This window comes from Theropithecus gelada, chromosome 19, assembly GCF_003255815.1.
Source record: "Theropithecus gelada isolate Dixy chromosome 19, Tgel_1.0, whole genome shotgun sequence".
In the NCBI taxonomy this organism is placed as follows: Eukaryota; Metazoa; Chordata; class Mammalia; order Primates; family Cercopithecidae; genus Theropithecus; species Theropithecus gelada.
The window spans coordinates 6,596,785-6,881,125 of NC_037687.1; the positions used below are offsets into that span (position 1 = coordinate 6,596,785).

The 284,341-nt window shown below is 48.8% G+C and overlaps 7 protein-coding genes across 14 annotated transcripts in view; 3 read left to right on the forward strand and 4 right to left on the reverse strand.

The window, feature by feature from the left end:
* Positions 1-32,926: 32,926 nt before the first annotated feature.
* Positions 32,927-40,357, reverse strand: TNFSF14 (TNF superfamily member 14). 2 transcript variants are annotated; one of them, XM_025368328.1, is made up of 5 exons: positions 40,068-40,357; positions 39,623-39,930; positions 37,204-37,240; positions 36,906-36,947; positions 32,927-35,141 (listed from the first exon to the last, which is right to left on the reverse strand). In XM_025368328.1, the coding sequence occupies exons 2-5, from the start codon at positions 39,839-39,841 to the stop codon at positions 34,717-34,719; spliced, it is 723 nt and encodes a 240-aa protein (XP_025224113.1). In that variant the 5' UTR covers positions 39,842-39,930; positions 40,068-40,357; the 3' UTR covers positions 32,927-34,716. The 2 variants fall into 2 exon arrangements, with proteins under 2 accessions (XP_025224113.1, XP_025224114.1); XM_025368329.1 differs by lacking the exon at positions 40,068-40,357 and having other exon boundaries at positions 39,731-39,883.
* An 8,390-nt stretch (positions 40,358-48,747) lies between these two features.
* Positions 48,748-93,031, reverse strand: C3 (complement C3). The gene is made up of 41 exons (XM_025366876.1): positions 92,864-93,031; positions 91,711-91,903; positions 90,320-90,485; positions 90,167-90,237; positions 86,480-86,574; positions 86,294-86,376; positions 86,121-86,211; positions 85,507-85,609; positions 85,288-85,414; positions 84,612-84,727; positions 84,361-84,510; positions 82,857-83,066; positions 82,498-82,704; positions 81,541-81,699; positions 78,245-78,374; positions 77,912-77,983; positions 77,527-77,724; positions 74,271-74,379; positions 73,926-74,011; positions 68,454-68,596; positions 68,146-68,358; positions 66,882-66,948; positions 66,668-66,754; positions 64,723-64,926; positions 64,027-64,102; positions 63,537-63,696; positions 60,924-61,022; positions 57,559-57,715; positions 56,937-57,100; positions 55,743-55,901; positions 55,531-55,590; positions 55,316-55,406; positions 55,144-55,195; positions 52,927-53,014; positions 52,726-52,815; positions 50,940-51,045; positions 50,312-50,401; positions 50,029-50,112; positions 49,289-49,372; positions 49,068-49,203; positions 48,748-48,936 (listed from the first exon to the last, which is right to left on the reverse strand). The coding sequence occupies exons 1-41, from the start codon at positions 92,935-92,937 to the stop codon at positions 48,795-48,797; spliced, it is 4,992 nt and encodes a 1,663-aa protein (XP_025222661.1). The 5' UTR covers positions 92,938-93,031; the 3' UTR covers positions 48,748-48,794.
* A 10,081-nt stretch (positions 93,032-103,112) lies between these two features.
* Positions 103,113-110,740, reverse strand: GPR108 (G protein-coupled receptor 108). 2 transcript variants are annotated; one of them, XM_025369124.1, is made up of 18 exons: positions 110,583-110,740; positions 109,728-109,847; positions 109,042-109,092; positions 108,760-108,842; positions 107,327-107,451; positions 107,153-107,202; positions 106,992-107,060; positions 106,571-106,675; positions 106,176-106,309; positions 105,996-106,071; positions 105,474-105,547; positions 105,262-105,379; positions 105,024-105,154; positions 104,891-104,934; positions 104,466-104,515; positions 104,162-104,245; positions 103,951-104,075; positions 103,113-103,441 (listed from the first exon to the last, which is right to left on the reverse strand). In XM_025369124.1, exons 1-18 carry the CDS (start codon positions 110,691-110,693, stop codon positions 103,369-103,371), a joined length of 1,623 nt encoding a protein of 540 aa, XP_025224909.1. In that variant the 5' UTR covers positions 110,694-110,740; the 3' UTR covers positions 103,113-103,368. The 2 variants fall into 2 exon arrangements, with proteins under 2 accessions (XP_025224909.1, XP_025224910.1); XM_025369125.1 differs by lacking the exon at positions 110,583-110,740 and adding an exon at positions 110,116-110,430.
* Positions 110,741-112,849: 2,109 nt separating this feature from the next.
* On the forward strand, positions 112,850-125,206 carry TRIP10 (thyroid hormone receptor interactor 10). 2 transcript variants are annotated; one of them, XM_025367530.1, is made up of 15 exons: positions 112,850-112,937; positions 114,148-114,263; positions 114,363-114,419; positions 116,382-116,529; positions 116,612-116,674; positions 116,914-117,018; positions 117,112-117,240; positions 117,960-118,106; positions 118,206-118,400; positions 119,427-119,594; positions 119,850-119,959; positions 123,605-123,737; positions 123,976-124,115; positions 124,196-124,317; positions 124,747-125,206. In XM_025367530.1, the coding sequence occupies exons 1-15, from the start codon at positions 112,914-112,916 to the stop codon at positions 124,893-124,895; spliced, it is 1,806 nt and encodes a 601-aa protein (XP_025223315.1). In that variant the 5' UTR covers positions 112,850-112,913; the 3' UTR covers positions 124,896-125,206. The 2 variants fall into 2 exon arrangements, with proteins under 2 accessions (XP_025223315.1, XP_025223316.1); XM_025367531.1 differs by lacking the exon at positions 119,427-119,594.
* Positions 125,207-125,861: 655 nt separating this feature from the next.
* SH2D3A (SH2 domain containing 3A) lies at positions 125,862-142,729 on the reverse strand. Its single transcript, XM_025367532.1, has 10 exons — positions 142,528-142,729; positions 138,455-138,591; positions 135,121-135,470; positions 133,543-133,619; positions 128,466-128,950; positions 128,251-128,366; positions 127,885-128,059; positions 127,686-127,797; positions 127,148-127,333; positions 125,862-126,452 (listed from the first exon to the last, which is right to left on the reverse strand). The coding sequence occupies exons 2-10, from the start codon at positions 138,521-138,523 to the stop codon at positions 126,292-126,294; spliced, it is 1,731 nt and encodes a 576-aa protein (XP_025223317.1). The 5' UTR covers positions 138,524-138,591; positions 142,528-142,729; the 3' UTR covers positions 125,862-126,291.
* A 4,471-nt stretch (positions 142,730-147,200) lies between these two features.
* On the forward strand, positions 147,201-232,214 carry VAV1 (vav guanine nucleotide exchange factor 1). Of its 5 annotated transcripts, none has more exons than XM_025367150.1 (27): positions 147,201-147,538; positions 195,630-195,746; positions 196,537-196,595; positions 196,706-196,774; positions 197,079-197,187; positions 197,279-197,374; positions 200,331-200,399; positions 200,571-200,674; positions 201,884-201,983; positions 203,633-203,728; positions 203,975-204,043; positions 204,178-204,264; positions 204,368-204,453; positions 205,590-205,722; positions 207,956-208,065; positions 208,967-209,068; positions 209,311-209,408; positions 209,494-209,516; positions 209,692-209,737; positions 212,497-212,633; positions 213,038-213,103; positions 217,467-217,498; positions 222,747-222,863; positions 225,204-225,291; positions 227,218-227,332; positions 228,202-228,353; positions 231,908-232,214. In XM_025367150.1, exons 1-27 carry the CDS (start codon positions 147,335-147,337, stop codon positions 231,959-231,961), a joined length of 2,538 nt encoding a protein of 845 aa, XP_025222935.1. In that variant the 5' UTR covers positions 147,201-147,334; the 3' UTR covers positions 231,962-232,214. The 5 variants fall into 5 exon arrangements, with proteins under 5 accessions (XP_025222935.1, XP_025222936.1, XP_025222937.1 ...); XM_025367154.1 differs by lacking the exon at positions 147,201-147,538 and adding an exon at positions 162,430-162,544; XM_025367153.1 differs by lacking the exon at positions 147,201-147,538 and adding an exon at positions 190,554-190,589.
* A 31,149-nt stretch (positions 232,215-263,363) lies between these two features.
* The window catches only part of ADGRE1 (adhesion G protein-coupled receptor E1), a 43,548-nt gene continuing 22,570 nt past the window's right edge, over positions 263,364-284,341 (forward strand). The window contains exons 1-10 of the mRNA XM_025367809.1: positions 263,364-263,423; positions 266,310-266,372; positions 273,077-273,220; positions 274,082-274,234; positions 274,346-274,461; positions 275,831-275,981; positions 278,070-278,210; positions 278,296-278,442; positions 280,393-280,481; positions 282,420-282,503. Coding sequence (XP_025223594.1) covers positions 263,393-263,423; positions 266,310-266,372; positions 273,077-273,220; positions 274,082-274,234; positions 274,346-274,461; positions 275,831-275,981; positions 278,070-278,210; positions 278,296-278,442; positions 280,393-280,481; positions 282,420-282,503 — 1,119 coding nt within the window. The 5' untranslated portion in view covers positions 263,364-263,392. The remainder of the gene's footprint in view (positions 263,424-266,309; positions 266,373-273,076; positions 273,221-274,081; positions 274,235-274,345; positions 274,462-275,830; positions 275,982-278,069; positions 278,211-278,295; positions 278,443-280,392; positions 280,482-282,419; positions 282,504-284,341) is intronic.

Below are 284,341 nucleotides of genomic sequence, written 5' to 3' on the forward strand. Positions count from 1 at the left end.
GCAATAAACATATGGTGCATGTGTCTTTATAGTAGAATAATTTATGTTTTTTTTTTTTTTTTTTTTGAGATGGAGTCTCAGTCTGTCACCCAGGCTGGAGTGTAATGGCATTATCTCGGCCCACTGCAACCTCCAACTCCCGGGTTCAAGCAATTCTCCTGCCTCAGCCTCCCGAGTAGCTGGCATTACAGGCGCCCACCACCACTCCTGGCTAATTTTTGTATTTTTAGTAGAGACGAGGTTTCACCATGCTGGACTGGGCTGGTCTTAAACTCCTGGCCTCAGGTGATCTGCTTGCCTTGGCCTCTCAAAATGTTGGGATTACAGGTGTGAGCCACCACGCCTGGCCAGGATTGTTATTACTACTTTTAACCCATTTCCCATTTGCCCCGAGAATACTCTTGTCTCTTATCCTAATGTAACATCATATACATTTCTGTTACATTAGGATTAGAGACAAATTATGTTTACAAATGACTCCGAGAACAGTTTTTATATTTTATTTGCACATTGAAACTCAGCCAGATTTGATTCAGCCTCGAAGAGTGTGTTTATGTAAAATTAAATGAACTCTGGCAGTGAGCAGCACGTTTTTTTAAATTAGGAAATGAGTTAACTAACATTGATCTTGAGGTTTTAGTCATTGTAATGAAATGAAAAGATTGAATAGGAAGAAATGAGTCATTATTTAGAGATTAGTTTACTATGTACGCAGAAAATTCTAGGCCAGGCGCAATGGCTCACGCCTGTAATCCTAGCACTCTGGGAGGCCGAGGTGGGCGAATCACGAGGTCAGGAGATCGAGACCATCCTGGCTAACACAGTGAAACCCTGTCTCTACTAAAAATACAAAAAATTAGTCCGGTGTGGTGGCGGACGCCTGTTGTCCCAGCCACTCGGGAGGCTGAGGCAGGAGAATGGCGTGAACCCAGGAGGTGGAGCTTACAGTGAGCCAAGATTATGCCACTGCACTCCAGCCTGGGTGACAGAGCAAGACTCCATCTCAAAAAAAAAAAAAAAAAAAAAAAAATTCTAAATAATTTATACATTGTTTTATTTTTATTTTTGAGATGGAGTCACTGTGTCTCCCAGGCTGGGGTTCAGTGGCTTGATCTTGGCTCACTGCAACCTCTGCCTCCCAGGTTCAAGCAGTTCTCTTCCCTCAACCTCCCAAGTAGCTGGGACAACAGGCGTGTGCCACTACGCCCAGCTAATTTTTTTGTATTTTTAGTAGAGATGGGGTTTCATCGTGTAGGCCAGAGTGGTCTCAAACTTCTGGTCTCAGGTGATCCACCCATCTCAGCCTCCCAAAGTGCTTAGATTACAGGCGTGGGCCACCGTGCCCAGTCTACACATAGTTTTTTTGTTTTTATTTTTATTTTTTTTGAGACAGAGTTTTGCTCTGTTGCTCAGGCTGGAGTACAGTGGTGTGATACTCCTCTTCCCAGGTTCAAGTGATTCTGTGGCCTCAGCCTCCTGAGTAGCTGGGATTACAGTCATGCACCAGCACACCCGGCTGATTTTTGTATTCTTAGTAGAGATGAATCTACCATGTTCACCAGGCTAGTCTCAAACTCCTGACCTCAGGTAATCTGCCCACCTCAGCTTCCTAAAGTGCTGAGATTACAGGCATGAGCCACTGCGCCCAGCCTACACATAGTTTTAATATATTGGTTTAGCGACATCACTGGATGCAAAGCCTAAGTACAAAAATAAATCATATTTTTACATACCACTAACAACTAGAAAAGACATGTAAAACTATGTCATTTACAAAAGCAACAAAAATATATCAAATACCTGGGATTACATCTAATGGAAGCAACAAATTCTACACCAAAAACTATAAAATGTTACTGAGAAAATTAAAGAAACCTTAAATAAATAGAAGGATATACCATGGCCAAGAGGTTGGAAGATTTAATACCATGAAGACACCAATTCCACACCAGCATCTATTGATCTATAGATTCAACGCAATCCCAGTCAGTCCCTCAGCAGGAAGTATACGCGCGCGTGTGTGTGTGTGTGTGTGTGTGTGCGCGCACATGAGAGAGAGAGAGAGAGAGAGAGACTGATTCTAATAAAAACACAGGGAACTGCAAACAACTAAGAAAGACAAGATGATCCATAAAAAGAACCAAATGGAGAAACTCCACTATATATTGAGTCTTATTAAAAGGCTACAGCAAGTTAAACAGTGTGGTATTAGTGCCACGAAGGACTACAATCCAGTGGGATTGTAAAAAGAATTGCTCCACTGCACTCCAGTCTGGGCGACAGAGCAAGACTCCACCTTAAAAAAAGAAAAAGAAATTTAAAAAAAATGGCACACAAAATATACTAGCTGTAAAAGAAAAGATGATCCGATTAGACCACATTAAAATTAAAATCTGTGTTTCAAAACATACTGATTCAGAGCACAACCTACAAAGGCAATCCACAGGGTGGGGGAAGATATTTGAAAAAATATTATTCAGAAATGGCTCATTTTCAGATTATATAAAGAATTTCTGGGCTGGGCGTGGTGGCTCATGCCTGTAATCCCAGCACTTTGGGAGGCCACAGCCGGTGGATCACCTGAGGCCAGGAGTTCAACACCAGCCTGGCCAACATGATGAAGCCTCATCTTTACTAAAAATACAAAAAATTAGCCAGGCGTCGTGGCGTGCACCTGTAATCCCAGCTACTTGGGAGGCTGAGGCAGGAGAATAGCTTGAACCCAGGAGGCAGAGGTTGCAGAGAGCTGAGATCGTACCACTGTACTCCAGCCTGGCTGCCAAAGTAAAACTCTGTCTCAAAATAAAAAAGGCCAGGGAAGGTGGCTCAAGCCTGTAATCCCAGCACTTTGGGAGGCCGAGACGGGCGGATCACGAGGTCAGGAGATCGAGACCATCCTGGCTAACACGGTGAAACCCCGTCTCTACTAAAAAATACAAAAAACTAGCTGGGCGCAGTGGCGGGCGCCTGTAGTCCCAGCTACTCGGGAGGCTGAGGCAGGAGAATGGCGCGAACCCGGGAGGCGGAGCTTGCAGTGAGCTGAGATCCGGCCACTGCACTCCAGCCTGGGCGGCAGAGCGAGACTCCGTCTCAAAAAAAAAAAAAAAAAAAAAATACAAAAAAATTAGCTGGGCGAGGTGGCGGGCACCTGTAGTCCCAGCTACTGGGGAGACTGAGGCAGGAGAATGGCGTGAGCCTGGGAGGCGGAGCTTGCAGTGAGCAGAGATCGCGCCACTGCACTCCAGCCTGGGCCATGGAGCAAGACTCTGTCTCAAAAAAAAAAAAAAAAAAAAATTAGCCAGATGTGGTGGTGCGCACCTGTAATCCCAGCTACTCAGGAGGCTGAGGCAGGAGAATCACTTGAACCCGGGAAGCAGAGGTTACAATGAGCTGAGATCATGCCACTGTACTCCAACCTGGGTGACAGAGTGAGACTCTGTCTCAAAAAAAAAAAAAAAAAATTCTGTAAGGCAAAAAGAAAAAGACAACCTACTTTTAAAAGATGTAAAAGATGTGAAGCAGCACTTCACATAAAATAATATCCAAGTGGACAATACATACATGAGAGGATGTTTAGCTATATTACTCGTAGAAAAAATAAAACCATGTGGAATCCCTCTTACGCAACAGTGAATTGGCGAGACCGATCATGACTCTGAGAGTGAGTCAACAATGTGGCAGGATATGTTTTGAACCTTTATGCTTTCACAGAAACATTCATTTCAATAATCTTCTGTGCAGAAAAATACCTTCACAAGAGCCAAAGAATTCAACTGAGAGACCACAGCACTCGAAACGGAGCATAAAAATAAGAAAAGAGAGGCCGAGTGTGGTGGCTCACGCCTATAATTCCAGCACTTTCAGAGGCCGAGGTGGGTGGATCACCTGAGGTCAGGAGTTCCAACCAGCCTGATCAACATGGAGAAACCCCGCCTCTACTAAAAATACAAAAAAATTAGCCAGACGTGGTGGATGCGCCTGTAATCCCAGTTATTCAGGAGGCTGAGGCAGGAGAATCTCTTGAACTGGGAGGCAGAGGTTGCGGTGAGCCAAGATCACGCCATCGTACTCCAACCTGGGCGACAGAGCAAGACTCCATCTAAAAAAAAAAAAAAAAAAAGAAAAGAAAAAAAAGAAAAAGAAAAGATGTACTGAATTGGGTAGGAAGGACAGTTTCACTTGATTTGCATCATCCCCTCCCTGAACCCAAGGCCGCACAGAGAGAGATACCCACTGCATCGGAGAAGAGTAAAGTGAGTTCCAGGCTGCACTGCAGACCTGAGCCCGAGTTCCACTCTAGTGAACACTGTTATCAGGCTGTCCTCAACAGACTCAGGCTCCAGGCCCATCTCATTGCCAGTCTGGCTCCCACAGTCTCAGGCTCCAGCACTGCTCTAGCCTCAGCCTGTGGTTCCAGGCTCCAGGTGGCTCCTTTGAGCCCAGGCTCCAGGCTGGCACGCACAGACTCAAGCTCTGGAACTGCCTTCATGCTAGATTGGCCCCCATGAACCCAAGAACCACGCCCATCCTCACCGACTTTGTTTCGTTTTGCGACAGTCTCGCTCAGTTGCCCAGCCTGGAGTGTAGTGGCGTGATCTTGGCTCGCTGCAACCTCCGCCTCCTGGGTTCAAGCGATCCTCTAGCCTAAGTTTCCCAAGTAGCTGGGATTACAGGTGCCCACCACCGTGCCCGGTTAATTTTTGTATTTTTAGTAGAGACAGGTTTCATCATCTTGTGTAAGAATCTTCAGTGGTAGGACCAGCGCTGTGGCTCCCGCTGGGTACCGCCCAAGGCGTGCGGAGAAGCGAGGTGAAGGCACGGGCCAGGGGCTGCAGCGGCCAGTGGGGGACGCTCCTCTACGCGTCTCCGCAGCACCTGCCGAACGCAGCCTCCAGCGCCGCCACAAACTCCACATGGCTGATTTTGGCACCAAAGTCTGTGAGGGGGTCAGTCACCCTGACACTTTGGGAGGCCGAGGCGGGTGGATCACCTGAGGTCAGGAGTTCGAGACCAACCTGGCCAACATGGTGAAACCCTGTCTCTACTAAAAACACAAAAATTAGCTGGGCATGGTGTCAGGGGCCTATAATCCCAGCTACTTGGGAGGCTGAGGCAGGAGAATCGCTTGAACCCAGGAGGCAGAGGTTGCAGTGAGCCGAGATCATGCCACTGCATTCTGGCTTGAGTGACAAGAGTGAAACCCTGTCTCAAAAAAAAAAAAAAAAAAAAAAAAAAGGAAGAAACAAAAAAGACAAGAAAGGATGCCATTGTGTCATTTTCTAGAATCTTTTCAGTTTTAGCTACCAACTGCCAGGAAAAGCCCTCATCTTCTCCTCCTCTCCTCGGTTTCCATCTTGTTGGTACTTTTCTAGCCTTATACAAACGATCACCATGTTAGCCTTAGGCTGAGAAGCTGGCTAGTCCTTTCTATGAAGCTAATACAATGGTCATTCCCAGACAAATGTAAAGGAAACATGAAGGCTGCTTCGAAGATTACCTGATTCCTTTAAAATATATACCTATATACACAGACATGCTCTTTTTTTAAGTGCTTATGCTTTAATAGAGATGAATCAGTTTTGGGATCTAAGCTGTTTGCGAAGCTGAAGCCACAGGTTGTGAAATACTTTTTAACTTTTGGAATCATACTGCCTACTGTCACTCTAAATATCAATATAGGGGTTATTATTATTATTTTGAGATGGAGTCTCACTCTCTCGCCCAGGTTGGAGTGCATTGGCGTGATCTCAGCTCACTGCAAGCTCCGCCACCCGGGTTCACGCCATTCTCCTGCCTCAGCCTCCCGAGTAACTGGGACCACAGGTGCCCGCCACCACGCCCAGCTAATTTTTTGTATTTTTAGTAGAGACAGGGTTTCACCATGTTAGCCAGGATGGTCTCGATCTCCTGACCTTGTAATCCTTCTGCTTCGGTCTCCCAAAGTGCTGGGATTACAGGCATGAGCCACCACGCCCAGCCAAATATAGGGATTTTTAAAATGTGAATTTTTGCCTGTCTTTAAAAATTTCAACATCAGCCTTTGTTAAGCTTAAATACACTGAATTGAATCTACAAAAGTGACTCATCTCCAGACTTTTATTGATACTACAGCTTTTGCTTTCTGGTGGCCAAAATACTAAAATGCCTATTGTATTTATGGATTAAAGACTGCTCATAAAAGCCTGTTATTACTCCTACTCTTTTTTTTTTTTTTTGAGATGGAGTCTCGCTCTGTCGCCCAGGCTGGAGTGCAGTGGCACGATCTTGGCTCACTGCAATCTTCGCCTCCCAGGTTCACGCCATTCTCCTGCCTCAGCCTCCCGTGTAGCTGGGACTACAGGTGCCCGCCACCACACCTGGCAAATTTTTGGTATTTTTAGTAGAGACGGGGTTTCATTGTGTTAGCCAGGATGGATGGTCTCGATCTCCTGACCTCGTGATCCGCCCGTCTCGGCCTCCCAAAGTGCTGGGATTACAGGCGTGAGCCACTGCACCTGGCCCCTATTACTCCTACTCTTGAAGATGATAATATTCTATGTGGTCAAATGTTTGGATTCATTCAGGTCTTAGATATTTCACTGTACTTGATTTTTAATTTAACTCTTTTTCACAGCCACGCTAAGGGTAAAAATGAATAATTTCTGTCTGTCTTCCTTTTCAAGTATTTCTGGATAAGGGATTTGAAAAGCTAAAACTGTTTCTGTTTGACATAATATAAAATATGGAACTGATCTTTCTGGGGTGAGAGATTAATGTTTTTGCTATATACTTTTATAGATTATTTTCTCATCAAACTAGTTAACAATTATTTTTATATGTTTGTAAGCAGATATGCTTTCACAGCATACCTTGTGTATATGTAAAGATAAGTATTTAATTCTCACTGTTCACTTATTTTATTTCATTTTTTTTTAAAGATGGAATCTCACTCTGTTGCTAGGCTGGAGTGCAGTGGCACGATCTCAACTCACTGCAACCTCCGACTCCCTGGTTCAAGCTATTCTCCTGCCTCAGGCTCTGAGTAGCTGGGATTACAGGCACATGCCACCATGCCCAGCTACAGCTAATTTCTGTAGTTTTAGTAGAGACGGGGTTTCACCATGTTGGCCAGGATGGTCTTGATCTCCTGACCTCGTGATCTGCCCTCCTTGGCCTCCCAAAGTGCTGGGATTATAGGCATGAACCACCACGCCCGGCCCCATTGTTCACTTTTAACTGACAAAGAAAAACAAGTGGAAACTACAGAAACTGTGGTAGAACTTTTACTTGCTGGTCTGGTCTAGGTTGTATCCAACTTTGGCCAGTCACATATGTACTCAAGAAACCTTCCCAACAGAGTAGAACAGGATGAGACTCTGAAATCACTTTCAATATTCCCTGCTAGATATTGATTGTTATATCAAGTATTAAGTGTAAGCTTTTAATGAACAATTTATTGATTGTTATATCAAGTATTAAGTGTAAGCTTTTAATGAACAATTAGTATAACTGTGGATGGCATCTGCTTTTGTTTTTAATTCTGTGGATTGTGTTTAAGCAATTCCATAGGATGTTCCTGATTTTGAGATGCTAAGTGGTATTGCACAGTTGTCACTTTATCAAGTGTGTACCACAGTCCCATGAAGTTTATAGAGCATACCCTTGTGTAGCTTCAGGTGCTAGAATTAAAATTGATCTGTTATCTCACACACACACACACACACACACACACAATCAGCCATGTGGACTCAAACTCCAGGTCCATCCCAGTGGATCCAGGCACCAGGTCAGCCCCTGTGGAACCAGGTGCCAAGCCTCCCCTCTTGCTGAAATACGCACCAGGCAATCCCTCTCAAGGACTCCAGCAAGAAGTCCACCAACAACTCCCCACCAAACAGCCTATATAGAATCTCTAGATAGGTTGACTGGCAAAGGGCTTTTCCTGCTAAAGCCAGTATGTAAAGACTGGAAGAGGTGACTACTTCAAATGCAGAGACACTAATGCAAGGCCATAAGGATCATGAATAATCAGAGAAACACGACACCACCAAAAGAACAAAATAAAGTATGAGAAACTGACACAAAAGAAGTGGAGATCTATGAACTCCTGATGAAGAATTCAAAATAATCATCTTAAAGAAGCTCAGTGAATTAGAAGAGAACACAAATGGACAACCGAATGGAAAACAAAACGTGAACAAAATGACAAATTCAACGAAGAGATAGAACCTATTTTTTAAAAAGGACTAAAAAGAAATTCTGGAGCTGGAGAAAACAAGGACTGAACTGAAAGGCTCCATGGAGAGCTTCAACAGCAGATGTGATCAAGAAGAAGAAAGAATCAGTGAGCTCAAAGGCAGGACATTTGAAATTATCCTTTCAAAGGAGGAAAAATAAAAAAGAATAAATAATACTGAAAAAACTCAATAGGCTTATGAGATACCATTAAGTGAACCAATATATACATTATGGAAGTGCTCCAAAAGGAGCAGGAAATGTGAAAAGAAGAGAAAATGTGTTTACAAAAATAATGATAGAAAAATTCTGAGGTCAGGCATGATGGCTCATGCCTGTAATTCCAGCACTTTGCGGGGCCGAGGTGGGTGGGTCACTTGCGGTCAGGAATTTGAGACCAACATGGTGAAATCCCATCTCTACCAAAAATACAGAAATGAGCTGGGAGTAGTGGTGCACACCAATGGTCCCAGGTACTTGGGAGACTGAGGCATAAGAATCACTTGAACCTGGGAGGTGGAGGTTGCAGTGAGCCAAGATTGTTCCACTGCACTCCAGCCTGAGCAACAGAATGAAACTCTATCTCAAACAAAGACAAAAACAACCCCCCCAAAATTTCCAAATCTGGAAAGGAAAAAATGAATATGAAGATCCATGGAGCCCAAAAAACCCCAAATAGGGTTAAGGTAAAGAGAACTTCATTGAGACATATTATAATAAAATTCTCAAAAATCAGAGATAAAAAGGATTTGAAAGCAGCAAGAGAAAAGCAACTCATCATATACAAGAGAACCTCCATTAGAGTATCAGAGATTTCTCAGCAGAAACATTCCAGGCCAGGAGAAAGTGGGATGATGTATTCGAAGTGCCAAAAGAAAACAACAACAACAACAACAACAACAACAACAATGACAACTGTCAATCAAGAATACTATAACAGCAAAGCTATCCTTTAGAAATAAAAATAAATAAATAAAAACTTTCCCTGATAAGCAAAAACTGAGGTAGTTCATCACCACTTAACCTGCATGACAAGAAATGCTAAAGGGGCTGGGTGCAGTGGCTCATGCTTGTAATCCCAGCACTTTGGGAGGCTGAGGTGGACATATCACCTGAGGTCGGGAGTTCAGGACCAGCCTGACCAACAAGGAGAAACTCCGTCTCTCTCTACTAAAAATACAAAATTAGCCGGAAGTGGTGGTGCATGCCTGTAATCCCAGCTACTCAGGAGGCTGAGGCAGGAGAATTGCTCGAACCTGGGAGGCAGAGGTTGTGGTGAGCCGAGATCCCGCCATTGTACTCCAGCCTGGGTAACAAGAGCGAAACTCTGTGGGGAAAAAAAAAAAAAAAAAAAAAGAAAACATGTAAAAGTATAAAACTCACTGTAAAGGTAAGTATAGAATCAAATTCAGAATGCTTTAATATTGTAATGGTGTGTATAGATCATTTTAAACTGTAGAATAAAAAACAAAAATATTTAAAAACTATACAGTAATTTGTTAATGGATACAAAATATTAAAAGATATAAAATGTGACACTAATAAGATAACATATAAGAGGGAAGTAAAAGTGTAGAGTTTTTTATGTGATCAAAATTAAGTTGCTAGCAGCTTAAGATGAATGTTAGAAGATGCTTATGTAAACCTCATGGTAACCACAGAGAAAAAACCTGCAGTAGATACACAAAAGACAGGGAGAAAGGAATCAAAGCTAATCACTACCCCAAATCATAAAATCACAAAAGATAGTAGGAGAGGAAGAAATGAAGGAACTACAAAAACAGAAAATGATAAGGAAAACAGAAATAGTAAGTTCTTACCTATCAATAATTATTTTAAATGTATGTGGATTAAATGCTCCAACCAAAATATGTAAAGTGGCTGAATGGATTAAAAAACAAGAACCATCTATATGCTGCCCACAAGAGACTAATTTTACTTTTAAGGACATATATGGGCTGAAAGTAAAAGAATGGAAAAAAGATATACCATGCAAATGGTAACCAAAAGAGAGGTAGCAATAGCAGTTTTGAGTGAAGTTTATAGCAATAAATGCTGACGTTAAGAAAAAAGAGGCTAGGCACAGTGGCTCATGCTTGTAATCCCAGCACTTTGGGAGGCCTAGGTGGGTGGATCATGAGGTCAGGAGTTCGAGACCAGCCTGGCCAATATGGTGAAACCCTGTCTCTAATAAAATACAAAAATTAGCTGGGGGCAATGATGTGCACCTGTAGTCCCAGCTGCTCAGGAGGCTGAGGCAGAAGAATTGCTTGAACCCAGGAGGTGGAGGTTACAGTGAGCCGAAATCATGCCACTGCACTCCAGCCTGGGTGACAGAGTGAGACTCCATCTCACAAAAAGAGAGAGAGAGAAAGAGAGAAAAGAAAGATCTCAAATAAACAACCTAAGTTTACACTTCAAGGAAATAGACAATTTAAGCAAAAGTTAGAAGAGGAAGAAGATAATGGAGCAAAAAATAAAATCGAGACTACAAACACAATAGAAAAGATCAATGAAACTAAGAGTTGGTTTTATAAAAAGATAAACAAAATTGACAAAACTTTAGCTAGACTAAGAAAAAAGGAGACTCAAATCAAATCAGAAATGAGAGGAAACGTTACAACTGATACTACTGAAATACAAAGGATTAAGAGAATATTATGCACAGTTATACACCAACAGATTGGGTAGCCTAGAAGAAATAGATAAATTCCTACAGACCTACTAAGTCTGAATCATGAAGAAATAAAAATAAATCTGAACAGACCAATAATAAATAGGGAGATTGAATCAGTAATCAAAAGCGCTCCAACAAAGGCAAGTCTGCGACTAAGTGGCTTCACTGGTGAATTTCACTAACTTAAAAAAAAAATTAACACTAATCTTCTCAAACTATTAAAAAAATTGAGGTGGGAATAGTATCAAACTAATTTTACAAGGATAGTATTACTCTGATACCAAAACCAGACAAAGGCACTAGAAGAAAAGAAAATAATTACAGGCTAATATCCCTTAGAAACACAAATGCAAAATTCTCAACAAAGTACTAGCAAACCTAATTTAACAGCACATTAAGAGGCTCATTCACCATGATCAAATGGGATTTATCCCTAGGATGCAGGGATGGTTCCAAATACAGAGATTAATAAATATAACATACCATATTAACAGAATGAAGGATAAAGATTATATAATCATCTCACTAGATGCAGAAAATCACTTGACACAATTCAACATCCTTTCATGATAAAAACCAGCAACAAAGTAGGTATAGAAGGAAGGTATCTTAACATAATAAAGGCTATATATGATAAACCCATAGCTAACATCATACTCAGTGGCGGACAACTGAGTGCACTCTCACCACTTCTATTCAACATAGTACTGAAAGTTTTATGCAGAGCATTTGGGTAAGAGAAAGAAAGAAAAGAAATTTAGATTGAAAAAGAAGAAGTAAAATTATCTCTGTTTCTAGATGTCATAATCTTATGTATAGAATTTTTTTTTTTTTGAGATGGACTTTTGCTCTTGTTGCCCAGGCTGGAGTGCAATGGGCGTGATCTCGGCTCACCGCAACCTCTGCCTCCTGGGTTCAAGCGATTCTCCTGCCTCAGCCTCCTGAGTAGCTGGGATTACAGGCATGCACCACTGACTAATTTTGTATTTTTAGTAGAGATGGGGTTTTTCCATGTTGGTCAGGGTGGTCTCGAACTCCTGACCTCAATGATCCACCCATTTGGGTCTCCCAAAGTGCTGGGATTATAGGTGTGAGCCACTGTGCCCAGCCTAGAAAATCTTACGGACACCACAAACAAACCTCTTAGAATTAATAAATTCAGTCGCAAGATACAACATCAATGTAGACAATTCAGTGTATTTCTACACACTGACAACAAACTATCTGTAAAACTAATCAATAAAGCAATCCCTTTAAAATTGAATAAAAAATGCTCAGGAATTAATTTAACCAAGGAAGTAAAAGATCTGTATACAAAAAAAAAAATAAAAAAATTGATTGAAGAAATTGTAGAAGACACAAATGAATGAAAAGATATCCCATGTTCATGGATTGAAGGAATTAATATTGTTAAAATGTCCATGCTACACAAAATGATCTACAGATTCTATGCAATCCCTATCAAAATTTTGGGGGCATTTTTCATAGAAATAGGAAAAAAATTCTAAAATTTCACCACAAAATACTTTGAATAATAAACGCAATTGAGCAAGAAAAGCAAAGCGGAAGGCATCAGTTCTGGATTTCAAACTGTATTACAAATCTATAGTAATCAAGACAGTATGTTACTGGAATAAAAGCAGACGCACAGACCAATGGAACAGAATAAAGAGTCCAGAAGTAAACTCATGCATCATGCATGTACGGTCAATGAATTTCAGACAAAAGTGCTGAGAACACACAACGGGGAAAGGAGAACACTTTAATAAATGGTGCTGGGAGAAATAGATATCCACATGCAAAAGAATGAAATTAGACCGTCATCTTGTTACTGAAACACCAGGGATATGGTCTGGGTCTGCTGCTTGCCACACAGAAAGCCAATGACTGAGGTGATGAGTATTGCCGAGGAAGAAGGCTTTAATTGGGTGCTGCAGCTGAGGAGATGGGAGGTAAGTCTTGAATCCCTCCCCTTGACTGACTAAAATTAGGGCTTTATACAGCTGGGAAGAAATGTAACTATGTGTGGGAAAACGGGAACTTGGGAGGCATAAGGAAGCAATCATGATGAATGAGGGGTCTGGATGTGATGATCTGGTGAGTTTCAGTTCTTTGATATTTTTTGAGATGCCTGGGTGGGGGTGGGGGGATTCTTTCTTGAGGAAGAAGAAATTCAGATAAAACAAACCTAAGTTTCAAGGTTTAAGACCACAAGTGTCAATTTCTATTTATCAAAAACAAACACACACAAAAGCCAAAATAGTCTATGGGACTATTGGGTCAGTTTTGGTCCCCTCTTTTGAATTTTTTTAAATCATGGGAAATCAGGCCATCGATCTTTCTGGCTGCTCCATGCTGGGGAGGGGCGTCACGGGCAGTTCCATACCATGGGTGACCATATGGCCACCTTCTGAAACACAATCATTCTCTCTCCAGCCACTGCTGCCCCCACCAAAGACAAGTCACAGCAGGGTGAACCTACCTGCAAAATAAGCTTCAGTCCATGGCTGGGCATGGTGACTCTTGCCTGTAATCTCAGCACTTTGGGAGGCCAAGGCAGGTGGATCACTTGAGGCTGGGAGTTTGAGACCCAGGAGATGGAGGTTGCAGTGAGCCAAGATCATACATTGCACTGCACTTCAGCCTGGGTGACAGAGTGAGACTCTGTCTAAAAAAAAAAAAAAAAGGAAAAAGGCCAGGCACAGTGGCTCACGCCTGTAATCCCAGCACTTTGGGAGACCGAGGCGGGCGGATCATGAGGTCAGGAGATCGAGGCCAGCCTGGTTAACACGGTGAAACCCCGTCTCTACTAAAAAATACAAAAAAAGTAGCCAGGTGTGGTGGCAGGCACCTGTAGTCCCAGCTACTCGGGAGGCTGAGGCAGGAGAATGGCGTGAACCCGGGAGGTGGAGCTTGCAGTGAGCCGAGATCGCACCACTGCACTCCAGCCTGGGCGACAGAGCGAGACTCCGTCTCAAAAAAAAAAAAAAAAAAAAAAATTCAGTCCCATATACTTGGCCTGCTTAACCACACAAAATGCAGCAAAGATCGTTGTCCACATAAATTCTTCTAAATTGGCCTTGCTGGAACCTCTCACTGTGTTCCATCATAAAAGAAAATATTTTCTTATTGAAACTGTGCCAACATGCCGGGTGCGGTGGCTCACGCCTGTAATCCCAGCACTTTGGGAGGCCGAGGCGGGCGGATCACAAGGTCAGGAGATCGAGACCACGGTGAAACCCCGTCTCTACTAAAAATACAAAAAATTAGCCGGGCGCGGTTGTGGGCGCCTGTAGTCCCAGCTACTCGGGAGGCTGAGGCAGGAGAATGGCGTGAACCCGGGAGGCGGAGCTTGCAGTGAGCCGAGATCGCGCCACTGCACTCCAGCCTGGGCGACAGAGCGAGACTCCGTCTCAAAGAAAAAAAAAAAGAAACTGTGCCAACAAACACATTGACATATCAGAATTTTAGGAATCTCATACAATCCTAGAACATATATTAACAACTCATCTATATAAATTTAACCCTAAGGGCTGGGTGTGGTGGTTCATACCTATAATCCCAGCACTTTGGGAGGCTGAGGCGGGCAGACCACGAGGTCAGGAGTTCGAGACCAGCCTGCCCAATATGGTGAAACCCCATCTCTACTAAAAATACAAAAATTAGTCAGGCGTGGTGGCGTGCACCTGTAATCTTAGCTACTCGGGAGGCTGAGGCAGAAGAATCACTTGAACCTGGGAGGCAGAGGTTGCAGTGAGCCAAGATTGAGCCACTGCACTCCAGCCTGGGTGACAGAGCAAGACTCCGTCTCAAAAATAAAATATAACCCGAAGGAAGCTAAATACCACCGTGGATCTGACAATGTTTCCTGCCTAATTCCAACATAACAAGCCTAATATGTCTCTCTTGGATTTCAGGGAACCTAATATCCAAAAAAAGTTAGTTTGAGGTCAAAAAGACTGAATTTAGACCTTTAAACTGTGCTCCTGGAAATTTTGCCAATTATAAAAATTTTAAAACACTTGGAATCACAAAACATGATCACAGATCACAATAAAATAGTCATTTACGGCCGGGTGCAGTGGCTCATGCCTGTAATCCCAGCACTTTGGGAGGCCGAGGCAGACAGATCACCTGAGGTCAGGTGTTCAAGACCAGCCTGGGCAACACTGTAAAACCTCGTCTCTACTAAAAATACAGAAATTAGCTGGGTGTGGAGGCACGTGCCTATTAATCCCAGCTACTTGAGAGGCTGAGGCAGGAGAATCACTTGAACCTGGGAGGCAGAGGTTGCAGTGAACCGAGATTGGGCCACCGTACTCCAACCTGAGTGACAAGAATGATATTCTGTCTCAAAAAAAAAAAAGTCATTTATTTAGCCAAAATGATAAAACAAAAATGCTTACGTTTTAATAGGAGATGTAGTTTCTCAAACAATAAGACAGCATGAGACCAAACAAATCTGTCTCTCTCCACTCCATTTTTTCCCTCCAGTTTACTTAAAAGGTAAACAAAACTACTTTATCTCTTATTAATATTACACAAATTTTGTTCAAAAGAGAAAACCCAAATTTTACCTTTATATGGTGTATTTATTTATTTATTTATTTATTTATTTATTTATTTATTTTTTGAGACGGAGTCTCGCTGTGCTCCCAGGCTGGAGTGCAGTGGCGTGATCTCGGCTCACTGCAAACTCCGCCTCCCGGGTTCACGCCATTCTCCCGCCTCAGCCTCCCAAGTAGCTGAGACTACAGGCGCCCGCCACCAGGCCCGGCTAGTTTTTTTTTGTATTTTTAGTAGAGACGGGGTTTCACCATGTTAGCCAGGATAGTCTTGATCTCCTGACCTCGTGATCCACCCGCCTCGGCCTCCCAAAGTGCTGGGATTACAGGCTTGAGCCACCGCGCCCGGCCTATATGGTGTATTTATTAATGTTAAAGCCAATTTTGATAACACCTTATGAATAAATCTATCTAATTTTCATTGGCTTGACCACATGCCTTGGCTTCCCAAAGTTCTGGGATTACAGGCGTGAGCCCCCACGCCCAGCCTTAGTGATGATTTTTTGGATTTGACAACAAAAGCACAGATAACAAAAGCAAAAATAAGTGGAACTGCAACAGAGTAAAGAAGTTCTGCCAAGCAAAGGAAGCAATCAAGGAAATTAAAAGGCAACTTATGGATGGGAAGAAAATATTTGTAAGCCATATATCTGGTAAGGGGTTGATATCCAAAATATATAAAGAACTCATATAACTCAACAGGAACATAACAAATAACTCAATTTAAAAATGGGCAAATGGTCTGAATAGACATTCCTCAAAAGAAGACATACGAATGGCTAACAGGTGTATGAAAATATGCTCAACGTTATTAATCATCAGGGAAATGCAAATTAAAACCACAGTGAGATATGATTGTGCTGATCATTTCAGTGTATAGGTGTATCAAAGCATCACTTTTTGTTGTTGTTGTTTTGAGACGCAGCCTCGCTCTGTTGCCCAGGCTGGAGTGCAGTGGCGCGATCTCGGCTCACTGCAACCTCCGCCTCCCGGGTTCACGCCATTCTCCTGCCTCAGCCTCCCGAGTAGCTGGGACTGCAGGCTTCTGCCACCACACCCGGCTAGTTTTTTGTATTTTTAGTAAAGATGGGGTTTCACCATGTTAGCCAGGATGGTCTTGATCTCCTGACCTCATGATCTACCCGCGTCAGCCTCCCAAAGTGCTGGGATTACAGGCATGAGCCACCGCACCCAGCAAAGCATCACATTTTCACCTTAAATATGCACAATTTTTATTTGCCAGTGATGCCTAAATAAAACCGGGGAAAATATGGGAAATAATAAGAGTTGGCAGAATGAGAAACAACAGAAATTCTCACATATGGCTGGTGGAGATATTTTTTTTTCTTTTTCTTTCTTTTCTTTTCTTATTCCTTATTTTATTTTATTTTATTTTTGTGGAGACAGGGTCTTGCTGTGTTGCCCCGGCTGGAGTGGAGTGGCACCATCATAGCTCACTGCAGCCTCAAACTCCCAGGCTCAAGCTATCCTCCCTCCTCAGCCTCCTGAGCAGCTAGGACTACAAGCCCATGCCACCATGCCAGGCTATTTTTTTGTAATTTTTCGTAGAGATGAGGTTTTGCCATGTTGCCCAGGCTGGTCTTGAACTCCTGGCCTCAAGTGATCCTCCTGCCTCGGCCTCCCAAAGTATTGGAATTACAGGCATGAGCCATCGCATCCAGTCATGATTTCTTAATAAGAGTTTCTTTCCTCTAGCTTACTTTATTGTAAGAATACAGTATATAATATATGTAACATACAACATATGTAATAATCAACAGCTTATGTTATCAGCAAGACTTCTGGTTAACAGTCCCTGAGTTAGGTCTTTGGGGGGTCAAAAGTTGCATGTGGCCGTTCGACTGCTCAGGGATTGGTGCGCCTAAGACCCCACGTTGTTCAAATTTCAACTGTCTATGGAATAAAAACGTTTACGAAACATCTCACTTTGGCTGTTGTATGAAGAATGGCCTGTAGGGGGAGCCAGTGGCTACAGGGAGACAGGGTAGGAGGCTTTCTGCAGATAAGAGACTTAGACTCTGATAGATTAAATATGTAAATTAAAATCTTTAAAAGTATAGGAATAAAAGGTATAATTTCTGAACTCAAAAGAAAAAACTGGAATGAGAAAAAAAATCTGAAACAAAGCAAAGAAGGAGAGAACAGAAATACAGAAGAGGCAAATAATTCCTCCAAAAAATTCAAAATGTATGAAGAATTGCAGTTAATGCAGATAGTCCAAATCTGTGCTAGTCAATACCATGATATTCCATGTCAATAGCCATATTTTACTATACGGCGCTTGGAATGTGGATCTGAACTGAAATGTGCTGTTGTGGCCGGGCATGGTGGCTTATGCCTGTAATCCCAGCATTTTGAGAGGCCAAGGCGGGTGGACCACTTGAGGTCAGGAGTTTGAGACCAGCTTGGCCAACATGGTGAAATGCGGTCTCTACTAAAACTACAAAAATTAGCCAGGATATGGTGGCGGGCACCTGTAATCCCAGCTACTTGGGAGGCTGAGGCAGAAGAATCTCTTGAACCTGGGAGGTGGAGGTTGCAGTGAGCCGAGATGGAGCCACTGCACTCCAGCCTGGGTGACAGAGTGAGACTCCATCTCAAACAAACAAACAACAACAATAACAACAAACAAACAAAAAAACACATTAAGAAATGCTTATGGGCCAGGAGTGGTGGCTCATGCCTGTAATCCCAGCTCTTTGGGAGGCTGGGACAGGTGGATCACTTGAGGTCAGGAGTTTGAGACAAGTCTGACCAACATGGTGAAACCCCATCTCTACTAAAAATACAAAATTAGCCTGGTGTGGTGGCAGATGCCTGTAATCCCAGCTACTCGGGAGGCTGAGGCAGGGGAATCGCTTGAACCCAGGAGGTGTAGGTTGCAGTGAGCCGAGATGGCAGCATTGTACTCCATCCAGGGCAACAGAGCAAGACTCCACCTCAAAAAAAAAAAAACAAAAAAAAGAAAGAAAGAAAAAGAAAAAAGAAACACTTAGGGATCTGGTAGGAATGTAAATGGGACAGCTGCTATGGAAAACAGTATGGCACTTCCTCCCAACATAAGAACATAATTACTATGATCCAGCAATTCTACTTCTATGTATATACCCAACAGAATTGAGAGCAGGGATGAGAACACATATTGTTACATCTGTGGCCATAGGAGCAGTATTCACAGTAACCAAGATATAGAAACAACCCAAGTGTCTACTGATGGATGAATGGATAAACAAAATGTGGTATATCCATACAATGGAATATTATTCAGCCCTGAAGAGGAATGAAGTTTTAATATATCCTACAACATGGATGAAACTTGAAGACATTTTTCTAAGTGAAATGAGCCAGCCACAAAAGGGCAAATACTGTTATGATTCTACTTATATAAATAAATCATGGAGCAAATTTATAGAGACAGAAAGGAGAAAGGTGGGTGTCAGGGGCTGGGGAGGACAGAATGGGGAGTGAGTGTGAGTGTTTAATGAGTACAGAGTTTCAGTTTTATAAGAGAAAAAACGTTCTGGAAATGGACGGTGGTAATGGTTGCATAACAATGTGAATATACTTCATATCAGCGAAGTGTACACTTAAAATTGTTAAAATAGTACATTTTTGTATTTTTAGTAGAGACAGGGTTTCGCCATGTTGGCCAGGCTGGTCTCGAACTCCTGACCTCAGGCGATCCACCCACCTCGGCCTCCCAAAGTGCTGGGATTACAGGTAAATTTTATCTTATATATGTTACCGTAATTAAAAATAGATGCATTTTAAAATGCTTAGGGAATATTTAGAAAAATTGGCCTTATACTGGGTGATAAATCACATCTCTACCAAAGGAATTGATATCATATAGGCTCTCTAAGTTACTCATGGAGGATCAGAGGAAGAATAAAAATGTAATTACGACAATATCTAGGATCTTAATTTATTTTTATTTTTTGTTTTTTTGAGACAGAGTCTTGCTATGTGGCCCAGGCTGGAGTGCAATGGTGCAATCTCAGCTCACTGCAACCTCACCTCCTGGGTTTAAGTGATTCTCCTGCTTCAGCCTCCTGAGTAGCTGGGATACAGGCACCCACCACCACGCCTGAATAATTTTTGTATTTTTAGTAGAGACAGGGATTCTCCATGTTGGCCAGGCTGGTCTTGAACTCCTGACCTCAGGTGATCTGCCTGCCTTGGCCTCCCAAAGTGCTGGGATTACAGGCGTGAGCAACCTCTGCCTCCTGGATTCAAGCGATTTCCTGCCTCAGCCTATGGAGTACTGGGATTACAGGAGTCCACCACTATGCCCGACTAATTTTTGTATTTTTAGTAGAGATGGGGTTTCACTATGTTGGCCAGGTTGGTCTCGAACTCCTAACTGCAAGTGATCTGCCTCCCTCGGCCTTCCAAATTGCTGGGATTACAGGTGAGCCACTGCACCCGGCCTTAAAAATAATTTTAAATTAAATTTTATTTATTTTTTGAGACAAGGTCTTTCTTTGTTGCCCAGGCTGGAGTGCAGTGGTGTGATCATAGCTCACTTCAGTCTCAACTTCCCTAGGCTCAGGTGATCCTCCACTCTAGCCTCTTGAGTAGCTGGGACCACAGGTGGGTGCCACCATGTCAGGCTAAGTTTTTAGTTTTAGTTTTTGTAGAGACAAGGTCTCGTTATGTTGCCCAGGCTGCTCTTGAACTCCTGGGCTCAAGCAGTTCACCCGCCTCTGCCTCCCAAAGTGCTGGGATTACAGGCGGGTGCCACCATGCCTAGCTAGTGGCTGTTATTTATTGAGCACCTAGTTTGTGCCAAGAACTGCTAAACTAAGCACTTGTGGGCCAGGTGCGGTCGCTCATGCCTGTAATCCCAGCACTTTGAGAGGCCAAGGCGGACTGATATCTGAGGTTGGGAGTTCGAGACCAACCTGACCAACATGGAGAAACCCCGTTTGTACTAAAAATACAAAAAATTAGCCTGGCGTGGTGGCACATGCCTGTAATCCCAGCTACTCAGGAGGCGGAGGCAGGAGAATCACTTGAACCCGGGAGGTGGAGGTTGCGGTGAGCCGAGATCCCATCACTGCACTCCAGCCTGGGCAACAAGAGCGAAACTCAGTCTTGAAAAACAACAACAACAACAACAACAAAACTAAACACTTGTGCTGTCTTAACCATACCCGAGTAGTAGGGGGAAATATTATGAGGTATGACATAATGGGGATGCTTTTATTCCTTTTTACAGGTAAGGAAACTGAGGCACAGCAAGGTTAAGTCAGCCGCTTAAGGTCACCCAACCAGTAATTGAGAGAGTGGAGATTTGGATCAGAAGGAAGAATGGAAAAAAAAAAAAAATCTTAAATTATTTCAAAATCATTATCCTTCCATGCAGGATCTCTTTGAATCTTCCCAGTAACTTAGTGAGGAATGAGCTATTTTCTTTTTCTGTATTGTACAGCTGGGGAAACTGAGGCTCAGTGAGGTGAAGAGACTTGACCAGAGTGATATAGGAGCCCCCAAACTGTGGCAATTCAGTTTTCAGGGCCAAGTTTTAGTGAGAGTATCCTGAAGTGGGGCGAGGGCGGGGTAAAGAGGAACATGGAGAAGAAAGCATGGAAGGGCCGGGCACAGTGGCTCATGCCTGTAATCCCAGAACTTTGGGAGGCCAAGGCAGGTGGATCACTTGAGGTCAGGAGTTCAAGACCAGCCTGGCCAATATGACAAAAACCCATCTCTACCAGAAATACAAAAATTAGCCAGACGTGGTGCTGAGCACCTGTAATCCCAGCTACTCGGGAGACTGAGGCAGGAGAATCACTTGAACCTGGGAGGCAGGGATTGCAATGAGCCAAGATTGCACCACTCACTCCCGCCTGGGCGACAGAAACTCTATCTAAAAATAAATAAATAAATAAAGCAAACAGCTGGGCACAGCGGCTCACTCCTGTAATCCCAGTACTTTGGGAGGCCGAGGCGGGCGGCTCACCTGAGGTTGGGAGCTGGAGACCAGCCTGACCAACATGGAGAAACCTCATCTCTACTAAAAATACAAAACGAGCCGGGTGTGGTGGCGAGTGCCTGTAATCCCAGCTACTCGGGAGGCTGAGGCAGGAGAATCACTTGAATCTGGGAGACAAAGGTTGCAGTGAGCCAAGATTGCATCACTGCACTCCAGCCTGGGTGACAGAGAGAAACTATCTAAAAAAAAAAAAAAAAATTAAAACAAACAAACAAAAACAACAACAACAACAAAGAAATGGTGGGAAATGAAGGGAAGCAGGTGCAAAGGGCTGGATTTGAAGTCCTGGGATGATACGCCCAAAGGCTCAAAACCCTTCTGCAAACCCTCATCTGAGGTCACCCAGGACCTATGGCGAGGGGCCCACCTGCACAGAAAGACACTCATTTGGATGTCATGAACATCATGAACATAACACTGTGAAGCAGGCTATGTGCCCATCAGTAGGAGAGCAGATAATAAAATGGGGTCTATGCATAGGCTGGTACCAGCCCATATATCTAGCCAGAAGATATAGGTGAGTGGTTTAGGGCACGGGCTCTGAAGCCAGAAAGATCTGCCACTTCCTAGATGAAGAACCTTGCACTAGTTACCTCACCCCCTCGTGTCCCCGTTTCCTCATCTGTAGTTAGGGGACAATCAGAGTATCAGCATCGTGGGGTGATGGTGAGATGATCTGGGTTAAGCACTGAGCATACGGAAGTGACTCAGTAGATAAGGTGTCAGCAAACTTTTCCTGTGGATAAGACCAATGGAAACCCCTAAAATCGCTTTCCTTGTCACCTCTCACTGACCAAGACAGTAAATCAAATGCAAGGTTGGGCTGGGCACGGTGGCTCACACCTATAATCCCAGCACTTTGGGAGGCCGAGGCGGGTGGATCACATTGAGGCCAGGAATTCAAGACCATCCTGGCCAACATGGTGAAACCCCATCTCTACTAAAAATACAAAAATTAGCGGGGCGTGGCGGCACGTGCCTGTGGTCCCAGTCACTAGGGAGGCTGAGGCAGGAGGGTCACTTGAACCCGGAAGCCGGAGGCTGCAGTGAGCTAAGACTGTGCCACTGCACTCCAGCCTGTGCTACAGAGACTCTGTCTCAAAAAAAGCAAAAGCAAAAACACCAACACAAGCAAAAACAAAAACAAAAACATGAACAAATGCAAGGTTGCATCACAGTGGAATAGCAGAGATTAATGTCGCCCTTAAACGCCTAAAGACATGGTGAGCAAGTTCTCAGATCCCTCAGGATGAGGATCTAGGTGACCCCACCAGGTGAGCCACCTACACTAACAGAAGGGCCCCTGAAGATGAAGGGACTTTAGAAGGGACAGTGGGAGAGGGGGAGGGTGAACACTCACAGGGGCTCCTAGATTCCACTCCCGCAGTGTAGACTGTGGCTTCATTTTCTGACTGGCATAGAGACCAAGAATGCTAAGTAGCTGTTCTCAAATGCAGTCAGTCTCTTTTTTTTTTTTTTAAGACGGAGTCTCGCTCTGTCGCCCAGGCTGGAGTGCAGTGGCGCAATCTTGGCTGCAGTGAGTCTCTATAAAACAAATGAATCCGGGCCGGGCACGGTGGATCATACCTGTAATCTCAGCACTTTGGGAGGCCTGGTTGGGCGAATCACCTGAGGCCGGGAGTTGGAGACCAGCCTGGCCGACATGGTGAAACCCCATCTCTACTAAAAATACACAAAATTAGCTGGATGTGATGATGGGCGCCTATAATTCCAGCTACTCAGGAGGCTGAGACAGGAGAGTCGTCTGAACCCGGGAGGAGGAGGTTGCAGCGAGCTGAGATTGTGACACTGCACTCCAGCGAAAAAACAAACGAACAAGCACACACACACACGAATCTGCGTGGCATAAAGGGTGGGCTATGGTGGATGCTGTGGTGTGCTACCCAATCCCCACTATTTTCCTATTGCTATCATAACAAATTACCACACACTTAATGGCTTAAAACAACACAAATTGGTTGGGTACAATGGCTCACGTTTGCAGTTCCAGCACTTTGGGAGGCCAAGGTGGGAGTGTAGTGAGAAGCCAGGAGTTTGAGACCATCCTGGGCAACATAGTAATACCCCATCTCTACAAAAAATAAAAAATAAAAAAAATAGCCAGGCATGGTGGTGCATGCCTGTAGCCCCAGCGCTTTGAGAAGCCAAGGTGGGAGGATCACTTGAGCCAGGAGTTCAAGACCAGCCAGGGCAACATAGCGTGACTCTGACTCTACAAAAAATTAAAAAAATTAGTCAGGTGCAGTGGCATGGACCTGTAGTCCCAGCAACTTGGGAGGCTGAGGCAGGAGGATCATTTGAGTCCAAGAGTTTGAGGCTGCAGTGAGCTATGGTCACACCACTGTACTCCAGCCTGGCTGACAGCCTGTCTCTTAATAAAAACAACACTGCAAGTCTATTGTCCTACAGTTCTGGAGCCCAGAGTCCAAAATCAGTTTCACCCGGCTTCTCCCTGTGATTTTTAAAAATTTTATTTGTCACCCAGGCTGCTGGAGTGCAGTGGTCTGATCATAGCTCACTACAGGCTCCAACCCCTGGGCTCAAGCAGTCCTCCTGCCTCGGACTCCCAAAGTGCTGGGATTACAGACATGAGCCACCACGCCCTGCCCTCCCTGTGTCTTTATAGGATGGTCCCTTTGTCTGTGTCCCTGTTCTAATCTCCTCCTCTTATAGAGACCCTAGTCTTATTGAATTGGAGCTCACCTTAAGGGCCTCGTTTTAAGTTAATTACCTTTTCAAAGATAGAATCTTCAAATACAGTCAAATTCTGAGGTGCTGGGGGTGAGGACTTCAGTGTGTAAATTTCGGGGGAACACAGTGCAGCCCATAACATGGAGGAAAGTTCCTATACCCTGCTTTTTAGGTAGAGATCTAGAAACATGGAAAGTTCCCCGGGGGAGTTTTAGAGGAACCCAAAGATAGAATGGGCTTGGACTCTGCTCCCCACAACAGAGACCAGAGAAGCGACTGGTCTGCAAAAAAAGGAAGTGACTTAATAGTGGCTTTGGGCATTTGAAGCCACAGAAAGCCTCAAAGAGTTTCCTGTGCCTCAACTCAGCTGAAAATCGGCCTCACGAGAAAGGTATAGGAGAAGAGAAAGTGCTGCCTGTCTTTCTTTCTTTCTTTCTTTCTTTCTTTCTTTCTTTCTTTCTTTCTTTCTTTCTTTCTTTCTTTCTTTCTTTCTTTCTTTCTTTCTTTCTTTCTCTTTCTTTCTTCCTTCCTTCCTTCCTTCCTTCCTTCCTTCCTTTCCTTTCCTTCTTTCTTTCCTTCTTCCTTCCTTCCCTCCTTCCTTCCCCCTCCCTCCCTCCCTCCCTTCCTTCCTTCCTTCCTTCCCCCTCTCTCTCTCTCTTTCTTTCTTCTTTTTTTCTTTTTTTTTTGAGACAGAGTCCCACTCTGTCACCCAGGCTGGAGTGCAGTGGCATGATCTCGGCTCACTGCCACCTCTGCCTCTTGGGTTCAAGCGATTCTCCTGCCTTAGCCTCCTGAGTAGCTGGGACTACAGGCATGCACAACCACGCCCAGCTAATTTTTGTATTTGTAATAGAGGCGGGGTTTCACCGTGTTAGCCAGGATGGTCTCGATCTCTTGACCTCGTGATCCGCCCGCCTCAGCCTCTCAAAGTGCTGGGATTACAGGCGTGAGGCACCATGCCCAGCCAAGGCGCTGCCTTTCTAAGCAACAAGGACAAGAAAGAAGGTCTGATAGGCCAGGAGCAGACGGATGGTGGACGCTTTATGGACATGCATTTTGAGAATGAGTCTCTTCCTCACTCTTAATGCCTCCGCACTTCCAAAGCCTCCTGGAACTTTGAAAGTCTTGGGAAAACAGGATGTAGGAAGAGATGGTTTCTGAGGGACTGATGGCAGGTTCTCGGCATTCTGGTACAAAGGGGTCTTGAAATATAAATAACGTTACATTAATGAAAAAAGAAAGTTAACTTTGCACTCCTTGTGGATTGAGATTTAATTTTTTTTTTTTTTTTTTTTTGAGACAGGGTCTCGCTTTGTCACCCAGGCTGGAGTGCAGTGGCACGATCTCAGCTCACTGCAACCTCCGTGTCCCAGGCTCAATGGATCCTCCCGCCTCAGCTCCCCAAGTAGCTGGGACCACAGGCGTGTGCCACCATGCCCAACTAATTTTTGTAGAGATGGAGGTTTCGCCATGTTGGCCAGGCTGGTCTCGAACTCCTAATCTCAGGTGATCCACCCGCCTCAACCTCCCAAAGGCTGGGATTACAGGCGTGAGCCACCATGCCCAGACCAGATTGAGATTTATATAAACTGCTTTTGTGCCTTAGTATGAGTTCCCATAAAGGTAGACCCTGGGAAAAAAACGTAGGGGCAAAAGGTTTATTAGCTAGCTATTGCTGTGTAAGAAATTAAATTATCACGAACCTGGCAGCTTAAAGCGACACACCTTTATCATTACCTCAGTGTCCTCAGTCAGAAGTCCAGGTACAGGCTCACGTCTGCAATCCCAGCACTTTGGGAGGCCAAGGTGGGCGGATCACCTGAGGTCAGGAGTTCGAGACCAGACTGACCGACATGATGAAATTCATTCTGTACTAAAAATACAAAAATTAGCTGGGCGTGGTGGCAGGCGCCTTTAGTCCCAGCTACTTGGGAGGCTGAGGCAGGAGAATCACTTGAACCCAGGAGGTGGAGGTTGCAGTGAGCCAAGACCATGCCATAGCACTCCAGCCTGGGTGACAGAGTGAAACTCTGTCTCAAAAAAAAAAAAAAAAAAAAGAAAAGAAAAGGCAGAAAAATGAATTATTCCCTAGAACTCCCAGAAAACAATACAACTCTACTGATACTTTAATTTTAGCCTCATAAGACTCATTTTGGACTTCTGGCCTCCAGACCTGTAAGAAAATAAAACAGTGTTGTTTTAAGCCACTAAGTTTGTGATAATGTGTTTCAGCAGCAACAGGGAACTAATATAACGATGAACTCTCATTTTTCTTAAAACTTTTGGTCGTGTCAGGCTGTTATATATTTTCTCACCTTTGATGGAGAAGTGACTTAACCTCTCTGTACCTGGATGTCCCCATCTGTGAAACAGGAGTCAAAATAGTCCCTCCCTGCAACGTTATTGTGATAATTAAATAAGTTAAAGTGAATGAATAGCACTCCTCATGGTGCACAGTGAGTACTCCAGAAATGTGAAGTATAATTAACATTACTATTACTTAAAAACAACAGCATGAGTATGATGATGAAAGACCACTGGCCTTCAGCCTCTGTGAGAGGCAACTGGGAGTGGTGGGGACTGTGGTAAGCTGATGAGGCCTTGCCATATTCAAAGGAGACAGCCACTATCCAACCTGGGCTGTTGTCACAGCTTCCACCTCCCCAAGAAAACCCAGAAATCTGGATTTGTCCATCTCCATGTACAAAATTTTCTTTCTTTAATTAATTAATTTATTTATTTGAGATGGAGTCTTGCTCTGTCTCCCTGTCTGGAGTGCAGTGGTGCGATCTTGGCTTATGGCAACCTCCACCTCCTGGTTCAAGCAATCCTCTTGTCTCAGCCTCCTGAGTAGCTGGGACTACAGTCACATACCAACAGGCCTGGCTTGTGGGTGAAACACCAATAGGGTTTCACCATATTGATTAGGCTGATCTTGAACTCCTGACCTCAGGGGATCCACCTGCTTCAGCCTCCCAAAGTGCTGGGATTACAGGCGTGAGCCACCCATGTGCAAAATGTTCAAATGTTTACATACTGGCTCCCAATTCCCGTTTGAAAAATACACTAGATGTGGCCTGTGAGTGTGAGGCCACTTTTGATGTAATAACTGAAAAGAATCAGAAATTTAAATGTGCACATGATTATAACATGCTTACCAAAAGAATAGCTACTAAGGATTCAAGAGCTCACTGTGGGCCAAGCTCTGTAAAAGTACCTAAGGGTTCAAGCCATGTAATCTCACAATAACCAGGGTAAGGTAGAGGCCACTTTTCATCCTCTTTTACAGATGAGGAAACTGAGGCCTATAGCTGCCAAGGATGAATACTAAGGTCACCCATCTGGGAAGTGACAGAGTGGGGATTTGACCTCAGGGGATCTGGCTTGTAAAGGAAAATAAAAAATATCAGAACCCTCAATCTCTTTGTGCAAAAGGGAAGGCTGAGCTTGGAGGCTGAGTTATTGTCACACCCTTATCCAATGAATAGCGCTGTCACTGGTTTCATGTATCAACTATATCCCCCCAGCCCCAAAAGTAAAAGGCCGCAGGTATCTATGAAGGGCTAATCCCCACAGATCTTTCCTCAGGAAATTCTTTGCTGGCTTCCTGTAAACAACAATGTCAAAATGTTAACCATAGGTCTGTAATCTAAAGCTAAAGTCTGTTCCATTTCACAGTGACAATGTCGATTACAAGCTTATCTTCCCAGGTGAAGAGCACAGACAAGGCAAGATTAGTCATTCCTCCCTTCCTCTTCAAACATTCACCTTATCTTATGTAAAATGTAGATTTACTGGGTACTAACTAAAGTCTCACAAGAATGTAAGGGTTTGCCTTACTGTCTTTTTAAGGAAATGTGTAGGCCGGGCGCGGTGGCTGATGCCTGTGTTCCCAGCACTTTGGGAGGCCGAGGTGGGTGGATCATCTGAGGTCAGGAGTTTGAGACCAGCCTGGCCCCCATGGCAAAACCTCGTCTCTACTAAAAATACAAAAATTAACCGGGCATGGTGGCGGGCGCCTGTCATCCCAGCTACTCGGGAGGCTGAGGCAGGAGAATCACTTGAACCCAGGGGGTGGAGTTTGCAGTGAGCTGAGATCATACCACTTCACTCCAGCCTGGGCAAAAAAGCAAAACTCCGCCTCAAAAAAAAAAAAAAAAAAAGAAAAAATGTGTAAATACGAAACCTCCTGAAACTTCTCTGGAAAACAGTCACAGAGGCATCTGTGGCTGGTGATTTTCTCAGATGGGTGCTCAAGCTGGCTAAGAAAACCTTGGTGAATTGACTCTTGCCTCTGCCTCACATTCTGGTCATCGGACCAGTATGAGAACGAGCCTGATTCTCTACAACGATGCATCTCAAGTGTTCAAATGCCGTGCCATTCAGCAGGAGGAACATAGCATCCTACTATGAGACTAATAATATGTTTTCTCGGCCGGGCATGGTGGCTCACTCCTGTAATCCCAGCACTTTGGGAGACCGAGGCAGGTGGATCACCTGAGGTCAGGAGTTCAAGACCAGCCTGGTGAACATGTTGAAACCCCATCTCTAACAAAACTACCAAAAAAAAAAAAAAAAAAGAAAAATAGCTGGACATGGTGGTGTGCACCTGTAATCCCAGCTACTCAGGAGGCTGAGGCAGGGGTATTGCTTGAATCTGGGAGGCCTAGGTTGCAGTGAGCCGAGATCTCGCCACTGCACTCCAGCCTGGGTGACAGAGCCAGACTGAGTCTCAAAATAATAATAATAATTTGTTTTCTCATCATGGCTTTTTCACTTCTACCACCTCTTGGTCTTGGCAAGAGATGAAGAGCGGGGAGGATTTCCTGCCCAGGGGGTGGGGGTAGGGTGAGGACGGTGGACTTCAGGTCCTGAGGAAGAGCTGATGGTGGTGGCGGGTTGGAGGGTGCAGTGAGGATGCAATCTGAAAAGATGCTGGAGCCCAGGAGGCGAGAAGCGGAAATGAGGTAGATAAACTTCTCAGAAGTCAAAAGTGGGTTAGCAGCCTGGTATAGGAGGTCTCTGTTCCTATACTTTACTGAAGGTCAAGTATGGGTGTAAGGTCTCTTGTCGCACCAGTCTTTGTGGGGTTTTTCCTTGGTCGCCTCTCATCTTTTCCTCCCCTCCCTGACTTTCCTTCCCCTCCTCTCTTTCCCCTCCATCGCCTTCCACCCCCACTCTTCCTCTGACTCTCCCCCTTCTTTCCCTCTCCATCCTCCTCCTCCCTCCTTCCACCTCCTCTTTCTTCATCTGCCCTTCCCCATCTCTCTCCATCCTCTTCCTCACCCATGTCTCCTTCTTCCTCTTTCTCCTGCTCCTTCAGGTTGAGAGACCCCTCCCAGAATGATTTTTTGGAGGCTAAACTTAGCAAGAGGTTCCATCCCCAGGCGGAAGCTGGTAGCTGCTGGTGACTTTTATCAATACATGCTCTCCACACCTTGGTTTCCTCCTCAAAGCCACAGAAACAGAAAGACCATGATGAGAGTGAAGGAAACTCCAGCAGGGGCTGGGGCCAGGTACTGGGGGCTCTCCTACCTCCCACCAGCCCAGCAAGGGCAGGGAGGCAGGAAACTGCCCTGAATCCACTGCTCACCCTTGGCAGAGGTAAAGAGCATCCCTGCCTCTCTCGGACCACAGTTCTGCATCTAAAATGTGCAGACAGTAACAGCTCCTGCCTGAAGCCAAAGGATGTATATAAATGTATAACTCACACAAGATGCCTAGGCCTTGAATATGCCGGGCGCAGTGGCTCAAGCCTGTAATCCCAGCACTTTGGGAAGCTGAGGGGGTGGATCACCTGAGGTTGAGAGTTCGAGACCAGCCTGGCCAACATGATGAAACCCTGTCTCTACTAAAAATACAAAAAAAAAAAAAAAAATTAGCCGGTTGTGGTGGGCGCCTGTAATCCCAGCTACTCGGGAGGCTGAGGCAGGAAAATCATTTGAACCCAGGAGGCAGAGGTTGCAGTGACCCGAGATCACACCATTGCACTCCAGCCTGGGAGACAGAGGGAGACTCAGCCTCAAAAAAAAAAAAAAAAAGAAATTCGTTTATGTTTCATACATACCTTATACACATAGACTGAAGATAATTTCATACAATAGTTTTAATAATTTTGTGCATGACACAAAGTTGGTGTACACTGAACCGTTTGAAAGCAAAGGTCACTGTCTCAGCCACCCATGTGGACAATCTGTGGTTGCTTGGCATCGTCATCATTCCTTTTATTTATTTATTATTTGTATTTTTTTTTTTTTTGAGACAGAGTCATGCTCTGTTGCCCAGGCTAGAGTGCAATGGCGCGATCTCAGCTCACTGCAACCTCCACCTCCTGGATTCAAGCGATTCTCCTGCCTTAGCCTCCCAAGTAGCTGGGATTACAGGCGCACGCCACCATGCCCAGCTGATTTTGTATTTTAGTAGGAAAGGGGTTTCACCATGTTGGCCCGGCTGGTCTCAAACTCCTGACCTCAGGTGATCCACACCCGCCCCTCGGCTGGAATCCCAAAGTGCTGGTGTTGTAACCGAACGAGTTATAGAGAAACGCCACACTCTTAGACTAATTCAGGAGTCCTTTATTAGCTGGCGGCGACCAAGAGACGGCTAGCACTCAAAATTCTCTCAGCCCTGAAGAAGGGGCTAGGTTTCTTTTTATACCTTGGTTTAGAAGGGGAGGAGGGAGCCTAGCTGAAGCAATTTTACAGAAGCAAAACAGGCAAGAAAGTGAAAAAGATAAATGGTAACAGGACAACAAACAGTTCCAGGTGCAGGGGCTTTAAATCTATCACAAGGTGATAGACACGGGGGCTTTGGGTGCTATCAACAGGAGGAATTCCTGGCAACTGCGGATATAGCTTGCCACAGTATCTTATCAGTAATTGCATTCTTGGATGTGCTGGGAGTCAGCTTAAGTCCTTAAGGAAGGGGGGTGAGTAAGGGGCTGTCAGTGAAGGAGTCAAAATGGAATCTGTCTGGCTCTGTCTGCTAGGAGAGAGTCAATCAGGTTAAAAACAAGGTAGGGTATCACATCGAGATTACAGGCGTGAGGCCGGGCGCAGTGGCTCAAGCCTGTAATCCCAGCACTTTGGGAGGCCGAGACGGGCGGATCACGAGGTCAGGAGATCGAGACCATCCTGGCTAACAAGGTGAAACCCCATCTCTACTAAAAAATACAAAAAATAACTAGCCAGGCGAGGTGGCGGGCGCCTGTAGTCCCAGCTACTCGGGAGGCTGAGGCAGGAGAAAGGCGTAAACCCAGGAGGCGGAGCTTGCAGTGAGCTGAGATCTGGCCACTGCATCCCAGCCTGGGCGACAGAGCGAGACTCCCTCTCAAAAAAAAAAAAAAAAAAGAGATTACAGGCGTGAGCCACCGCACCCGGCCAATATCACCATCATTCCTGACTCTGAAATTATATACTACTAACCAGCAATCGCTTTCCTCCACTTATTCACCCATAAGTACTTAACAGTAAAAGATGTGAGATACCTATCTGGCATGTGAGAAAATGATATATAGCTACTGACGGGGATTTCCCTTGAGGATGCTGAGTAAACTTTGTGGTGCGTGCCTGCATTTCCACTGCAACCTGTTCATGTGGTGAGTTGTGGAATTTCCCACTTGTGGCATCACATTGGGGCTCAAAAAGTTTCAGATTTTGGAGTATGGTTTTTTTTTTTGAGATGGGAGTCTTGCTGTGTCACCCAGGCTGGAATGTGGTGGTGTGATCTCGGCTCACTGCAACCTCAACCTCCCGGGTTCCTGCCTCAGCCTCCCGAGTAGCTGGGATTACAGGTGCCCCCCCACCACACCCAGCTAATTGTTTGTATTTTTAGGAGATGGGGTTTCATCATGTTGGCCACGTCTGGAACTCCTGACTTCAGGTTATCCATCCACTTTGACCTCCCAAAGTGCTAGGATTACAGGCATGAGCCACCACGCCCAGCCTAGATTTTGGAGCATTTTGAATTTGCGATGGTGAATCTGTACTGTTGTTCCTCTCCCCCCACAACCATTTTGCCGATGGGGAAACTGAAGCACTGAGAGGTGATGGAACTTGCTCGAGGTCGTATAGCTAGTGAGTGGCAGAGTGGACTCAGAACCCAGGATCATCTGATTGCAGACTCTGTTTCCTTCATCCCTGTACTGTGCAACAATGGCAAGAATACTATTGGCAATAACAACAGCAGCCCACAAATTTTGACTTGTCATTCATGACAACAACAAAATGATAATTACAATACATTCGCCTCTGGGGTCGAAACCCATATCCTAGAGTCCTAGGAGCTAAGGAGTCCCTCCGTGGCAATACTCATTTGCATAGGCCCTCTAATTTGCATGCATATCATTATCTGCCCCCACCCAACCCACCAGCTCCCTGTGTTTTATGCTTCTAACTGGCTTGGCGGATTGTCACTCTGTCCTGGATGTGTCTAATAAGGGCGTCTTGCGGGATGTAGCCTCTACTTCCTCAGGAATTGTGGATTGGAGAGGAAGCCAGATCCAGACGTGAGGTCTCTGGTTTCCCCCACATTTCCTGCATGGACTTGAGCCAACTGGGTTCAGGTTCCTTGTCTGTAAAATGACCTCCACGGGTCATTACCTCCATCCCTCTGCCTCTAGGAGCCACCACCTGTTGCTAATGATTGCCCCCCCTCCGACTCCTCCCTTTCCCTGTGGGGCTCTTTGGGCCTGACAATTCCTCTCTCCCCTTCTTCAGTTTCTTCCCCCAAGAACTAGACAGATCCAGGTACAACTCTTTGCCATTTATTTCAAAGATCAGTGGTTAAGAGGCCCAGGGTGATGAACAAGGGCTGGTCCTCACCCCAAGATGTGTTAGTCTGGGCTGAGGAAGGCCCTCAGGCTGTGTGCATATGTGTATAATGTTGTGTGTTTGTCATTGTGATGTTGTGTGTGTGTGTGTAATGTGTGTTTGTCACTGTGATGTGTGTGTAATGTGTGTTTGTCATTGTGATGTGTGTGTGTCATGTGTTTGTCACTGTGATGTGTGTATAATGTGTGTTTGTCATTGTGATGTGTGTCATGTGTGTTTGCCATTGTGGTGGTGTGCGTGTGTATGTGTGTGTAACCAGGTCTGACTATAACTTGGTCTCTCTGTGTCTGATCTAATGAGTATTAATTACCAAGTGTGACGGTGACACCTCTGGGGGTGGCTGTGTGGCTGGGATGCTGTCTGAGTTTTGTGTGGTTGTGTTTTAACATACACACAGTGCTGCGACTGTCTGTGATGCCGTCTATGCCTTCCATGTGATTCTGTGGTTGCGCATGAGTCTGGCACTTCGTGTGTATGAGTCTATAGTTGTGAAAGAATGGCTGAGATTACGCAGCCATGTGACAGATTTCGTGGGATGCCATAGGTGTGACTGTATAGTCATTCTTTCTTCCTTCCTTTCAATCAGCAAGCATTTCCCTAGGGCCTGCTTTGTGCCAGGTCCTGGGCTGGATGCCAGGGACAGATCTGTGGTGCCCTCTTGGGGATGTCTATGCTTGGCAGTGATGAAATCAGCCATGGTGGCAGCATTTGCACCTTGGAAATTGGCAAACATTACAAAGCTATCCCCCTCCGAGGACAGCTGGTTTTTAAACATTTATGAGCACACTGCTGTGCCCATGTATCCGAGTGTAACTCTTTGTGACCAGGCTGAGGTGTGGCCACCAGTCTGTGGGTGGGATCTGAGTATGTGACTCTGACTGTAGGAGGGGTGGGCTGGGCTCTACATGATGAGTCCTGATGATCAGTCTCCCGCCCACCCTGTCTGTACTCATGATGAGAGGAGGGAAGTGGAGGAAGTTTCCCACCCCCAGCCAAGTTCCTGGAGTCCCAAGTCCCACTTTCTTCTGAATGAAAAGCATAAATACCCACCCCTCACCCCTTCTTCCTGAATATCAGGCAAATCAACTTTACCCAATGTTTGGGAGCCCACAGACCCCAAGTCTCTGGGTCTTTGTCCTTAGTATTGTCCATGGCAGGGTTTGCAGTCTACGTGGGTCTTCTGAAGGTGCCTGCTGGGTCTTCAACCCCTCAAGATGGCTGAGTTCTTGGTCCCTGGTGGTGCCCACTGAACTCTCCACCTTCGAGTTTTGGGTTCCCTCGCATGTGATCCAAGATCTATTTCCTGAGTTTTCTTTCTTCTTTGTTTTTTTGAGGCAAAGTCTCGCTCTGTTGCCCAGGTTGGACTGCAGTGGTGCGATCTCGGCTCACTGCAACCTCCGCCTCCCGGGTTCAAGCAAAATTCCCCTGCCTCAGCCTCCCGCATAGCTGGGATTACAGGCAGGCACCACCACGTCCGGCTAATTTTTGTATTTTTAGTAGAGATGGGGTTTTGCCATGTTGGCCAGGCTGGTCTCGAACTCCTGACCTCAGGTGATCCACCTGCCTAGGCCTCTCAAAGTGCTGGGATTACAGGCGTGAGCCACTGTGCCCTGCCTCTGCTTCGTGAGTTTTCTTTCCCCTGAGGCACCCTCTGAGTTCTCCATGTGTCAGACCCAGGTCCAATGCACCACGCTCCTTCCTTCACACCATGAAAGCCCCGAAGTAAGACCGGGTGCCATCACGCAGTCGGACCAGGCGCTCATCCAACACACGGACGACCACCTCCTCCCCAACCTCCAGGTGCACCACACCACCCAGGAAGCTACTGTCCCACCAGACGCGGGAGTTGCTGGTGGCCCGTCCGCAGGGTGACTGCTGGCTGACCAACAGCTCCAGCTCCTCGGGGTAGCGGGGCGTGCGCTTGTAGAGGCCGTGGGTGATGGTGCTGGCCAGGCCCAGCGGGCAGCCCACACCGCCCAGCTGCACCTTGGAGTAGATGTAGTAGTAGCCAGCCTTGTTGGCCACAAGGGCCCCATCGTGGTAGTCGAGGCCCCTCAGGAAGGCCAGGCCCAGCTGGGTCTCCCATAGCAGCGGTCCCCCGCTGCCCGTCAAGCTGGAGTTGGCGCCTGTTTGGGAGAGAGAGACAAAAGGGGGCTGCCGGTCAGCACATGTGTTACTCTGTTTTTGTTTTGTTTTGTTTTGGTTTGGTTTGGTTTTTGACACAGAGTCTCACTCTGTCACCCAGGCTGGAGTGCAGTGGCGTGATCTCGGCTCACTGCAACCTCTGCCTCCCAGGTTCAAGCGACTCTCCTGCTTTAGTCTCTCGAGTAGCTGGGACTACAGGTGCCCACCACCACACCCAGTTACTTTTTGTAGTTTTAGTAGAGACGGGGTTTTGCCATGTTGCCCAGGCTGGTCTTGAACTCCTGACCTCAGGTGATCCACCCACCTCGGCCTCCCAGAGTGCTGGGATTACAGGTGTGAGCCACCACGTCTGTCCTCACATGTCTTACTTTTGCTGTGTGACTCCAGGCCAGTCACCACTAGGCAGTGTGTGTGTGTGTGTGCGCGTGTGTGCACGCATGTGTGTGTATTTGTAGAGACGGGGTCTCACAATGTTGCCCTGGCTGGTCTCAAATTCCTGGGCTCAACCGATCCTTCAGGCTCCCAAGTGCTGGGATTACAGGCATAAACCACCCTGCCTAGCCTGTTTGTATGTATTAATTCTCTTTAATCCTGCTTTGCAGATGAGGGAAACTGAGGCACAGAGAAGCAAATTAATTTGTTTAGTCTACATCTCAACTCTTTGCATCCCTCTTTTGCAGGTGGGGAAACTGAGGCATGGAAACGTTAAGTGACTTGCCAAAAGTGTCAAAACTTGGCTGGGTGTGGCGTCTCACCCCTATAATCCCAGCACTTCGGGAGGCTGAGGCAGGAAGGTCCCTTAAACTCAGGAGTTTGAGGCCAGGAGTTCCAGATGAAGTAACATAGGGAGACGCCATCTCTACAAAGAACAAAAAAATTAGCTGGGCATGGTGGCAGGTACCTGTAGTCCTAGCTGCTGGGGAAGCTGAGGTGGGAGGATCGCTCGCACCTGGCAAGTTGAGGATGCAGTGAGCCATGATAGTGCCACTCCAGCCTGGGTGACAGAGTGAGACCCTGTCTCAAAAAAAAAAAAAAAAAAAGTGTCCAAACATGCAAATTTGCAAAACCGAGAAACCAAGGCGGCATTTCGCACCTGCTGTGTGCTTCAGTTTCCCTCTCTGTTAAATGGACACATTAATAGCACCTGCTTAGAATGTAATGAATTAATATGTAGAAAGCGTGTCATAGCACATAACACAGCATAAGTACTATATGAGAGTTCATTAAATGAATACAACTAGGCCGGGCGCGGTGGCTCATGCCTGTATTCCCAGCACTTTGGGAGGCCGAGGTGGGAGGATCACCTGAGATCAAGAGTTTGAGACCAGCCTGGCCAACATGACAAAACTCCGTCTCTACTAAAAATACAAAAAAAAGTAACCAGGTGTGGTGGTGGGTGCCTGTAATCCCAGCTACTTGGGAGGCTGAGGCAGAAGAATTGCTTGAACCCTGGAGGTGGAGATTGCAGTGAGCCGAGATCATGCCACTGCACTCCAGCCTGGGTGACACAGCGAGACACTCTCAAAAGTAAATAAATAAATAAATAAATAAATAAATAAATAAATAAATGAAAATAATAAAATAAATAAAACTGGAAACACGTAGCACTTGTGGCCTATGTTCTGAGCAACTCTGTGAGTAAATAAGGAATGAATGAATGAATACACTGGTATGTATAGTGTTTATCTGGTCTTCCGGAGACGCCCTGACCCCTGCCCCTTGCCAGGATCCAGGGTCCCCCTCACCTGTGAGATGCGCTGCTGGGTTATTCTGGTGAGACCTTCGCTCTGGGGAGAGAGGTCAGAGGTTAGAAACGAAGACAGTGGAGGTAAAAGCCAGCCTTCTACAGGGTCATCCTGTACACCTCCTGGATTCAACCCCACCCCTTCCGGAGTGACCCAAACTTCTGCTTCTCAGGCCTGGGGGAGGGGCACCTGTGAGGATTTGGCCAGTTGTGCAAATCATATTGGGCAATTGACCAAGGGGTGGGGGCAGCGTGGGAATCATCTCGCCTCCTTCCCTGGGACCAGGACCCTGACTCACCTTGTATCAGCTGCTCCCAGGAGCCTCCGTGTCCGTCCTGAAAATGCAGAAGGGGCCTACGGTAAGAACCTGCAGTGGGGCCACGCCCTTGCATTGCTCACACACGGCTGTGAGACACGAGGACCGTGGCCACCGACACCACCCTCAGATGCGTACACAGGGCCACATGCACTCACTTGCACACACACACCCCCTGCCTAGCAGCCTCACAACCACCTGGTGCCTCAGTTTCCCTCTATGTAAATAGAGTTATGAATAGTGTCTGCTTGGCATTGAATGAATTAATATATGTAAGGCATTATTACAGTGCTTGGCACATAGTATGCACTAGAGAAGGGTTTAATAGGCTGGCTGCATTGGCTCACGCCTCTAATCCCAGCACTTCGGGAGGCTGAGGCAGGCAGATTACCTGAGGCCAGGAGTTCGAGACCAGCCTGGCCAACACAGTAAAACCCTGTATCTACTAAAACTACAAAAATTAGCTGGGCGTGGCAATGGTGCACGCCTGTAATCCCAGCTGCTCCGGAGGCTGAGGCAGGAGAATCGCTTGAACCTGGGAGGTTGCCGTGGGCCCAGATTGTACCACTGCACTCTAGCCTGGGTGACAGAGTGAGATTCTATCTCAAAAATAAAATAAAATAAAATAAAAGGGTTTAATAAATAAGTAACATTGCCCAGTGCGGTGGCTTACACCTGTAATCCCAGCACTTTGGGAGGCCAAAGTGGGAGGATGGCTTGAGGCTAGGAGTTTAAGACCAGTCTGGGCAACATAGCAAGACCTCATCTCTACAAAAAATTTTAAAGATTAGCTGGGCATGGTGGTGGGTGCCTGTAGTCCCAGCTACTTATGAAGCTGGGGTAGGAGCCTTGCTTGAGCCCAGGAGTTTGAGGCTGCAGTGAGCTCTGATCATGCCACTCCACTGTAGCCTGGGCAGCCGAGTAAGACCCAGTCTCTAAGATAAATAAATATGTAATTAAATAAATAAGTAATATTTAAAAATACATGGACAAGGTCAGGTGTGGTGGCTCACACCTGTAATCTCAGCAATTTGGGAGGCTGAGGCAGGCAGATCACCTGAGGTCAGGAGTTCGAGACCAGCCTGGCCAACATGGTGAAACCCCATCTCTACTAAAAATACAAAAATTAGCCGGGCATGGTGGCAGATGCCTGTAATCGCAGCTACTACTCAGGAGGCTGAGACAGGAGAATGGCTTGAACCCGGGAGGTGGGGTTGTAGTGAGCCAAGACTGCACCACTGCACTACAGCTTGGGCAATGGGAGAGAAACCTTGTCTCAAAAACAAGAAAATGCGGTCAGCGAGATGGCTGGACACATGGACGCCACCCTTGGGATATAGCAGCTGCCACAGGGCACAGACCTCAACATCGTCACAATGCTTAGAAGACACATGTGGCCTCAGATGTGTGGACATGTGGTTTGTGGTTTATGGATTCATGTGTGTCTATAGACACGGAGACCCAGAGACAAAGACACACAACACAAATACACCGGCTGCAGATAGGCGGGTGTGTGGACATGTGGGTACACACACATACGTCCACATGGGTACGTGGACAAGAATGTGTGGCCACCGGATCTAGACCCAGGACACAAAAGGGGCCAAGCCCACATGGGCATGGTGTTGGGCACACACAGACCCCCAGGTGAGGCACACAGACAGACGGACACGTCCACGGCCAGCTGGAAGCAGCCCGAGAGATTTCCACAGATGGAAATGGTCAGAGAATTAATGACAATCTCAGTAGCAGTGATAAGAGTACAGAGAAGGCCGGACACAGTGGCTCGTGCCTGTAATCCCAGCCCTTTGGGAGGCTGAGGCGGGTGGATCTCCTGAGGTCGGGAGTTCGAGACCAGCCTGACCAACATGGAGAAACCCCATCTCTACTAAAATTACAAAATTAGCTGGGCATGGTGGTGCATGCCTATAATCCCAGCTACTGGGGAGGCTGAGGCAGGAGAATCGCTTGAACCTGGGAGGCGGAGGTCGTGGTGAGCAGAGATCGCGCCATTGCACTCCAGCCTGGGCAACAAGAGTGAAACTCTGTCTCGAAAATAAAAAAGTACAGAAAAAATGCATGTGTGTGTGCACAGGGGTGTGCATGGCAGTGTTGGGGTGTCAGTTCCGACGGGTGGAGCCAGCACTGTCTGGTACCACACACGCCGTAGCATACTTCGTCCCCTATGAAGAGGTTGCCCTTATTTTGTAGATGAAGACACTGAGGTTCAGGGAGGTGAATTCACTTGCCCAAGGCTGGGAGCAGCAACCAGTCAAGCCAGCTGCTCTCAGCCTGTGCCCTGTCCTGCACACACACACACACAGAGACATGCAGTGACCCACAGTGACACAGGAGAGCCCCCCTCGCCTCCACCTACTGTCAGCCCCCCGGTCCCACTCACAGGCAGGCGGGTGACCATCTCTCCCAGACGCCAGTGCAGCTGCAGAAGGAACCAGCCTTGGATGGCCAGCCCGGCCCCCATCAGCAACAGCAAGAGACCCAGACCCACCCGGGCCACACTGCACGTCTGTCTCCGGCGGCTTCGTCCCAGCCTCGTGAATGGGATGTCAGTCTGTCCATCCACCACAAACACTGAGGGCCGTACGACACTCTCCTCCATGCCCAAGGTGCCTGGAGCGGGGCTGGCACGCCTGGGTCCTTCAACCTCAGAGGAAACCAAAATTGCCCAACCCTCCTGGGCTGTGCACGCTGCGGACAGACACCCGAGGGCCGCCTTTAGAGCTGGGGTTCAGCCCCACCCCTTCCCCCACTCACCCTCCTCTTCTTCCTGTCCCCTCCGCCCCCGGCCTTGGCCCTGTCTCACTCTCACTCATGCAGATTCTCACACTTTCCAGAGGCTTCTGAAAATGTGACTCAAGTGGCAAGTTTAGTGGGGAGCCCCCAGCTTTCCCTTCCTGGATGCTTCTTTTGCTTGGGGCCACCAAATATTTCCTGAGGACTTTCTGTCCATGCCAGGCTCTGCTCTAGGTGTGGGGAATGCGGCAGTGAACAATGGCGACAAGGTTCCCTGCTTCGATGGTGCTCCTCTCCTGGTGAAGCCAGAGAGACAAGAAACCTCATAAACAAGAAAATAAAATGTTGTGGGTTTGTTTTTGTTTTTTGAGAGGGAGTCTCGCTCTGTTGCCCAGGCTGGAGTGCAGTGGCACGATCTCAGCTTAGAATAACCTGCATCTCCTGGGTTCAAGTGATTCTCCTGCCTCAGCCTCCCAAGTAGCTAGGATTACAGGCGCGTGCCACCATGCCTGGCTGCTTTTTGGATTTTTAGTAGAGACGGGGTTTCACTGTGTTGGTCAGGCTGGTCTCAAACTCCTGACCTCAAGCGATCCGCCCACCTCAGCCTCCCAAAGTGCTGGGATTACAAACATGAGCCACTGTGCCTGGCCTTCTGTTGTGTTTGGATGTGACAAGTGCAGTGAAAAATACGAGAGTGGAATAAAGGAGTGGATGTGTGCTCTGTGTGTGTGCCTGAGTCTGCATGCATATATGTGTGTGGTGTGTGCATGTGGATGTGTGTATGCAGTTGTGTGCATGCAAGTGTGTATTGTGTACACACTTGCACGTGTGCATGCCTGTGTATGCATACATGTGCTGGCATGTAAATGTGTGTTCTTATGTGGGCAGGTGCATGCATACATGTGTGTTGTGCATCTGTGTGCATGTGCATTTGGTCCATGTACCTGCATGCATGTGTACGTGTGTGTATGTGTGTACATGCATCACATGTGCAAGTGGGTGTGCATATATGTGCTGTGTGCAGGTGTGTGCATGTGTGTACCTGTGCATTGGTGCATGTGTGTGTGTGCACGCTTGCACGGGTGTGTGCATGTGTGTGGGGAGGTCCATGTGTAAGTGTGCATGCATTCATGTGTGTGTGTGCGCTTGCACGGGTGTGTGCATGTGTGTGGGGAGGTCCATGTATAAGTGTGCATGCATTCACGTGTGGATTTTAAAAACTGGAACTCATAGTCAAGTGTTAGAACCACTGTTCACCCAGTGAGCCAAACCTAAGACCTGGGAGTCCCTCCCTCTGTCTTGTCCTCACATTCTACCCTGCAGCGAGTCCTGTTCATTCAACCTCCAAACCAGATCTCAAATCCCACCGCCTGTTTCCATCCCTGCTGCTACCACCCTAGCTCGGTGCTATGAATTGAATGTTTGTGTCCGCCCCACCCCAACCTCCAATTTATATGTTGAAGCCCTAATCCCCAGTGTGATGGTGTTAGGTGATGGGACCTTTGGGAGGTAATCAGGTCATGGTGGTGGAGCCCCGTGATGGGATCTGTACCAATATAGGAAGAGACATGAGATGTTCACTGTCTCCTCCATGTGAAGACGCAGCAAGAAGGTGGCCATCTGTAAACCAAGAAGAGAGCCCTCACCGGAACCTCACTGTGCTCTTGGACTTCCAGCCTCTAGAACTATGATAAATAAACGCTTGTCATCTAAGCCATGCAGTCTATGGTATCTTGAGAGCATCCCGAGCTGACTGAGACACTAAGGTACCCTCATCTCTCGCTTGGTTTGTTGCAGTAGCTTCCTCATTAGATGCCTAGATGTCCTGCTTCATCTGTTGCCACTTTAAAATTCACTTTCTACCCTCTATCTACTGTGAGCTCACTTATTTATTTATTTATTTATTTGGATTTTGTTTTGTTGGGGTGAAAAGTCACATAACAAACCCATTTAAAAAATGAGTAACTCGGCTGGGCACAATGGCTCACGCCTGTAATCCCAGCACGGTGTGGGATGGTGGCCACCTACTTGCTGGTGAAAAGTTCTCTGGGGTCTGGGTCCCTGGAGCAGAGAGAGAAACTGACTTTGGTGGACACCCCTCATCCCTGCCAACCCAACCTGCCTGGACCTCCAGGCAACACCCCCTTGGACGGGTCACTCTTTGTCCAGAGAATGTCTCCAGTGGCTGGGAGCAAAGCCTGCCCACCATCCCAGGTGGCCCATCCCAAGCAAACAGGGCATTCCATGCTGGAAATTTCCTCTTTGTTTGATTGGTTGAGATAGGGTCTTGCTCTGTTCAGCCCAGGCTGGTGTGAAGTGATGCAATCACAGCTCATTGCAGCCTTGACCTCCTGGACTCAAGCCATCCACCTCAGCCTCCCAAGTAGCTGGGACCACAGCCACTCACCACCGCACCTGGTTAATCAAAAAAAAAAAGTTCGTATAATAGATACTGGGTCTCATTATGTTGTCCAGGCTTGTCTAGAACTCCTGGGTTCAAGTGATCCTCCCACCTTGGCCTCTCAAAGTGCTGGGATTACAGGCATGAGCCACTGTGCCTGGATCCTGTCTTGTTTGTTTGTTTGTTTGAGACAGAGTCTCGCTCTGTCACCCAGGTTGGAGTGCAGTGGTGTAATCTCGGCTCACTGCAAGCTCCACCTCCCGAGTTCACGCCATTCTCCTGCCTCAGCCTCCCGAGTAGCTGGGACTACAGATGCCCACCACCATGCTTGGCTAATTTTTTTGTATTTTTAGTAGACACGGGGTTTCACTGTGTTAGCCAGGATGGTCTCGATCTCCTGACCTCGTGATCTGCCCGCCTCGGCCTCCCACAGTGCTAGGATTACAGGTGTGAGCCACTAAGCCCAGCCTCTTTCTTTGTTTTTTTTTTTTGTTTTGTTTTGAGGCAGAGTCTCGCTCTGTCACCCAGGCTGGAGTGCAGTGGTGCCATTTTGGCTCACTGCAACCTCTGTCTCTTGGATTCAAGCAATTTTCCTGCCTCAGCCTCCTGAGTAGCTGGGATTACAGGCACCCACCACCATGCACAGCTAATTTTTGTATTATATGTTGGCCATTATATATGTTGTAACATATATGTGGTATATATATTGGCCAGACTGGTCTCGAACTCCTGACCTCAGGTGATCTGCCCACATCAGCCTCCCAAAGCGCTAGAATTACAGGCATGAGCCACTGCACCTGGCTCCTGTCTTGCTTCGTAAGTATCTTTGTAATATCCTGGATTTTACCTCTCGGCTCTGAAAGCCGAAAACGCTTATCTGGCCCTTTATAGATACAGTTTGCTGCCAGCTTGCCCCTGACCTTAGGCTAAGACACCAAGTGACCTTCACTGGGGCCTCTGAGCTTGGGCCCTTGGGCTTTTGCTCACTCTGCCCCAGGCAGACGTCCTGGGTCTTTGCACTTCCTCTTCCTGCTGCTGGGGACTGTCTTCCCTAGATCTCCAAAGCCGGCTCCCCCTGGTCATCTGTGTCTTGACTCAAGAAACTTCTCCTCACAGGAGCCCTCCCTGTATTGGTCAGATATCTCCTGAGAGACAGAACCAATAGAAGATAGACAGAGATAGAGATGGAGATCTATAGGCTGGGTGTGTTGGCTCACGCCTGTAATCCCAGCACTTCCGGGGCTGAGGCATGTGGATCGCCTGAGGTCGGGAGTTCGAGACCAGCCTGGCCAATATGGGGAAACCCCGTCTCTATCAAAAATACAAAAAAAAAAAAATTAGCTGACTGTGGTGGCACCCTCCTGTAATCCCAGCTACTTGGGAGGCTGAGGCAGAAGAATCACTTGAACCTGGTAGGCAGAAGTTGCAATGAACTGAGATTGTGCCACTGCACTCCAGACTGCGCAGTGGCATGAGACTCTGTCTCAAAAAAAAAAAAAAAAAAAGAAAGAAAGAAAGAAAGAAAGAAATCTGTAGAGACAGACAGAGATATAGAGTCAGAGAAGAGACAGACACAGAAAGCTAGAGAGACAGGGACACAGAGGTATAAAGACAGACGGAGAAAAAGAGAGAGACAGAGAAGTATAGAGTCAGAAAGAGAGTGTGTGACACATTTATTTTAAGAAATTAGCTCACACAATCATGGGAGTTGGCAAGTGTGAAGTCCACAGGACAAGCCAGTTAGGCTGGAGGCTCGGGGCTCGGGTAAGAGGTGGCACTGCAGTCTTAAAGCCTAAAGGCTGGAAATTCAGGCAGAATTTCTAAGTTGCAACCTTGAGGCAGAATTCCTTCTTCAGGAAACTGCGGTGTTTACTCCTTAGACCTGCAACTGATCAGGTGTAACCCACTCACAATACCTAGGCTTATCTCCTGTCCTGAAAGTCAACTGTGTTGTTGATGTGGTCTGAAAAATACCTTTCTAGCCAGGTGTTATGGCTCACACCTGTAATCCCAGCACTTAGGGAGGCAGAGGTAGGAGGATTGCTTGAGCCCGGTAGTATAAGACCTGCCTGGGCAATATGGTGAGACCCTGTTCTCAACAAAAAGGAAAAAAAAAAAAAAGACCAAAAAAATAAAGAAATATAAAATACCTTTCTAGCAACATTTAGACTAGTGTTTTACCAAACAACTGGTCACATAGCCTGGCTATGTTATCACATACGTTAGCCCTCAGGCCACTCAATCTAAGAGATCTTCTTAACTGCTGGACACATCGCGTGGGTGAACTTTCCTTTTTGGACATCCTCACCATCCAAAATCCATTCCACACTGTCTTGTTTTTTGGGAGCAGGTGCGGGGGATGGAGTCTCACTTTGTTGTCCAGGCTGGAGTGCAGTGGTGCCATCTCAGCTCCCTGCAACCTCCACCTCCCGGGTTCACGTGATTCTCCTGCCTCAGCCTCCCGAGTAGTTGGGATTACAGGTGCCTGTATTTTTAGTGCAGACAAGGTTTCACCATGTTGGCCAGGCTGGTCTCGAACTCTTGACCTCAAATCATCTGCTCACCTCGGCCTCCCAAAGTGCTGGGCTTACAGGCGTGAGCCACCACACCCGGCCCCATGCTGCCTTCAAGGGTCCTTTCCTGCTTCCCCTTTTAGAACGTAAGATTCACAAGATCCTATCTGCACCCTTCACAGCCTCAAGTGATAAGTTTTAGTCCAAAAGAAAAGCAAACACAAACAAAAGCTCCAAACACCCCCATATGTTGAAGAAATGAATCCAATGAATCCCAAACAGAAGAAAGTGGGAGTGAAGGCCGGGCTCAGTGGCTCATGCCCGTAATCCCAGCACTTTGGGAGGCCAAGGCCGGTGGATGACTTGAGGTCAGCAGTTTGAGACCAGTGTGGCAACATGGCGAAACCCCATCTCTACTAAAAATACAAAAAAATTATCTGGGCCTGGTGGCACACACCTGTAATCTCTGCTACTTGGGAGGCTGAGGCAGGAGAATTGCTTGAACCTCGAGGCGGAGGTTGCAGGGAGCCGAGACCGTGCCACTGCACTGTAGCCTGGGGGATAGAGAAAGACTCCTCTCAAATTCAAAAAAAAAAAAGAAAAGAAAAAGAAAAGAGAGGAGGAATGAATAAGAAAAGAAAAAAGAAACGAGAAGAAGGATGTGAAGTAGAGTGGTGGTCTGTCTTGGCAGATGTCAGCCGGGATACCCACTGAGTTGCAGGAGGCTTTGGCATTTGAGAGCTTGAGGGAGTAGGGTAGGCTATGCATCTATTTCCCCCATACCCCTGGAGCTGTGGGGTGTCTGAGGGAAAGAGGCTGTGGAGGCATGACTTTCAGTCTTAGTGGGTGTTTCTTGATGACTTGGTGCAGAGCTGGGAGGCTGCATCCCACTCTCCATACACACACCTTCCCAGTCCCCAGGGGACCAGAGGTGCAGTGAGAGGAGGTGCTCGGGGCCCCGGTCCCCTCTAGCAACAGTGTCCCCGCTCCCCACACTCAAGGCTGCTGCTCCCCACGCGGTGCTGGTGATGCTGTGACCACAGAGCCCCCACACTCCCTCCCTAACTGCTGACTCATGTCTTCCCTTCCCTGGGGCTCCAGCCGGAAACGCTGCCCTGCCCGCCAGCCCCCTACTGCCCCCTCTTGGGTGCAGTCACCAGACATGGCTCACCCCAAAGCATTGACTCCTGGCTCAGGCCCATCTAGAAACGGGGTCTGGGAGAGTGAGGTGAGGCTGGAGGAGGGCAGAAGGGATGCAAATGAGGACAGGTGAGGATGCAGGTGAGAGGGCAGAGCAGGACTGCGGGCCGATGGGTCTGGCGAATCTACAAGGATAGATGCCGGGGGAGGTGCATTGCAGAAATGAAACCAATTCTGCAAAATCGTAACTGAGGAAATTATGACGGTGAAAGAAATCAGACCTAACCGACTCCGTCTTACTTCTAAGCTTCGACTGTCCTTGTTCATTCCCGGGCATAGGCCGAACTAACTTTGGGAAGGAATTTAGTTCATGGTTTGGCTCTGAAACAAAATCGATAACAGCCCTTTCCCGAAAAGACCCCCTTTTTGCCTGGGGACCGGTCTGCCTTTGCAGGACTAACAAATTAGCTACAAGATTAGAAATTAACAGTTTAGGGGTCATGTAGCCTCTGGCTCCAAGAGTCTGAACCTCCCCACATTGCTCTTGGGGATAACATCACTATCTAAAACCTAAGTTCAGTGCTGGCGATATTTTGCAGACCCTGAACTCAATGGATCAGCCGACAGCACCCAGACCAGAAATGTGACCCCTCCAGTTCTGTGATCGTACCCAGGAACGGAAGACAAAAAACTTCACCTTGACCCCCTATGATTCCAACCTCCATCTCACCAATCCACACGCCTCACTTCCCAAACCCCTACCTGCCAAACTATTATTATTATTATTATTTTGAGATGAAGTCTCGCTCTGTCACCCAGGCTGGAGTGAGTGCAGTGGCGCGATCTCAGCTCACTGCAACCTCCACCTCCCGGGTTCAAGCGATTCTTCTGCCTCAGCCTCTCAAGTAGCTGGGATTACAGGTGTGCACCACCACGCCTGGCTAATTTTTGTATTTTCAGTAGAGACGGGGTTTCATCATGTTGGCCAGGCTGGTCTCGAACTGCTGACCTCAGGTGATCTACCTGCCTCAGCCTCCCAAAGTGTGGGGATTACAGGCGTGAGCCACTGCATCTGGCCCACCAAACTATCTGTAAAAACTCTGATCCCCAAATATTCGGGGAGACTGATTTGAGTAATAACAAAACTCCGGTCTCCTACACAGCTGGCTCTGCGTGAATTACTCTTTCTCCATGGCAACCCCCATCTGATGAATCGGTTCTGTCTAGGCAGGGGGCAAGGTGAACCCACTGGGCAATGACAGTAAGAAGACAGGTAAATCTGCAGGTGAGAATGTAGGTGAGAATGCTGGCAAGAACAGAAGAAAATATCTAGAAAAGCATGCAGGTGAGGACCCAGATGAAGATACAGAGAAAATACACTCGCCGGAGAGGATGTAGGGGGAAAAAGGTGAAAATATAGGTAAGAGTGCTATGAAGGTAAAGATACAGGTAAGCTTACAGATTGAGATGTAGGTGTTGGGGCCAGGGGAGGATGCCAGAAAAAAAAAAAAAAAAAAAAAGCAAAAACAACCCTGATGGGGCGCAGTGGCTCACACCTGTAATCCCAGCACTTTGGGAGGCTGAGGTGGGCAGATCACCTGAGGTCAGGAGTTTGAGACCAGTCTGGCCGACATGGTGAAACCCCATCTCTAATTAAAATACAAAAGTAAGCCAGGTGTGGTGGCGTGGGCCTGTAACCAAAGCTATTCAGGAGGCTGAGGCAGGAGAATCGCTTGAACCCAGGAGGCGGGGTCACAGTGAGCTGAGATCGCACCATTGCACTCAGCCTGGGCGACAAGAGTGAAACTCCATCGCAGAAAAGAAAAAAAACCCCACAGAAACAACAACAAAAACCCACACGTGGATACAGCTGAGGGTGCAGAGGAACGAGCAGGTAAAGATTCAGATGAAAATATTGGTAACATTGGGAGCGGGGAGAACGTTAGGAAAAAGACCTAATGCATCCTGGACTTAGTAACTAGGTAATGGGGGGCTGGGTGTGGTGGCTCATGCCTGTAATCCCAGCACTTTGGGAGGCCGAGGCAGGCAGATCACTTGAGATCAGGAGTTCAAGACCAGCCTGGCCAATATAGTGAAATCTCTATCAAAAATACAAAAATTAGCCAGGCAAGGTAGCAGGTGCCTGTAATCCCAGCTACTCAGGAGGCTGAGGCAGGAGAATCACTTGAACCCGGGAGGTGAAGGTTGAAGTGAGCCAAGGTCGTGTCACTGCACTCCAGCCTGGGCGACAGAGCGAGACTCTGCCTCAAAACACACAAACACACACAAACACAAAACCTAGATGAGGGGTTGATAGGTGTAGGAAAGCGGCATGGCACACTTTACCTATGTAACAAATCTGCACATCCTGCACATGTACCCTGGAACTTAAAATAGTAATAATAATAAAAGAAAAAAAATATATTGGTAAGATTATCAGGTGAGGATGCTGGTAAGCGAAGAGGTGAGAACTCAGGCGAAGAGGTTGTGAGCTGCCGGTGAATGTGCAGCTGAAATGGAGGTGAGGTGCAGGTGCATGCTATGTGCAGGTGAGGCAGGTCCGTGGTGCTTGGATAAAGAAGTCAGCACACTCGCAGGTGAACGCCCGGAGAAAATGCAGTGGGAACAGGTGAGGTTTCAGGTAGGATGCAGCTGAGCTGCAGGTGAGGCGGCTGGGGATTTCAGTCTCTTGCTCTCTGGCAAAGAACTCCAGACACGTGAAATATAACTGAAGCTTTATTGGGAGTGGGGGAAGGGGGGTGTGGTCAGTTGGGGCACCCAAAGACAACCATGTTCTCGGTGAAGGCGCCGAGGTCCTGGCATTGTTTCTGGTTCTCTTCATCTTGGCATTCGTCCTCCTCGGGCCAGTGCTCCACCCAGGTGTCCTTCCCGATGATGTAGCTGAGGCTGGAGGGAGGAATGGCAGGTCAGGAAGGGGCGTGGCGTGGGCGTGGTGCATGGGGGGCGTGGTCATGATGTGGGCGTGGCATGGGCGGGGCAGTCGGACGGCCGCGCGCACGCGCGGGGCGAGTACTCACTTGGGTTTCTCTCCCCAGAAATCGGAGGAGAGACCCCACATGAGGTAGTGTTTCCTCTCCTCCAGCTTCAGGGCTTCCCTGCACTTGATGGGGCTGATGAACGTGCGCTGTTGTCCAACCTGCACCTCATCCGAGCCTGGAGTGGAGGGGAGAGGGAAGAAGCTGAGCCGTGGGGAGGAAGCCAGGGAGAAAGCCGCGGAAGGCAGCGTGCTGAACCTGACCTGACTTGATGATCTGCTCGATGGCCATGATGTACTCGTCAAAGTCATTGGACAGCTGGGCCTTGACCAGTCGGGTCTTGTACACTGTGGGGGAGAGGCGAACAGGGTGGGTGGTGGGCTGGGTTGACTATGAGGGGCACCCTGGTTTGCAGGTGCACCCAGGCACGTGGCTCTCTCCCCCAAGGGAAAGTTGCAGAATCACAGCCAGTCACACTATGGCCCACCCCTCATTACACACACAACCGTAGAGGGTCACATGTCACCATCCACACACAGTTGTACCCACAGACATGCACAGAGGTCACAGCCACCTACAAAGTATAACAGTAACATACTATTCATACTATGCAATGACAGCGACTCATGTGCACAAAATATTGCAGCCTCATGGCCACAGGCATAACCATGTACACAATCATAGCCACCGAAAACTATGGTCATCTACAGAACTTCAGGACCTCACACTCGCTGCCATCCACAACCACAGCCTCACACAACCATGGCCACACACGCAATGATGCACACAACCACATCCACCTTTCCTTACATAGGCATACCCAGGCCACTCACAGCCATGGTTCCCCACACAATCACGGCCCCTCACAATACCTGCTCACACACACAACACAGTCACCCACGCCCACAGCCTGAAGCCACACCATGACAACCACACCTACCACCCACCACACAGTTGGACACACACAGCCAAACACACGTGACCCCGCCCATCACCCACTCACCATAGTCCACTCCTGGCTCACAGGCCTTGTCCAGCCGTTCTTCCAGGGTGACTTTGTCATCCAACTTTTGTATGAAGCAATTCTCTGCAAGGTGGGGGTGGAGACGGGGTCTAAGTCCCACTCCTTATCTGGGGCCTGCTGCCCATGGGTGTGGCCAACCCTGGAAGCCTACCCCTCTTGGTATCCCCTGGGTATGACTTTGGGGGTCCCTGGTCATGGGATGGACGACCTGGGGAAGTGTGTCTTGCTCAGTTGCACTTGTTCCCGGCTCCAGGGAACTCACCCTCAGCACAGCGGCACAGCTCATCACGACAGAGCTTGTTCAGCTTTCCATCCTCCTTTTCCGGGTGGTAGAACTGGGTACAGCTTTCCGCTGCAGGCAGATGTGACGCGAAGATGAGAGGATAAGGGTCTCCCTCCCAAGACCATGCCTGGGAGGCCCAGATCCCCAGTTCTCAGTCTTCAGACCTGGAGATGCTAGGTTTTCAACCCCTCAGATCCCTTGGATCCCAAGACCCCCTCTACTTTCTGATCTTTGGGATTCTCAGACCCTTGAGCCTCTTAGACTCTCAACTCACAGAAGGCTGGGACCCTTGGACCCCAAATTCATAGTTTCCTGGGACACTCAGACCTCCAACCCTCATACTCCTGGAATCCTTAGACCCTTATTTTGCAACTCACATATTCCCAGGACCCTGAGACTCCTGAACCCATCAGACCTCCAACTCTCAGATCCCTAGAACCAACTCATAGATTCTTGGGACCCTCAGACCCCTGGGACCTCCAGACTACTAATCCTCAAATCCCTGGACTCCTTAGACCTTCATTCTCAGATCCCCACAATTCATATATACCTGGGACTCTCAGGCCCCTGGAAACATCAGACCCCAGGCCCTAGTTTGGCTGCTCACCCAGGTTGTAATAGGCGTAGACCTTGACTGCACCAGGCTGGATAAGCTCTACATTAAAATATTGGTGAACTTTGAAAGCTATACAGTCATCCTCAGAGTGTGAGACCTGAGGGGGAAGGAGGAGCTTGGTCAGTGGGGTTATGTGGGAGGGAGTCCAGCATTGGGTCTTGGGAACTGAGGCAGTGGTGGAGAAATTGAAGGATAGAGGAGGAAGTGGCGAAGATGAATGAACAATTCAGCAAATCCATTTACTCTTCTTCCTACACTCACAGCGAGACTACATTTCTCAGCTCCTCTTTCAATTAGGTGTGGCCAGGTGGCTGAACTCTGGCCAACAAATTGCTATCTATACCCATAAAAACAACCCATACACAATCTTATTTTCATCTAGAATGAAGGAATCCTGCAGAGAACTACAAAGGATCCGAAGCATTGCAGAGTAACAGGATGGAAGGTGCTTGGATCCCTGAGTGACTGCATGAAGCAGAGGGACCCTTCCTTACCTCCCACGCCAACTGGACTTCACATGAGTGAGAAATACAAGTCTGTTGTGTTAAGACCCCATATTCTTAGTGGTTTTGTTTTAGTAGCTATCATTACCTAAGCTGACTAAAATGGGATTGAGGGGCCCTGTGGGTATCAGGAGTTAGCAGGGAGGACATGGGGATAGGAGAATGGGAAGAAATAGAGAAGGGAGAGGAGAAAGCCCAAATCATGGTTGAGATGAAAGAGTAAGAGAATGCCAGATGGAGAGAAAATAACAGAAGACAGGGCAGGTGTGGTGGCTCATGTCTGGAATCCAAGCCTTTTGGGAGGCTGAGGCAGGAAGATCGCTTGAGGCCAGTAGTTTGAGACCAACTTGAGCAACATATCAAGAACCCCATCTTTACAAAAAATAAAACAATCAGCTGGGTACTTACACAGAATATTTATGAAGAAACAAGAACAAAAATTCAGCTGGGACCAGGCACCAGGGGCTTATGCCTGTAATCTCAGCACTTTGGGAGGCGGAGGTGGGAGGATCACTTGAGCTCAGGAGTTTAAGACCAGCCTGGGCAGTATAGTGGGACCCCATATCTACAAACTTTTTTTTTTTTTTAATTCACCAAGCATGGTGGCATGCACCTGTAATCCCAGCTACTGAGGAGGCAGAGGCAGGAGGATCATGTAAGCCTGGGAGATCAAAATTGCAGTAAAAAAAAAAAAAAAGAAGCTGGGTACAAGAGCATAATATTTATTTTTTAAAAATTAGCTGGGTGCAGTGTCGCAGGCCTGCAATCCCAGCAACTCAGGGGGCTGAGGCAGGAGGATCCCTTGAGCCCAGGAATTTGACTTTGCAGTGAGCCAGTATCAAGACACTGCACTCCAGCCTGGGTGACAGAGTGAGACCCTGTCTCTTGAAAGAAAGAAAACAACAGAAGAGAGAAATAGATGCAAAAAAAGAAACAAAGGTCAGGATTGGGCAAGGGAACAAGGCAAGACCTTTCTGTCTACAAAGCACTAAAAAAAAAAAAAAATTCGAAGGGGCTCTTTTTCATTGGTTAAGACTCTGATAAGAAGCTGCAGAAGGTCAATGGTCAGAAGATGACATGTTTATAGAAGATGCTGGGTTGACCCCCTCAATTTACAAGCTCCTTCTCCTGTCGCCCAGCAACACAGACCTTGTCTCCTCTAGCCTAGGGCTAGTGTGACCCAAAGACAAAAGCTGAAAGGAAAAGAAAAGACCAGCCAGATAGAGGTCAAGGTGCCCATGGAAGCCTCCCAGGGAAGGATGATGCAGTCTTACCTTGTCCAGGTAGATGATGAGGGTGTTCCTATCGGAGAAGGCTTTGTCCAGCTCATACTTGGAGATGTATCTGTCAACGCCATTTGCCAGCTGGGGAAAGGTGGAGCCTGTGAAAAATCCCTCCTGGATCCCTCTCTACCTGCAGCCTCTTCCATACCCTAGGCTCCTTTCCACTTATCCCAGCTCCTGAGCCCTTCATACCTGCTTGAGGTCATCTGTGTCTGGAACGAAGCCAGTCATCATGGATATGTCCAGTATAGACATAGTGGCATCCTGGTCTCCCCGGTACCTGGATAGTGCAGAAAGAAGGGCATTGGGTTCCAAGATAGGGTCAGCCCCAACGGTCTGTTCCTGGACAAGGAGGTCTGGTCAGGCACTGAGACCTCTGATTCCCCCACAATAGCACAGAGGGGCGTTACAGTTTTTAGGAAACATTTCCCCAAAGGAAATAAAAAGTAAGGTAATGTGGCCAGGCGCGGTGGCTCACGCCTGTAATCCCAGCACTTTGGGAGGCCGAGGCGGGCGGATCACAAGGTCAGGAGATCGAGACCATGGTGAAACCACGTCTCTACTAAAAATAGAAAAAAAAAATTAGCCGGGCGCAGTGGCGGGCGCCTGTAGTCCCAGCTACTCGGGAGGCTGAGGCAGGAGAATGGCGTGAACCCGGGAGGCGGAGCTTGCAGTGAGCCGAGATTGCGCCACTGCACTCCAGCCTGGGCGACAGAGCAAGACTCCGTCTCAAAAAAAAAAAAAAAAAAAAAAAAGTAAGGTAATGTAATGGTCAAGGTGATTGATTAAGAGCTCAGACTCTGAACCCAACTGCAGAGATTCAAATTCCAGCTCTAAATAACACTGGATGCATGATTTGACCCCCTCCATGCTTCAGCTCTAGAAAACAAAGGCAAGAATACAGGCGGCCCTCACTTTGCATGATTCAGTTTAATAACACTAGTAGCCCAGTGACATGGTTCACTTTCAGTACCTTGGTATATTGATCATGAGTAGTTGCATATGGTATAAACTCTGTTGCTAACTCTTCAGTCTAGAAATCACTATGTAAATAAAAGATGAGCATCATAATTGAGGGCCAATTACTGTCACTCCTTTCAAAGTCCATCAGTGATTGGTCACTGAGCTTCTGCTCTTCAATTTATGCACAGACAGCAAACTGTGTAGTTGTGTTGCCTCCCTGTCTCCAGGTGGCTAACTCCCATGAGATTTTACAACAATGTATCACCAAAAGAGGGAACTGGCCAACAAAGATAAAAATGCAGCAAAGAAATGAAAAGTGATAATGCCAGAAGTGAACTTCAAAGAAGGCATAAGTGGAGTTATCGAAGAATAGCAGACTATGGGGATGTTGACCCTGCTGCCATTTGAGAGATAGGTGGCGTAGAGGAACTCAGTGAAGGCAAATGTATTAGCATAAATAAGGAAGGTCATGGGGACAAAAAGGATGAAGATGTCCCAGAGGAAGGTTCGTTATAGAATAAAAAGTCACTTTAAGGGAACTCTTGGAGGAATTTTGTGACATGGAAAGCTCGAAGGATAAAATATTGGAAGCTGATCCAAACTTAGAAAGGAGCAAGACAATGTACTAAGGCATAGAAAAGATGTTTACTCCATGTTGTAAATTATACAAAGAGAAGAAAGCAAGCATTTTTTGAACTAAAGCACTCTCTGTAAGTGTCATACAAAAAAAAAAATACACCTTGCATCTCAACGTTCTGATGTTTTAAATTACAGTGTAGTCAAATACTCATCTTACTATGTCTTTCATTTTCCTGTATCTTTATAACTGGCAGTATGATAATTTTAAATGTTATAATAGAAACATTTAGGCTGGGCATAGTGGCTCATGCCTGTAATCCCAAAACCTTGGGAGGCCAAGGCAGAGGAATGCTCAAGGTCAGGAATTCGAGACCAGCCTGGGCAACACAGTGAGGCCCCGCCTCTAGAAAGAATAAAAAATAAAAATTAGCCAGGTGTCATGGCACACGCCTGTAGTCCCAGCTACTTGAGTGGCTGAGGCGGGAGGATCGCTTAAGCCAGGGAGTTTGAGGTTACAGTGAGCTATGATTGTGCCACTGCACTCCAGCCTGGCTGACAGAGCAAGACCCTATCTCTCTCAAAAGAAAACAAGAAAACTTTAAAGGTCATGGAATGATAGTGTACTTTTCTCCATTGATTGCTGCTAAGATGCTTTGACAGTCTCAACTTACATGGTCATTGCTGTGGTCTCACATTGACACGCAAAGCAAGGACTATCTGTGTTCTCTACCTTATGGTGGATACATAGAACAGTATCAGATACACACTGTACTTGGTAAGTATTGAATATCATGGATATTATTTGCAAGAATTCTTGCTAGAGATAGAGGGATGGCCAAGATGAACCCCAGTGACCTAGCTTCTTACCTGGTACAGATCTCAAGGATCATAGTGTTCTTGGCATCCTGAGGCCTCTTTTCTGGAAACACAGAAGAGAGAAAGATGGGAGAGGGTATACCTGTGTGTTGATTCAGGAAGGGGGAAGAAATTAGAAAAGGGGTAGGAGGAAGGTGACAGATAAGGCCTTGATTCCTTTTACCTGTTTCCGGTGCTGGTTTTATGGTGACCTTGAGGTGGAATTTATTACAGGTGAGTTGACCTTTGGCCTTAGCATGGTACATTGTCACTACCTGGTAAGATGGGAGAGGAGACACAATGTGATCCCACAGGACTAGGACTACTGAGGACAAGAGGAGATGGTCCCTCTGGGGCACAGGGGCGTGGGCCAGGCAGGTGTGGGTTTCTGTTCCTTACCGACAAGGTGCCTTGGCCTTTTCCTTCAGCTGTGACTGTGAAACCCTCATTTTCCTTGGTCTGCAGAGTGAAAAGAGAGAAGACAGCATGTTGGGAATTAAGCCTTCTACTCCCTGTGATGGTCACCTCTCCTCCCTCTTGATTCCCAGTAAATCCTGGTTGGTGTAGAGGGCGACAGCAAGAGTGAGGGGGGCTTGGCTGGGTGACTGTACCTCTTCTGATCGCAGGAGGCTAGCAGATTCCCAGTGGATACGGTGGGTGATCTTGGAGCTGCGACTGGGCAGTTGGAGGGACACATCCAGGTTCAGTTCCTTGTGGTCAGGGACATCCTTTTGGTATTGAGCCAAGGCTTGGAACACCATGAAGGTGGCCTAGAACCCACGAGAGAGAAAGATGGTGATCTGGGAGCCTGGGAAAGTGGCTAGAATCCAGTGGGGGATAAAGAGGTTCAAATCAGAGCTGGGACATCAAAAAGTTGCCTAGAACCTACTAGCGAGTGCAGGAGTAATAATTGGAGGTTATTGAACTCTGAGGACATGTTCAGAACTCTCCAAGGGACAGAAACTTACACCAGGACTCAGAGATGCTGAGAACATGTCTAGAATCCACCAGAAAGTCCAGATGTGAGACTGAAGGTCTAGCAACCCTGAGGATGTGGTCTAGACCCATCAAGAGGATAGAGTCAGGCCAGGACTTAGAGACACTGAGAATATGTCTAGAACCCACTCATGAAAAAGAGAATAAAACTGTGGCCAGAGGATACTGAGCATATAATCTACAACCCAAAAATGACACTGTAACACTGAGAACGTGATTGACAGACCACCAGAAAGAAAGGAGGTCAACTGGAGCCTGAAGTTGCTGAAGCCTGAAGTTACTGCAACCATGGCCTAGAACAGGGTTTGCATAATACCCTAGGGTAGCTGGGAACATAGTATAGAGCCTACCAGTGGGACAATATGACATTGGGAGTCTGGTATACCTGGGAACATGGTCTAGAACCCACCAGCAAGACAGGGTAAGATTGTGAGATAGTAGAACTGAGAACCTGGTCTAGAGCCCACCAGTGAGACAGAGTAACATTGTGAGCCTAGTGGAACTGGAAACCTGGTCTAGAACCCACCAGGTGGAGAGAGAGGTTTAGACCTGAACCTGGGCCCTGAGAACATGATCTAGACACCTGGGGCAAGAAGAAGGCTCAACACACAGCTTGGAGTATCCAGACTGTATTCTAGAACCTATAGATGGATTTGCAACTAAGAAAACTGATTCTCAATTCCACTCCAATCACACTGGCTTGTGGGAAAGAAGAACTGCCTCGTGGGGCCTCAGTGTGTTCTCTAGGAGGCCGGTGGGAAGCCACAGGAGACAGGGATGCATGTGCCTAGGGGCTGTAGGCCACTTGCCTGGGTAGAGCCATAGCCACCACCGTAGTATCTCTGTTCATTGAGCCAACGCACGACGGGAGGCACAAAGTCAAAGTCTTTTAGCTGCAGTAGGGCCAAGAGGGCATAGGATGTGGCCTCCACATTGTAGAGCTGCTGACCAGGCTCCTCCCAGCGGTTCTTATCTGCAAAGAGGATACCCCATCCCCAGTGCTCACTGCTCTGTCCAGCCTGGGGATGGCTCAGAGAAAGCTCAGAAAGAGATGCATGCTAGATTTCCTGGTGTTTGGGTGTCCTGGCTGACATTCAAAGCTCTTAGTTATTTGGCTCCTGCCTTGCCTCTCTCGTTTCATCAACTCTCACTTCTCCCTTTGAAATGAATGCTGAATACGCATTTGTTGAATGAATGATGCAACAAACCTTCTTGTGTGGTTTACAATGAGGACCTGCTAAACCTTAGAACCACGCATCCCAGCTCAGCTCAGGGTTATGCATCCCAGCTTGGTACCTTAGGACTATCCATCCCAGCTTGCCTTAGGGTCATCCATCCCAGCTCAGCTAAAAGCCATGCATCCCAGCTCAGTATCTCCTGCCCTAAACTTCAGCCATGCATCTCCCTTCACCCCTCCAGGCCATCCCTCACCTTTGGCTGTGGTCAGAAATTTGTTGAGAAGAGGTCCCTTTAGCCTGCCCATCTGGGCCAGGGCATAGGCAGCAATGGCCACAGTGTAGGATCTCTGTAGGTTCATGTAGTTGGCTTCAAGGAAGTCTCCTGCTTTAGTGATGCTGCCTGGCAGGCTCTATGAGAAAGAGGATCAGATTCTCTGGTCACGTGGGCATTACTGTCACATTAGTAAGGATCATACGAGCAGGACTTCCTGAGAATCAGGGATTTCTGTCCTTGGGATATATCTGTCTTAGATTTGTCCGTTTTTGAGGATTTCCCAGATATTTTAGCCACCATGAGCTGCCTTGTTGCTGAATATCTATTATGTATCTGGAGAAATCCATGTACCCCATGGTGTGCTGGTAAATGTTTAACAACCAGCTCTCCAGTGGGAGGGGTGACGGATCCTTGGTTTATAATGATTGACAATTTCTGTCGTGTACATACCCCCACCAGGACCAATTTCACGGTGTCAATGTGACATCACTGAACAAAGTGTTGGAGAGACATTCTCCAAATTGTCACTCATAAACTGGTATGGGCCAGATTCGGTACACCACTGTGAACACCTCATCCAGTCATTATCATCATCTTCTTCATCATCATAGCTCACACTTACTCTGTGTCATTCAGATAGCCGCACATTTAATCTAATAAAAACTGTTGAGAATACTGAGCCCTGAGAGATACAGTAATTTTGCAAAGACCACCTAGGAAGTAAGTGGCAGAGTTAGGATCCAAAACCAGCCTTCTGGGGATGGAGGAAGACATGATGTGTACCGTTTCCTCATTTCCATGGTGTAAATACTTCCATCACTGATTTCAAGCTACCAATATGGCATCATTGAATGTAGAGTTGGGAAGAGCTTTGCAGTAGCACAGTATTATATAGCATTTTCACTACACAAATCCAATACACATAAATAACCCCAAGAATATAGATTATGGGAGTAAGGCGTAAGAACTGATGAGTTTGAGTGTTTCTAACCTTTGTGTTTAATAGAATTTATTTAATTGTAAGTTTTATAACTTAGTTTTTTTGTTTGTTTCGTTGGTTGGCTGGGTTTTTTTTGTTGTTGTTTGTTTGTTTTTTTTTGAGACGGAGTCTTGCTCTGGTCCAGGCTGGAATGCAGTGGTGCAATCTCGGCTCACTGCAACCTCTGCCTCCTGGGTTCAAGTGATTCTTGTGCCTTAGCCTCCTGCATAGCTGGGATTACAGGTGCCCCCTCCACCACGCCCAGTAAATTTTTAGTAGAGAAGGGTTTTTGCCATGTTGGCCAGGCTGGTTTTGAACTCCTGACTTCCGGTGATCTGCAGGCCTTGGCCTCCCAAGGTGCTGGGATTACAGGCTCACTGTGCCCAGCCTAATACTTAGTTTTTAATAATAGTTATATTTAATGACCAGCTTGAAAAATTCCTGTAAATTTAACACTTTTTTTTTTTTTTTTTAAAAGATGGATTCTTGCTCTGTTGCCTGGGCTGGAGTGCAGTGGTGTGATCTCCGCTCACTGCAACCTCTGCCTCCCTAGTTCAAGTCATTCTCCTGCCTCAGCCTCTTGAGTAGTTGGGATTACAGCACACTCTTGACCCCAGGAGTCTGGTTTCACAGCCTGTGCTATACTCTACTACAATGCTGCCATGCTGCAGCAGAAACAAATATTTTTTTCCTGCCCACTTCCCTCTCTGACATCCACTCCTTTGGTAAGAACTTCTCCCTTCCATTCACGTGGCCACAGTGGAAGCAGCCATGTCTGCCCACTGAGACCTACTTCCTGTCCTTAGCTGATTGGTCCAGATGTAGTCTTCTGACCCAGGCTGAGCCAATCAGAGTCCTTCCCTGGGAATATGGCGGCCCTAACCTTGATCTGATATGTTCTCTAATTATTGGCCAAGAACAGAATGAGGGACATGGGAGAGAGGAGCAAAGCATCCTGGCAGAGTCCCTGAGGCCACCTTCATCTCTGTATTTGATATCTTTGGACCCTGAACATAAATTCCCCATGAATTTTTGTATAATCTAGGTCACAAGTGTGTTATATCCGGGACAACTCAGAGGCCTAAAAATACAGAGATCATTATTTATTATCCCCATTTTACAGATGCACATACTGAGTGAGGCTTAAGGGTGGAAGTGCCCGTGAGTCAGGATTTGAAGTCAGACGTGGCTGACCCCACAGTCCCCCACCCCCATGCTACTTTCCTTCTCTCTCTCTCTCTCTCTCTCTCTCTCTCTCTCTCTCTCTCTCTCGGCCTTGGTCCCTCTTGGGTGTTAGAGGCAACAGCCCTGTGTTTGTTTTTCTCTTCACTGGCCCCTCCCCTCCATCTCTTTTCCTAAGAGGGGAGAAGCCACTCGCTAGGGGTGTAATCCTCGGCTTCCCACTTTGAAAGCTAAAGGTTAAAACCCCACGATCAGCTAGGCGCAGTGGCTCTTGCCTGTAATCCCAGCACTTTGGGATGCCGAGTCGGGCAGATCACCTGAGGTCAGGAGTTCGAGACGAGCCTGTCCAACATGGTGAAACCTCATGTCTACTAAAAAGACAAAAAATAGCCAGGTATGGTGGTGGGCGCCTGTCATTCCAGCTGCTCTGGAGACTGAAGCAGGACAGTCCCGTGAACTCGGGAGGCGAAGGGTGCAGGAGCCAAGATCATGCCACTGCATGGCAGCCTGGGCGACAGAGACTCCATCACAACAAAACAAAACAAAATAAAACAAACAAACAAACACAATAAAGCCAACAAAGACATTCCAGACTCTCAGCGGCCCATCTTTCCAAGCTTCTCTGCTTCAGAATCAAAACCAGAGGAAAAAGAGACAGTGATGAGCCAACGGTTTTCACCGTTTCCTGTTTGGAGTCATGGATCCCTTTGAAAATCACCTGAAAGATCCTCTGGACTAACGAAACAGTCTCAGCTCTGTATCCCAAGTTTTCTTTAAAGCAGCAGCAAGGATGCAACTGTACTGATCACGTAGCAATGATGTAGAAAGCACTTTGGGAAATGGGCAGAAAACCCTCTGAAAATGCTAAAGCAGACAGAAAGAATCCCCACCTTTGATCTCTTTGTGCCTCAGTTCTCTCATCTGCAAACTGGGGATAATAAGAGTAACCTACCTTTCAGGCTGCTAAAAGGATTATGAGACTTAACATGTGAAACTATTAGAGGGGGTCTGTATTAGATGAGTTAAGCGCTCAATACATGTTAGGTATTAACATGACTGCAGTGATGCCTGTTATTGCACTGGGAGAGCTGCAAATTCCCCGAAGGCAACCTCTCATTCTCCAAGGTGGCTGTGCTCTGCATAGGGTAAGGTAGGGTAGGGTGGGAAGACGGGGGGCACTTACGTTGACCTGCTCCTCGCAAATCTCTTTAGCCTCTTGCAGCGAGATGAGAACAAAGGCCGTGAGGGCCATGTCTTTCTCGTTGGTGTTCCGGAATCCACCCTGGGATGGAGAGCAGAAAGCAAGGATGGGGTCACCGGTATGTCCACACATGCCAGTCATCCCCCCTGCGGATTCAGAATCAGGGGGTCTGGGCAGGACTGAGTGTCTTGTAGGTGTCACCCCGCTGCCCCACGGAGGTCAGACTTCTTAGTATTAATTCATGCAATCATTTATCCTTCTGCAAATGTCAATGAAGGGCCTCTGTGCTGGCACAATGGGTCCAGTGGTTTGATCCATCGTAAAACCAGACATAGGCTGTCGCCCTCACAGAGCATTTCTCTAGTAGGGAAGATGGATATAGTCCACCCAGATCCTCAAGATATATATATATATACACACACACACACACACACACACACGTGTATATATACACACATATATACACACACACGTGTATATATACACACATATATATATACACACACACGTGTATATACACACATATATACACACACGTGTATATATACACACATATATACACACACACGTGTATATATACACACATATACACACACACGTGTATATATACACACATATATACACACACACGTGTATATATATACACACACATATATACACACACATATATACACACACATATATACACATATATATACACACACACGTGTATATATATATACACACACACATATATATGTAATTTTTTTTTTTTTTTGAGACAGAGTTTTACTCTTGTTGCCCAGGCTGGAGTGCAATGGTGCAATCTCGGCTCCCTGCAACCTCTGCCTCCTGGATTCAAGCAATTTTCCTGCCTCAGCCTCCCAAGTAGCTGGGATTACAGGCATGCACCACCATACCCGGCTAATTTTTTGTATTTAGTAGAGATGGGGTTTCCCATGTTGGTCAGGCTGGTCTCGAACTCCTGACCTCAGGTGATCCACCTGCCTCAGCCTCCCACAGTGCTGGGATTACAGGTGTGAGCCACCGCGCCCAGCCAAGAGATATATACTTATAAAGTGGATGAGTTCTGTGCAGGGGAAGAGGACATATAGCAGTGAGAATGAAGTGTGGGAGTGTGACCCAGTTGGGGAGGTCGGGAAAAGTGTCCCTGAGGGAGTCAGCTGTCACAGAGGGCAGGGACTAGCGTACTAGGTGGCAGAAACCGCATGTGCAAAGGTCCTATAGCACAATAGAGCAAGGCTCCTATGAATGGATGGAGCCTGGAAAGAAAAGAAAGGCTGGGAGGCTGGAAGCCTGAAAGGTGAGACTGAGGCAGTGATTCTCCATCTCCAGCACACATTAGCATCACCTGGAGGAATGGGGGCACTTTTAAAAACTCAGATTCCTAGGCCAGGTGCAGTGGCTCATGCCTGAAATTCCAGCACTTTGGGAGGCCAAGGTGGGCAGATCACCTGAGGCCAGGAGTTTGAGACCATCCTTGCCAACATGGTGAAACCCGGTCTCTACTAAAAATACAAAAATTAGCTGGGCATGGTGGACGGGGCACCTGTAATCCCAGCTACTCAGGAGGCTGAGGCAGGAGAATTGCTTGAACCCGGGAGGTGGAGGTTGCAGTTAGCCGAGATCAGGCCATTGCACTCCAGTCTGGGTGACAAGAGCAAAACTCCATCTCAAACACACATACACACACACACACATAAACACACACCCCTCAGATTCCTGGGTCCTGCCCCTAGAATTTCTGATTCAGTGAGTCTGGGGTCCGGTCTCAGAATGTGTTTTGTTTTTGAGACAGGGTCTTGCTCTGTTACCAGCCTGGAGTGCGGTGGCATGATCATGGCTCACTGCAGCCTCGACCTCCTGGGCTCAAGCCATCCTCCTGCCTCGGCCTCCCAAAGCGCTGGGATTATAGGCATGGGCTGTCAAGCCCAGCCACAAAGTGTGCATTTCTAGTAAGTCATGGGTGCTGCTGCTGCTGCTGCTGCTGGTCTGAGGATCACACTTCGAGAACCAGTGCTCAAAGGAGTTTTGTGTTTAAGAGCCATAGAGGGAGCCACGGTACTTTCTAAGGACTGATGCAACTGGATTTGAAAAAATCACCCCAGCTGCTATGTGATGAGTGTCTGAGAGCCCACAAAAGTGGAGGCCACCAGGATGACGCCCAGGAGGTGGCTTCTACACGGTCTCCAAATAAGGAGGGGCAGGGAGAGTGTTACTTGGACCAGGGGCTGGCCATGAGGATAGAGAGAAGGGGGTGACTCCTGTAACACCATGGGAGAATGCAAGTGTTGATGGATTGAGTGTGAGAAAGGGATTCCCAGGTAGGACCCCTGCACTTGGTTTAATGAAATTCTTAATAATTTCTGAGCGAGGGGCCGTGCATCTTCATTTTGCACTGGGCTTCGCAGGTCTCTGGTTTTTGCAATGCTGGAGTGACGCCTCTGGCTCATTTATCTCCCTGCCCCCACCCCCACCCCAATATTTGCAAAGGGAATTGGGCAGTGGGAACATGGAGGTAGGGGTCTGTCTCGCGTTCATCCTGTGAGACTCAGGAGCCCCTCTTCCATTTTGCCTTAAATCCCAGCCTCTTACAGTCATTTCTTGATGTATCACGGGCGCATCCTCCTGGAAGACCCCGTCGGGCTTCTGCTTCTCCAGGATCAGCCATTTAACAGCCCCGCAGAGGACCTGGGAGTCGATGGCAATGAGGTTGACAGCCAGAGAGAAGACCTTGACCACGTAGGCGGTCAGCCTGGGGGTGGGCATAGAGCGTGAGCCAATCGGCTCTGAGATCCAGAGACTGCCATGCCACCCAGCCAATGAGCAGGTGGGGAGGGACCAGGGCCTGGCCCAGTTTGCCTCCTTTGCTTTCCCAGGTCCCAGGACCCAGCTGTTGTGTGCGGTCCGTACTTAAGGATGCTAAATGACCGCTGGCCACTCAGCCAGCGCCTGCCTGGACTCTGCAAGTCCAGGGCTGTTTGGGCAAGGCTGGTCTAGGCGACCATCCCTGGCCAGGGTCCAGGCCCTGCTGGGGGTTGAGGGTGGAGGGTCTGCACAGCCTGAGCTGGCTGTTGGGACTCACCAGGTGCTGGGTGCCCGGTTCAGGAAGGCCGCAAAGGCAGAGCTGGGTTGTCTGAAGGCCAGCTGCTGGGTGTACCCTGCAGGGAAGAGAGAGTAACCCCCAAAAGAGCCGAGGCTGAGCAGAGGGTGCACGCCAGAAAGGGCAGGGGTGGGGTGCAGAGAGGGGACAGGGACTCAGGGTCGGGGAGGGATTCTGGGAGGAGGGGACCTTAAAGAGAGAAGGACTGAAAGGCGGTGGGGGATCAGAGCGAGGAGGGGGAAGAGTTCTCAGAGGACAAGGGATTCAGAGAGGGGAAGGATCTTGAGGGTGGGGGGCTTTCAGGAAGGGGAGGGGTCGCAGACGTGGGGTGGAGTCTCAGGGAAGAGGCATGGCCTGGAGATGAAAGTGGCCTCAGATGAAAGTGGCTGGGAGAAGAGGTGGGGCCTCACGGGAGGGTTTGGCCTTGAGAAGAGGTGGGGCCTCAGGGGATGGGCTTGGTCTTGAAAAGAGGCAAGGTCTCATGAGCCTGGCCTGGGAGGAGGCAGGGCCTCAGAGGGCGTGGCCTTGAGAAGAGGTGGGGCCTCAAATATGGGGCGTGGCTAGGAGAGGAGGTAGAGCCTCAGGGGAGGGCGTGGTCTTGAAATGAGGTGGGGTCTTAAGAGAGGGGGGCGCTCGGAAAGGGGTCCCTGGGGTCTCTAAGAGGGGCAGGGAGCCCACCCTTCTTGATGAGCTCCAAGGCTCCCTGCCGCTTCTCCGGGCCGAACTTCTCCCACTGTTCCGTTTCATCCAGGTAATGCACAGCGATGACTGTGGGCGTCATGGTGATCATGTTCTGTTCTCCACAGCCCGAGGGGGTCACGATGAGGTGCTTCAGCCGTTCCGCATCGATGGCATCCTCTGTCATTTGGGCCACCGGGGTCCCTGCAGCAGGTGGGAAGAGGACGTCGCTCAAGCCGGGTAGGTGACCCACCCTGGGGTGGGGTAAAAAGGATTCCAGCCTCCCAACCAGCCAGGTCGAAGGGGTCAGGGACAGGAGAGTGCTGGGAGGATGTGACTGCGGGGAGGGGAGTCTGCATGGCTGAGTGGCTGTTCGGGGGTCTGCACTGTTCGGAGTGGGACGTGCTTCACACAGTCACCCTGGTCCCTGCGTCTCGTTTCACCAACAGTAAAATAATTCCAGTAACAATATTCAGAAATACTTATATCGCGCTTAATGTTACTTCCCAGATTGTTCTAAGAGAACACCATAGAGTATCTCATTTAATCGTCACACCAGGCTGGGCGTGGTGGCTCAAGTCTGTAATCCCAGCACTTTGGGAGGCCAGGTGGGTGGATCACCTGAGGTCAAGAGGTCGAGACCAGCCTTACCAATATGATGAAACCCTGTCTCTACTAAAAATACAAAAATTAGCTCGGCATGATGGTGGGCGCCTGTAGTCCCAGCTACTCGGGAGGCTGAGGCATGAGAATCACTTGAACCCGGGAGGCAGAGGTTTCAGTGAGCCAAGATCGTGCCACTGCACTCCAGCCTGGTGACAGAGCGAGACTCTGCCTCAAAAAAAAAAAAAAAAAAAAAATTGTAACACCAGCCCTTGGAGGTAGATACTATTATTCGTCCCCTATCAAAGGTGAAAAAAACAAGGCTCTTTCCCCAAAGCCTTATAGCTTACAGGTTGCAAGGCCCTTTCTTTCTCCAGTCTTCCCTCCTGGGGCAAGAAATGAGCTCCAGAATTTCTGCTCTTGTACTATGTTCCTTGTTTTTTTTTTTTTTTTTTAAACGGAGTCTTCCTCTGCCGCCCAGGCTGGAGTACGTGCAGTGGCATGATCTGGGCTCACTGCAACCTCCGCCTCCCAGGTTCAAGCTATTATCCTGCTTCAGCCTCCCGAGTAGCTGGGATTATAGGCATGTGCCACCATGCCCAGCTAGTTTTTGTACTTTTACTAGAGACAGGGTTTCACCATGTTGGCCAGGCTGCTCTCAAACTCCTGACCTCAGGGGGTCTGCCTGCCTCGGCCTCCCAAAGTGCTGGGGTTACAGGCTATTGCTTCTCATTTCAGCTGATATCCCATCTGAGAAGCACAGAAGTTCTACAAAAAATTAAAATAAATAAAATCATGTATCAGTGAAAGCTCTTTGCTGAACTAAATGCTATCTGGAGGCTTCTATAAAACTGATCATAGCAAATAATATCTGTATGCTTTAAAAAATGTTTAAAAGAGGGAAAACATGGTCGGGGGCGATGGCTCACGCCTGTAATCCCAGCACTTTGGGAGGCCGAGGCGGGGGCGGATCACGAGGTCAGAAGATCGAGACCATCTTGGCTAACACGGTGAAACCCCATCTCTACTAAAAATTAAAAAAAAAAAAAAAATTAGCCGGGCGTCGTGGTGGGCGCCTGTAGTCCCAGCTACTCAGGAGGCTGAGGCAGGAGAATGGCGAAAACCTGGGAGGCGGAGCTTGCAGTGAGCTGAGATCCGGCCACTGCACTCCAGCCTGGGCGACAGAGCCAGACTCTGTCTCAAAAAAAAGAAGATCACAGATGGGCTGTTCTAGCTGAAGGGGAAGAGAAAAGTGTGGGTTAAACAATTCCAGAATGAGACGGAATTTGACTCCCTCCATGTCCTACTGAGACCCATGGGGTCAGGGTCAAGGGCAGCTCACCTTGCAGGAGAATTCTGGTCTCAGACTCGGTGTCCGGGACTTGGTCACTGAGGTCTGCAGGTGGGACGTCCTCTCTCTGCACTCCATCTGCAGGGCGAGTGAGAGACACCGATGGCTCTACCTCCCTCCCGCCCTATCTTACCTCGCTAAACCCAGGTCGCTTCCCCTCCTCACCCTGCCAGTCCCTCAGCCCCTACCCCTGCAGCTGACTCACCCTGGCCCAGGCGTTCTGGATCCAGCGTGCGAACAGCTACAGTTTTGTTCATTCTGATTCCTTCCGGCTACACAGTGTTGGAGGTGGGGGAAGTCGTTGGATGAATAAAAGAACAGACGGACACACAGATGGTCAGCAGGGCGCTGTCCTTAGAATTACCCTGGCATAGCCGGGCGTGGTGGCTTATGCCTGTAATCCCAGAACTTTGGGAGGCCGAGGCGGGTGGATCACGAGGTCAGGAGATCAAGACCATCCTGGCTAACACAGTGAAACCCCGTCTCTACTAAAAATACAAAAAAATTAGCCGGGCATGGTGGCGGACGCCTGTAGTCCCAGCTACTTGGGAGGCTGAGGCAGGAGAATGGCGTGAACCCGGGAGGCAGAGCTTGCAGTGAGCCGAGATCTCGCCACTGCACTCTAGCCTGGGTGACAGAGCGAGATTCCGTCTCAAAAAAAAAAAAAAAAAAAAAAATTGTAACGCCAGCCCTTGGAGGTAGATACTATTATTCGTCCCCTATCAAAGGTGAAAAAAACAAGGCTCTTTCCCCAAAGCCTTATAGCTTACAGGCTGCAAGATTTACCCTAGCATAGGTGTCAAAGCATCTGACCCCAGCCCCTTGCCCCCAGCTGTGTGATTAGGGGCCAGTTACTTAACCTCTCTGTGCCTCAGCTTCCCTCCTTAGCAGGAGGAGGCAATATAAACACCTACCTATTGTGTTGTGGTGTGAATTTATCAGAAAGTTATAAATCAATAAGGAAATAACATAATCTTTTGAATTCTTTTTTGAAACAGGGTTTCAATACAATAAAATGGAAAAATTAGCCAGGCGTGGTGGCAAATGCCTGTAATCCCAGCTACTCAGGAGGCTGAGGCATGAAAATCGCTTGCACCCAGGAGGCAGAAGTTGCAGTGAGCCGAGATCACACCACTGCACTCCAGCCTGGGCAACAGAGTGACACTCTGTCTCAAAAAAATAATAAATAAATAAATAAAATAATCTTTTGAATTGAATACAAAAAAATTATTGATTGGTGATGGTTGATGAGCTTTTTGGTACCCCCTAAAATTCTAAGCCTGGGGTTATCTCACTCACTTTACCGCAATCCTGGCTCTGCTTCTAAAATTCTGGGACTGCCAAATTTCCTAAGCCAGACACTATGATTCTTACTGTCTCAGAGCCTGGATCTGCGACCTGAGTCAATAGTACGAAGACCAGGAACCCTCTCTGAAGGACAAGGGTTTGTGGGTGCCCCAAGCACTCACCACGACCTTCAGGGACTTCCTGACACCGTCACTGATGAAAAAATGGTAGACGGCAGCCTTGACTTCCACTTCCTGCAGGCCAGTCTTTAGGGGCACGATGACATAAGGAACGGACAGCGAGGACTTAGCGGGGATGGTTACGGTCTGCTGGTGACGCCTCTTGGCGGTGGCCAGGCTGCAGAAGGCTGGATTGTGGAGTAGTTCCACCCTCACCTGCCAGGGAGAGAAAGTATCAGGACAAGTGTGTGTGCAACAGGCTACCTACCCCCTTGCAGGCTCCATGAAGCCTCTGCCACCCTGGGACCCACCTTGAGCTCTTGGTTCTGCCGGTAATTGTAGAGAACAGCTCGGATTTCCACCTGCTCGTTTCGAACAACAGAGTAGGGTAGCCGCAGGTCGATGAAGAAGTCCTGCATTACTGTGACCTCGAAGGGGTCTGCCACACAGATCCCTTCCCGGGCAGAGACAGAACACGGAGTGTTAAGGTCGGGGAGTGGACAAGGCGAGGCTCCTGGATCTCAGCTCTTAGTCCTCACTGCAGGAGCTCTCGCTAACTCAGCCTGTCTTTGCAAAAGCCTATGAACTAAACGCTGTCAATGGTGATAAATGACAGATGATGGTGGTGGTTGGGAGTTACCATATTTTTATTATTATTATTATTATTATTATTTTTTTTTTTTTTTTTTTGAGACGGAGTCTCGCTCTGTCGCCCAGGCTGGAGTGCAGCGGCCGGATCTCAGCTCACTGCAAGCTCCGCCTCCCGGGTTCACGCCATTCTCCTGCCTCAGCCTCCCGAGTAGCTGGGACTACAGGTGCCGCCACCACGCCTGGCTAATTTTTTGTATTTTTTTTAGTAGAGACGGGGTTTCACCGTGTTCGCCAGGATGGTCTCGATCTCCTGACCTCGTGATCCGCCCGTCTCGGCCTCCCAAAGTGCTGGGATGACAGGCTTGAGCCACCGCGCCCAGCCCATATTTTTATTATTATTATTATGATTATTATGATTATTATTATTAGAGACAGAGCAAGACTCTGTCGCTAGGATGGAGTGCAGTGGCGCCATCTCGGCTCAACGCACCCTCCGCCTCCTGGGTTCAAGCGACTCTCCTGTCTAAGCCTCTCAAGTAGCTAGGACTACAGGCATGCACCACCATGCCCAGCTAATTTTTATATATTTAGTAGAGATGGGCTTTCACCATGTTGGCCAGGATGGTCTCGATCTCTTGACCTCGTGGTCCACCCGCCTCGGCTTCCCAAGTGCTGAGATTACAGGCGTGAGCCACTGCGCCCGGCTGGAGTTACCATTATTCAATGATTTGCATTCTGTTTGTAGTTTGACTCAGAGATCTACACGTAGGAAGAGAAATCTCCAAAAGATATCCGCATCTCTGAAATGGCAGCTCCAAGCCGTGGGTGAGAGCTGAGCACTCAAAATGGGGTTTGTTCAAGTGAGAAACTGGATTTGTACTTTTATTTTAATTACTTGTTTTTAAGTATATTTAATTTCATTCAGACGTCAACTTTAAACCTGATGATCTCGCTATGTGTGGTGGCTCATGCCTGTAATCACAGCACTTTGGGAGGCTGAGGCGGGAGGATTGCTTGAGCCCAGGAGTTCAAGGCTGCAGTGAGCTACAATCACACCACTGTGCTCCAGCCTGGGCAACAGAGTGAGATCCTGTCTCTGAAACCAAACCCAGTGGAACAAAACAAACAAACAACCAATGCTCGTTGTAAATATATGAAACACCATTGAATTGTATATTTTATTATTATTGCTTTTTTTTTTTTTTTTTTGAGACGGGGTCTCGCTCTGTCACCCAGAGTGCGGTAGCATGATCTTGGCTCACTACAACCTCCGTATCCTGGGTTCAAGCAATTCTCCTGCCTCAGCCTCCTGAGTAGCTGTGACTACAGGCACCCACCACCATGCCCTGCTAATTTTTTGTATTTTCAGTAGAGACAGTGTTCACCATGTTGGCCAGGCTGGTCTCGACCTCCTGACCTCAGGTGATCTGCCTGCCTCGGCCTCCCAAAGTGCTGGGATTACATGTGTGAGCCACCATGCTGGACCTGAATTGTACATTTTAAAAGGGTGACATATAGAATGTGAATTAAATCTTAATTTTATTAAAATGATGATTGATTGAGTGGAAAACGTTTAAGCATGTTTGCAACAACGTGGGTATGAGGATCTACCTTTTCTTTTTCTTTCTTTTTTTTGTAGAGACGGGGCTTTGCCATGTTGCCCAGGCTGATCTCGAACTCCTGACCTCAAATGATTTGCCAGCCTCAGCCTCTCAAAGTAATGGGATTACAGCCGTGAGCCATCGCACCTGGCCTGAGAATCTACCTTTTTGAACTGTAAATTTTATGAAACCTAAAATACAGATCAAAGTATTTCCAACGAAAACCTAGCATCCTGGGCTGGGCACGGTGGCTCACACACACACACACACATATTGCACTAATTGCTACCAAGTGGCAGTTTGGACAAAGAAAATTTTTTTTAAGAAAATAATATTGCATTAAAATACTATTTTTGGCAGGGTACGTTGGTTCACACCTGTAATCCTAGCACTTTGGGAGGCCAAGGTGGGTGGATTGCCTGAGGTTAGGAGTTTGAGACCAGCCTGGGCAACACGGTGAGACCCCATCTCTACTAAACATACAAAAAATGAGCCAGGTGTGGTAGTGCTCGCCTGTAGTCCCAGCTACTTGGGAGGCTGAGGCAAGAGAATTGGTTGAACCCAGGAGGCAGAGGTTGTAGCAAGGCAAGATGGCACCACTGCACTCCAGCCTGGGCAACAGAGCGAGACTCCATCTCAAAAACAAAAAAAACGCGGCCGGGCGCGGTGGCTCAAGCCTGTAATCCCAGCACTTTGGGAGGCCGAGACGGGCGGATCACAAGGTCAGGAGATCAAGACCATCCTGGCTAACACGGTGAAACCCCATCTCTACTGAAAAATACAAAAACAGGCCGGGCGCAGTGGCTCACGCCTGTAATCCCAGCACTCTGGGAGGCCGAGACGGGCGGATCACGAGGTCAGGAGATCGAGACCATCCTGGCTAACACGGTGAAACCCCATCTCTACTAAAAAATACAAAAAACTAGCCTGGCCTGGGCGGGCGAGGTGGCGGGCGCCTATAGTCCCAGCTACTCCGGAGGCTGAGGCAGGAGAATGGCGTGAACCCGGGAGGCGGAGCTTGCAGTGAGCTGAGATCCGGCCACTGCACTCCAGCCTGGGTGACAGAGCGAGATTCCGTCTCAAAAAAAAAAAGAAAAAAAGAAAAAAAAAAAACGCAAAAATTTCCCACACTACACTAATGTAATTTTTTTGGGGGGTGGGCGGTTACTGTGTTGGCATACTCTTAAATTTTGTGCCTGAGGACAGTGCCTCACTCTCTTCACCTGCCTTGCTGTCAGCCATCTGTACCTGACCAGAGCTAGCCAGGGTCTCACATCAGGCTGTAGATGGTGGGGAGAGGACAAGTACCTAGGAATGGGGCCACCCCTTGTCCCCAGTTTGTCATGTTGCACAGTCTGACCACCAATGTGTTGTTAATCACGTGTTTCATCCTGCTTCCTTTTGTATTTGTATCTTTTCTTTTTTGCCTTTTTGAGATAGGCTTGCTCTGTCACCCAGGCATGAGTGCAGTGGTGCGATCTCGGCTCACGGCAATCTCTGCCTCCTGGGTTCAAGTGATTCTCGTGAATCAGCCTCCCGAGTAGCTGGGACTACAGGTGCCTGCCACAACACCCGGCTAATTTATTGCATTTTCAGTAGCGATGGGGTTTTGCCACGTTACCCAGGCTGGTCTCGAACTCCTGACCTCAGGTGATCTGCCCATCTCAGCCTCCCAAAGTGCTGGGATTACAGGGGTGAGCCACTGCGTCCGGCCCCTCATGTATCTTTTCTGAATCACTTTGCGCTCTCTCATGTCCACATCACCTCTGAAAAGTTTCTCTTGTAACTGCCTCTGTAACACTGTCACGGCATGGTGGACTCGTATCTTCATCCACTGATCCAAACCCACAGAATGTACAACACTCTCATGTGAAACTTGGAACTTAGGGTGGAAGTGCTGTGTCCTGGAGGTGCACTGCTCCACTGGGGGTGCTGGCAGTGGGGGAGGCTGTCAATGTGTGGGGACTGGGGATATGTGGGGAGTCTCTGTACTTTCCCCTGAATTATGCTGTGAACTGAAAAGACTCTCAACAATAAAGTGCACTAAAAGAAAATCACCGCAGTGGCTCATGCCTGTAATACCAGCACTTTGGGAGGCCAAGGTCGGTGGATCACTTGAGGTCAGGAGTTCGAGACCAGCCTGGCCAACATGGTGAAACCCCATCTCTACTAAAATTACAAAAATTAGCCGGGCATGGTGGTGGGTGCCTGTAATCTCAGCTATTGGGGAGGCTGAGACAGGAGAATCGCTTGAACCTGGGAGGAGGAGGTTGCAGTGAGCTGAGATCGTGCCACTGCACTCCAGCCTGGGTGACAGAGCGAGACTCCTTCAAAAAAAAAAAGAAAAGAAAAGAGAACAGAAGAGAAGAGAAAAGAAAAGGAGAAAGAAAGAAAGAAAGAAGAAAAGCATCAATGTTAGAGACGGTACCCCCACCCTGTCTAGCTTTTGACACTGTTAGAGTAGGCAGATAGGCGGAAATGAGCAGGCAGGGGAGCTTCCTGGGAAAAGAAGTCCCAGACAGGCTGCCTACTGATAGCGCTGCTCACTGGCAGTCAGCGAAAGGACGACGGCTGCATTAGCTACATGTGGCCTTGTGGTTGGGGTCCTCCAGCCCTGAAGGGGACTTATCAGGTCCTAGCTGGAAATAACCCTGCTAGGGATTTTCCCTGATGACGAGCATGTGCACTGCTCCGAAAACCCACCCTAGAGTCGTCTTTTGCTCATTATCATAGGTAAAAACACACCCTGGGTGGAGATTTTAGACGATAATGAGATGTGCCGCGTGCACGCTAGCACGTACAGTCACAGAGCCTACTCGCCCACAGAGACCTCCCAAAACATGCCTGCAAGTGACACCCCCTCATGCCCCTTCATGAAAAATCATGTAAGAGTCTCATAAAAAGAGTCCACCAGCAGTATCTGCTGCTGGCTCATTCTCTCGAGCAGCCATGTCTGTGTCATCGTTCAGAGCATACTGACACTTTTTATTTATTTAGAGAAGGAGTTTCACTCTTGTTGCCCAGGCTAGAGTGCAGTGGCACAATCTCGGCTCACCGCAACCTCCACCTCCCGGGTTCAAGCGAATCTCCTGCCTCAGCCTCCTGAGTAGCTGAGATTTCAGGTGCTCGCCACCCCCTGCCTGGCTAATTGTTTAGTATTTTTAGTAGAGACGGGGTTTCACCGCGTTGGCCAGGCTGGTCTTGAACTCCTGACCTGAAAGTGATTCCCCTGCCTCGGCCTCCCAAATTGCTGGGATTACAGGTGTGAGTCACCGAGCCTGGCCCTGTCTCTTTACATAAGCATTGAGACTACTATTTTTCCAGGGGGACCAGACCAGAGCTGTTTCTTCCTTCAATAAACTCTGCCACTTAACCCTTGCTATGCATCTCTTGGCTGAATTCTTTCTTCCAAGTTAGACAAGAACTAAGGATTCCCGCAGTTCCTGATAATAACACCTCTGTGGTAACCAGGACAGAGAATAAAGTGCCAAGAAACATAGGTTTGGATAAGATGAGTTTGGATAAAATGAGATGACACTCAGACACCCTGGGGTCCCTGCCTCCCTGGGACCAGCCAGCACCCTCGCTCACCTTTCTTGTCTGACAAGCTCACGGCCAGAATCTCCCATGTGGTGATGGAGTCTTTCAAAAATATATTCATGAGCTTCGTGGAGATTCTGGATGGAGAAGAGTTTGGGGCATTAGGAAATGTCATCTAGCAGGGTGGTAGAGGGGGAGAGCTGAGGCAGAGGGATCCCGAGGAACAGGCTGGAAGGGTCTGGGGGTGCCTCCATGTAGGTAACCCAACAAATGATTTTTCTAGGTTGGGCTGTGGGGTTGCACTGTGATTCCAGAGAAGACAAGAGATAGCAGGTGCATGCAGATTAAATGGTCTGGCTGTGGGGTGGGTTGCATGGGGGGTTACCCTGGCCTTACCCATTTTTCGGTGCCTCTTTCAACTCTTCAATCTTCCACAGCCAACTCTCTGGGAACTCACTTCGGGAAACGATGTTCTCTTCTGCGATGATGTCCTCATCCAGGTTACCTGCAGGGGGTTTAGATCTGCATTCAGAACAGACCAGGCCAGGCGCCATGGCTCATGCCTGAAATCCCAGCACTTTGGGAGGCTGAGGCGGGTGGATCACTTGAGGCCAGGAGTTGGAGACCAGCCTGGACAACATGGTGAAACCCCATCTCTACTAAAAATACAAAAATTAGCTGGGCGTGGCGACACATGCCTGTGATCCCAGCTACTCTGGAGGCTGAGGCAGGAGAATCGCTTGAACCCAGGAGGTGGAGGTTGCAGTGAGCCGAGATCGCACGACTGCACTCCAGCCTGGGCGACAGACACAGACTCCATCTCAAAACAACAACAACAACAAAAACCAAACCAAAACAAACAAAAGAGCCCACCTACTTCCTCAGCAGTCACACCTTTAGATCCTACCTCTGCCCAGGAGGGATTGCTAGCAGCGAAATACTAGGACACGGACATGGAGGACTGCAGGATGAATTCTCACGAGCCCCAGACACATCTGCCTTGGGAACTACTTCTTCATAAAAAAAAACCTAAAAATTATATCCCACAAATGTACTGGTACAAAGACATATACAATGCACACTGGATTATATTCATTCCTTTCCCTCTGATTTTTAAAGAAATGAAAGCATTTGGCCAGGGACAGTGGCTCACATCTGTAATCCCAGTACTTTGGGAGGCCGAGGCGGGTGGATCACTTCAGGTCGGAAGTTCAAGACCAGCCTGGCCAACATGGCAAAACCATGCCTCTATTAAAAATATGAAAATTAGCCAGGCGTGGCAGCGGGTACCTGTAGTCCCAGACACTTGGGAGGCTGGGGCAGGAGAATCACTTGAACCCGGGAGGCGGAGGTTGTAGTGAGCCAAGATTGTGCCACTGCACTCCAGCCTCGGTGACAGAGTGAGACTCCGTCTCAAAAAAAGATACTAATAAAAGCAAGCAAGCATGTGCACGTGCCTCGAAAGGATCATGGTCCCGAGAAACCGTGTCTGCTTCCTCTAAGGGATTTGTTTATTCTGAACATGACTAGGTGAGCTGAGAACATTCCCAGACCTGGTGCAGAACACGGGAGAAGCAGTGGCCTTTAAAAACCATCTAATACAAAAATTAGCCAGGTGTGATGGCCTGCGCCTGTAATCCCAGCTACTCGGGAGGCTGAGGGATGAGAATCGCTTGAACCCAGGAGGCGGAGGTTACAGTGAGCTGAGATTGCATGACTGCACTCCAGCCTGGCAACAGAGCAAGACTCGGTCTCAAAAAAAAATCTCGATAGGCTGGATGTGGTGCTATGATCCCAGCGCTCTGAGAAGCGAAGGTGGGAGGATGGCTTGAGCCCAGGAGTTTGAGACCAGCCCGGGCAACACACTGAGACTCTCTCTCTACAAATAATAATTTAAAAATTAGCTGGGCATGGTGGCATGCACCTGTAGTCCTAGCTACTCAGAAGGCTGAGGCTGAGACAGAAGGACCCCTTGAGCCCAAGATGTTGACGCTGCAGTGAGCTGTGACTGCACCACTGCACTCCAGCCTGGGTGAAAGAGCGAGACCCTGCCTCTAAATAAATATATAAATCAACAAAAGCAGCTTGACACTACCAGCAAGTAAAGGCAATTGGACTGGACTAGGCTTTGACTCCAACTGCACTTTCCACAAACATGATAGACAGGCTTTCACTGGGTTCTGGATCTCCACAACAACAAAGTAGATGGAATCCCTTTAAAAATATATATATTTTAATATTTTTCAGCCAGGCACAGTGGCTCACACCTGTAATCCCAACACTTTGGGAGGCTGAGGTGGGCAGATCACTTGAGGTCAAGAGTTCAAGACCAGCCTGGCCAACGTGGTGAAACGCCCACTCTACAAAAAATACAAAAATCCAGCTGGGCGCGGTGGCTCATGCCTGTAATCCCAGCACTTTGGGAGGCTGAGGCGGGCGGATCACCTGAGGTCAGGGGTTCGACACCAGCCTGGTCAATATGGTGAAACCTCGTCTCTACTGAAAATACAAAAATTAGCCGGGTGTGGTAGCACGCGCCTATAATCCCAGCTACTTGGGAGGCTGAGGTAGGAGAATCACTTGAATCCAGGAGGCAGAGGTTACAGTGAGCCAGGACTGCGCCACTGTACTGCAGGCTGTGCCACAGATTGAGACTCCATCTCAAAAAAAAACCAAAAAAACTCAGCTACTCAGGAGGCTGAGGCAGGAGGATCTCTTGAACCTAGGAGGTGGAGGTTGCAGTGAGCCGAGGTTGTGCTACCGTACTTCAGATTGTGCGACAGAGCAAGACTCCATCTCAAAAAAAAAAAAAAAAAAAAAAGTTTTCGTCTATACAAAGTCTCACTGTGTTGCCCAGACTGCTCTCGAACTCCCGAGCTCAAGCGATCCTGCTGCCTCAGCCTCCCAAAGTGCTGGGATCACAGGTGTGAGCCACTGAGCCCAGCTCAAAGTAGGTGGAATTCCTAAAGAGATACCTGAATTTACTCACACTCTGGAATAATCCAAGTGCCTTGGGATAGTAACATTAGCCGTTCTTCTTCTGACCCCCAGTGGGCTAAAGGAGGTCTAAAGGGCACCCTCAGACAGGAGCCTCCTCTCTCAACTGACAGAAAGGCCTCCTCCTACCCCCTCAGACAGGGGCATCCTCCCCCCTCAGACAGAGGTATCCTCCCTCCTCAGACAAGGACTTCCTCCTCCCTCAGACAGGGGCATCCTCCCCCCTCAGACAGAGGTATCCTCCCTCCTCAGACAAAGACCTCCTCCTCCCTCAGACAGAGGCCTCCTCCTCCCTCCTCAGACAGGGACCTCCTCCCCCCTCAGGCAGAGGTTTCCTCCCCCCTCAGGCAGAGGTTTCCTCCCTCCTTAGACAGGGACCTCCTTTTTCCTCAGACAGAGGCCACCTCCTCCCCCCTCAAGACAGAGGCCTCCTCCTTCCTCAGACAGAGGCCTCCTCCCTCCTCAGACAGGGACCTCCTCCTCCCCCCTCAGACAGGGACCTCCTCCTCCCCCCTCAGACAGGGACCTCCTCCCCCCTCAGACAGAGACCTTCTCCAGACCCGCCTCCCCAAGACAGGGCATCCTCCCTCCTCAGACAGGAGTCTCCTCCCCCATCAGACCGACCCCTCCCCCTGCCCCACCCCATGGGACCTACTCCTGGCCAGGCCCAGGTGACTGGCCCGCGCGTGCTGCCGCCGCAGCTCGGTGATGTAGTTGCAGCAGTCCAGGAAGACCTTCTTGCACGCCTCGTCCAGGGTGATGTAACGGGTCCGGCGCTGGCACGAGAACCTCATGCGGTTCTCCCGCATGCCGTGCTCGCAGCACTTGCGCAGCTCCTTGGGGTACTGGCCAACTGCGGGAGCACATTCCCCCAGGCCACACCCTCAGCTGGGGACCGGCAGCAGGAGGGACTCGGGACGGACCCCGGGGAGGGCTTCCCCGCCAGGACCTCCCTTCCTCCCTCTCTGGCTCCTGCACGGCCAGGCTCGGGTCTCACAGGGTGGGGTTCAGGGGCAGGAGTGGGTAGGAAAGGCACCCACCTTTGTCCATTCTCTTCTCCGCGAGCTGCACGGAACGGCGTCGGCGGGCGGCTGGCTGTGGGCACTGAAGTTCTGCAGGGCAGGCGGCAGAGAAGAAGAAGGCTGAGGCACCTACTAGGTGTCCTCGGTTCACCCCTCACTATCGTGTGAGGTGGGGGTGCTCCTGCTCCCATTTGATGGAAGAGCAAACCGAGGCTCAGAGGGGAGGGGTTTACTTGGTGGTGGTGGAGGCGGAGCTTGAACCCAGGACCCCAGATTCCAGAGCTCTGCTCCCAGCATCTGGGAGGTGGAGGTGCTGTCTGTCCCTGCACCGGCCCCTGGTGGCAACCTCACCTGCCCTCTGGGCGGTCTGCTGGCCACTGCTGCTCACAAAGGTCAGGCCTGCATCCGAGAAGACACCAGCGTAATCCTTCCCACTGCCTGGGGTGCAGCCAATGTCTGCCTTCTCCACCACGTCCCAGATCTGCGGGGGGCATAGGGGTGGCAGGACGTAGGGAGGCTAGGCTGGCAGTTGGGATCCCCCACATATGCACCTGTGTATCTCTTCCTGAATGACCCCACCCTGTCCTGCTTTCATCCCCCCCATTCCTGCTTCTGCCTTTCCTTTCTCTCTCTTTCCTTCCTTCCTTCTTTCCTTCCCCTTCCTTCCCCTTCCTTCCCCTCCCTTCCTTCCTTCCTTCCTTCCTTCCTTCCTTCCTTCCTTCCTTCCTTCCTTCCTTCCTTCCTTCCTTCCTTCCTTCCTTCCTTCTTTCCCTTTCTTTCTCTCTTTCTCTCTTTCTTTCTTGATGGAGTCTTTCTCTGTCACCCAGGCTGGAGTGCAGTGGTATGATCTTGGCTCACTGTAACCTCCAACTCCCAGGTTCAGGCCATTCTCCTACCTCCGTCTCCCGAGTAGCTGGGACTACAGGTGCACGCCACCATGCCCAGCTAATTTTTGTATTTTTAGCAGAGACAGGGTTTCACCATGTTGGCCAGGCTGGTCTCGAACTCTTGACCTGAAATGATTCCCCTGTCTTGGCCTCTCAAAGTGCTGGGAGTGAGCCACCATGCCTGGTCTTCTCTTTTCTTTCTTTTCTTTCTTTCTTTTCTTTCTTTTTTTTTTTTTTTTTTTTTTGAGACGGAGTCTTGCTCTGTCGCCCAGGCTGGAGTGTAGTGGCCGGATCTCGGCTCACTGCAAGCTCCGCCTCCCGGGTTCCGGCCATTCTCCTGCCTCAGCCTCCCGAGTAGCTGGGACTACAGGCGCCCGCCACCTCGCCCGGCTAATTTTTTGTATTTTTAGTAGAGACGGGGTTTCACCGTGTTAGCCAGGATGGTCTCGATCTCCTGACCTCGTGATCCGCCCGTCTCGGCCTCCCAAAGTGCTGGGATTACAGGCTTGAGCCACCGCGCCCGGCCTCTTTTCTTTCTTTTCTTTCTTTTCTTTCTTTCTCTTTCTTTCTTTCTTTCCTTTCTTTCTTTCCTTCCTTTCTTTCTTTCCCTTCCTTCCTCTCCCTCCCTTCCTCCCTCCCTCCTCCTTTCCTCCTTCCTTCCTTCCTTCCTTCGTTCTTCCCTCCCTCCCTTCCTTTCTCTCCTTTCTTTTTCTTTCTCTCTGTTTCTCTCTCTCTCTTCTTTTTTTTTCTCCTTTCTTTCCATTCTTTTTTTTTTTTTTTTTTTTTAAAGTTGGGATTTCCCACTGTCACCCAGGCTGGAGTGCAGTGGTGCAATCACAGCTCACTGCAGCCTCAAATTCCTGTTCTCAAGCAATCCTCGCACCTCAGCCTCCTGAGCAGATGGGACTGCAGGCATGCACCATCATGCCCAGCTATTTTTTAATTTTTCTGTAAAGATGGGGTCTTGCCATGTTGCCCAAGATGGTCTGGAACTCCTGGCCTCAAGTGATCCTACCACCGTGACCTCCCAAAGTGCTGGGATTCCAGGCGTGAGCCACCACACCCGGCCTCCATTCCAAATCTTATCTCCATTCCCCCTCTGATTCCATCTGCTTTCCCATCCTCACTCCTGAACCCAGGCCAACCCCACCTCCATCTTCATCCCTACTCCGGAAGCCTCTTCAGAGGCTTCTTCCCTCCTCAGACAGAGGCCTCCTCCTCCCCTCTCAGACAGGGACCTCCTCCTCCCTCCTCAGACAGGGACCTCCTCCTCCCCTCTCAGACAGAGGCCTCCTCCTCCCCCCTCAGACAGGGACCTCCTCCCCCCTCAGACAGAGACCTTCTCCAGACCCGCCTCCCCAAGACAGGGCATCCTCCCTCCTCAGACAGGAGTCTCCTCCCCCATCAGACCGACCCCTCCCTCTGCCCCACCCCATGGGACCTACTCCTGGCCAGGCCCAGGTGACTGGCCCGCGCGTGCTGCCACCGCACTGGATGACCCTGGGCGTACTGCCACCAGCCTCTCAGAGACCCAGTTGAAAGTGTCCAAGGGCCAGGCGCGGTGGCTCAGGCCTGTAATCCCAGCACTTTGGGAGGCCGAGGCGGGCGGATCACGAGGTCAGGAGATAGAGACTATCCTGGCTAACACGGTGAAACCCCATCTCTACTAAAAATACAAAAAATTAGCCAGGCGAGGTGGCAGGCGACTGCAGTCCCAGCTACTCAGGAGGCTGAGGCACGTGAATCACTTGAACCCAGGAGGCGGAGCTTGCAGTGAGCCGAGATCGCGCCACTGCACTCCAGCCTGGGCAACAGAGCGAGACTCCATCTCAAAAAATAAATAAATAAAAATAAAAATAAGGCCGGGCGCGGTGGCTCAAGCCTGTAATCCCAGCACTTTGGGAGGCCGAGACGGGCGGATCACGAGGTCAGGAGATCGAGACCATCCTGGCTAACACGGTGAAACCCCGTCTCTACTACAAAAATACAAAAAACTAGCCGGGCGAGGTGGCGGGCGCCTGTAGTCCCAGCTACTCGGGAGGCTGAGGCAGGAGAATGGCATAAACCCGGGAGGCGGAGCTTGCAGTGAGCTGAGATCCGGCCACTGTACTCCAGCCTGGGCGACAGAGCGAGACTCCGTCTCTCACAAACCGTAAAAAAAAAAAAAAAAATTAAAAATTAAAAAATAATAATAAAATAAAAATTAAAAATTAAAAAAAAAAGAAAGTGTCCAAGTCTCAGCCGGCCGTGGTGGCTCACGCCTGTAATCCCAGCACCTTGGGAGGTCAAGGCAGGTGGATCACAAGGTCAAGAGATCGAGACCATCCTGGCCAACATGGTGAAACGCTGTCTTCACTAAAAATACAAAAATTAGCTGCGCATGGTGGCGGGCACCTGTAGTCCCAGCTACTCGGGAAGCTGAGGCAGGAGAATCGCTTGAACCTGGGAGGCAGAGATTGCAGTGAGCCGAGACTGCGCCACTGCACTCCAGCCTGGTGACAGAGAGAGACTCCATCTCAAAAAAAAAAAAAAAAAAAAAAAGGAAGAAGAAAACATCCAGTTCTCTTGACCATCCCCAACTGGAACCCATGTCCAACCTCATTCCCATCTTCAGCTTCAGCCATCTGTGTCTGGTCTGCTCTGATCTCTGCTTTTAGCCCATGCCCCCACTGTACTGCCCTCTCCAATCCCATCCATCTCCCCCAGCCCCAGCTCTGTGCCTCCGCTTCTTCTCAGCAGCCTTGGGACACTGGTCCTTACCTTACTCTGCGTCAGCTTGTTCTTCTTATTCAGCACAAACACGCCCTTGTCCACAGCCACCAGTCCCACCCGGGCCCCGTGGTCACCCTCTATCTTCAGGGTCATCTGCTGCCCAGGTAAAGGCTGCCTGTCTTCTGACTGGCCACTTTTTACCACCAGCTGTGGGGAGGGCGGAGATGCAGAAAGAAGTCAGCCCTGGGAGAGAGGAGCACCCGGGATGGAGCGGCTGCTGGGCTACAGTGGAACGACAGAAAGGTTGGGGGGAGCCGTGGGGGTGGTGGGGAGAGAGAGAGAGAGAGAGAAAGGGAAAGAGGGAGGGAGAGAAAAGGAAAGAGAGAGAGGGAGAGAGAGAGATGGAGAGACAGAGACAGGAGAGTGAGGGGGAGAGAAGGAGAGGGAAAGAGAGAGGGAGAGAAAGAGAGAAAGTGAGAGAGAGAGAAAGGGAGAGAAAGTGAGAGAGAGAGAAAGGGAGAGGGAGAGAGAGGGAAAGAGAGAGGGAGAGAAAGAGGGAAAGAAAGAGAAGGAGAGAGGGGGAGAGAGAGAAAGGGAGAGAGAGAGAGAGAAAGGGAGAGAGAGAGAGAAAGGGAGAGAGAGAGGGAGAGAAAGAGGGGAGAGGGAGGGAAAGGGAAAGAGAGGGAGAGAGAAAAGAGAGAGAGGGAGAGAGAAAAGAGAGAGAGGGAGAGAGAAAAGGAGAGAGATAGAGAAAGAGAGAGGGAGAGAGAGGCAGAAAGAGAAGGAGAGAGGGAGAGAGAAGGAAAGAGTGATAAAGAGAGAGGGAAAGAGAGATAAAAGGAGAGACAGTTGAGAGAGGGAGGAGAGAAAGGGAGAGGAAGAGGAGAGAGAGAAAGGAGACAGAAAAGGAGAAAGGGAGAGAGAGAGAAAGAGGAGACAGGGAGACAGAGAGAGAAGGAGTGGGGAGAGGGAAAGAGGGAGGGAGGGAGTCCAGGGCACACTTACTGAGCCCACGCAAGAGTCCTTGACGTCCACCCACACGGAGTCGGCCACCACTTCCCTCTGGCCGTTGGCGCCGATCAGCGTGTAGTAGGCCACCAGGCGGAAGGAAGGGATGAAGTCGGTGGTGATGGACAGGGGCAGCACCACCAGGTCCTGGCCGGGCTCTCGCACCTGGCGTCCCACCTTCAACAGCTTGCCTTTGTTCATAATCTAGGGGGGACAGGCTGGCATCAGGCTGGGGAGGGTGAGTGGGAGGGAATGCAGGGAGGGATCGGGATGGGGGAAGGGGTCCCAGGGATTCGGAAGAAGCAAGGAGGAGGCGGGTGGGGGGGCGGGGCTGAGGTTTCCAGGTGGCCACGGACCAGGTATGTGTAGTAGCGGATCTTGGCCTCGTGGGCGCGGTCCATTCGCAGGAGGAAGTTGACGTTGAGGGTCTCCCCAGGTCTGAGCTCTGCACGTGGCACTGAGAGATGCAGGTAATTGTTGGAGTTGCCCACGGTGCTGTAGGGCTGAGCCACCATGGTCTTGGTAGCCTGCTCTGCCTCCGAGAGCTCCCGTTTCTTCGTGCGCACCTGGGTGGGGATTAGGATGCATGCTGGTCCCCGCCCAAGGATGCCCACACCCGAATCCCTGAGACCTCGGAACTGGTGGCCTTTCTTGACAAAAGGGACTTGGCAGATGGGATTAAGTGAGGGATCTGGAGATGGAATCATTATTCTGGATGATGTAGGTGGAGCTAATGTAATCATAAGGGTATTTATTAAGGGGGGGCAGGGGAGAGAGGAAAGGAGAGAGAGACAAAGAAGTAGAGAAAGAGGAGAGAGAGAGAGGGAGAGAGAGAGGAGGGAGGAGAAGAAGAGGAGGAGAGAGGAAAATGTAAGAGGAGAGAGGGAGGGAGATAAAGGAAAAGGAGAGGGAAGAGGATGAGGAGGAGAAGGGAAGAAGAGGAGAGAAAAGAGAGGGAGAAAGAGGGAGAGAAGGAGAGTGGGGAAAGAAGGGGAGAGGAAGGGGAAAGAGAGAGATACAGAGACAGAGAGAAAGGGAGAGACGCTGGAAGATGCTCTGCTGCTGCCGTTAAAGGTGGAGGAAGGGGCCGTGAGCCAGCCTTTAGGGTGCCCTCTCCACACGGCAAAAAGCAAGGGAGCAAACCTTCCCCCAGAGCCAGGACTTCTGACGTCCCAAACTGTAGACCCGTAAATGTGTGTTGCTCCAGATCACTAGGCTGCGGCCATTTGTCATGGCAGCCACAGGAAATGCACGCACATGCTGAGCAGTGAGGGGTAAGTGGGGTGCCCAGCCTGGGAGCTGCAGAGGGACCGGGAGGCCATCTGCAACCTCCACAGCTGTCATGAGACTCGTTTCCCTCTCAGTGAGGGCGACAGGGCCACTTCCACGGAAGCCAGGAGGACTGAGACCACCTCACAACAATGGGCCTGTCCCGAACACTGCACAACCCTCCTTGTGAGATTCAGGCTCCTTCCCCCGTGGGAGTGGAAAGACTGTGCGTGGATGGAGCGCTTCTCCGTGTAAATGGAAGGAGCAGGGCATGCAAGAGGAAGAGTCCTGTTTCCTGGAACTGTGGACCCCTCTATGCAGACAGCAGGACCCCCACTGTGCAGGAGAGAACCCCTCTATGCAGATGAGAATATCTCTATGCACATGACAGGACCCCACTGTGCAGGAGAGAACCCCTCTATGCAGATGAGAATATCTCTATGCAAATGGCAGGACCCCACTGTGCAGGAGAGAACCCCTCTATGCAAATGAGAATACGTCTATGCAAATGGCAGAACCCCACGGTGCAAACACCAGGACCCCTGTACCGTCTTCCCAGAGGGGGGATTCTGAGGCTGGGCCCAGACGCACCGTGATGCTCAAGGGCTTCTGGCTGGGGTGTGTGTTGATGCTGAGTTTGGCCACGCCGTCTCCCTGGGTTAGAGACTGCACAGCGTCCTCGCCCTGGACTGCCACGGGGACTCGGTAGGCTGGAGAGCCATCGGGGTTCGTCACGAACACCTGTGATGGGGGGTGCAGGTGGCGGAAGTTCAGGCAGGCTCAGGGGTGTGGTCAGTGTTCCTGAAGGGAGGAGGGGGACCCCTTTCCGCCCTGGGTCTCACCATGAGGTCAAAGGGCATTCCTGGTTTGAAGTACTTGGGCGTCTTGGTGAAGTGGATCTGGTAGGGAGAGGTCACGATGGGGATCCCGCTGCGCTCCGCCTGCACCATGTCACTGCCTGAGGGGACCAGCTGTGAGTGTAGGCTCCTGGGCTACCCCTCAGGATAGGAACTCCTCCCTCAGAATGGACCCCACCTTCAGACTAGGCCTCCTCCCTCGGAGTGGAGTCCACTTTCATACTGGGCCTGTGCCCCCCATCAGACTGGACCCCACCTTTATACTGGCCTTGCCTCCTCCATCAGACTGGGCACAGACTTCATACTGGGCCTGTGCCCCCCATCAACCCGGACCCCACCTTTATACTGGCCCTACCTCCCCCATCAGACTGGACCCATCTTTATACTGGACCCATCTTTATACTGGCCCTGCCTCCCTCATCAGAGTGGACACAGACTTCAGACCGGACCCCACCTTTATATTGACCTTGCCTCCCCCATCAGACTGGATTCCACCTTCATACTTGGCCTCCCATCTCAGAGTGGGCCTACCCCATCAGACTGGACCCTACTTTCACTCTGAGCCTCCCTCCTTAGACTAGGCTTTCTCTTCTGAGCTGGCCTCCCCTCTCAGACCGGCCCATTTGATGGTCCTGAGCCTGGCCTTCAGACTGGGCCTCACCTGAGTGCAGGATAACGGTGACAGACACGTACAAAGACTTCCCCACCAGGTCTTCTGGTCGGGGATTCTGCACCCCGTCCAGCAGTACCTTCCGGCTCAGCACGGCATCCCCTGAGCCATCCTCAATCTGGGAAGGGAGAGTGAGGGCTCAGAGGGGAGCGGGCTCAGAGGAGGCGGGACTGGGGGAGGGATCAAAGAGGCGTCTGTCAGTGGTGCTACCTGGATGCGCTTGAGGGATTCAGGCAGGGAAATCCTCTGCTCGCCATCCTGGATCCCGAAGATGACAAAGGCAGTTCCCTCTACTTTCTTTCCATAGAGGAACCTACGGGGCAGACAAGGAGGGCTTCAGGTCCGTCCCTCCTGGAGAACGGGATCTCCCCCAGCTTCTCCTGCCAGCGCTGAAGACGGGAGCCCCCGACCCACTGCTGGCCTCTAACTTGGCCCCATCTCTAGCCCCTCATCTGGCCTCATCCCCAGCCCCCCACCTTGCCCCACTCCCAGCCGCATGTCTTGCCCCACTCCCAGACCCCCACATGGTCCCACCCCCAGCCCCTCACCTTGCCACACCCCCAGACCCCCACCTGACTCCACCCCAGTCCCCCACCTGGTCCCACACCCAGCCCCCCACCTGACTCCATCCCTAGCTCCTCACCTAACCCCACCTGCAGCCTCCCACCTGGTTTCACCCCCCCCACCCCCCACCTGATTCCACCCCCAGCTCCTCACCTAACCCCACCAGCAGCCTCCCACCTGGTCCCACACCCCAGTCCCCCACCTGGTCTTCACCTGGTCCCTCACCTGGCCCTTACCTGGCCCCACCCCCAGTCCCTCACCTGGCGGTGATGGTGACCTCCAGGCCCTTCTCGTTATAGATGTAGTAGAATTTCTCTGTAGGCTCCACTATGACCTCGAAACTGGGCAGCACTGGGGGACAGACAGCGTTGCTGGGGGCGGCGCTGGGCTAGGCGTTCCGGGCGCTGCCTCCCCCGGCCCCTCCTCCTCTTACCGTACTCCTTCACCTCAAACTCAGTGGAGAAGACCTGTTGCGGTGAATTTTCATAGTAGGCTCGGATCTTCCACTGGCCCATGCTGTGAGGAGGGCGGATGAGTGGTCTGCTCAGGCCTCGGAGCCCCCCGCTCCCTCTCCTGGGATAGGGGAGCCCTGAGCCCCCTCCTCAAGAGCCTGACATACTTGACGAGTTCTGGAATGTCCCAAGACAAGGGCAAGATGCCAAATTGGTTCTGAGAAGACAAGGAGTCCTGCTTGACCGGGATGCCGTCCGGGTTCTGTGGGAGGCAGAAGGGAAGGATACGGGATAAAATGACTCTTCAGAGGCTGGGCTTAGCCTCTCAGCAATCCCTGACCTCTCTGTGTCTGGACATTCTCTGTACAGTGTCTACTGTGGTTAAGAACAGGGACCCGGGTGGGCGTGGCGGCTCACGCCTGTCATCCCAGCACTCTGGGAGGCTGAGGTGGGCAGATCACCTGAGGTCAGGAGTTCAAGACCAGTCTGGTCAAAATGGTGAAACCCTGTCTCTACTAAAAATACACAAATTAGCTGGGCATGGTGGCGGGCATCTGTAATCCCAGCTACTCAGGAGGCTGAGGCAGGAGAATCGCTTGAACCTGGGAGGCGGAGATTGCAGTGAGCTGAGATTGCTCCATGACACTCCAGCCTGGGAGACACAGACTCCGTTTCAAAAAAAGGAGAAAAAGAACAACGACCCGAGTCAGTCAACCTTAAGTTTGAATCCGTACTGTGCCACTTACAAGCTGTGTGACCCTGGGCAAGTTACCTAACCTCTCTGTGCTCAATGTGAGACTCCAGAAACAGGAGATAATAATGGCACCTACTGTATTAGCTTGGGACATAGTTCGTATGAGTAGGGGCTCATTTTTTCAGTGTCTCTCTGAATACTAATAACTAGTAGTATCATTTCATTTGCTGCCAAAATTTAAACAACATGAGACAGCATCGCACCACTGCACTTCAGCCTGGGTGAAAGAGCAAGACCCTATCTCAAAAAATAATTTATTAGGGCGAGTGCGATGGCTCAAGCCTATAATCCCAGCACTTTGAGAGGCAGAGGTGGGAGGACTGCTCAAGTTCAAGGGTTCGAGACCAGCCTGGGAAACATAGGGAGACTCCATCTCTACAAAAAATTTTAGAAATTAGCTGGATGTGGTGGTGCACATCTGTGGTCCCAGCTACCCAGGAGGCTGAGACAGGAGGATCACTTGAGCCCAGGAGGTCAATGCTGCAGTGAGCTGTGATTGTGCCACTGCACTCCAGCCTGGGCAACAGAATGAGACCCTATCTCGAAAAAAATAATAATGAATGAATAAACAAATAAATTTAAAAGAAACTGTACAGAGGTAACAGGGATCAGGCAAGTGGCATGTCTGAAGGCTGTGAGCTGGCTTTAGGTATTGAAACACATAAAAGTCTGTTTTGTTTTTTTTTGAGATGGAGTCTCGCTCTGTCGCCCAGGCTGGAGTGCTGTGGCGTGATCTTGGCTCACTGCAGGCTCTGCCTCCTGGGTTCACACCATACTCCTGCCACAGCCTCCTGAGTAGCTGGGATTACGGGTGCCCACCACCACGTCCAGCTAATTTTTTTGTATTTTTAGTAGAGACGGGGTTTCACCGTGTTAGCCAGGATGGTCTCGATCTCCTGACCTCGTGATCTGCCCGCCTCGGCCTCCCAAAGTGCTGGGATCACAGGCGTGAGCCACCATGCCTGGCCAAAAGTTTGTTTTTCCAGCTTCTGTTGGAAACAAGGAAATTTCTGTGGATAGTGTACTCTGGTTAGCAGGAGACATCTAATTGGAGCTAGGCAACTGTTGTGCTTTTAAAAGAGGTGTGTGGTCTCTGTTCCTCACAGACCGTATCGATCCCTAAATCTAGATAATTTTTAAATTTTTTCTGTGGAGATGGAGTCTCCCTACCTTTCCCAGGCTGGTCTTGAACCCTTGGCCTCAAGCAGTCTTCCCACCTCTGCCTCCCAAAGTGTTGGAATTACAGGCTTGAGCCATTGCTTTGCCCCAATTATTTTTTGACACAGGGTCTCACTCTGTCACCCAGGCTGGAGTGCAGTGGCGCGATCATGACTCACTGCAGCCTGGAATTCCTGGGCTCAAGTGATCCTCCTGCCTCAGCCTCCCGGGGCAGCTGTGACCACAGGCGCGCACCACCACACACAGCTTTTTTTTTTTTTTTTAAACTTTTATTTTTTGTAGAGACAGGGTCTGACTCTGTTGCCCAGGCTGGTCTCGGACTCTTGGGCTCAAGCGATCCTCCCGCCTTGGACTCCCAAAGAGCTGGGATTACAAGTGTGAGCCACTGCCCCTAGCCTTGTATGATTTCAACACATCCTCATGATAATTCTATGAGAACACCCTCCTTCCCCTTCTCTCCTCCCATCCTTCTCGCTTGTTCTGGTAAGTTTTTTATTAAACCAAACTATATACCAGCTTTGTGCTGAGTTCAGGTGACAAAACCCTGAACGAACATAAAAATTCCTTCCTGGATGGATTTAGGTTCAACAGAGCGTGAGGCGAGGGGAGAAGCAATGATCAAATGAATAAATGTCATTTGCAGGACATGGCAGCAAGGAGGAGTGTGTGTGTATATTTGTGTGGGGCGTTGGGGGGCGGCGCTCATGGTGGGTATTTGCAACTTTACAGCTTACTCAGAGAGACTTCATTGTAAAATTGAGACATTGTTGACATTGAGCAAAGACTTAGAGGAGGAGAGAGGACGAGCTGTGTGGATATTTGGAAGAAGCGGGTTTTCTTGAGAAGAGGGCACAGCCCGTGCCAAGGCCCCAAGGCAGGACTGCACCTGGGTGTTGGAGGAACAGGGAGCAGGCCCGTGTGGCTCGAGCAGAGTGAGCGAGGGGGAGACGGGGAGGAGGGGAGGGCAGGGAAGGGACAGGGCAGGGTGTGGACTTGTGGACTGCAGGGAGGGCTTAGGCTTTGGCCCATAGGAAGGTAGGAGCCATGGAGGGCTATAGGAAGAGGAGGGATGGGCCCTGAGGCAGGTGCTCACAGGCGTCCTCTGGCTGTCATCGGTAGAATAGATGACAGAATTATCTGTCATGATCCCAATATTCAGATGAGGTAACTGAGGCTCAGGGAGGTGAAGTGACCAGGGGAGTTATCTGAAAGCAGAATCCACGGACACCTGCACTGCTCCCTGGGGTCTCCCTGGATCTCCACCTTGTCTCTCGGCCTGTGTGTGTGTGTGTGTGTGTGTGTGTGTGTGCCATATGGTGTATTGTGCGGTTGTGTGTTGGGTTGTATGTTGTGTGTGCTATGTGGTGTGCATTGTGTTGTGTGGTTGTGTATGTTGTGTGGTTGTGTGTTGTGTGGTTGTGTATGTTCTGTGCTGTGTTTTGTGTGTGTTGTGTGTGTGTGTTATATGATTGTCTTGTGTGGTTGTGTGTTGTGTGTGGTGTGGTTATGTTGTGTTGTGTGTGTTTTGTGTGTATTGCGTGGTTGTGTATGTTGTGTGTATTGTGTTGTGTGTGTTGTGTGGTTATGCACGTTGTGTTGTGTGTATTGTGTTGTGTGTTGTGTTGTGTATGTTGTGTGGTCGTGTATGTTGTGTGTTTGTGTGTGTTGTGTGTGTTGCGTTGTGTGTGTGCATTGTGTGTGCACATGTGTCTGCATATCTCTTTGCCTCTGTGTGTGCTGTGTGCTGTATGTGTGTGTGCTGTGTGTGTGTGTGTTGTGTGGGTGTGTGTCTGTATATCTCTTTGCCTCTGTGTCTCTGCCACTGCACCTCTTCCGGTGTGTCTTTCTCTGTCTCTCTCGATCTCTTTGCCTTTCCTGAGCCTGTGCCCCTGCTACCCCAGGGGCCCCCTCTGGCTGGTACCTCAATGTTGACCACGACCGTCCGGCCCACGGGTAGCAGCTTGTGGTTGACGGTGAAGATCCGACAGAGAACTGGGGAGAGACAAGGAGGCCTGGTGAGACCCTGGCCCGCCCACGCCGGTGCCCCGCCCTCTCCAGCCGCCCGCAGCCTCACCTGTGGAGCCAGGGGTGTAGATGGTCTTGTCTGTCTGGATGAAGAGGTACCCGCTCTGAAGGCTGACCAGTACCACCTTCTCCACCACTTGGGCCCCGAAGGTGGCCTGCACGGTCACGAACTTGTTGTGCCCCTTTTCTGACTTGAACTCCTTGTTGGCTGGGATCTAGGCGTGGGCAGGGCATCGTCAGGGGTCTGTTCCACGGCCCAGTGCCCACGGTCCAGCTTCCGGATCTTGGGCTGGGTCCCTCCTTGCCTGCCCATTATTCTTGGTCTCCCAGGGTGGCCCAGTTTTGGGGAGGGAGGGGCATGTGAAGGAGGTGCCGGGGAGCGGGGGGACCAGGGAGGGGACTCAGAAGGAAGAGCTCACAAGGAAGAGAGAGCTTATAGGAGGAGGGGCTCAGAAGGGGCGGGGACTCAGAAAAGGGGAGGGGCTGACATGGGAGGGGCTCAGAAAGGGTGAGGGACTCAAGTGAGGGAACTTAGAAAGTGGTGGAGACTAAGAGGGGAGGACTTCAGAAGAGGAGACCTTTGAAGGGGCGGGGCTTAGAAAAGGAAGCAATTCAGTGGGAGGGACTTAGAAGGGGTGGAGTCTCAGAGAAGGGAGGGGCTTAGAATGGGAGCAGCCTCATAAGTGGTGGGGTGTCAGGTAAGGGCAGGGCTTAGAAGGGGAGGAGACTCAGAAGGGGTGGGGTCTCAGAAAAGGGTGGGGCTTAGAAGGGGAGGAGACTCAGAAGGGGTGGGGTCTCAGAAAAGGGTGGGGCTTAGAAGGAGAGGCGCCTCCGAAGGGGTGGAGTCTCAGGGAAGGGCAGGGCTTAGAAAGGAAGGAGTCTCAAAAAAGGTGGAGACTCAGGGAACGGAAGGGCTTAGCAGGGGAGGAGACAGAAGGGGAGAGACTCAGAGAAGGGAGGGGCTTAGAAGGGACGGAGCCTCAAAAGGAGTGGAAACTCAGGGAAGGGCAGGGCTTAGAAAGGGAGAAGACAGGTGCCGGGCGTGGGGGGCTTACGCCCGTAATCCCAGCACTTTGGGAGACCGAGGCGGGCGGATCACGAGGTCAGAAGATCGAGACCATCCTGGCTAACACGGTAAAACCCCGTCTCCACTAAAAATACAAAACAATTAGCCGGGCGTAGAGGCAGGCGCCTGTAGTCCCAGCTACTCGGGAGGCTGAGGCAGGAGAATAGCATGAACCCGGGAGGCAGAGCTTGCAGTGAGCCGAGATCGCGCCACTGCACTCCAGCCTGGGTGACAGAGTGAGACGCTGCCTCAAAAATAAATAAATAAATAAATAAAAATAAAGAAAGGGAGAAGACAGAAGGGGAGGGCTCAGAAGGAGGGAGAGTGGGTGTGGCTGTGGGTGTCAGCAGGGTCCTGCACCAGTCTGCACCCACCCTGATGGTGACGCTGCCCATGTGGCTGGTGGCAGGGGTCAGCACGGTCTTCTCACTGGACAGCACCAGTTTTTTGCCTGGGAAGTCGTGGACAGTGACAGTGACCGGAACATCCCCATTCGCGTCGTGGGCCTCCAGCACCACGGTCTCCTCACTCTCCAGCCGCAAGATGTTGGGGGTGATCATAGAGTACCTGTCGGAGTGGGGCACGCGAGCGGGGCTGTCATTCCCGGGGTGTGAGATGCCAGTCCTCACTGGAGTCAGCACCTGGCAGGCTGTGTGCCCCAGCCCCTGGTCCTGGAGAGGATCCAGGGACTGCTGGCGCACTGCCAGTGCCAATATCTGGATCTGAATTCTTCTCTGGGCACTGCCACCGTCTCAACCACATGGGCAGGACAGCAGCCACCATGACTCCCACTCTCAGCCAGCTGGGCCCTGCCTTTGAAAGCCTGGGCAACGAGGGGCCATGCATCCCACCAACCCCTGAAGCTCCAAACCAGCATCAGCAACTCCTCCAAGTCTCTGGACTTCAGACCCACAATCCCCTAAATCCACACATGCCCCAAACCCTAAACCTCTACATCTCTAAACACACCAAATACGTTAACACTCAAAGCCCAGACAGCCTAAACTCTACATACCCAAACCCACATACACCCAAACCTCTAAACCTCAAATCTTAGAGCACCCCAAACCCAGCCTAAACCTCCAACACCCCGGTCCTAATAAATACAACCAATTCCAAATGCCCCAACCATACATGAACCCAAAGTAGCCAATCTTTAAACCCACACTGAAACTTCTAAGTCCCCAAGCTGCAAACTCCCAAATCTTGCAAAGTCCAAACCTCCGAGTCTCCAAGTCACCCCAACCACACCGTCACTGAACACCACATACACCCTAAACCAACAGATGACCTCAATCCAGAAACATCCTAAATTCCAATTCCACAATACCTGGATTCCACAAACACCCAACCCGTGAACACCCAGAGTCACAGGCAGCACAAATTTATATAAACATTCCCAACCTGCTAACCCCGGAATCCACAAACACCCAAATGCACCCTGAATTCTACAGGGACCTGGACCCCCAAATGGCGGATTCCACCCCAGAAGCAGCCTTGTTTCTGTGTAGAGTCGTAACCACTCACATGGGAGTCCCCAGAGCCAGGGGGAGGTGGATTAGTAGCAGGAGCAGCAGGCTGGGACCTGAGGTGGGTCCCATGGTGCTGGGACAGTGCAGGGTCAGAGGGACAGAGGGACAGAGGGACAGAGGGAGAGGATGGGGAGGAGTGAGCAGTGCCTGCTGGAGTTGGCTTTTTATCCAGCTCCTGCCTTTCCCCCGCCTCCTCAGTCCCCGCTTCTCCCCATGGCCTCTCCCCTTTCGGGAGCTGCCCCAGATTTCTCAATACCATTTCCTAAGTTTTTCAGTCCCTGGGGCCAACATGTCCGTGGGGTGAGTAACCTGAGGGCATGTTCCTCAGCAGCATGAATGTAGCTGCACCCTGCCCTGGACTCTCCCAGGGTCAGGGCCAGCTGGTGAACACAGACCTTTCTCTGTTGGGCCCACTTTGTAGTGGAAGAACACTAAGGTCTGGAGAACCCCCCCCCCCGCGGATGTCTTGGACCTCATCCCCAGTTCACTTCTGGTCATGCGTTTATCAGTTGAACCCTTCCTAGGAATCTCTCTGTAGGCTGGGAGTTAGAGCCCCACTTCTAAAGGCTTCCATGCTGAGGGAGGGGAAGTAGGATGGGGGAGGGACAGAGCCCAGCACAGAAACTCCCAGTCTCATGAAATGTTTTCTAGCTCATGTGCAGAGCAGGGGGGAAAAAAAAAGAAGAAGAAGAAGAAATGTTTTCCCCAGTGAAACAGAACTCCGCTTCTTGGAGGGTCAGGGAAAACTTCCTATAGGAGGGGACATTTCAGATGGGCTTTGAGGTATGTGTAGGAGTTCACTATACAGGTAAGCTTATTTTCCAAGGAAGCTCCCCTCACTTACCCTTGTCAGGATGCCTGAGTGACTTTGGTGGTGAGAAAAGTCATCACTGAGGAAAGTCCTCATTTCTAGAGCTTTTGTACCTGTCTTATGTCAACATCCTCTTCAGATATTGTATTGTGTATGTGTGTGTGTGTGTGTGTGTGTGTGTGTCTGTGTGTATAATATATTCATATTGATCAACATCTAAAAGGTAGAAATGTGTATAGAGGGAAAGGCAGTCTTCCTCCCACCCCTGTTGACAGCATATTCTTTTTGTTTTTTTCTTTTTTAATTTTTTTCTCATTCTGTCACTCAGGCTAAATTGCAGTGGTGCAATCACAGCTCGCTGCAGCCTCAACCTCCTGGGGTCAAGTGATCATCCTGACTCAACCTTCTGAGTAGCCGAGACTACAGGTGGCCGCCACCATGCCCGGATAATTTTTTATTTTTGTGGAGATGGGGGTCCCACGATGTTGCCCAGTCCAGTCTTGAACTCTTGGGCTCAAGTGATCCTCCCGTAGCAGCCTCACAAAGTGCTGGTGTGAACCACCATGCCCTGTGGACAGCACATATTACATATTATTCTTCCCGGTCTCTTCAGTTAAATCTTGAGTTTCGTTTTGCTTTGTTTTTTTCACGAACAATATACCTCAGAGGCTATTTCACCTCAGTGCACAAAGAACTTCCTCATTCTTACAGGTTACAGGCCTCTTGTTATATTGTGAGAAAGTAACCAGCCTGCTATTTGTTGGGGGATATTTCATTTGTTTTTGAGGGGTTTTTTTAGACAGAGTAGGCTAGAGGGTAGTGGCGCTATCTCAGCTCACTGCACCCACCACCTCCCGGGTTCAAACAATTCTCCTGCCTCAGCCTCCGGAGTGGCTGAAACTACAGGTGCGCACCACCCCGTCCGACAATTTTTGTATTTTTAGTGGACACGGGATTTCACCATGTTGGCCAGGCTGGTCTCGAACTCCTGACTTCAAGTGATCCACCCACCTCGGCCTCCCAAAGTGTTGGAATTACAGGTGTGAGCCGCTGTGTCCAGCCACCAGCCTCTTATTGATGGACAGACTGACATCTGCGGCTTCACACCAGGCTCTCTGCAGTGAATAAGCTTGAAGCTGCATTATTTTCTAGCTCTGAAACTAGCTGTAATCTTTGGGCAAGCTACTGATTACCGCCTGATCCTCAGTGTGTTCATGGAAAAGGATACGCTTACCACCTACTTCATAGAGCTGTTGTTGCAATGAAAGGAAATACGTTGGGTCAATCTCTGAATGCATTGGTAATCTTGCTAGATATTGCCAAATTCCCGTGCACAGAAGTTGTATTGATTTACACACTTGCAAGCCGTGCATGAAAAGAACTGTCAGTTTCTCCCACTGCCTCATCACAGGGGCAAACTTGAGGATTTTTGCCAGCCTTGTGGGTGACAACTGGTACCCTGGTGTCATTTTTGTTGTTTGTTTCTTTTGAGATGGAGTCTTGCTCTGTCACCCAGGCTGGAGTGCGGTGCCACCATCTCGGCTCACTGCAACCTCTGCTTCCCGGGTTCAAGCGATTCTCCCGCCTCAACCTCCCAAAGAGCTGGGATCACAGGCATGTGCCACCACACCTGGCTAATTTATGTATTTATTTATTTATTTTGTATTTTTAGTAGAGACAGGGTTTCGCCATGTTGGCCAGGCTGGTCTCAAACTCCTGACCTCAGGTGATCCACCCGCCTTGGCCTCCCAGAGTGCTGGGATTACAGGTGTGAGCCACCACACCCCGGCGGCTGGTGTCATCTTAACTGGCATTCCTCTTATGGTCAGCAGCATTGCTGTCCAGGCATAGGAGGTGGATGGTGAAGGCAGAAGGGTCTGTGGGTAGGGCCCCCTTATCCCTAGAGAGGCAGTTTCTGAAACCCCATTGAAGGGGTTAATGGGGAGTTTTTTCTGATTTCCTGTAAACCACATTCCTTTCCGTGCCAGGGGTAGGGGGAGGCGTGGAGCATGAGAACAAACCTGGCGTCTGTCTGCACTGATTGCAACACACTCTTTGGAAGAGGAGGAGGAGGAGGAGGAGGAGGAGGAGGAGGAGAGAGTATGAAAACACCTGCTTGCTCTCCAGAATTGGGGTTCAGCTTTTGAAACTGCATCCCCTTGCCAGGCGCAGTGGCTCACACCTGTCATCCCAGCACTTTGAGAGGCCGAGGCAGGCAGATCACCTGAGGCCAGGAGTTGGATACCAGGCTGGCCAACATGGCAAAACCCCGTCTTTACTAAAAATACAAAAATTAGCTGGGCATGGTGGTGGGTGCCTGTAATCCCAGGTACTCGGGAGGCTGAGGCAGGAGAATCTTTTGAACCCAGGAGGTAGAGGTTGCAGTGAGCTGAGATTGCACCACTGCACTCCAGCCTGCGTGAAAGAGAGAGACCCTGTTGGCAAAAAATAAAAAATAAAAACAAAAAAAAAAAAAAAAAAAAAAGAAAGAAACTGGATCTTCCAATTGCCCCATTCCATCTTCTATCCCCCACTTTCTCCTCAAGCCACCCCGTTTCCTGGTTTCATTCTAGACTCAAGCATTTGGCCTTGTGGTTTGATAACCTTGAGAAGGAATTCCTGTCTGGCTTCTGTCTAGCTGCAAACCTGGGTTCCTCTTTTCTCTGAGCCTCGGTTAATCCAACTAAACAATGGGACTGAAGATAGTTCTGGTAGTTGTGACAATTAAAGAAGCCAGGATGCCTAGAAGCCACCAGGCTCAGAGGGGCAGATGTGGTGGTTCATGCCTGTAATGCCAGCACTTTGGGAGGCTGAGGCTGGGGGATCACTGGAGGTCAGGGGTTCGACACCAGCCTGGCCAACATGGTAAAACCCTGTTTCTACTAAAAAATACAAAAATTAGCTGGCTAGGCACGGTGGCTCACGCCTGTCATCCCAGCATTTTGGGAAGCCAAGGCGGATGGATCACCTGAGGTCAGGAGTTCAAGACCAGCCTGGGCAACATGGTGAAACCTCATCTCTACAAAAAACACAAAAACTAACCAGGCATGGTGGCGGGCACCTGTAATCCCAGCTATTGGAGAGGCTGAGACAGGAGAATCACTTGAACCTGGAAGGTAGAGGTTGTAGTGAGCCGAGATCGTGCCACTGCACTCCATCCTGGGCGACAAGAGCGAGACTCCGTCTCGAAACAAACAAGCAAACAACAACAACAAAAAATTAGCTGGGCATGATGGCCGGTGCCTGTAATCCCAGCTACTCAGGAGTCTGAGCCAGGAGGATCACTTGAACCTGGGAAGGGTCTGGCCCTACCCTGACCTCCAAGAAGTGACCAGAGGGGAGGGGCAGGATGAGAAGTGAGGCGGTTGGAGGCTGGAGCAGATGGTAGCCTGCTGGGAGGGAGGGAGGGAGATGAGATGGGGAATTCTTCAGAACCTTGTGACTTTTTCTGGGAGACGTGCATTTGTGTCCAGAGTTTGATAGGGGGGTAGTGCACAAAGATGAGCCCGTAGGGGAGGGAGAGAAGGAGGTCTGGGTGTGCATCGGGGTACTTTCCATTTGCATGTCCACCCAGCCCAGCATTCCGGGAATCCAGGAGGGGAGTTCGGCCACCCGGGCTAAACATTCATGGGTTATCTGGAAGCTACATATACTGAAAAAGTGTTTGTTATTTATCTGAAATTGAAATGTAACTGAGCATCCCGTATTCTGTTTGGCAATCCTCGCCGGGGTGCAAGGGGAAAATGAGAAGGGGCCGGGGTACGGTGACTCATGCTTGTAATCCAGCGCTTTGGGGAGGCTGAGGTGAGAGCATCATTTGAGCCCAGGAGTTCGAGACCAGCCTGAGACATATAGTGAGACTTCGTCTCTACAATTGAAAAAAAAAAAATTAGCGGGGCATGTTGGCGTGCCTGCAGTCCCAGCTCCTCAGGAGGCTGAGGCAGGAGGAGTTAGAGGTTGCAGTGAGTTATGACTGCACCACTGCCCTCCAGCCTGGATGACAGAGCAAGACTCTGTCTCCAAAAAAAAAAAAAAAAAAAAAAAAAAAAGGAAAGACAAAGAAGAAAGAAGGAAAATGGGAAGAAGGAAGTGGGAATGATTTCTGGGTGGCGGACCCAGGTGCCCCCGCCTCACACCTGCCTGAATTCACTTACTGCCCACTATACCCCATCCCTCCCCTTCCCCCAACAAAGGGGCAGCCAGGCCTGGGTGCAGCTGGGAAACCCCCTATTCCACCGTCTAATTCCAGGTTGAGGTGACTGCTTTTCTAGAATTTTTCTCCAGGACCCACAGCCAGGCCATCCCCTTCTCCCACTCTATTACTGATTAATTCAAGTTAACCTTGACCTGGCTGAATCAATCTATCTGCCTGGCAACAATGGCTCTTTCCCTCCTCTCGCTTTTGTACTCAGCAGAAACTAGCTGGGGCCCTATGGACTCCAGCCCTGGGAAAATGGACAGCAATGGGTTTTGATTCCAGCTCTGCAGGGCCCCTGGGAAGGTCCAGCCCCTCCTCCCAGCCTCGGTTCCTAATCTGTCAACTGGAGATCCACAGCCTAGAGCCTCCTTTCTAGTCTTGGAATGAAAGTCCCGAGTGGCACCCGGGAAACAAACCGTAGCCCAGTGCCCTGCACGTACTGAGCGCTCAGTACACTTGAATTGTTTTTTTTTTTTTTTTTTTTTTGAGACAAGAGTCTCGCTGTCATTGGTCGGGGCAGGAGTGTAATGGCGCGATCTTGGCTCGCTGCAACCTCTGCCGCCCGGGTTCTAGCAATTCTCCTGCCTCAGCCTCTCAAGTAGCTGAGATTACAGGCACCTGCCACCACACCCGGCTTGTTTTTGTATTTTTAGTAGAGACGGGGTTTCACCATGTTGGCCAGGCTGGTCTTGAACTCCTGAAGAACTGTATTTTTATTTTTGCTAACACCCGCGTCTTCTACCCCAGCCTTGCTTGGGTGATGGTCCCACCAGGCTTCCAAGATGGACTCCTCACTTCTTCTCATTCCCAGAATTTACCTGCTGGCCAAGCCTCTGCCTGGAATCTCCCAGTTCATCCTCCCTCTCCACACCTGTGATCTCTGCAGAGGTGAGGACCTCTGCCCCAGCTTCCTGCCTACCAGCCCATTTACTCTGAAGCAGCTAGAGACTCTTTACTTTTATTTTATTTTATTTTATTTATTTATTTATTTTTGGTGAGACAGAGTCTCGCTCTGTCGCCCAGGCTGGAGTGCAATGGCACGATCTCGGCTCACTGCAACCTCCACCTCCCTGGTTCAAGCAATTCTGCTGCCTCAGCCTCTTGAGTAGCTGGGATTACAGGCACCGGCCACCACGCCCGGCTCATTTTTTGTATTTTTGGTAGGGATGGGGTTTCACTATGTTGGCCAGGCTGGCTGGTCTTGAACTCCTGACCTCAAATGATCTGCCCACCTGGGCCTCCCAAAGTGTTGGGATTACAGGCGTGAGCCACCGCGCCCAGCCATATTTTATTCTTTTAAAAACAGAGTCTGGCCCTGTCACTCAGGCTGGAGTGGTGCAATCATAGCCCACTCTGGCCTCAAACTCCTGGGCTGAAGCAATCCTCCCGCCTCAGCCTCCTGAGTAGCTGGGACAAGGTGCACGTCACCATGCCTGGCTTGGCGACTCCTTCCTTTCTAAAATCCACCTTTGGGCCGGGCTTGGTGGCTCATGCCTATAATTCTGGCACTTTGGGAGGCCAAGATGGGTGGATCGCTTGTGGCCAGGATTTTGAGACCAACCTGACCAACATGGTGAAACCCCATCTCTACTACAAATACAAAATTAGCCAGGCATGGTGGCACATGCCTGTAATCCCAGCTACTAGGGAGGCTGAGTCAGGAGAATTAATTGAACCCAGGAGGTGGAGGTTGCGGTGAGCTGAGATCACACTATTGCACTCTAACCTGGGTGACAGGGCAAGACTGTGTCTCAAACAACAACAAATACCCTACCTTTGTATTCCTTTGACAAATCATGATGTATAACACAGGAATGCACACTCATGTTCACAAACGCCTATGAGATGCGCATGGTGGCAACTTGTCTATTTCATGTATTTTAACCCTTGTTTACACCACATGCTGTAGGTACTGTCATTGCCCCATTTTACAGATGAAGAAACAGAGGCTTCGGCCGCTTGCCCGAGATCCTGCGGCTGGTAAGTGTCGGAATCTGAACTCAGACAGCTGGGCTGTATAGAGAGCGTGCTCTTAAACTGTGTGAGTTCTTAACTGCTGCAGCAAAAGATGACTGCAAACTCGGTGGCTTAAAACAACATGTTTGGCCGGGCGCGGTGGCTCACGCCTGTAATCCCAGCACTTTGGGAGGCCGAGGCGGGCGGATCACGAGGTCAGGAGATCGAGACCATCCTGGCTAACACGGTGAAACCCCGTCTCTACTAAAAATGCAAAAAATTAGCCGGGCGAGGTGGCGGGCGCCTGTAGTCCCAGCTACTCGGGAGGCTGAGGCAGGAGAATGGCGTGAACCCGGGAGGCGGAGCTTGCAGTGAGCCGAGATCGCGCCACTGCACTCCAGCCTGGGCGACTAAGCGAGACTCTGTCTCAAAAAAAAAAAAAAAAAAAACAAAAAAAAACACAACATGTTTATTTTCTTACAGTTCTGGAGGTCAGACGTCTAAAATCAAGGTGTCAACAGGACTGCGTTCCTTTCTGGAGGAAACAGGTGAACCCATTTCCTTGCCTTTTTCAGCGTCTAGGAACCGCCTACATTCCTTGGCTTGTGGCCCCTTCCTTGGAATCACTGCAGCCTCTGCCTCTGTCACTGTGTCTCCTTCTCTAACTCTGACCCTCCCACCTGGCTCTTATTTTTTTTATTTTTTATTTTTTGAGACAGAGTTTCACTCTTGTTGCCCAGGCTGGAGTACAATGCATGATCTCACTCACTGCAACCTCCGCCTCCCAGGTTCAAGCGATTATCCTGCCTCAGCCTCCCAAGTAGCTGGGATTACAGGCGTGTACCACCATGCCCAGCTAATTTTTGTATTTTTAGTAGAGACAGGGTTTCACCATGTTGGCCAGCCTGGTTTCAAACTCACAACCTCAGGTGATCCTTGGCCTCCCAAAATGCTGGGATTACAGGCATAAGCCACCACGCCCGGCCTCCACCTCCCTTTTATAAAGACCCTTGTGATGATATTGGGCATGTCCAGATAATCCGAGATACCCCCCGCGCACACACACACACACACACACACACACACACATTTTAATAGCCTTAATCCCACACACAAAGTCCCTTTTGCTGTGTGACAGAACATATATCCACAGGCCTTGGGGATTTGGACATGCACATCTTTTTTTTTTTTTGAGACAGGTCTCGCTCTGTCACCCAGGCTGGAGTGCAGTGGTGCGATTTCAGCTCACCACAACCTCCGCCTCCTGGGTTCAGGTGGTTCTCCTGCCTCAGCCTCCCGAGTAGCTGGGATTACAGGTGCCCACCACCATGCCCAGCTAATTTTTGTATTTTTAGTAGAGATGGGGTTTCACCATGTTGGCTAGGCTGGTCTCGAACTCCTGACATGTGATCCATCTGCCTAGGCCTCCCAAAGTGCTGGGATTACAGGTGTGAGCCACCACGCCGGCTGGATGTGCCCATCTTTGAGGGGACATATGACTCAGCCGACCGTAGCAGGCACATGCTGTCTCTCTGGCCGTGCTCCTCCCTGCTTTAAATTCCTCCATGGCTCCTGTGGAGCCCTGGATGAAGCCCCTTGTGCCTGCCTGTCCTTAGGCCTCTGCCAGCTTCTCTCACCCTCCTCCTGCCCCCTCCAGCCTTGGGGGCCATCCCAGCCTTCCCCGCCGTGTTCATGTAACTTCCCCAGTCTGCAATGCCTCCCACTTCCTTCTTTGTCTGACCGGGCTATTTATTCATCTGGGCCCCAGCTATATTTGTTTCTGCTTACAGGAAACCTTCACCCCAGCCCTGTTCCCTGCCTCTGTCCCATGCTTGTGGTCTCCAGCGAGGAAGGCTTCTCTGAGCTTCAAAAGGCATTCTGGGTGCTCTAGTTGAAGGGCAGGTGGGTCGGGGGTGGAGACCCATCTTGGGAGCCTGCCCTTAACTGTGTGCACAAGTGGATCTCTAATTCCACGGTTGCCCCTCAAGATTCAGGGCTGGTTCCCTAGAAGTCAGGCTGAGGCTGTGCAGCTGGGCGCTGTGCCAAGCCAGACACCTCTTATTGTATGTGATACTCAACACTTAGGAGGCCCCATGTTATACGCGAGGAAACAGAGGGTAAGCCAGTGATCCAGGGTCACACAGCAAATGCTAACAGGCTGAGAGGTTTGGTCCCAGGGAGTCTAGCTACAGAGCAGCAATGCACACAGTCGGTGTCTGGCTTTGAGCCCAGAGTCTCCCATTCACTCATTAGCTGTGTGACCTCAAGGAGGTTTCTTATCCTCTCTGTGCCTCTCAGGCTTTTTAACAAATTAAAATCCACAGAAGCCTTAATATACAGTGTGGCACAGCAATCACTCTGTGTTACCTCATATTATTTTTTCTTTTCTTGAGATGGGGTCTTGCTTGTTGGCCCAGCTGGGCTTTAACTCCTGGGCTTGAGTGATACTCCTGCATTGCCCTCCCGAGTAGCTGGAACTACTACAGGCACTTGTCACTGTGCCCGGTTAGCTTCTATTATTATTGTTTTTGAGATGGAGTCTTGTTCTGTTGCCCAGGCTGGAGTGCAGTGGTGCGATCTCTGCTTATTGCAACCTCTGCCTCCCAGGCTCAAGCGATTCTCCCATTTCAGGCTCCTGATGAAGCTGGAATTACAGGCGCCTGCCACCAGGCCCGGCTAATTTTTGTATTTTTAGTAGAGACGGGGTTTCATTATGTTGACCAAGCTGGTCTCGAACTCCTGACCTCAAACGATCTGTCTGCCTTGGCCTCCCAAAGTGCTGGGATTACAGGCGTAAGCCACCACACCCGGCCTATTCCTTCTTTTCCTCTGTAGCCTGAGCCACTTGGGTGTCTTCAAATCCCCGTTTTCCCCTCGCCCCCAGCTTTCATGCCTGCGGTTCCCTCATCGGCGCATGGGTTCTTCCACCACGTTTCTACCGACCTTTCCTGACCCCCACGGCTGGGTCAGGGCCCGGTACAGTCCCCGACACGGCACTGATGGCCCAGTGATGGCACTGCCAGGTGACATGTCCCTCTGCCTGACCCCCACCCTGGGCACTGGGAGCCCCTCAAGGGCTGGGACCAGGTGGGTCTTGGTGACTGCTCCGTCCCAACGCCTGGCTTTGGGCCCTGCATGCAGCTGTTACTAAATGAGTATTTATTGAATGTGCAAAGACACGGACCCTCTGCGCCCCCCACACACAGCGAAAAGAGGTTTCTACATTGTAAACACAACCTCCGTGTAGACCCCAACCCCCAAAAAGGCAAGACACCGGCGTAGCCAAACAGATTGGTCATTATTGTACATATAGCTGGAAGGGAGGGGTGGTCCCGGAGTGAGGACAGGGCTGCCCAATACTTGCGGGGAGGAAGGGACTCTTCTTCCAAATGGGCTTGTCCGGGAACCGGGGTCCCGGGGAGCTGGGCGCCTGGTCCACATGGACCCCCTCCACCTTCCCACATACGCTGTGGAAGAAGGGCAGGAGTAGAAATGCTGGGGGAGAAGGATCCTTTGGTCTGAGATGTGGAGGTGATCATAACAGTTCCCGCCCGCTGGCTGTTTTGTTGACTTTGGAGAGGCCTTCCCGGAACCCAGAGTCGGTCATTCTGGGGGCAGACAGCAAGGAGGCGTCCAGCGCTGCAGGGCAGGAGGTCCCGCCCACCCACCCCCTACGGCAGCCCAGGCCCTACTCTTCTACCCCAACCACCTAGGCCCCGCCCCCGCCACAGCAGCCCTGGCCCCGCCCACCCTACCCTGAACCACTCAGGCCCCACCCACCTCACCCCCACAGTAGCCCAGGCCCCACCCATTCTACCCCCAACTACCTAGGCCCCGCCCACCCCGCCCCCAGAGCAGCCCTGGGTGTCGCCCTAGCGGCCCTAACCCCACCCCCAGCTCAGCCTGGCCTTAGGCACTCCACAGCTGTCCAGTCTCCACCTGCACAGCTGCCCTGGCTGCCCCCATCTCCCCTCCATCCCTCCTCAACAGCAGGCTCTGCCCTAACACTGTCCCTAGGGCTGCTACAGTCCCTCCCCCCTGCCCACCCTGCCCTGAGAGCTGCCCGCCCCCTACTCTGACCCCAGAGCCACCAGCCCTGCCATGGTGCCCGGCTCACACTTGCTCCATCTGAACATCCTCCTCGTCCTCCTGGGGCAGCTGCAGGTACGGGTTGTCCCCTGTGGGCTGGAACTTGTAGCCCGTGAGCACGAAGAAGGCCAGGGTGGAGCCTTCCACCAAGAGCTGGGGGACAGGACAGAGTGGGGGTGTCAGGCTCATGCCCCCCTCACCGCAGCCGCCCTCCTGTCCCACCCGGGCCTCAGGCTCACCTGGTATAGCCACTGCCACTGAAAGGGGACAGCCACCTGCAGCAGGATGGCGATGATGCGGGTGAAGTAGACGTAGCAGATGACCTGCAGAGGTGGGGGCAGGCGTGGGGCTGGACTGCAGGGGCGCAGGCAGGCGTGGGGCTGGACTGCAGGGGCGCGGGCAGGCGTGGGGCTGGATTGATGGACCACGGGCTGGGGCGTCTGGGTGGGGGCCTCGGGATGGGGCAGCGGCCGAGGGGCTGGGGTGGGTGTGGAGCAGGTCGGTAATCCCCCTAAACCCCCTGTGAGCGAGGCGGGCTCCTACCATGACATAGTAATGCCGGAACAGCTTCAGCTTGGCCAGGTTCACCGCCACTGAGGGTGGGCAAATAGAGGGGAGTCAGGGGAGACTGAAGGTGGGAGGGAGACAAGGGGGCTGGGGGCTGGGGGCTGGGAGAGGGGACAAACAGAACATCTGAGGGAGTGTCCAACGAGCAGAAAGTCTGGAGGGACATTAGGTGGGGCAGAAAGGCCGAAGGGGGAGATCAGAAAGGAGGGAAGGGCCCCCCAATGGGGCGGAGAGGCCAGATAGAGGCATCTGGGGGGAAGAGAGGCCAGACTGGGGCGTCCAGGGAGGCAGAGGCCTGGGGGCTGGGCAGAGAGGCCAGGAAGGGCATCCAAGAGGCAGAAAGAAGGGCCTGGGGCAGGAAGAGGGCCATGAGCAGAGGGCCCACAGGTGCAGGGCCTCACCCTTCCCGTCTGTGCCAGACGCATCCTGGAGATGCCGGATGGACCTGGGACAAGTGGAGGACACAGGGTGCGGTCAGCACGGACATCGCCCATGTGCACAGGGCAGGGCCTCAGCCGGGGGCAGGGTCCTCACCAGACTACGGGGAACAGGATGGCGCCGCAGCAGATGAGATCCACCAGGAACAAAATCTCCTTCCACAGCACGTAGTCGCTGGCGCCCTCCTCGCGAGACTCGATGACGATGTAGGCCACGTTGGCCAGGACCTGCGCAGGTGGCGGGGGTGGGTGGGCACTGCCCGGCGCGCTCCCCTCTGCCCCCACCGCCCCCTGCAGCCCTCCCCACCCTGCGCCGGAGGCCGCTCCATCTGCACCTGCATGGAGATCACGATCCCAAAAACTTTCTTCTCCTTATCCGACAGGACGCACTTGATGAAGGCCCAGCCTGAGCCGATCAGGGCGATGGTGATGAAGAGAAGAGCACCCTTCAGCCTTGGGGGGCAGGGGACGGTGTGATGATGAGGTGGGGGGCCCGCCCTCCCCCGCCCGCCTCCCCCCAGCTGCCAGGCAGAGCGGGCGCACTCACAGGCGGGTGATGTAGTGCATGACGGCAAGGCCTTCGATGGGGTGGCCCTGGCTGTTGATGAAGTAGTAGTTGATCTGGGGGTGGACGGACAGACGGACAGTGAGGCACACGGAGGGGTGGGAGGCTGGTGGTGGTGGTGGGGGCGGGATTAGGAACACAGACCGTCACCATCAGATGGGTGGTCAGAAAGGTGAATAATGAGGACGGTGGGTGGGACTCAAAACTGGTAATTGGGGCTGAAAAAATGGAGGGAACGGTCACAGTTGGAAGGGTGAATGGTTGGACAATCAATGAGACGGACGGTCACAGCTGAACCAAGGGACACTGACGGACAGAGCTGCCCAGCAGGACTGGCGGACAGAGGGGATGGGCGGCTGGCCACACTGGTAAAATGGGTGGACACGTGGAGAGCTGGTGGATGGCCCTCCCACAAGCCCAGGGTCTGCAGAGATTTGGGGGATGGCCCAGATGGTCTCTTCCTCCCAGCCCACCCCCCGCTGCCCCCCGGTCCAAGGCTCTCACACTGTGGAAGAGGAGAGAGATGCTCTTGGTGAAGGCCAAGGCCGCCATGAGCCAGTGGATCTTGAAGACGCTATACCTGGTGGGAGGGTCAGGGAGAGATGGGGTGGGGGGCATTAGCAGGGCATAGGGATGGGGGTCTGGTGAAGGGACAGGGGGGACCCCCAGGGGCAGGGGCATTACATGTTCCTGCAGAGGATGGACACCCAGAAGATGCCAGCGGCCAGGAAGCAGGCGGACATGACCAGGTAGAGCTTGAAAAGGGGCATCTCCGCCGCCGACAGGAAGCCATCGGGATTCTTCTCCCGGATCATCACCTGGGGAGGGGACAGTGGTGGGCGGCGGTGGCAGCGGCACAGCCTGACCTCTGGCCTGGGAGAGCAGCGAGTGGGGGTCTCCTGCTCTCCCACTTTCTACTGGGCCACTCATCCACTCTGAGCCTCAGTTGGCCCCATCTCCCAAATGGGTATAACAGCTCCTACTCCGCACCCGGGAGGGCTGGGAGAAGCTAAGTGGGGTGTGGTGCTCCAGGCCCGCAGTGGGTGCTCCCTGGCCCTGCTGCTCTCCCCTCCGCTCACCGTGATGTCGAATGGATGCTCCTTGCCCGGCACTGAATTGTTGCAGTTGTGGAAGTTCAGGCTGTACTGGCCTTCTTCCGCCTGAGAGCCGATCACCACATGGAACTGGGCGGGGGAGAGAGAGGGCTCAGCCTGGGGGTCCTGTGGTCTGGGGCGACAGTCAGCTTGGGGGTCCTGTGCTCTGGGGCGACCATAGGGCTGCAGGAGGGCTCAGCCTGGGGGTCCCGTGCTCTGGGGTGACGGTAGGGCCGCAGGAGGGATCAGCCTGGGGGTCCCGTGCTCTGGGGTGACGGTAGGGCCGCAGGAGGGCTCAGCCTGGGGGTCCCGTGCTCTGGGGTGACGGTAGGGCCGCAGGAGGGCTCAGCCTGGGGGTCTCGTGCTCTGGGGTGATGGTAGGGCCGCAGGCGCTGCAGACACTCACACTGAAGTTATAGGAGTTGTTGAGGTGGCTCAGGCCTAACACCAGCTCCTTGTCCTTCCCGCTAGAACCCTGAAGGGACAGAGCCCCTCCATCAGCTGGCTCTGGGTCCCCGCAGGGCCCTGGGGTGTGCCATCTTCCCTCCCGCCCCACCTCCCTGAAACCTGAGGCACTGCGGGTGTGGACTTGGGCTTGCTGGCTGCAGCGGTCCCTCCTGTAAGAGACCAGGCAGTGATTTCAAGAGATGGATGGATAGAGGGGCGGCAGGAAAATGGGATGGGGGGTGCACAGGGCAGACCTGCCCATCCACCCCTGCCGGCACAGCCAGCCTGACTCACCGCCATCCACCTTGCGGGGGACTGTGGCCTGTGGCTTTGGGAGCCCTGGTCCGGAGGGCGCTTCGGGGAGGAGCCCGGGAAAGATAAACAACTTCTTCTGCTCTCCATACTTCCGCACCTGGACCCTGCGGGGAGGGTGGGGTGCGGCATGAGGCTGGGGGGCCGAACCTGGCTCAGGCACACAAGCCCAGGCAAAGGACTCAGTGGCCTCTGGCACCCTCTTGCGGGGCGGGGGTCCAGCCGAGTCAGTTATCACTGAGTTTCAGCCTTTGGTTCCCACTGGTCAAGGCGGCGACCGCCTTCCTGTGCTGCCTGCACCAGCAATTATTTGTCATTTCCCATGACATCAATCTACTCTTTTTCTCTTTTCTTTAGAGACAGGGTCTCGCTCTGTCACCCAGGCTGGAGCGCTGTGGTACAGTCGCAGCTCACTGCAGCCTCAGATTCCTAGCATCAGGCAGTTCTCCCACCTCAGCCTCCGGAGTAGATGGGACCACAGGCACGTACCACCATCGTGCTTGGCTAATTTTTAAATTTTCTATAGAGACGGGGTCTCCCTATGTTGCCCAGGCTGGTCTTGTTTTCCTGGCTTCAAGTGATCCTCCTGGCTCAGCCAGCCTCCCAAAGCACTGGAATTAATGGTATGAGCCACTGTGGCCAACCCCACTGTATAATAATAATAATGATAATAGACAGGCTCTTGATCTGTCATCAAGGCTGGAGTGCGGCAGTGCAATCTTGGCTCACTGCAACCTCCACTTCCCCAGCTCAGGCGATCCTCTCACCTCAGCTTCCAGAGTAGCTGGGACTACAGGCGTGCATCACCCTGCCTGGCTAATTCCTGTATATTTTTTGTTGGTAAAGACAACGTTTTGCCATGTTGCCCAGGCTGGTCTACAATTCCTGGGCCCAAGCAATCCGTTTATGTTGGCCTCCCAAAGTGCTGGGATTACACGCATGGGCCATCGCCCGGCCCTAAGTATATTATTTAAAAATAAAGCATTTTATCTACAGAAAAGCAACATGGTTTTGTCAGACCCTGGCCCCAGGCTGCCTGGCTCCAAATCCCAGTTCCTGGGACTCAGTTTTCTCATCTGAAGAGCAGAGATGATCACAGGATAAGGAATCGATGAGTTAATGTGTTAAAGCTCCAGGACACAGCCTGGCAAACCAGAAGCACTCAACATGTGCGAACAATTGTTATTCCTTCTCACAACAGCCCTCTGTATCCGGGCCTTCTGCCTTGAGACACCAACACCCGCTGAGTCCCTCTCTCCTTCCTTCCAATAATCAGAAGACTTGAAGGCAAAACTAAAAAGTAAGTGGCGTTCTCTCTCTGCTTCTCATCCCACCTGATCAGCCCGGGTGCCTGTGGGCATCATACAGGGAAACGCAGAGGAAGGATCTGAACGAGCCCCCGGTCCCCAACTCACTGCAGATCCTTGGTGTTGATGAGGAACAGGACCAGGAAGCTGCTACTGTTTTTCTGGAGAGGGCAGTCCTGGAAATCCCGGGTCTAGGCGGTGGGCAGGAGGGAGTCTTGGTTACTCCTCCCCTGGCCCAGCTCCACCCTGTCTCCCTCCCTGTCCACCCAGGGGCTCTTCCTGTTCCTGCCTCTGAGAAAGAACAGGGGCCTTTGGGTTACAGGTGCAGAGGACAGACCCCACCCCCTCCCTCCAGCCCCTTCTCCCATCTTCCCCATTCCCTCCACTCACTGAATAGGAGTGAACTCTGCCGGATCGAACCCGGCTGAGACTGAACCCCACCTGGTGGATGGAAAAAAAAAGGGGAGGGTGTGAGGGACAGTAGAGATCTCCCAGCTATCCTTTCCAGTAGCAATAGAAACCTAACCTCACATTTACTGAACACCTAATGTGTGCTAGATCCCACACACTCTCTCTTTTTTTTCAGAGTTGGGGTGGTGGGTGGACCTCATTCTGTTTCTCAAGCTGGAATACAGTGGCAGGATCATAGCTCACTGCAGCCTCGAACTCCCGGGTCCAAACGATCCTCTCACCTCAGCCTCCCGACTGGCTGGGACTACAGGCACACCTCACCATGCCTGGCTAATTTTAAAAACTTTTTGTAGAGATGGGGGTTCTCACTGTGTTGCCCAGGCTGGTCTTGAACTCCTGGCCTCAGGCAATCCTCCCACCTTGGCCTCCCAAAGTGCTAGGACTACAAAGCCCGAGCCACCGCGCCCTGCCTGTCCCCCAAGTCTTAAGAAAAGTGCCTAGCACATCCTGTTTAAGACATCAGTATTCCCAGTTACAGATGAGGAAACAGGCTCAGAGAGATCACGGGACTTGCACAAGATTACATGGGTAGAGGCAGAGCTGGGAACCCAGAACCAGGGGATTGCATCCTGCTATCCTTTAGCAAACTCCTCAAGGTCCCTCACCAGCAGGGACTTCTCTTCTGCCTCCCGGAGGCCCAGCCGCAGGAGGCTCAATTCCACCTCCAGGGAGCCGTTGGTGTAGAAACCGAAGTTGTTCAGCTGGATGTCTGCTCGCTTCTCCCCCTGCCGGAGACCAACGAGGCAGAGGCAGTTCAGACCTCTGCCCAGCCCCAGGAGTCTGGCACGAGGATCCCCCGAAGGGCCTCCTGGTACCCCTCTGTTTAGGAAAGGCCCAGAGGATGACAAGAGAAAGTTGAGAGGGACTTCCTCCCTGCAGGGAAAGGGTGGTCCTGCATTCTCCGACTTCTCTTCTGAGCCCAGGAACAGAGATCCTGGGGCACGTGGAAGTCCCCCCACTGGGATGAGCACAACCCAGAGAACAGTTATTCACCTCGGAGGGCCTGGCCACCTTCCGGAAGAACTTTTAGATTCCAGTTGAGCTCCCAGCAACATTTCAACGGAACCCCCCCAATCCCATTAAGTGCCCCGAGGACCCCACTCTATAGCCCCCACCCAGGACCCCGCTGTGCGGCTTCAGGGTCTTTAGCGTCCCAAAAGTGATTCCAAGAATTTAAAGGACTAAGACCCAACCGGGGGGGAGGGGGTGTAGTCCCCAAGAGATGGAGCCACGCCCCCAAAGGGAGGGGCCCGACCCTAGCGATGCGGGCCGGCAACTCCATCCGGAGGACGGAAGGGGATCCCGGGACGAGACCACTCCGGGCCCGGAAACGGGGGGCGCCGGACCACTCCATCCCGCGTCGGGGGCGGGGGAGGGCGGACGAGACCACTCCAAGCCAGGGGGCTTCTCCGAGACAAAGTTGCGCCCCCGACCCCAGACCCTCACGCGGCGGGCCTCACCGTCAGCGCCAGCCGGTGGATGCGCCCGGAGCAGCCGCCCAACAGCAACAGCAGAAGTAGCCGCTGCCCCCACCTCCCGCGGCCGAGCCCCCTCCTCTCGCTCACTGCCATCTCTGGAGCCACCGCCTCCCCGACTCCGCCTCTGGCGCCCAAGCCCGCCCACCGATGAGCCAATCGCCGCACGGCGGGACCAGGCGCTTCGGGATTTCCAGTCCGTCAGCCAATCAACAATTGCCTCTCCGCAAGGCCGCCTACTTACGACACCCGATGGACAGCACCAGTTCCGAATGGGAGTGCCGACAACGCTTAACCCCCGCGCTCACTCTCACCAATCGCTATAAAGATTGTCCAGGATGTGATTTAATGAGCAGTTTATCTAACCAATTGTCATGGATCTGATATCCGGCCCTTGAAGCGGAATTTCTCCACCCAGTCTTAACGGTCCGGGACTACATTACCCAGAATGCAGCGGGAGCAGACAAGGGCAACAAGGCATTAAATAAACTACATTTCCCAGTATCGCCAAGGACGGACTTCCTCTTCTTGCCTCAGGGATGTGGCTCCCAGCCAGAGCTCAGGCTTTTGGTAAACACACCCATCTGTTCAGGCCTGACCTGTTTTCCTAATCTTCCTGGTCCACAGAGAGGCCTAAAGCTGGCTTCTGGTTAAAGTTTGACCCCAGGATGACCTATGACCTCAGGCTGAGACCCTAGCCTTAGGTTAAGCCTTTTATTCCAGAGTGAGGCAATTGGAGCCCCACCCCCAGATTACAGGCTAGACCGGACTCCGGGCTGAACTCTGACCCCAGGTGAACTCCCCCTGCAAGTTGAGTCCCAACTTCAGCCTGAAATTCTGACATCCCCTCGTCCCCCACACCACACACTGAGGCTTAATCTCTGGTTTAGGCCACCGATCTGGACTAGTCCTGACTCCAGATTGGACCTGACCCCTTACTGGGTTTCTAATCCTTCTGGTTAAGCCTCTGGCCTCAGTTTGAGACCCTATCCCCACCGTGGTGCTGACCTGGGTTGAACCCCAATTCCAATTTGTGTCTCTGAGCAGAGGTGAACTCAGAACTTTGCTAGGCTGAGCCCCCATTTCAGACGAGCCACTAAACTCACTGGGTTCAGTTGCCCAACTGCAATCAGACATTTTCTAGCTCAGAAGCCACCAGCAGGTGGGGCCAGGTCCCAGCAGAGACATCAGTCCCAGTGTGGGCTCCCAAAGCTCTCCTGGGCTCACCTGTATCTCTCTGTCCTGGGAGCCTGGGTGCTCTTGTGTAAGGGGAACGTATCCCCAAGGGCCCCCCTGCAAGAGGCCCCGCCTTCTCTGTAGCTACAGAGAAAGCGCCAAAGGCCGGAGAGAATGGGGGTGGGAATCCCTAGTGCCTCCTCTTCTCTTTCATCCCAGCACCTCAAAGGGATTTACAAGGTGTGAACAGACTTTTATGGGAGAGGTGACAGACTTCCCTTCTCCACGGCCCAGATGTCCCAGATGTCGAGGGGAGGGGCGGAGGCGGAATCTCAGGGGCAGTACTGAGAATTAAACCAGATTAAACCTTCATGGATGGGACTGGAAAATGGGCAGATGCAGGCGCTAACTGGAAGGCAGCTGGGGAAGGGCCTGGGCCTGGCGCCCCAAGGACAGCCCGTCCTCAGTTTCCCAGCGGAGACTGGGGGAGGGAAGGCAGGATGCGGTGCGGGAGCTAATGGACCCGGCCTTGGCGGAGGCGCGTCCTGGGTTGGATCGAAGCCCTCTCATCCGCCCTGTGGCCGGAGGGACCAGACCATTAGTGGGACGAACCTAGACGCCTGGAGCCGGGCCGGCTCGCAAGAACGGGGTGACCTCAGGTTGCCCCTGCAACGGGGTTGAGGAAGGACTTATTGAGTTTGGGGTTTTAGCATCTTGGCCCTTTAAGGAATAATTGCGGGGAAAGGGGAAAAGGAGATAGGAAGAACCGTTTGGAGTGGGGAAGGAAGATGAGAGGACGAGAGGGACCCCGGGGATTTGGAAAAATGGGTGGGTGTTCTTTCAGGGGTCCAGCGGAGTCGAGTGGCAACGTTTCTTTAAAAGGGGGCGGAGCGTCCGTTGGGCCCCGCCCCCGAAGCGCAGGACTAGGGCTCCGCGCGGGTGGGGGCGTGGCACAGCGTGCAGGGGGGCGTGGAGGGTCTGGGGTGGGCCGGGCCGGGCGGGGTGGGGCGGGGCCAGGCGCACCGCCCTCGGCTGAGTCTCCCCGGGGAGGGCGGAGGGCGGAGGGCGGCGGGCGGCGGGCGGCGGGCGGCGGGGACCGGGTGCGGTGGTGGCTGCGGCGGCGGCGGCGGCGGGAGCAGCATGGATTGGGGCACTGAGCTGTGGGTAAGTCCAATCGGCCCGCCTCTAAGTTCCCCTTTGCTGGGGTCCAGGTACCCCCCTTTTGTCCCCAGTGTATCTTAGAGGGGGCTCCGCGCCTTTCCCTTCCACCAACCCCTGGGTCCCCGCCCTCCACCCTCCGCCCTCTCTCGGAGTGTATCTGGGAGTCTCAGCACGCTCAGGGGCGAAGGGCAACTTTGCCGAACCGGCATGGGGAAACTGAGGCACAGAGTTGCGAGTGAGGCGGGCAGAAGGAGTCCTGGGGCCCGGCCGGGGCGGCTGGGAGAGGTCACCTATTTTGGGCTCCCTGGCCGGGCAGGCGGCTTATCTTACGGCCCCTGGGTCCCTGCCCGTCGTCCGCCTGTCCGGCTGGGAGGGGGGAGGGGACCCTCTGGTCACCCTTATCCCCACCCACGTGGGACCTAGAAGTCCTGACCGCCCTTTCCCTCGCCTTTAATCAACACCTAGGGGCTGGGGACGCTCATGGAGGGAAAGGGGGATGCTAAGCTCGGCCTAATCCCCCTCCCTGGCTTCCCCAGGCCCAGGGCGGGATCGTCCCCTGGTCGCCTATAACCTCAGCCCTGGAAGCCCCAGAAATTTCCCCCTATCCTAGCCGGACCTCTGACCCCTCCCCTTCCTGGGGGTGGTGGAATCCCTGAGTTCTCAGTGCAGCGGGGGTAACCAGACCGCCACTCCCTCCTCCAACTCTGCGATTTCTTTTGGATGTGTAGTGGGGTCAGTGGGGGAAATTGAGTCACCCATTGGGGGATCCCGGGAAGCAAGGAGATTCAGGGAACCTGGTGCCTGCCCCCTGGCCACTCAGGGGCCCCCAGTCTGCGAGGAACCCTGCCCCTCTGGCCTTGACTCACGCCGGGCCGGCCGGATTTTCCGGAATCCGGGGGGATTAGGGGAGCCCGAGCTGGGGGAGTGGCCCTGTCCCCTTCCACGCCCCTCTTGGCGGTCCTATGTCGGAGACCCCTGTCTCCCGGCCGGGGTGGCTGGGCCCTGGGCGCTGTTCTCCGGCCCTTCCCGGTAAGGGGAGGGGGTTCCCGCCAGTTTCCTGCCTCCCCCCGCGCCACGCCGGGGCGGCGCCGGGAAGCCACTCCTAGGAACGCAGAGCCTTGGAGCTCCCTGGGAGTCTGGTCGGCGGGCTGTGGGGTCCCAAGATCGTGACCCCGGCTCCTCTCTCCTCCTCCCCCACCATGTCCCCTGTCAGGATCAGTTCGAGGTGCTCGAGCGCCACACGCAGTGGGGGCTGGACCTGTTGGACAGATACGTAAAGTTCGTGAAAGAACGCACCGAAGTGGAACAGGCTTACGCCAAACAACTGCGGTGAGACCCTGGGGTGGACGCTACGGAGGACGCGCCTGGGGCGAGGGGGAGCGGTGGGAGGACTGCGGGCTCAGCCCTCCTACCTCTGTCTCCCCTTAGGAGCCTGGTGAAAAAATATCTGCCCAAGAGACCTGCCAAGGATGATCCCGAGTCCAAGTAAGGTTGGAGAGGGGCTGCAGGGCTGGATTGGTGGGGGAGGGCGGTGCGTGGGTCTCACTTCCCCTCCCTCAGCTGGGACACCCCACACCGCTCCTCTCACTTCCCCCTCTAGAGGTGAGAGCAAGGATGAAAGATGCAGGATTATCTAGGTTGGAATCCTGAGTCCACTACTATGTAGATGAATTGCCTTGGGCTTGTGATTCAGGGTTTCTGCCACTATTTTCCTTAACTGTTAAATACAAAGGCCCAAGCAGTTACAAAACCAGTAACTTTGGGCAGATGACTTAAAGTTTTGTGCCTCTGTTTTTCTCATCTGTAAAATGGGATGATGACGATTCCTCCAGCTTTGTAGGTCTTGCATAAACACGAGCTGAGTTAATGTGTTAAAACGGTGTGCAGTCCATATTAAATGCCATAAGGAGCATTTGACTTTACTTTGAGTCCCCAATTCCAAAATCCAAAAAGCCCTGGAAATCAAGTTGCTTTGGTCACTTGTTTGGTGGCAGTCTCTGACCTGAACTAACTTTTTGTTAATTGTAGTTTTCTTTTCTTTTCTTTTCTTTTTTTTTAAGACAGAGGCTCACTCTGTCACCCAGGCTGGAGTGCAGTGGCGCCATCTCAGCTCACGGAAACTTCTGCCTCCCAGGTTCAAGTGATTCTCCTGCCTCAGCCTCCCTAGTAGCTGGGATTACAGTCACCTGCCACCATGCCCAGCTAATTTTAATATTTTCAGTACAGACAGGGTTTCACCATGTTAGCCAGGCTGGTAATTGTAGTTTTGACTTTTATCCCACTTAGTGTGAATGTTAACACCTCTCATTGTAAAAAAAAAAAAAAAAAAAAAGGGCTGGGCGCGGTGGCTTACACCTGTAATCCTAGCACCTTGGGAGGCCTAGGCGGGTGGATCACTTGAGGTCAGGAGTTCAAGACCAGCCTGGCCGATGTGGTGAAATCTTGTCTCTTCTAAAAATACAAACATTAGCCAGGTGTTGTGGTGGGTGCCTGTAATCCCAGCTACTCGGGAGGCTAAGGCATGAGAATTACTTGAACCTGGGAGGTGGAGGTTGCAGTGAGCCGAGATCGCACCACTGCACTTCAGCCTGGGCAACAGACTGTCTCAAAAAAAAAAAAAAAAATACGGTGTTTGATTACAAAATGATGTCCCCAACCCCACTGAAATGATGCATAAAAGATGGTATAAGCCTTGTACACCATCTTTATTTTATTTATTTATATTTTTTGAGATAGTCTCGCTCCGTCACCCAGGCTGGAGTGCAGTGGCACAATCTTGGCTCGCTGCAACCTCCGCCTCTCCGGTTCAAGCAATTCTCCTGCCTCAGCCTCCTGAGTAGCTGGGACTACAGGCACATGCCACTATACCCGGCTAATTTTTTGTAGTTTTAGTAGAGACAAGGTTTCACCGTGTTAGCCAGGATGGTCTTGATCTCTTGACCTCAGTATACCATCTTTAAAAACTGGAAAATTCTGTGTTCCAAAATACATTCGAGGTCCAGTGCAGTGGCTCACACCTGTACTCCCAGCACTTTGGGAGGGCGAGGCGGTAAGAGGCGGAGTTCGGGGGGATTGGAGTTTGAGACCTCATCTCAAAAAAAAAAAAAAAAAAATTAGTCAGGTATGGTAGCGTGTGCCTGTGGTCCCAGCTATTTGGGAGCCTGAGGTGGGAGGATCACTTGAGCCCAGGAGTTTGAGGCTGCAGTGAGACGCGATCATGCCACTGCACTGCAGCCTGGGTGACAGCAAGACCCTGTCTCAAAACAAAAACAAAAACAAAAACATTCTACTCAAAGGTTGGGGTTAAGGAATATGGACCACAACTTGTCATTGCTTCAAGGATTAAATTCTTGGGGCTTAACCCTTTTCCACCTGGAGGTGCGTCCTGGGGCATCAGCCTATTTGGGGGGCCTGACTCCCTGTTCCCCGATTCTCATCCTACCCCAGATTCAGCCAGCAACAGTCCTTCGTACAGATTCTCCAGGAGGTGAATGACTTTGCCGGCCAGCGGGAGTTGGTGGCCGAGAACCTCAGTGTCCGTGTGTGTCTTGAGCTGACCAAGTACTCACAAGAGATGAAACAGGAGAGGAAGATGGTGAGGAACTCCCCTCCGATTCAGGTTTTGCAAAGGGCTCCTGCTGGAACCCTGGCGAGCCTTATCGCTCTTCTTTCTGTAGCACTTCCAAGAAGGGCGGCGGGCCCAGCAGCAGCTGGAAAACGGCTTCAAACAGCTGGAGAATGTGAGTTTGCAGAGGTGGCAGTGACTGTGGCCCGGAGGCACGGGGGTCAGGGTTGCGGATCCTGGAGTTAGGGACCTGCCCTCTTTGTCAGACCTGGACCTTCCCTGCCCCATAGGCTTCCGGTACGCCCTTGTCCCCTACTTACTGGTTGACATCCCAACAATCCCTGAAACCTTGGTTTCCCACCCTGCTGTCTTTGGGAGGGTGGCTCCCTCACTCTGGTTCTGTCCCCTACACAGAGTAAGCGTAAATTTGAGCGGGACTGCCGGGAGGCAGAGAAGGCAGCCCAGACTGCTGAACGGCTAGACCAGGATATCAACGCCACCAAGGCTGACGTGGAGAAGGTGTGTGAGGGGGTGGCGGGGTCTGGGACAAGCTTAGGGGGTCCGGGTGGGACGTGACCAGAACCTGGTAGTACCTTCCACCTCATTCCTCAGGCCAAGCAGCAAGCCCACCTTCGGAGTCATATGGCCGAAGAAAGCAAAAACGAATATGCAGCTCAACTGCAGCGCTTCAACCGAGACCAAGCCCACTTCTATTTTTCACAGATGCCCCAGATATTTGATGTGAGTGCTCCCAGTTCTCAGACCTACCTTCCCGAAAGCCCCCAAATGTTAGCCAACTCCTACACATTCGTCAAAACCCCAGCTGCAATGTCCCAGTCCCTAGATTGAAAGGGAATCAGAAACCTATCATAACAGCGAGCTGTGCTTTTAATCAGCTGTTCTTCCTGCTGGGCATGCCTTTTACTTGTTTGTTTATTTACTTCTATAGAGAGATGGGGCCTGGCTCTGTCACCCAGGCAGGAGTGCAGTGGCGCAATCACAGCTCACTGCAGCCTGGAACCCCTGGGCTCAAGCAAGGTTTCTTTCCTTTTGAAATTCCTACTTATTATTTTAAGCTCCACCTCTAACAACCTCTCTGAAAGGTCTCGAATTTCCCCTCTCCTGTTTCAATCTAGCGCTCCATTCTCTGTCCCATCCCAGGCCCTGGAAGTATCAGGGCTGGTTCTGCTTTTTCTTCAAATCCCTGCTCCTTTGTCTCCTCCTTTGAGAAGCCTTTGCTGACCCCCTAGGCAGGCGTCCCCCTCTGAGATCCCCCTGGCACTGTGTCTCTCCCCAACCACACTGGGCTGGAGTCTCTTCTCTTCCTGACTCTGTCTTCCCCTCCAGACTGGCTTGGGGTTGGGGCCAGCGTGGAGTGCGATCATATTTGCAGAGTGAATCACTGTGCTTCTAGTCCCTCTGTTAGCACCCCTGAGCCACCCTTGTCCCCGTCCCTACAGAAGCTCCAAGACATGGATGAACGCAGGGCCACCCGCCTGGGTGCCGGGTATGGGCTCCTGTCGGAGGCCGAGCTGGAGGTGGTGCCCATCATTGCCAAGTGCTTGGAGGGCATGAAGGTGGCTGCAAATGCTGTGGATCCCAAGAACGTGGGTGCCTGGTCTGGGTCCAGTGGGCCATGGGAAGGGCGGAGGGAAGTCCCCATACGCTGGTCACTTGACTACTCATCCACTGTCCCCCTCCCCCAGGACTCCCAAGTCCTTATAGAGCTGCACAAGTCAGGTTTTGCCCGCCCAGGCGACGTGGAATTCGAGGACTTCAGCCAGCCCATGAACCGTGCACCCTCGGACAGCAGTCTGGGCACCCCCTCAGAAGGACGTCCGGAGCTCCGAGGCCCAGGCCGCATCCGCACCAAGCGCTGGCCCTTTGGCAAGAAGAACAAGGTGGGGGCCGGGACCCTTGGGATGGTGGGGGAGAAGGACAGTGAGGTGGGGACAGTGGGGCCCCTATTGAGTCAGCCCCAGCCGCCTGAACGCCAAGTCCCGGGCAGGAATTTTCCTCTTGGCTGCCAGCCCGGGCTGGAGGGAAGGAAGGCGGGCGGGCCGCTTGGCCTGGGAGTCCCCCGAGGCGAAGGCGGGGGCAGGGTGGGGAGGTCTGTGGCGTTTGTCTGCTGCTTCTCGGGATGCTGGGAGAAAACCTGCTGGTGGAATTCAGAGCTGGCCTGAGGGCTGGTGACACCATCCCTGGGGACTCCCCGAGTTTCTCTCTCCATCCTGCTGATGGGACTCCGGGAGCCGCCCTGCACGTCCTGCTTTCTTGGGTTTTTGGGTTTTAATGTACCTTAGCACCCTTGGTTTATACCTTTGATTTATACTCTGGGTCCCTCTTGACTTACACTCTCATACCTCTCCTTGACTTCCACCTGCGATCCCCGAGCTTAAACCTCTGACGCCGCTAACCCCTCTCATTTTCCTGCCTTCCACTCCCTCTCAGCTTGTGGTTTTATTTTTGTTTATCTTTTGTGTCCTCCGTGGCCTCACACCTGTCTGAGACCTCGATTCCTGCATGCGTCTTCTAGACTGTCAGCCCAGAAAGCTAAGTGGACAGAGAGACATGGGCCTCCCTGCCTCCTGGACCCATGCTTGCTTCCGGACATAACATTCCAGAGATCTAGGAGATACCGGGGGTGTGAGAGTTCTGGCTTTCGGGCTTACAGTTCAACGTCCTCCCCGCCACCTTCCAGATGTTTTTGTGTCACTCCTGCATGCGTTTTCTCTGTGTGATTGTGTATCTTGAGTTGTGGTTTTCTTACCGTTTTTTTCTTTCTCCATTTTGTTTTTCCTTTTTTCTTTTCGCGTCCATCCGTCCATCCGTGCATCCATCCCTCCGTCCATTCGTCCTCATTCTCTACATCCTCCTACACCCCCCCACCCCTTCAACCTATCCCCCTCCCCGGCCCCCGTCGGTAGCCTCGCCCCCCACCCCTCTCCCCCCTGGGGGGTCCCGTACCCTCGGCATTGCCTAACGGACCCCCGTCCCCCCGCTCCGGCCGTGACCCCTTGGCCATACTGAGCGAGATCAGTAAGTCGGTCAAACCGAGGCTAGCATCCTTCCGCAGCCTTCGAGGCAGCCGTGGGGTAAGTGAGGCCTCGGGGCAGGAGAAGGTGGTGGCCCTAGCCTGCCCAGCGGCGGGTGGCGGGACCCTGGGCTCGCTTCCTGCCGCTGGCTGGGCCCCTCTTCCCTGGTTGCCCAACCCAGACCCGCTTTGCTTTGTGCATGGCCTCGCTGCCAAGAACCATGGCTGGGGAAGGAAGTGAAATATCTCAGAAGGGTGCAGAGTCTGGCAGCCTAGACTGCTTGATCCCAAATTCAGCCCTCTACCCACCTTGCAGACAGTGGTGACCGAGGATTTTAGCCATTTGCCCCCAGAGCAGCAGCGAAAGCGGCTTCAACAGCAGTTAGAAGAACGCAGTCGTGAACTTCAGAAGGAGGTTGACCAGAGGTAAGGTGGTGGGGTGGGGAAGGGCAGGCAAGGAACATGATAAAATAGTAGATGATTTCCATTTATTTATTTATTTTTTAATTTTATTCTATTTTATTTTTATTTTGTGACAGGGTCTTACCCTGTTGCCCAGGCTGGAGTGCAGTGCTATGATCTCAGCACACTGCAGTCTCCACATCCCAGGTTCAAGCAATTCCTGTGCCTCAGCCTGCTGATTAGCTAGGACCACAGGCATGCACCACCACGCCCAGCTAATTTTTATATTTTTAGTAGAGGCGGGGGTTTCCCCATATTGGCCAAGCTGGTCTTGAACTCCTGGCCTCAGTTGATCTGCCTGCCTTGGCCTCCCATAGTGCTGGGCTTATAGGCACGAGCCAGTGCCCTGGTCTGTAAATGAATGACATTTAAGTGGTACTCAAAGATCTCCCCAACAATCCCAAGGCCCCGACAGTTTTACAGGTGATTCCTACCACACTTACGAGAAACAGTTACTTCTTGGCCGGGTGCAGTGGCTCACGCCTGCAATCCCAGCATTTTGGGAGGTTGAGTCAGGAGGATCACCTGAGCCTAGGAGTTTGAGACCTGCCTGGGTAACAGAGTGAGACCCCATTTCTAGCAAAAATAAAAAAATTAGCTGGGTGTGGTGGTTTGTGTCTATAGTCCCAGCCACTTGGGAGGCTGAGGTGGGAGGATGGCTTAAGCCTGGGAAATTGAGACTGCAGTGAGCTGTGATTGCACCACTTGCACCTCAGCCTGGGTGTCAGAGTGAGACCCTGTCTCAAAAAGAAAAAAAGAAACAGTTACTTCTTGTCTTATACAAGTCATTCCAGCAAACAGAAAAAGAGTGAAAGCTGTCAGCCTCCTTAGGGTGACGAATCCTGATTCCCAAATCAATGGCCAAGAATTCAAGAAGATAAAATCGAGGGCTCGTTTTACCTTATTTATGATAATAGATGCAAAATCCTAGCCAAGCAAATCCAGTGTTTAAAAAATAACACATCACTTTGGGAGGCCAAGGCGGGTAGATCAGTTGAGGTCAGGAGTTTGAGACCAGCCTGACCAACATGGTAAAACCCTGTCTCTACTAAAAATACAAAAACTAGATCGAGACCATCCTGGCTAACATGGTGAAACCCTGTCTCTACTAAAAATACAAAAATTAGCCAGGTGTGGTGGCGAACACTTGTAGTCCCAGCTACTCGGGAGGCTGAGGCAGGAGAATGGCATGAACCCGGGAGGTGGAGCTTGCAGTGAGCTGAGATCGCGCCACTGCGCTCCATCCTGGGTGACAGAGCGAGACTCTGTCTCAAAAAAACAAACAAAAAAATACAAAAACTATCTGGGCATTGTGGCATGCGCCTGTAATTCCAGCTACTTGGGAGGCTGAGGTGGAGAATTTCTTGAACCTGGGAGGTGGAGGTTGCAGTGAGTTAAGATTGCGCCACTGCACTCCAGCCTGGGTGATACAGCGAGTCTCCACCTCAAATAATAATAGTAATAATACATTAGCCGAGTGTGGTGGCTCATGCCTATAAGCCCAGCACTTTGAGAGGCTTGGTAGAAGGATCACTTGAGCTTAGGAGTTCAAGGCCAGCCTGGGCAACACAGTAAAACCCCGTCTCTTAAAAAAAAGAAGAAAAACCCAAATAAATTTTTTTAAAAACTAAAAAAAAAAAAAAAAAGAAAAAAGAAAAAAGCCACCATTCGTTGGGTTTTATCCCAATAATGCAAAGATGGTTCAATATCAAAAAATGTATCCATCTAGCTCACCACATTAATTGGCTAAAAGAAAAAAAAAGCAGCCTATGGTTATCTAACAGCTCAAACACTTAAAATATTCACAATAAAAAAATCTGCCAGATTAAAAAAAAAATCTTTACTCACTCTTTCCAAGCAACAAAATCCTCTTCCCAGTCCTGTTACATAATAGGAATGACGTTTGCCACTTGCAAACAGGCAGCCAAATTATATTTTGCCATTTGCATGTAACCTCTTGGACAGAATGGCTTTTATTGGTGTAAAGTTCCATTCAGAACTCTCTAGTTCCTGGGTTTCTACGGTGGAGGGATTAAGGGTGCATGTTCTAGAGTCACGACAAACTGAACTTGATTTCCAGCTTCATCTCTGAGGTCTTGGGCAGCTTGTCTCACCTTTTAATTCCTCAGTTTCTTCATCTGTAAAATGGGTCAGGTATTAGAACTGGAAATGAAGTTGGCCAGGTGCAGTGGCTTACACGTGTAATCCAAGCACTTTGGGAGGCCAAGGCAGGCAGATGGCTTGAGGCCAGGAGTTTGAGACCAGCTTGGCCAACGTATGGAAATCCTGTCTCTACTAAAAATATAAAAATTAGCCAGGCATGGTGGCGTGCACCTGTAGTCCCAGCTACTCTGGAGGCTGAGGCACAAGAGTCACTTGATCCCGGGAGGCGCAGGTTGCAGTGAGCCGAGATTGCACCACTGCACTCCATCCTGGGCGACAGAGTGAGACTGTGTCTCAGAAAAAGATAAAAAATAACTGGAAGGAAGTTGAGCTCAGATCTGGTCTTTTCCAAAGGTCTATTATGGTCACGACTGCCTGTATGTACAGACATAGAGGAGACGGATGAGAAACTAATGATAATGATAACAGTATTTATTAGTCACTTACTGTATTCTAGGCACTATTCTAAACAGTGTACATGGATTTATTCGAATTCTCAAGTTTTCCTGAGAGATTGCATGCAGACTTAAGATCCTGTCTTGTTTAGTGTTATATTTATTTATTTTTTCCCCACCACCTCCTTCCCCTCGTTTATTTTTTATTTTTTTTTAATTGTTTTAATTTTTTACTAGAGACAGGTCTCACACTGTTGCCCAGGCTGGTCTTGAACTCCTGGCCTCAAGTGATCCTTCCACTTCAGCTTCCCAAAATAATGCTGGAATTACAGATGTGAGCCACCGTGGCCAGCCCAGTGTTATATTTTTGATGCTTAGAATAGTACCTGTATGCAGTAGGTACTCAATATGTATATGAGTAATAGTGAGGACTTACTAGGTATCAGTCATTGTATTAATCCTCACAATGACCCACATGAGATAGTTGGATCATTATCTCCATTTCCAAGATAAGCAAACAGCATCAGGGGTTCAATGATTTAAGCCAAGCTCACACAACTAGGAAATACTCAAACTGAGATTCGAACCCAGGCAGTCGGGCACTAGTATTTGCATCCTCAACCATTGTCATGCCTTGCTATTTGCTCCTTGATGCAAAACTCCTGTATTTTGCTTGTTAAATCACATGGAGCCTGGTGACTCATGCCTCTAATCCCAGCACTTTGGGAGGCTGAGGCAGGAGGATCCCTTGAACTCAGAAGTTTGAGACCAGCCTGGGCAACATAGCCAGACCCCATCTCTACTAAAAATTTTTGAAAAAAAAATCAGGCGAGTGTGGTGATGCGGGCCTGTAGTCCCAGTTACTCAGGAGACTGAGGCAGGAGTATCCCTTGAGCCCGGGAGGTCAAGGTTGCAGTGAGCCATGATGGCACCACTGCACACCAGCCTGGGGAAGGAGTCAGAGCAAGACCCTGACTCAAACAAAACAAAACAGCAACAAAAAAGCTCACAGGAGCTATGTTTTCCTGTCTGCCTCTCTCCCTTGTCATAGGGAAGCCCTAAAGAAAATGAAGGATGTCTATGAGAAGACACCCCAGATGGGAGACCCCGCCAGCTTGGAGCCCCAGATCGCGGAAACCCTGAGCAACATCGAACGGCTGAAATTGGACGTGCAGAAGTATGAGGTCAGAAAAGACCCTGGGGAGGGGTGGGAGCCAGCGTGCCTGGCTGAGTCACTGCCGGGTGGGGGTAGGGGTGGGGTCGGGGGGTCGGGGAGAGGGGAGGTGTTCGGAGCTGGGGGTCTCCAACTGTTTTCCATCACAGCCTTGGCTGTGCGTGGGTGATGTCAGGGAACCTCTGAGTCCAGAGTGGGCTGACCCCAGAGCTCTGCCCTGGAACGATTTTGCCGTCCCCTCCTCCCAGGCGTGGCTGGCAGAAGCTGAAAGTCGAGTCCTTAGCAACCGGGGAGACAGCCTGAGCCGGCACGCCCGGCCTCCCGACCCCCCTGCCAGCGCCCCACCAGACAGCAGCAGCAACAGCGGATCACAGGACACCAAGGAGAGGTGAGGGGTGACGCCAGAGTGAGTCTGTTCCCAGGGTCCCAGGGGGGCGTGTCTTTATCTGCCGAGTTCTCCCCAAACAGCTCTGAAGAGCCTCCCTCAGAAGAGAGCCAGGATACCCCCATTTACACAGAGTTTGATGAGGATTTCGAGGAGGAACCCACATCACCCATAGGTCACTGTGTGGCCATCTACCACTTTGAAGGTGAGAATGGCCAGAGTGGGCTTGGCGGGGATGGGCGGCAGTGTCTCTAGCTAGGTTCAGTTTAAATTTGCCTAAAGCAGGGCTGGGCGGGTGGCTCAGGCTTGTAATCCCAGCAGTTTGGGAGGCTGAGGCAGGCAGATCACTTGAGGTCAAGCATTCCAGACCAGTCTGGCGAACATGTTGAAACCCCATCTCTACTAAAAATACAAAAATTAGCCAGGTGCGGTGGCATACGCCTGTGATCCCAACTACTCAGGAGGCTGAGGCAGGAGAATCCCTTGAACCCAGGAAGTGGAGGTTGCAGGGAGCTGAGATCGTGCCATTGCACTCCAGCCTGGGCGACAGAACGAGACTCAGTCTCAAAAATAAAAAATAAAAATAATACATTTGCCTAAAGCAGATCTGGGCCCACCCCCACCCCCATCACAGGGTCCAGCGAGGGTACCATCTCTATGGCCGAGGGTGAAGACCTCAGTCTTATGGAAGAAGACAAAGGGGACGGCTGGACCCGGGTCAGGCGGAAAGAGGGAGGCGAGGGCTACGTGCCCACCTCCTACCTGCGAGTCACACTCAATTGAACCCTGCCAGAGGCGGGAAGACGGGGGGCTGTCGGCTGCTGCTTCTGGGCCACGGGGGGCCCCAGGACCTATGCACTTTATTTCTGACCCCGTGGCTTCGGCTGAGACCTGTGTAACCTGCTGCCCCCTCCATCCCCAACCCAATTCCACCTGTCACTCCAGACGGACCCGCTGTGCCTTCTACCATCGTTCCACCATTGATGTACATACTCAGGTTTTACATCTTTTCTTCCTGCCGCTCGGCTCCGGCCATTTTGTTTTATACAAAAATGGAAAAAAAAAAAAAAAAAAAGAAATTACATAAAGTTCCTGGAGTCGGTGCCTTATTAGAGGATTTAGATACTGGGACTGGAAGGATCTAACACCACGTTTCTTACAGGCCACACAGGGAACAAGGAAGGGAAGGTGATCTTGGGCACACCTTGGGTCAACCCTGCCCCCTTCTGGAAGTTGGCCTATATCATTGTCAGTGGGTGTCTGCTTGTGACTCAGGTAGGGAGAAGGATACCAAGTTTCCTTTTCTTTTTCTTTTTTCTTTTTGAGACAGCCTTACGCAGTTGCCCAGGCTGGAGTGCAGTGGCGTAATCTTAGCTCACTGCAGACTCCACCTCCTGGGTTCAAGCAATTCTGCCTCAGCCTCCCAAGTAGCTGGGATTACAGGTGCACACCATCACGCCCAGCTAATTTTTTGTATTTTCTGTAGAGGCAGGGTTTTGCCATGTTGGCCAGGCTGGTCTCGAACTCCTGACCTCAAGTGATCCATCCACCTCGGCCTCCCAAAGTGCTGGGATTATGGGTGTGAGCTACCGCGCCCGGCCGGGGCACCAAGTTTCATCCCTTCTGAATGCAGTGCAGCTTCTGAGAATGGGTAGCACTTATTGAGGATCTACTGTGTGCCAGGCATTCTCCACCTGCGGTCTCATTCCCAGCCACAATTCTTAGAAAGTACACAGCCTCAACTTTTAGATTTTGTAAAAGTTTTTTATTTTTCAGTTTTTGTAGAGATGAGGTCTCACCATGTTGCCCTGGCTGGTCTTGAACTCCTGGCCTCAAGCCTTCCTTCCGCCTCGGCCTCCCCAAGTGCTGAGATTACAGGCCTGAGCTGCTGCACAGCCATGATTTTGTTAAAGGCAGACACAGAGAGGTGAAGTGATCTGCTAGAAATCACAGCTTTTAAGAAGAGGAGTCACATTTGAACTCTGGCCTCTGATGCCAGATCTGCAGGTCACATGTTCACCATGCCCCGGATGACCCTGACTGCCCTCCCCACCTCTGCTGTGAGGCACAGGGCAGGTTTCCGCCTGAGGACGTGAGGAGCCTGGGACGACTCCTTTGGTCTCTTCCGGGGTCTTCAAAAACCTGGGGGTCCCGGGTGTGAAGAAAGGGGTCTGCGCTCTCAGCTGTCAGGCTCCAGGCGCTGTGACAGGACGCCGAGGACGCGCTGGAACTTCTCAAAGCGTTCAGCGCGCGGAGCTCCCGCGCCCCGGCTACCCCAGAGCAGCCTCCGCAGGAAGCCGGTGGTCAGGGCCTCCCTCAGCTCTGGGTTAGGCCGGAATCCTGGAAACAAGGTCAGGTGGGCTGGGGGCGGGGCCCAGGCGCCCGCCTCGCCCCTCCCAACCTCCAGCACCTGCCTTTCCCCGGAGGACTTTGACCCAACAGCGGCCCGGGAGGGACTTGCCCCACCTGCGGGATGACTAGGCGGGGTCAGAGGGGAGGGGGCTTCCAGCCCTCTGCAGGAATGGGGGTGGGGTGCCTGAGGGGCTCTACTAGAGTGCAAGGGGGTGGCCTGTTCCAGGTGCCAGATCCTGGGGGTCCCGCCTTAGGGGCTGTGCCTGGACGTGGGGCTGCACCGGTGGCGGGATCCCAGGTTGTCGGGGAAGGTGGGGGATCTTGTCGGCTGGGCTGCCCTAGGATAGGAGGGAGGAATCGTTTGGAGGGAGCAGGGCGTTCCTCGAGATCGAGATCCCTGGGGTGCGGGATCGTTCTAGGTGGGAAGGGGGAGTGGGGACCCACGGAGGTGGCTCTGGGGGCAGGTCAGCCCGTTTTGAGGTGGACGGCCCTGTTCCTATCAATACCGCTGGAAGCAGCGTTTGCTTGGGGCGAGAACCTTCCTGGAGTGGAGACGTCCCAGTTTGGGTGGGGCTCCGGGAGGCGTGGCGAGAGGCTCCCTTCCTGGGACAGGTTGGGTTTGGGGGTCCGGCCAGAACTTGCTGGATCTGAAGTCTGCAGTACAGAGCAGAGGGAACGCTCACCTCGCAGGCGCTGGGCTGCCACCTTGCGGAATTTGGGTGCGTCCCGGGCCATGTGACGCGCCCCGTGCAGGGTGCGCAGCAGCCGCTCGCAGCTCTCATCCAGCGGCCCCGCGACTTCCTCGCCCTCCAGCAGGCGCACCATGGGTGCCACGTGCGGCAGCGCCACCTCGCCGGGGTCGCAGGGTCCTGCGGAGGGAGAGGGCCTGATCTGGGTTTGGGGCTGTAGATAGGGCATGGGGCAGAGGTGGAACCTAGGACAGATGCAAGGGCGGGGCTTAGGATTGAGCGACAGCGGGGTCTGTGGACAGGGGCCAGGATCACAAGCCCCGTATGGGGGGCGGGGTCTATGGCGAAGGGGCGGGGCCTAGGGAAAGGGGCTGGGATCAAGGCTGGTAAGGGGGCGTGGCCCTAGGAACAAGTCCCGTGTGGAGGGCAGGGCCTAGAACTGATGTAGGAACAGGGCATAGGACTAGATTAAGATTTCTGTTAAATTTGGTCTGGGCCCCCGGAGGATGCCAAGCCCCAGACCTTCACTCACCAGCGCCCTCATCCAGAGCCCGCATCAGCGGCTTCAGCTCCTGTTCAAAGGCCAGCGCAGCCTCCGTGTGGCTCCTTCGGAGCTGGCGCCACGTGTGCTCCAACCGGGACACCTGGGAGAAGAGACCTGCGCATGCCTCCTCTCCTGTCTTCCCAGTCACCCGCACTCCAGCTTCCTCCACTCCCTGCTCCCCACGAACCTGGGGCATGAGCAGGGCGCCCATGACCGCAGCCAGCCCGGGCAGGTCCCCCGCTGCCCCTGGCCGCAGCGCCAGCGCCAGCTCTACCAGGCCCCTCAGTGCGGCTGCGCGCTCCTCCAGCGGCCCCGAGCAGCCCAGCACTGCCAGTGCCCCGGCCAGCGCCAGTGTCTCATGCCTGCAGAAGCGGAGGGCAAGGGTCTGGGGGCAGTGGGGAGGTTTGTAATGCAGGAGTGAGGGGGGATAGGATGTGGCATTGCCCCATCTCCCTTCTTCCCTGGGGAACCATGAGTGGGGAGCTGTTTGGAGACTTTCGGAAGTCGGGGGGAATTGGCCTTTCCCAGCCAAGATTCCAAGCGGCTGGCTCACCTCTCCAGCAGTTCCAACCTCAGGCGACATCCATGGGGAAGAGTGAGCAGCTCCAGGCCAGATGAGACCCCCATGTTGTCCCGCTGAACCCTGGTCACTCCCAGGAGGCCTGTGGCCTGCGGAAGGGAATGGGGAAGTCAGGTGAAGTGTGATTATGTAGGTATGGTGGGGTCTTGCCCTGGGCCTGGAGAGGAGCATCTCAGCAGGTGACCCACCTGGCAGTCTACCAATAGCAGGTGAAGGGCAGTGCTCCCAGGATGGTGCTCCAGGAACAGGCCACGGAGAGTATGGAGGACTTGGGGTTCCAGGGGCCGATTCTGGGGGCCCAGGAGGCAGGAGGGGGTATCAGGGGGGCAGAAAGAGATCTCAGCCTGTGGTCTTGTAAAACATCTGTTCTCTTCCTCCTCATCTTCCTCAGCCTCCCACCATGGGGCCTCTGGCTCTGGGCAGCTTTGGCTCAGGGATGTTCCCTGGACACAGGGTACTCGGGGCACCAGCTCGCAGTACGTTGGGGGACGTTCAGAGGCATCAGGAAGTTCGAAGGAGGGTGTCCGGGGAGGCTTCGCTGGTGCCTTGGCTTGAAGCTGCCCATCGGAGGCTCTGAGACTGTTGGCAACAGTTCCCAGGGGAGCAGGGGCCTTCAGCAACACGGGGTCACTGCCCGTTCGGGGCAAGGCAGATACGGGCATGGCGAAGGCTTCTGGAGATCATACAAGAGGGGTCAATGGGAATACACAGAGAAGATTGCTGAATGGGCGGGGGTGAGAGCTTCATGGGCTACTACCCACCTGATCCATCCACTCATTCCAATAATGGGGTATCCCAACCTATCCAGGGGCAGTTTTGAATTTCAACAACCTCAACAGTAGAAATGCTAACATGCTTACACATGGTTGGAAAACTTTGGCATCTCTATCGTTCTGTAAATTCTTTTTAAAAAATTTTTATTTTATTTTATAGAGATGGGATCTCACTGTGTTGCCCAGACTGGTGGACTGGTGTGGAATTCCTAGTCTCAAGCAAGCCTCCCTCCTTGGCCTCCCAAAGTGCTGGGATCACAGGCATGAGCCACCTTGCCTGACCCTATGAATTCTGAATACTACATTTTAAATTTGAATTCTTTGTTTTTGCCCCTCTGACTGAAAGATGGTAAGCAGTGACCCCACGAAATTAAAATTTTTTTTCAAAAAAAAGGATGAAGGTGGTGGTTGATGCCTGTAATCTCAGCATTTTGGGAGGAGTCAAGGTGAGAGGATCGCTTGAGGCTAGGGATTCCAGACCAGTCTGGGCAACATAACAAGATCTTGTCTCTACAAAAAGTTAGAAAATTAGCTGGTATGATGGCATGCACCTGTGGTCCCAGCTACTTGGGAGGCTGAGGTGGGAGGATCACTTGAGCCAGAGGCTGCAGTGAGGTATGACTGCACCACTGCACTCCAGCTTGGATGACAGAGTGAGACCCTATCTCAAAAAAAAAAAAGATATCTATGTATCTATAATTAAGTATAGATATATCTCTCTATGTCATATCTATACAGATATATATCTATATATTATATAAATATATAATATATACTTAAATTAAGTATATCTTAAAATTAACATTAAATATATAATGTTGCCCTATATATTATATATAATTACATTTATATATGATAGATATTTTACTTTTCTCTTTTTTATGATAATATATATATTATATCTCTCCATAGATATATCTATATAAATATATATAATTAATACAGATATCTATAGAGAGGCAGAAAGTATAAAAAATTCACAACCAAACCATGTATGGTATGCCACTCAGATAAGTATCAAAGAAACCAAGCTTATTAAACTTTCTTTTTCTTTTTTTTCTTTTTTATTTCTTCTAAACAAACAAACAAAAAAGCAACAACAAAAAAAAACAGGATACACGTGCAGAATGTGCAGGTTGGTCACACGAGTATCCGTGTGCCATGGTGGCTTTTGCTGCAGCTACTGGATCCCTCCTCTCAGTCCCCTCCCCTCATCCTAAACTTTTAAATGATGTCATTTGTAAGTTGGTGGCATGTTGACCTCCTGGACTATTAGTACTTAAAACTGTACTAAGACTTTTGGGAGCCTGTATTTACCATGCCTTTGAATAGGCTCTTTTCTAGGAACTTGAAACCATCCAACAGTGCCTGGCTCACTCTGAGTTAATTAAGGTCCAAAGTGCTCACTGTAGCTGAAAAATCCTCAGAATCTGAGTCCCAGGGTCTCTCTCTCTGACTCTCCCCTCATTCCCTCTGCTTCAGCTACACTCATCTGTCCCTCCTTCCCTCCCTCCCTCCCTTCATTCCTTCCTTCCTTTCTTTTCTTTCTTGTCGGAGTCTCACTCTGTCACCAGGCTGGAGTGCAGTGGCGCCATCTCAGCTTATTGCAACCTCTGCCTCCCAGGTTGAAGTGATTCTCCTGCTTCAGCCTCCTGAGTAGCTGGGACTACAGGCACCACCACACTCCCCTAATTTTTGTATTTTTAGTAGAGATGTTGACCAGGATAGTCTTGATCTCGACCTCGTGATCCGCCTGCCTCGGCCTCCCAAAGTGCTGGGATTACAGGCATGAGCCACCGCACCTGGCCCTTTCTTTTCTTCTTTCTTTTAAAATTTGAGACAGGGTCTCACCCTCTGTGGCCCAGGCTGGAGTGCAATGGTGCAATCACGGCTCACTGCAGCCTTGACTTCCTGGGCTCAAGTATCCTCCTGCTTCAACCTTCCAAGTAGCTAGGACCACAGGGGTGCAACACTACGCCCAGCTACCCACTTATTTTTTGGTTGAATGAACAGCTTAAATTTTTTTTATTTTTTATTTTTTGAGACGGAGTCTCACTCTGTCGCCCAGGCTGGAGTGCAGTGGCGCGATCTCGGCTCACTGCAAGCTCCGCCTCCCGGGTTCACACCATTCTCCTGCCCCAGCCTCCTGAGTAGCTGGGACTACAGGCGTCGCCACCTCGCCCGGCTAGTTTTTTGAAGTTTTAGTAGAGACAGGGTTTCACCGTGTTAGTCAGGAGGGTCTCGATCTTCTGACCTCGTGATCTGCCCGCCTGGGCCTCCCAAAGTGCTGGGATTACAGACGTGAGCCACTGCGCCCGGCCTAACAGCTTAAATTCTTGTTCTGCCCCGAGAGCCTTTGCACTGCCTCTTCCTCCTGCCTGGTTATCCCCCGGTTATCCACCTTGTTCCCTCCCTCATTTCTTTCAATTTTATTTTTTTCTGCAATGGGGCCTTTCCTGTCTACTATTTAAAATTGCTTGCCTGGGTGCAATGGCTCACGCCTGTAATCCCAGCACTTTGGGAGTTCGAGGTGGGTAGATCGCCTAAGGTCAGGAGTTTGAAGACCAGCCTGACCAAAATGGTGAAACTCCATCTCTACTAAAAATACAAAATTAGCAGGGCGTGGTGCACATGCCTGTAATCTCAGCTACTCAGGAGACTGAGGCAGGAGAATCGGTTGAACCCAGGAGGTGGAGGTTGCAGTGAGTCGATATTGCGCCATTGCACTCCAGCCTGGGCAACAAGAGCAAAACTCTATCTCAAAAATAAATAAACAAATAAACAAACAGACAAACAAATATAAAATAAAATTATAATACACATCTCCATCTTTATAGTCCCTATCTCCCTTACTCTGTTTTTTGTTTGCTTTGGTTTTTTTGAGACAGAGTCTCACTCTGTCACCCAGGCTGGAGTGTGGTGGCGTAATCTCGGCTCACTGCAACCTCCACCTCCCAGGTTCAAGCAATTCTCCTGCCTCAGCCTCCTGAGTAGCTGGGATTACAGGCATATGCCACCACACCTGGCTAATTTTTTTTTTTTTTTTAGTAGAGATGCGTTTTCACCATGTTGGCGAGGCTGGTCTCGAACTCCTGACCTCAGGTGATCCACCCACCTCGGCCTCCCAAAGTGCTAGAATTACAGACCTGAGCCACCTCACCCTTCCCTTGCTGTTTTATTATTATTTATTATTTATTTTTTATTTTTTTGAGACAGAGTCTCACTCTGTTGTCTAGGCTGGAGTGCAATGGCGTGATCTTGGCTCATGGCAACCTCCGCCTCCTGGGTTCAAGCAATTCTCATGCCTCAGCCTCCCGACTAGCTGGGATTACAGGCGTGCACCACCACGCCCGGCTAATTTTTGTAGTTTTAGTAGAGACAGGGTTTCTCCATGTTGGCCAGGCTGGTCTCGAACTCCTGACTTCAGGTGATCCACCCACCTCGGCCTCCCAAAGTGCTGGGGATTACAGGCCTGAGCCACTGTGCCTGGCCTTCCCTTACTGTTTTAATTTTCAACTTGAAGCAAACAAAATTGCCTTATTTCTGTGGTTCATGGTTTGTTGTCCTTTCATAGACTGTTGGCTCCCACCGGGCAGGGATCTTTGTCTCTTTCTGGTTCACTGATGTATTCTAGCACTCTGTGCAGGGCCTGGGATGCAGGAAGGGCTCATGTTGAATGGGGCTGGGAGAAGGATGGGAAAAAAGGAGCATGAGGGGGCATTCAGGTGAGTCCTCCTTTAGGTAAGACTGTCAGACTCAACTGCTTTGAGGAACTTACCCTGGATGGAGAGGAGCCATTCAGGAAAAAATTAGGGGAATGAGAATGTTTGTGTCACTGGTGGAAATGTAAAGTACAAAGGCCCCAAGGCAGGAATAAAAGCCTGAGGGTTCGAACAACTACAAGGAGGGCTGTGTGACTAGCATGAGGAGGGTATGTAGCAGAAGTTGTTAGCAAGGTAAGCTGTGGTCAGAACAGGTACAGCTCCTTGGAATAATTGTAAACACACATTTTCTTTTTTTTTTTTTTCTTGAGATGGAGTTTTGTTCTGTCACCCAGGGTGGAGTGCAGTGGCGTCATCTCGGCTCACTGCAACCTTCGCCTCCCAGGTTCAAGCGATTCTCCTGCTGCAGCCTCCCAAGTAGCTGGGATTACAGGTGCATGCCACCATGCTCGGCTAATTTTGTGTTTTTACTGGAGATGGGGTTTCACCATGTTGGCCAGGCCAGTCTCGAACTCCTGACCTCAAATGATCCACCAGCCTTGGCCTCCCAAAGTGCTGGGATTACAGGCATGAGCCACTGCGCTCAGCCTTGTAAACACACATTTTAAGCACCCACAAAGTCCCTGAGTGTTTCAAGTCATCGCGATTGTCATCATTTTCTAAAGCAAGAAATTGAGGCTCCAACAGGTTCCTGCACCTGACTAAGATCTCTTAGGTGGTGAGTTGCAAAGCCAATCCCTGAACCACAGGCCGTTCTGGTAGACACTCACCTATCCCAGTGGGGTCTTCTCTTGACTGTCCCATATGTGCCAAATCTGCAGGCTGACTGTTGCTCCACTTCCTTGCCCTGGGGGACAGAGTGGGAGAGACCTGTAGTCCCCACCTAAGCAGAGTGTCCCTCACCAATATCTGGAAAACCCTGTGTCCAGTTACTCTGTACCAGTGAGTCTCAACCACCCAAGGTGACCTGTGTCCAGGGGACTCTTAGCAACGTGTGGAGACATCTTTAGTTGTCACGACTAGTAGCATCTAGTTGGATGGAGCTCAGAAATGCTGCTCAACATCCTACGATGCACATGACATCTCCACCTCCTCCCCCACAACTAAAAACGTTCGGGCCTCAAAACTCAACCAAGGCTGGGCGCGGTGGCTCACACCTGTAATCCCAGCACTATGGGAGGCTGAGGTGGGTGGATCACTTGAGGTCGGGAGTTTGAGACCAGCCTGGCCAACAGGGTGAAACCCTGTCTCTACTAAAAATACAAAAAACTAGCCTGGCGTGGTGGCTCATGCCTGTAATCCCAGCACTTTGGGAGGCCGAGGCAGGTGGATCACTTGAGGTCAGGAGTTTGAGACCAGCCTGGCCAACATGGTGAAACCCTGTCTCTACTAAAAATATAAAAAATTAGCCAGGCATGGTGGTGCACCCCCGTAATCCCAGCTACTCGGGAAGCTGAGACAGGAGAATCGTTTAAACCCGGGAGGCGGAGGTTGCAGTGAGCTGAGATCGTGCCATTGCACTCCAGCCTGGGCAACAGAGTGAGACTTAGACTGAAGAAAGAAATAAAAAATAAGGCCGGGCGCGGTGGCTCAAGCCTGTAATCCCAGCACTTTGGGAGGCCGAGACGGGCGGATCACGAGGTCAGGAGATCGAGACCATCCTGGCTAACACAATGAAACCCCGTCTCTACTAAAAAAAAATACAAAAAAAAAAACCTAGCTGGGCGAGGTGGCGGGCGCCTGTAGTCCCAGCTACTCGGGAGGCTGAGGCAGGAGAATGGTGGGAACCCGGGAGGCGGAGCTTGCAGTGAGCTGAGATCCGGCCACTGCACTCCAGCCTGGGTGACAGAGCGAGACTCGGCCTCAAAAAACAAAACAAACAAACAAAAAAAACTCTTTCCGTCAAATCCCTTCCATAGACCATAAACTACAAACTATATAGCTGGGTGCTCTACCATTTTTGAATCACTCTTTGATTAAATTCATTACTTTAGTGGTGACTGGCATAAACTTTTAATAGAATAAAAGAGGGACTGGAAACCTCACTGGACTGAAACTCTTCCCATTCATGAACCCGCACCCTGAGTCAGAATTCTCCCCTGACGCCCCTCCCGTGGTCCCTGCACAATCTGTGAGACGCGGCCCTGCGGGTGCGGAGCGGCCCAGAAAGGGCTCAAGGCCAGGGCACAGTCACAGCGCCTGGAGGAGACAGGTGGCCCGGGGTCCGCAGTCAGCGCAGCCGCCATCTTATGNAAAAAAAAAAAAAAAAAAAAAAAAAAGTCAACCATTGAGTTGGAAAACCCTGAGAGTGCTGGGTGTTCTTAAGGAGGCAGGGAGACTGTGAGTACCTGAGAGGCTCTGTCCGAGCTGGGCCATCCATCAGGGTGTCCTCGCTAAAGCTGCGTCGCAGAGGCCTCTGCCAAGTCACAGGCCTGGAGACCACAGCCCCTGTGGCCTGGGACAGTGGGCGCCTGCCTGTCACATAACTGCGAACCAGAGCGGGCATGCTGGGGAACTGCTCATCCTCCAGCTGAAAGAGAGCTGTGGGTCGGCCTGGCCGGGGACGCAGGGCCACACGGAACACCTCAAAATGGAGGGCTGAGCCCCGCCAGCGGCAGGAGATCACGGGGTGGCCCCCACGAGACCCAGAGGCGCGAACCAGGAAGTCGCCATCTTGCTGAAGAAGAGCTTCAGCCTTCTGTGGATGGAGGTCAGGGGGCAGAGGAATTAAGAATGAGCCCAGAGCAGTGGTTAATGGTGTCTCCCCCCATCATCACCCCCACCACCCAAGAAAAGCTACCCCAGTGAAACTTCTGTGGCAGACAAAGACTGGGAAGTTTCACACCAAGGTCTGTCCCCTATTCTGCTGGCACCTATGTAGACTACATTTCCCAGGCTCCCTTGCAGCTAGGGTTGTCATGTGATAACTGGCCAATGGGATATGGGGTAGAAGGGCTATGGGAAATATCCAGACCTGGTCCATAAAACCCTCCTGCACAGTCTTGTATGTTCTGTCCCCTATCTGTCAGCTGATATCCCCAAAGCCCTGAGGGATGACAGAGCTACATGATATACTTGGCTTCCAACTGATATATGGAGCTTTGCATCTCCACTTCTCAACCACCTTGGACTATGACATTAACATGTTGACTGTGTTTAGCTGGTGATATATTGGGAATGTTTGTTACAGCCACTAGGTGACACTGACCAATGCAACATCCAATTTGGTAAATGCACTGGGCTTGTTATGCAAATATGGCTTCAAGAGAACCCATTAGCTGGATGCTTCCAGATTGGGGCCCCCTCTTTTATAAACATTTGCAAGCAGTCTTATGCTAGCTGTGGTGGCTGGTGTCAAAATAGGGTAGGAAGGGTGGGGCACAGTGGTTCACACCTGTAATCTCAGCACTTTGGGAGGCTGAGGAGGGCAGATCACTTGAGATCAGGAGTTTGAGACCAGCCTGGGCAACATGGCAAAACTCTGTCTTTACCAAAAAATATAAAAATTAGGTGAGCATGGTGGTGTGCACCTGTCATTCCAGCTACTCAGGAGGCTGAGGTGGGAGAATTGCTTGAACCCAGGAGGCAGAGGTTGCAGTGAACCGAGATGGAGCCATTGCATTCCAGCATGGGTGACAGAGTGAGATCATGTCTCAAAAAAAAAAAAAAAAAATGGTGTGGGGCAGCAGGCAGAAAGGCCAGGACCCCAGAGAGAGGCAAAGTAGAGGTGAATGTGGGATCTGGGGACGGAATAATAGATGTAGCAGACACACGTGTAACCCTTACTATATGTCAAGCATTGCTTTAAATGTAAAGGGTATTGACTCCTGTAATTCCTGTAACAAGGGTGGTAGGTATTATTATACCTTTTTTCTTTTTTTTTCTTTGAGACGGAGTTTTACTCTTGGTGCCCAGGCTGGAGTGCAATGGCACGATCTCGGCTCACTGCAACCTCCGCCTCCCAGGTTCAAGCGATTCTCCTGTCTCAGCCTCCCGAGTAGCTGGGATTACAGGCACGTGCCACCATGCCTGGCTAATTTTTTGTATTTTTAGTAGAGATGGGGTTTCATAATATTGGTCAGGCTGGTCTCGAACTGCTGACCTCAGGTGATCCACCTGCCTCGGCCTCCCAAAGTGCTGGGATTACAGGCACGAGTGACCGTGCCTGGCCCATTTTTTTTTTCCAGCCTTTTTTTTTTTTTTTTTTTTTTTGAGTCAAGGTCTCTCTCGATTGCCCAGGCTGAGTGCAGGGGAGCAATCATGGCTTACCCACAGCCTTGACCTCCTGGGCTTAAGCAATCCTCCCATCTCAGCCTCCTGAGTAGTTGGGACAACAGTTACCTGCCACCTATGCCTGGCTAATTTTTGTATTTTTTCTTTTTTTTTGTAGAGACAGAGTTCTGCTATGTTGCCCAGACTGGTTTGGGACTCCTGACCTCAAGTGATCCTCCTGCCTCAGCCTCCCAAAGTGCTGGGATTACAGGCATGAGCCAATATGCCTGGCCTGCTATCCCTATGTTAAAGATGGGGGAGACTGAGGCCCAGAGAGGTCAAATACCCTGCCCAAGGTCACACACAATATAAGTTGTAGGGTTTGGATTTGAACCTAGGGTGTCTGGGTCTAGATTATGGGCTTTTAACTTTTTTTTTTTTTTTTTTTTTTTTGAGACGGAGTCTCTGTCTGTGGCCCGGGCTGGAGTGCAGTGGCCGGATCTCAGCTCACTGCAAGCTCCGCCTCCCGGGTTCACACCAATTCTCCTGCCTCAGCCTCCTGAGCAGCTGGGACTACAGGCGCCCGCCACCATGCCCGGCTAATTTTTTTTATTTTTAGTAGAGACGGGGTTTCACCGTGTTAGCCAGGATGGTCTCGATCTCCTGACCTCGTGATCCGCCCGTCTCGGCCTCCCAAAGTGCTGGGATTACAGGCTTGAGCCACCGCGCCCGGCCCGGGCTTTTAACTATTAAGCTATACTGCCTCTCATGATTTCATTAGATGCTCAGGGTCCCAGAATTTTTGGGGGTGACAACTGAGTTTCAGATGGAGGTGGGAGCCTCAGATTTATTTGTTTGTTTATTTATGTTTTTGACAGAGTCTCACTCTGTCACCCAGTCTGGAGTGCAGTGGCACAATTTTGGCTCACTACAACCTCTGCCTCCTGGGTTCAAGAGATTCTCCCGCCTCAGCCTCCCAAGTAGCTGGGACTACAGGCGCATACCACCACGTCTGGCTAATTTTTGTATTTTTAGTAGAGATGTGGTTTCACCATGTTGTCCAGGCTGGTCTTGAACTCCTGACTTCAAGTGATCCACCTGCCTTGGCCTCTCAAAGTGTTAGGATTACAGGCGTGAGCCACCGTGCCTGGCTCAGGAGCCTCAGATTTAGAGGGAAATACCAGGAGGTAGATGGAGTTCAGAGGGAGAGACAGCCTGAGCCAAGAGTGGTTTGGGGGGCATTAGGACTCTCCTTAAGCTTCATCACCAATCTCATCATCCCAAAGAAAGTGATAATTTAAATATAGTGACAGTCCCCAACCAGCCAACCTTCAAGACAGTCCCCAGCCCTCTGCCATCTGTCCCAATAGACCTTGGCACTAAGTCCCTCATCCAGGGACCCAGGAGTCCTCAGCAAGGGTGGGAGAGACTCCCCACCAGATGGTGCCGAGGCCTTGCTGTGGGTGGTACCTGGCGGGACAGGAGGCCGTGGTACCAGGGTTGGCCAGCAAGGTCTTCTCCATCCTGTGGCACTTGCATGGAGCTCTTGGGGACAGAAGGTTCAAGGGCCGAGCTCTGCACTTGCAACAGGCCTCAGTCTTCCACATCTGTAAAATGGGAATAATTAGCCCTGCTTGAGTGTCTGGGTCAGCTTCTTCTATCCTCTTCTTAATTTTGGAGACAGCTCCATCAAATCTTTTTTTTTTTTTTTTTGAGACAGAGTTTCATTCTGTCACCCAGGCTGGAGGGCAATGGTGTGATCTTGGCTCACTGCAACCTCTGCCTCCTGGGTTCAAGCGATTCTCCTGCCTCAGCCTCCCAAGTAGCTGGGATTACAAGCGTGCACCACCACACCCAGCTAATTTATTTTTATTATTTTTTTTTTTGTATTTTTAGTAGAGACAGGGTTTCTCCATGTTGGCCAGGCTGGTCTTGAACTCCTGACTTCAGGTGATCCACCCGCCTCAGCCTCCCCAAAGTGCTGGGATTACAGGCACAAGCCACCCCACCCAGACTTTTTTACATTTAAAGAGAGAGGTCTCACTGTGGTGCCCAGGCTGGAGTGCAGTGCCTATTCACAGGTGTGATCATAGCACACTTTAGCCTTGAATTCCTGGGCTCAAGGAATCTTCTAGCCTCAACCTTTCAAGTAGTGGGGATGACAGATGTCACCATCGTGCCTGTTCCAAATATAATGCAATTTTTATGAAGAAAGAAACATGACTGATGATGACATCATGCCACCCCATCTTGCAGAAATTTAATTAATGAATTCACTGAACTCCCATTTATTGAGCACCTATGGGGTCCCAGGCTCTGTTCTAGTCCCTAGAGACATAGCATTGAACAAAATAGATGGAAATCTCTGGTCTTGGGAGCTGACATTCTACTGGGGAGAGGCACCTCAGAAATGAACTAGATGATGGTGTACATGAGTGAGTTCTAGACAAAAAAACTAAACCGTGGATGGGATATAATGAAAGTACAGGTGCTGGGGTGAACACTTTTTTTTTTTTTTTTTGAGACAGGGTCTTGCTTTGTTGCCCAGGCTGGAGTGCAGTGGTGCAATCACAGTCATTGCAGCCTTGACCTCCTGGGCTCAAGTGATCCTCCCACTCATCCTTCTGAGTAGCTGGGACTACGAGCATGGGCCACTGTACCTGGCTAATTTTTTTTTTTTTTGAGACCGAGTCTCACTCTGTTGCCCAGGCTGGAGTGCAGTGGCGTGATCTCAACTCACTGCAACTTCCACCTCCTGTGTTCAAGCAATTCTTGTGCCTCAGCCTCCTGAGTAGCTGGGACTACAGGCGTGTGACACCATGCCTGGCTAATTAAAAAAATTTTTTTTTTTTTTTTGAGACGGAGTCTCCCTCTGTCACCCAGGCTGAAGTGCAGTGGTCGGATCTCAGCTCACTGCAAGCTCCACCTCTTGGGTTTACGCCATTCTCCTGCCTCAGCCTCCCGAGTAGCTGGGACTACAGGCGCCTGCCACCTCGCCTGGCTAGTTTTTTGTATTTTTTTAGTAGAGACGGGGTTTCACCGTGTTAGCCAGGATGGTCTCGATCTCCTGACCTCGTGATCGGCCCGTCTCGGCCTCCCAAAGTGCTGGGATTACAGGCTTGAGCCTGTAGTAGTAGAGATGGGGTTTCTCCATGTTGGCCAGGCTGCTCTCAAACTCCTGACCTCAGGTGATCCACCTGCCTCAGCCTCCCAAAGCACTAGGATTACCAGCATGAGCCACTGTGCCTGGCCATGCCTGGCTAATATATATATATATATATAAATTATATATATATATATAAATTACATATATATAAATTATATATATATTTTTAAAATATATATATATTTAAAAATATATATATATATAATATATATATCGGGTCTTGCCATGTTGCCCAGGCTGGGTGAACATTTTTGACTATGTGGCCAGGGAAGGTCTCATTGAGTAAAGTCTGGAAGGAATTCTGGGGAGTGTGCCAGGTGACTGGGTGAAAAAACATCCCAATCAGGGGGAATTTAACTTACAAACGTCCATGGCTTCTCGGCAACCTATGCGCACACTCAGAGGTTCTCAGGATAGGTGCAAATCTAACCCCTATTTTTTGCTTTAGAATGCAACACTGGCGGGGCCAGGCGCAGTGGCTCACTCTTGTAATTCTAGCACTTTGGGAGGTAGAGGCGGGTGGATCATCCGAGGTCAAGAGTTTGAGACCAGCCTGGCCAACACAGTGAAACCCCGTCTCTACTAAAAATACAAAAATTAGCCAGGCATGGTGGTAGTCCCAGCTACTCAGGAGGCTGAGGCGAGAGAATCGCTTGAACCCGGGAGGTGGATCCTGCAGTAAGCCGAGATCACACCACTGTACTCCAAACTGGGCGACCAAGCAAGACTCCATCTCGGGGGGGGGGAAAAAATGTAACCCAGGGTTAAGATGTTTAGAAGGTCACATTTTGTAGCAATGTCAGCAAACAGCAATGTTGCCTTTGCAGGTCCTTGTATTTCAGAGCCCATATATTTGGTCATCATGATGATCGAATTTAGATCTCAGACATTTTGGTAGTTTCCTGATAATCTCACAGGCCTCAGGGCCAGTGTGTCTCAGGTGTCTGTCTGGTGGGGGAGACTTCTCTGGATGGTCCAGAAGAAGATAATCTGCTTCTTACTCTCCTGCAAGCTCTCCCCGCAGCCCTGCAAAGTCTTCTGGGTCTGGTAGGGTCTGCAGAGAAATTTCTGTCTCCTGAGTCAGCAGGAAGTTCCCAGACTAGCCCTAGGTGGCTTTAGGGGAGGAGCTCTGGGCAGGGAGCCAGCTGCCCGTGCCGCATACCTGAAGCCAGGTGTGTCTTTGGAATGCCTTTGCACTTCCTGTTTGTCACCTGGACCAGGGCTAGCCTCGGTCTCAGAGTCTCCCAACCCCAAGTTCCTGCCTTGTGTCTCCCTTAGTGAGAGTGAAGTTGAGTCAATGGCAAGGTTCTGGTTAGTTTGGGGACACAGGGTGGCCATAGGTCAGCCAAAGGCCAACTAAGTCACTCTCCTGCCTCTGAGTCCTTTGGGATCATTTATTCGGGCACAGAAGAGAAGAAGGGGGCAGAGTCAGGCATCAGACCAAGCATGGGGAGAGGAGAGGGAATTATTCATGTTCCAGTTGGATCATAAACATGTGTCCACGTGTGGGGAGGGATGTGGAGGGTGGGAACCACCAGCACAGGCGATACAAACACAGATGTATGCAGGACTCGCTTTTGACATTGGACGAACATTGCTGGAGCACTTGCTGTGCACCAGGCTCTGTTCTAGAACCTAGAGATACAGTGACTAAGGAGATTAAAGCCTGGCACCGCCCTACCCTCCAGAGCTTGCAGTCAGCTGGGCAAGAGAGACCACAAACAAGCGCGAGATGAATGGAGAAGACAGACCATTTCTAAGAGTTATCAATGAAAGTGATAAGCCAGGGAGATGTGATAAAGGAGGCTGGACAGGACAGCCTCTCCTATAAAGTGACATTGGAACTGAGACCTCAGTACAGAAGGAGGCAGTTAGGCAAAGATTTCGAGGAGTCGTCTGGGTGAGGGGTACAGTAAGGGCAAAGGCCTGGAGGTGAGGTGGACTTGCTTTTTATATTTTACATCATCAAGGCGGCTGGTGTAGCCGGAATACCATGAGCAAGGAGCAGATAGGAGGGCAGCGATGTTAGAGAGATCAGGAGGAGAGACCGGGCAGAAACTGGTGGACTTTGAATTTTAATCTCTACTGCCCAAGGGTTTTAAGTAAAGGAGGGGCCCGATCTGATTCGCCGTTTAAAAGGATCACTCTGGCAAAAATGGAAACAATGGCTTTCTGTGCTGCACAGGAAATACACTTAGGGGATCACGCCCAGGTGAGCCCGGGCACACCGACACGCGTAATGCACAGCGACCCACTCATTCGCGAGGCGACCTCTTCTACCCCAGATCCTCCCTGCGAGCCGGTGGCCCCACCTGGAAAGAGAGGACGCCCCATCCCAATAATCTTGGTTCTGGATCTGTCCTGGGGCTCCACTCACCTAGGCAGGACCCGCGGGGCTCCCACGAGGCTGGGACCAGGCAGAAGCTGAGGCTCTGCGGCTCGGGGCTGCTGTCACCCCCGCCCTCCACGTTGCCACCGCCCCAGCCTTCCGAGACCACACCTAGTGGGAACCCAGCCCAGTTACCTGACCACGGCTCCTGCAGGCCCCGCCCCCTGCAGGCCCCGCCTCAAACTAACTTCCCAGGCTCTTGCTCCGCCCTCTTGAAACAATTTTTTTGCTACTAGCCACGCCCCCTGTGCGTGGCACCGCTTTCTCCATAGACCCGGCCCACTAGGGGAGCACTGCGCATCTTTTCCTGTCAATGGCCCCGCCCCTTGTACATAGCCTCGCCCACCCCGAGTGACTACGCCCACTCGCAACCACCTCCTTCTTAGCCCTGTCCCTTAGGGAAATAGAACAAATTTCATCCCAACGTTCCCGCCCCTTAGAACCCGGCCTCTCCCTTCCACCCAGGCGGCCCCAAGCACCCATGGTCCTTTGGTACCAGGGTGGGGTGGGGTGGGGTATCTCTCTCCCTTCCCCGCCAAGGCTCTGGGTCAGGGCAGGGCAACTCCCTCGGGCTCTTACGCCAGGCTGGGGTAGCTGCGGCGGCTGTGACGTAAGGAGGGGTGCGCTTCCTCCAGACCGCCCTCCTGGATTTTCCGGAAAGAAGCCCCATTTGGGTGGCGGGTTTTGTGGAGAGATATCCGGGAAAACGCGACAGCTTCCTTCAGTGACAGCACGCTGGAGGGGGGCGGGACTTTGGGGGAGGTGGAAGGCAAATCATTCAGGTGGTTTCCTAGGTGGGAGGAAGGGTAGGGGGGACTTCCATCATGATGCCTGGAGATGAACAAGATAAAAGGTGACAGGGACCTACAGCAAGAGAGAGGACGCTTTGGCCACGTTTATTGATAAGTTCCTCATATTAACATCAGTCGTGTCTTGTAGAGACGGTGTCTTGCTATATTGCCCAGACTGGAGCGCAGTGGCCTGATCATAGCTCACGGTAGCCTCAACTTCCTGGGCTGAAGCGATTCTCCCGCTTTAGCCTTCCAAGCAACTGAGGCTAAAGGTGCACACCACCACGCTCAGCTAATTTTATTTTATTTTTTTGTAGAGATGGGCTCTTAGTATGCTGCCCAGGCTCTGGAACTCCTGGGCTCATGCGATCTTCCTGCCTTGGCCTCCCAGAGCGCTGGGATTACAGACATGAGCCACTGTGCTTGGCCCCGTAACCACAGTCTGAAAAGCAGTAGCAGCAGCTAACATTTATTGAGCACTTACTGTATACCAGGGCTGTTCTGTCAACTGGCTTTTTTTTTTTTTTTTCTTTTTGAGATGGAGTTTCACTCTCGTTGCCCAGACTGGAGTGCAGTGGTAGCAATCTCAGCTCACTGCAACCTCCACCTCCCAGGTTCAAGCGATTCTCCTGCTGCAGCCTCCCGAGTAGCTGGGATTACAGGCTAATTTTTGTATTTTTAGTAGAGACGGGGTTTCACCATGTTGGCCAGAGCGGTCTCAAACTCTTGACCTCATGTGATTCACTTGCCTCGGCCTCCCAAAGTGCTGGGGTTACAGGTGTGAGGCCTCTATTTTACTTTTCAAACAGACCACCCTGTAAGGGTGATAGGTAATATTTTCATCACTTCCATTTTCCAGATGGAGACACTGAGGCACAAGGCAGCTAAACCATTTGCCCAAGTTAACCTGGCTTGTAAGTGGTAGAGGCGAGAATCAAACCCGGAGCTCCGGAGTTTCATCCTGTCTGCCTCCCTTTCAATCTTCGCATGCCTACTTTCTCCAGGATGCTGCTTTGCAGTGAAAGTTACTCACCCACCATTTTGCAGATGAGGAAATTGAGGCCTAGAGGGCCAAGGATGCTTGGGGATGAAAAGTTTTGATGCCTGTAGGGTTGCAAAGCAGGGAATTTCCAGACTGGGCTCCCCCCACCGGCCCTGGCCAATGTGGAAGAGACTCCAAGCTCAAGAGCGGAAGAACATTTCTTCCTTATCCCCCACCGGTCTAGTATTGGTACAGTCAGAGGCTATGGGCCTGTCCAGGGAAGGGGTCTAGCGCCTCCTCGTGGTTATAATAATTTAAAAAGAGGGCCCAGTACTTTGGGAGGCCGAGGTGGGCAGATCACCTGAGGTCAGGAGTTTGAGACCAGCCTGACCAACATGGTAAAACCCTGTCTCTACTAAAAATACAAAATTAGCTGGGTGTGGTGGCGTGCGCCTGTAATCCCAGCTACTGGGGAGGCTGAGGCAGGAGAATCATTTGAACCCGGGAGGCGGAGGTTGCCGTGAGATGAGATACACCACTGCACTCCAGCCTGGTCAATAGAGCAAGAAAAAAAAAAAAAAAAAAAAAAAAAAAGACACTATTGCAGTCTATAAGGAGAGGGATGTTGGTAGCTTGGATTTGGGTGGTGGCCATGGACATGATGATAAAGGGATGGATTTGGGATAAATGTCAGGTGCCGTCAATAGAGCTTTCAATTATTCATTCAACACGTACTTACGAGGCATGCATATGTGCCAGGTGCTGCATAAGAGAGGGGTCAGTAGTGAACCAAAGAGACACAAATTCCTGAATAGACAATAAAGAAACAAGGGTGACCGGGCGTCATGGCCCACATCTGTAATCCCAGTGCTTTGGGAAGCCGAGATGGGAGGATTGCTTGAGGCCAGGAGTTCAAGACCAGCTTGGGCAACATAGTAAGAGCCCCTCTCTGCAAAAAAAGTTTAAAATTAGCCAGGCACAGTGGCACAAGCCTGTAGTTCCAGCTACTTGGGGGTCTGAGGCGGGAGGATCACTTGAGCCCAGGAGCTTGAGGCTGCAGTAAGCTATGATCATGCCACTGCACTCCAGCCTGGGTGACAGAAGAAAGAGGCTGGGCACAGTGACTCAAGCCCGTAATCCCAGCACTTTGGAAGGCCAAGGCGGGCAGATTACTTGAGGTGAGGAGTTTGAGACCAGCCTGGCCAACATGCTGAAACCCTGTCTGTGAAAATACAAAAATTACCTGGGCATGGTGGTAGGTGCCAGTAATCCCAGCTGCCTGGGAGGCTGAGGTGGGGGAGAACCTGGGAGGCGGAGCTTGCAGTGAGCTGAGATCATGCCACTGCACTCCAACTTGGGTGACAGAATGAGACCCTGTCAAAAAAGAGAAAGAAAGAAAGAAAGAAAGAAGGAAGGAAGGAAGGAAGGAAGGAAGGAAGGAAGGAAGGAAGGAAGGAAGGAAGGAAGGAAGGGAAGGAGAAAGAAGGAGAGAGAGAGAGAGAAAGAGAGGGAGAGAGAAACAGAGAAAGAAAGAGAGAAAGAGAAAGAGAGAAAGAAAGAAAGAAAAAGAAAGAAAGAAGGAAAGAGAAAGACAGGCAGACAGACAGACAGGGCATGGTGGCTCACGCCTGTAATCCCAGCACTTTGGGAGGCTTAGGCAGGTGGATCACCTGAGGTCAGGAGTTCGAGACCAGCCTGACCAACATGGAGAAACCCTGTCTCTACTAAAAATACAAAATTAGCTGGGTGTGGTGACGCATGCCTGTAATCTCAGCTACTTGGGAAGCTGAGACAGGAGAATCGCTTGAGCCCAGGAGACGGAGGTTGTGGTGAGCTGAGATTGTGCCACTGCACTCCAGCCTGGGCAATGAGAGTGAAACTCAGTCTTAAAAGGAAAAAAAGAAAAAGAAAGAAAAGAAAAGAAAAGAAAAGAAAGAAAGAAAGAAAGAAAGAAAGAGAGAAAAGAAAGGAAGAGAGAAAGGAAGGAAGAAAGGGAGAAAGAGAGAGAGAGAAAGGAAGGAAGGAAGGGAGAGAAAGGAAGGAAAGGAGAGAAAGGAAGGAAGGAAAAAAAGAAGAAATAACTATAAAAAAATCAGATTTGTTGGATGAAGATCAGGCTTAACCTAGGGAAGTGGGTAGGGCTGATGGAATGTGGAAAAGGCTGTGATTTGAAATCAAGGGGTTTAGGAAGACCTCATGAGAAGGTAGCATTTGAGCAAAGACCTGTAGGGGTGAGGGAGCTAGCTGTGAAGTTGCTTAAGGTGGAGGACACAGCCCATGCAAAGGCCCTGGGGCAGGGCCATATGTTCCTGGCACGTTGGAGGAAGAGTGAAGAGGCCCATGTGGCTGAAGCACAGTGAAGAGGGGGAAAGAGGGAGTGGGGCGGGCAGGGACGGAACTGGGCAATTCAAGCAGGGTTTTGTGGGCCTTGGGGAGGACTTGGGCTTGTCCCTGGAGGAAAGTGGGAGCCATAGAGAGTTGTGGGCAGAAGAGGGGTGTACCGTGACTCAGATGCTCACAGGCAACCTCTTGTGGTGGCTGCAGGGAAGACAGACTGTGGGGGACAGGGGCTGGAGTCAGGAGACCAGCTGAGTGATGATGGGGCTGGACCAAACCGAGGAGGGGGTGAGAAGTGGGTGAATTCTGGGTATATTTCAGAGTGTCACTGCCGCTGTCTGCATATGGAGGAAGCACGCCCATCTCATAGTCTAGCTGGCCTGACTCCCCCAGCCCCCCAACTCCCCGTGCCCAGGCCTGTGTCGAGTGGGCGGAAGAAAGAGATGTCAGATTCTGCATGGAAGGGGTGGGGTGGGGCTGGGCCGCAGGTGCTCCCCCAGCTCCCCCCCACCCAACCCGCCCCATGGCTCCTCCTCCTCCACCCCCTCTCAGGGCAACAGTTACAGGCAAAGAAGAGGAAGTGGTAGCACTAGCTGTCGCTCCACAGGCGAGCAGGGCGGGCGTGCGGGCGGGTGGGTGGTGGAGGCCGCGAGGGTGCACGACCGGCCCTGAGCAGGCAGCAGCCATGGAGCTGTGGCGCCAGTGCACCCACTGGCTCATCCAGTGCCGAGTGCTGCCGCCCAGCCACCGCGTGACCTGGGATGGGGCTCAGGTGTGTGAACTGGCCCAGGCCCTCCGGGATGGTGTCCTTCTGTGTCAGCTGCTTAACAACCTGCTACCCCATGCCATCAACCTGCGTGAGGTCAACCTGCGCCCCCAGATGTCCCAGGTGAGCCCTCCGCGGGCAGGTGTGCTGAGGGTTGGAGACGGGGGTCCTCCCCGGGGCTGACAGTGGAGGGGTTGACGTGCTCCACCTCTGGGCCTGCAAAGGAGGAGGGATATGCTTACAGGTCCAAGGCTGGGCCAGGGGGTGGTCACAATCTGAGATTCTGGGGTAGCCTCCCCAAGCTTAACAGGACCCCTGTGTGGGTTCACGGGCCCTGAGTTGGCCCGCATCTAGGCTGAGAACTGGCAAACTAGGGGTTAACTCTCTCAAGCCCCAGGCTGCCTCTACTGCGGTTCATGCTCCCAAATAGGACCAACCAGAAGTCCCCGGGGAGTGCCTCAGAACCCCCAGGGTGGCCATTGGGTTACCTGGGGCTTTGGACTCCTTTGACCCCCAGAGTCTGGATGTGGGGGAGGAGCCTCCGCCAACATCTTCCCCGACATGTGTCTCCTCCTCCCGGGCCCTGGGCCCCTTCCTTCCCCTTACATCTTCCTTCCCCTTGGCTTCCTGCCTGGGCCTGGGGCAGCGTGGGGCAGGTGGGGGGCTGTGGCCCCAAGGATCTGAGCTTCCTCGCTGTATCCATCTCAGGGGAGACAGTGAGGCAGGGTCCAGTCCTGGGCTTAGAGAGTGGGTCCTGAGGTTTTGGTGCCTGGAATAGCTGCATTTTCTCGGCAGGGATTTCTGCAGGGGCCCAGGCTGGAGGGGTAGTGGCAGATTTGACTGTGACTGCATGAGCCTGGCTCAGGAAATATATTCAAATCCCTATTTGAATGTGGTTGGGTGGGCGTGTGATGTGGCTGTGTGATGTTTCTGTAGCATCTCATCTGGTTCCCCAGGGCTGCTGGGTGGGAACAGGGAACGGGGCAGGGCTGGTGGAGTCCCATCTGCTCTGGGATGAAAGGAGATACAGCCCTATCCTGGGGCCTGGGGGACACAGTCTTGCCCTGAGGTCTGAGGGGAGAGCTCCCATCTGGTCTGGAAGGATAAATTAATGGAGATGGGCCCATGGGGGTTCCTGGGGGGTGGTTTTCAGGGGTAGGGCCATTGGTGGAAGAGATCCATGGGTCTTTACTCCTTCTGTGGTTATTTTTTAATTAATTAATTAATTTTTTAAAGACAGGGTCTCACTCTGTCACCCAGGCTGGAGTGCAGTGGCGCGATCTCAGCTCACTGCAACCTTAACCTCTCAGGATCAAGCAATTCTCCTGCCTCAGCCTCCCGAGTAGCTGGGATTACAGGTGCACGCCACCACACCTGGCTAATTTTTGTATTTTTAGTAGAGACGGGGTTTCACCATGTTGGCCAGGCTAGTCTTGAACTCCTGACCTCAAATGATCCACCTGCCTCGGCCTTCCAAAGTGCTGGGATTACAGGTGTGAGCCACCACGCCTGGCCGCTCCTTCTGTTTTTTTGTTTTTTGTTTTTGTTGTTGTTGTTGTTTTATTTTTTGAGACGGAGTCTTACTCTGTCACCCAGGCTGGAATGCAGTGGTGCGATCTCAGCTCACTGCAACCTCCACCTCCTGGGTTCAAGTGATTCTCCTGCCTCAGCCTCTTGAGTAACTGGGATTACGGGGGTGTGCCAACATGCCCAGCAGATTTTTGTATTTTTTTTTTTTTTTTTTTTTAGTAGAGATGGGGTTTCACCATGTTGGCCAGGCTGGTCTTGAACTCCTGACCTCAGGTGATCCACCAGCCTCAGCCTCCCAAAGTGCTGGGATTACAGGCGTAAGCCACCGCACCCAGCCGATAGAATATAGACTCTCTAAGTTACTCATGAAGGATCCAAGGAGGAATACAAATGTAATTAGGAAAATATATAGACTCTTAATTTATTCTTGTATTTTGAGACAGAATCTTGCTGCGTTGCCCTGGCTCTAGTGCAGTGATGAGATCTGGGCTTACTGCAACCTCCGCCTCCTGAGTTCAAGCAGTTCTCCTGCCCCAGCCTCCTGAGTAGCTGGGACTACAGGCACCCACCACCATGCCTGCCTAATTTTTTTTTTTTTTGTATTTTTAGTAGAGATGGGATTTTGCCATGTTGACCAAGCTGGCCTCGAACTCCTGACCTCAGGTGATCTGTCCACCTCGGCCTCTCGAAATGCTGGGATTACAGGCACGAGCCACCGCACCCGGCCCTTCTGTTTCTTTAGTGCCAGGGGATTACACCATCCTCAGCTGTGATAGGGCTTCCCGAAAGGAGAAGGCACTCCCCCCACCAACCTAAGCATCCATCCTCTCTGGCCACAGCCCATCCCTGCTTTGCCTACATTTGCTCAATCTCCTTCTGGTTTCTAGGGCATGAGGAAGTAGTCATGGGATCTGTTAGGACCCATCTGTTAGACCTGGCAGGGAGTCAAGGTCTCTGTGATGCTTCAATAGCAGCTAATGGGAAAGTGGATAGACTTAAGGATGAACTTCCACTCCTGTGTGTGTCTTAGCTAAAGCCAGTTTTTGGATGAAGGGCAAGGGTGCATGATGCTAATCCCTGGGAGAGCAGTTGCACTCCAAAGACAGTTCTAATCCTCTGCAACAGGGAACAGCGGGAACCCAGGTGGGTTCAGGCTTTATGTAAGAGGGGACATTTGTGCTGGGATTTTGAAGAGTAAATAGGAGTTTTTCTCATTGTTCTGGCTTCCTGTGCCCAGCTGTATCAGGCTCTAGGCTGGGCAGGGGTGTACCTGGACGCTTTCCCTCTGGGAGGGGGCACATTCCTGTCCCTACTCATTTTGTCACCCTTTGAAGCTCGGCCCTGTGTCTGGTATATAGTGGGGATGTATGTGGGAAGGTAAAAGGTATTGACAAGAAGCCCAGAGGAAGCTGCCACAGGAACAACCTCTCTAGGTTTCTGGGTGCCTAACTGTCCACAGATTGAAGCTGGAGCTGTGAATGCCCCATGGGCTGTGAAAGGGCGGAGGGAAAAAGGAAAGGTGCTTCTGCGGAGGAAATGGCATAAATAAAGGTGTGCAGGCTGGAATGAGAATTCTTCCCAGTTTCTGTCATTTCTCTTCAGAGTCCCTCTCTTTTTTCTCAGTTGTTTCTTGAGAAGAGGGTGGAAAGAATATATCCATCCATCCATCCATCCATCCATCCATCTACCCACTCATTCATTCACTCATCTATCCCTCCAATTATCCATCCATCTACCCATCCATCCATCCATTTATTCATCCATCCATCCATCCATCCATCCATCCATCCATCCATCCATCCATCCACTCATCCATCCATCCACTCATCCATCTACCTATCCATCCATCCATTCATTCACTTATCCATCCATCTGCTCATCCATTCATTCATCCATCCATCCACCTACCCACCCACTCACCCACCCCCTCACCCACTCATTCATCCACTCATCTATCCCTCCAATTATCTATCCATCTACCCATCCATCCATCCATTTATCCATCCATCCATCCATCCATCCATCCACTCATCCATCCATCTATCCATCCATCCATTCACTTATCCATCTGCTCATCCATTCATCTATCCACTCATCTATCCATCCATCCATTCATCCATCCATCCATCCACCCACCCATCCATCCATTCATCCACCCACCCATCCATTCATCCACCCACTCATCTATCCATCCATCCATCCATCCATCCACTCATCCATTCATCCATCGACTCATCCATCCATCTATCCTTCCATTCAATCACCCACCCATTCACCCACTCATCCGTCCATCCACTCATCCATCCACCTATCATCTATCTACTCATTTATCCATCTATCAATCTATCCATCCATCCATCTATTTTTCCCTCCATCTATCCATCCATCCACCCATCCACACACCCACCCATTCACCCATCCACCCACCCATCTATCCATGGATCCATCCATCCACTAATCTATCTTTTATTTTTAATTTTTAATTTTTATTTTTACGGAGTCTCGCTCTGTTGCCCAGGCTGGAGTGCAGTGGCGTGATCTCTGCTCACTACAACCTCTGCCTCCCAGGTTCAAGCAATTTTCCTGCCTCAGCCTCCTGAGTAGCTGGGACTACAGGCACCCACCACCATGCCTGGCTAATTTTGTATTTTTAGTAGATATGAGGTTTCACCATATTGGCCAGGTTGGTCTTGAACTCCTGACCTTGTGATCCGTTCGTCTCAGCCTTCCAAAGTGCTGGGATTACAGGTGTGAGCCACCGCACCCAGCCCATCCATTCATCTATCTGTCATCCACCCGCCCACCCACCCATCCTTCCATGTACTCATCCATCCTTCACCTCATCCATCCATCCATCCATCCATCCATCCATCCATCCATCCATCCACCCNTTTTTTGTATTTTTAGTAGAGATGGGATTTTGCCATGTTGACCAAGCTGGCCTCGAACTCCTGACCTCAGGTGATCTGTCCACCTCGGCCTCTCGAAATGCTGGGATTACAGGCACGAGCCACCGCACCCGGCCCTTCTGTTTCTTTAGTGCCAGGGGATTACACCATCCTCAGCTGTGATAGGGCTTCCCGAAAGGAGAAGGCACTCCCCCCACCAACCTAAGCATCCATCCTCTCTGGCCACAGCCCATCCCTGCTTTGCCTACATTTGCTCAATCTCCTTCTGGTTTCTAGGGCATGAGGAAGTAGTCATGGGATCTGTTAGGACCCATCTGTTAGACCTGGCAGGGAGTCAAGGTCTCTGTGATGCTTCAATAGCAGCTAATGGGAAAGTGGATAGACTTAAGGATGAACTTCCACTCCTGTGTGTGTCTTAGCTAAAGCCAGTTTTTGGATGAAGGGCAAGGGTGCATGATGCTAATCCCTGGGAGAGCAGTTGCACTCCAAAGACAGTTCTAATCCTCTGCAACAGGGAACAGCGGGAACCCAGGTGGGTTCAGGCTTTATGTAAGAGGGGACATTTGTGCTGGGATTTTGAAGAGTAAATAGGAGTTTTTCTCATTGTTCTGGCTTCCTGTGCCCAGCTGTATCAGGCTCTAGGCTGGGCAGGGGTGTACCTGGACGCTTTCCCTCTGGGAGGGGGCACATTCCTGTCCCTACTCATTTTGTCGCCTTTTGAAGCTCGGCCCTGTGTCTGGTATGTAGTGGGGATGTATGTGGGAAGGTAAAAGGTATTGACAAGAAGCCCAGAGGAAGCTGCCACAGGAACAACCTCTCTAGGTTTCTGGGTGCCTAACTGTCCACAGATTGAAGCTGGAGCTGTGAATGCCCCATGGGCTGTGAAAGGGCGGAGGGAAAAAGGAAAGGTGCTTCTGCGGAGGAAATGGCATAAATAAAGGTGTGCAGGCTGGAATGAGAATTCTTCCCAGTTTCTGTCATTTCTCTTCAGAGTCCCTCTCTTTTTTCTCAGTTGTTTCTTGAGAAGAGGGTGGAAAGAATATATCCATCCATCCATCCATCCATCCATCCATCTACCCACTCATTCATTCACTCATCTATCCCTCCAATTATCCATCCATCTACCCATCCATCCATCCATTTATTCATCCATCCATCCATCCATCCATCCATCCATCCATCCATCCATCCATCCATCCATCCATCCATCCACTCATCCATCCATCCACTCATCCATCTACCTATCCATCCATCCATTCATTCACTTATCCATCCATCTGCTCATCCATTCATCCATCCATCCATCCACCTACCCACCCACTCACCCACCCCCTCACCCACTCATTCATCCACTCATCTATCCCTCCAATTATCTATCCATCTACCCATCCATCCATCCATTTATCCATCCATCCATCCATCCATCCACTCATCCATCCATCTATCCATCCATCCATTCATTCACTTATCCATCTGCTCATCCATTCATCTATCCACTCATCTATCCATCCATCCATTCATCCATCCATCCATCCACCCACCCATCCATCCATTCATCCACCCACCCATCCATTCATCCACCCACTCATCTATCCATCCATCCATCCATCCATCCATCCATCCATCCATCCATCCACTCATCCATTCATCCATCGACTCATCCATCCATCTATCCTTCCATTCAATCACCCACCCATTCACCCACTCATCCGTCCATCCACTCATCCATCCACCTATCATCTATCTACTCATTTATCCATCTATCAATCTATCCATCCATCCATCTATTTTTCCCTCCATCTATCCATCCATCCACCCATCCACACACCCACCCATTCACCCATCCACCCACCCATCTATCCATGGATCCATCCATCCACTAATCNCATCCATCCACCCACCCATCCATCCATTCATCCACCCACCCATCCATTCATCCACCCACTCATCTATCCATCCATCCATTCATCCATCCATCCATCCACCCACCCATCCATCCATTCATCCACCCACCCATCCATTCATCCACCCACTCATCTATCCATCCATCCATCCATCCATCCATCCATCCATCCATCCATCCACTCATCCATTCATCCATCGACTCATCCATCCATCTATCCATCCAATCACCCACCCATTCACCCACTCATCCGTCCATCCACTCATCCATCCACCTATCATCTATCTACTCATTTATCCATCTATCAATCTATCCATCCATCCATCTATTTTTCCCTCCATCTATCCATCCATCCACCCATCCACACACCCACCCATTCACCCATCCACCCACCCATCTATCCATGGATCCATCCATCCACTAATCTATCTTTTATTTTTTATTTTTATTTTTTATTTTTACGGAGTCTCGCTCTGTTGCCCAGGCTGGAGTGCAGTGGCGTGATCTCTGCTCACTACAACCTCTGCCTCCCAGGTTCAAGCAATTTTCCTGCCTCAGCCTCCTGAGTAGCTGGGACTACAGGCACCCACCACCACGCCCGGCTAATTTTGTATTTTTAGTAGATATGAGGTTTCACCATATTGGCCAGGTTGGTCTTGAACTCCTGACCTTGTGATCCGTTCGTCTCAGCCTTCCAAAGTGCTGGGATTACAGGTGTGAGCCACCGCACCCAGCCCATCCATTCATCTATCTGTCATCCACCCGCCCACCCACCCATCCTTCCATGTACTCATCCATCCTTCACCTCATCCATCCATCCATCCATCCATCCATCCATCCATCCATCCATCCACCCACCCACCCCCTCCATCCCTCCACTCATCCACCCATCTACTCATCTATCCATCCATCTACCCATCCATCCATTCATTCATCCATTTATCTGTTCATTCATCCATTCATCCATCCATCCATCCATCCAACAGTGACAAGGTCTGCCAGGCCCTGTTCTTGGTGCTGGGGACAGTGTGAATAGCACACACACCCACACACACACACACCCCTGTTGTTGAGGAGCCTGCATTCTAGTAGGGGAGGCTGACAGTGAGGAAATAAGACAATGTATAAGACATCAGGAGGTGCAGGAGGTGGTATGTACTGCTCTGGAGAAAACAAAGTGGAACAGGGTATGCAGGGGGCACTTTGATGAATGAGGAGGGCTAGTGGTAAGGTGACATTGGAGCAGAAACCTGGGGAAAATTAAGGAATGAACCATGTGGATCTGGGGAAATGGTGTCCCAGACAGTGGTTACTGCCAGTGCAAAGGCCCTGAGGTAGGAGCTAGTCAGTGCCTGTATGTTCAGGGCAGTGACTGGCCCAGCTGATGGGAACGGTAAAGGAGGTCAGATTGGAGTGAATCTCCAAGCAGCTGGTCCCCTTGAGATCTGAGGCCCAGGGAGAGGATGATACCATCATGAGAAGCCACAGCTATACCAAGACACCCAACTCTCCATTATGATTTTTTTTTTTAAATGAGACAGAGCCTTGCTGTCTCCCAGGCTGGAAGGCAGTGGCACAGTACCAACTCACTGCAGCCTTCACCTCCCAGGTTCAAGCAATTCTCCTGCCTCAGCCTCCTGAGTAGCTGGGATTATAGGCAACTGCCACCACGCTGGGCTAATTTCTGTTGCCCAGGCTGGAGTGCAGTGGCATGATCTTGGCTCACTGCAGCCTTCACCTCCCAGGTTCAAGCGATTCTCCTGTCTCAGCCTCCTGAGTAGCTGGGGCTACAGATGTGTGCCACCATGCCTAGCTAATTTCTGTATTTTTAGTAGAGACAGGGTTTCAGCATGTTGGCCAGGCTGGTCTCAAACTCCTGACCTCAAGTGATCCACAGGCCTCGGCCTCCCAAAGTGCTGGGATTACAGGGGTAAGCCACCACACCCAGCCACCACTGTGCTCTTGAAGTCCAAAATCTGGGCTGCAGAGATGGAACTTGAAGGCCAAGAGACTGGAGAGGAAAGAACAGATTGTTGAAAAAAAGATCCACCAGGACCTGGGAGCTGGTTAGACCTAGGATGTGGGCAGGTGCCGGGGACAAGATGATGTTAAGGTCCCCAGCATCAGTGAATAGTGGGGAGAGGGTGGGACAGTTAAGAGTAGGGGGTGGACTGGGGAGTGGGGTGGGTGGTGGCTTAGGAGAGCCACACCTCGGTTCAAATTCTGGTACCACTGCTTCCTGGTTTCACCTCTCTGAGCTTCAGTTTCTCCATCTGTGAAACACAGATAAAAATGGCACCTTTTAAGGTTGGGCGGTGGCTCACGCTTGTGGTCCCAGCTACCCAAGAGGCTAAGTGGGGAGGATCACTTAAGCCTGGGCTGCAGTGAGCTGCGATGGCACCACTGCATTCCAGCCTGGGCAACAGAGAGAGACTTTGTCTCAAAACAAAAGAAAACCCGATTTTGCCTGGGTGTGGTGGCTCATATCTGTAATCCCAGCACTTTGGGAGACCGAGGTGGGTGAACTGCTTGAGTTCAGGAGTTCAAAGCCTGGTAACACGGTGAGACACCATATCTACTTTTTTTTTTTTTTTGAGATGGAGTCTCACTCTGTGGCCCAGGCTGGAGTGCAGTGGCGCGATTTCAGCTCACTGCAAGCTCCGCCTCCCGGGTTCACAACATTCTCATGCCTCAGCCTCCCGAGTAGCTGGGACTACAGGCGCCTGCCACCTCGCCTGGCTAATTTTTTTGTATTTTTAGTAGAGACGGGGTTTCACCGTGTTAGCCAGGATGGTCTCGATCTCCTGACCTTGTGATCCTCCCGCCTCGGCCTCCCAAAGTGCTGGGATTATAGGCGTGAGCCACCGCGCCCAGCTTTTTTTTTTTTTCCTTAAGAGACAGAGTTGCTTTGTCGGCCAGGCTGGAGTGCAGCGGTATGATCACAGCTCACTGCAGCCTCCAACTCCTGGGCTCCAGCAACCCTCCTGCCTCAGCCCCTCGAGTAGCTGGGACTACAGGTGTGCATCAGCATAGTTGGGTGATTTTTTTATTTGTCTGTTTTTTGAGACAGGGTGTCGATCTGTCACTCAGGCTGAAGTGCAGTGGTACGATCACAGCTTACTGCAGCCTCAGACTCCTGGGCTCAAGCAGTCCTCCTGCCTCAGCCTCCCGAGTAGCTGTGACTACCAGTGTGTGCCAGCAATACCTGGCTAATTTTTTTAATTTTTTGTAGGGATGGGGTTTTGCTATGATGCCCAGGCTGGTCTTGAACTCCTGGCCTCAAGCAATCCTCCCACCTCGGCCTTCCATAGTGCTGGGATTACAGGCATGAGCCACTGCACCCGGCCAGAATAGGGGTTCTTATCTCCATCCTCCCATAACAGGAAAGATGACACACGCCACCCACTGCTCTGTGCCTGCTTTCCTCACTCATCACCTTGGCAGTCTTTCCAAGTCAGTCTGTAGAGATTATAATTATTCTTTATAACATGACTGTGTATTCCATTTATTTTAAGAAAGACTTGTATTTTGCTTGCTCTGTGCTAGACATTAGTCTAAACGAAGGAGGGGCCTGGCTGGGTGCAGTGGTTCAGGCCTGTAATCCCAGCACTTTGGGAGACCGAGGCAGGAGGATTGCTTGAGTCCAGGAGTTAGAGGCCAGCCTGGGCAACAGAGTGTGACCTCGTCTCTGTAAAAATGAAAAATAAAAATGAAATAAAGCTGGGGGCTGGGTGTGGTGGCTCATGCCTGTAATCCCAGCTGTTTGGGAGGCTGAAGCGGGCAGATCACCTGAGGTCAGGAGTTCGAGACCAGCCTGGCTAACATGGTGAAACCCTGTCTCTACTAAAAATACAAAACAGCTCAGTGTGGTGGCGTGCGCCTGTAATCCCAGCAACTACGGAGGTTGAGGCAGGAGAATCACTCGAACCCGGAAGGCGGAGGTTGCAGTGAGCCGAGATCACATCACTGTACTCCAGCCTGGGCAACAGAATGAGACTCCATGTCAAAAATGAAATTAAATGAAACAATTACAGCTTCCTTTTTTTTTTTTTTTTTTTTTTTTTTTGAGACGAGGTTTTGTTTGCTTTGTCCTCCAGGGTGTAGCACAGTGGTGCAATGGTTCGATCAGGGCTCACTACATTCTCAATCTCCTAGGCCCGAGTGATCCTCCTACGTCAGCCTCCCCAAGTAACTGGGACGACAGGAGCATGCTACCATGCCTAAGATTTAAACATTTTAAAAAATATTTTTAATTTTTGTGGGTACATAGTAGATACATATTTATGGGGTATACGAGCTATTTTGATACAGGCATGCAATGTGACATAAGCACATCATGAAGAATGTTTTCTTTTAATTAATTAATTATTTTTGAGATGGAGTTTTGCTCTTGTTGCCCAGGCTGGAGTGCAATGGCGCGATCTCAGCTCACTGCAACCTCTGTCTCCTGGGTTCAAGCGATTCTCTTGCCTTAGCCTCCTGAGTAGCTGGAATTACAGGCACCCACCATCATGCCTGGCTAATTTTTGTATTTTTAATAGAGACGGGGTTTCACCATGTTGGCCAGGCTGGTCTCAAACTCCTGACCTCAGGTGATCCGCTCGCCTCGACCTCCCAGAGTGCTGGGGTTACAGGTGTGAGCCACTGTGCCTGGCCCAATTATAGCTCCTAAAAAACAATAATAACCTCATCCATGGATCATTTTCCAGCTCCTCTGCTGTGTGATCTTGGGCACGTTAGTAAACCCCTCCGTTTCCTGGTTTCTCATCTGTACAATGAGGATGCTAAATCCCTATTTATGGCATCGTTATGGGGGATAAGCGAATTATTATAAAGAACTTAGAAAAGTATTTAGCTGCATATACAGTCGTGTGTTGCTTAATAAAAGGAATCGGTTCTGAGAAATGCATAGTTAGGTGGTTTCATAGTTGTGTGAACATCGTAGAGTACATTTAAACAAACCTAGATGGTACAGTGTACTGCACACCTGGACGATATGGTATAACCTATTGTTCCTAGGCTACAAACCTGTACAGCATGGGACTGCACTGAATACTTACCATTGTGTTACAAGATTTCTTTTTTCTTTTCTTTTCTTTTCTTTTTTTTTTTTTTTTTGAGACAGAGTCTCACTCTATTCCCCAGGCTGGAGTGCAATGGCGTGATCTCGGCTCACAACAACCTCCACTTCCTGGGTTCAAGAGATTCTCCTGCCTCAGCTTCCCAAGTACCTGGGATTACAGGCATGTGCCACCACATTCAGCTAATTTTTTTGTAGAGACGGGATTTCACCATGTTGACCAGGCTGGTCTTGAACTCCTGACCTCAGGTGATCCGCCCGCCTCGGCCTCCTAAAGTGCTGGGATTATGGGCATGAGTCACCATGCCCAGGCAATTTCTTATCATTTATACCACATTTTATACAGAGATTTCTTATCTTTCTTTTGAGACAGTCTCGCTCTGTCACCCAGGCTGGGGTGCATTGGCACGATATCTGCTCACTGCAACCTCCACTTCCGGGGTTCAAGTGATCCTCCTGCCTCAGCCTCCTGAGCAGCTGGGACTACAGGTGCACACCACCAAGCCCACCATTTTTTACAGTAGAGATGGGGGTCTCACCATGTTGCCCAGGCTGGTCTCAAACTCCTGGCCTCAAGAGATCCTCCCACCTCGGCCTCCCAAAGTGCTGGGATGATAAGCAGGAATCATCATGCTCCGCCCAGCCCTTGTGTTTTCAGTTTTCAAATTTTAAGACGTTTTATTTTGTCAACGGAAGTGCTAGCCAATCTTAGTGTTTTTGATAGATATTGCCAAATCGTTAGCCGTCTGGGATGGTTTCCATATGAATTGTTTCAATTATACCACCACATGCCAGACAGAGGACCGGCTTCTCTGCCCGCCTCCCCGACAGACGGTTCTGTTGTAAGATTCTGGAGTTTTTCCAGCTGGATGGGTAATCAGTGGAGCTCATTAAGGCTCAATTTACATTTTCTCTTATTCCGAGTGAAGCTGAACCTCTTTCCTTATGTTTAAGAGCTATTTATATTTTCTTCCCGTGATACAATCTCTGTTCATATTACTTGCTTACTATTGTTGTCCTTTCTAGAACTACTGACCTTTTCTCTTACTGATTTTTTTTTTTTTTTTTTTTGAGGCTGTTTCTCTGTTGTACAGGCTGCAGTATAGTGGCGCGATCTCAGCTCACTGCAACCTCCGCCTCCCAGGTTCAAGTGATTCTTGTGCCTCAGCCTCACAAGTAGCTGTAATTACAGGCATGCACCAAGATGCCCAGCTAATTTTTGTATTTTTAGTAGAGACAGTGTTTCGCCATGTTGGCCTGGCTGGTCCCGAACTCCTGACCTCGAGTGATCCTCCTGCCTTGGCCTCCCAAAGTGCTGGGATTACAGGCATCTCTTAGTGATTTTTAGGAGCTCTTAATGTATTAGGTTGACTTAAACTGTAAATCAGGTATTTGCTAGCTTTGTGGTTTTGGAGAAAAAAATAATTACTTAACCTATTGGACCCCCGATTGTCTTATCTATAAAACAGGAAATCTATAAAATGGGAATGTTGGCCGTGCACACGGCTCACGCCTGTAATCCCAGCACTTTGGGAGGCTGAGGTGGGTGGATCACCTGAGGTCAGGAGTTCAAGACCAGCCTGTCCAACATGGTGAAACCCCGACTCTACTACAAATATAATAATTAGCCGGGTGTGGTGGTTGGCACCTGTAATCCCAGCTACTCGGAAGGCTGAGGCAGGAGAATCCCTTGAACCCAGGAGGCGGAGGCTGTAGTGAGCCAAGATTGCACCACTGCACTCCAGCCTAGGCGACAGAGTGAGACTCCAACTAAAATAAATAAATAAATAAAAATAAAAATAAAATAAAATAAAATGGAAATGTTGATAGTACCTTTATTTCAGAGTTGTAGGATTAAACGTGATAAATAAATTAATTTCCCAGCACGGCAATTAACATATAGCGAGTGCTAAATGAATGAGAGTCATTATTTTTGTTAATTGAATTCCATCAAGTCCGAGCGACCTGTAGGCAATGGTGTGTAAGTCAGGGTATGTATGTTAACTGCTGTAACAAATTGCATCATTTTGCCAGGCACAATGGCTCACGCCTATAATCCCAACACTTTGGGAAGCCAAGGCAGGCTAATCGCTTGAGGCCAGGAGTTCGAGACTAGCCTGGGCAACACACAAGACCCCCATCTCTACAAAATACCAACCAACCAAACAAACAAAAATATTAGCAGGGCATGGTGGCATGTGCCTGTCGTCCCAGCTACCTAGGAGGCTGAGGCAGGAGGATCGCTTGAGCCTAGGAGTTGGAGGCTGCAGTGGGCTATGATTGTGCCACCGCAGTCTGGCCTGGGTGACAGAGGGAGACCCTGTCTCGGATGAAAAAAAAGGCCAGGTGTGGTGGCTCACGCCTGTAATCCCAGCACTTTGGGAGGCTGAGGCAGGCGGATCATGAGGTCAGGAGTTTGAGACCAGCCTGGCCAACATGGGGAAATCTCGTCTCTACTGAAAATGTGTAAATTAGCCAGGTGTGGTGGCAGGCACTTGTAGTCCCAGCTACTTGGGAGGCTGAGGCAGGAAAATCGCTTGAACCTGGGAGGCGGAGGTTGCGGTGAGCTGAGGTCATGCCACTGCACTCCAGCCTGGTGACAGAGCGAGACTCCGTCTCAAAAACAAAAACAAAACAAAACAACAACAACAAAAAACCAAACCCTCAAAACACAAAACCAAATTACATGCCTTCAGTGATAGTGAGAGTTTACTTCTTGTTCTTGTCACAATTCAGTTTGGGTCAACCTGGGGGTTGGAAGAGGAGGGCTCTATGTTATAAAGTCACCCTGGTGCCCAGGCTCCATCATCTTATGGTCTTCGCTTCCCCAAGGCCCTTGCAGTCTTGGAGTCTTTTCTACTGGAGAAAGAGCGCGATGAAAGAATTTCACAGGCCAGGCCGGGAAGTGGCGCCACCACCTCCATTCTTCTTCTTTTTTTTTTTTTGAGATGGAGTTTCTCTCTTGTCGTCCAGGCTGGAGTGAAATGGCGCGATCTCTGCTCACTGCATCACTGCAACCTCCGCCTCCCGGGTTCAACTGATTCTCCTGCCTCAGCCTCCCAAGTAGCTGGGATTACAGGCATGCACCATCACACCTGGGTAATTTTGTATATTTTTAGTAGAGACGGGGTTTCTCCATGTTGGTCAGGGTGGTCTCGAACTCCCGACCTCAGGTGATTCGCCTACCTCAGCCTCCCAAAGTGCTGGGATTACAGGCGTGAGCCACCATGCCCGGCCTCCATTCTTGTTATTGGCCAGAACTTGGTCATATGGCTCCATTTAACTACCAGGGACACTAGGAATGTGGTTAAATTGGAGCTGGGTGGGGATCAAAAGGAGATAGGTTGGTTGGATGCAAAGAAGTCAGTGCCCTAGAACCTCAGGGTAATGCCTAGCTGGTTCCTCATGAAATGGAGGGGGTTTCATGAATGCAGGTCTAGGGCTGGGCATGGTGGCTCATGCCTGTAATCTTCGCACTTTGGGAGGCCGTGACAGGAGGATTGCTTGAGGCCAGGAGTTCCAGACCAGCCTGGGCAACATACCAAGGTCCCGTCTCTACAAAATATAAAAAAATTAGCCCAGCATGGTGGTGCACACCTATAGTCTCAGCTACTCAGGAAGTTGAGGCAGGAGGATCGCTTGAGCCCAGGAGTTCGATGCTGCAGTCAGCTATGATTGTGCTACTGTACTCCAGCCTGGACAAAAGAGTAAGACCCTGTCTCTAAATATATCTATGCAGGTCTGTGGAAATCTCAATGGAATGTAGAATGAGAAGGACCTGAGCCAAGGCCATGGGGGAGGAATTCAGTTGGGGATGAGGGGGCTGGGTGACAGCAAACCTCAGCAAAATGGGTTGGGTTGATTGGAAAACCTCCTCTTATCTTGCCTGCTAGGGCGAACAGGAGGGGCGCTTAGGAGGGTCAGCACTTGGCACTGCCCTTCCTTTCCATTCTGTTCTGTTCTTTCTTTTTCTTTCTCTTTTTTTTTTTTTTTCTTTGAGACAGAGTCTCACTCTTTCTCCCAGGCTAGAGTGCAGTGGCACGATCTTGGCTCATGGCAGCCTCTGTCTCCCAGGTTCACGTGATTCTCCTGCCTCAGCCTCCTGAGTAGCTGGGATTATAGGCAAGTGCCACCACACCTAGCTGATTTTTGTATTTTTAGTAGAGATGGGGTTTCACCATGTTGGCCAAGCTGGTCTCGAACTCCTGGCCTCAAGCGATTCGCCCTCCTCAGCCTCCCAAAGTGCTGGAATTACAGATGTGAATCACCACGCCCAGCCTCCATTCTGTTCTATTCACTGACCTCCTCTCTCGGTCCAGTGCTGGGCAACGTCACCTTTCAGGACTTTGACAGAGGATGCTGGAAATCTCTGTCCCTTCCCTACTCACAGCCCTCCCTGGTTCTCCACTGCCCTTGGTGAAAAAGACAAACTCCTCACTGTAGCCCACAAAGGCTTATGCATTTGGCCTCTGTCCACCTCTCAGCCCTCCCCTGCTCCCTCTCTGCCCATTGCTCTCTGTACTGCAGCCACATCAGCCACCCAGCACAATGCAGCCTCAGGGCCTTTGCACTGCCTCTTCCTTCTTCAGGGATTCCTCTTCCCTCAGGTGTACACTGTGAGTGTTCTCTTATCTCCTCCTTCAGGTTTCTCTTTCTCTCTCTCCGTCTCTTTTTTTTCGGAGAAGGGGTCTTGCTCTATTGCCCAGGCTGGAGTGCAGTGGCGTTATCATAGCTCACTGCAGCCTCCAACTTCTGGGCTCAAGTGATCCTCTCGCCTCTGCCTCCCAAAGTGCTCGGATATAGACATGAGCCACTTCGCCTCTCTCTTTCTTTCCTTTCCTTTCTTTCCTTTCTTTCCCTTCTTTCCCTTCCCTCCCTTCCCTTCCTTCCTCCCTCTCTTTCTTTCTCTTTCTCTCTCCCTCCCCCCCCCTCCCCTCCTCCTCCCCTCCCCCCTCCTCCCCTCCCCCCCCCCCCCCCCCCCTCCCCTCCCATCCCCTCCCCTCCCCGTCCTTTCCTTCCTTCTTTTTTAATGGAGTCTCTGTCTATTGCCCAGGCTGGAGTGCACTGATGTGATCTCAGCTCACTGCAACCTCCGCCTCTTAGATTCAAGCGATTCTCTTGCCTCAGCCTCCCAAGTAGGTGGGATTACAGGCATGAGCCACCATGCCTGGCTAATTTCTGTATTTTTACTAGAGATGGGGTTTCACCGTGTTGGCCAGGCTGGTCTCAAACTCCTGACTTCAGGTGATCTGCCCACCTGGGCCTTTCAAAGTGCTGGGATTACTGATGTGAGCCACCGCACTTGGTCAGCGGCCCGGTCCCTTTTCTTCCTTTCTTCCTTTCTTTGCTGAGATGGAGTCTTGCTCTGTTACCCAGGCTGGAGTGCAGTGGCATGATCCCAGCTCACTGCAACCTCCACCTCCTGGGCCCAAATGATTCTCCTGCCTCAGCCTCCCGAGTAGCAGGGACTACAGGCACGCACCACCATACCCAGCTAATTTTTATATTTTTAGTAGAGATGGGGTTTCACCATGTTGGCCAGGCTGGTCTTGAACTCCTGACTTCAAGTGATCTGCCTGTCTCAGCCTCCCAAAGTGCTAGGATTACAGGAATGAGCCACCACGCCCAGCCCAGATTTCTTATCTGAGAGATCTTCCACTGTTTCTAGATAATAAAATCATAGATTTCCCCCTCCCAACTTCCCATTCTCTTTCATGTTTTACTTTTTTTCCACAGCACTTACTGCTCTCTGACCTGTCATAGCTTTTACTTATTTGCTTATTAGCTGTTTTCTCCACTCGAATGTCAAGACAAGGATTTTTGTCTATTTTACGTCCCCCAGTGCTTTAGAACAGCACCTGGCACATAGTAGGGGATCAATTAATTATTTTTCATTTATCAAATGAATATATGATTCTAATTGCTTCATTCATTCACTTAACACAGGGGCTGGCAAACGATAACTCATCGGCCCAAGCTGACTCGTGTTTTAAAAATTATTTTAGCATGTGTCTGTAGTCCCAGCTACCTGGGAGGCTGAGATGGGAGGATCGCTTGAGCCCAGGAGTTTGAGACTGCAGTGAACTGTGATCCTGCCACTGCACGCCAGCCTGGGCAACACAGCAAGCCCATCTCTAAATAAATAAATTATTTTTAAAAATTAAAAATACAAATTATGGCTGGTTGCAGTGGCTCACGCCTATAATCTTAAGATGTTGGGAGGCTGAGGCAGGAGGATCACTTGAGCCCAAAAGTTTGAGACCGGCCTGGGCAACATGGCAAAACCCCATCTCTGCAAAAACTACAAAAATTACCTGGGTGTGATGGTGCATGCCTATAGTCCCAGCTACTCAAGAGGCTGAGGTGGAAGGATCACTTGAGCCCGGGAGGTGGAGGCTGCAGTGAACCATGACTGCACCACTGCACTCCAGCCTGAACAACAGAGTGACACAGGGTCTCAAAACAAAATGAAACAAAACAAAATAAAAAATTATTTATTTACTTTTCTTGTTATTGATTTGAAGTTTACTATTTTTATATTTTATTATTGTTATTATTTTTCGTATTCCACATATTCAGAGAAACTTCTCTAGTAACAATCTATAAAAATGATCCCTGAAAGTAGAGTCTTACTGCTTTATTTTGAAAATAAAATTTAACCAATACACGGTCAGGCCCATTTGTCGACAAACTATTTTTTTTTTTTTTTTAAATAGAGTCTTGCTCTGTCATCCAGGCTAGAGTGCAGTGGCCTTCAGGTCTGGCTGGCTCCAGGGGCTCAGGCAATATCTCAGGACATGTCCTCCCCACCCTTGATCTTTCCATCTCTCTCTCTATCTATTTTTTGTTTGTTTGCTTTTTTTGTTTTTTGAGACAGGGTCTCACTCTGTCACCAAGGCTGGAGTGCAGTGGTGCGATCTTGGCTAACTGCAACCTCCACCTCCTGGCCTCAAGTGATCCTCCCAACTCAGTCTCCTGAGTAGCTGGCACTACAGGTGCACACCACCATGCCAGGCTAATTTTTGTATTTTTAGTAGAGATGGGGTTTCACCAAGTTGGCAAGGCTGGTCTTGAACTCCTGACCTCAAGCAATCTTCCCCGCCTTGGCCTCCAAAAATGCTGGGATTGCCGGCGTGAGTCACCGCACCCAGCCCTCCATCTCTTACCTCTGCTTTCTTTTGGGTGTTTTCATTCATCCTCAGTCATTCTTTTCCCTCATGGAGGCAGATGAGGGTGACCAACTACTCCAAATTTATTTATTTATTTGAGTCTAAGTTTTGCTCTGTCACACAGGCTGGAGCACAGTGGCACAGTCATAGCTCCCTGCAGCCTCAAACTTCTGGGCTCAGGAGATCCTCCTGCCTCAGCTTCCCAAGTAGTTGGGACTGCAAGTGTGTGCCAACATGTCCAACTATTTTTTTAATGTTTTAAAAACATTAAAACATTCAATGGAGATGGACCTCACTATGTTGCTCAGGCTGATCTGGAACTTCTGGCCTCAAATGATCCTTCTGCCTCAGCCTCCCAAAGCTTTGGGATTACAGGAATGAGCTACTGTGTCCAGCCTGCTCTAAATTTATATTCTCATCACTCTGAGTTTGATGGAAAATAGGGGTGTTAACTTTCTGGTCACTGAAGCCAAGGTCTAGCATTATCCTTCATTGAACATGATTCTTTTTTTTTTTTTTTTTGAGACGGAGTCCCACTCTATTGTCAAGGCTGGAGTGCAATGGCACGATCTCAGCTCACTGTAGCCTCCGCTTCCCGGGTTCAAGCAATTCTCCAGCCTCAGCCTCCTGAGTAACTGGGACTACAGACACGTGCCACCATGCCTGGCTAATTTTTTTGTATTTTTAGTAGAGATGGGGTTTCACCATGTTGGCCAAGCTGGTCTTGATCTCCTGACCTTGTGATCCATCCGCCTCGGCCTCCCAAAGTGCTGGGATTACAGGCCTGAGTCACCGCTCCTGGTCTTTTTTTTTTTTTTTTTTTTTCCCAGACTGAGTCTTGCTCTGTCACCCAGGCTGGCGTGCAGGGGCACAATCTCGGCTCAGTGCAACCTCCACCTCCTGGGTTCAAGCAATTCTTGTGCCTCTGCCTCCCTAGTAGCTGGGATTACAGACAGGTGCCACCACACCCGGCTAATTTTTGTATTTTTAGTAGAGACAGGGTTTCACCAGATTGGCCAGGGTGGTCTTGAACTCTTGACCTCACGTGATCTGCCCGCCTCCGCCTCCCCAAGTGCTGGGATTACAGGTGTGAGCCACTGCACCTGGCTGTTTGAACATGATTCTTTTTTTGTGTCGGGGGGGTGGCTGGTCACATGTCTATTTCTGAACCAGCTGCTGTGGCCAGGAGAATACCATGCTCTGAAGGGCCAGGCCAGGGTCACGTGCCTATTCCTTGAGTTGAGGTTGAGGTGGCTTCCACAGGGGAACGTGAGGAACTGTTACCTCAGAAGGGGAAATAAGATGTCAGGAGGCAATCAGTGCTTATATGAGCACCGAGTTCTAAATTTAAGCCAGAATTTCCGATTCTCAGTCCTGTAGACATTTGGGGCCGGATCATTTTCTGTCCTGAGAGCTGCCCCGTGTATTCTGAAATGCTCAGCAGTATCCTTGGACTCTATCCATTTCACACAAGTAGCACCGCTCCCCAATATCTCCAGACATTGCCAAATGTCCCCTGGGAGGCAGAATCGCCCTGGGGGCGGGCAAACCACTGTTTTGGAGGGAGTGAGCTTGCTGTCTTGGGGAAGATCCAAAGAGACCTGATGATTACTGGCTGAGAATAGCAAAGAAGAAATTGAGGGCTTCTTTGAATTAGAATATTCATTTTAATTTCTTTCTTTCTGTCTTTCTTTCCCTCCCTCCCTTCCTCCCTCCCTCCCTCCCTCCTTCCTTCCTTCCTTCCTTCCTTCTCTTTCTTTTTGTGTGTTTTTTTTTCACCCAGGCTGGAGTACAGTGCGATCTTGGCTCACTGCAAGCTCCGCCTCCCGGGTTCACACCATTCTCCTGCCTCAGTTTCCCGAGTAGCTGGGACTACAGGCGCCCACCACCACATCTGGCTAATTTTTTGTATTTTCAGTAGAGATGGGGTTTCACCGTGTTAGCCAGGATGGTCTTGATCTCCTGACCTCGTGATCTGCCTGCCTCGGCCTCTCAAAGTGCTGGGATTACAGGCGTGAGCCACTGCGCCCGCCTGCCTGCCTGCCTGCCTTCCTTCCTTCCTTCCTTCCTTCCTTCCTTCCTTCCTTCCTTCCTTCCTTCCTTCCTTCCTTCCCTCCCTCCCTCCCTCCCTCCTTCCTTCCTCCCTCTCTCTCTCTCTCTCTCTCTCCCCTCCCTCCCTCCCTCCCTTCCTTCCTTTCTGATGGAAGTTTCCTCTGTCACCCAGACTGGAGTGCAGTGGTGTGATCTCGGCTCACTGCAACCTCCGCATCAGGGGTTCGAGTGATTCTCCTGCCTCAGCCTCCACAGTAGCTGGGTTTACAGGCACGTGCCAGCATGCCCAGCTAATTTTTGTATTTTTAGTAGAGATGGGTTTTGCCATCTTGGCCAGGCTGGTCTGGAACTCCTGACCTCAAGTGACCTGCCTGCCTTGGCCTCCCAAAGTTCTGGATTACAGGCATGAGCCACCGTGCCCAGCCTTATTTTTTATTTAATGGTGGGGAGAGGCCAGGCGTGGTGGCTCATGCCTGTAACCCCAGTTCTTTGGGAGGTTGAGGCAGGTGGATCTCCAACATGGTGAAACCCCGTCTCTACTAAAAATACAAAAAAATTAGCCGGCCATGGTGGCAGGCACCTGTAATCCCAGCTTCTTAGAGGCTGAGGCAGGAGAATCACTTGAGCCCAGGAGGTGGAGGTTGCAGCGAGCCGAGATCATGCAACTGCACTCCAGTCTGGGCGAGAAAGTGAGACTCTGTCTCAAAAATAAAAATAATAAAACAAAATAAAATAAATGCTGGGGAAAGGAAGAGGGGAGGAAGACTCATTTGATATTATTTTATCATCAGCAACAGGGGCTACACTGATTGCTGGGGTTACAGCAAAGGACATAATGGACACAGTTAATGCTTTTCCAAGTTCATGTCCTCATGAGGGAGGGGGCAGTGCTTTTGTTCCTTGTGGCTTTTGTAACAAAGGACCAGGGATTGATGGCTTAGAACAATGGACATTTATTCTCTCATAATCCTAGAGGCCAGAGGTCTGAACTCAAGATGTCTGCAGAGCTGCACTCCCTCTGGAGGCTTCAAAGGAGAATCTTTCTCTGCCTGTTCCTGCTTCTGGGGGCTCCAGGCAATCCAGGACAGGCGAGTTCCTAGATTGGGGCTTAGCCCGGGAGGGTTCTTGGCTTCACCCAGGAAATAATTCAAGGGCGAGCTGGTGGTGTCAGCAAGTTTTATTGAAGCAGCCATGCAGAGCAGCAGCAGAGGTACTGTTCCTTCCAGAGCAGGGCTACCCCACAGGCAGTGAGCCCAGAGTAGCAGCTCACAAGCAGTGCTGCAGGCATATTTATACGCATTTTAATTATATGCAAATCAAGGGGTGAATTATGCAGATATTTCTAGAAATAAAGTGATAACTTGTGAGTTATCAGGTCTTTGCCATGGAAAGGAGCGTCAGCTTCTGGGTGTTGCCATGGCAATGGTAAACTGACATAGCCCTGGTGGCCGTGTTTTATGGAGAGGCGCTTTTGCCTCTTCCCTGTTTTAGCTAGTCCTCAATCTGGTCCAGGGTCTGAGCCCCACCTCCAGAGTCGACTCCTGCCTCCTACGTCACATGCATCCTTGGATTGTGACTCCATCTTTACATGGTTTTATCCTGTGTCCGTGTGTCTCTTACAAGGACACTTGTCATTGGATTTAGGGCCCATCCGGATGATCCTGGATGACCTGGGTGGGTCTTAAATATCTCCTCATCTTGAAGTCCTTGAGATACCTCCTTATCTTGAAGTCCTTGAGTTATCCCCTAATCTTGAGGTCCTTGAGATATCTCCTCATCTTGAGGTCCTGAAGCTATCTCTTCATCTTGAGGTCCTTGAGATACCTCCTCATCTTGAGGTCCTTAAGCTATCTCCTCATCTCGAGGTCCTTGAGATACATCCTCATCTTGAGGTCCTGAAGCTCTCTCTTCATCTTAAGGTCCTTGAGATACCGCCTCATCTTGAGGTCCTTGAGATACCTCCTCATTTTGAGGTCCTTGAGCTATATCCTCATCTCAAGGTCCCTGAGACATCTCCCCATCTTGAGATTCTTACCGTACATCTTACAAAGTCGTTTTCTCCAAAATACATTCACAGGTCACCTTCACAGGTTCCAGGGATTTGACCTGGATGCATTGTTTCAGGGGGCCAGACCCATTCCAGACAGTAAACAAATAGACAGACAAAATGCTGGCACGTTGTAATAAATATCACAGATGAAACAAACCCAGGGATCAAGGGGAAGAAGAAGAGGAGGGCATGCTTTCTGGAGGGTGGTCAAGGAAACCTGAGAGCTGAAGGAGGAGGAGCCAGCTCTGGGAAGCATGAGGCAGAGAGAGCAAAGACTGTGCAAATGTCCTAAGGTGAGAAGAATCAGAATGAAGGAGCTTCTGGAAGGAAGGGAGTGAGTGGAAGGAGAATAGTAAAGAATGAGGTTTAGGAGGAAGGCACTTAGTTAAAGTGGCTATGGGGATGTGTGTGGAACTTAAGGGGGATGGGAAATCCTTGGAGCATTTAAGCAGATCAATGGTTTAGAGGCCCCTGACCAGGTGTGGTGGCTCATGCCTGCAATCCCAGTGTTTTGGGAGGTTGAGGTAGGAGGATCACTTGAGGCCAAGGGTTTGAAACCGTCCTGGACAACATAGTGAGATCCCACCTCTACAAAAAGAAACAAAAAAAGCAGAGGGATCTGGAAAAAGAAGTTTGATGAAGGCATCCCCATAAGAAGTGATGGTGGCCTTGACTGGGAGTCAGGAGTCATGGATCCAGCTCACATTTTCATTAAGGAGGAAGGGTGGGGGTGGATGAAAAGAGGTGGATGAAAAAAGGAGGCAGGTCTCATATTCCAGGAAGCCAAGAATTTTAAAAAAAAGAGAGAGAGAAATGAAATGAAATGAAATGAGAAGAGGAGGCAGGGTGGTGTCTAGGTTTGCAGCTTATGGACTTGCGTGAATTAGGGTATCTTCTACTGTGGTGGGAAGACCAGGGGAGGAACAGGTCTTGGAGAGTTCGATCAAGCTAGGGAAGGAAGGCAGTACAGCATAATGGCTAGCACATGGTTCTTTTTTCTGTTTTGTTTTGTTTTGTTTGTTTGTTTTTGTAGAGACAGGGTCTCACTATGTTGCCCAGGCTGCTCTTGACATCTTGGGCTCAGGCGATCCTCCCATCCCAGCCTCAATTTTGGGATTACAAGGCATGAGCCACCATGCCTGTCCAGTGCATGGTTCTTAACTACGAGGTGAGGGGAGTAACTCTGTCCTTCCAGAGGACATTGGGCAATGCCTGGAGACAGTTTCAGTTGTCACTACTGGAGGGCCTGGTGTGCACTGGTATCTATTAAGTAGAGGCCAGAGATGCTTCTGAGTGTCTTCCAATGCCCAGGACAGGCCCCTCTCCCACCAAATGTCAACAGCGCTGAGACCGAGGGACTCAGTGCTAGGCACATGGACTCCAGTTGCTTGGGATGTCCAGGTTCCAGTCACAGCTGTGGGATCTTGGACAAGTTATCAAATGCTTCAAGAAAGGGCCATATATCAAAAGTGACCTCAAATGCAGAAGGAGCTAAGACACCAAAGAATGCAGCAGACAAATCCTGTTTGTTGGTAAAGGGTGATTTGTGGGGGAGCTTATGGACGGAAACATGGTCTTGGGCGGTGGCAAGACAGGTACTTCTCTGCACCATTACCTCGCAGACCCCAGGGCTTATATAGTATAGGAAAACGTGCAGGACAATTAAAGGCAGCCCTCCAGAACAGGCAAGAACACCATGTGCATCACAGCCTATAATTTGTATGATAATATCAAGTTTGCTTTGATATGTTCTTACACTAGGGACAGCAAATAACGTAGAACTCAGGAGATGTTCCCGGGACTGGGGTTAATCAGAAGTCAACATGGTGATTAGCATCCAAGATGGGGCCACTTTTGTCCACACACAGAACCGCTCCGTGACTCAGTTTCCCCATCTTCCCATCAATGGTGATAAAAATAGTCCCTAACTTATAGGGTTGTTATAAGAATTAAAAATGAGGTAATAATTGTAAAGTTGTAAAGTGCTTCAAGCAGTATCTGTTAAGTGATTGGTAAATAAATCATTGGTAAATGATTTACCAGTGATATTGATAAATGATTTATTTACCAATAAATCAACAGTAAATTATTTATTTACCAAGGGTAAATTTCACTCATTGATAAATGACTTATTGGTAATAAATCAATTATCAGTTTTTTTGTTTATTGGTAATGAATCATTTATCAATGAGTGAAATTATTTGGGACAAAGAAGAGACAGGGGAAAGAGGTGGTCTGAGGGTTGGGCCTTAGGTTGTAACAGCATAGAAACATTGGGGAGAGGAGAATACAGTGACTGAAGAGGAAAACCAGGCCAGGCGTGATGGCCTATGCCTGTAATTTCAGCATTTTGGGAGGCCAAGGCAGGAGGATCACTTGAGCCCAGGAGTTTGAGGCTGCAGTGAGCTATGATTGCATCACTGCACTCAAGCCTGGGCGACACAATGAGATTCTGTCTCAAAACAAAACAAAACAAGACAAAGAGGATAACCAGATGGGTGTGGTGTCAAGAGACCAATGCCATTGAGAGGAGTAGATTCAGAAAGTGTCATGAATAGCAACAAAAACAATAGGTCACTTTAATGAGCACCCACTATGTTCAGGTGTTGTTCTAGGTACTTAATACTTATTAACACTTTTGAATTTTCACAACAAATCCATGGTGTTGGCACAATCATATATTTAGGTTATTAGTTATTGCTGTGAAACAAAGCACTCCAAACTGAGTGATGTAAGAAAAACATGATTTTTGATTCTCACAGATTCTATGACTCAGGAATTCAGACAGGGTATAGTGATGATGGTGTCTCAGCTCCATGGTGAGAAACCTTGACTTTCTGGGAACTAGAATCCTCTGGAGGATTCTTTGTCACATGATGGGTGTCTGGGCTAGGAGGACTTGAGGCTATGCTCAGTTGGGGCTATTGACTGGAGCACTTACCTGTGGGCTCTCCAAGCGGCTTGGGCTTCCCCACAGCATGGCGACTAGGTTTCAAGAAACCCGGAAATAGAGCAAGTATTCCTCCAAAGATCAAGCCAGAAGCCGCAAGGCGTTCTTCTAACCTACTTGGAAATCACTCAGTGTCACTTCACTGCGGTTTTCGCGACAAGAAGCCATACACTGGATTCTCTCTTCCTACCCTAGGCACCAGCAAGGACCTCCAATTGGCTGAACCTATCTAGGAAGCAGGGTGCAAAGGAGCCTGGGAAATGTAGTTCTCTTCCTGGCAGTGCAAAACAAAGGAAGGGGATGGGTCATTAACCAATCAAGTTAATGACCTACCTACATGAACCTTGAGCAAATGGCTTTCCTTCTCTGAGCTCTGTGTATCGCTCGCGAAATAGGAGCCCTACTTTATTGCAGGATCGTTTTGAAGACCAGAGGAGACAGTTGTAATGCACACGAACTGCTTCACCCAAGGCGTAGTACTTTTATTTATTCATTGAATTAATTTTATTTATAACTCTAATGGGTAAGGAGCCTGGTTCTCAATTGATGGGAGCTGTCCATATTGCTATTGGTCTGAGAACTGATGATATGTAACGGTTTACTATGTCCTGGCACAGGGTGGTACGTCTTAGCTCCACTGGTCCTGCTGGTTTTGGGGTTTAGTCCACTTTTTTTTTTTTGAGATGGAGTCTCACTCTGTCGCCCAGGCTGGAGTGCAGTGGCGTGATCTCAGCTCACTGAAACCTTCCCCTCCGGAGTTCAAGTGATTCTCCTGTCTCAGCCTCCCTAGTGGTTGGGATTACAGGCGCGTGCCACCGCGCCCAGTGAATTTTTGTATTTTTAGTAGAGACGGGGTTTCACCATATTGGCCAGGCTGGTCTCAAACTCCTGACCTCGTGATCCTCCTGTCTCAGCCTCCCATAGTGCTGGGATTACAGGCGTGAGCCACTGTGCCCGGCTAGTCCACTCTTAGATCAAGCCCAGATCTCCTTTCTTGTGACCGTCTCTGCCATGAGCTACCAGGACACGTTGCTTTCCTTCTCGCTGCCTGTTAAAAAGAGATATGCCCCCGTGATCTAATCACCTCTTAAAGATTCTGCTTCTCAACGCTGTTGCATTGGGGATTATACATTCCCAGCACATGCACATACAAACCACAACAGCGTTCAAGCACTCCAAGGATGTGGGTCTATTGCCTTCAACCTGATTTGCTATTGTGTACTCTAGGGAGAGGTGGGAGAAATACCTCAAAGGCTTCACAATCATTTATTTGTCCTTCTTTATAGGAACTCTGGGAGATATGGCAGGATGTGGGGTGCCTGGGGTGACAACCACTTGCCCCATTTTGATTACACGGCCACAGTTTAGGCAGATCAGCACCTGAGACCACCCTTGGTTGACTCCCTTCCTCCCTCCCTCCCTCTTGCTCAGTCTGCTCCAGGCACACAGATCTCCTTGTTCCAACATGCCAGGGCCTCAGGACCTTTGCACTGACTGTTCCCTCTGCCTGAAATGCTTTTTTCTCAGAGCCTTTGCACTAACCTCAGGGCCTTTGCACTGGCTATTCCCTCTGCCTGAAATGCTTTTCCTCCAGACACCCACCTGGATTGTCCCCTCACCTCCTTCAAACCTTTACTCAAATGCCACTCTCTTAATGAGGCTTCCTGGACCTCCTTATTTAAAATTGCACCCCCTCCTGACAGTCTCCATTCCTTTTCCTACTTATTTTTTTCTCCCTTAACACTTAACCACCTTCTGACAAGCTATGTAATATATTCCTACAATACATTCATTGTCTTCCTTTGCCAGAATATCAGCTCCATGAGGGCAGAGATGCTTATCTCTTTGGTTCATAGCTGTATCTCCAGCACCTAGACCAGTACGGGGTGTATAGTAGGTGCTCAATAAATGTTTGCATATTTGGCCAGGCACTGTGGCTCATGTCTGTAATTCCAGCACTTTGGGAGGCCGAGACAGGTGGATCACTTGAGGTCAGGAGACCAGTCTGGCCAATATGATAAAACCCCGTCTCCACTAAAAGTACAAAAATTAGCCAGGTGTGGTGGCCGGCGCCTATAATCCCAGCTACTTGGGAGGCTGAGGCAGGAGAATCACTTGAACTCAGGAGGCGGAGATTGCAGCAAGCCGAGATTGCACCACTGCACTCCAGACTGGGTGACAGAGTGAGACTCAGTCTCAACAACAACAAAAAAAAATTGCATAGTGAATGAAGGAGTGTCTGAATGACCAAAGCCCTCTTGCCTGCTCTTCCCTCTGCCTGGAACCCTTTTTCCCCTCTTCACACTCTAAAGCAAGAATAGTTTGAATTATAAAGAATACAAATTTATCTCTCATTCAATATGTTTTACCAAGAGTAGGAGCAAAATGACTGGGCACAGTGACTCACGCCTGTAATTCCAGCACTTTGGGAGGCCGAGGTGGGTGGATCACCTGAAGTCGGGAGTTCGAGACTCAGCCTGACCAACATGGTGAAATCCCCTACTAAAACAGCAAAATTAGCTGGGCATGGTGGCGCATGCCTGTAATCCCAGCTACTCAGGAGGCTGAGGCGGGAGAATTGTTTGAACCCCGCAGGCAGAGGTTGTTGTGAGCTGAGATCGTACCATTGCACTCCAGCCTGGGCAACAAGAGTAGAAGTTCGTCCAGAAAAAAAAAAAAAAAAAAAAAAAAGGAGGAGCAAAAATATGACTAAGGCTATATTTTGCATTATTGACCAGTGATGTTTTACATTATTTCCTTATTTTCCACCCCATACTCTCCCGCCCACTCTCTAGGCTGATAATCATCCTATCTATGCAGGACCACCTGAGCCTGGGAGGCAAGGCTGCAGTGAGCCAAGATTGTGCCATTGCACTCCAGCCTAGGCAACAGAGTGAGACTCTATCTCAATATATATATATATATATGATTTGATAAACAATTTTTTCTTTAATTTCTAGATTTGTTTTCAGAAACAGTGTTGGCAGGGCATGGTGCCTGAAGCCTGTAATCTCGCCCCTTTGGGAAGCTGATGTAGGGGGATTCTTTGAGTTCAGGAGTTCAAGACCAGCCTGGGCAACATAGTGAGACCAGCCTCATTGCTAATAAATAAATAAATAAATAAATAAATAAATAAATAAATAAAATACTTAGCTGGGCATGGTGGCATGTGCCTGTGGTCCCAGCTACTCGGAAGGCTGAGATGGGAGGATCATTTGAACACAGGAGGTCGAGGCTGCAGTGAGTCATGACTGCACCACTGCACTCCAGTCTGGGTGACAGAGTGAGACCCTGTCTCTCCCCTTCCCCGCCACCCAAAGAAAAGGGAAAAAAGAGAAAGAATCAGCGTCTCCCTATGTTGCCCAGACTGGCCTTGAACTCCTGGGCTCAAGCGATCCTCCTACCCTAGCCTCCTGAGTAGTTGGGATTACAGGTGTGTGCCACTGAACCTGGCCTGATTTGATAAATTTTGACATATGTATGCAACTATGAACCCCAGTCTCGAAATCAACGGATCATATCCATTGCCTCTCAAAGTTTTCTCTTATCCCACCCCTCCCTGCCTCCCTCTCCTCCCACCTCTTATTCCCAGGTACCTCCTGAGTTGCTGTTAGTCACTGTCGGTTAGTTTGTATTTCCTGGAGTTTTATGTAAGTGGAATGGTACCATCTGTGGTCTTCTGTGACAGGCTGCTTTCCCTGAGCATGATGTTGTCCTGGTTCATCCATGTTGTTGTATGTTATCAGTCTACCATTCTGTTGTACGGACGCCTCACAGTTTGCTTATCCATTTGTCACTTGATGGAGATTTTTTATTTGTTTGTTTCGCTTTGTTTTCTTGAGATGGAGTCTTGCTCTGTCTCCCAGGCTGGAGTGCAATGGCGCGATCTCGGCTTGCTGCAACCTCTGCCTCCCGGGTTCAAGCCATTCTTCTGCCTTGGCCTCTCGAATAGCTGGGACTGCAGGTGTGCGCCACCACGCCTGGCTAATTTTTTGTATTTTTAGGAGAGACAGGGTTTCACCACGTTGGCCATGCTCGTCTCGAACTCCTGACCTCGTGATCTGCCCACCTCAGCCTCCCAAAGTGCTGGGATTACAAGCGTGAGCCACCACGCCCGGCTATACTTTAAGGTCTGGGATACATGTGCAGAACGTGCAGGTTTGTTACATAGGTATACACGTGCCATGGTGGTTTGCTGCATCCATCAACCCATCATCTACATTAGGTATTTCTCCTAATGCTATCCCTCCCCTAGCCCCCCAACCCCCGACAGGCCCCGGTGTGTGATGTTCCCCTTGGTCCAGGTTTGAATTGCTGATGGTGCTTTTGGCTATGATGAATCAAGTTGCTAGCTGGGTATGGTCGCACATGTCTGTAGTCCTAACTCTTTGGAAGGCTGAGGCAGGAGGACTGCTTGAGCCCAGGAGTTTGAGACTGCAGTGAGCTATGATTGTGCCAGGCTGCACTCCAGCCCGGGTGACAGAGTGAGACTCTGTCTCAAAAATAAAAAAAATAAAAAATAAAAAATAAAGGAAAGAAAAGAAAACAGAATCAAGCTGCTATGAACATTCTGTACAAGTCTTTGTATGGACATGTGCTTTCATTTCTTTGAGTAAATGCCTGGGAATGTAATATATCGTATGATAAGCGCATGCTTAACGTTTTAAGAAAACTTACCAGGCCAGTCACGGTGGCTCACGCCTGTCATCCCAGCACTTTGGGGAAATGAGGTGGGAGGATCACTGGAGTCTAGGAGTTTGAGACCAACCTGGCCAACATAGTAAGACTCTTGTCTCTTAATTTTTTTTTTTTTTTTAATAAGAAGAAAATGTACCAACTTTTCTTCCTTTGTGCTGGAATTGCGAGGCAAAAAAATAATAATAATAACAAGGAAAATGTACCAACTTTTCCAAAGTGGATCCACCAGGTGATGTTCCTGCCAGCTGCTCAGCACGCTTCTCTTCTTTGCTTCACTATCTGTCTCAATTTTTTTTTTTTTTTTTTTTTTTGAGACGAGGTCTTACTCTGTTGCCCAGGCTGGAGTACAGTGGCACGATCTCTGCTCACTGCAACCTCTGCCTCCTGGGTTCAAGCGATTCTCCTGCCTCCGCTTTCCAAGTAGCTGGGACTACAGGCATGTAACACCACACCCAGCTAATTTTGTATTTTTAGTAGAGACAGGTTTCACTATATGTTGGCCAGGCTCGTCTCAAACTCCTGACCTCAAGTGATCCACCCACCTCGACGTCCCAAAGTGCTGGGATTACAGGCATGAGCCACCACGCCCAGCTTCTTTTTTTGCTTTGCTTTGTTTTTTGCTTTTTGTTTTTTTGAGACATTCTCCGTCTGTCGCCCAGGCTGTGCAGTGGCGTGATCTTGGCTCACTGCCACCTCCGCCTCCTGGGTTCAAGCGATTCTCCTGCTTCAGCCTCCAGAGTAGCTGGGACTACAGGCGCCTGTCACCACGCCTGGCTAATTTTTTTTTTTTTTTTTTGTATTTTTTGTAGAGTCAGGGTTTCACCATGTTGCGCAGGCTGGTCTTGAACCCCTGACCTCAAGTGATCATCCACACGCCTCAGCCTTCCAAAGTGCTGGGATTACAGGCGTGAGCCACCGCACCCAGCCACTCACCATCTCTTTGTCACCTGCATGGCACCATTCTCTCCTGCACCACCCCAAAGCCTTACCAGGTGCTTCCTATATTTAACCAGGTCCGGTAGCTCTCTGTGCTTCCCGGCACACCCTCTCACCACCCTCATCATCAATTATTCATGTGGCTGTCTGCCTAGTGTCTGTCTCCTGGCTGGATTACCTGAGCCCTGTAAGGACAGAGCTCTGTTTGCCTTGACCACCACCAGGTTCTGGTGCTTGGCGTACGGTAGGCATTCCATACATGCTTGCTGAATTAATGCATGACCAGGTCTGGGGTGCTGGGTTTCACACCAGGCTCTACCACAAACATTTGGTCAAGTATTTTCATTCCCGATGTACAGATGTGTCAACTGAATCAACGGAAAGCAAAATGACCCATCCAAGCTCCCTCAGCTTGCTGGGCTGGTTTGGGAGCCCAGATCTGCCTGACCCTCCCACCGGTGCTGAAAAGTGGCGTGTGTGCTGGGGTGGTAGGGGATGGGGCAGAAGGGTTTGAGGGCTAGGATGAGGCGTGCACACTGTGCACCTCTGCTTTGGAGCTTTGAAAGGGTGCACAGCACACCCCCTCTCTCTGGGAACCCTCGGGAGCTTGAGGTTGCCTGATTAAGGGGCCCTCCACCCACCCTTTTTTCTGTCTCCCCAACCAAGCCCTGGTAACAGGCATTTCCGGTTTCCGGCCGGCTCCCTGGGGCTGGGGTGGGGGTGGGGAGTCGATGGCAGCCATCATGCTTGGCTCTGGGTCCCCTTCTCCCAGACCCCAGAGGCCTCTGTCCCTGCACACTGCTTCCCCGAAGGAGCGTGGAAAGCCAGCCGACCTCTCTGGCTCTTTCTTCTTCTTGGGCAGGGGTTTTGTTAATGGGAGACTGGTTGGTAAATGGGGAAGAATGAACCTCAGGGTTCGCCGCAGGGCGCCTGGGTGCTGATTTGCATATGGGCTAGATGCCAGCACAATGGGGGTGCCCGCCTCTTCCTGGAGGAAGGAAGAGGGGCACTGAGGGGGGTTGCCCCCAGCAGGGAGGAACTGTCCTCACATGCCCCTCCTACGTTGGTTTAAAGGATCTCCTGTCCTTTGCCACTTTCTCACACTCTTTGGGCGACCAGGAAGTCCTTTCTGGTGGTCTAACTGCAGTCACTGCTGCTGTCTGACGGAGCCCCTTTCTGTAGCTGGCCCCACCGCAGCCCAGAGAGGGGATGAATCATGCCCCCTTTCCCCTCTTTGAGGCATCACATGACTGGAAGGAAGCTGTCTCAGGGCTCAGCTGATCTCCCTGAGGTCAGGGGGGAACTTCCTCCCTTGAGCCACAGGCACAACCATCTGCTCTATTGTCTCTGGTGACCTGCCTGCCCATGACTGCCCTCATTATGCCACTCGCTAGGAGGCATCAGGAGCAGCTTAGTGTGGTTCAAAGAGACAGTGCTGTACAGAGGTTAGAGGCATACACTTTGGGCTCACAGTGCTGGTGGCCCTGGACGGGCGGTATCCCCTCTCTGAGCCTCAGTTGTTTCCACTGTCAAAGGGAGATTTACTCATTTGACAGATTTTATTGAGCATCTACTATATGCCAGACATGGTACTAGGTATTGAGGTCCTCTATTTACCCAAAGGAGTCGAACATTTATGTCCGCACAAAAACTTGCACACAAGTCTTTGTAGCGGTTTTATTCATGATTGCTGAAACTGGGAAGCAACAAAGATGTCCTTCGGTAGGTGAATGCGATGTAGGGCAAGGCAAGCCCTAAACTGGGGCTTAGCCTGGGAGGGGTCTTGGTTTTGCCCAGGAAAGAATTCAAGGGTGAGCTGGAGGTGTTAGCAGCTTTTACTGAAGTGAAAGTGCATAGCGGCAGCCTCAGAAGTCCTGTTCCTTGCAGAGCAGGCTACCCCACAGGCTGTGAGCCCAGAGTGGTCAGTGTTGCAGTCGTATTTATACCCACTTTAATTATATGCAAATTAAAGGGCAGATTATGCAAATTTTTAGGAAAAGGATGGTAACTTCTGGGTTGTCGGGTCATTGCCATGGAAAAGGAGTAGTAGCTGCTGGCGTTACCATCACAATGGCAAACTGCCATGGCACACTGGTGGGCATGTCTTACGGAAAGGTGCTTCTGCTCCAGCCCTGTTTTAGCTAGTCCTCAATTTGGTCCGTTGTCTGAGCTGAACCTCTGGAGTCAAGTTCCACCTCATATGGATAAAAAAGCTGTGGTGCATCCAGACGATGGTATCTTATTATTATTATTATTATTACTACTACTATTATTATTAGAGATGGACTTTCACCCTTGTTGCTCAGGCTAGAGTGCAATGGTGTGGTCTTGGCTTACTGCAACCTCTGCTTCCCAGGTTCAAGCGATTCTCCTACATCAGCCTCCTGAGTAACTAGGATTACAGGCACCTACCACCACACCTGGCTGATTTTTGTATTTTTAGTAGAGATGAGATTTCACCATGTTGGCCAGGCTGGTCTCAAACTCCTGACCTCAGGTGATCCACCCACTTCGGCCTCCCAAAGTGCTGGGATTACAGGTGTGAGCCACCACACCCAGCCCAGACAATGGAATATTATTCAGGACTAAAGAGAGATGAGACGAGCTCGCAAGCCATGAAGAGACACGCAGGAAGCCCAAATGCATATTACTAAGTGAAAGAAACCAGTCGCAAAAGCTACATACTGTGTGATACCAGCTATGTGATGTTTCAGAAAAGGCAAAACTGTAGAAGCAGGGGAAAGATCAGTAGTTGTCAGAGGTTAGTGGGAAAGGGGGGATGGATAGGCAGAGCATGGACGCTTTCGACGGCCGTGAAAATACTCTGCATGACACTATAATAGTGGATACCTGTCATCATACATTTGTCCAAATCCAGAGAATGTAACACACGGCAGGCAAGCCCCAAAGTGGGGCTTAGCCTGCGAGGGTTCTTGGTTTCACCCAAGAAGGCTCACAGGCTAGGGAAAGAATTCAAGGGTGAGTCCAGTGGTAGGGTAGAAGAAAACAGCTTTATTGCAGTGGCAGTGTTGCAGCTCCATGACTGCTCTTGCAGGGCTACCCACAGGCTGAGAGTAGCAGCTCAGGGCAGTTTTGCAGTCCTATTGATAGTTATCTATCTATCTATCTATCTATCTATCTATCTATCTATCTATCTATCTATCTATCTATCTATCTATCTACAGAGTCTCGCTCTGTCGCCCAGGCTGCAGTGCAGTGGTGCAATCTCAGCTCACTGCAACCTCCGCCTCCCAAGTTCAAGCAATTCTCCTGCCTCAGCCTCCTGAGTAGCTGGGATTACATGCACTTGCCACCACGCCTGACTAATTTTTGTATTTTTAGTAGAGATGGGGTTTCGCCATGTTGGCCAGGCTGGTCTCAAATTCCCGACCTCTGGTGATCTGCCTGCCTCGGCCTCCCAAAGTGCTGAGATTACAGGCATGAACCACCGTGCCCATCCCATACCTCCTTTTAATTACATGTTGAGTAAGGGGCAGTTTATGCAGAAATTTCTAGGGAAAGGGTAGTAACTTTTGGGTGATCAGGTAATTGCCATGGAAAGGGGTGGTAAGGCTGGGCGCAGTGGCTCATGCCTATAATCCCAGCACTTTGGGAGGCTGAGGCAGGCAGATCACCTAAGGTCAGGAGTTCGAGACCAGCCTGGCCAACATGGTGAAACTCCATCTCTCCTAAAAATACAAAAATTAGTTGGGCATGGTGGCACACACCTGTGATCCCAGCTACTCAGGAGGCTGAGGCAGGAGAATAACTCGAAGCCGGGAGGTGGAGGTTGCAGCGAGCCAAGATCACAATACTGCACTCTAGCCTGGACCATAGAGTGAGACTCCATCTCAAACAAAACAAAACAAAACAAAATCAAAGAAAACAAAATCAAAGAAAAGAGACCAGGCTTGGCGGCTCACATCTGTAATTCCAGCGCCTTAGGAGGCTGAGGCAGGAGGATCACTTGAGCCCAGGAGTTCAAGACCAGCCTGGGCAACATAGTGAGACCCCACCTCTACAGATATATATATGTATATATATATACACACACACACACACAAACATATATATACATGCACACGCACACATGAGTCGGGGGCATGGTTTCATATAGATAATATGAGTTGGGGGGATGGTTTCAGGATGAATCAAGCACATTACATTTATTGTTCGCTTTATTTCTATTATTATTACATTGTAATATATAATGAAATAATTATACAGCTCACACATATGTATGTGTGTATATATACATGCACACACATACGAATATTATACATATTAATATTTATTCATATATATGAATAAAAAAGAAAATAAGAGAGAGGAGGAAAGGAAGGCAGGAAGAAGGAAGGAAGGAAGCAGGGAAGGAAGGAAGGAAGGAAGGAAAGGCCAGCCTGGAGCCTCTGGACTGCCCTGATGGAAGTGTCTTGGATGCTAAAGGGGTTTATGTGCTGATTCCCTCAGCCTCCTCCCGTCTAACAAGGTCTGGTGTTCCATCAAGGCAGTGGGTATGTCCACAAGAAGTTTGCAAATGACAGAAAACCTAATTACAGGTCAACAAACCATGACCTGTGGGCCAAATGCAGCCTGCCACCTGTTTTTGTAAATGAAGCTTTTTTTTTTTTTGAGACGGAGTCTCACTCTGTCACCCAGGTTGGAGTACAGTGGCACGATCTCGGCTCACTGCAACCTCCGCCTCCAGGGTTCAAGCAATTCTCCTGCCTTAGCCTCCCGAGTAGCTGGGATTACAGGTGCATTCCACCACACCCGGCTAATTTTTGTATTTTTAGTAGAGATGGGGTTTCACCATGTTGGTCAGGGTGGTCTCGAACTCCTGACCTCGTGATTCACCTGCCACAGCCTCCCAAAGTGCTGGGATTCCAGGCGTGAGCCACCATGCAATTTTTCTTCATGGCTTGTAGACGATCTCCTATGAAATTACTCTAACTTGGCTGGGCGCAGTGGCTCATGCCTTTAATCCCAGCACTTTGGGAGGCAGAGGTGGGTGGATCCCCTGAGGTCAGGAGTTCTAGACCAGCCTGGCCAACATGGTGAAACCCTGCCTCTACTAAAAATACACAAAATTATCCAGGCGTGGTGGCAGGCGCCTGTAACTCCAGCTACTCAGGAGGCTGAGGCTGGAGAACCGCTTGAACCCAGGAGGCGGAGGTTGCAGTGAGCCGAGATCACATCACTGCACTCCAGCCTGGCGACAAGAGAGAAATGCTGTCTCAAAAAATTACTCTAACTTGATTCTGAAGGATTGGGGAGTGTTGAAAATCATCTTGGGTTTCTAAGCCAAATTGCTGGGTGGTGATGGAGCCATTATGAGGTGAAGAGGCTGGAGGGAGAGCAAGTTTGAAAGGGGAATGATATCAATCTTGGACCTCTTAAGCTTGAGGTGCCCATTGTTGAAAGAATGAACCTGTTTCCCCAGCTGTAAGCAAATAAATGGATTGCAATGAAAAGGCATGCTTTCAACTGTTGTTCCAAAACCTTGGTCCTGGTCTGGAACGGAGGTACAGACTATCTTCTAGTTACTCTATTATTCATTTTTTAAAATGTAATTTAATTTAATTTACTTTTTTTTTTTTTTCTTTTTTTTTGAGACGGAGTCTCGCTTTGCCGCCCAGGCTGGAGTGCAGTGGCCGGATCTCAGCTCACTGCAAGCTCCGCCTCCCGGGTTCACGCCATTCTCCTGCCTTAGCCTCCCAAGTAGCTGGGACTACAGGCGCCCGCCACCTCGCCCGGCTAGTTTTTTGTATTTTTTAGTAGAGACGGGGTTTCACTGTGTTCTCCAGGATGGTCTTGATCTCCTGACCTCGTGATCCGCCTGTCTCGGCCTCCCAAAGTGCTGGGATTACAGGCTTGAGCCACCGCGCCTGGCCTAATTTACTTTTATTTTATTTTATTTTTTAAGATAGCGTCTTGCTCTGTTGCCCAGGCTGGAGTGCAGTGGCACAATCTCAGCTCACTGCAACCTCCACCTTCCAGGTTCGAGTGATCCTCCTGCCTCAGCCTCTCAAGTAGGTGGGATTATAGGCACGCACCATCATGCCCAGCTAATTTTTGTATTTTTAGCAGAGACGGCATTTCACCATGTTGGCCAGGCTGGTCTCGAACTCCTGACTTCGAGTGATCCACCCTCTTTGGCCCCGCATAGTACTGGGACTATAGGTGTCAGCCTCCATGCCCAGCCTCATTTATTTATTCAATAAATTGTATTGGCTACTATTGCATGCCACCATGTGATGTTCAGGATTCAGAGGTGACACAACCCTGGGTTCTGACTTCATCTGGAGAGAGCCCAGCACAGGCATCTTCGTTGTCAGGCCTGGGATGGGGAGGGACATCATATTAAGGGAGGCTGCAGTGGGGGGAGAATGAGGACTCTGCTTGGCTGAAGACACTGGGGAAGGCTTCCTGGAAGAAGAGATATTGGAGATGGGCCTTGAAGGATGAGTAGGAGTTCACCAGGCAAATAGGAGAGGAACTTTTAGCCCAGACATCAGTCCTTTATTCATCTCCCTGTATATAATTACTGTAAGAATTGGCAAGAGAAGCTGGAATGGAGAGTCGTGAGGTCTCTGAGGATCAGACAGATACATCACAGCTAACTCTGGCCCAAAGGGTATTCCTTAGGATAACACCAGCTACTGTAACAAACAAGACATTTCAGTGACTTAACATGGTAAAAATCTATTTCTTGTACACAAAACAGTACAATGCATGTGCTTCTGGTTCCAGGTCAGGGGGCTTTTCCCCACGGAGTAATTCAGGGACCCAGGCTACTTTCATTTGCAGTTTTGCCATCCCTTAGAGTCTCAGCCTGCAGAAAATAGGAAGAGAGTAGGTATGGAGAAGTAATTTCTCCTCAAATACAATGCCCTGAAAGTGATGCTTATGACAAATGCTCTTATTCTATTGGCCAGAAGCAGTCACATGACTGCATCCACATGCGAGGAGAGATGGGAAATGCAGTCCTTAGCTGGGCAGCCATTTTCCAGCAGCAATTCCATATTATGGAAGAGAAAGCACGAATTTTGGTGGGTCTTTAGTGGCCTCTGCCCGAGGTATGCAGAGGAATAGAACTAAGGGCTTGGAGGCAGTAACACTCAGTTTGATTTATGCTCTTGAGTAAACCCTTCTTCTCGCTCCTTGGGTTTCTCTCTCTGAGTGACGAAGATTGAAAACTAGTTAATTTCTGAGGTCTTTTCCAGTTTCAAAAATTGACCGGATGCAGTGGCTCATGCCTGTAATCCCAGCACTTTGGGAGGCCAAGGCAGGCAGATTGCTTGAGGTCAGGAGTTCAAGACCAACCTGGTCAACAATGTGAAACCCTGTCTCTACTAAACAGAAAATACAAAAATTAGCTGGGCATGGCGGCGGGCGCCTGTAATGCCAGCTACTGGGGAGGTTGAGGCACGAGAATCACTTGAACCTGGGAGGCAGAGGTTGCAGTGAGCCAAGATCACGCCACTGCACTCCAGCCTGGGTGACAGAGGGAGACTCTGTCTCAAAACAAAAACAGAAACAAAAACAACCAAAAATACAAAAATCGATGGGTCGGTGAATGCTCTTGGGTTTCCGAGCTGGAGCTAAGATGATGATGGTGATGATGATGATGGTGGTGATGGTCATGGTCATGAATACGATTGTGGTAATGATGGTGGTGATGGTTATAATAGTAACGATGATGGTGATGGTGGTGATAATAATGACGATGAGGATAATGATAAGAATGGTAATGATGAGAATGGTGATGGTGTTGATGGTGCTGATGATAATATCACTATCATGATGATAATGATAATTTCCAGAACTTGAAATGTCCAGCCCTTTTTTTTTTTTTTTGAGACGGAGTCTCGCTCAGTGGCCCAGGCTGGGGTGCGGTGGTGTGATCTCGGCTCACTGCAAGCTCCGCCTCCCAGGTTCCCGCCATTCTTCTGCCTCAGCCTCCCAAGTAGCTGGGACTACAGGTGCCCGCCGCCACGCCTGGCTAATTTTTTTGCATTTTTAGTAGAGACGGGGTTTCACCGTGTTAGCCAGGATGGTCTCCATCTGCTGACCTCGTGGTCTGCCTGCCTCGGCCTCCTAAAGTGCTGGGATTACAGGTGTGAGCCACCTCGCCCGGCCACGTCCAGCTTTTTTTATGCATTATATAATTGAATTACAACAACATGAGACAGTAGGCATAAACCCTTCATGTTGGTTCATTGGTCTTTCTCCTTATGTTACCTATTTATTGCCGGGTAACAAATTATCCCCAAACTTAATTGTGTAAAACAACCATTTATTATGCTTATGGATTATCTGGGTCAGGAATTCTGAAATAGCTCATCTAGGCAGTTCCCATTTGGGGTTTCTAATGACGTTGCACACAGATGTCGGCTGGGGCTGCAGTCATCTGAAGGCTTTAGCTGGAGGATCTACTTCCTGAATGGCTGGGTCACATAGAGCTTCAGCTCCTCTCCACCTGGGGCTCCCCACAGGACTGATTGAGTGGCCTCACAACATGGTCGCTGGTGAGTGGTCCAAGACACCAAAGTGGAGCTTCAATATGTTTCATTATTTAGTCTTGAGAACTCACATCTTGTTACTTCCACCCTATTCTTTTTGTGACACATGGCCAGTCTTGGTTCAATGTGAGAGGGGATTACAAAAGGGCATTTTTAACTTATGTATGAATACTAGGAGCTACGGACCATTAGGGGCCGTCTTGGAGGCTGGCAACTACAAACACATTGTCTTAATTACTGTGGATTTATGGTGTCTTGATATTTGGTGGGACTTGTACCCTTTATTTTCCCTCTGTAGGAGTATATTGGCTACTCATGACTGAGGTGTTTTATACAAATCTTAGGATTTGTATGTCAAGTTCAAGGAGAAAACATTCTGGGGTTTTTAATTGTAATTGCATTAAATCTATGGCTCAATTCTGGAGAGAACTGAAGATTTTAAAACTTTAAGTCTTGGGGCTGTGTTCAGTGGCTGATACCTGTAATCTCAGCACTTTGAGAGCCTGTGGTGGGAGAGTCGCTTGAGGCCAGGAGTTGAAGACCAGCCTGGGTGACAATAGTGACACCCTGTCTCTATAAAAAATCTTTAAAAAAAATTAGCCAGGTATGGTGGCATAGGCCTGTAGTCCCAGCTACTTGGGAGACTGACGCAGGAGGATCTTTTGAGCCCAGGAGGTCAAGGTTACAGTGAACTATGATCGTGCCACTGCACTCTAGCCTTTGTGACAGAGTGATATCCTGTCTCTAAAAATAAATCAATGAATGAATAAATAAAATAAAACAAAACGGCTGGGCGCGGTGGCTCACGCCTGTAATCCCAGCACTTTGGGAGGCCGAGGCGGACGGATCACGAGGTCAGGAGATCGAGACCACGGTGAAACCCCGTCTCTACTAAAAATACAAAAAAATTAGCCGGGCGCGGTGGCGGGCGCCTGTAGTCCCAGCTACTCAAGAAGCTGAGGCAGGAGAATGGCGTGAACCTGGGAGGCAGAGCTTGCAGTGAGCTGAGATCGCACCACTGCACTCCAGCCTGGGGGACGGAGCGAGACTCCGTCTCAAAAACAAAACAAAACAAAACAATAAATAAATAAATAAATAAATAAATAAATAAATTAATTAATAAAACAAAACATTGAGTCTTGCTAGAAAGGAACTCGTATACATTCTATTTTGTTTAGGTCACTAGCTTTATATCGGTTTGTTTCACATCTTCTAGACTATGGTCAATAGTATCCTTTTAAAATCAAAGTCTGATTTCTCTATGTGAAATGCTAAATTCTTCATTTTACCATTCAATCAGTTCTAGCAACTGTGGACAGTTGTGCAATCCACACCCTTATCAAAACAGAACATTTCCACCACTTGCGGCCTCTGTGAGTCAATCTCTACCTTCTCTCTTGCCCCAGAAGCAACCACTGGTTTGATTTCTCTCATCATAGGTTAGTTTTGCTTACTCTAGGATTTCACACGTTATCTTTTTTTTAAAAAAAAAAAAACAATTTGTGAGTTATTTTTGCTTATGTACTGACACTTAGTACACTTTGTATATTGATTTTGGATTCAGCCACACTGCTAAATAATTTTATTAATTTCAGCAATTTATCTGTATATTCTTTGGGAATTTCTATGATGACGATTGCTTCTTCTGTAAAAATGACCCCTGTCTTTCTTCGTTTCTTTCTTTCCTTCTTTCTCTCTCTTCCTTTTTCTTTCTTTCTTTCTTCCTTTTTCTTTCTTTCTTTTTCTTTCTTTTTTCTTTCTCTCTTTCTCTTTCTTTCTTTCTTCTTTTCTCCTTCCTTCCTTTCTCCTTCCTTCCTTTCTCCTTCCTTCCTCCCTCCCTCCCTCCCTCCCTCCCTCCCTCCCTCCTTTCTTTCTTTCTTTCTTTCTTTCTTTCTTTCTTTCTTTCTTTCTTTCTTTCTTTCTTTTCTTTCTTTCCCTTTTCCTTCTGTCTTGTCTTGCAGTACACGCTGAGATCTTCAATACAATGTTGAATAGAAATGGTGATGGCAGATTCCCTTGCGTCGTTCTGATTTCAAAGGGAATCTTTTCAACATCTCGTTATTAAGTATATAGTCTTTCAGTCTAGGTTTTTGGAAGACCTTCTTTATCAGGTTACAGAAGTTCCCTTCCATTTTTACTTTGCCAAGAGATTTTTCCCCCTCTTTCTTTTGATCAGGAATGAATAGTGAGTTGCTACCGCATCTTTCATGTGTCTCTGTTGCAAATGTCTCTTTTTGACAAAGAGAGAACACATCTTGGGTCAGAGCCTTGGGCAAGCAACGGAATCTGCCTAGAATGTAATAACATTGTTTGAACCATTTTTATTCTACAGTTGCTTATTTATTTATTTATTTATTTATTTATTTTGAGACGGGGTCTCATTATGTTGCCCATGCTGGAGTGCAGTGGCGTGATCATAGCTCACTGCAGCCTCTACCTGCTGGGCTCCAGTGATGCTCCTGCCTCAGCCTCCCGAGTAGCTGGGACTACTGGCCATCACACCAGGCTAATTTTTGAAATTTTTGTAAAGACAGGGTCTCTCCACGTTGCTCAGGCTGGTCTCAAACCCCTGACCTCAAAGTGATCCTCTCGTCTCGACTTCCCAGAGTGCTGGGATTACGGGTATGAGCCATTACACCCGTCAGACAGTTGCTTCTGTTTGTAGCATATGAGTTTTGTAGGAGGATGGAAAGTTCTCTTCTTAAGCACAAAAGAGTTAAAGTTAAAGTTCATGTTCCGTATGTAATGGGTTACAGACTGTGGCAGCAATTGAGAAGATGATACATTCTACACATGGAAGTGAGAGAAACAGGGTTACAACAGACACTAAGTATCAAATCAATTCGCGCACACACAGCTATGGCATAATGGTCAGACACAGGCTTGGAAGTCATGCTGACTGAGTTTGCATCCCAGCTGTGTGTCTCACCTCAGTTTCCTTCTCTGTAAAATGAGGATAATAATATTACTTACCTTGAAGAGTTGCTGGGAGGAGTCCCTGTTATCCCTGTAGCATGCTGAAAATTGAGAGCACGGTGGGTGGAAGCCCATGCTAGTTTCCACTACACACAAGGTAAAGAGAAAAGGCTGTGGTTAAGAAAGCGGGCTTAGCTGGGAATTGTGGCTCCTACACGTAATAACCAACGTTTAGCGAGGCTGAGGCAGGAGGACTGCTTGAGGACCAGCCTGGGCAACATAATGAAACTCTCTGTCTCTACAAAAACATTTTTAAAATTAGCTGGGTGTGGTGGCACACACACATCTGTTGTCCTGCCTACTCGGGAGGCTGAGTTGGGAGCATTGCTTGGGCCCAGGAGGCGAAGGATGCAGTGAGCTATGATTGCACCACTGCACTCCAGCCTGGACAACAGAGTGAGAGCATCTTTCTCTCTGTCTGTCTCTCTCTGTCACACACATACACACACACACACACACACACACAACGTGGGTTCTAGATTCACACCATCTCGGAATTTAATTGCAGCTCCTCCTCTAACTTACTCTTGCTGTTAATCTCAACCAGAACCCTTACACCAATCTAAGCCTGCTTTCTTTTAGGTAAAATGGACATAGATGGGCGTGGTAGCTCATGCCTGTAATCCCTGCACTTCGGGAGGCTGAGGCAGGTGCATTACTTGAGGTCAGGCGTTCAAGACCAGCCTGGACAACATGGTGAAACCCCTATCTCTACCAAAAAATACAAAAATCAGCTGGACGTGGTGGCACACACCTGTAGTTCCAGCTACTCAGGAGGCTGAGGTGGGAGAATCGCTTGAACCTGGGAGGCGGAAGTTGCTGAGATGGTGCCACCACCCTCCAGCCTGGGTGACAGAGCAAGACTCCATCTCAAAAAGGCATAAACACTCACAGTGTGGTTATGAGAATGGAGTTAATCTGACTGCCTAACCATGCGTAGTAGGCATCCAAGAAATGCAATTTTTTTTTTTTTTCTTTTGAGACGGAGTCTCACTCTTGTTGCTCAGGCTGAAGTGCAGTGGTGCTCTCAGCTCACTGCAACCTCCGCCTCCTGGGTTCAAGCGATTCTCCTGCCTCAGCCTCCTGAGTAGCTGGGATTACAGGTGCCTGCCACCATGCCTGGCTTCTTTTTTCTTTTTTCTTTTTTTTTTTTTTTTTTTTTTGGTATTTTTAGTACAGATGGGGTTTCACCATGTTGCCCAGGCTGGTTTTGAACTCCTGACCTCAAGTGATCTGCCTGCCTTAGCCTTCCAAAGTGCTGGGATTACAGGCATGAGTCGCTGCGCCCAGCCAAAAAAAAATTGCAAATATTGTTACATTAGGGGGCACAGAGTAGGGGTTTGCAGGTATGTCAGAATCACCTAACGAGAGTGTTAATATGCATGCCGGGCGCGGTGGCTCAAGCCTGTAATCCCAGCACTTTGGGAGGCCGAGATGGGTGGATCACGAGGTCAGGAGATCGAGACCATCCTGGCTAACACGGTGAAACCTCGTCTCTACTAAAAAATACAAAAAACTAGCCGGGCGAGGTGGCAGGTGCCTGTAGTCCCAGCTACTCGGGAGGCTGAGGCAGGAGAATGGCGGGAACCCGGGAGGCGGAGCTTGCAGTGAGCTGAGATCTGGCCACTGCACTCCAGCCTGGGCGACAGAGCGAGACTCCGTCTCAAAAAAAAAAAAAAAAAAAAAAGAGAGTGTTAATATGCATATTCCCAGGACCCACCTCCATCCGTCCAGTTAACAAACCTATACCAGGGGCCTCCTCCGCACAAGGCACTGTCATAGTTGCTGGGCATTCCAGAAACAGAATGATGGTCCTCCCCTCTTCAAACTGACATTTTATTTGGGTGAGATGAACAATAAACACAAGTGAAGCAAAGCTAACGGGATAGAAAACGCCAGAGTAGGGGAGTGGGATTTTATTACATTTTCATTAATTTATGTATATATTTATTTTTTGAGATGGGATCTTGCTCTGTTGCCCAGGCTGGAGTGCAGTGGCACAGTCATGGCTCACTGCAGCCTCCACCTCCCAGGCTCAAACAATCCTCCTCTCTCAGCCTCCCAAGTAGCTGGGACTACAGGTATGCACCACCATGCCTGGCTAATTTTTAAATTTTTTTTGTAGAGATGGGATCTCATTATGTGGCCCCAGGTTGATTTTGAACACCTGGGCTCAAGTGATTGTCTCACTTCTGCCTCCCAACGTGCTGGGATTACAGGTGTGCACCACCACACCCAGCTGACTTTTTATTTTTTGTGGAGACAGGGTCTCTGTGTGTTAACCAGGCTGGTCTTGAACTCCTGGGCTCATGTCAACCTGGGAGTGTGATTTTAAATAGGGTGGTTAGAGGAGGTCTCATAGAAAATGTGTACTTTGAGGAAAGACGAAGTTAGCAAGGAACTTTCTTTTTTTTTTTTTTTTTTTGAGACGGAGTCTCGCTCTGTTGCCCAGGCTGGAGTGCAGTGGCGCGATCTCGGCTCACTGCAAGCTCCGCCTCCCGGGTTCACACCATTTTCCTGCCTCAGCCTCACGTGTAGCTGGGACTACAGGCACCCACCACCGCGCCCGGCGAATTTTTTTATTTTTAGTAGAGACAGCGTTTCACTGTGTTAGTCAGGATGGTCTCGATCTCCTGACCTCGTGATCCGCCCGTCTCGGCCTCCCAAAGTGCTGGCATTACAGGCGTGAGCCACCACGCCCGGCCAGCAAGGAACTTTCTTCTGGATATCAGGGTGTATTTGTTTGCGTGGGTGCCATAACAAAGTACCAGAAGCTTGGAGGCTTAAACAGCAGAAATTTATTTTTTCATAATAAATGTCTTGGTCATCTCCCTGTCCTCCTCTCTTCTTCCTCCTCACCCACTCTACCTCCAGCCACATGGGCCTCCTTGCTGTTCCTCCAACATGTTAAGCAAGGTCTTGCCTCAGGACTATTGCATGCGCTGTTCCCTCTTCTTGGAATACAGTTTCTTTTGTGTTATGGGTCAAACCGTGTCCCTCAAAATGTATACATTGAAGTCTTAACTCCTAGTATCTCAGAATGTGGCTGTATTTGGATATAGAGTATTTACAGAGGTAGTTAAGTTAGAACGAGGTCATCTGTGTGGGCTAATGCACTATGACTGATGTCCTTATAACAAGAGTAAACCAGGGCACAGGCAGGGCAAGACCACGTCACAGTGCAGAGAGAAGGTGACTGTCTACTGAAACGAGCCCTTAGAGGAATCTACAAATATCCAGTCCTAAAAAGTAAAATCAAGCTGGCCAGGCGCGGTGGCTCACACCTGTAATCCCAGCACTTTGGGAGGCTAAGGCAGGTGGATCACCTGAGATCAGGAGTTCAAGACCAGCCTGACCAACATGGTGAAACCTCATCTCTACTAAAAACACAAAAATAAGCTGGGTGTGATAGTGGGCGCCTATAATCCCAGCTACTCAGGAGTCTGGGGCAGGAGAATTGCTGGAACCCGGGAGGCAGAGGTTGCAGTGAGCTGAGATCGTGCCATTGCACTCCAGCCTGGGGGACAAAGTGAGACTCCGTATCAAAAACAAAAACGAAAAACTATCCATGAGAACACTTTGTGATGTGCTGTTTTATATCACAGAACTGAACCTGTGTTTTGGTTCAACAAGTTTGAAATACTCTTTTTGTAAAATCTAAGCAGTTATGTTTCTGAACCTATCGAGCCCATAGGAACGTATGAATATCCAGTCCTAAAAACTAGAAACAAGTGATCTGTGAAAACACTTTGTGATGTGCTGTTTCTTTTTTTTTTTCTTTTTTTTTTCTTTTTAGACAGAGTCTCACTCTGTGGCCCAGGCTGGAGTGCAGTGGCCGGACCTCAGCTCACTGCAAGCTCCGCCTCCCGGGTTTACGCCATTCTCCCGCCTCAGCCTCCCGAGTAGCTGGGACTACAGGTGCCCGCCACCTCGCCCGGCTAGTTTTTTGTATTTTTTTTAGTAGAGACGGGGTTTCACCATGTTAGCCAGGATGGTCTTGATCTCCTGACCTCGTGATCCGCCCGTCTCGGCCTTCCAAAGTGCTGGGATTACAGGCTTGAGCCACCGCGCCTGGCTGTGCTATTTCATTTCACAGAATGGGACCTGTGCTTTGAAGAAACCAACCCTACCAACACCTTGATCTTGGACTTCTAGTCTCAGAACTATTCCAGACATTTCCTATGAATAGAATTGTACAATACATGGCATTTTGTGATTCGCTTCTTTCACTGAGCATATTTTTAAGGTTCATCCATGTCGTAGTGTGGAACAGTATTTTCTCCTTTTTATGGCTGAGTAATATTCCATTGTGTGGATTTACCTGTACTGGACATTTCGTATAAATAGATGCATACAATATGTGGCTTTGGATGATGAATTTTAACCAACTCTCCTGATGAGTCTGCTTTAGGACTCTTGGTCCACACTGACTTCATGGAGAGTGTTGGGGGCCATGGGAGAGCCAAGTCTACAAGCTGTGGGAGGCTGGTGGATGGAAGGCTGGTTAGAATTCTTCAGGATCTGGGGAACTTCAGAGAGTGCTGAACCTGTTGGGATGTTGGATGAGCCAATACTTGGCAAATGCAAGAATATGAAGGTTTCTTTCTTTCTTTTTCTTTTTCCAGATACTCAAAAGCTGGGGCCATGTTACAAGTGCCCGACCATTTCATTAGTTAATATCTTTTGGTTGCAGGCCATGGCAACCCAATCTAAACTGACTTAAACAAGAAAAGGAATGTTTTGGCTCATGAAATAAGGAAGTTCAGGGATGGCCAGGCATGGTGGCTTCCACCTATAATGTCAGCACTTTAGGAGGCTGAGGCAGGTGGATTCCTCAAGTCCAGGAGTTCAAGACCAGCCTGGGCAATATAGCGAGACCTCATCTATACAAAAAATACAGAAATTAGCTCAGTGTTGCGGCACATGCCTGTAGTCCCAGGTACTTGGGAGGTGGAGGCAGGAGGCCTGATTTTTTGTTTGTTTGTTTGAGACAGGGTCTTGCTTTGTTGCCCGGACTGAAGTGCTGTGGTGCCATTATAGCCCACTGCAGGCTCAAACTCCTGGACTCAGCGATCCACTCATCACAGCCTCCTGTGTAGTTCAGAATGTTTTTGAGGTCATCCACGTTGTCATATGAATCAGTGCTTCATTCCTTTTTATGGCTGAATACTATTCCATTGTATGGATATACCACATTTGTTTAACCATTAGTGATTCATTTTACGTTTTGTCAATTTTAACTCAATAAAAAAGTGCAGAGCATAGATCTGGATCAGGCACAGCTTAATCTTTATCAGAAGAGAATGCAGTTTCGTGGAAGGGGGTCTATGCTTTCATTTCCCCTCCACACCAGTCCCCAAGCCAGGTGGCCTGGGGGATCAGTTTCTCCCCTGCCCTTTCATCCTCCCCTACCCTTATTTCTCTGTCTCCTCACAGTTCCTGTGCCTTAAGAACATTAGAACCTTCCTGTCCACCTGCTGTGAGAAGTTCGGCCTCAAGCGGAGTGAGCTCTTCGAAGCCTTTGACCTCTTCGATGTGCAGGATTTTGGCAAGGTGAGCTGCCCACTTGAAGCACAAAGACTGAGTTTCAGTTCATTTCCATTGACGTCTACACTGGGCAAGCTAAGGGCTGTCAGAGGACAGGCAAACAAGCCAGACCAGGCCATATACATGGTGCAGATAGCACTGGTTTAGGATATGTGGAACTGAGTTTGAGTCCTCACTCTGACACTTGCTGAATGACCTTAGATACGTGGCTGTGCCTCTCTGAGCCCCCGTTTCTCCCCTTAAATATGGGAATATTATCATCCTGCCCTCTCTGAGTGGCTGTGAGGATTAAATAGAAAGATAGACGGCCGGGCGCGGTGGCTCATGCCTGTAATCCCAGCACTTTGGGAGGCTAAGGTGGGCAGATCACAAGGTCAGGAGATCAAGACCACCCTGGCTAATACAGTTAAACCTTGTCTCTACTAAAAATACAAAAAATTAGCCGGGCATGGTGGTAGGTGTCTGTAGTCCCAGCTACTGGGGAGGCTGAGGCAGGAAAATTGCTTGAACCCAGGAGGCGGAGGTTGCAGACAGCCGAGATCATGCCACTTCACTCCAGCCTGAGCAACAGAGTGAGACTCCACTTAAAAAAAATAAATAAATAATGAAGATAGGAGCAAAGGGTGGGGCTCACTTAAGGGAACAATGGTATGGGGAATGGGGAGGTAGAGAATATCCCGAATTAGGTTCCCAAGAGGCATGGGGTCTAACCTCAGACAGAGCCTTGCAGTTGGAGGCTGTTTTCTGCTCTGGGGGTGTACAAGGGGCTCACTGGGTGGCCACTGCCTCGTCACAGGTCATCTACACCCTGTCTGCTCTGTCCTGGACCCCGATCGCCCAGAACAGGGGGATCATGTGAGTAACCACCTGGGCCTTGGGCCATTTAGCCCCAATCCTCTCCCTCCCTGAAGCCCCACTTCTACCCAGCCCCCAGGCCCCTGGCTCACACCCTCCTGACTCCCCAGGCCCTTCCCCACCGAGGAGGAGAGTGTAGGTGATGAAGACATCTACAGTGGCCTGTCCGACCAGATCGAGTGAGTGCTCAGGCCTGTGGCTGCACAGTTCATTTCAGCACCGTCCTGGGGGTGGAGGGTCTGGGGGGACATGGTCTTGGCCTCCAGGAAATAACGTCATACCTAGGTGTCTGGGGCACACAACCTTGCCTGGGAGTCTGGGGAGACACAACCCTGCCCTGGGGCTTGAGGGACATGGCCTGCCCTTGGAGTCTGAGGTCCCATCCTGGGAGTCTTGAGGGGACAAAGCCCTGTCCTGCGGTCTGAGGGGACCCTGCTGTGATCTGGGAGAGGTCCGAGGGATCCCTGACCTCACAACCCACAGCGACACGGTGGAAGAGGATGAGGACCTGTATGACTGCGTGGAGAATGAGGAGGCGGAAGGCGACGAGATCTATGAGGACCTCATGCGCTCGGAGCCCGTGTCCATGCCGGTGTGCGAGGCGGAGGGTCGGGCCTGGGGAGGGCGCGGGCGGCGGGGGCAGCTCCAGGGCCCCCAACACCGTTTTCTCCCCTCGCGCTCAGCCCAAGATGACAGAGTATGACAAGCGCTGCTGCTGCCTGCGGGAGATTCAGCAGACGGAGGAGAAGTACACGGACACGCTGGGCTCCATCCAGCAGGTGGGCGTCTCCCACCCAGCTCCTGCCGGGCGGATGCGCGGGTCCACCTGTCCGGCCGCCTCTGGGCAGCTGAGACTTTTCCTGCCCCCATCGCTTTTCCTTTCTGTGACTGTCTCCATCTCTGGATTTCTCTGACTTACATATGTATATATAAATATGAGTCTGACATATATATATCTATATAAAAAAAAATATATAAATACGGTACTCCGCCTGCAGAAGCAGTCAAAAAAACAAAAACAAACAAAATAAATACAAAATTAAAAATATAGGCCGGGCGCGGTGGCTCAAGCCTGTAATCCCAGCACTTTGGGAGGCCGAGACGGGCGGATCACGAGGTCAGGAGATCGAGACCATCCTGGCTGACACGGTGAAACCCCGTCTCTACTAAAAAAATACAAAAAACTAGCCGGGCGAGGTGGCGGGCGCCTGTAGTCCCAGCTACTCGGGAGGCTGAGGCAGGAGAATGGTGGGAACCCGGGAGGCGGAGCTTGCAGTGAGCTGAGATCCGGCCACCGCACTCCAGCCTGGGCAACAGAGCGAGACTCCGTCTCAAAAAAAAAAAAAAAAATATATATATATATATATATAAATATATACATAAATAGAAAATATATAAATATATACAAAGTATATATAAAAATATAAACATATAATATGTATAAAATATAAATATATGATATATATTTATAAGATATAAATATATAGTTTTTATATAGAGCCATATATGAACAATATATACAATATATAAAATATAAATAATATGTAGATATATTAATATAGGCATATATATTTTTATATAGATATATATTTCTTAATATACAAGATAAATAATCCATATGTAGACATATATATCTTTATCTTATATACCTATAAGATATATATCTTTATCTATCTATCTTTTTTTGGGGGGAGACAGGATTTCTCTCTTATTGCCCAGGCTAGAGGGCAATGGCACACTCTCGCTTTACTACAGTCTCTGTCTACCAGGCTCAAGCGATCCTTCTGCTTCAGCCTCCCGAGTAGCTGGGATTACAGGCATGCACCACCATGCTCGACTCATTTTTGTATTTTTACTAGAGACGAGGTTTTGTCATGTTGGCTGGGCTGGTCTCGAACTCTGACCTCAAGTGATCTGCCCACCTCGGCCTCCAAAAGTGCTAGGATTACAGGCATGAGCCACTGTGCCCAGCTTATATGTCTATCTTTTAAAGACATATATCTTTATTTAGAGATATATATAAAGTATATATAAGATATATAATATATAAAAGTATTATATTTAAAAATATATATTATATATAATATATGTATATATAAAATATATTATATATAATATATGTGTATATAAAAATATATTATATATAATATATGTATATATATAAAAATATATAATATATATATTATATATGTATATATATTTTTTTTGCTATGTTACCCAGGCTGGTCTTAAACTCCTGGGCTCAAGCAATCCTCCTGTAATCCAAGCCTTTTGGGAGGCCGCACTGGGCCTCTTCCTCTTGTCTCTCTGTCTCTCTCTTTATCTCTCACTCTGTCTCCTTTTCCCTCCAGGTCTTCTCTTGCTACTTTCTTCCTCAGTGTGTCATTCTCTCCCTTTGTAGCTCTTTATCCCTGGCTCAGTCTTTTTCTGTGTCCTCATCTCTCCATTTCTTTTAAGAATAACTTTATTGAGATTTCATTAATATACATATAATCCATCTATTTAGAGTATACAGTTCAGTGGTTTTTGGCATACACACAAGATTATGCAGTCATCACTACTATCTAATTTTGGGACATTTTCATTTGTTTTGTTTTTTTTTGTTTGTTTCTTTTGTTTTGATTTGTTTTGTTTTGAAATGGGATCTCACTGTCCCATCCAGGCTGGAGTGCAGTGGCACGATCATAGTTCACTGCAGCTTTGAACTCCTGGGCTCAAATGATCCTCCTGCCTTAACCTCCTGAGGAGCTGAGGCTGCAGATACATGCCACCACACCCTGCTTAATTCTTTAAATTTTTTGTAGATATGGGGTCTTGCTATGTTGCCCAGGCTGGTCTCATACTCCTGGCCTCAAGCGATCCTCCTGCCTTGGCCTCCCAAAGTGTTGGGATTACAGGTGTGAGCCACCACTCCTGGCCTTTATTTTAGAACATTTTCATCATCCCCCAAAGAAACTCCAAACTCGTTAGCTGTCCCCCCTCAATCTCTTATCTTCCCCCAGTCCATGGCAACCACAAGCTTACTCCCTGTCTCTGTGGATTGGCCTCTTCTGGACATTTAATATAAAGGGAATTACATACTATGTGGTTTATATGCATCTGGCTTCTTTCGCTGAGCGTGGTGTTTTCAAGGTTAATCCACACAGTAACCTGTGTCAGAGCTTCATTCCTTTTCATGGCTGAATAATATTCCATTGTACAGATGGACCACATTTTCTTTTTTTTTTTCTTTTTTGAGACCAGTCTCACTCTGTCGCCCAGGCTGGAGTGTAGTGGCATGATCTCGGCTCACTGCAACCTCTGCCATCCAGGTTCAAGCGATTCTTCTGCCTCAGCCTCCTGAGTAGCTGGGATTACAGGCACCTGCTACCGTGCCCGGCTAATTTTTGTAGTTTTAGTATAGATGGGGTTTCACCATCTTGATGAGGCTGGTGTTGAACTCCTGACCTCGTGATCCACCTGCCTCGGCCTCCCAAAGTGCTGGGATTACAGGCATGAGCCACCGCACCTGGCCGGACCACATTTTATACATCCATTCACCCATTGATAAGCATTTTGGTTATTTCTGCTTTTGGGTTATTATGAATAATTTCGCTGTGAACATTCTTGTACAAGTTTTTGTGTGGACACGCTCCCTCTCTTTATCTCCCTCTCTGTCTCCTTCCCCTGTCTCTCTGAGACTGGTCTGGAGGAGCGAATCTTGTCTTCCATCATCCTTCTCTCCCTTCCCTGCAGCATTTCATGAAGCCCCTGCAACGGTTCCTGAAACCTCAAGACATTGAGATCATCTTTATCAACATTGAGGTGAGCCAGCCGATCCCCAGCCCTCTTGGGTCTGTCTAGTGCGGACAACTTACTGCCCCTACCTGTCCCTGGAGTACAGGGGTTGGGAGTTGAACAACATGGGGCCCCTTTCCTGCCTGGCCCCTTGAGCCCTGGGCTCTGGTCCCAGCCCTCACCCTTCCCTCCGAGTAGGACCTGCTTCGTGTTCATACTCACTTCCTAAAGGAGATGAAGGAAGCCCTGGGCACCCCTGGCGCAGCCAATCTCTACCAGGTCTTCATCAAATACAAGGAGAGGTGAGACTCAGCTGGCCAGACTGAAGCACTGGGGTCACTCTGCCTTGCCTAGGCTGGGCATTCGAGAGACCTTACCCTCAGACACCACTGGACAGGGAAGACTTTGTGCTGTGTGCTCATGGGCGAGGGGCTGCCCATCTCTGGTTCAATTCCCAGCTCTGCTGTGTGGCACTGCGTAGTCACTTAACCTCTCTGTGCTTCTGCTTCCTCATCTGTACATCAGTGGGTCACAGGAATGTGCCTCCTAGGCTGGTGGTGAGGGTGGAATATACGGATGCACACAGGGCCTGGCACATAGTAGGTGCTCAATAAGTATTTGTTAAATGAAGGAACATTGGCCAGGTACGGTGGCTCAGGCCTGTAATCCCAGCACTTTGGGAGGCTGAGGTGGGTGGATCATTTGAGGTCAGGGGTTCGAGACCAGGCTGGCCAATATGGTGAAACCCTGTCTGCATCGCCTGAAAATACAACTAAAACACAACTAAAAATACAAAAAAACAATTAGCCGGGCGTGGTGGCGTGCGCCTGTAATCCTAGTTACTCAGGAGAATTGCTTGAACCCGGGAGGTGGAGGTTGCAGTGAGTCAAGATCACGCCACTGGACTGCAGCCCGGGCGGCAGAGCAAGACTCTGTCTCAAAAATAAAAAATAGGCCAGGTGTGGTGGCTCACACCTGTAAATCCGGCACTTTGGGAGGCCAAGGAGGGCAGATCACTTGAGATCAGGAGTTGGAAACCAGCCCGGCCAACATGGTGAAACCCCAACTCTACTAAAAATACAAAAATTAGCCAGGCGTGGTGGCGGGCACCTGTAATGCCAGCTACTCAGGAGGCTGAGGCAGGAGAATCGCTTGAACCCGGGAGGTGGAGATTGCAGTGAGCTGAGATCGCACCACTGCACTCCAGCCTGGGTGACAAGAGTGAAACTCCATCTCAAAAATAAATAAAATAAAATAAAATAAAATAAAAATAGACAAACATTGGGCAGAGACAATACCAGGTACTGTGGTGAGATTACCGTGGTGTTAAATGAGATAATGCTACAATAGCCTCGCGTGGGAAATGCTATTGTTATTCCCATTTCACAGATGGGGAAACTGAGAGTCAGGTTTCTTCTCCAGCTGGGAAGAGCGAGGCCAAGGCTGACGCCGGCCTCTGCCCGATCTTGATGCCAGCCACCCTTACCTGGTGGCCTGTCCTCTCGCTGTAGGTTCCTCGTCTACGGCCGCTACTGCAGCCAGGTGGAGTCAGCCAGCAAACACCTGGATCGTGTGGCCGCAGCCCGGGAGGACGTGCAGATGAAGCTGGAGGTGGGGGCCTCTCCCGCTCCTCCCCAGGCGCTGGGGGCAGGAGGGAGGACGCTGAATTGCAGATGGTCCACTTTCTGCCGCAGCCCAGCCAGGGATCCGTCAAAGGACTGGGGAGGGAGGTACTGGCCAGCCAAGTGGAGGAAATGCAGAAGAACAGAAATGGGCCGGCCCCGGGTCTGGGCTGACCCCTGATATCAGGGTGACGTCCTGACCCTGAACTGAGCTTTGATCCCACACCGAACCCCAGCCCTCGGCTGAGCCCTAGCACTGATGGTACCCCAAGTCTGGGCTGAGCTCCCACTTCTCACTGAACCCCAATTCCAACCAACCCCTGATCCCAGGCTGAACCTGATCTAGAATTGAACTTCAACCTGGATCTGTTTGTCTGGTGGAAACACAGACAGGGTAGGGGTGGGAGGATGGGGGCTCTCCAGACCTGTCCCTCTCCCCCTCTGCGGCCCCCCTCAGCAGGCAGAATACTGGACCTCTATCCCAGGCAGCATTTGCCACGTTCCAGTGGTTTGTTTTGTTTTGTTTTGTTTTGTTTTGAGACAGGGTCTCATTCTGTCCCCCAAGCTGGAGTGCAGTGGCATGATCATAGCTCACCGCAGCCTCGAACTCCTGTACCCAAGCAATCCTCCCAGCTCCTACCTTGGCCTCCTGAGTAGCTGGGACTACAGATCCATACCACCATTCCTGGCTAATTTTTGTGTGTTTTATAGAGATGGGGTTTCACCATGTTGTCCAGGGTGGTCTCAAACTCTAGGACTCAAGCGATTCACCCACCTCAGCTTCTCAAAGAGCTAAGATTACAGGCGTGAGCAGTTGTACCCAGCCTCTTCCCATTGTTTTTTTGTTTGTTTGTTTGTTTTTTGAGATGGAGTCGCCGTCTGTTACCCAGGTTTGAGTGCAGTGGTGCGATCTCAGCTCACTGCAATCTCTGCCTCCTGGGTTCAAGCAGTTCTCCTGCCTCAGTCTCTTGAGTAGCTGGGATTACAGGAGTCCACCACCACACCAGTTTTTTTTTGTTTTTTGTTTTTTTTCAGCGGAGACGGGGTTTCCCCATGTTGGCCAGGCTGGTCTTGAACTACTGACCTCAAGTGATCCTCCCGCCTGGGCCTCCCAAAGTTCCTTCCAGTGGTTCTTTTTTTTTTTTTTGAGACGGAGTCTCGCTCTGTCGCCCAGGCTGGCGTGCGGTGGCCGGATCTCTGCTCACTGCAAGCTCCGCCTCCCGGGTTTACGCCATTCTCCTGCCTCAGCCTCCCGAGTAGCTGGGACTACAGGCGCTCGCCACCTCGCCCGGCTAGTTTTTTGTACTTTTTAGTAGAGACGGGGTTTCACCGTGTTAGCCAGAATGGTCTCGATTTCCTGACCTCGTGATCCGCCCGTCTCGGCCTCCCAAAGTGCTGGGATTACAGGCTTGAGCCACCGCGCCCGGCCCTTCCAGTGGTTCTTATGCTGCCCCCACCTCATGGAGCTCTTTCCCTGTTTCCTTGGGGGCAGATGTGATGCTTTGGCCTCTAGAAAAACCCCCACAGCTCTGGGGTGGAGAGCTGCCCACGTCTTTATTCAGATCTATCTGCACCCACCCTGCAACTGGCTCTTTCTGGGACCTGCCTCAGTTTCCCCATTGTTCTCTGATTCACCAGGAATGTTCTCAGCGAGCCAACAACGGGAGGTTCACCTTGCGGGACCTACTGATGGTGCCTATGCAGCGAGTTCTCAAATATCACCTTCTTCTCCAGGTGCCGGGCCCATCCCTGAGGCGTGGGATCACGCATCTACTCTCCTGTGTCTATAAAAGTGGGGACGGGGTTGGCTTCTGGGGGTTGGGTCTCTAGGACACTCGGAGATGGGTCACTGGGGTCATGTCTCAGCCTCCAGGGCCACCAGTACAAGGGAGGAGCTGGTGAGCTAGCATTGTTTGGAAGGCCCTCCCCCCAGGGAGAAGGGGAGGGGCCAGCTGACGTCTGACGTCTTGGTTCTCGCAGGAGCTGGTGAAACACACGCAGGAGGCTATGGAGAAGGAGAACCTGCGGCTGGCCCTGGATGCCATGAGGGTGAGTGGGTGTGGGGTGATGGTCACTCACCTGCTGCAGACACTCTCCTGGTGGAGGCTGATCCTCTAGCTGGGGTTAGGTAGGAGCCTGGGTCGGCTGTTGGGGGGCCAGGTTCACCCCTGTCCCTTCCCCAGGACCTGGCTCAGTGCGTGAACGAGGTCAAGCGAGACAACGAGACACTGCGGCAGATCACCAATTTCCAGCTCTCCATTGAGAACCTGGTGAGGTGGTGGAGCCGGGTGGGCCAGGGGTGTGGCCACGTGGGGAGGGTGTCTGGCTCCTTTCTTGGGAGACCCTTGCTAGACGCCCCTGCCTGCTGCATAGGACCAGTCTCTGGCTCACTATGGCCGGCCCAAGATCGACGGGGAGCTCAAGATCACCTCGGTGGAACGGCGCTCCAAGATGGACAGGTGAGTGGCGTCAACATGGATCTGGGATGGAGCCTGGGCAAAGGGGTGGGGCCAGGCTCCTAGATGGGCAGGTGGATGGAGTCAATACAGATCTGGGTGGAGCCTGGGCAGGGGCGGGGCCAGGCTTCTAGATGGATAGGTGGGTGGAGTCAACATAGATCTGGAGCAGAGCCTGGGCAGGAGTGGGGCCAGGCTCCTAGATGCGCAGGTGCGTGGAGTCAACACAGATCTGGGTGGAGCCTGGGCAGGAGTGGGGCCAGGCTCCTAGATGGGCAGGTGCGTGGAGTCAACACAGATCTGGATGGAGCCTGGGTAGGGATAGGGCCAGGTTTCTAGATGGGTGGTTGGGTGGAGTCAACACAGATCTGGGAAAGAGCCTGGATAGGGGCGTGGCCAGACTCCTAGATGGACAGGTGGGTGGAGCCAATGCAGATCTTGGGGGGAGCCTCGGTAGGGGTGGGGCCAATTCCTATGTAGACTTGTAGGTGGAATTAAGATGAATTTGGGTAGGGACCTGAGTGTGGGTGAGACAAGATTTCTATTTTTTTCTTTTTTTTTTTTTTTGAGACGGAGTCTTGCTCTGTCACCCAGGCTGGAGTGCAGTGGCCGGATCTCAGCTCACTGCAAGCTCTGCCTCTCGGGTTCACGCCATTCTCCTGCCTCAGCCTCCCGGGTAGCTGGGACTACAGGCACCCGCCACTTCGCCCGGCTAGTTTTTTGTATTTTTTAGTAGAGACGGGGTTTCACCGTGTTAGCCAGGATGGTCTCGATCTCCTGACCTCGTGATCCGCCCGTCTCGGCCTCCCAAAGTGCTGGGATTACAGGCTTGAGCCACCGCGCCCGGCCGAGACAAGATTTCTAGACAGACAGGTGGTAGATCCATCCAGACAAGGCAGTGGAACCTTGATGGACAGGCAGGACGGAGCCAACCAGGAATATGGGTGGAGCCAAGACTGACAGGCAGTAGGGCCAACGTGGATCACGTGGGTGAGATCAGGATGGACAGGTGGGCATGACCAAGTTGGCCAAGGAGGAGGAGAAGGTCAGGGTGGGACCAGGATGTGGAGGAACTGGTCAGAGAGCTGGTGGGGACAGTTGGGAAGAGCCAGACAGGAATGCCTTATCCATCCTCCCAGGTATGCCTTCCTGCTCGACAAAGCTCTGCTCATCTGTAAGCGCCGGGGAGACTCCTATGACCTCAAGGACTTTGTGAACCTGCACAGCTTCCAGATTCGGGATGACTCTTCAGGAGACCGCGACAACAAGAAGGTGGGGCTTTGACGTCACACAGTCGGCAGCTTAGCCCTCTCCACGTGGGCACACGCCGGTGTTTACCAGACTACATCTACATGGAAGTGTGTGTTAATCCACTCACAGTCTTTTTTTGTTTTGTTTTTTGTTTTTTTAAGACGGAGTCTTGCTCTGTCGCCAGGCCGGAGTGCAGTGACACAATCTCGGCTCACTGCAACCTCTGCCTCCCAGGTTGGTTCCATTCTCCTGGCTCAGCCTCCCCAGTAGCTGGGACTACAGGCACGTGCCACCACGCCTGGCTAATTTTTTGTATTTTTAGTAGAGACGGGGTTTCTCCATGTCAGCCCCATGGTCTGCTTCTCCTGACCTCCTGATCCACCTGCCTCGGCCTCCCGAAGTGCTGGGATTACAGGCATGAGCCACTCAACAGTTTTTAAATTGAGCACCTACTCTATCCAGGGCACTCTTCTAGGCACTAGGACTAAAATGGAAAGCAATATCGAGTTTTTATTTTGTTTCATTTCATTTCTTTTCTTTTCTTTTCTTTCTTTCTTTTTTTTTTTTTTTTTGAGACAGTCTTACTCTGTCCTTCAGGCTGGAGTGCAGTGGCATGATCTCAGATCGCTGCAACCTCTGGCTCCCAGGTTCAAGCGATTCTCCTGCCTCAGCCTCCCGAGTAGCTGAAATTACAGGTGCCCACCACCACGCCCAGCTAATTTTTGTATTTTTAGTAGAGACCAGGTTTCACCACATGGGCCAGGCTGGTCTCAAACTCCTGACCTCAAGTGATCCGCCCACCTCAGCCTCTCAAAGTGCTGAGATTACAGGCATGGGCCACCGTGTCTGGTCTATTTTATTTCTTGTATGGTACTTGACTTCTTATGGGATGCTTTCTACAAAGAAAATAAAGTAGGTGGCTGGGTACAGTGGCTCACACCTGTAATCCCAGCACTTTGGGAGGCCGAGATGGGAGAATCTCTTGAGCCCAGGAGTTTGAGACCAGCCTGGGCAACATAGGGAGATCCTCGTTTCTAAAAAACATTAAAAAAAAATGTAGCTGGGCTTGGTGGCACATGCCTGTAGCCCTAACTACATGGGAGGCTGAAGTTGGAGGATCACTTGTGGCCAAGAGTTGGAGGCTGCAGTGAGCTATGATTGCACTCCAGCTGGGGCCACAGAGTGATACCCAGTCTCTATTAAAAAATAAAATGAATAAAACAAAACAGGGGATGTGACTGTGCTAGGTGAGGATGGGCCCCCCTCACCTACCACAGTCACATCTTACCTCCATTGTTCAGGGGCACTCTCTGTGGAAGGGACACTCTCTGTGGCAGTGACATTTGAGCTGAGACCCCTCTCCCTCTCGGCTCTTCCTTGCTTCCTTTTGCTTTTTCTCCTGTGAACTCTTCCCTTCGCTTTAGTCCTTCCCCTGGAGATCCCCCCTGAGTTCTGGTCTGTGGCTTCTCTTTTTTTTTTTTTTTTTTGAGAAGGAGTCTCGCTTTGTCACCCAGGCTGGAGTGCTGTGGCATGATCTCGGCTCGCTGCAACCTCCCGCCTCCTGGGTTCAAGCAATTCTCCTGCCTCAGCCTCCCAAGTAGCTGGGATTACAGGCACACGCCACCACACCGGCTAATTTTTGGTATTTTTGGTAGAGACGGGGTTTCACCGCGTTGGTCAGGCTGTTCTTGAACTGCTGACTTTGTGATTCACCCATCTTGGTGCTGACCTCGTGATTCACCCGTCTCGGCCTCTCAAAGTGCTGGGATTACAGGTGTGCGCCACCACACCTGGCCAGCTTCTCTGTTTCTCAGCCTGTGCCTCCCGAGGAGCCAGTTGCTGTCTTGTGACTGCCTGCTTCCGGCATCCGTCTCTCCTACCCAGCTGGAGCTCTGGGGACCACATCCTATTCGCTGCTCTGTCCCTAGCTCCTAGCAGTGTCTGTTTCTCAGCAGGCGCTGCACCCATGCTTTGTTGAACAGACAAATCAATGATGAGTGACATGCTGTGTCTGGTGTGTGCTTCTGCAAAGGGGTGTGTGTGTGCATGTGCACGCATGTGTGTGTGGTTTTGGGTTTATGGTTGTGTATTTGGATATCCTAGAAAGCCCTTTTACAAGGATGTCTGTGCATGGTGCTGGGGGCACAGAGACTGCCACGGGCTTGACTGTTCCCTACAGAGGGAGGGTCAGTGGGCGTGTGCTCCCGCCCTCTGCAGGGGCAGTGCCTTCAGTCTGAGCTCTGCTTTCCTGCAGTGGAGCCACATGTTCCTGCTGATTGAGGACCAAGGTGCCCAGGGCTATGAACTGTTCTTCAAGACAAGAGAGTTGAAGAAGAAGTGGATGGAGCAGTTTGAGATGGCCATGTGAGTCCCCGTCTTCCTTCCTCTTTCTGTCCTCAGAGGGGCAGGGGCTGGGAAAGAGGAATGTGCTCTAGTCGCTACTCTGTCCTGACATGCCATGGGACCACTCTGAACCTCAGTCTCTACATTTGGGAAATAAGAGGGACAGGCCCAAGGCTGTCTTCATCCTTGGAATGCCGGAGTTGTGTGCAAGCTCCTTTCCTCCTCCTCTCTCCTCCTCCTGCTCTTCCTCTTGTTCTTCCTCCTCCTCTCTTTCTTCCTCCTCTCCTTCCTCCCCTTCCTCCTCCTTTCCTTCCTTCTCTTCCTCCTATTCCTCCTCCACCCCTTCTTCCTTCTCCTCCCTTTCCTCCCTTTTTTCCTCTTCCTTCTCCTCCTCTTCCTCCTCCTCCCTTTCCTCCTCTTCCTCCTCCTCCCTTTCCTCCTCTTCCTCCTCCTCCCTTTCCTCCTCTTCCTCCTCCTCCTCCTTCTTCCCTTCTTCCTCATCTTCCACTTCTGTCTTCTCCTCCTCCTTTTTACTTGAGGCAAAATGCCCGCGACAAAAATCTAACAATTTCAAAGTGCACGATTGCACGGCACTTTGTACACTAACAGTGTTGTGCAACCATCACCTCTATCCAGTTTCAAAACCTTTTCGTCAGCCCAAAGGAGACCTCATACCCATTAAACATTCACTCCCAATTCCCCACTCTCGCAGCCCCTGGAAACTCCTAACCTGCTTTCTCTTTCTCTCGATGTGCATAGCAGCACGATTCAGTGTGGCCAAAGGGTGGAAACGACCCAGACATCAATCAGGGAATGAGTGGACGCACCAAATATGGTCTGTTCATACCATGGAATAGTATTCAGCCATAAAAAGGAATAAAATGCTGATCCTCTTTTTTTTTTTTTAATTTTCCTCTGCCAGCTCCAACATCTACCCGGAGAATGCCACCGCCAACGGGCATGACTTCCAGATGTTCTCTTTTGAGGAGACCACGTCCTGCAAGGCTTGTCAGATGCTGCTTAGGTGGGCATCTAGGAGGAAGGTCCTGCATCCTGGTCTTGGTCATTAGTTCCTTGCTAGAGAAGCTGCCCCAGTAATTGGTTCCCTAAACTGGGAGATGGGGGGGTTCCTACTTTGATCTTCTGCTTCTCCGTCACTCTCCTGATCTAAAGAGAACCCAAGGGGGCCCTTTATGTTCTTGGCAGAATATTTGGCCATGTCTGTAAAGGTCACTCACTCTTCTTTATGTGTCCCCTGCATCTCAGAGGTACCTTCTATCAGGGCTATCGCTGCCATCGGTGCCGGGCACCTGCACACAAGGAGTGTCTGGGGAGGGTCCCTCCGTGTGGCCGACATGGGCAAGGTACGAGTGGGAGGGAGGCTGGGAGGTGAGCTTGGTTCTCTGTGGAGGATTTCCTGTTCTCACCGTTACCTTTACTCTCCCATAGATTTCCCGGGAACTATGAGGAAGGTAAGACTTTCCCACGCTCCTTCCTGTGCACTGCAAATAATGGGCAACAGTGTGGGGAGGACCCAGGGCATCCCGGAACTGGGCGTGATCCTTTGTGGGGTGAGGACAGTGATGGGGGCCTACAAGCCCCCAGGCTGGGCATAGGTAAACAGGTTTTCTTTGTCTCTCCTTCCAGGACAAACTGCATCGCAGGGCTCAGGACAAAAAGAGGAATGAGCTGGGTGAGTTGGCAGGGGATGCTGTGTGGGGGCAGGAGGAAAATGTATCTCCATTCATGTTGACCCAGGGACAGATCTCCATAATCATATTAACAGCCACATTGGGCTGGGTGCAATGGCTCCCACCTGTAATCCCAGCAATTTGGGAGGCCAAGGCGGGAGGATCGCTTGAAGTCAGGTGCACGCCACCACGCCTAATTTTTAAATTTTTAAAATAGAGATGAGGTCTTGCTATGTTGCCCAGTCATACTGTATAAATTAACTCATACAGTATGTGCTTATTTTAACTAATTAATTAATTTATTTTTGGAGATGGAATCTTGCCCCGTTGCCCAGGCTGGAGTGCAGTGGTGCGATCTTGGCTCGCTACAACCTCCACCTCCCAAGTTCAAATGATTCTCCTGCCTCAGCCTCCTGAGCAGCTGGGACTACAGGCACCACGCTTGGCTAATTTTTGTATTTTTAGTAGAGACGGTGTTTCACCATGTTGGGCAGGCTGATCTCGAACTCTTAACCTCAGGTGATCGGCCTGCTTGGCCTCCCAGAGTGTTGGGATTACAGGCATGAGCCACTGTGCCCAACCTTAATTTTAAAAAAACTTAAGGCCAGGCGCGGTGGCTCAAGCCTGTAATCTCAGCACTTTGGGAGGCCGAGACGGGCGGATCACAAGGTCAGGAGATCGAGACCATCCTGGCGAACACGGTGAAGCCCCGTCTCTACTAAAAAAATACAAAAAACTAGCCGGGCGAGGTGGCAGGTGCCTGTAGTCCCAGCTACTCGGGAGGCTGAGGCAGGAGATCCCAGCTACTCAGAAGGCTGAGGCAGGAGAATGGCATAAACCCGGGAGGTGGAGCTTGCAGTGAGTCGAGATCCGGCCACTGCACTCCAGCCTGGGCGACAGAGCGAGACTCCGTCTCAAAAAAAAAAACAAAAACAAAAACAAAAAACTTAAAAAAATATATACATGTCTCCTTCTGTTGTATTGAGGACATTTGAGTTGTTTCTAGTTTTTTACTATTGCAAATAAAGCTGATACATATATGTCATATATCGTATATGTATATATATAATACATCTTTTTAAAAAAAATTTTTAGAAGCAGGGTCTTGCTCTGTATCCCAGGCTGGAGTGCAGTGGCAGGAGTGTTCCACTTATATGCCATTTATATGACATATAAATATATAACGTAAGTCAGGTGTGGTGGCTCATGGCTGTAATCCCAGCACTCAAACTCCAAGGCCAGGAGTTTGAGACCAGCCTGGGCAACATAACGAGACCCTGTGTCTACAAAAAATTTTTTTAAATTAGTGGGGTTCCTGCTTGAACCCAGGAATTGAAGGTTGCAGTGAGCCATGATCACGCCACTGCACTCCAGCCTGGGCAACAGAGCAAGATCCTGTTTCAAGGAAGTAAAAAAATAAATATATGAAATCTATGAATGGGTATGTTTTCTTCTTATTATTACTTATTATGTAATTAGCAATAGTCAGTCAGCTTTCTTAGCAACAGTCAAAATTAGAAACAGCCCAAGTGTCCTTTATACAATAGAATATATATATACATATATATATGCACACACATACATGTATTTTATTGAGAGAGGAAATACATACTTTAAGGTATGTAAAAATCAATAAATCTTAAGTATATGGCTTAATACGTTTTTATCCATGCAACCAACAATCAAATAAAAGCATAGAACATTTTCATCCCTCCAGAACGGCACTGTCCGATATAAATGAATTAAAATGAAATCATCTTAAATTTTTTTTTACTTAGCCTCGAAGCTCTCAATAACTGCCTGTGGCTAGCTGCTACCATATTGGACATATCCATCACCACAGAAAGTTTTATCAGAAAACACTGCTACTCACCTATCTCCCATAGGGAACCACTGTCTGATGTCTATCACCATAGATTAATTTTGCCTGCTCTTGAGTTTTCTATAAATAAAATCATATAGTGCATGCTTATTTCATCTGGTTTCTTTTATCTGACATAATGATGGTGAGATGCATCGATGTGGTTGCCTGTAGCAACAGCTTTTTCTTTTTCATTGCTGTATAGTATTCCATTATGTGATGGTATCACAATTTGTTTATTGATTTGATCAACCTATTGAGGACATTTGGTTGGTTGCCAGTTTTTGGATATTCTGAATAAAGCTGCAACTTTTGAAGGACATTTTTTGTTTTTTGTTTTTTGTTTGTTTGTTTGTTTTGAGATGGAGGCTCACTCCATTGCCCAGGCTGGAGTGCAGTGGCATGATCTCAGCTCACTGCAACCTCTGCCTCCTGAGTTCAAGGGATTCTCCTGCCCCCTGCCTCCCAAGTAGCTGGGATTACAGGCACCTGCCACCATGCCTGGCTAATTTCTGTAGTTTTAGTGGAGATGGGGTTTCACCACATTGGCCAGTCTGGTCTTGAACTCCTGACCTCAGGTGATCCGTCCACCTCGGCCTCTCAAAGTGATGGGATTACAGGCGTGAGCCACCTCACCTGGCCAGGACACATGTTTTTATTTCTCTTGGATTGCTGGGTTACAGAGTAGATACAATGTTTAGCTTCAGTAGATACTGTCGAATAGTTTTCCAAAGAGTATCCCCACCAGCAACGAGTGAGAATTCCAGTTGCTCCACATTCTTGTCAACACTTGGTATTGCCAGTCTAAAAAGAAAAATTTTAGCCATTCTGGTGGGTGGCAAGATTCAGCGTTGAAAGTTGCCTGCCAATCACCCTGTACTCCTGTACCCTGTCCTCCAGGTCTGCCCAAGATGGAGGTGTTCCAGGAATACTATGGGCTTCCTCCACCCCCTGGAGCCATTGGACCCTTTCTACGACTCAACCCTGGAGACATTGTGGAGCTCACAAAGGCTGAGGCTGAACAGAACTGGTGGGAGGTACAGGCTGGGACAACAGGAGTGATGGGGTGGGACCCAAGTGTAGGGTTATGGATTCGTGTGGTCTCAGGGAGTTGAGTCATAGTCCTACTGTGCTCTAGAGGTGATGCCTGGGGAGTCGGGGAGGTACACTGAGATTTCTGGGCATAGCTTTTCTGAGATGGCCATCTTCCCAGGAAGTTAATACTGATTGTCACCTCTCTGGGCTCTCCAGGCCATCCTGAGATAGATGGACAAGCAGAGTGACCAATGAGCAGAGAGACGGACACACACACACACACACACACACACACACACACGAGTGATGGGGCAGGATCCATGTGGAGGGTTATGGGTTTAGGTGGTGGGTGGGGTTATGGATCCTATAACCTCTCTGTTCCTGTTTTTGTCTCCTGGGTGTTTAGGGCAGGAATACATCTACTAATGAAATTGGCTGGTTTCCTTGTAACAGGGTGAAGCCCTACATCCGTGTGAGTGCCTCAAGTCTGAATGGAACAAGGGCAAGGGGTTCAGGGTGGGTCCTGGGAGGATGGGCAGAATTGAAAAGACAACCCTGGAGTTGGGAAGGGGGCTGCCCATCATGGCAGGTCTATCTCCAACTCAAGGCTTTGCCCACCCCACCAACTGAGCCCAGAGAGGGGCCCCCCTGGAAACAATGATTGATCTTTTTCTCCTTGATCATTTTTGTATCAAGGTCCTTTCCTTCCTACACAGGTATGGTAGGGAGGAAGAAGCAGGGACCTAGAAAGTGGGCCTGCCCGTGGCTTCCTTCTGAGACACTGAATTGAGTTCTGTGAGAGTGCTGTGGCCTCCATTGCCTGCGTCCTTGCCCTGCTCCTGGTGGACGCACCTGTCCACCCCAGCCTCTGCTGTTCTTCTAGTGTTCTCTTCTCGATGGACCCCTCACTCTTCACGATGACTTCAAAGCTCTCTCACCCCAACCTCAGATGTCCCCTAGCTCATTCATAGCAAATGACCCCACTGTCCACTTCACAGCCTACAGAGGGAAATTCTCTCCAGTGTTGCTTTAACTTTAATTTTATATTATTTCAGACTTCTAGCAAAACTATGAGAATAATGCAAAGAGCCCCCATTAGCCTTTACCCAGTTGCATTGGTTCTGCTAATGTTTTGTTCCATTTGCTCTGTCATTTCCTCTCTCTACCCACACATAGTATTTATTTTTCCTGGAAGAGTTAAAAGTGAATTTGCAGATGACGTTCCCCTTTACCCCTAAATACGTCTTAAGAGCAAGAACCTCCTAGTACATAACCAGAGCAAGATTTTAAAAGACACAAAATTCAACGTTGACATTATATTATTATTGAATTCATAGTCTGTATTTAAATGTTGCCAATTTCCCCAAAAATTTTATCAAAAATTTTTGTGTTCCTGTGGTTTCTCCACTGTCAAGTTACAATATGAGTTTCCAACTCCATCATTCTTTCCACATTTATTAGCTGGTGTTCTGCTGCAAGAAAGCGCTGTCCCTTCTGTCCCCATCTGTCTGTCTATCTGTCTATCTATCTATCTATCTATCTATCTATCTATCTATCCATGTACCTACCTACCCATCAATCCATCCATTCATCAATCAATTCTTCCATCCTTCCATCCATCCATCCATCCATCCATCCATCCATCCATCATCTGTCTACTTATCAATACATTAATGATCTGTTCATCCACCTATCATTTATCTATGTATTATCTGTCTATTATCTATCTATTCACTGATCATCTCTCTACCTATTTTTCACCTACCTATCTAACCATCTATTATCTATTATCTATTATCATTTCTCTCTCATCTATTCATTTATCATTTATCTATCACCTGTCTGTTTATCATCTATCATCTATCCATGTACCTATTACCTACCTATCCATCATCCATCTATTCTATCTATCTCTTAATTTTTTTGTTTTGGAGAGAGGGTCTCATTCTGTCACCCAGGCTGGAGTGCAATGGTGTGATTTTAACTCACTGCAGCCTTGACCTCCTGGGCTCGAGCAATCCTCCCACCTCACCCTCCTGAGTGGCTGGGACCCCAGATGCATGCCATTATGCTCAGCTTTATTTATTTATTTATTTATTTATTTATTTATTTATTTATGATGGAGTTGCACTCTTGTTGCCCAGGCTGGAGTGCAGTGGGGTGATCTCGGCTCATTGCAACCTCTGCCTTCTGGTTTCAAGCGATTCTCCTGCCTCAGCCTCCCAACTAGCTGGGATTACAGGTGCCTGCTACCACGCCTGGCTAATTTTTGTATTTTTAGTAGAGATGGAGTTTCACCATGTTGGCCAGGCTGGTCTCGAACTCCTGACCTTGTGAACTGCCAGCCTCGGCCTCCCAAAGTGTTGGGATTACAGGCATGAGCCACCGCGCCCAGCCACAGCCATTGTTTTGTGTGTGATTCTTTTGCAGAGATGGGGTCTCACTATGTTGCACAGGCTGGTCTTGAACTCCTGGGCTCAAGCAGTCATCTCATAGAACATCCTTCCCTTTTTTTTTAAAAAAAATTGAGGTGAAATTTGCAAAACATAAAACTGACCATTACAATGTAGCTGAGATTACAGGCGTGCACGACCATGCCTGGCTAATTTTTTGTATTTTCAGTACAGACTGGGTTTCACCGTGTTAGCCAGGATGGTCTCGGTCTCCTGACCTCGTGATCCGCCCGCCTCGGCCTCCCAAAGTGCTGGGATTACAGGCGTGAGCCACCGCGCCCGGCTTTTTTTTTTTTTTTTTGAGATAGGGTGTGGTTCTGTTACCCAGGTTGGAGTGCAGTGGTGGTGCAATTATAACTCACAGCAGCCTGGATCCCCTAAGCTTAAGTGATCCTCCCACTTCAGCCTCCTGAGTAGCTGGGACTACAGGCATGTGCCACCATGCCTGGCTAATTTTTGTACTTTTTTTTTTTTTTTTCTTTGAGACAGAGTTTCTCTCTTGTTGCCCAGGCTGGAATGGAATGGTGCGATCTCGGCTCACTGCAACCTCTGCCTCCTGGGTTCAAGCGATTCTCCCGCCTCAGCCTTTTGAGTAGCTGGGATTACAGGCGCCCGCCACCGCACCCAGCTAATTTTTGTATTTTTGTAGAGATGGGGATTTCACTATGTTGGCCAGGCTGGTCTTGAACTCCTGACATCAGGTGATCTACCCACCTCTGCCTCTCAAAGTGCTAGGAGTACAGGCATGAGCCACAGCACCTGGCCCATACTGCTTTTCTTTCTCTTTTCTTTTCTTTCTTTTTTTTTTTGGAGATGGAGTTTCGCTCGGTGGCCTGGACTGGAGTGCAGTGATTCTCCTGCCTTCCAAGTAGCTGGGATTACAGGCGTGCACCACCATGCCTGGCTAAGTTTTTGTATTTTTAGTAGAGACGGGGTTTTTGCCATGTTGGTCAGGCTGGTCTTGAACTCCTAACCTCATGATCCGCTTGCCTCAGCCTCCCAAAATGCTGGGACTACAGGCGTGAACCACCATCCCCAGCACATACTGTTTTTCATAGTGCACCATTTTACATTCCTACCAACAGTGCACAAGGGTTCTTTGTCCACATCTTTGCCCACATTTGCTACTTTCTGTTTTGTTTGTTGATTTGTTTTTGCCTTATAGTAGCTGTCCTAATGGCTTTAAGGTAGTGAAAGCAAGCACTTTCAGCCGGGCGTGCTGGTTCATGCCTCTAATCCCTGCACTTTGGGAGGACGAGGCGGGCGGATCACCTGAGGTCGGGAGTTCGAGACCAGCCTGACCAACATGGAAGAAACCCCATCTCTACGAAAAATACAAAATTAACCGGGTGTGGTGACACATGCCTGTAATCCCAGCTACTCGGGAGGCTGAGGCAGGAGAATCGTTTGAACCTGGTAGGCGGAGGTTGTGGTGAGCCGAGATCACGCCATTGCACTCCAGCCTGGGCAAGAAGAGCAAAACTCTATCTCTAAATAAATAAATGAATACATAAATAAGAAAGTGAGCACTTTCACCCATATTCAGATGAGGATTGGCAAACTTTTTCCGTAAAGAGCCGAGTAGTAGTGTAAACATGCTGACCCTCCAGGGTCCCATACAGTTTTGCAACTCTTTAGTTCCGCCCCTGTAGTGCAAAAGTAGCTGTAGATAATCTGTAAATGATGTGTGGCCGTGGCTATTTTCCTATAAAGCATAGTTCATGGGCACTGACAGATGAATTTCATATAATTTTCACAATCCCCAAAATATTATTTTGGCTAGTCATGGTGGCTCATGCTTGCAATCCTAGTCCTTTGGGAGGCCAAAGCAGGAGGATTGCTTGAGGCCAGGAGTTTGAGACCAGCCTGGGAAACAAAGGGAGACCCTCTCCCTCATCTCGAGAATATTAAAAAAATTAAAAATTAGTGGGCGTGGTGGCGCATGCCTGTAGTCCCAGCTACACTGGGAGGCTGAGGTGGGAGGATCGCTTGAACCTGGAAGGTCGAGGCTGCAGTGAGTTATGATTGTACCACTGCACTCCAACCTGGACAACATAGTGAGACTCTGTCCCTAAAAATATTTTTAAAAAAAATTCTTTTGGTTTTTGCCAAGCATCTAAAAACGTAAAAACCATCCTTGACTTGAGGGCTATGATAAACTGCTGGGAAGAGAACCCCTGCCTTATATGACACTGGGACAGTCTCTCCCCTGAGATTCTGGGACTTTATCCCCAAAGAGTACCACAGTGCCTGGCACATAATAGGCACTCACTAAACGCAAGTGGAATGAATGAATGAAGGAATGAATGAATGAAGTGCCCTGCCCTCTGCTGTCATGCTGGGGTCTTTACACTAAGTCGGGGTCTCTCTCTGTGTTCTTAGGGCCCTCCTCAGGACCTGTCTGTTCATCTCTGGTGAGTAGAAATATTTCTTATTTTGTTTCAATGAGAGGTTTCCGGGTTGGGGTTCCAGGCTGGGTATGGGAGGAACCTCCGACCCAATTAGTTATGCATTCTGTGTTCCCTGAGCAGCGACTTCTGAATCTAGCTCTGGGCTGGGGGCTGCTGGGGATGGGAAGGACAAAGGAGGGCCCCTGACCTTGGGAGATGATGGTCTTGTTGGAAGGAAAATAGTTATGATGATGATGATGGTGATGATGATGATGATGATACTGGTGATGGTAACGATGATGATGATGACGATGATGATAATGATGATGTGATGGTAACGATGATGATGATGATGACGATGATGATGATGATGACGATGGTGATGATGATGACGATGGTGATGATGATGACGATGATGATGATGACGACGATGATGATGATGATGGTGGTGATGGTAGCGATGATGATGATGATGATAGTGATGGTGATGATGACAATGACGACGATGATGATAATGATGGTGGTGGTGATGGCAACGATGATGATGATGATGGTGATGATGATAATGATGGTGGTGGTGATGGTAACGATGATGATGACGACAATGATGATGATAATGATGATGGTGGTGATGGTCATGACAGTCCCAGTTGTTTTTGTTTTTTGTCTCGCTTGTTTGTTTGTTTTGCACCTCTAGCATGTCAAGCATATAGGGGTGGAGGTTTACAGTGTGGCTTTTGGGACCTGCTGACCTGGATTCAAATTCTGACCCCAACCTTACCTAGCTGTGTGACCTTGGGCTGGTAAATTAACCTCTCTCTGTTTCAGCATTCCTCTCTGGAAAATAGCTTAATGACAGTATCTACTTCATAGTGTTGTTAGGAGGTGTACATGAGTCTGTCAAGTGCTTAGTCCTGATCCTGACACATAATGAAGACTTTATACAGCATTAGTTGTTGTTATTACTACATTTAATCTGTTCTAAGATGCATGTTTTTTTTTGTTTTTTGTTTTTTTTTTTCCCCTTTGCATTGGAACATCTCTGTCATTGAAATGGCTCTTGTGATCCACAGTATCCATCTTCGGCTGAATTTTATAGGCAGGAAATGTTCTTTCGTGATGGCACATAAAAGAATGGTGCATTGAACAATTGCTGGCACCTCAGCTCTTTAATGAGCTTCTTTAATTTTCACAAAAGCCCTTTGGAAAATAGATTTGATTCTCACTCCCTGTCCCCTACTTTCTTCTTTTCTTCTTCTTCTTCTTTTTTTTTTCAAAGGAGGCTGAGGAGGGGAAGTGACTTATAGAACGTCACATGGTGAGGATATGATGGAGATGGGATTTGAACCCAAAGCCTCAGTGCCTCAGTTTACCGTCTCTTGCTAGTAATAAAACACAGCATGATTATGCTCCCATCTTCTTGTTGCCCAGGCTGGAGTGCAGTGGTGTGATCTCAGCTCACTGCAACCTCCACCTCCCAGGTTCAAGCGATTCTCCTGCCTCAGCCTCCCGAGTAGCTGGGATTACAGGCACCTGCCACCACACCCAGCTAATGTTTTATATTTTTAGTAAAGACAGGGTTTCACCATGTTGGCCAGGCTGGTCTCGAACTCCTGACCTCATGTGATCCACTCGCCTCGGCCTCCCAAAGTTCTGGGATTACAGGTGTGAGCCGCCACGACTGCCTGACGCTCCCACCTTCTAAGTGCCTACCACATAGTAGCAGGTGCACTGTTGCCATTTATAAAAAATGTGCATCTATGGCATCTCCCTCTTCTCAGAAGAGGAAATTGAGGCCCAGAGAGGCAAAACCATTGCCGAGGTCTTAGAACGCGCAAGGGGCAGGGTCAGGATTTGAACCATGGTCTCTTGCGTTAGCGCTCCTTCCGCCCTTCCACACCAAGATGCGGTCAGTGGGGTGGGGACCAGGGTGAGACCAGGGAGGCTCTCTTGTGGGTGCAAGATTTAAGGGGACGCTGAAAATCGCAGTGATTAAGGTCCATCATGTTTTAATGCAACATTAAAAAAATCAAAAACAAGGCAAAAAAAAATTCGAGATGAACAAATATCAAAATTGTAACTAAAGACAGGGTCCAATAGAGCCGGGACTAAGAGGAGGTGGGTGAGGTGAGTCGGGCAGTCAGATTCTGTCTTTATTCAAAAATTTCACGTTTGTTCATCATGGTTTCTTTGCATTCATTAAAAAAAAAAGTTAAACACCAACCTGAACCAGATTTGCATTTATTTTTTAAAATTGAGGTGAAATTCGGCTGGACATGGTGGCTTATGCCTGTAATCCCAGCCCTTTCGGAGGCCGAGGCAGGTGGATCACTTGAGATCAGGAGTTCAAGACCAGCCTGGGCAACATGGTGAAACCCTGTCTCTACTAAAAATACAAAAATTAGCTGGGCATGGTGGCGCACGCCTGTAATCCCAGCTACTCAGGAGGCTGAGGCAGGGGAATCGCTTGAACCTGGGAGGTGGAGCTTCCAGTGAGCCGAGATTGCGCCATTGCATTCCAACCTGGGCGACAGAGTGAGACTCTGTCTCAAAAAAAAATAATAATAAATTAAATTTTTAAAAATGAGGTGAAATTCATACAACATAAAATTAACCTTGTAATGATTACTGGCATTTCCATTTCTATTCATATTTACATTTATATTACATATTAACATTTACATGATGTTAGATATTATATGCAATTACATATGGTTTATAATTAATACTTACTCTTTACATTGTGTATTTATGCTTATAACCTATTATATATTATGCCACATATCATAATATATATTTATATTATGCTATTTTATCACAAATTAATGCTTTTTATTTATATTGCACGTTTATGTTTATATTATATTATACAGTATACAGTATATTATAATATAGATTTATATATTACCTATTTACATTTATATTTTATTAGATTTATATACAATTACATATAATACATAACTAACTTTTATTCTTTATATTGTATATTTACATTTATATCTTATATCACATATTATACCATATATCATAACATATTTATATTACAGATTTACCTTTATATTATGCTATATATTCTAGATAATTAACATTTGTTATTTATATTGCACATTTATGTTTATATATCATATGCATTATATAGTACACTATACTGTAGCTTTATATATTACATATTTACATTTACATTATGTTTGGTGACATAAAGTTATATATTATGCATAATTAATATGCATTATTTATATAATGTTACATTTATGTCATATTGTAATTATATATTTTAATATACATTTACGTTAACATGACATATTTACACTTATATAAAATTATATACTATGTATAATTATGTATTATGCATAATTAATATTCTTTATTGTATGTTACATTTCTATCATGTTGCACATTATACACTATAATATACATTACATTAACATGAGATATTTATGCTTATATGAAGTTATGTATTATGGGCTGGGCGTGGTGGCTCACGCCTGTAATCCCAGCACTTTGGGAGGCTGAGGCGGGTGGATCACTTGAGGTCAAGAGTTCAAGACCAACTTGGCCTACATGGTGAAACCCCGCCTCTACTAAAAGTACAAAAAATTAGCTGGGTGTGGTGTTGTGCACCTGCAATCCCAGCTACTCGGGAGGCTGAGGCAGGAGAATCGCTTGAACCTAGGAGGCAGAGATTGCAGTGAGCCAAGACCGTGCCACTGCACTCCAGCCTGGGCGACAGAGCGAGGCTCTGTCTCAAAAAAAAAATTACATATTATGTATAATTATGTATTACATATAATTAATATGTATTATTTATGTTGTCCATTTACATTTATAGTATATGTTATACCATATATTTTACATTTACATAGACTATATATGGTGTATTCTATGTAATATAAATATTACATGTATATTTATATTATATTCACATTATATATTATAGTTATAGATAACTATCTATAATTATATATAGCTATCTACAATATAGAGTTATATATTATTATATAATGATTATATGTTATATATTATATATAACTATTATTTATATTGAATATTTACATTCACATTATAAATATATTCATGTTACATTTACATTCAGTGGCTTTTTTGTTTTTTTTTTTTTGGAGACAGAGTTTCTCTCTGTTGCCTGGGCTGGAGTGTAGTGGTGTGATCTCAGCTCACTGCAACCTCCGCCTTCCGAGTTCAAGCGATTCTCCTGCCTTAGCCTCCTGAATAGCTGGGATTACAGGTGCCCGCCATCAAGCCCAGCTAATTTTTGTTTAGTAGAGACGTGGTTTCATCATGTTGCCCAGGCTGGTCTCGAACTTCTGACCTTGTGATTCGCCCACCTCGGCCTCCCAAAGTGCTGGGATTACAGGCGTGAGCCACTGCGCCCGGCCAGTGGCATTTAGTATATTTGCAATACTGCGCCGCCATCACCGCCATTTAGCTCCAAAACATTCTCATCACCCCCAAGAGAAACCCCATCCCGGGCAGTTGCTCCTGCCTCCCGCAGTCCCCGGGAACCAAGAGTCTCCTTCCTGTCTCAGCGGATTGGCCTGTCCTGGACATTTCCTACAAGTGGAATCCCACATTGTGTGGCCGTTCGTTCCTGCCTTCCCTCACTGAGTGCGAGGTTTTGAAGGCTCATCTCTATTGTAGCCCATGTCAGTGCTGCTTCCCTTTTGATGGCTGATTTTTTATTCACTGTGGTTTCTAAGAATCACATTAGAATACTGTGTGTTTTACTTATTGTCATTAGAATACTGTGTATTAGAATATTACACAGTAATATTCTAATATTAGAAGACTGTGTGTATGAGGATACCGTGTGTTTTACTTACTGTCATTTACCTTGACGACTGGGTTTTTTGGCTCTCACTTACATTTTGCACCTGAGGCTCGTGATTCATTCTCCTTCCCCTACTTCTGTCCGCGTGACCACGGAGATGGGCACACAGTGAGCCTTCAGGAAATGCCCGGCGAAGCCATCGCCAAGTTCCAGAGACCCAGCCAGGCCCAAAAGGCTGAGCCATCCCCCTGAGTCCGCGTGTCAGACCTTGGTGGTGACCTGCAGAAGTGGAAGCCCGCTCCCCATGTCTGGGCTCCGGCCCCTGGCTCCACGGGGCCTACTTTGGTGCTAAAGGGTTGTTAGATCCAGGCCGTCACCAACTTAAAAAAATCAAAGGGATTCAGGGGAAAAGGCAGCCTCCATATGGCAATAGAGGGACCCAGGCACGGGGGCCGTGCCACCTCTGTCCTTGGTGTCTCTTTGCAGGTACGCAGGCCCCATGGAACGGGCAGGGGCAGAAAGCATCCTCGCCAACCGCTCGGACGGGACTTTCTTGGTGCGGCAGAGGGTGAAGGATGCAGCAGAATTTGCCATCAGCATTAAGTAACTCCTCTCTCCCTGACCCATACCCTTTTGGGGCCTGGGCCCTGCGGGCCTGGGAAAAAGGATAGCCAGGTTTTACTTTATAGAAGTGTGCAGTAATAACGTCCACCTTTTACTGAACCCCTGCTGGGTCCCAAGTGCCTTTCACCTTTCTTATTTCTTTTAATTGACAACCACAAGAAAGAGATAGGATTCCTATAGAGGCTCAAAAAGGCTTTTAAAAATTAATTAATTAATTTGAGTCAGAATCTCCCTCTGTCGCCCTGACCTTTCTTTTTTCCCTTTTCTTTCTTTCTTTCTTTCTTTCTCTCTCTCTCTCTCTCTCTCTTTCTTTCTTTCTTTCTTTCTTTCTTTCTTTCTTTCTTTCTTTCTTTCTTTCTTTCTTTCTTTCTTTCTTTCTTTCTTTCTTTTCTTTCTTTTCTTTCTTTCTTTTTCTTTCTTTTCTTTCCTTTCTTTCTTTCTTTCTTTCTTTCTTTCTTTCTTTCTTTCTTTCTTTCTTTCTTTCTTTCTTTCTCTTTCTCTCTTTCTCTCTTTCTTTCTTTTCTTTTCTTTTCTTTTCTTTGAGACAGAGTCCCTCTGTCACCTAGGCTGGAGTGCAGTGGTGTGATCTCAGCTCACTGCAACCTCCGCCTCCCAGGTTCAAGCGATTCTCCTGCTTCAGACTCCCGAGTAGCTGGGATTACAGGCGCCCGCCACCTCGCCCAGCTAATTTTTGTAGTTTTAGTAGAGATGGGGTTTCTCCATGTTGGCTAGCCTGGTCTCAAACTCCTGACCTCAAGTGATCCACCTGCCTTGGCCTCCCAATGTGCTGGGATTACAGGCATGAGCCATCGTGCCTGGCCTGAAGGCTTTTATTTTTAACCAATTTTCATATATATATATATATATCTTTTTCTTTTTTTTTAATTTCCAGGAATTTCTAATTTTTAAAAATTTATTTTATTATTATTATTTTTTTTTATTTTTTTATCTTTTTGTGACAGAGTCTCTCTCTATTGCCCAGGCTGGAGTGCAGTGGTATGATCTCAGCTCACTGCAACCTCTACCTCCCAGGTTCAAGCGATTCTTCTGCCTCAGCCTTTTGAGTAGCTGGGATTACAGGTGCATGTCACCATGCCCGGCTAATTTTTTTGTATTTTTAGTAGAGACAGTGGGGTGGTGGGGGTGGGGCAGTTTCACCATGTTGGCCAGGTTGGTCTCAAACTCCTGACCTCAGATGATCCACCCGCTTCGGATTCCCAAAGTGCTGGGATTACAGGCGTGAGCCACCGTGCCTGGCCAATATTGTGCCCATCTTTATGTCCATGTGTACCCAATGTTTAATCCCTGCTTATAAGTGAGAACATGGGTTATTTGGTTTTCTGTTTCTGTGTTAATTGGCTTAGGATAATAACACCCAGTGCATCCACGCTGCTGCAGTACACATGATCTTATTCTTTTTTATGGCTGTATAGTATTCCAGAGTGTATATGTACCACATTTTCTTATCCAGTCCACTGTTGATGGGCACCTGGGTTGACTCCAGATCTTTGCTATTGTGAGTGGTGCTGTGATGAACATACGAGGGCGTGTGTCTTTTTGGCAACACAATTACTTTCTCCTTTGGGTAGATACCCAGTCCTGGGGTTGCTGCCTCAAATGGTGGTTCTATTTTTAGTTCTTTGAGAAACCTGCGAGCTGCTTTCCACAGTGGCTGAACCAATTGACATTCCAACCCACAGTGCGGAAGAATTCCCTCCTCTCACATGTTGCTGAGTTTGTAATTTCGTTTTTATTTTTGGCTCCTGTGAATTTCCCTTACTTTTTTTTTTTTTTTTTTTTGTAGAGCTCAGCATTTTTTTTCCTCAACATTTCTAGGGTTTTTGTAATGGGAAGAGGTTTTTGTTGTTGTTGTTTCTTGTGTGTTTGTTTGTTTTTGATCTAGTTTGCCAGATGAGCAGGAGTGGAGGTCTCCTCCAAGGCCCCTTTTAGTCTATGTCCACCGTATTGACAGAAATGGGTTTCTCCTCCCTCTTCCTTTATATCCTGTGGTCGTCTGTATTGGTGGAAGGGGAGGTCTCTTCCTGTCTGTTCTAGAACACTGCTTTCTTTACAAGGCCCTACTGACTTCTCAACAAACGTGTGAGTCAGGGAAGATGATTCCTCTTCTACGAGAGGAAGACATGAAGGCTTAGAGTAGCAAAGGCCCCAAGGAATGGGTTCTGTTGGGACAGCTTCAGGGTTTGGGTTCCAGCAGTTACTCTTCCCTGAAAGGGTCAAGGTTGCTTCTTCCGTGACTGGGGCTTGGTGGGGAACGGGCCTGGTCCCCGGACTCAGGGCCCGGTGACCATCTGGTTCCAGATATAACGTCGAGGTCAAGCACATTAAAATCATGACAGCAGAGGGACTGTACCGGATCACAGAGAAGAAGGCTTTCCGGGGGCTTACGGTAAGGGCCAACGTCCGCTCAACCCCAGCTTTCCAGAACCTAGGAGGACCCTCCCTGCACCTGCGCCTTGGGACCCCCTTTTCCTACATTCAGGGTGACCCCCCTTCAGTGGCACTACAGTGAAAGTGACCTTAAACTTATGTTCTTAATGATGAACAATGGGAGTAATAATGACTAACAGCAGTTGAGTATTGACAGAGCATTTAAGTGTAAGATATATTAATTTTTAAATTTTATTTATACATATATACATATGTTATGTATATATGTATGTGTGTATATATGTATATATACATACATGTATGTGTGTATTTAAATTTTGCTTACATATATACTACATATGTATACATATGTATACATACATATGTAGTATATATGTATATATGTGTGTCTCTTTATTTATATAGATAGATAGATTGAGAGAGAGAGAGAGAGAGTCTTGCTCTGTTGCCCAGGCTGGAGTGCAGTGGTGCAATCATAGTACACTGACTGCAGCCTCAAATTCCTGGGCTAAATAATCCTCTCGCCTCAGCCTCCTGAGTAGCTGGGACTATAGGCATGCACCATCATGCCTGGCTCATTAAAAAAAATTTTTTTTTGTAGAGATGGGACTTGCTTTGTTGCTCAGGCTGGCCTTGAACTCCTGGGCTCAAATAATCCTTCTGTCTTGGCCTCCCAAAGTGTTGGGATTACAGGTGTGAGTTACTGCATTCAGCCCTCAAATATGTTCTAGATAGGAACCTAATTAATCCCCTCAACCGTTTTTCTGAGTCCCCATTTCACAGATGGGCAAAACTGAGGTTTACTCCTTATCTAGCTTCACTGAATGGCAGACCCATAGCTTGTCTTTGCCTAATCTGCTGCATAATTGTTTTTGCAATAATTCAAATGCCTTTTGAATGTTCTTACTTCTGTTTGGTGCCTTGTAATTTTCAGCCATATTTTAGACATTTTTAGGCCTAGTGGTCTAAGGCATATGGTTTTTACCCATGGTCTGTGAGCCCTTGAGAAGCTGAGTCCTCTGAAAGAAAGTCCAGAATTGTGCATGCATCTGTATTTTTTGTCTTAGATTTCACTCGATTCTCAAATGGATCCTTGACTCCCCCAAAGGTTAATTTATTCAACAAATCTCTTTTTTCCTCCATACTTTTTATTCTGAAACACGTTCCCCCAATTTTTAACTTCTGAAAAATTTCAGACAAGTTGTTGGAATAGGGTAATCAGTATCTATGAACCTTTCATATAGGTTTACTGTAAAAAAAATACAAGAGACAGAATCTTGCTCTGTGGCCCAGGCTAGAGTGCAGTGTTGTGATCATAGCTCACTGTAGCTTCAAACCCCTGGGCTCAGGCGATCCTCCTTCCTCAGCCTCCTGAATAGCTGGGACTACAGGCATGCACTGTCATGCCTGGCTAATTTTTAAATATTTTGTAGAGATGGGATCTTGCTATGTTGCCCAGGCTGGCCTTGAACTCTTGGCTTCAAGTGATCCTCCCACGTTGGCTTCCCAAGGTGCTGAGATTACAGGCATGAGCCACTGCATCTGGCCCAATGATGATTGTTAATTGTAAATTAAGGCACGTGGCACCCATAGAAGGTTTCAAATTTGGCGAGCTAATTATCTGGCAAATTTATCACGAAGTGAATTAGTCCACTATTAGAAGAACTTGTTTTAGGCAATGTGGTGCCTTCCCCATAAATGGTCCTGGCTGCTCAGGAAGGTGATGAACTCCCCATCATGGGGGGCATTCAAGGGGTCACTTGCCAAAGAGGCCAGAGGCAGGGCCTGCTTCGTATGAGGAGTTGCATATGGCTCTTCCTAGCTCTGCCCCCTCATGGGCTGGCCTGCTGGGAGCTCTTCCTAGCTCTGCCCCCTCATGGGCTGGCCTGCTGGGATGGCATCTGCCATGTCGTCCGCCTTCTAGGAACTGGTGGAGTTTTACCAGCAGAACTCCCTAAAGGATTGCTTCAAGTCTCTGGACACCACCTTGCAGTTCCCCTTCAAGGAGCCTGAGAAGAGGACCATCAGCAAGCCAGCAGGTAGGAGGCCTCAGACTGGGCGCTTACAGCCCCAGCCCCTTCCCATTGTGGAGGGAAAGTTTGGGGATGACACTGACACCCCTTCCAATGGGTTTGCAGAGGTCGTATCTGTGCAGTAGCAGGAACCCCTTTCCACGCCTGTCTATCCCTTCATACATATATACACATACATATATATACACACATATATATATATATTTTTGAGACAGAGTCTCACTCTGTCGCCTAAGCTGGAGTGCAGTGGTGCAATCTTAGCTCACTGCAACCTTTGCCTCCCACCTCCCAGGTTCAAGGGATTCTCATGTCTCAGCCTCAAAATAAAAAAATAAAAATAAAAATTCAAAAACAGTTTTATTTTCCGGCTGGGCGCGGTGACTCACACCTGTAACTCCAGCACTTCGGGAGGCCAAGGCGGGTGGATCACTTGAGGTGAGGAGTTCAAGACCAGCCTGGCCAACATGGTGAAGCCCCATCTCTACTAAAAACATAAAAATCAGCCGGGCATGGTGGCACAGGCCTGTAATCCCAGCTATTCAGGAGGCTGAGGCAGGAGAATCGCTTGAACCCGGGAGGCATAGGTTGCAGTGAGCTGAGATCGTGCCATCGCACTCCATTCTGGGCGACAGAGCAAGACTCTATCTCAAAAAAAAAAAAAAAAAAAAAAAAAGGTCTTATTTTCTAAATTTGAATGGGAAGATGATGCTGGGAGTACAGTTGTATCCCCTTACAGCAGAGGGCATCTAATACTCTGCAACGAAGAGCACTGATAACTCCTTTATCTGGAGTTACCATCTCAAGAGCTTGTGCCTCCCGACAGGGAGTGCGTATCTGCCCCAGACCCTTTTCTCAGTTCTGTTCTCTCTCCACAGTGGGAAGCACAAAGTATTTTGGCACAGCCAAAGCCCGCTATGACTTCTGCGCCCGGGACCGATCAGAGCTGTCGCTCAAGGAGGGTGACATCATCAAGATCCTTAACAAGAAGGGACAGCAAGGCTGGTGGCGAGGGGAGATCTATGGCCGGGTGAGGCAGGCAGGGCTGGGTGACAGGGGGAAGGCATGGGGGTTGACCTGGTGGTGGAGGGGACAGGAATTGGGGACTGGAGAAGGTGAGGTGTGGCTCCTGTGGAGGTCTCTCTTGGTTGGAGGGAAGGAAGGGACACAGGGATGCCATTTATGCATTTATGCAACCTACCTGCATGTATTGAGCACCTGCTGTGTACAGACATGGTGCTGGGTGCCAAGGAGATAGAAACAAGCACGGTACAAGGACTGCCCTCATGAAACTTATAATCGAATGTGGAGGACAGACTTACAACCAAGCAGTCATGACGCTGAGTGGTCAAGATTAACAAGGGTGCTGGTCACAGTGGCTTATGCCTGTAATCCCAGTGCTTTGGGAGGCTGAGGTGGGAGGATCTCTTGAGGCCACAAATTCGAGACCAGCCTGGCTAAAATAGTGAGATCCCACCTCTCCATAAATAAAAGTAAAAACATTAGTTGGGTGTGGTAGTGTGTGCTTGTAGTCCCAGGTACTCGGGAGGCTGAGGTGGGAGGATTGCTTGAGTCCAGGAGTTGGAGGCTGCAGTGGGCTATGATTGTGCCACTGCACTCCAGCCTGGGCAACAGAACAAGACCCTGTGTTTAAAAAAAAAAAAGAAAGAGGCTGGGCGCAGTGGCTCACGCCTGTAATCCCAGCACTTTGGGAGGCCAAGGTGGGTGGATCACAAGGTCAGGAGATAAAGACCATCCTGGTTAACATGGTGAAACCCCGTCTCTACTAAAAATACAAAAAACATTAGCTGGGCATGGTGGCGGGCGCCTGTAATCCCAGCTACTTGGGAGGCTGAGGCAGGAGAAAGGCGTGAACCCAGGAGGCAGAGCTTGCAGTGAACCAAGATCACGCCACTGCACTCCAGTCTGGGTGACAGAGCGAGACTGTATCTCAAAAAAAAAAGAATAAAAGAGATTGTGGTGGAAAATCGCAGGGCAGCGTGGGAGCACTGAGGGAGCCCCTGATCCACCCTAGGAGCAGATCAGGATGACTTCTGAAAGGCCAAACTGATTAACAAAGGATAAATAAAGTCATCCAAGTGAAAAGGTTGTAGATGTGTTGGGGGAAAGTGTTCCAGACAGAAGGACCAGCGTGTGCAAAGGCCCTGGGGTGAGAGGGTGACTGGCATGTTTGGAAAACGTCGAGGCAGGAGGCAGGGATCCGTGTCTGTCTTGCTCACTGCAACATCACACCAGTGCTTGGGACAGTGAGTGCCTGGCACACAGTAGGTGCCGAATCAGTACTGAATGTACAAAGAGGTAGAGCTGGGACTAAACCACTGTGCTCAATTGCCTGCTTGAATTCCGACTCTAAGGAGTGGAATAGACCTTGGGGCTCTTCAAGTCCACTTGTTTCTGCCAAGTTCTTATTTTTGTTCCTTGAAGGCAGAGCACCTTCTTTATTTCATCCACTGATGACTTCTCAGTCTCTAGAATTCCGCCTTGATTACGATGATTTCTTAGAAATATTTGTGTGATGATGACAAGGACAGTGGTTAAAGCTTACATTCTCCTGGGGAAAACATACAAGAAAAAATGATCTGGATAATTGCATAGATGAGGAGTTTTGTTAAAACATTGGAGGGACAGTTTAATGAGCAGTGGAGGACAATTAGGGTTTGAGAGAGACTTTTGGAGCATTGAGGAAGGATTGGGATGTAAAGGATTCATTCATCCGTCCATCCATCTACCCATCCATCCATCCATCCAGAAATCATCCATTCATCTGTGCATTCATCCATCTCAACCTATGCATCTATCCATTCATCCACCCACCCTTCCATTCACCTATCTATTCATCCATCCACCTACCCACTCATTAAAACATTAATCTATCCATTAATCCACCATCCATCCAACATCTATTCATCCATTTCTGTCTGTGCATCCATCCATCTATCTATGCATGCAGCCATCTGTTAATCTATCTCTATATTTATCCATCCATCTACCTACCCATCAGGCCATTAATTCATCCATCCATCCATCCAACCACCATCCACCAAAGCATGTATCCATCCACCCATTCATCTATCCATCCATCCATCCATCCATCCATCCATCCATCCATCACCTATCCATTATCTATCTATCTATCTATCTATCTATCTATCTATCTATCTATCTATCTATCTATCTATCTTTCTACCTATCCACCTACCCATCAATCCAATAATCCATCCATTCATCTATCCATCCATCCAACAAATATTCATTAAGTATCTACTGTGTGCCAGGAACTGTTCTAGGCTCTTGGGATTCAATGACAATTAATACAGACAAAAATCCCTGCTGGCCAGGGGTGGTGGCTCATGCTTGTAATCCGAGCACTTTCGGAGGTCAAGGTGGGTTGATCATTTGAGGAGAGGAGTTTGAGACTCGCCTGGCCAACATGGTGAAACCCTGTCTTAACTAAAGATACATAAAAATTAGCTGGGTGTGGTGGTGTGCACCTGTAATCCCAGCTACTCGTTAAGCTGAGGCAGGAGAATTCCTTGAACCCAGGAGGCGGAGGTTGTGGTGAGCCGAGATCGTGCCACTGCACTCCAGCCTGGGCAACAGAGTGAGATTCTGTCTCAAAAAAAAAAAAAAAAATTTTCCCTTGTAAAGCTCACATTGTAGTTGCAGGGAGGGGAACAGACATAAAGCTTGTAAATAAGCAAATTATACATAATGAATCAGATGGTGATAGGTGATATAGAGAAAGATAAAGCAAAAAACGGGGTCCAGGCGCGGTGGCTCAAGCCTGTAATCCTAGCACTTTGGGAGGCTGACATGGGCAGATCACCAGAGGTCAGAAGTTTGAAACCAGCCTGGCCAACGTGGTGAAACCCCGTCTCTACTAAAAATACAAAACAATTAGCCGAGTGTAGTGGCAGGCGCCTGTAATCCCAGCTAATCGGGAGGCTGAGGCAGGAGAATCACTGGCACCCAGGAGGTGGAGGTTGCAGTGAGCTGAGATTGCGTCATTGCACTCCAGCCTGGGGGACAGAGTGAGACTCCGTCTCAAAAAAAAAAAAGAAAGAAAGAAAAGAAAAAGGAAAGGGGCTAAGGAGTGAATGTTGGGGCGGGTGGAGCTTGCAATTCTGAATAGAGTGGCTAGGAATGCCTTGCTGATAAAGTGACATTTAGGGAGGGACTTTTAGGAAGTAATGGGGGTGTGTGTGTGTGTGTGTGTGTGCGTATGTGTCTGTGTGTCTGTGTGTGTGTATCTGTGTGTGTGTGTCTGTGTGTGTGTCTATATGTGTATGTCTGTGTGTGTGTCTATGTGTGTGTGTGTGTCTGTGTGTGTCTATATGTGTGTGTGTGTCTGTGTGTGTGTGTGTCTGTGTGTGTGTGTGTGCCTGTGTGTGTGTGTGTGTCTGTGTGTGTGTGGTCAGCCTTGGGTATGTTGGGTGATGTGTTTTCTGGGGTAGAAGGAATAGCAGGTGCAAAGGCCCTGAGGTGGGAGGGAGCCTGCCTGGTGTGTGGAGGGGCGGTAGGAGGATGTGCAGAGGCTGCTCTGATGAACTCATCTGTTTCCAGGTTGGCTGGTTCCCTGCCAACTACGTGGAGGAAGATTATTCTGAATACTGCTGAGCCCTGGTGCATTGGCAGAGAGACGAGAGACTCCAGGCTCTGAGCCCGGCGTGGGCAGGCAGCGGGGCCGGGGCTGTGACAGCTCCCGGCGGGTGGAGACTTTGGGATGGACTGGAGGAGGCCAGTGTCCGGCTGGCGGTGCTCCCGGGATGTGCCCTGTCACAGTTAATTTATAACACCCCCATTTCCTCTTGGGTCCCCTCAAGCAGATGGGCTCAAGGGGGTTACATTTAATAAAAGGATGAAGATGGATGGAAGGCCTGGCGTCGTTCAGAAGGACCTGCCAGGAGAGAGATGGGGAAAGAGTGTGCCACACCGACAAAGCCCCTCACCAATCACAGACAAAGCCCCTCACCAATCCACAGACAAAGCCTCTCACCAATCTATAGACAAAGCCTCTCACCAATCCACAGACAAAGCCCCTCACCAATCCACAGACAAAGCCCCTCACCAATCACAGACAAAGCCCCTCACCAATCACAGACAAAGCCCCTCACCAATCCACAGACAAAGCCTCTCACCAATCTATAGACAAAGCCCCTCACCAATCCACAGACAAAGCCCCTCACCAATCCACAGACAAAGCCCCTCACCAATCCACAGACAAAGCCCCTCACCAATCCATAGACAAAGCCCCCTCACCAATCACAGACAAAGCCCCTCACCAATCACAGACAAAGGCCCCTCACCAATCACAGACAAAGCCCCTCACCAATCACAGACAAAGGCCCCTCACCAATCACAAAGGCCCCTCACCAAACACAGACGAAGCCCCCTCACCAATCACATACAAAGGCTCTTCACCAACTACAGACAAAGCCCCTCACCAATCACAAAGCCCCTCACCAATCACAGACAAAGCCCCCTCACCAGTCACAGACAAAGCCCCCTCACCAACCACAGACAAAGCCCTTCACCAATCACAAAGCCCCTCACCAATCACAACGCCCCTCACCAATCACAGACAAAGGCCCCTCACCAATCACAGACGAAGCCCCCTCACCAATCACATACAAAGGCTCTTCACCAACTACAGACAAAGCCCCTCACCAATCACAAAGCCCCTCACCAATCACAGACAAAGCCCCCTCACCAACCACAGACAAAGCCCTTCACCAATCACAAAGCCCCTCACCAATCACAAAGCCCCTCACCAATCACAGACAAAGGCCCCTCACCAATCACAGACAAAGCCCCTCACCAATCACAGACAAAGCCCCTCACCAATCACAAAGCCCCTCACCAATCGCAGACAAAGCCCCCTCACCAATCACAGACAAAGCCCCCTCACCAATCACAAAGCCCCTCACCAATCACAGACAAAGGCCCCTCACCAATCACAGACAAAGCCCCCTCACCAATCACAAAGCCCCTCACCAATCACAAAGCCGCTCACCAATTTCTGTCTCCCAACTTGATTGCTGTTCTCTGTCATTTATTAATACAATACAACTTGAATCTGGAATATGAAATTCCTTCTTTTGGGCTCGGCGTGGTGCTTCATGCCTGTAATCCCAGCACTTTGGGAGGCTGTGGTGGGCGGATCACCTGAGGTCAGGGAGCTCAAGACCAGCCTGGCCAACGTGGCAAAACCCTGTCTCTAATAAAAATACAAAAACTACCTGGTGCCTATAATCCCAACTACTCAGGAGGCTGAGGCAGGAGAATCGCTTGAACCTGGGAGGCGGAGGTTGCAGTGAGCCGAGATTGCACCACTACACTCCAGCCTGGTCAACAGAGACTCCATCTCATAAATAAATAAATAAATAAATAAACAAACAAATAGATAAATAAAGCGGGAATTTGCCGGGCGCAGTAGCTCATGCTTGTAATCCCAGCACTTTGGGAGGTTGAAGCGGGCGGATAGCCTGAGATCAGGAGTTCAAGAGCAGACTGGCCAATATAGTGAAACCCCGTCTCTACTAAAAATACAAAAACTAACCGGGCGTGGTGGCAGGTGCCTGTAATCCCAGCTACTCGGGAGGCTGAGGCAGGAGAATCACTTGAACCCAGGAGGCAGAGGTTGCTGTGAGCCGAGATCATGCCACTGCACTCCAGCCTGGGTGACAGAGCAAGACTCTGTCTCAAAAAAAAAAATAAATAAATAAAAAATAAATAAATAAATAAATAAATAAATAAATGAAAATAAATAAAAGCGATAATTTCTTTTTTTTATACTCAAAGATTTTTATACTCAGGAAAGAATTTTATACTCAAAGATTCAAGATCACAAAAATGTACTGCTCATTCGTTTTTCTTTCTTTTAAAATTATTTTATTTTATTTTTTTCAGGGACAAAGTCTCACTCTGTTGCCCAGGCCAGAGCGCAGTGGCATGATCATAGCTCACTGCAGCCTCCACCTCCTGGTGTCAAGCGATCCTCCCACGTCAGCCTCCCAAGTAGCTGGGACTAAAAGCAAGCACCACCACACCCGGCTAATATTTTATTTTCTTTTTTGTAGGGAGGGGGTGTTGCTATGTCGGCCAGGCTGGTCTTGATCTCATGGGCTCAAGCAGTTCTCTCACACTGGTCTCCCAAAGTGCTGGGATTACAGGTGTGAGCCACTGCACCTGGCCTCATTTGTTTTTCTTTTTGAGACAGAGTTTTGCTCTGTTGCCTAGGCTGGAGTGCAGTGGTGCGATCTCGGCTTACTGCAACCTCCGCCTCCCGGGTTCAAGTGATTTTCCTGCCTTAGTCTCCCGAGTAGCTGGGATTATAGGCATGTGCCACCATGCCCGGCTAATTTTTTGTGTTTTTAGTAGAGACGGGGTTTTGCCATGTTGGCCAGCCTGGTCTGGAACTCCTGACCTCAGGTGATCCACCTGCCTTGGCCTCCCAAAGTGCTGGGATTACAGAGGTCAGCCACCGTGCCTGGCCATTTTTTATTTAATCGTCTTTACTAATTATTAAAGTTGCAGTAAAATATACATCACATGAAATTATCTTAACCATTTTTTTTTTTTTTTTTTTTTGGTGACGGAGTCTCGCTCTGTCACCCAGGCTGGAGTGCAGTGGTGCCATCTCAACTCACTGCAAGCTCCACCTCCTGGATTCATGCCATTCTCCTGCCTCAGTCTCCCAAGTAGCTGGGATTACAGGTACCCGCCACCACGCTTGGCTAATTTTTTGTATTTTTAGTAGAGACGGGGTTTCACAATGTTAGCCAGGATGGTCTTGATCTCCTGACCTCGTGATCCACCCACCTTGGCCTCCCAAAGTGCTGGGATTATAGACATGAGCCACAGTGCCCGTTTTGTTTGTTTGTTTATGTTTTGTTTTTTTTTGTTTCTGAGATGGTGTCTTGCTCTGTTGCCCAGGCTAGAGTGCAGTGGCGTGATCACAGCTCACTGAAACCTCCACCTTCCAGGTTGAAGCGATTCTCCTATTTCAGCCTCCCTAGTAGCTGGGATTACAGGCACCCGCCACCGCACCCGGCTAATTTTTGTATTTTTAGTAGAGACGAGGTTTCACCATCTTGGCCAGGCTGGTCTCGAACTCCTGACCTCGTGATCCACCCTCCTCAACCTCCCAAAGTGCTGGGATGACAGGCGTGAGCCACTGCACCTGGCCAATCTTAACCATTTTTAAGTGTTCAATAGCGTTAAATACATTCACACTGTTGTGCAACCACCACCACCATCTGTCTCCAGAACTTTTTCATCTTGCAAAACTGAAACTCTGTACTCATTAATCAACTCCCCATTCCTCTCTGCCCCTATCTCCTAGCACCTACTATGACCAGATTTTTGTCTGGAGTCCTTTAGAGCTTAGCTTTTTTTTTTTTTTTTTTTTTTTTTTTGAGACGGAGTCTCGCTCTGTCGCCAGGCTGGGATGCAGTGGTGGTGATCTGGGCTCACTGTAACCTCTGACTCCCAGGTTCAAGCGATTCTCCTGCCTCAGTCTCTCAAGAAGCTGTGAATACAGGTGCCAGCCACCATGCCCAGCTAATTTTTGTAGTTTTAGTAGAAATGGGGTTTCCCCATGTTGGCCAGGATGGTCTCGATCTCTTGACCTCATGATCCCCCACCTCGGCCTCCGAAAGTGCTGGGATTACAGGCGTGAGCCACCGCACCTGGCCCTTAGACTTTTTTTTAATGCTCATAAATTAAGATTCAGGATCTCCAAGGAAGATTTTGAAGTTTGAAAGCCAGGAAGGCTGAGGCCGGAGAATTGCTTCAGGCCAGGAACTCGAGATCAGCCTGCACAATATAGTGAGAACTTCCTCTCTACAAAGAAAAAAAAAAAGAAAAAAATTAGCTCTGCATGGTGGCACACAACTGTAGTCCCAGCTACTCAGGAGGCTGAGGTGGGAGGACTGCTTGAGCCCAGGAGGTGGAGGCTGTGGTGAACTATGATTGCACCACTGCACTCCAGCCTAGGCAACAGAATGAGACCTCATCTCTAAAAACCAACCAGGCCAGGCGCGGTGGCTCACACCTGTAATCCTAGCACTTTGGGAGGCTGAGGCGGGCAGATCACTTGAGGTCAGGAGTTTGAGACCGGCCTGGCCAACATGGTGAAATCTCGTCTCTGCTAAAAATACAAAAATTAGCCAGGCATGGTGGCAGGTGCCTGTAATCCCAGCTACTTGGGAGGTTGAGACATGAGAATCACTTGAACCTGGGAGGCAGAGATTGCAGTGAGCTGAGATTGTGCCACTGCACCCCAGCCTTGATGACAGAGTGAGACTCACTAATAATAGTAATAATAAATTAAAAATGAGGGGAAAGCTTTTTAGGGAGAGGTGCAAATGATGGTGATCCTGGGAGGTTCTGGGAACTTCAAGGGGCTCATTTTGCTTGGAGAGGGAGGAAAGTAGGGGTGGGGTGGGTGAAAAGTTGTTGGGAGACCGGGCACGGTGACTCAGGCCTATAATCCTAGCACTGTGGGAAGCTGAGGCAGGTGGATCACTTGAGGTCAGGAGCTCGAAACCAGCCTGGCCAACACGGTGAAACACCATCTGTACTTAAAAAAATATATATATACGGCCGGGCGCGGTGGCTCAAGCCTGTAATCCCAGCACTTTGGGAGGCCGAGACGGGCGGATCACGAGGTCAGGAGATCGAGACCATCCTGGCTAACACGGTGAAACCCCGTCTCTACTAAAAAATACAAAAAACTAGCCGGGCGAAGTGGCGGTTGCCTGCAGTCCCAGCTACTTGGGAGGCTGAGGCAGGAGAATGGCGTGAACCTGAGAGAAGGAGCTTGCAGTGAGCTGAGATCCAGCCACTGCACTCCAGCCTGGGTGACAGAGCAAGACTCCGTCTCAAAAAAAAAAAAAAAAAATATATATATATATATATATATATATATATATACACACACACACACACACACACAGACACACACACACATATATACATACACACACATATATATATAATTAGCCGGGCTTGGTGGCGTGCACCTGTAATCCCAGCTACTCAGGAGGCTGTGGCAGGAGAATCACTTGAACCCAGGAGGGGGAGGTTGTAGTGAGCTGAGATTGCACCACTGCACTCCAGCCTGGATGACAGAGCAAGACCCCATCTCAAAAAAAAAAAAAAAAAAAAAAAAGGAAAACGAAAAAGAAAAAGAAAAGAAAGGGTTGTTGGGAGTCGGATGAAGCCCAGGTGAGGCCTGATGCAAGATTTCCCTTCTTATGTGTCCCTGGGGGACCACGAAGAAAGAGGGAACACATGCACACACATACACAAACATTTGTGCGCACACATAGACACTATTATTAGTTTGCTGGACCCACAAGCGTGGCACACGCATACACACACGTGTGTGCACACACACATGCACCTGTGTGCACACACTGTATTAGCTTGCTAGACCCACGTGCATGGCACACACATGTGCACACACGCAGGCGCTGTATTGGTTGTCTAGGGCTGCCATACCAAACCACCACCACCAAAGTGTCTGAAACAACAGAAATGGATTCTCTCCCAGTTCTGGAGGCCAGAAGTCTAAGATCAAGGTGTAGGCTGGGCCACACTCGCCCTAACGGCTCCAGGGAGGATCTCTTCTTGCCTGTTCCAGCTTCCGGTGGTGGCGGGCAATCTCCAGTGTTCCTTGCCTTGCAGACACATCGCCCCGATCTCTGCCTCTGTCTTCATATGGACAGCTCCTCTGTGTCCAAATCTCCTTCTCCGGTCTCATAAAGACATTGTCATTATATTTAGGATCTACCCTAAATCCAGCATGATTTCAGCTCAAGATCCTTAACTAACTCCATCTGTAAAGACTCTGTTTCCAAATAAGGTCACATTCTGAGGTCCTGGGGATTAGGATTTCAATATGTGAATTTGAGGAGGGGGTGCAGCAATTCAACCCCTAAGACAGACAGACAAACACACATACACACTGTACACAAAGGTCCTCATAGAAATACCTACGTGTGCAACTGGCCAAAACAGATACATAGATGTTTATAAAGAAGACAGCCCCGGAGATAACACACAAACAAGCACACACTGCAGAGATTCACAGACAAAGATTCCCTCCCCATGACCCTACATTCTTGGTAAGCAGATGCAAAGATGGACATAGACCCAGACAGTCAAAAACTACTTGCTGACTGGGCGCGGTGGCTCACACCTGTAATCCCAGCACTTTGGGAGGCTGAGGCAGGTGGATCACGAGGTCAGGAGATCAAGATCATCCTGCTAACATGGCGAAACCCCATCTCTACTAAAAATAAAAAAATTAGCCAGGCGTGGTGGCAGGTGCCTGTAGTCCCAGCTACTTGGGAGACTGAGGCAGGAGAATGGCGTGAACCTGGGAGGCGGAGCTTGCAGTGAGCCTTGATTGCACCACTGCACTCCAGCCTGGGCAACAAGAGCTTAACTCCATCCAAAAAAAAAGAAGCACCCTCTTTCTTTCTTTCTTTCATCTTTTTTAAGAGACAGGGTCTTGCTATGTTGTCCAGGCTGGGGTACGTTGGTGAAATCATAATTCATGGCATCCTTACACTCCTGAGTTCAAGTGATCCTCTCACCCTTAGCATCCTGAGCAGCTGGGACTACAGACGCACGCCACCATGCCCAGCTAATTAAAAAAAAATTTTTTTTTTAGATACGGGGTCTTGCTATGTTGTCCAGGCTGGTCTCGAACTCCTGGCCCCAAGTCATCCTCCCACCTCAGCCTCCCAAAGTGTTGGGATTACAGGTGTGAGCCACCGCGCCGGGCCCAGAAGAACTTTTTTTTTTTTTTCAGAGGAACATTTTTTATCCAAAGGAATGACTCCTTAATGGTGGAATTCCAGGCAATGAAGTTAGGCGCGGGGCAGATTTTCACACAGGAAGCCGTCATATTTCATGGGTACCAGTCACGCAAGGCGGGACTTGTCCTTAGGCAGCCAATACTTCCGCGTTGCCCTGGCGTTTGCCCCGCGGAACCAAGTTCCCCGTATCTTGCCCGTTGTAACCGCACAGCACCAATTTGAAGCTATGTACTGCCCTCTGGTGGCCTTCGGTGATTTGGCTTCAGTGTCTCAAACTCTGATTAGACTGTTTCCAAAGACAAGGCTGTTAGGGGGCCTCAGAAGTCAGGCTTGGATGTTTGAGCTCTAAGCTGCAGGATTTGGGGAGCCGTGGTGTGGGGGGTGACTTATTTATTTATTTATTTATTTTTGAGGCAGAGCCTCGCTCTGTCGCCCAGGCTGAAGTGCAATGGTGTGATCTTGGCTCACTGCAACCTCCACCTCCCGGGTTCAAGTGATTCTCCTCCCTCAGCCTCCCGAGTAGCTGGTACTAAAAAGTCCTCCACCACGCCCAACTAATTTTTGTATTTTCTTTTGAGTAGCGAGGGGGGTTTCACCATGTTGGCCAGGCTGGTCTCGAACTCCTGACCTCAGGTGATCCACCGGCCTTGGCTTTCCAAAGTGCTAGGATTACAGGTGTGAGCCACCGTGCCTGGCCAGAGTGGGGATGATTCAAACAGTGGATATTCGCATATCATGTGCCCATTCCTATGGTGTAAACAGTCTCACCACACCTGATTTCTTTTTTCTCCTTCCTTCCTTCCTTCCTTCCTTCCTTCCTTCCTTCCTTCCTTCCTTCCTTCCTTCCTTCCTTCCTTCCTTTATTTTTTTTGACGGAGTCTCGCTCTGTTGCCCAGGCTGGAACGCAGTGGCACACTCTCAGCTCACTGCAACCTCCAACTCCTGGGTTCCAGCAATTCTCCCTGTCTGAGTAGCTGGGATTACCGGTGCCCACCACCACACCCAGCTAACTTTTGTATTTTTAGCAGAGATGGGGTTTTGTCATGTTGGCCAGGCTAGTCTTGAACTCCTGGCCTCAGATCATCTGCCTGCCTCTGCCTCCTGAAATTCTGGGATTACAAGTGTGGGCCACCGCACCTGGACCACAGCTGATTTCAAGTCATCGTAAGTATCTTCACTTTCCTTGCCTCCAGTCCACCCAGCAAAAGCACAACCAACATCAGAGACCTCAGGCACGGGGATAACCACAAGGCGTCTCCCTTCCTGCCTTGGCCATGCTGGCCACAGACAGCAGGAAGGGGCAGAGGAAAGAGCTGGGCGAGGATGTGGCTTCAGCTGGAGTTTACTTAGAGATTAGCTCCATGGAGAAAAATTAAGTGGAGTAACATGCTAGCAAGTTTTTATTTAAAAGTTGAAAAATAAAAAAGGTTTTTATTTATTTATTTTTGAAATTGACACATAAAAATGGTATATATTCATGGCGGTCATCATGATGTTCTGAAATATATAGATATTGACTGGGTGCAGTGGCTCACGTCTGTAATCCGTCCCAGCACTTTAGAAGGCTGAGGTGGGCAGATCACTTGAGGTCAGGAGTTTGAGACCAATCAGGGCAACATAGCAAGGCCTGTCTCTACTAAAAATACAAAAAATTAGCTGGGTGTGGTGGGGCACGACTGTAGTCGCAGCTACTCGGGAGGCTGAGGCATGAGAATTGCTTGAACCCAGGAGGCGGAGGTTGCAGTGAGCTAAGATGGCGCCATTGCACTCCAGCCTGGGTGACAGAGTGAGACTCTGTCTTAAAAAAAAAAAAAAAGGAAATATATATATATATAGAGACACACACATTATCAAATGGCTAAATTGAGCTAATTAACATATACATTATTCAATTACTCACATACTTATTTTATTGTGGTGGGAATACTCAAAATCTACTCCCAGCCAATTTTCAAAAATACAGGCTGGTACTCAGGAGGCTGAGGCAGGAGAATCACTTGAACCCAGGAGGTGGAGGTTGCAGTGAGCCAAGATGGCACCGCTGCACTCCAGACTGGGTGACAGAGCAAGAATCCGTCTAGGAAAAAAAAAAAGAAATCACACCTGTAATCCCAGCACTTTGGGAGGCCAAGGCGGGTGGATCACGAGGTCATGAGTTTGAGACCAGCCTGGCCAACATGGTGAAACCCCATCGCTACTAAAAATACAAAAATTAGCCAAGCGCAGTGGTGGTCACCTGTAATCCCAGCTACTCAGGAGGCTGATGCAGGAGAATTGCTTGAACCCTGGAGGCAGAGGTTGCAGTGAGCCGAGATCACAGCACTATGCTCCAGCCTGGGACAGAGCAAGACTCTGTCTTGGGGAGGGGGAAAAAAAAAAAAGAATACAGACTGGGCAGGGTGGCTCACACCTATAATCCCAGTGCTTTGAGGGGCTGAGGTGGTAGGATTGCTTGAGCCCAGGAGTTCGAGACCAGCCTGGGCAACATAGTGAGACCCCATCTGTACAAAAAATTAAAAATTAGTTGGGTATAGTGGTGGGTGCCTGTAGTTCCAGCTACTGGGGGGTTGAGGCAGAGGAGGATGGTTGAGTTCAGGAGACTGAGGCTGCAGTGAGCTATGATCATGCCACTGCACTCTAGCCTGAGCCAGGACAGAGTGAGACCCTGCCTTTACCAAAAGAAGTACAATATATTGTTATTAATATAGTCACCATGTTGTACAATACATCTCTTGCACTTATTCCTCCTGTGTAACTGAAACATTGTGTGCTTTGAACAGCTTTTCCACAGCCTGTGGCAACTACCATTCTACTTTTTATTTATTTATTTTTTTTTTGAGAGGGAGTCTTGCTCTGTCGCCTGGGCTGGAGTGCAATGGCACCATTTTGGCTCACCATAACCTCTGCCTCCCAAGTTCAAGCAATTCTCCTGCCTTGGCTTCCTGAGTAGCTGGGATTACAGGTGCCCGCCACCATGTCTGGCTAATTTTTGTATGTTTAGTAGAGACGGGGTTTCACCATGTTGGCCAGGCCGGTCTTGAACTGACCTCAGGTGATCCACCCACCTCAGCCTCCCAAAATGTTAGGATTACATGTGTGAGCCACCGGGCCTGGCCCTTTCTACTTCTCTGGATGTTTTCAGATTAGGTCGACTTTTTAGATTCCGCATGTAAGTGAGATCATCCAATATTAGTCTTTCTGTCTTAGGCTTATTTCACTTAGATATAATGTTATAAAGATTTATTCATGTGATTGCAAATGACAGGGTTTCTTTCTTTTTAAAGGCTGAATAGCATTCTATTGTGTGTGGAGACCAGATTTTAAAATTCACATTAGAGCCTGATGTGGTGGCATGTGCCTGTAATCTCAGCTACTTGGGAGGCTGAGGTGGGAGGATTGGTTGAGGAGGAGTTCGAGACCAGTCTGGGCAACATATTGAGACTCCCATCTATACAAAAACTAAAAAACTTAGCGGGGCATGGCGGTGCACCCCTGTGGTCCCAGCTATTTGGGAGGCTGAGGCAAGAGGATCACTTGAGCCCAGGAGTTTGAGGCTGCAGCGAGCTGTGATCGTGCCACTGTACTCTAGCCTGGAAGACAGAGTGAGACCCTGTCTTTAAAAAGAAAAAAATTGGCTGGGTGTGGTGGCTCACGCCTGTAATCCCAGCACTTTGGGAGGCCGAGGCAGGCAGATCACCTGAGGTCGGGAGTTTGAGACCAGCCTGATTAACATGGAGAAACCCTGTCTCTACTAAAAATACAAAATTAGCCGGGTGTGGTGGTGCATGCCTGTAATCCTGTGGGTGGCAAGCCACCCAGGTGCCAAGGCAAGAGACCGAGGGGATGAGCTGTTCCAGTAAAATATAGAAAATATATAGAATAAAAATAATTACACCAGAAATATATTATAGATATGATTATATATGAATATCATTAATCATTCATTTGTAGCATTACTCTTTATTCCAATATTATAATAATCTTTGCTGTACAATTATAACCTAGGAAAAACCAGGCCATACAGAGATAGCAGCTGAAGGGACATGGTGAGAAGTGACAAGGAGACAAGAGTATGAGCCCTCTGTTATGCCAGGACAGGGCCACTAGAGGGCGCCATAATCTAATGGTCACGCCAGTGCCTGGGAAGGTACCAGTTACTTTAGCAGACCTTGGTCTAGCAGTAGTGTCAGTGCCTGGGAAGGCACTTGTTACTTAGCAGACCGGGAAAGGGAGTCTCCCTTTCCCCAAGGGAGTTAGAGAAGACCCTGTTCCACCACCTCTTGTGAAAGGCCTGACATCAGTCAGGCCAGCCCACAGCTATCCGGAGGCCTAACCGTCTCCCTGTGTGACGCTGTGCTTCAGCGGTCACGCTCCTAGTCTGCTTTCATGTTCCATCCTGTACACCTGGCTCTGCCTTCTAGATAGCAGTAGCACAATTAGTGAAAGTACTAAAAGTCTTTGAAATGCATAGAAGAAATAATGGCATAGCTGTTCTCTCTCTCTCCACCTTGGCTGCCAAACAGGGAAGGGTCCCCTGTCCGGTGGACACATGACTCATGTGACCTTATCAATCACTGGAGATGACTCACACTCCTTACCCTGCCCATTCTGCCTTGTATCCAATAAATAACAGTGCAGCCAGGCATTCAGGGCCACTATCAGTCTCCGTGTCTTGGTGGTAGTGGTCCTCCAGGGCCCAGCTGTCTTTTCTTCTATCTCTTTGTCTTGTGTCTTTATTTCTATGATCTCTCATCTCTGCACATGAGGAGAAAAATCCACAGAACCTGTAGGGCTGGTCCCTACATAATCCCAGCTACTTGGGAGGCTAAGGCAAAAGAATCGCTTGAACTCGGGAGGCAGAGGTTGCGGTGAGCTGAGATCGTGCCACTGCACTCCAGCCTGGGCAACAAGAGTGAAACTCTGTCAGAAAGAAAGAAAGAGAGAAAGAAAGAAAGAGAGAGAGAGAGAGACAGAGAGAAAGAAAGGAAGGAAGGAAGGAGGGAAGGAAGGAAGGAAGGAAGGAAGGAAGGAAGGAAGGAAGGAAGGAAGGAAAAAATGATGCNGAAGGAAGGAAGGAAGGAAGGAAGGAAGGAAGGAAGGAAGGAAGGAAAAAATGATGCCAAAGAACCGCTCGAGGGTGGTGGATGGTTATTGTTGATTGGGTGACTAGAGAAAGCCTCTCTGATATTTGAGCTGAGATCCAAGTCCAAAGAGTGAACAGAAACATGTGTATTCCAGGCAGAAGGAACAGCAGGCTGAAACCTCTAACTAGGGAAAGAGCTTGGTGCAATCAAGAAATAGCCATAATGACTAAGTGCAGTGGCTCATGCTTGCAATCTCAGTACTTTTGGAGTTTCAGGAGGGAGGATCACTTGAGTCCAGGAGGTTGAGGCTGCAGTGAGCTATGATCCCACCACTGTACTCTAGCCTAGGATATAGAGCTGGAGTCTCTCAGAAAAGAAAGAAAGAGAGAGAGAGAGAGACAGAGAGAGAGAGGAAAGAAAGAGAGAGAGGGAGAGAGGGAGGGAGGGAGCAAGGAAAGGAAGGAAGGAAGGAAGGAAAGAAAGAAAGAAAGAAAGAAAGAAAGAAAGAAAGAAAGAAAGAAAGAAAGAAAGAAAGAAAGAAAGAAAGAAAAAGAAAAAAANAAAGAAAGAAAGAAAGAAAGAAAGAAAGAAAGAAAGAAAGAAAGAAAAAGAAAAAAAGAAAGAGGGAGAGAATAGTCATAAGGCCAGAGTGGCCTGGCACCCAGTGAGTAAGGAGGGGAAAGGAGGAGGTGGTGAGATCATCAGGGACAAACAATTGTGAAAACTTGACATTTTTTTCTAATCATAATGGGAAGCCAGTGTCTCTGTGTACAGTTGTGCTTTGCAGAAAGGTGCCAGGATGAGGGATAAAGTGAGGACTGAAACTTTATTTATTTAGTTTTTTGGAGACATAGTCTTACTCTGTTGCCCAAGCTGGAGTGCAGTGGCATGATCTCGGCTCATTGCAACCTCTGCTGCCTCCTGGGTTCTAGTGATTCTCCTGCCTTAGCCTCCCAAGGAGCTGTGAGTACAGGTGTGCACCACCACGGCCTGCTAGTTTTTGTTTATTTTTTTAAATTTTTAATACAGACTGGGTTTCACCATGTTGCCCAGGCTGTTCTTGAACTCCTGAGCTCAGGCAATCCCCTGACCTTGGCCTCCCAAAGTGCTGGAATTACAGGCGTGAGCCACCGTGCCCAGCTGAGGACTGAAACTTAAACTGAGCTAAGTCAGATACTCTGAGAGTTGGGCTGCATCTGTCAGATGAGAGCATTTTTTCTTTCTTTTCTTTCTTTTCTTTTCTTTTTTTTTTTTTTTTGAGATAGAGTCTCAATCTGTCACCCAGGCTGGAGTGCAGTGGCGCGATCTCGACTCACCGCAACCTCCACCTCCCGGGTTCAAGCAATTCCCCTGCCTCAGCCTCCCGAGTAGCTGGGACTACAGGTGCAGGCACCACCACACCCTCCGGTTAATTTTTTTGTATTTTAGTAGAGACAGGGCTTCACCCTGTTGGCCAGTGTGGTCTCAGTCTCCTGACCTCATGATCTGCCTGCGTCGCCCTCCTAAAGTGCTGGGATTACAGGTGTGAGCCACTGCACCCAGCTGCTCCTTTGTTAATAGCTTTCTTCCCTAAGGGCTCAGCAGAAACCAGCTCTTTCAAAACACTCCACACTGATAATGTCTGTTACTAGGTTATCCTCCTGGGTACAAAACAAAGACAAGATGAGATCAATTCTTCCTTCACCCCTCCCCAAGACGCCTGCTTCTTCTAGTCTCTTTTTCTTCAATGTTCACCTTTTCTTATGTAAAATGTAGTGAGGACTAAGCTGGTTTTTGTTGTTGTTGTTTGTTTGTTTGTTTGCTTTTTAAATCTTGCCCAAATTCCTATCTAAGGTATCTGGAAAGTCATGCCCTACAAACCATACATTCTCATCAGATGGGTTTTATTTAACCCTATATATTGTGACTGACTTTCCAGCCTGACTCTGGCATAACATTATGTGACAAAGAAGAAAGTAAAACTATTTCACCCCAAAATACGTTCTTTTGCCGTGTTTTGAAATGGCCCCGCAAAGCAGTCCTTTATGGGGGAAATTTGCCTCTGTAAAGAATCTCTATTAACATAGCTACATCTTTTTCTTCCAGGTCCTCTCAATCCTGAAGAGATTAAGAGTCTAGCATCTTTTAAAGATCTGAATAGGAGGCTGGGTACAGCAGCTCAAACCTGTAATCCCAGCACTTTGGGAGGCCAAGGCTGGCAGATCATGAGGTCAGGAGTTTGAGACCAGCCTGGCCAACATAGTGAAACCCCGTCTCTACTAAAAATACAACAAAAATTAGCTGGGTGTGCCGGCACGTGCCTGTAGTCCCAGCTACTTGCGAGGCTGAGGCAGGAGAATCACTTGAACCTGGGAGGCAGAGGTTGCAGTGAGCCGAGATCACACCACTGCACTGCACTCCAGCCTGGGCAACAGAGCAAGACTCCATCTCAAAAAGAAAAAAAAATCTGAATAGGAAACACATTTGTCATTTATTCTTTCTAAGGGGAACTGCTATAAGACTTCAAAAGAACCTTGGTCTCCACAATCTTTTATCTTAACCTAAACATTTCCTTTCTATCAATCCCAGGTCTTTAGACAAACTCAACCAATTGTCAACCAGAAAATATTTAAATTCGCCTATAGTCTGGAACCCCCCACTCCTGCTGGCCCCTCGCTTTGAGTTGCCATGCCTTTCTGGACCAAACCAATGTCTTCCTTCCTTCCTTCCTTCCTTCCTTCCTTCCTTCCTTCCTTCCTTCCTTCCTTCCTTCCTTCCTTCCTTCCTTCCTTCCTTCCTTCCTTCCTTCCTTTTCTTTTTGAGACAGAGTCTTGCTCTGTCACCCAAACTGCAGTGCAGTGGCATGATCTGGGCTCACTGCAAGCTCTGCCTCTTGGGTATATGCCATTATTCTGCCTCAGCCTCCCAAGTAGCTGAGACTACAGGCTCCTGCCACCATGCCCAGTTATTTTTTATTTTTTATTTTTTTGTATTTTTTTAGTAGAGATGGGTTTTCACTGTGTTAGCCAGGATGGTCTCGATCTCCTGACCTCGTGATCCACCTGTCAGCACCTCCCAAAGTGCTGGGATTACAGGCATGAGCCACCGTGCCCGGTCAAACCAATGTATTTCTTAAATGTATCTGATTGATGTCTCATGCCTCCCTAAAATGTATAAAACCAAGCTGCACCCAGACCACCGTGGATACATGTTCTCAGGACCTCCTAAGGGCTGTGTCATGGGTCATGGTCGCTCATATTTGGCTCAAACTAAATCTCTTCAAATATTTTACAGAGTTTTAATCTTTTCATAGACAGTACATTTACGCTAACTAAAGTCTTACAAGTATGTCACCACTCCTCTTACTGCCAGCCTTCCCCTTTTCAGGGAAAATGTATAAATACTGAACCTCCTAAGAACCTCTTTGGAAAAAACAGCTCCAGGCCAGGCACAGTGGCTCATGCCTGTAATCCCAGCACTTTGGGAGGCCAAGGCCAGCAGATCACCTAAGGTCAGGAGTTCGAGACCCACCTAGCCAGCATATAGTGAAACCCCATCTCTGCTAAAATCAACTGGGTGTGGTGGTACACACCTGTAGTTCCAGCTACTTGGGAGGCTGAGGCAGGAGAATCATTTGAACCCAGGAGGCAGAGGTTGCAGTGAGCTCAAGATCGCGCCACTGCACTCCAACCTGGGTGGCAGAGCAAGCCTCTGTCTCTCAAAGCAAACAAAAACAAACAAACACAGACAGCACCAGGTGAGTCTGTTTTTCCTGGGTGCACCCTCTAGCTGGCTCAATACATTTCAATTAATGAAACACCTGTTTTCAGTCACTCATTTTGGTTGTCAATATCTATTTTTGAGTACATGGACCCCAAAGTATCTGAGACAGGTCTCAATCAATTTAGAAAGTCTATTCTGCCAGGGTTAAGGACCTACTTGTGACACAGCCTCAGGAGATCCTGATGACCTGTGCCCAAGGTGGTTGGGGTACAGCTAGCTTTTACACCTTTTAGGGAGACATCAGTCAATACCTGTAAGATGTACATTGGTTTGATCTGGAAAAGTGGTATAACCCGAAGTGGGGCGTTTCCAGGTGATAGGTGGATTTAAACATTTTCTGATTGGCAATTGGTTGAAAGACTTAAGTTATTATTATTATTTATTTTCAAGATGGAGTCTTGCTCTGTCACCCAGGCTAGAGTGCAGTGGCATGATCTCAGCTCACTGCAACCTCCGCCTCCTGGGTTTAAGCGATTCTCCTGCCTCAGCCTCCCAAGTAGCTGGGATTACAGGTTCGCATCACCATGCCTGGCTAATTTTTATATTTTTAGTAGAGATGGGATTTCACCATGTTGGCCAGGCTGGTCTCGAACTCCTGACCTCGTGATCTGCCCGTCTCAGCCTCTCAAAGTAAGTTATTATCTGAAGACCTGGAATCAATAGAAAGGAATGTCCAGGTTATGATAATAAGGTGTTGTGGAGACCAGAGTTTTATCACGTAGATGAAGCCTCCGGGTAGCAGACTTCAGAGAGAATAGATTGTAAAGGTTTCTTACCAGATTTAGGGTCTGTATTGATGTTAGTGCTGGTCATCTCTTCCTGAATTCCAAAAGGGAGGAGGGTAGAATGAGGCATTTCTGACCCTCCCTTCTCATCCTGGCCTGAAGTTTCTCAGGTTAACTTTGGAATGCCCTCGACTGACAGGAGGGATCCATTCCGATGGCTGGCAGGGGGGCTTTGAATTTTATTTTTGGTTTCCAAACAGATGAGAAAAATGGGGATCAGAGAGGCTAAGGAAGTCATGTGTTAAGGGTACACAGTAAGCAGTTGGAGCTGGTATATGAGTGTTAGGGACACAGTTGTGTCCCCTGCCAAATTCCTGTGTTGAAGTCCTAACCTTCAGCACCCCCAATTGTTACTGAGTTTGGAGACAGAGTCTTTAAAAAGGTAATTAAGTTAAAACGAGATCATATGAGTGAGCCTTTATCCAGTATGACTGAGGTCCTTCCAAGAAGAGGAGATTAGGGCTGGGCATGGTGGTTCACACCTGTAATCTCAGCACTTTGGGAGGTTGAGGCGGGTGGATCACTTGAGGTCAGGAGTTCGAGACCAGCCTGGCCCACATGGTGAAACCATGTCTCTACTAAAAATACAAAAATTAGCTGGGCATGGTGGCACATGCCTGTAATCTCAGCTACTCGGAACGCTGGGGCAGGGGGATCACTTGAACCCGGGAGGCAGAGGTTGCAGTGAGCTGAGATTGTGCCACTGTACTCCAGCCGGGGCAACAGAGGGAGATTCCGTCTTAAAAAAAAAAAAAAGAAAGAAAGAAAGAAAGAAAAAGAGGAGATTAGGACACAGACATGAACAGAAGAAGGATGACCATGTGAGGACGCAGGGAGAAGATGACTGTCTACAAGCCAGGAGAAAGGCCTCAGGAGAAAAGTAACCCTACTGACACCTGATCTAGGACTTCCAGCCTCCAGAATATTGAGACAAATTTCTGTTGTTTAAACCACCCAGTCTGGGCCACAGGCAGTGGCTCATGCCTGTAATCCCAGCACTTTGGGAAACCAAACTGGGAGGATCGTTTGAGCTCAAGAATTCAAGACTAGCCTGTTCAACATAGTGAGACCCCCCATCTCTACAAAAAATTTAAAAATCAGCTGGGCATGGGGGCTTGCACCTGTAGTCCCAGCTACTCTGGAGGCTGAGGTGAGAGGATGGCTTGAGCACAGGAGGCTGAGGCTGTGGTGAGCTATAACTATACCACTGCACTCCAGCCTGGGCAACAGAGCAAGACCCCCATCTCAAAACAAAAGCAAAAATAATAATAATAATTTAAAAAACCCAACCCTCATCCAGTCTGTAGTACTTAGTTATGCCATTCCTAACAGACCAATACAGTGAAACTAGGTCTATCCGCCAGAAAAGCCCATTCTGTGAGCTGACAGAATATATTGCCCCTTATTTTTAAATTTTTTTAGACAGAGTGTTGCTCTGTCATCCAGGTTGGAGTACAATGGCACGATCTTGGCTCACTGCAACCTCCACCTCCTGGGTTCAAGCGATTCTTCTGCCTTAGCCTCCCGAGTAGCTGGGATTACAGGCATCCACCACCACGCCTGGCTGATTTCTGTATTTTTAGCAGAGATGAGGTGTCATCATATTGGCCAGGCTGGTCTTGAACTCCTGACCTCGTGATCCGCCCGCCTCAGCCTCCCAAAGTGCTGAGATTACAGGCGTGAGCCACCGTGCCTGGTCTATTGCCCCTTATTTAGGCTATATCTTTTGTAACTCCTCCACTTCCAAGAACCCTCTACCTTCGCAGAGGCTTAGGTCTGGAGATCCATTTCCTTTCTCTAGATTCTTTGAGACCCACTTCCTTCAAATTCAGCTCCCCATCCGCCTGGTCTCAGGGGTCCTATCTTTGGGGATAAATATGATGATTTATTATATTTTTCTTCAGTCATTTTGCATTTTCACACGTTCTTCTGGGTCATCTTCTCGTCATGTCCAAAGGCAGTCTAGAGTGTCAGTTCCTCTAGCTGGTTCTTCTTTCCCCTGTGAATTGCAAGGATAAGTAAAACCATTCAGGGAACTGGCTTGGAGCTCAGCCAGAAACACTTGCAGAAATTTGCAGAGGAAGAGTCTGTGCATAGCAATGCTTGCAGACGTTAGGTAACCCTTGCAAAGGGACTGGGTAAACACACAGCTGCATACTGTGTAAGTTCACAAGCCTGTGCCCCGAGCTCTAAACAGGACTGCGGAAAGGTTTCCAAGATGTATTTCTTAGCAGCAGCATGCAGTTAGGAAACAAAAATTGCGCCAGTTTTTGTTGCTTTATTTTAGTTTTTAAGGAAGTATGTGGTTAGATTGTTGCTAAGGTTTATAAGGTCATATGTCTTTTTCTTTTCTTTTTTTAATTTATTTTATTTTATTATTATTATTTTTTGAGATGGAATGTTGCTCTGTTGCCCAGGCTGGAGTGCAGTGGCATGATCTCAGCTCATTGCAACCTCTGCCTCTGGGGTTCAAGCAATTCTCTTGCCTCAGCCTCCCAAGTAGCTAGGATTACAGGCATGCACCATCACACTCGGCTAATTTTTGTATTTTTAGTAGAGACAGGGTTTCACCATGTTGGCCAGGCTGGTCTCGAACTGTTGGCGGAGGATTACGTAGGTGCCGAGGCAAGAGACTGAAGGCAGAAACTGTTTCAGTATAATAAAGAAGATAGTTAGAATAAGAAGAGTCATAATACAAATTAGATCATGAACAATTATCAATCATTATTATAAAAATTATTAATCATTAGCTTTTAATATTACTCTTTGTTGGATTACTAATATAACCTAGGAATAACCGGTGGATATAGCGTCAGGTGCTGAAGGGACATTGTGAGAAGTGACCTCGAAGGCAAGAGGTGAGCCCTCTGTCATGCCCGCATAAGAGCCGCTTGAGGACTCCTTGGTCAAGCGGTAACGCCAGTGTCTGGGAAGACACCTGTTACTTAGCAGACCACGAAAGAGAGTCTCCTTTCCTTGGAGGAGTCAGGGAACGCTCGGCTCCACCACCTTCTTGTGGAAGGCTGGATATTATCCAGGCCTGCCCGCAGTCATCCGGAGGCCTAAACCCCTCCCTGTGGTTCTGTGCTTCAGTGGTCACGCTCCTTGTCCACTTTCATGCTCCTCCCATACTCCTGGTTCCTCTTTGAAGTTCATAGTAGATAGCGGTAGAAGAAACAGTGAAAGTCTTAAAGTCTTTGATCTTTCTTACAAGTGCGAGAAGAAAACACTGACGTATGCTGCCTTCTGTCTCTGCTTCGGCTGCCTAAAAGGGAAGGGTCCGCTATCCTGTAATCACGTGACTTGCTTCGCCTTGTCAACCACTTAGAAGGTCCACCCTCCTTACCCTGCCCCCTTCTCTTGTATGCAATAAACATCAGCGCGTCAGTCGTTCGGGGCCCCTACCGGTTTCCGCATCTTGATGGTAGTGGTCCTCTGGGCCCTGCTGCTTTCTCTTTATCTTTCTGTCTTGTGTCTTTATTTATTACAATCTCTCGTCTCCGCACACGGGGAGAACACCCACTAAGCCCCATAGGACTGGACCCTACATCGAACTCCTGACCTCAGGTGATTCACCCGTCTCGGCCTCCGAAAGTGCTGGGATTACAGGCGCGAGCCACCGCGCCCGGCTGGTCACACGTCTTTATCATTGAGTGACGAAATCAACTCTATATTAAAAGAAATTTAAGAGATCACATTTCATTGCAGACGCTAAAAACAAATGTCATTAGATCCCTTTATATGGCATACACAATAAAATAATTTGATTCCTCCATTTAGCAGGCACCATAAAATAATTTGGTTGCTTTGTAGAACAGGCACCAACAAAATAGCGTGGTCCCCTCCCGCAGCATGCACCATAAAATAATTTGACAGGATGGTGGGTGCCCTTTTATTTTGGGGCCTATTTTATCAACTTCATCAAGGAATATCTTGTGTACAACAAATGGCATCCTTTGGAAGTGTACAATGTGACGTTTTGACAAGCACTGCTACAATGCTACAGTAAAAAAATATAGATCAGTCCAGGGGCAGTGGCTCACGCCTGTAATCCCAGCACTTTGGGAGGCCAAGGCGGGAGGATCACTTGAGGTCAGGAGTTGGAGACCAGCCTGGCCAACATGGTGAAACCCCGTCTCTACTAAAAATGCAAAAATTAGCTGGGCATGGTGGTGCATACCTGTAATCCCAGCTACTCGGGAGGCTGAGGCAGGAGAATTGCTTGAACCCAGGAGGCGGAGGTTGCAGTGAGCTGAGATTGCGCCACTGCATTCCAGCTTAGGAAACAGAATAAGATCCCGTCTTAAAAAAATATGCACAGATCATTTCTATCATCCCCCTAAGTCCCCTGGGACCCTCTTGTAATTCATCCCTCCCTGCACCCCTGGCCCTGGGTAACAGCTGATTTGCTTCCTCTACCGCTAACCATATGTGGTTTGTGTTTTCTAGAATTTCAAATACATAGGCTTAGAGTGGTTAATTTTACGTGTCAACCTGTCTAGACTGTGGGAAGGTATTTTTCAGTTATGATTAATGTTTATAGTCAGTTGACCTTCAGTAAATTAGATGACTCTCTATAACGTCAGTGGGCCACTTCTAATCAGTTGGATTCCTTAGGAGCAAAGGCAGGTTTCCCGAAGAAGAAGGAATTCTGACTTCAAACTTTAACATAGAGGTTTAGAAATTATGCCTGTGAATTGCAACGAAAGCAAAAATTGACCAATGGGATCTAATTAAACTAAAGAGCTTCTGCACAGCAAAAGAAACTGTCATCAGAGTGAACAGGCAACGGCCAGGCCTGGTGACTCATACCTGTAATCCCAGCACTTTGGGAGGCTGAGGAGAGTGGATCACGAGGTCAGGAGTTCGAGACCAGCCTGGCCAACATGGTGAAACCCTGTCTTTACTAAAGATACAAAAATTAGCCAGGCGTGGTGGTGGGTGCCTGTAATCCCAGCTACATGGGAGGCTGAGGCAGGAGAATTGCTTGAACCTGGGAGGCAGAGGTTGCAGTGAGCCGAGATTATGCCACTGCACTCTAGCCTGGGTGACAGAGCAAGACTCCATCTCAAACAAACAAAAAATTAACTGGGCATGATGGCACATGCCTGTAGTTCTAGCTACTGGGGTGGCTGAGGTGGGAGGATCACTTGAGCCCAGGAGGCTGAGGCTGCAGTGAGCCGAGATTGTGCCATTGCACTCCATCCTGGGCAACAGAGCAAGACTCTGTCTCAAAAAAACAAAAACAAAAACAAAAAAACAAAAAACAAAAAAACAAAACCAAAAGCAACAAACAAACAAATAAAAAACGAGTGACCAGGCAACCTACAGAGTGGGAGAAAATCTTTGCAATTTATCCATCTGACAAAGGTCGAATATCCAGAATCTACAAGGAACTCAAACAAATTTACAAGAAAAAAACAAACAACACCATTGAAAAGTGGGCAACGGATATGAACAGACACTTCTCAAAAGAAGACATTCATGCAGTCAACAAACATATGAAGAAAAGCTCAACATCAATGATCATTAGAGAAATGCAAATTGAAATCACAGTGAGATTCCATCTCATGCCAGTCAGAATGACCACTATTAAAAAGTCAAGAAACAATAGATGCTGGTGAGGTTGCAGAGAAATAGGAATGCTTTTACACTGTTGGTGGAAGTATATTAGTTCAGCCATCATGGAAGATGGTGTAGCGATTCCTCAAAGATCTAGAACCGGAAATACCATTTGACCCAGCAATCCCATTACTGCAAATATACCCAAAGGAATATAAGTCATGCTATTACAAAGATATATGTATGCCTACGTTCACTGCAGCACGACTCACAATAGCAAGGACATGGAATCTACCCAAATGCCCATCAATGATAGACTGGATTAAAAAAATGTGGTACATATACACCATGGAATACTATGCAGCCATAAAAAGGAATGAGATAGTGTCCTTTGCAGGGACGTGGATGAAGCTGGAAGCCATTATCCTCAGCAAACTAATGCAAGAACAGAAAACCAAATACCACATGTTCTCACTTAGAGTGGGAGCTGAAAAATGAGAACACATGGACACAGGAAGGGGAACAACACACACTGGGGCCTGTCAGGGAGTGGGATTGGGAGAGGGAGAGTATTAGGAAAAATATCTAACACATGCTGGGCTTAATACCTAGGTGACAGGATGATAGGTGCAGCAAACCACCATGGCACATGTCTACCTGTGTAACAAACCTGCACATCCTGCACATGTACCCCAGAGCTAAAAATACAAATTTAAAAAATTTTTTAAAAAGAAGCAAGGCTGGATGCAGTGGCTCACACCTGTAATCCCAGCACTTTGGGAGGCCAGGGCGGGTGGATCACCTGAGGTCAGGAGTTCAAGAGCAGCTTGGCCAAAGTGGTGAAACCCCATTTTTAGTCTCTACTAAAAATATAAAAGTTAGCCAGGCGTGGTGGTGCACGCTTGTAATCCCAGCTACTCGGGAGGCTGAGGTGGGAGAATCACTTGAACTCAGGAGGCAGAGGTTACAGTGAGCCAAGATCATGCCATTGCACTCCAGCCTCGGCGACAGAGTGAGACTTTGTCTCAAAAAATGAATAAAATAAATTTTAAAAAAAGAAAGAAATTCTGCCTGTGCTTTAAGCCTTTGGGCTCAAGACTACAGTATCACCTCTTACCTGAATCTGTAGCCTGTCAGATTGCCCTAGGGAATTTGGACTTGTAACCTCTACAATCCCATGAGCCAATTCCTTAAAATCACTCTCTCTTTCTCTGACTCTCTGTCTCCCCCTCTCTGTCTCTCTTTCTGTCTCTCTGTCTCTCCTCTTAGTTTTGTTTTTCTGGGGAACCTTGAATAATACAAGATCCTTTTAGTTTATTCCCTCTTTGTGTCTGGCTTCTTTTCTTGCTTTTTTCAAAAATTTGCATGAATGTGTGGGGTACAAGGCCAGTTTTGGTACATGGATGTACTACTTAGTGGTGAAGTCTGGGCTTTTAGTGTAGCCATCGCCCGAGCCATATACATTGCACCCACTAAGTAATTTCTCATCCCTCACTCCCCTTCCACCCTTCCAAGTCCCCAATGTCTATTATTCTACACTCTACGTCCATGTGCATGCATTATTTAGCTCCTATTTGTAAGTGAGACTATGTGGTATTGACTTTCTGTTTCTGAGTTGTTTTACTTAAGATAACGGGCCTTCAGTTCCATCCAAGTGTTGCAAAAGACAAGATATCATTCTTTTTTTATGGCTGAGTAGTATTTCACGGTTCATATATGTGGGTATTCGGTCAGAGTGGTGGGAAAAACTATAAGGAAAGGACTCAAACCTTCTGAAAGTTCGGTATATTCTGCAGAGCCCTGGGGGAAGAATAGCTGAAGGCAACTGTTCTATAACCCTGAGGCAGAGGGCAAGGAGTAGGTACAAGAGAATGTGGGCAAATTTGTCTTAAGCAGGCCTGTTTACTTGTGTTGACCAGGAACTGATCTTTGATCATCTGCGTATGTGATGTTCCCTGAAAGGGGAAGAATAAATGTTAATTACCTATGGGTTGTGTGTGCTCCACATTTTCAGCATTGTGCCCACACTGAATAAATGCAAGCAGCTCCAGCTTCTTGGGGCTGCTCTCTGGCCACTAGAGCCAGGCAGTCACCTAGCTGCTCTTACACTGCATACCTGTGTCTGAGTACTCATTTCATCCCATCAGCCAGGGTCCATGGGACAGACTCAGTACATATACACCACATTTTCTTTATCCAGTTCTTTGCAGATAGACACTTGGACTGATTCCACATCTTTGCTCTTGTGAATAGTGCTGTGATAAACCTACAAGTGTGGGTATCTTTTTGAGAAAATGATTTCTTTTCATCTGGGTAAAGAGCTAGAAGTGGGACCGTCAGAATGGCTTCTCAATTTTTTTTTGCTTTTTTTTTTTAGGGATGGAGGTCTTCCTTCCTCTGTCACTCAGGCTGGAGTGCAGGGGCGCAATCATGGCTCATGGCAGCCTCAAACTCCTGGACTCAAGCGATCCTCCTACCTCAGCCTCCCAAGTAGCTGGGACTACAGACTTGTAGTAATTTTTGTATTTTTAGCAGAGATGGGGTTTCTCTATGTTGGACAGGCTAGTCTCGAATTGCTGACCTCAAGCGATCCAGCTACCTCAGCTTCCCAAAGCGCTGGGATTACAGACGTGAGCCATCACGCCAGGCTCCCTCTTATTTTTGCTCTGTTTCCTTTCACTGTAATAGATCATAGCCATTAGCATGACTGTATGCTGAGTCTTCTTAGAGAATCATTGAGTTTGGGGAGAGGAGTCTTGGGGATTCCTGATAAACCACCCCTACCTTTAAAGAAAGAGCCTTAGGAGTCATAGATAAACCATGAAGTCTTTGGAGGATGACGAGGTCTTTGCATCCACCTCCCTCTTAGAAACCCTGATTCTTTTCTCCAGCAAAAGGGCAGCTGCTATTCACTTCTCACCCCCTCAAGAATCGTGGTCTTCTTTCTGGGGCAGCGGGGTAGGGATGCAAAGGTTAGTAGATTCATCCATTTCTCTTCCCTTTTTTTTCCTCATTTGTTTCTTTATTTTCTTTTTTTTTTTTTTTTGAGACGGAGTCTTGCTCTGTCACCCAGGCTGGAGTGCAGTGGCCAGATCTCGGCTCACTGCAAGCTCCGCCTCCCGGGTTCACGCCATTCTCCTGCCTCAGCCTCCCGAGTAGCTGGGACTACAGGCACCCGCCACCTCGCCCGGCTAGTTTTTTTGTAATTTTTAGTAGAGACGGGGTTTCACCGTGTTCGCCAGGATGGTCTTGATCTCCTGACCTTGTGATCCGCCCGTCTCGGCCTCCCAAAGTGCTGGGATTACAGGCTTGAGCCACCGCGCCCGGCCTGTTTCTTTATTTTCTAGGATACAACAGCCAATGAAATTATTTCCCTGCCCTGAGAAAATGCTCAGTCTTTTGAGGGAAACAGACATTCAAGCAAGTATAGATAATACCGACTATGGTGATCGGGGGGAGGATGGAGGAGGCACCTCAGTCTCAAGTGGAAGTCAAGGAAGGCTTCCTGGAGGAGGTGATATTTATGCAGAAAGGTTGCATAGGATTGGGGTGAATGTGTGTTTCAGACTTGGCGTCGAGAGAACTGGGTGTGGTGGCTCATGCCTGTAATCCCAGCACTTTGGGAGGCTGAGGCAAGAGGATCATTTGAGCCCAGGAGTTTGAGACCAGCCTGAGCAATAAAGCAAGAGCTCATCTATTAAAAAAAAAAAAAAGAAGGGTATAGTAGTGTACGCCTGTGGTCTCAGCTACTTAGGAGGCTGAGGTGGGAGGATTGCTTGAACTCAGGCAGTTGAGGCTACAGTGAGCTGTGATTGAGCCATCGCACTCCAGCCTGGGCAACAGAGCAAGACCCTGTCTCAAAAAAAAAAAAAAAAAAAGAGAGAGAGTTTGAAGTAGAACTGCTGTGAGGTTTCTTGTGCACAGGTGTTTTTGAGGGAGAAGATCAGGACAGAGCAAGGGAAAGAACTAAGCAAGGAAGTGGTCTCAGCTGGAGTCCAGCCTTAGCTGGATCCCATGGGGAGCCCTGGAGTGTGATTGGCGCCACCAGGTTGATCTCACCCTGGGGGCATGGGGCTGGCCTTCTGCACTTCTGTGACCATCCGTTATGGCTGTGGGCTGGGTCTGAGGGTTTGGACAGCTGAGGAGAAGGGGGAAGCTGTGAGCTATGAGCTACTGTAGGCAGCACTCACTCACAGCAGCCCCGGGATGGGTGCACCAACCTGGGAAAGGCCAGCGGGCAGAGCGTTGACTGCACCCACAACAGGAGCTTCAAGTATTTTATAATCACTGGGGGGCTTTTTGTTGTTGTTGTTGTTTTGAGACAGGGTCTCACTCTGTTGCCCAGGCTGGAGTGTAGAGGTGCCATCATGGCTCACTGTGACCTTGACCTCCTGGGCTCAAGCAATCCTCCCGAGTAGCTGGGACTACAGGCATGCACCACTATGCCTGGCTTATTAAAAATTTTCTTTTGCAGAGATGGGATTTCGCCATGTTGCTCAAGCTGGCCTTGAACTCCTGGACTCAAACGATCCTCCCACCTCAGCCTCCTGAGTAGCTGGGACCACAGGTGTGCACCAGCCACTATGCCTAGCTAATTAAAAAATATTTTTTTTTTTCTGTAGAGACAGGATCTCAGTATGTTGCCCAGGCTGACCTTGAACTCCTGGGTTCAAGTGATCCTACCACCTTGATTTCTCAAAGGGGTGGGATGACAGGCACAAGCCACTGTTTCTAGCTCATCACTGGAGCTTTAGGGGGTGACCAGAGTCAGACTAAGTTGAGCCTTGAGTGACGTATTAATAAGCCTGAACTTCATCCTGAGGGCAATAGGGAGCCATGGAAGGGTTTAGACTCTAAGCAGGGCATGGACAGGTTAGGCAGGGATTCCCCAGCTTCCCTGTCCCTTCCCTGCACTCTGTGTGATAGTAAGTGATGTTCCTACAACTCCCCAGGCTTATTTCTTCAATCTTGAGAGTACCTTGTATTCCCCTTTGCTGGGGAAGTCATTAGGGGTTAGACTTTGTAAGCTGCTTGGCCAGAATTGTTGATTTCCTCTTCCATATCCTTCCTCTTCTCATTCTCACACCCCCACCCGCAACCCTGCAGGGCCGCTGCAGGACGGTCTTTATAACCTCGGTCACCTCTGCAGGTTTGAAGGGTGTCTGGAGTCTTGGGTCTTCAGGTTCTCACCAAGACCTGAGACCCCGCCTGTGGTAGGTGGGATAAAGGGGCCTCCTCTCCCTCCACGAGGCATCCACAGCCTAATACCTAAAATCCATGGATGTGTTCCCTTCTATGACAAAAGGGACTTTTGCAGATGGGATTCAGTTAAGGACTATTTTTTTTTGGAGGGGCTGGGGGACAGAGTCTTACTCTGCTGCCCAGGCTGGAGTGCAATGGCACGATCTCGGCTCACTGCAACCTCCGCCCAATGTCATTACGAGAATTCTTATGAGAAGGAGACAGGAGGATCAGAGAGAGACAGATGGAAAGATAGAGATGGAGAGGTAGAGATATACAGAGAGAGAGAGAGAGAGAGAGAACAAGAGCAACAAGAGAGAACAAGACAGAGACACTGGGCTGGGTGTGGTGGCTCACACCTGTAATCCCAGCACTTTGGGAGGCCGAGGCAGGTGGATCACCTGAGGTCAGAAGATCGAGGCCAGCCTGGCCAATATGGTGAATGAAACCTCACCTCTTCTAAAAATACAAAAGTTAGCCAGGCATGGTGGCAGATGCCTGTAATCCCAGCTATACTCGGGAGGCTGAGGCAGGAGAATCGCTTGAACCCTACAGGAGGAGGTTGCAGTGAGCCGAGATTGTACCACTGCACTCCAGCCTGGGTGACAGAGTGAGACTCTGTCTCAAAAAAAAAAAAAAGAAGAAAAAAAGGGAGAATGAAAGAGCCAGCGGGAGGGAAAAGTGAGAGAATAAGCAAGAGAGAGAACTAGAGAGAGACAGACAGAGAAAAAGAGAGAGGGAGAGCGAGAGAGAGAATGAGAGAGCAAGAGGGCGGGAAAATGAGAGAACAAGAACGAGAGATTTAGAGTACGCAAGAGACATTTGAAGCTGCTAGCTGCTGGCTTTGCATGGGAAGGAAGGGACCGTGAGCCAGGGCATGCGGGTTGCCTCCAGAAGCCGGAAAAGACAAGGAACGGATTCTGCCCTGGAACCTCGGGAAGGAGTGCAGCCCTGCTGGTATCTTGGTTTCAGTCCCATAAGACTTGAGAGGACTCTGACCTCCGGATCAATCGTATACTTTATGTTTTCCCCAAGCTGCCAGGTCCATGGTAAACCTCATCCCATCCCCATCCCCAGGAGGGATCTGGGCTTGCTTGCAAAACCTTCCAACTCTTTAGCCCAGCCTGCAAATGTCAACTCCTTCTTCTGTCTCAAACTCCCCTGCTACATCCAGACAGTCCCCAAATTCGGTTGTTCCTGTCTCCTAAATTCTTCTCCGTCACTACAGCCCCTGCCCCAGACTTCTCTCTCTCCTGGCTATATCCCCAGCCTCCTCCCTGTCTGTTTATCTGTGAGCCCATCCTGTCCAACACCCACCTACAAAACACAGGCGTAAAATTCCAACCTGAGCCTGTGGCTCCCTTGCTGAACCCCCTTTTATTGCCCCGAGGGTAAAGCCTAAACTCTTTCACCCACGTTACAAGGTTCTGTCTGATATGAAATTTGCTGGCTTCTCCAATTCAAGTTTTGCTGGTATCAGGATTTTTTTTTTTTTTTTTTTTTTGAGACGGACTCTCACTCTGTCGCCCAGGCTGGAGTGCAGTGGCCGGATCTCAGCTCACTGCAAGCTCCGCCTCCCGGGTTCACGCCATTCTCCTGCCTCAGCCTCCCGAGTAGCTGGGACTACAGGCGTCCACCACATCGCCCGGCTAGTTTTTTGTATTTTTTAGTAGAGATGGGGTTTCACCATGTTAGCCAGGATGGTCTCGATCTCCTGACCTCGTGATCCACCCGTCTCGGCCTCCCAAAGTGCTGGGATTACAGGCTTGAGCCACCGCGCCCGGCCAGGATTTTTTTCTAGGAGTAGCTGCGACCATTTAGTATGGTGGAAAAATAATCATGCCAATAATAACTAATAGTATTTAAGCATTTAATCTGTCCCAGGCAAGGTTTTATTATTGTATCACCTTAACCCTCAAACCCTGTGAAGTTAGACACTTTATTTATTTATTTATTGATATATTTATTTATTTTTGAGACAGAGTCTTGCTCTGTCGCCCAGGCTGGAGTGCAATGGCATCATCTCTGCTTACTGCAACCTCCGCCTCCCAGGTTCAAGTGATTCTCCTGCCTCAGCCTCCTGAGTAGCTGGGACACTACAGGCATGTGCCCCCATGCCTGCCTAATTTTTTTGTATTTTTAGTGGAGATGGGGTTTCACCATGTTGCCCAGGCTGGTCTCGAACTCCTGATCTTAGGTGATCCACCCATCTTGGCCTCCCAAAGTGCTGGGATTACAGGCATAAGCCACTGCGCCCGGCCTAAACCTTTGCTCTAAAACTCATTTTTTGTGTCTGCATTTTATTTTATTTTATTTTATTTTGAGATGGAATCTCACTCTGTTGCCCAGGCTGGAGTGCAGTGGCACTGTCTCAGCTCACTGCAGCCTCTGCCTCCTGGATTCAGGCAATTCTCTGTCTCAGCCTCTGGGGTGGCTGGGATTACAAGCACTTAACACCACACCTGCTGGCTAATTTTTTGTATTTTTAGTAGAAACAGGATTTCACCATCTTGGCCAGGCTGGTCCTGAACTCCTGATCTTGTGATCCATCCTCCTAAGCCTCCCGAAGTGCTGGGATTACAGGTGTGAGCCATGGCGCCTGGCCGTGTCTGCATTTTTTATTTCCTTGGTGTGAGGCAATGAACCTTGGGTATTACCCCAGATGGATGATACTACTTCAATATCTGCCAGTCACTGCAATTTGTTATCAGTGGGATTATATCAACCGCAGCACATTCTATCTGCTTGGAAGCCAGGCCTGAAGTTTCAAGGGGTTGACACCCCCTAGGAGCAAGCCTCAAGTCAACCCATGACTGACAGTAGGTGGGATATAAATACCTCAGCTCCCTCACCCCTCGGTTGGAATAACTGAAGGGTATGTTCCATGCCACTTCCCAGATGTAGCTGGGGAGGTTAAGTTCCACTTTCTCACCATGTAACTTGTTTGAAGACACACCCGGTATTGGCTCTTTGCCTTTCCTCTTCCACTTTCTCCTTCTCCAGCTGGCGTCTTCTGGGGTCACCTTCTTGATAAACTATGTTTGCTAGAATCCTTGTCTGAGGATCTGCCCTTGTGAGACCCTAAGATGTTACCAGAGAGAGTTAGGAAGCTCGGAATGGGGTGGAAGTGTTGCTGTATAGTGGTTAGACAGAGTTGAGATCTGAAGGAAAATAAGATAGTTAAAGCTCTTGACTCTGGAGTCAGAGGGTCCTGGGTTCAAATCTCAGGTCTGAGAGATCTTGGACAAGTTATAACTCCTCTGCAAGTCTCAGTTTCCATTTTGTTGGTGAATGGAGGGAGGGAGGGGAATTCCTACTTTATGAGGTTGACACGATAATGAAATTACACTTTGTTGTCAATGTGCCTAGCACAGTGCCTGGTACATGACGGTTGTGATGGCTGTTATACGGGAGACTGGGAAGAGATCCTAAGGGCTGAGATTTGCTTCACTGGAGGCAGGAAGTGGAAGCTCCTTTATTGGTGCAATGAAAGAAGGTGTTGAGAGATGGGAGATAGATGTTGATGGGAAAGAAAAAGGGAGAGATGGTGGGAAGGAGAGAGAGAGAATGGTACGCATTAGGCAGATTAACTTCTCTTTATTGCAGAGAAAGGGGGGAAATTAGGATTTTCTAGGCTGTCTGCAACTCAGCAAAAAGGGCTGTGATGACCGGGCAGCATTGAGCAACTCTGACTCCGCCTTCCCCTCTTCCCACACCTTCTGGTTACCGAAAACCCAGGGTGTAGAAAAGCTTCTTCTCTTTGAATGACAGAACCACAGCATAATGCGTGGCTTCAACCTGCTCCTCTTCTGGGGTAAGTGTGAGGTTGAATGGGGGGGCTAGGGGAGGCCTGGGTTGGAAATAGGCTTCAGGGGAAGTGGGAGGGCCATGGATGGTCCAGCCAAGAGATCATAAGTCCAGGCTGGATACTGCAAACACCTTCATTCGGGGAACCTTTGACAAAATTCCATTGCCCAGGGAAGTCCATCTGTCAGATTAGATTTTTCTCAATAGTCATTCATTTGACCTGTGTTTCCTGAGCACTTCCTGTGTCTTAGGTGCTGTTCTAGGCACTAGAGGATATAGCAGTGAGGAAAAAAAGACTAAGTTCCTGCACTCTTGAGGCTGATATTCTAGTGGGTAGGAGCAGACGGGAAAGAAGGCACAAACGATCATAGTCCACTTAGCACTGCTGTAACTTCTTTAAACATAGAATGTATCCAATTGTCACAACATTTCTATGACATTGGGTTATTATTAGTCCTATTTTGCAGATGAGAAAACTGAGGCAAAGGAGATAAAATAATTTTCCCAAGGCCGCTTAGTCAATAAGGGGTAGAGGCAGGATTTCAAGCCAGGCAGTCTGACTGCAGAGTCTGTAAGCTTTTCCATTACACTATGTTGCCCCAAATTATAAGTAAACATAGGAATTTCAGGTAGCGATAAGTGCTATGAAAGAAGTTGTTACAGAATGTGGTTGGGGGTTATGTTGAAGGGAGAAGTCTGGGGTTGAGGAGGGGCAATTCGAGCTGAGTCCTGAACAATGAGATAGACCCTTCCTGTGCTCTTATTTCTCTTTCTTCAGGTGTCAGTTTGTCTCAACCTTGTTTATCTTCCATGTTTCTGGTTTTTCTTCTATGTCTTGTGTATTTTGGTCATTGGATCACATTTAAGAATGGAGGATATCGGGGACATATTCTAAGTAGCAAGTATGGGTTTCCTCTACTGTTGTACAGTGGATCTGAATCCCCTATTTTAACAAGGAGGAAACTGAGGCACAAAGAGATTAAATAACTTCCTCAAGGCCACACAATCATTAATTGGTGAAGCCAGATTTTTAAACCCAAGCATTTTGACTCCAGACGTTGTATGCCTAAACAGTATGCTGAATTGCCTCTAAAATAATTAATGAATGAGCAGAAGAATTTTTGTTAGTAATAATAGATAGAATTTGGGAGTTTGGATCTGTGGGACCTGTTGACCGGCAGGCTACATTAGAAGAAATAGGTGGCCTGTGGGCATCAAATGTAGGAATGTAGAGTTATTATTTTGGGGTGTTGGCAATGGTATTAACTGTTAACACTCCTTATTCTGCCCTGAAGCTAATCAGCAAAGAGTTGTGATGATGATAGTGATGATAATGATGGTGATGATCATGATGGTGGTGGTGATAATAGTGATGATGAAGATGGTAATGATTATGGTGATGGTGATGATGATGATGACGAGGATGATAATGGTGATGATAGGGATAATGAAGATGATGATGGTGATGATGGTGTGATAATGACCATGAAGATGGTGATGATGGTGATAATGGTGGTGATGATGGTGATAATGTTGATGGTGATGATGATAATGGTGATGATGGCAATTATAATGGTGATGATGATGATGGTGATGATGACAGTGATAATGATGGAGATAATGATGATGGTGCAGGAGACCTAAATGCTGCAGGGCTGCATTGCCTTTAAACATTAAAAAATGGGCTGGGTGCGGTGGCTCACGCTTGTAATCCCAGCAGTTTAGGAGGCTAAGGCAGGCGGATCATGAGGTCAGGAGATCGAGACCATCCTGTCCAACATAGTGAAACCCTGTCTCTACTAAAAATACAAAAATTAGCTGGGAGTGGTGGCACGTGCCTGTAATCCCAGCTACTCGGGAGGCTGAGGCAGGAGAATAGCTTGAACCAGGGAGTTGGAGGTTGCACTGAGCCTAGATCCCACCCCTGCACTCCAGCCTGGCGACAGAGCGAGACTCCATCTCAAAAAAAAAGAAAAACAGAAAAGAAAGGAAAAGAAAAGAAAAATGAACTGCCCTACCCTGTCACGAAATTTGAATACTATAGACACACTGTATATCTATATATGTATTTTCTGTATATACATATGTATCTTATACATAAAAGAGTGAGCTTAAAAAAATCTCTTCCTGAGAACCAAGTTTGAGTCCTTTGGGGGAGATATCACCCCTTTTGAGAATGCATGCTTTAATGTATGCTTTAGAAAATCAACTGGAACTTTTTTTTTTTTTTTAGAGACAGGGTCACCTAGGCTGGAGAGTAGTGGCATGATCTTGGTTCACTGCAGTCTCAATCTCCTGGGCTCAAGCAATCCTCCCACCTCAGCATCCTGAGTAGCTGGTACTACAAGGAGTCACCGCCACCCAGCTAATTAAAAAAGTTTTTTTTTTGTAGAGACGAAGTCTCACTGTGTTGCCCAGGCTGTTCTCAAACTGCTGGTCTCAAGTGATCCTCCCAACTTGGCCTCCTGAGTAGCTGGGGCTATAGGCATGTGCCACTATGCCCAGATAGTTTTTGTATTTTTTGTAGAGATGGAGTTTTGCCATATTGTCCAGGCTGGTCTTGAACTCCTGGTCTCAAGGAATTTACCCACCTTGGCCTCCCGAAGTGCTGGGATTACAGGTGTGCACCATAGTGCTTAGCCTGGAACTATTTAATCAAAAAGAAAAAGAAGATAAAGACAGACAAAATGAAAAGCAAAAACAAAGTGCAGAAAACCAGGAACAGTCATTGTTAAGCTTATGCAAAATAGTGTATGTTTGTTCCTTAACTAAGTTTGTCATCTAGCCTCTTCAAACCTGTTTCCGTGGGGCCAAGCCAGGAGTAATTTTGCAGATTGAGCCCAAAAGGTTTTCTTTTGGTGGTTCATGGTGATTTTCTTTTCTCTCTTCACAGGATGTTGTGTTATGCACAGCTGGGAAAGGCACACAGGACCCACACTGAAACCAACGACGAAGGGTAAGTTGGCCAGAGAGAATGCAGATACCGGAGGGGGTGGAGAATGTTTTCTCCCCAGGAAATATCCCAGGAAGCTGAGCCTCATCCAGATGCTTGCTGGGAGCTAGTTAGTGGCAGAGCAAGGGTTAATATGCAGGTCTCCTGATTCTCACTTCAAGATCTTTCCTTTGTACTTAGAATAGCTGTGTGATCTCAGATAAGTCACCTAACCTCCCTGAACTTCAGTTTCCCAAGCTGTGAAATACAGATAACAATAGGGATGTTGTGAAACTTAACTTCAAAGAGGTAGCTTTGGAAACCACCTGAGATAGATAGATAGATAGATAGACAGATAGATAGATAGATAGATATAGTGTGTGTATATATAATGTAGTATATATTTTTAAATATTAATATATATTTAAATATATAAAATATATCCACTACATATTAATATATATTAAATGCATACATTATATATTATTAGTATATAAGATATATTTTATTAATATATAAATATATTTTATATGTTTTATAAATATAATATATATGTTTTATATATTGTTTATATATAAAATATATTTTAAAAATAAAATAAAAGCAAGGAGAGGAGGAGGAGGAAGAGGAGGAGGAAAGGGAGCGAAAAGAAGAGGGCATCGAGAAATTGTAAAAATGTGGAACCAACCCAAATGCCCATCAGTCAACAAGTGGATAAAGAAACTGTAGGCTGGGCACACTGGCTCACGCTATAATTTCAGCGCTTTGGGAGGCCGAGCCAGGCAGATCACTCGAGGCCAGGAGTTCAAGACCAGCCTGGCCAATATGCTGAAACCCCCATCTCTACTAAAAACGCAAAAATTAGCTGGGCATGATGGCACATGCCTGCAATCCCAGCTACTCAGGAGGCTGAAGCAGGAGAATTTTATATATAAAATATATATTATAATAATAATAATATATAATGTATTATATAATAATATAACAATATATGATATATAAAATATATATTATATAATAATAAATCATTTATATAATATATTATATAACATTAATATATAATGTATTGTATTATTAAAATACATATTAATAGTATTCATATATTAATAATATATAACATATTATATATTAATAATATATAACGTATAATACAATACATGATTAATATATAAAACATATTTTATATATTATTAGTCGAGTGTGGTGGTGCGTGCCTGTAGTCCCAGCTACTTGGGAAGCTGAGGGGGGAGGATCACTTGAGCCTGGGGGTTCGATGCTGCAGTCCTCGAACACCCAGGCTGGAGCACAGTGGTGCAACCATAGCTGACTTCTGCCTCGAACCCCCAGGCTCAAGCGATCCTCCCGCCTCAGCTTCCCGAGTAGCTGGGACTACAGGCACGCACCACCAAACTCGACTAATTTTCTTGATTTTTAAAAATAGTAGAGATGGGGTCTTGCTATGTTGCCTAGGCTAGTCTCAAACTTCTGGGCTCAAACAATCCTCTCACCTCAGCCTCCCAAATTGTTGGGATTACAGGCATGAGCCACTGTGTCCAGCTGGCTCCTGAAATACTTATAGGGACTTTTAAGATATCTTTTTCCCCATTCACGTCTTTGCTTTCTGAGAACTCAATCAACCAATTTGGTAATTAAAGAGTAAACATTACTGTTTTGCTCTCATTGTGTGTCTGGTGCTAAAGCATCTCCAGTTCTCCTAAATGAGATGAAGTCTTTCTCAGAATGGGTTGGGGGTAGTCACATCCATATACGTGGAAAAGAGAAAATTCCATTAAAACATTTTCAAAAAGATTATCTTTGATAAAACACCCATCATTATTATTGATCCCAGAAAGCCCTTGGAGGGTGGGGAAGAGGCTGTATTAATCTTTATACCTCTGGAACTCAGCCAGGATCTGGAAGCATGTAGGCAAGTAACGTGGGTAAATAAAAAAAGGAATAGACCGGGCATGGTGGCTCATGCCTGTAAACCCAGCGCTGTGGGAGGCCTAAGCCTTGGATTGCTTGAATCTATTGTGTCATTCTTATGCCTTTGCATCCTCATAGTTTAGCTCCCATTTATGAGTGAGACCATATAAGGTTTGGTTTTCCATTCCTGAGTTATTTCACTTAGAATAATGGTCTTCAGTCTCATCCAGGTTGTTGCAAAGGCCATTAATTCATTCTTTTTTATGGCTGAGTAGTGTTCCGTCATATATATATATATATACATATATATATACACACACTGTGATATATATATATACACACTGTGATATATATATATCACGGTTTCCTTTTTTTTTTTTTTTTTTTTTTGAGATGGAGTCTCACTCTTGTTCCCCAGGCAGGAGTGCAGTGGCACAATTTTGGCTCACTGCAACCTCCACCTCCTGGGTTCAAGCGATTCCCTTGCCTCAGCCTCCTGAGTAGCTGGGATTATAGGCACCCACCACCACACCTGGCTAATTTTTGTATTTTTAGTAGAGATGGGCTTTCACCATGTTGGTCAGGCTGGTCTTGAACTCCTGACCTTAGGTGATCTGCCTGCCTCAGCCTTCCAAAGTGCTGGGATTACAGGCATGAGCCACTGTGCCTGGTCCCTTTGTAGGATTTTTAAAAAAGGGCTTTATTGAGTGGACTTAAAGGATGGATGAATTGATGTTACCCAGGCAAAAGGGCAGGGTGGGATGTGGCGTGACTGATGGCTAGAACGGTGGGTGCAAAGGTCCTGAGGTTGGAAAGAAGTTGGAGGACCGAGCGAAGGTGAGTGTTACTGATGGCAGAGGGCAGGAGATGAGATGGGGAGGTGAACAGGTACCTAGTCCCACAAGACTGGGTTGTTATTCTGGACTTGGGTGGGTTTCAGTTGTGAGGGAGAGGGCTAGAGGAAGAGGATGATGGAAAACTCACAGCATTAAGGGACCACAAGTGATAAAATACCGGAAGTCTGCATAGAGAAATGTTGCCTCTGCAGATGAAAGAGGAAGCTGGAAATGAGAAGAGAGATACCATCTGAGGTCTCATGCAGGGAAGGGAAATAAACAAGGCACATTATAGGAGCAAAGAACTTAGATCTCAAAACTGAGTGTATAACATAAACAGGGCGAATAATGTCACAGTCATGATAATCCCTTCCTTCTATTTTTATGATACGTTTTAGTTTTTCCATACTACCAATTGATGTTGGCATTATCGTTGGTTCCTCTCTTTTCACCCCTCACGTCCAATCCATTGGCAAATTTTGTTAGTGTTGCTTTAAAAAGAAAATTCTGAATTGCATTCCCTCCATTACTCCCTTCCGGGTTGTATCCACAGACATTGTTCAACTGGACAAGTGCAGCCACCCCGTCCTTGGTCAGTTTGTTTCTGATCTTCTATAGTTCATCTTCCAACCAGTTGCCAGAAGGCTTATGTTAAAACCTTATGCTGTGTCCCTACTCTGCTCTAAATTCTCCCATGACTCCCATCTTTCTTTGATACAAGGCCCAAGTCTACTATTCATAATAGTCAAGATGTGGAATCCACCTCAGTGTCCACCAACAGATGAATGGATGAACACAATGTGGTCTGCATACACAACGGATTGCTATTTGGCCATAAAAAGAATGACATTCCACAATTTGCAGCAACGTGGATGAAACTGGAGGTTGTTAAGTGAAATGAGCCAGGCACAGAAAGGCAAATATCACATGTCCTGACTCATATGTAGTTGCCCTATTGTGCCACTGAGCACTGGATCTTATTCCTTCCATCTAACTGTGGTTTTTGTACCGACTAGTTAATCCCTCATTATCCCGCTTCCCCACTATCCTTCCCAGCCTCTGGTAATTACCATTCTACTCTCTACCTCGGTGAGATAATGATGATGATTATTTTTAGCTCCCACATAGGAATGAGAACATGCAATATTTATCTTTCTGTGCATGGCTTATTTCACTTAACATAATGTCCTCCAGTCTTCCAGTTCCATCTATGTTTCTGCAAATGATAGAATTTCATTATTTCTTTTCTTTTCTTTTCCCTTTGCTTTCCTTTTTCCTTTCCCTTTCCCTTCCCCTTCCCCTTCCCCTTCCCCTTCCCCTTCCCCTTCCCCTTCCCCTTCCCTTCCCTTCCCTTCCCTTCCCTTCCTTCCCTTCCCTTCCCTTCCTTTCCTTTCCTTTCCTTATTTTCTTTTTTGATGGAGTTTTGCTCTTATTGCTCAGGCCGGAGTGCAATGGCGTGATCTTGGCTCACTGCAACCTCCACCTCCGTGGTTCAAGTGATTCTCCTGCTTCAGCCTCCTGAGTAGCTGGGATTACAGGCATGCACCACCACACCTGGCTAATTTTTTGTATTTTTAGTAGAGACGGGGCTTTTTCATGTTGGTCAGGCTGGTCTCGAACTCCCGACCACAAGTGATCCACCCACCTCGGCCTCCCCATGTGCTGGGATTGCAGGTGTGAGCCACCGTGCCCGCCCGATTTCATTATTTCTTATGGCTGAATGCTATTCCATTGAGTATGTATACCACATCTTCCTCACCCATTCATCCATTGATGGACACTTAGGTTGATTCCATCTCTCGCATGCCCACCACAAGAATGACAGCATCAAGTGAGCCTCTTTCCTAGCACCTAGGAGCCTGACCCCACCTGTGATCTTGTCCTTTTGAAGCTCACAGTGTGGTGGTGAAGGTGGCCATGAAGGAGGGAATCACTGAAACAATCAAGCAGTCACAGTTTTGATGAATTCCATAAAAGAAGAGCTCAGGGAGCTATGGAGGAGTCAGGGAAGGCTTCTTGGAGGAAGTGACATTAAAGCAAGATCTGAGAAATGAGTGGAAGCTGGCCTGGCAAAGCAGAGGCAGAGGGAACAGCATGTGCAAAGGCCCTGTGATAGGAAGGTTAGAAATGGAGCACAAAGAGAAACTGACATGATGAGGCTGAATGATGTGGTTGGGTCTGGTCACTGGGGGCTTTGCAGTTCATGTTGAGTGATTTGAGTTTTATTTCTAAGGAGAACAAAGAGCATTATAGGCAAGGGGTGGAGGTGGGAGGTCGAATGTGCATTCAGAGATGACCATGGTGTGGAGTAGAAGACTGTGGAGGACAATGGGGGTATGTAGAAATGTTGAATTTAGAGGAAGATCTGGATCAGGCAGATGGTGGGGTGATGGTGGGTAATTGTCAAATGTTATTTGGGAGCGGGGATCAACAGGGCTTGGAGGCTCATTAAATGTGGTGGTTAAACAGGCAAACTGAGGTACAGAGACGTGAAATCACTTGTCCCAAGACTGGACTGGCTAGTATAGAGTGTTGATTGCTTTCATAGAAACAAAGTAACCACGAATGAAACAATGCAGATGTTTATTTTTATCCATCTCATAAATCTCCAACTTGAAGATGGAACACGGTCGTGGAACAACCTTGCCTAGGAGGTCATCCCGTCTCCCAGGTGCCTTTTGCCTTGTTGCCTCTCCAACCTTAGATGTGAGCCTCATCTGCCATGGTTGGGAATGGATCACCCTACTCTGTCCATCTTCCAGCCCAGGTGAAAAGTGAAAGGAAGTGTAGAGTATGCTCTTTCTTTTCAAGGTCATGATCAGACAGTGAACACATCACTTCTATTCATTCTCCTCAGCCAGATTTTCGCCAGGTGGCCACAGCTAGCTGCAAGAGAAGCTGGGAATACAGTCCTCAACTGGATGGTTCTATTATTATAAGGAAGAGGGTGGAATGGGTTTGGGGGAACAGCTACCATTCTTGGCTTTGAGGTTTGCTGCTGGAACTTGAACCCCGGTCTGCCTTGTCTCAAAATTTGCACTTTTCACTCTCACATTTTTCTTTCTAGTGTTGGATGTTCATGGTGTGATCCATGGAGCAACAGAATTGGCATCCTCCGGGCACTTGTTAGAAATGCAAAATCCCTGGCCCCCTTCCCCAGACCTGCTGAATCAGTACCTGATTTTCCAAGATGTTCTTGGAATCCAAGGGGAGGCAGGTGATACTGGTCTGTGGACACTTTGGCTAGCAAGGATCCAGATTAGTGCTTCTCAAACTTCCCTGTGCACACACATCACCCGAGATCTTGTTCAAATGCAGATTCTGATTCAGTGGATTTTGCATTTCCATCTAACTCCCAGGCGATGCTTATGTGGCTGGCCCACAGACCCTACTTTGAGTAGCAAGGGTCTAGGGTCTTCGAGGTACATTATTAAATATGATTGGTGGCTGTATCAAGTTTCCTAGGTCTGCTTAAAATGACAGAAATTTATTCTCTTGAGGTTCTAGAGGCCAGAAGTGTGAAATATAGGTATTGGCAAGGCTAGTCTTTCTCCAAAGGCTATAGGACAGAATCTGTTCCATGCCTTTTTTTAAGGCTTTTGTTATTGCTGGCAATCCTTGATGTTCCTTGGCTTCTAGACATATCACTCTGATCCCGGTTTCCACTGTTGCATGGCACTGTCCCTGTGCACATCTGTGTGTCTCTTCTCTTCTTATAAAGACACGTGTGGCCCACCCTACTCCACCACTACTTCATCTTAACTTATATCTTAATTACATCTACAAAGATGCAGTTTCTAAATAAGATGAAATTCACAGGTACCAGGGTTTAGGACTTTAACGTATCTTCTGGGAGGAACACAGTCCAACCCGTAACAGCCACCTCCACCTTTGTATGCTGGGCTCCCTTGCAGCCTCACTCTAATGCTCTAATCTTGTCTAAACTTTTCTTTATACACCACCTAGATAATAAATGTAGAGACAGTACCATGTGCCCATCTCATGCCACCTGCACCAGCACTGTGGACAGTTACTATTGTGCTTGCAAACAAGGATTCCGGTCCAGCAATGGACAAAATCACTTCAAGGATCCAGGAGTGGAATGCAAAGGTGAGTTCATATCCCCTCAAACCCTCCAGCATTTGGTAGTAAAATCAAGCAAAAGCAGGCTGGGTATTGAATGTAGGTACTCCCCCACCCCCCTTTTTAAAATTCTGGTTTAATAATCTATACCTTTTAAGTGGAGCATTAGGCCATTTCTGTTCAAGGTTAATATTGATATGTGACGGTTTTGTTCCTGTCACAGCATTACTAGCTAGTGTTGCTAGCAAATGTGACTTACTTATTTCCTTCCTTCTTTCCTTCCTTCCTTCCTTCCTTCCTTCCTTCCTTCCTTTCTTCCTTCCTTCCTCCCTCCCTCCCTCCCTTCCTTCTTTCCTTCCTTCCTCCCTCCCTCCCTTCTTTCCTTCTTTTCTTCCTTCCTCCCTCCCTCCCTCCCTCCCTCCCTCCCTTCCTTCCTTCCTTCCTTCTTTCCTTCCTTCCTTCCTTCCTTCCTTCCTTCCTTCCTTCCTTCCTTCCTTCCTTCCTTCCTTCCTTCCTTCCTTCCTTCCTTTCTTCTTCCCCACCCTTCCTCTCTGTGATCGTGTAAATAAATTCCTGGTCACTGTAAAATTTCATGGATGGTTGAGTTTCTTCACAATATGGTGGCTGGATTCCAAGGATAAGCATCCCAAGAGAACAGGTGGAAGGACATCATATTTTTATGACCTAGTGTCACTTCCACCATAGTCACAAGCATGCTCAGATTCCAGATGAGGACATACATTTCATTGCTTGATGGAAAAAGTACCAAAGTCACATTGAATGATGTGCATATGGAATGGGAGATATTGTTTTAACATTTTTTTTTTTTTTCAAAATACAGTCTTCCATGTAGTAGAAGCAAATTTGTAACTCTAACTCTCTGTCTAGATGTTGATGAATGTTCTGAAAGCCAGCCCTGCGGTCCTAATTCAGTCTGCAAAAACCTGTCGGGGAGGTACGAGTGCAGCTGTTTACGTGGTTTCTCTTCTCCCACTGGAAATAACTGGAAACCAGGAAAGCCAGGCAATTTCTCCTGTACTGGTAATGCTCTCAGACTCCCAGGGATGGGTCTTGGGTGGGGGATGATTTCATGTATTTTTAAACTTAGGCACCCAATTTCTTATCTGCTCACCCTCTTCCACTGCTTCTCAGATATTAATGAGTGCCTCACCGGCAGGGTGTGCCCTGAGCATTCTGACTGTGTCAACTCCATGGGAAGCTACAATTGCAACTGTCAAGTTGGATTCATCTCTAGAAACTCCATCTGTTTATTATTTACCTACTTAATTAATTAAGGGTCATCTCACTGGAAGACCCTATGAGAAAGGGATTTTTCTCATGTAGGGATGAGAAAATTGGGGCTCAGAGAGGTAAAAACATATAGTTGCCTATATCTTTTTCTCTATCCCTTTACTTTGGGCCTGTGGGTGTCTTTACATGTTAGGTAGGTCTCTTGTAGGCAGCACATGGTTAGGTCTTTTTTTTGTTGTTTTGTATCTTGTTTAACAATCTATATCTTTTAAGTGGAGCATTAGGCCATTTCTGTTCAAGGTTAATATTGATATTTGAGGGTTTTGCTCCTATCACAGTGTTGCTAGCTAGTTGCTTTGTGATCTCAATTGTGTAAATGCTTTATAGGATCTGTGAACTATATGCAAATGTTAAGTGGAAATGCTGGGATTTGAACTCCTGTCGAGGACCTACTATAAGTCAGATAATGGTATCAGAATATGATGGGGTGCATTGTCTCACATGTCTGGGGCTCATCTGGGAGGATTCATTTCTTTTTTTGTTTTGTTTTGTTTTGTTTTTTTGTTTTTTGTTTTTTGTTTTTTGAGGCGGAGTCTTGCTCTGTCGCCCAGGCTGGAGTGCAGTGGCCGGATCTCAGCTCACTGCAAGCTCCGCCTCCCGGGTTTACGCCATTCTCCTGCCTCATCCTCCCGAGTAGCTGGGACTACAGGCGCCTGTCACCTCGCCTGGCTAATTTTTTATATTTCTTAGTAGAGACGGGGTTTCACAGTGTTAGCCAGGATGGTCTCGATCTCCTGACCTCGTGATGGGAGGATTCATTTCTCTGCCATTTGGTCTTTTGTTCTTCATTAGGCTAGTCAGGGGCTTGTTCGTGTGGCAGAGGTCAGAGGCCCAAGAGAATGAACAGAAGCCAACAGGTCTCTTGAGGCCCATGTTTGGAATTAGCACCTCATTACTTCACTGTCTTCTATTGGTCAGTGCAAGTCATAGGGCCAGCTATATTTAAGGGGTAGAGAAACAGACTCCACCTCCTAGTGCAAGGTATGGTAAAGTCACATGGCTTGCAATCTACATCTTGGGGTATATATACAGAGAGAAGTAAAGGACTATGGCTACTTTTGCAATCTCTGATAATTATGTTTTGAAACTATTTGCCACCCTTCTGCTTACATGCTAGTGGCTAGAATTTGTTCTCATGGCCATGCCTACTGTAAGAAGGGGCTGGGAAATATGCCCCACTGTGTGCCTGGGAAGAAGGGGGGAACATGGATATCAGGGAGCATCAGCCCTGTCTGCTGAAAATCAACACTCAGAGTGAATCTCCTATTTGTTGTCTCTACTCCTTGCTTTCTCATTTACCTTGACCTGGGTTTTTTCTTCTACTTGTCAGATGACAATGAATGTGCCAACCCAAGAATGTGCCCAGAGCATGCAACTTGTAATAACACTGTTGGAAACTACTCTTGTTTCTGCGACCCAGGATTTGAATCCAGCAGTGGCCACTTGAGTTTCCAGGGTCTCAAAGCATTGTGTGAAGGTAGATGGGGATGTCTTCTAAGAAATCAGGTCCAAGACTGTTTGCAAAGACAGCAGTGAGGGAATTGGGGTGGGTCTTGGTTGAGTTTGAGATTTTCATCTGCAAATCTGAAGCCAATAATCATTCATTCACTCATTCATTCACTCATTAAAGAAATACCTCTTGAGCACTTACAGTATACGAGGCTCTATTCTAGGTACTGGGGATACAGCAGTAAATAACATCTCTAAATAACATCTCACTGGGGCTTAGGGCTTCCACGTAGGAATTTGGAGGAGGGATACCATTCAGTCCATAGTACCCATGAACAAACAGCCTGTAAGTGACAGCCAGGTTTTGAACTCAGAATGTCCATGTTCTCTTTTTTTTTTTTTTTTTTTGAGACGGAGTCTCGCTCTGTAGCCCAGGCTGGAGTGCAGTGGCCGGATCTCAGCTCACTGCAAGCTCCGCCTCCCGGGTTTACGCCATTCTCCTGCCTCAGCCTTCCCGAGTAGCTGGGACTACAAGCGCCCGCCACTGCGCCCGGCTAGTTTTTTGTATTTTTTAGTAGAGACGGTGTTTCACCATGTTAGTCAGGATGGTCTCGATCTCCTGACCTCGTGATCCGCCCGTCTCGGCCTCCCAAAGTGCTGGGATTACAGGCTTGAGCCACCGCGCCTGGCCTAGAATGTCCATGTTCTCAACCCCTCTACTCTGTGCCTCTTTTTTTGTTTGTTTTTTGTTTTGGGGGCTTTTTTTTTTTTTTTTGATAGAGTCTTGCTCTGTTGCTCAGGCTGGAGTGCAGTGGTGCAATCTCAGTTCACTGCAACCTCCCCGTCCTGGGTTCAAGCAATTCTCCTGCCTCAGCTTCCCAAGTAGATGGAATTACAGGCATGTGGCACTATGCCCAGCTAATTTTTGTGTTTTTAGTAGAGACAAGGTTTCACCATGTTGGCCAGGCTGGTCTCAAACTCCTGACCCCAGGTGATCCGCCTGCCTTGGCCTCTCAAAGTGTTGGGATTACAGGCGTGAGCCACTGCGCCCAGCCTGTTTTTTGTTTCTGAGACGGAGTCTCACTCTGTCGCCCAGGCTGGAGTGCAGCGGCGTGATCTCAGCTCACTGCAACCTCTGCCTCCCAGGTTCAAGCAATTCTCCTGCCTCAGCCTCTTGAGTAGCTGGGATTACAGGCATGTGCCTGGCTAATTTTTGATTCGGGGCAGGCGAGCCCCAAAGTGGGGTTTACCTCACAAGGGTTCTTGGCTTTGCCCAGGAAAGAATTTAAGGGCAAGCCAGAGGTAGAAGAAAACAGCTTTATTGAAGAGGCAGTGTTACAGTTTTGTAAGTGCTGCAGCTCCGGCAGAGCAGGGCTACCTCATAGCAGAGAGCAGCAGCTCTGGGCAGTTTTGCAATCATTCTTATACCGACTTTTAATCATATGCAGATTAACAGGTGGTTTCTGCAAACATTTCTAGGGAAAGGGTAGTAACTTTTGGGTCATCGGGTCATTACCATAGAAAGGGGAAGTAACTCCCCAATGTTGCCATGTCAATGGTAAACTGACCTGGCACACTGGCGAGCATGCCTTATGGAAAGCTGCTTCCACTCTGTCCTTGTTTTAGCTAGTCCTCAATTTCCTCCAGTGTCCGAGTCCCTCCTCTGGAGTTGAGCCCTGTTTCCTACCTCATTACTAGCTTAACATAATAGAAAGTTATCACTCTCATAACAATTCAATAGGGATATACCTGGCCAGTGGGCAGCTTTTCTCCACGTGGTGATAAAGGAATTCAATCTCTCTCCATCTTTTGGTTCTTGCATTCCTTAGAGCCTTGGAGTTCCTGGTTTTAGCCAGTTGAGGTGAAAGAGGGAGGAGAGAAGTTACACTCACTTCTTGACCACCTTGTCCCTGAAATGACATATACCGTGGCTCTCATATTCCACGAGCGAACAGTAGTCACATGACCTCACCTAGACGCAGAGGGTTCTGGGAAATGTAGTCCCTGGCTGGGGTGCCATTTTCTAGTGAAACGTGACTCCGTATTTTGCAAAGGGAAGTATGATTTTGTTGGATCACTGACCAACTTGACTCCACACCCATTCTATACCCCACAGACATTGACGAATGCACTGAAATGTGTCCCATCAATTCAACATGCACCAACACTCCTGGGAGCTACTTTTGCACCTGCCACCCTGGCTTTGCACCAAGCAATGGACAGTTGAATTTCACAGACCAAAAAGTGGAATGTAGAGGTGAGCAGAGGGTTTGATGGACAATCCAGAAAAGACATTTCTCTTTGTTCTTCTGGGTTTCTTGATATTCTCCAGTTCTTTGCAGATATTGATGAGTGCCGCCAAGATCCATCAACATGTGGTCCAAATTCTCTCTGCACCAATGCTCTGGGCTCCTACAGCTGTGGCTGCATTGCAGGCTTTCGTCCCAATCCAGAAAGCTCCCAGAAAGACGGCAACTTCAGCTGCCAAAGTAATCATCTCTTCGTATGTGTTGGCAATGGAATCTGTTTCTGGCTTTGACTGGAAAATTCTCATTCTACCCAACCTCAGGATCTTCCTCTTACTGTTGCCTCATCCGCATATTCTGTTTCTTTTCTTCTTCATCCATTTCCTCTTTCAATAAATGATTTTTGGAGTACCTATTAATTAATTAATTAGTTAGTTAAACAGGCCCCTGCAGTAGGCGCTGAAGATTTGGTCCTAAATATGATAGGCATGATTCTTGTCCTCTTGTAGCTTATAGTCTAGGGAAGGAGCCAGAAAACACACACACACACAATTATTTAATTATAACTATGAATAAAACAACAAAGAAACATAGTGTGCTTTGAAGTGACTAATAGGATATTGATTATGCTCCAAGCAAACAGTTAAGCAGAAACCTGAAGGAGGAGAAGGACTTCTCTAGAGGAAGAATGGAGATCATGCTGTTCTGGGTTATAGCAGATGCAAAGGTCCTGAGGCTCACAACAAATGAGGACAAGGGGAAGTGGCATTAGACATATCTGATGAAGTGGACAGAGGTCAGATTCTGCAGGTTCTTGGTGGCTTGTGAAGAATTTTGAAAGGGCTGGATGCAGTGACGTGCCTATAAACAGCACTTTGGCAGGCAAAGGTGAGAGGATCACTTGAGGCCAGGAATTCAAGACCAGCTTGGGCAACATTGCAAGACTCTGTCTCTACAAAAAATAATGATAAAAAATGAGCTAGATATAGTAGCATGGGCTTGTAGTCCTAGCTACTCAGGAGACTGAGGTGGGAATATCACTTGAGCCTAGGAGATTGAGGCCACAGTGAGCTATGCTCATGCCACAGCACTCAAGCCTGGGTGACAGAGTAAGACCCTGTCTTTTATTTATTATTATTTTTTTTGACGGAGTCTCACTCTGTCACCCAGGCTGGAGTGCAGTGGTGCTATCTCTGCTCACTGCAACCTCCATCTCCGGGTTCAAACAATTCTTCTGCCTCGGCCTGCTAAGTAGCTAGGATTACAGGTGCTCCCACCACGCCCAGCTAATTTTTGTATTTCTAGTAGAGACGGGGTTTCACCATGTTGGCCAAGCTGTTCTTGAACTCCTGACCTCGTGATCCGCCCACCTCGGCCTCTCAAAGTGCTGGGATTACAGATGTGAGCCACCGTGCCCTGCCAACCCTTTCTTTCAAAAAAGAATTTCAGAGTCCTTTTCCCCCCCAAGAATAATGGGGAACCATGAAAGGTTTAAAACTGTTAAATTATGGATTATTTACATTAAAAATATGTGTACCTTATTGGAGGCAATGAAGTATAACAAGTAAATGAATATAGCTGATGTATTTCCCAATATAATAAAGATAGTATCATCAATGCCACTGGATCTCCTATGCGTTTCTTCTCCACTCTATCTCCTTGTATCCTCAGAAAACCACTTGGAATTTTGTGTTTATTATTTCCCTACTTAAAAAAATATTTTCCCTGGTACGTACCCCTAAACAATATCTGCCTAGTATTGCTTGTTTTGGAGCTTTGTAAAAATGATATAATACTACATATGACTATAGATGTATGTCTTTTACATGTATGACTTCTCTAATTTGCTCTGTTTCACTCATTATCATGCCTTTTAGAGTATAAGTTGTGCAGGGACATAATACGGAGTGAGAAGTCACACATATAAAAAACATACATCCATAGTCATATGCATGATTGCCTCTAAGAGGCATGATATTGAGTGAAATAGAGCAAAGTGGAAAATTGTGTGTTCTAGTAGACACATCCTTCATGTTGTAGTGTGTAGCTGTGGTTTGTTCATTTTCCCCCTTGTGTATTAGGGTAATAGATGGATTTTAAGCCAGGGAGGGGAGGACATGAAATCAGACGTGAATTTTCATCATATTTTGCTGAGGTTGAAATTTTTTTTGGTTACTGTTGTTTTCTTCCTAGGGGTTCCCTTCAAATGTAAGGAAGATGTGATACCCGATAATGAGCAGGTCCAGCAATGCCAAGAGAGAACCACAGTGAAACCTGAATATGCAAGTATTTCTTAAGGTTCCTAGTTTCTGAGGTTTTCTTAGAAGTCATTCAGGTAGAATGTTGTTTTTGCAGTTCTAACAAAGGCAAAAGTAATAGTGGCCAAAACCAGACAGCAGTTTATTTTTCTCGTCTGTAACCGGCTGAGTGTAAGCTGTGCAGAGTTCGTACGATGGCTCCGTTATGCTCCGCCAGCATCAACACAACAAGCTGCTCACTTTGTGGTCCAAGATGGCTGCTCCAGCTCCTGCCCTCACATCTGCATTCCAGCTTGTGGGAAGGGGAAAAGAGGAAGTGAAAAGCACGATCCTTCTCTTTAAGCATATGACCCAGCACCACTTCTGCTTGCACCTGATTGGGTAGAAATTAGTCACGTGGTCACATCTAGCTGCAAGGGAAGCTGGGAAGAGAGGATATTTGCCTATCGAAAACTTCAGGATTCTCTTAATAAAAGAATGGGAGAATATATTGGAGTCTTCCTGTCGGTGAAGGTGTTGATGCTGCAACTGAGGGATGTTGGTGTGGGGCTGTTACACAGCCAGCCAGGCCAAAAGGAATCTGGACATCCTGATTGTCTAATGAAGTCATTGCAATGAGTAAAGACTCCAGGGCCTGTTTAGACATTAATGTCACTATTCTAAATATGAGCTTGTAAATTAGCTTTGGACCACTGTTTTTCTTTTTAAATTGTGGTGAGGTACACATAACATAAAATTCACCACTTTAACTATTTTTTTTTTTTTTTTTTTTGAGACGGAGTCTCGCTGTGTCGCCCAGGCTGGAGTGCAGTGGCGCGATCTCGGCTCACTGCAAGCTCCGCCTCCCGGGTTCACGCCATTCTCCCGCCTCAGCCTCCGAGTAGCTGGGACTACAGGCGCCCGCCACCACGCCCGGCTAGTTTTTGTATTTTTAGTAGAGACGGGGTTTCACCATGTTAGCCAGGATGGTCTCGATCTCCTGACCTCGTGATCCACCCGTCTCGGCCTCCCAAAGTGCTGGGATTACAGGCTTGAGCCACCGCGCCCGGCCCACTTTAACTATTTTGAAGTGTGCAATTCAGTGGCACTTAGACAATTCACAATGTTATGCAATCATCACCTCAATCTAGTTCTAGAATTTTTTTTTTTTGAGATGGAGTCTTGCTCTGTTGCCCAGGCTGGAGTGCAGTGGGGTGATCTTGGCTCACTGCAACCTCTACCTCCCGGGTTCAAACAATTCTTCCTGCCTCAGCCTCCTGAATAGCTGGGACTACAGGCACCCACCACCATGCCTGGCTAATTTTTGTGTTTTTAGTAGAGATGGGGTTTCACCATGTTGGCCAGGGTTGGTCTCAAACTCCTGACCTCAGGTGATCTGCCCACCTCAGCCTCCCAAAGTGCTGGGATTACAGGTGTGAGCCACCGTGCTCAGCCAAGTTCTGGAATATTTTTATCATTAAGCAGTCACTCCCCATTTTCCCCTCCCACTAGCCCATGGCAAACACTAATCAGCTTTCCGTCTCCGTGGATTTGTCTATTCTTGACATTTTATAGAAATGGAATCATGCGATATTTTCTCCTTTGTGTCTGGCTTCTTTCACTTAGCATGATATTTTCAAGGTTTATTCATGCTGTAGTACATATCAGAGAACTCCATTCCTTTTTATGGCTGAATAATATTCCATATGGACCACTGTTAGTTCATACATTTTCTCTTCTTTTAATATCACTAAGTAGTTTCGCTATTTGTTTATGTTTGCTTTTTTTATTCATGGGAGGAAAAGGTGATATGATTCTAATTCTGATCAAACAATGAGTTTTTATTTCCCTGAGAATTCTACAGACTCAGGAATTCAGGGTTACCTCATATGATGGACTTTATGGGCTAATTTATAGATTACATGCTTGGTGGATTAATCAATTCATGCTCATAAATGCTCTTTTTTTTTTTCTGGGTCACAGGTCTCCTTTTGTGCACAAATGAATAACATCTTCAGTGTTCTGGACAATGTGTGTGAAAATAAAACAACTGTAGTTTCTCTGAAGGTAACAATTGGGTCTTTTAAATTGTGTTTTGAGTTTCAAACATCCTGGGCACACTTTGGGTGTCTTTATGGCCGGGTGTGGTGGCTCACACCCATAATCCCAGCACTTTGGGAGGTTGAGGCATGTGAATCACTTGAGGTCAGGAGTTCGAGACCAGCCTAGCCAACATGATGAAACCCTGTCTCTACTACAAATACAAAAATTAGCCGGGCATGGTGGCGGGTGCCCATAGTACCAGCTACTCAAGAGGCTGAAGCAGGAGAATTGCTTGAACCCGGGAGGCGGAGGTTGTGGTGAGCCGAGATAGCACAACTGCACTCCAGCCTTGGCAACAGAGTGAGACTCCGTCAAAAAAAATAAATAAATAAAGGAAAGAAAGATCTCTTTATAATTAATGGATTGTGAATTAATATTTGATTTTTTATAGCTGTAAGATTTGAAAAATTAGCATATAGTAAAATTACCTTTTTACTTGTATAGTTCGATGAGTTTTCTAACCTGAATAGATTTGTGGAACTACCACTATAATTAAGATGCAGAACAGTTTAATTATCTCTAAACATTCCCTTGGGCTTCTCCTTTATAGTCAGATACTCCCTCCACCACTAACCTCTACAAATCCCTGATCTAGTCTCTGTCACTGGAGTTTTGTCTTTTAAAGATTGTTATATAAATGAAACCACATAGTATGTGGTCTTTTGAGACTGGCTTCTTTGACTCAGCATAATGCATTTGAGATGCTTGGATAGTGTGTGTATAAACAGTGCCATTTCCTCCTTCTCCTCTTTCTTCCTCCTTTCTTTTCCTTCCTCTTTACTGTGAATGAGATTCAGCACATTCTCATTGCTGTATAACCATCCCCACTATCCATCTCGAGAACTTTCTCATCTTTCCCAAAAAACGCTGTCCCTGGCAGGGCACAGTGGCTCAGCCTGTAATCCCAGCACTTTGGGAGGCCGAGGCAGGCAGATCATGAGGTCAGGAAGAGGTCAGGAGATCGAGACCATCCTGGCCAACATGGTGAAACACCGTTTCTACTAAAATACAAAAAATTATCTGGGCATGGTGGCACGTGCCTGTTGTCCCAGCTACTCGGGAAGCTGAGGCAGGGGAATCACTTGAACCTGGGAGGCGGAGGTTGCAGTGAGCTGAGATGGAGCCACTGCACTCCAGCCTGGGCAACAGAGTAAGACTTCATCTCAAAACAAAAAAAAAACAAAAACAACAAAAACAAAAAAAACCACAAAATATCCCACTCTGTCTCCCTGAAACACTCACTTCGCATCCCAATCCCCAGCTCCTGGCACCCACCATCCTACTTTCTGTCTTTGTGAATCTGGTGACTCTAGAAACCTCCTAGGAGTGAGATCACACAGGATTTGTCCTTTTGTGTCTGACTTCTCTCACTGAGCGTGATGTCCTCGAGGTTCATCCACGTTGTAGCATGGATCAGTGCTTCATTCCTTTCTCATTACCGAGTAATATTCCATTTTATCAATAGAGCTGCTATAAACAAACATCCATATATAGTTTGTGTGTGTGTGTGTGTGTGTATGTGTGTGTGTGTATATAAGCATAAATTTTAATTTCTCCAGCATAAATACCTAGGAGTTGTTAGGTTATTACAGTTGTTGATATTAAGTTTTTCTTTCTTTCTTTCTTTTTGAGGTGGAGTTTCACTCTTGTTGCCCAGGCTGGAATGCAATGGTGCAATCTCGGCTCACCAAAACCTCCACCTCCCAGGTTCAAGTGATTCTCCTGTCTCAGCCTCCCAGGTAGCTGGGATTATAGGCATGCACCACCACATCCAGCTAATTTTCTATTTTTAGTAGAGAGGG

Coding starts and splice junctions, on each gene's coding strand:
- TNFSF14 (XM_025368328.1), bottom strand. CDS start 39,841: ATGGAGGAGAGTGTCGTACGGCCCTCAGTGTTTGTGGTGGATGGACAG. Junction 37,241..39,622: donor AGATGGTCACCCGCCTGCCT/GTGAGTGGGACC, acceptor CTGCATTTTCAG/GACGGACACGGAGGCTCCTG. Junction 36,948..37,203: donor CTGGGAGCAGCTGATACAAG/GTGAGTCAGGGT, acceptor CTCTCTCCCCAG/AGCGAAGGTCTCACCAGAAT.
- C3 (XM_025366876.1), bottom strand. CDS start 92,937: ATGGGACCCACCTCAGGTCCCAGCCTGCTGCTCCTGCTACTAATCCAC. Junction 82,705..82,856: donor TCCGCTACTACACATACCTG/GTCCGTGGCCAC, acceptor TGTCCCCCCTAG/ATTATGAACAAAGGCAAGCT. Junction 50,113..50,311: donor GCTGTGCCGCTGTGCTGAGG/GTGAGTTCCCTG, acceptor CCCACCTTGCAG/AGAATTGCTTCATACAAAAG.
- GPR108 (XM_025369124.1), bottom strand. CDS start 110,693: ATGGCAGTGAGCGAGAGGAGGGGGCTCGGCCGCGGGAGGTGGGGGCAG. Junction 109,093..109,727: donor CAGAAGAGAAGTCCCTGCTG/GTGAGGGACCTT, acceptor TCCATCCACCAG/GTGGGGTTCAGTCTCAGCCG. Junction 105,548..105,995: donor TCTCTCTCCTCTTCCACAGT/GTGAGAGCCTTG, acceptor GTCCACCCCCAG/ATCAACTACTACTTCATCAA.
- TRIP10 (XM_025367530.1), top strand. CDS start 112,914: ATGGATTGGGGCACTGAGCTGTGG. Junction 117,019..117,111: donor CCAAGGCTGACGTGGAGAAG/GTGTGTGAGGGG, acceptor CTCATTCCTCAG/GCCAAGCAGCAAGCCCACCT. Junction 119,595..119,849: donor GCCTTCGAGGCAGCCGTGGG/GTAAGTGAGGCC, acceptor CCCACCTTGCAG/ACAGTGGTGACCGAGGATTT.
- SH2D3A (XM_025367532.1), bottom strand. CDS start 138,523: ATGCAAGTGCCACAGGATGGAGAAGACCTTGCTGGCCAACCCTGGTAC. Junction 128,060..128,250: donor AGGTTGGAACTGCTGGAGAG/GTGAGCCAGCCG, acceptor CCGCTTCTGCAG/GCATGAGACACTGGCGCTGG. Junction 127,798..127,884: donor GCGCCCTGCTCATGCCCCAG/GTTCGTGGGGAG, acceptor CTCTTCTCCCAG/GTGTCCCGGTTGGAGCACAC.
- VAV1 (XM_025367150.1), top strand. CDS start 147,335: ATGGAGCTGTGGCGCCAGTGCACCCACTGGCTCATCCAGTGCCGAGTG. Junction 196,775..197,078: donor GGCCTGTCCGACCAGATCGA/GTGAGTGCTCAG, acceptor CACAACCCACAG/CGACACGGTGGAAGAGGATG. Junction 197,375..200,330: donor CGCTGGGCTCCATCCAGCAG/GTGGGCGTCTCC, acceptor CCTTCCCTGCAG/CATTTCATGAAGCCCCTGCA.